The sequence below is a fragment of the Cheilinus undulatus genome, linkage group 11, assembly GCF_018320785.1.
Source record: "Cheilinus undulatus linkage group 11, ASM1832078v1, whole genome shotgun sequence".
NCBI classification, from domain to species: domain Eukaryota; kingdom Metazoa; phylum Chordata; class Actinopteri; order Labriformes; family Labridae; genus Cheilinus; species Cheilinus undulatus.
Window position 1 is genome coordinate 23,067,004 of NC_054875.1, and position 270,977 is coordinate 23,337,980.

Here is a 270,977-nt window from a genome sequence, read left to right on the forward strand (position 1 = left end):
TTAGATTTAAATGATCTGAATTCAGGCAAAAGTATGTTTTACACAAAATCAGGCTTCGTGTGCCTAATATTGAGAGCCGGGAATTTCCCCTAGGCTGGTCTGGATTTTGGGCCACAAGGGGCAGTATATAGTGACAGCAAATAGATCATACAGGCAACATTGGAGAGGTGTGGGCATGGGCACTCATTGTTTAAATCGCATTTCCCCTCACAGATACTTTTCTTTCTCTGCATCTTCCTCTCTTCCTCTCACCCTGGTTCTGTATAACTTTAATTCCCTAAAACAGTAAACTCCTCCGCCCCAAGAAACTTAAGATCATAGTTAACAGAAGAAGATGAGTCATTAAAGAAAAATAGGTGGTGCTGAAAAACTGGATTACAAAAAGAACTAGGGCTGCAAGCAGCATTGAAGGGCCCTCACACCCTGGCGCACGTTGGGGTGTTGCGCAACTGCCCATGTGTGTTGCAAAAGTGGGTTGTCAGCAAACTTGTGCATTGTGTGCTGGCAGAGTGACAAAGGTGTATGCTGATATGTACGAGTGGTTGGGAAAGGACTATTTATGATGTAAAATCAAAAAAGAGTGGACATTTTATGTCCAAGGTGCTATTGGTGTGTTACAGTAGGGGGCGCTACAACAAAACCATTAAATTAACCTTGGAATCTGGAGACGGAAAGACCCTGATCATACGTGTGAAATTTGAAGGCAACTGGGTGTCCTGTCTGATGGCGAAGGATCAAAAATGGCTACCATGGCTCCTGGGGCATCTGTTAATGAAACATGTCAATGCTGGGATTGATATTGAGGACTGCAGGTCAAAATCAAAGCATGATAGGTTCAACACACTGAGAGGAATACAGACATGACTTATTTCTGTCACTTCCTGTTGGCAGTAGAGGGTGCCATGATGAGCTGTTCGCAGTGGGTATGTTCAGTGTGATAGTGTTGTATTTCCATAACACAGTGATGACCAAAAAATAGACAAAAATGAGCTTTAACTTTGGGCTCCGATAATGACCCCGCCCTTTGGTGAAAACTCACCATTTGAATAACTTTTGGTTTCAAGGTTGTCTAGTTTGAGTAAAAAAATTCTGCAGTCAATCAGATGAAATCCCCCGGACATGTTCGTTCAAATGTGCAAAGTGTCTGACAGTGGAAATGGCCAAAAAACGCCAAATTTTTACCTTTTGGTGTCTGTAGCTTGGTTTCTGTACGTTTTAGAGGATGGTCATAATGTTTTTTTTTTTTTTTTCATCTGATCATGATACATATGTGTACTGAGTTTCATGTATGTAGGTCTTACTCAGGGCCCTATCTCACTTTTGGCACCCCAAGAGGAAACTGTGCGCTGGACTTACTACTTTCCACTACCAGATGGCTATTTCCGCAGTGGGACAATTTTAGGGAAGGTTTGGTGAGTTTTGAGGCATGTTAAGGCCCCCAGAACAGACCATAAAGAAGTGAAAAGTAGAAAACAATACAGCTCTCAACCGATCTTTGGTTGGGCTCGGGCTCTGAATATTAAGAAGAAGACATAGCCAAATGTGGCAAACTCATTTTTACTTCTAAAACTCGCAGCTTGATGTAGACATGCTAATAGTGCCAGATATGCAAAACAAAAAAACAACATATAACCTGCAATCTAATTCATGCATGGACTCAGTGAATTGCATGGTTTTATAGCTTTATTGATAGCTCCAACCCATCCGAGTACTTTGCCCAAATGACGCTGGCCCCTCCTCTTTATGAATGAAAACCATCAAAATGAAATAAAGCTTAGTGTTAGTTCATGCAGGACACGGAAGTCATACACCCAGCCGTGATCAGCTGGCAGCCAGCTGATCCCAATTAGCGCAGCATCCCCATTCCCACAGCCAATCACAGCTCTTTCTCTCAACACAGCAGTGTATTTAAATATGAAGTACTTCTCACTAATCCCTGCTTGCATTAATGCTGATGCACTATGCTGCTGCTGCTGGCAAAGCTTAGCCTCCTCCACCCCAGCCTCCTCCTTTATAGTATTAAGCTTGTTGCACCCTCATATTCAGATTCATGCTAGGGAGCATCTTTTGAGCATGAGAATGTACCTGAATGTATGGTGGTTAATGGTAAAGACTGGGTCATTTGTGATTTAAAAACTTAAAATATGAAAACTGTACAGTTTAACCGTTATTGAGAGTCTAAATCCAATAGTTAGTAGGTTATGCATAGAAATATGACATTTCAAAGTGATGATTGGCATCTTGAAATTAAAAAACAGATTAAATTGTAGGTGTATATGAGAATCTGTTCAGTCTCTCTCAGTCAAACTCGACCAATATCACATACCTTTAACCAAGCTAAATGAGTTGATTCTCAACTTTTAAGACACCATTAATACCATGTTGACTGTGTGGAAAAAAATCTGTTTATAGGCAAGCAGACTACAGGTCCTGTTGTTACAGAGCAATCGCTAGTGTAAAGTTATTAGAAAAACATGGTGCAAAGAGGTGGGGCAGGTACACTTGGGCCCTCATCCAAAGATGGAGCACGACTTGGCAGCCCGGGGCAGCCAAACTGGTCATGGAAAAGCCCCAGTGATGTTTCTGCTAATTTGAAACCAGACTGAGTGTGATACAATTGCCCCTGCTCTCTCTTACAACAAAAGGGATGAACTTCTTACGGGCTGATGGTAACTAACATCCAACACTAAACTAGTTAATGAACAGTTTAGACACAATCAAACAAAGGAATTTAACAAGTTTCATTTTGGTCCAGTGTAATGTTCAATAATGATGGGAAAGAGTCAAACATTTAGCATTTTATGCCAGTTCTTCTTTTTGCTAGCAGCTGCAGCTGTGTTGATATTATTCTGGATGTGTGTTGAACTTCTTTGTGTTGTGAGAAACATATTACTTCGATGAATTATATTTGCAAATAAAAGGACATAAATACACAAATGTCTCAATAAAAAAATAAATAACTGATATAATTGAATAACTCTAAGCATAACTGCTCCTAGATTTCTAAGTTGTGTTTAATTATGCACAGGAGTTTGTCTTCTTAGCATTCTAGCAATGTGCCGGGCTTCTATGAATAACGTGAATTCAAGCTGCACCCATGAAATGATGTGGACAGAAAGGTGAGTGTTTACTGACTCTTGATTTAGCCAAAAAGTCCATCTAAGAAGAATAACATTGATATTTCCTGAAATTGACAGTTGCATTTCCGGTGGCTATTGAATCTCTCACGCTTGGTTACACAGGCGGACAGAAAGAGAGGAAGAGTTTATCAGTCACCACAAAGATCTGCTGGAATGCATTAAGGACACGGCTGGACTCCAAACCAATCACTGTCAATGCTGGCAGCCGACAAACTGCTGACTGACTCAGAGTTCCTAAAGCTGAGGTGTTACAGGCCTGTGAAACAACCCGTGGCATCTACTTCCTCCATTAGCATATTCATGTGCAAGAAGGAGTTCTGTCAGACAACTTGAACACAAACGCTGAAGCTGAACCGCAGGCTTTGTGCAGCCTTATATGATATTTTTCATTGTGAAAAAGGAAAAGATAAACGTTCTCTGAAATGCTCCTTTAAAAACATTCAGTTAAGGATGTCTGTTGGCTTCACCAAATGCTTATATAACAGTCATAGTGGATAAAATATGTGTTGAGGCCTGTCAGGCTTGTTTCTTGTTTTTAAAATAGCCTCTATGGTGTTTTTTTTTTATATAGCCTTAGAACCAAACAAATCTGCAAACTTGTGTTTCTATCTATTTTGGCAGATGCTTCTGTCCCTCTCCCATTCACACAGATTTCCATCAGACTGGATTCAGGTCAGAGTAATCACAGCTGTTTAGCACAAGGCTGAATTAAGCGCTGCCTGGCAATTTTGTAAATAATAAAGACAGCTGCTGCTGATGTGGAGAGTTCAAAATATTATATCATGTTTGTACTAAACAGAGTATGACTTAATGATAGAAAACTGCTTACAATAAAAGCAATTTAAGTATCATCCTTTATTTCAGCTACTATTGTAGCTTCTAGATGGATTTATGTTTTACCTGTTGTGGAACTGAGAGGTTTCAGATCGGTCTTCCTAATCCTATAAAATACAATTTAGACTGTACAATATGCTATCATGTTAAAGACTCCTCTGTTACAAACTATCTAGGTTTCTGGCTGTGTCCATGACCCCATAGTAATGTGCTTCCTACAATACAGAGGTGGGCACATATCATCAAAAGTTTGACTTCAGCGGCCATTGATCTGTAAACAGATTTTACTGTTAATAGTAGTTAATCAGTTAATTCTGTTCAGTATTAACTAACAATGCTAATTTAAACACTAAAGGACTGATCAGACTACATAAATTTAGCAGACTTTTGGCCCAACTGCATCCTTGCAGCCCATCATCAAACATCCTCCCCAAATATGAACATCAAGATTGACAAATGCTCTTGTAGTGTGATATCCTAAACGACCGCAAGACTGGCATGCACGTCTAGATTAACATCCTGACCTAATATTAACACCAGTAGTCTAACATCCTGATACATCCTAATACAAATTCAGATATCACTGAGCACAGACATATTATGCAACAGGAGATTGTCTGACTTCCACACATGGACGACGCTGCCATGCTGGGCAACAGTTGTTGTATGCTGAAGCAGCACGGTCACTCAGTTTGTGAAGATGCCTGATCTTGGCAGATTTAAGCATGTGCCAAATTAATTCCATTTCTTTATGATGGAAAATTCAGGGGGATGTTCAGTGCCTTCAAAATTTTCTATATCCTCCCCTTGACCTATGCTTTTCAATAAAGTTTTTGTTTCCTCTGTCTTCATGGTGAAATAGTGGCCATGAATACTGATTAACCCATGCAGCTATTTCTCAAACTGTGAGTCTACTAGCACCAATTGGACTTATTTTACCTTACATAATTTTATTTAATTAACATTAATTTGTAGAAATCTGTTTTCATTTTAACATTAAAGAGTTTTTGGTAAAAAAGGAAAATTATATTGGCTATGACTGATTTATAAAATCAATGAAAGGGGAAAACATCCAAGGGGGAATACTTTTTGCAGGCACTGTACCTAAAATGACGAATATGACAGTGTGTGGTTCCATAGACCAGTGGAAGAAGACTTTTGGTTAAATGCTTACCAGATTATGTGGTCCACCAAATCCACAAAACCAGAATCAACAAACAAAACCTCTGAATGCAGAATGCTGCAGTTATGAACATGAGATGAAACTTAATCTATCAAAGGGAAAGCAAACATTTGTTACTCAGAGATTTATGCAGGCTTTGAGATTTAGAAGGTCACAGTTTCCTGCTGGACTCAGCAGCAAACAACACGGAGTTTAAAGATATTCTGATATTTTATCAAAGTAGCTGAAGGACCTTATTAGCACAAATTTGTAAAATGGATGTGGAACCAGGACCATGGAGTAACAGCCACTTACAAGGTCACATTTTCTTCTTCAGTCCCTTATAGAAGCTGCCAGTGATGACTGCACTGTGGATGTGTGTAAAATTGCTACTGTTATGTCTTCAGTACTGTCTTCAAGAAACTTGTCAGAGTGATGGATGAATATTTCATAAATGCATTTATATTCCTATAAGGTGGCCAATAGTCATGTTCAGGATGTAAATTGTAGGGAATGGTGGAATGGAATAGTGTTCCTGCAAATGTAATTAAGATTCCTAGCAGGATCTGTCTTCTACTTTGACTGTACTGACTCACTGCAGTGACTTACATTATTCCACATGAAATGTGTTTCATTGCACTGTGTGAACATTGCAGAGCTGTTCTCTGTGAACTAGATAGTGAAATCTTTATGACGATGATGTGGAGGCCCAGCATGTTATCAGGGAGCTCACTGTTTACAATCTAGTGGGGTTATGTTTGGTCATGCGACTTATGTAATCTGAAAGAGCCTAGTATGTAACGATGTGTAGCCAGCTGGTTTGAAGGTCCCACCCCTTAATGCATCTCTGGATGAGTCAAACGTTAACCTCATTCCCCTCATCACATACAGTGTGTACACAACTTCTAAAGGCTCTGCTCGTCCTTGCTCTGTTGTTGTGATCTTTCTGTCTTAGGCTAGGGTCAGGCCAGTGCTCACAGTTGCCATGCTGAAGGTTATGTGTTTGCATACGTAAAGCTGATTGTTGGAGACATCGGGCTGGGAAATCTCCTCTGAGTGCAGCCCAGGTCACCACAGCTGTCTTGTCTTGTGTTTATTTGTCTCTGCTTTCAGCCTGCCTCTGGTTGCAGTGGCCTTTGTTTTTGCTCTGAGGTTAGCCTGCCTCTACTTTCAGTTTTGCATAAATTTTATTTAGCCTTTATTCTCTTTCATTGGGATTTGGTTTTGTTTATTTTTCATTTGTTTATTTGCTGGTTGGCAAGGGAGCTGCAGCTAGCTCTCTGCTCAGTGTGATAATTGTTGGAGCAGCTGTTTGAAACCCAGGTGCTCTGCTCCAGTCAGATTAAAGAGGGTTTCTGTGATTGTACTGTGCATGTTAGGCTTAACGGTTGTAATATACATAGTAAACAGAGTGATGTTGAGCAGTCATATGGTGCTGGATTGTGTAGAATCACATGTTGCATTTAGCCCAAGCTTCTCAGTTTCTTCAATCCCTCTTAAATGTGCATCCTCAAGATGTACAGTGCTTAACAAATTTATTAGACTACCCTAACCCTAACCAAAGTAAGGGTTATGCCACAGCTGCCCTAAATTAACAGCATTGGTAATTACCTAAATCATTTTTTATGTTTCTGCAATGGTTAATACACCAGTATGTAGAAGCTCTTTAACCCAAATGATATTTTTAATGCTAAAATAGAATTATTATTGTTATCCATGAAATTTCAAATTTACTGATTTACAAAAAAACAGAAAAAATAGTAAAGCACATTAATATTTCTTGATTAATATGTCAAATTATAGTTATTTACTTGTATTCCTGAACAGAAAAATGAGTTTTAGTGCTTGAATGTTATGCTTGATTAATTTCTGACCTCTCAGAGAAGCCCAGTGAGCCGGCTCAAAATTGGGTGAATTCAGTTTGAAATCCCTCATTCCTGTTAAAATGGTAAAACGTGGAGAGCTCACTGAAAATGAAAGAGTCCGCATTAAAGAACTTCATGATGCTGGATGGTGTTTGAGACAAATATGACAGGTGGTCTAATAAATTTGTTAAGCACTGTACATTCAAGATTAATGCTGATGCTTTTCATCATTTATTTTGGTTGATCTGACACTCCAGATTGACTGTTTCACATATGCAGAGCATGGGATATATTTCACATCCATTGAGGCAGCTCCCCATGGATGGTGATTAGAAGGGCAGAACCTTTACAAAAGAAAAACCTTGGAGGGTGATTGGACAAATATCCTGTCTGCCACATTAAATACAGGCCAATCAGAACAACAAGCATATAAACTAGCAGGCATGCAAATAAACTACATGACACAGGCTCAAAAGGCAGCTAATATTGTTGTTTACTCTCTGTGACGCCTATTGGTAAATTAAACTCTTGCAGAAGCCAGGCATGCAAAGAGCAACATCTTTTATATGTAAAAAGTCTAAAGAGGTTCCTTGCTCTTCTTTTAAGAAACAATTGTGCTCCAGTTCTGATAAATCCCCACTATAGATGCATAACAGCTTGCAGAACACTAAACCACACCCACTGATACCTCCTCTTTCTCCTTAAATGCCACTGACTGGTCTGGTCATTCTCTGGCAGGGCACAGGTATATCACTCTGGAGTGTTTTAAGATGGATTTACCTGATGACAGACATGGAATCTGACAAAATGTTTGGCTTTATAAGGTAATTTTTAAGTGACACTCTCCAGCAATGCTGATATTTTCTTTGATGTGATGTAAATTTCTGGTACAAATTATTTCTAGGATTTTTTTGTTTTTACATTCAACTTTCTTCATTAACAGAGTCTAACAGTTACTAGTATATTCATCAAAAAAATTACATTTCAAACATTCAGACATTTATTTAGATATAAAACAGAAAAAAAGGTCAGAGATATAATCCAGGATCAAATTATGTATAGACCAGTTTTGGATGTAGTTGTGTGACCAGTGGCTATCTTCATTATCTTTAAAGACAACTTAGCTTAAGTACTTAAGCAGGTAACATCACATTTTAGCTAATGTAGCAAAACTAGCTTTAGCTTAGATAGCTATATAGCAAAGGTAACTCAAATTAGCAAAGCTAAAATACAGTATGTAAGTACATGTAGGTAACATAGCATTGTAGCTCATGTAGCTAAAGTACCTTGAGTAGCTAAAGCTAAAACAGCTACCAAGCAAATGTAATTCATGTTAGCAACATTCGTTTTGGCAAGATAGCATAAGTTAACATAGCTAATAAGCTATTTTTGCTACTTATCTACAAATGAAGCTTATGCTTATGTAGCTTAATTACTTTAACATTTAGTAGCATGTAGCTTTGTTAGCTTTAGCTTTAGTCACGTTGGATAAGTAACTTTGATATCTGTGTAGCTTACATAGCTTACATAGCTTCATTGGCTTTAACTACTTTGGCCCCAGTCACATTAGAACTAAAGAAGACTTTTGAGGGAGAAGGGAAACGTTCTCAAGAACCTCAATCAAGTCGCGCTGCCTCCTAAACATAGATTTGGATAGCCTTATCTACATTAGCTACGTTAGAATGATTTTTTTCTTGCAATCAGACTTTTTATTCCTCATTTATTAAAAAATTGTCAACAGGTTTTGGAGGTCAGGTTTTTAATGTTTAACTTCTGGTATCCTGACCCTTACCTTTACCCTTACCCTAAACCTAACTAGAAGTTTAATCGGATTTTATTACCTCTGCCAAGGAGGTTATGTGATCTGCAGGGTTTGTTAGTTAGTTAGTTAGTTTGTTTGTTAGTTAGCAACATAACTCAAAAAGTTGTGGACGTATTTTGATGAAATTTTCAGGAAATGTCAGAAATGCATAAGGAAGAAATGATTCGATTTTGGGAGTTACCCGGGTCACCGTCTGGATCCAGGAATTTTTTAAAGGATTCTGTACTATTGGGAGAAAGGGCCAATGGCAGAGGTCTGCGCTGTTACCACTTTACACCAGGAGATGGCCGACATGAGTAACTTCAATCCCAGCAGCATTTTTGGGTGTTTTTCTATTCAAGGTTTTGGAGTTTATAGAGTTTGAAAGACTCTTGCCAGGTTGAGGAGAGGAGTAGGAGCGTAACAGAGAGAAAGACAGCTAATTGTAGCAAGGATACTCACAATGCTGGGAGGAACAGAGGAATATTCACCCTCTGCCATAACTTTCAGTCATCCAGTGAGACCATGGGTGATACTGTCAGTGCATCTGTTGGGACCAGCAGGCAATGCTTCCACCAGAACACCATGTTTCCACCGCACTGGGGAGGGAGTACTTGGCAAATGCCATGGTGGAGGGCACATGGGGATGGATCCAGGAATTTTTTAAAGGATTCTTCACTATTGGGAGATAGGGCTAATGGCGGAGGTCTGCGCTCTCTGAGTTCTTATCTAGTTTTGAATGTTTTTGCGTGTATTTTCTGCCTTACAGAGGTGGCCTCTCACAGTAGTGGTCTCCAGGAATTGGTGTCTGAGAGCCTTGGACTGCAGCCAGACTGCCTTGCATTATGTGCCAAAGGGCTAATTGCGGTCAAAGGAACTGATGTTGGCTAATACCAATACGAAACCAATGCATCTGTGCATCTCATGTTACAGTTTGGTTGAAATATTCAGATATGTCAGGCAGTTCAACAATATTGAGCTTCTTTTCCTCTTTCGGACTTCATTGTGTTAAGATGACAAATCGGTTGTGTGTCTCAGACATATAACTGGTTTTGGCCTAATATAAGCAGTTTTATGTTCTATTAGTTTATTTCAGTCTTTCTACCTTTTTGAATTTTATTGGAGTTTCAATGTACATATGGGTCATAAACAGAGGTGTCAAAAGTATTCACATTTGTTACTCAGAAGTATAGATACTAGGGTTTAAAAAGACTTTTGTACAAGTTGAAGTATAAACTCAAGCTTTTTACTCAAGAAAAAGTATAAAAATACTGGTTTCAAAACTACTTAATGTATAAAAGTAGAAGTAGTGTAAGGGGGGAAAAATGCCATTGGGGACAAAAGCTTACGACACGCCACAGGGGCTTATAGTGCACTACGTCATCTCCCCAAAAAAACATTTTTCTAAAGGCCATAATGACTATAATGTTATATTAAAATGTTAATGTTGATAAATTTGGGATGCACATGTTTCAGCTGCATTTATGCCCACTGAAAATGAACGCATTTTAGTACATTGCAAATATATTTAAGAACCATATATGTGTACTACCAACCTCCTCTCTGGTGCTCGGTTGGGACATTTCGCTTGAGTTCTCTTGAGTCTCTGCCACGGACATCTTCATACTAGGCTACATACGTCTGCCATTTCCTTGCTGGAGTGTGATGTGATTTGTGTTGTGCGCAGGTGCGATGGTTCGCGTACAAACCAATAGGGTGTCGGAATGGTATTGTGTTTATACTTCTCATCCAACCACAATCAAATTCACTCTATCCAGATGACGTGATTTTTCTGGATAGGTTTTTTTGGGTTTTTATTTGTGTTTTTTTGAACGATGACAAGCCGGAATGAAAACAAGCTGAAATGAAATAGTAGTAACGAAGCTGTTTTTAAAATGTAAGGAGTAGAAAGTACAGATAATTGCTTGAAAATGTCAGGAGTAGATGTAAAAAGTAGGCTGAAAAATAATAACACCAGTAAAGTATAGATACCCAAAATTTCTACTTAAATAAGGTAACAAAGTATTTGTACTTAGTTACTTGACACCTCTGGTCTTAAACATACATTTATGCATAGTACAAGATGGTGTGAGATGTTTTGCTATCACTCCAGTCAAGGGAATGTACACATTATTTATAAAAAATGAAATAAAATGCAAAAACTCTTAATAAAATAAATTAAAAGTAAAACATGTTATGGATAGTTGCATTTAATTAAGGTTGATTACTAGTGTATTCATTTTTTTTTTCAATCATAATTAATTGCATTCTTAATTGCCCCTCTCAGTTTGGTTAGGCCACTGTCTACTGCATAGTAGTATAACATTTAGTTTAAGACAGTATAAAATTCCAAATGAAACAAAAAAAAAAGATGTAAATGCAAAATAATGATATTAAAAGGGGGATTAATTTTGAAAACTACAGAAATTATAGGATTAATTGCGATCGAAAATCTTAATGGTTTGATAGCCAGAGTAAAAACACAGTTAAATGTTGTATACCATGTGACTATTAACATGTGCTTCATTTATGAGTGAAGTGTACTTGTACCTGAAGAGGCTTGTACTAGATTTAAACTAGATTTACATGTGCTATGTAACTGAATATGAATAAAATAAACAGTAAATGAGCTGAACAGTTTTTGGTGTTTGCAGTAATATAACTCATATAATTTTATCCCATGAAAAGGACTTTGTAAGGTTGATTTAAAAGCTGCCTCATAAATAAAAAGTTTATTTAGACTGATAGTTGCAGCTGAGTTCAAAATGTTCAATCTAAATTCACAAAACTTTTTCATAGCTGAGTGTTGTAAATCTGGCAGCCTCTATTAGAATCAAACGAGCTTTAAACTTCACGTCTAGTTCACTTGCACTCTGCTGAATCCCACATGGAGTTATGATCCACATGTCATCTCTTTGTGTTGTTGTGTAAATGTATTAATAGTTATTTAGAAGCTGTATTTCTTCCAAACACAGAAAAATGAAGATGATCCCTGCTTTATAGATACCCATTAATCTCTGGGGGAGCACATAAACCAGCACATACTGTCTTATATATTGCCCTCATATATTTTGTTACTATAAATCATAAAATCCTCTGTGGCATGACCCACTGTGCAGGAGGAAGATTAAGTTGAATTCAGGTTATGTCGTTTACAGACAAATCAGCACACACACAGATACACACAAACACACAGACGCAGATGTTATGATGCTGTGATGTGGATAATCCCAGTGTCCTTAAGGTATCTGCTCAAAGTCTTTGATGTTTCAGTCTTTCTGAGCTGCCTTAGCCTTGACAGAAGTGACCAAGTTTTTAAATCTCTGATTCACATAAATGTGTTTTTAAAAAGGGGAGCTTTATTTATCTTTTGTTTTGAGAGAGCTTTTCACTACCTTGCTGTAAATACACATGAATAAAACATGCTGTGGTCAAGGTCTTCTATCAGTTTCCTTTAAAGGATCCTCTTAAGCGTCCGGGGCCTTACCCAAGGGCAGGACACCGAGCCTGTGCTCCTGTGCATACTAATCTCTTTATAGTAAATAACCTTTCACAAAGAAACTCGGTGACAGGAAACAGTGTAACCCCATGTCTGGCCTTTTTCATGGGCTGTATGTCAGGGGTAAATGCCAGGGTGTCTAGTAAAGTTTGTTTGATTCTGCACACATAAAAATGCAATAAAAACACATAAATGAAATATGCAACTGTAGTAGAAGCCTGTAATTAAAGAACACAGAAAACAATAAAGAGACGGTGCAAAACTCACTTTAGTATTGATTAAATTATACAGTTTTGTTTATGAAAAATATGCACAAAATGCTCCAAATCAACACATTTGCACATATGCACATATTTTACTCAGATTACTTTGTTAAGCATCACCCCATGCTCTGTCATGGCAGTCAGACACATCCCTGTGTGTTGGAAGTATCTGAGAAGTGCTCAACTTAAAATATATATACAGGAGTAGTCATTTTTTAAATAATGTAGACAATTCAGAGCAAGAGGTTCTACATTTTGTACCATTATTGATGTATCACATTTAGGCCCAGTCACTGGTTTAACCAGTAGTCATGGCTACCATAACACCATAAAGACACAAAAAAAAAAAAAAAAAAAAACAATCAAGTAAATCAGAAAAAAGACATCTCTACATATCACCACAAACGCATCATCTCCAAAGTGAAGCATGGTGGTGGCGGCAGCATCATGCTGTGGGGATGCTTCTCGGCAGCCAGCCCAGGAAGGTTTTTAAAGGTAGAGGGTAAAATGAACGCGGCAAAATACTGGAAAATGGAGAACCACGGCATGGGAGGACAATTATTTTCCAGCAAGACAATGGCCCAAAGCATAAAGCAACACAGAAATTGTAAAATTTGAGTGTCAAGATGGCAAGTCTGATTGAGGCCTCTTTACACAAACTGAGTACTGCAATTGCAGCCAAACGTGCTCTTAATACTGACTTGAAGGGGGGTAATATGTATGCTATCACTAAATTAACATTGTGATTTTATATGTTTTTATTCTGAATAAACCTGTTGTCACTTAAAAAAAAAATCTTTTTTAATTTAAAAAAAAAATCCAAATTATATTGACCATAATTAATGTATAAAATCTGTGAAAAGTGAACCTTGGGTGTTTACTTTTATAGATACTGTATGTGTCATCCTGGGGGGAAATGACAAACAAAGGCATTTTGTAAACATGGCAGAGAGCAGAGCAGGGCAGAGTTAATGCTGACGGTCCAGATGTTAAGCCATTCTTTAATAAAAATAAATTGTGTTCACTTATTCATACTAGAGCCAGGCAGTATTTAATATTCAACCCCTGCAGCTGTGTATCTAGTTATTTGAATCCATCAGCATTAACCCTTTCACATCGAGGTTAAACGTGGGCCTGTAATGGGTTTTTGCTCCAGTGTCTAAAGGTGAACATTTCACCTGTTCCAATTAAATATGTTGGCTAAAGATTGTTTTCCATTTTCTTTTCAGACACATGCTTTCTATAGAAGATTGTAATGCTTTCCTGGCTTACGCAAATGCTTGACTTCAATACTGAGAGGTCAACTTGAGTTAATTACTCCACCACAGAACATTGAGGAGAACACCCAAACTCAAATGAAAACAAACAGGTTTGACGGTCGTATCCTGTTTGTACCGCAGAGAGGAGAGTGGGGCGAGCACCCTAAAGCTCTAAAGTAAGCAACTCTACAGGACAAATGTGATCAATTATGGATGCCCTGGACAATTGAAAGTGAAAGTTCAGTTAATGGAAAACTTTTTCAGCAACACAGAGAGCTGGGACGAGTGGGAGAAAGAGAGAGAGTGCGGGGAGCGTGGAGTTTGGAATTAATATTTCATCCTCCTCTCCTTCTCCCTCCTCTCACTATCTTTCTTTATCTCTCTGTTTCTGACAAGACAAGTTCTGCTCGAACAGAGTGTCTGTGTTTTTGCTGAGGCGTTTCGTGGCCTTGGCTGCAGTCTCAATCTCAGCCCCCTTGCTCCCACCGAGACCAATCACAGGTCACGCCTGCCTTGGAGTCGTGGCAGCGCTGTGCTGACAGTCAGCCAGCTTTTTTTTCACATTTGGTATGGTGGAGATTTCTAGTCTTAGAGTCTCCGTTTATCACACAAATGCATTCCCCTGCTTCTTCTTTTTTTTTAAAACTTTCTCTGTAGCCGTATCTTGCTCCACCTGTCCAGCTTTAAATCATTTCTCCCATGTTCTTGCTTCAGATCTCCACCTCACTGATCAATTCTTCCTTTCCCTCCTTTACTCACTCTCTTTTATCTCTGCTCTAATACCACAGCACCCCGCCTCCCACACCTGCCACCCACCGACACACTTTTTTGCACTCTTGTAAGCTTGTGTTTTATATTTCAGCAGCTGCTGCCACGCAGTGCATGCATTATGCTCACGCTGACATGAGGGTGTTGTCAATTAAAGCAGGACCGTAATGTAAAACTCCAGGGTCCTCGCTGCAGGAGGCTAAGCAGCATTTCAATCAGAATGCAATCAGGGATGACACTTAGCTGAGGCGAGAATCTGACAGCTAATCCCTGACATGTCAGCGTGGAAATGCCACTTAAATGTGATGGTGGAATTTCATGCCCACATTTTTGTGTGCCAAACTGCATTGTGAGTGAACAGTCTCATCTTTTCATTCCCTTCTTACCAATATTCGTCCATTTTGCCTCATGATATGCTAGGAGTGATATGGCACCCACTAACAGCTTCAACTGACATGATGGCAGGTGTAACAAGCAGCTGAATCCCTAGGAGAGTGATTTCTGTCTGGTTTTTATTGGTAACGACTGCTGGAGTCACATGGTTTGCACCACTGAGCGCTTGTCTCACTAACTGGAAGGAAACTTGTGCTACAAGTCTACCGATTTCTCCCTGGAAAAAAAGAGACAGGGTAGATGTCAGTACCTCATTATGTTCCCCCTCCTGTGCAGGTTATCCGCAAGCCAGAAAAGTTTCTTAATGCAGTGCATTAAAAAATGCTGCAGGAGGAGCGCATGCAGTCAGCAAATTAGGAACAGGAAGTAGGAGGTAGTTTAAGTGTGAAGTCAAAGGTGCTTTCCATTTTTTATACAGCGATAATTACCGTCACAAAACATATGCTGCACAGCTACAAACATGAAAAATCTATATCCATAAAATGCATACATACAGAGAGTGCTCTTGATCACATGAATAATAAATGGCCACTCATGCTGCTCTCGAAATAGTCCACTGTCAACATGGTAGCCTGGCATGACAGTAGCGAGGGGGAAACTGAATATTGGATTGCATCTCTCATTGCTGCAATCAATATCTGGCAGGTTGACATCTCCTCAGTGTAAGAATCAAAACAAAAAGGAGAGTCAAGGTTACAGCGGCTGGAGAGCAACCTCCGACTGTCAGCAGCAGATGTACAAACCTCCTGAACTCAAGGCTAATTGTTGCAGTAAGAAAGCAAGTAAAAGAGAAAAAGAGCCTCCTTTTAGCAGACCTAAGTGTTTCTGCTCCCCTCAAGCTTTTACTCGCACCAAGAGAGTCTGGCCTCGAGGAAAACATTAAAGCAGATTTCTGATTAAGTCCAACTGCAGTCCTCCCTTGCGGCTTCGCCTTTCTGTGACATTAACCACCCAAGCACCTCTTAATGAGTCAAACGGTGTAAGGGTAGATGTGGGACTGTGGGAGTTTGTATAGGATCTTCTTAATGATTGCTACCTCCTCTCTGCACACACAACCTGACAATGTTTAACAGCAGAAATGTAGGAATAATATGTCTCAGGAGATTATGTAAGGCAGGGAATCCTGTTTTCATTTGACAGTTAGATTTGCATTACTGAACGAGTTCTACTTCTGTTTGCAAGGCTGCCCAAGGAGAGAGCTTTCTTTCTAATGGGGGCCCATGGAGGTCAGCAAAGTCATGGTCCTAGGAAATCCATCCATTTCCTATACCGCTTATCCCATTGGGCGTCGCGGGGGTGCTGGAGCCTATCCCATCTGTTATTGGGCAAGGCGGGGTACACCCTGGACTGGTCACAGTCAATCGCAGGGCTGGCATATAGAGACAGACCACCAGGCATACTCACATTCACACCTACAGCCAATTTAGAGTCACCAGTTAACCTGATGAGCATGTTTTTGGTGGTGGGAGGAAGCTGGAGTACCCGGAGAGAACCCAGGCATGCACAGGGAGCACAGAAAGGCCCTGGAAGGGAAGTGAACCAGGGATCTTCTTGCTGTGAGGCAACAGCGCTAACCCCTGCGCCACCGTGCAGCCCCACAATATTTTCTATTTATCCCAAATAATAACCACTCTTACCAAAGCAACAAAAATGTTTTTTTAATTTAATTTAATTTAATTTAATTTTTTTATGCTGTATTACAATATAGCCTTTTTTCAAATGCAAACCCCTTTCCTTTAAATAGAATCACCTTTTTATTGGAAATGTTAACAATGTGGATGGGCACACTGAACTAACCTATTAGGAAAGAAATATCAGACTTCAAAGCTAGGCTATAATATGCTAAAATGTCAGGATGCAGAAAAAAACTTTAACAGCTTAAATGGAAGACAATTTCATAATTGTGAAGAGCAAAAAAAAATGACATTGGCCAAAAGAAGTTGTATGGGCAAAATGTGGCAAAAATGGAAAGGGGTACAAGGTTAAGTGGCAAATTAGTGGCAAAATGGGCAAAGAATAGCAAAAATTTTATAAAAGTACTCCAAAAAGTGCCAAATATGGGTATAAAGTGGCAAAAACTGGCAAAAATTACTTGGAAGTGGCAAAATGGTTGAAAAATGGCAAACATGGGATAAAAGTGCCACAAAGAAATGGCAAACATGGGTGAAAAGTGTCAAAAATTGCCTAGAAGTGGCAAAAAAATGGCAAGATTTTGATAAAAGTTGCAAAAAGACATGACACACATGGCTGTAAAGTGGCAAAAAAGAGCAAAAATGGGATAAAAGTACCAAAAAGGAAGGGGTACAAATTAGCGAAAAATGGGCAAAAATTGCTAAGAAGTGGCAGAAAATGGGTGACAAACAACAAAAATCTGGATAAAAGAGACACAAAGAAGAGCAAACATGGATAAAAAGTCAAACAGATGCTGAAAGTTGAAAAAAAAAAAAAAAAAACTGCCAAACATGGACATGGAGTAAGAAAAAAAATTTGTGTCGAAGTGGCAAAAAAAATGGCAAAAATTTCAAAAGTGTGAAACAGTTTGACACACTCTTCAGATCAAATTGAGGGAACTGTTATCTAGCATGCTGGCACGAATGATACTAACACATGCACTGATATCATCAATAAATCACAGCTGGGGGGGCTTTCTCTGGGTTTTGTTAGGGGTCCAGCCAATTCTGTGGGCAGCCCTGCCTGTTTGCAAACATTGCTTGACCTCTGCATTAAAAAGGCAGCTGAGTGAATTTAAAGACATTCTCCGACATGGAGATGAGGTTAACAGCTCTTTAAAAAGTGCTGAGGTTCAGTCATTTATCCCCTTTGTCCTCTCTTTCAACAGCGGTCTTATCTTGTTCTGCATGCTGAACAAGCACACCTCCAAGTGTAATACTCTGGACGCTGTTGATGATTTGTAAAGAATATCATTGCTGCGAGTTGTTCCATTGCTGTGTGTGAGTAAACAACATGATAATTAAGGCTCAGCTAACCTGAAACTGAATAAGATACTAATGGGCTGCAGCACTGCAGGGTGCCACAACTAGTTTAATTAAGGAACACTGTTTTTTGTTGTTATTCAATCTAAAAGGAGAAATATTGTGGTGCTTGTTTGAAAATGGGCTCAGTTCGCCTCTGTTTTGATTTGTCCTTTTGCAAAAAAATTTAAACTTCAGAGGGCTTTCTTGCCTTGGGGATATCTTTATAGGGATTAGGTGAGTTTAAAATTGGGAGGTCAGGCCCAATGGAAATAAATGCATGAGAGGAAAAGTCCATTCAAATAAATGTGAAATAATCCTCCCACTCCTACTTCTTGATCTTGAGCTGTTCTCAGCTCTGCAGGAGATGTCCCAGCACAGATTTTTGCCTCTCACAGTCAGAGCTCTGGACACTCAGTGCCCGCAGTCCTGGCCTAAGAAGATACTAAAAATATCTGGGGCAAATGTCTGAATCCTGTTTTAAGTTAATTCACTCCAACACAGTTCGAGGCGTACAGCACTCTGCCAAACACTCTCTGCCAACTGGGCCTCATAAAATGATAATGAGAGCACTGCCGTCTGCTGACAATGAGATAGACGCAGCTAGCACAGCTCGCGCTGGCAGCAGATCCAGATCGGCTGCTTATTTCACTGTTTGAAAAGTGCTGCATACTGGGGAAGATAAAAATGCATGGAAAATGTATTCATGATAGGTTTGTCTCTTTAGCTCAGTAAAAGAAAAAAACAGTTCATCCAGAAGCAAGCCGTTTCCTCTGCTGACACCGACGCCTCGTAAATAATAACCCAACTTCTGCAGTCGTCAATCTGCAGTGTTTCATATATGATGGATGGAAAAAAAGCACAAAGTTATTTATCATAACCTGTCTTTTCTATGAAAACTTAAGAGCAAGTAGCTCAAATGAAATGAGCTCAAAAGCCCGCCAGCTGCCGTTTCAGTGATCTGGCTGCTCTCTGCTGCAGTCCTCAGTGAGAGGCAAACATCTTTTGTTAACACTTTGAGCTGTGTGTAAGACCTCAGGCCTCTGGGGGCTTCTGACAGTATTAATATTTCACTCCTTGTACATAAGATGGGGCTTAAAAGACCATCAAACTGACACAGAGTGTTAAAAGGTCGAGGATATGACTATATATATATTTAAATCCAATGGGGTGAATACTTATTATAGGCACTGCAAAGCAGGAAAGGTGTTTCATAAAGAGCCTAATTCATTTCTTACCAATCTACTCTTTTATGGTTACACGCTGACAGCCTTATTTCAGCAGCAGCTGTTTTCAGTAAAAACCTACAGTGCACGACCTGTACAGTACCAAACAGCAGACAGACACAGTTACTGGCTAAATGGTCACATAATCAGACATTAAGCAGCTAAAGAGCCAGGTGTTGTGCCCTGTATTAATTTGTCAGCTGCCCATTTTCATCTATGTACAGAACTTTAAATCTCTTCATTTGTAGCTCTGCTCATTCTTATCCTTTTATTGTCAAGTAAATACAAGGAAATAAGGCTTCTTTGGCTGCTTTACCCTGGGGATTTTAAAGTTCTACAATTAAATTAAGCAGACACTTAATGTCCAAAGAACTTAGCATGTAAGAGTTGGAGCCACACAAAAAGTGCTATAAACAGCTACAATAAGACATAGGTACTGACAGGCAGAGCACAGGGAGTATAGAATAGATAAGAATATTCCTTTTTCAATCATCTTTAACAAAAACATCTGCCACGATATCACCATCATCACTGATAATCTAATCAGCATCAATAAGATCCTCAATATCATCATCACTAACATCTTTATCGACATGATTGTTAGAATCAATATTAAGTGCGTAGATGTTCATGAGAGAGCTTGGTCTCTGTAGACTGAATAGAGTTATATAACTCATCTCACTAACAGAGGACTGCAGAGGAGAGGAGCTGGTGACTTAGGGCCTTTCTGTGAAGGTCAGAAAGAAATAGGAACTTTTCTTTTTTTTTTTTGCTGTTTTATAAATGAGCAACTTGGAGTCAGTGGAGGTAGATGAACACTGAGGTGACATGTTGTCTTGAGCTAGTTCTGGGATGCACAATATTAGCTTTCAGCCATGTCTACATATTTATTTTCAATGATAATGACACAGATATAAAACACACTTTAAAGTTTAAGGAACAAGCATGAACATTGAAAAAGACTCCACAAACTTTTGCCAATACTTACAGTTGATATAGACTAATATTTACAGATGATACAGCACTGTACAGAACTTTAGGCAGTTTTGGCCAAAAACAGAGGCTGAAGTAGGGCAAGTAAGCCGTCTGAGCGCACAATCCGATGGGAAGGAGGACTGACACAACCTCCAGTAGTGCTCTGGATGTCCTTGCACATCATCAGGGGCACAGGAAAATGTGGATGTGGTGAGTAAGCAAAAGCTAGCGTACCATCCGGGCGTGGGCTAGGGTTGCCACCTGCAACTGGTTGTGCTGTGAATGTCCCAAGGGCCTGAAAATCACCTCTGGTCTCCAGACTGCCGAGTGATCACCCTGTGTGTCGAGCTTGACTCTGGTTGCCCTCTCCCCCCTCTCCAGCCCTTGGTTGCTGCACATCATGAATCCTTAGCACGATCCATGCCTAAAACGTATTCACATAACTGTATATCAGCCCTACATACTGACTAAAATTTTCCCATCCATCAATCCCAATACTGTAACTTTTGAAGCTACAACCACCAATTCCAACACAGTGGTGCAGGATTGAGTCTTAAAATGTGGAAGCGAGCTAGCATTTTAGCACCTCTGGTTCCCTTGTCTGAAAGTCTACGGGATATTTTGCTGAGTTTTCCTGAAGTAAGGTCTGTGGTGTACTCAAGCTCAAGAGATTTTAAGGTTTTTTCAATGGCATAAAATAAATCTGAAAAGTGGCCCACTTTTGAATTTTATGTCTTGAAGCTAACTAGGACTACAGCGTGTGTTGGGATCATTATACAGGCCATCGCGCCAAGACATGAGACATCAGGGTGATGACGTTAAATTCAGTTGACCTTGTTGTAGTTTAATACAGCTTTTCCCATTCATTGATTATATTTACAAACCAAATATGACGCTTGTATTATTAAATTACGAAGATTATCTTCATGAATGTATAAGATGTATAAAATGTAAAAGATTCATTAACTTTTATTGGACACAGATCTTATTTTCAGCAATGATCCAAAAACCCATTGAAAAATCCAGCTAAGGGAACACATGCACACCAACTCATGGGTTCTGCCTACAAAAAGACATCATCACTGCACCCCTCTATATCACACTGATAACATCATGCATCCCTAGTTGGTTCTTTAAAAGGAATCCTGCATGAACAGACAAGTTCATCTTGTTGGATAGATATTTGTATGTCTCAAATGTATATTAAACTAAAAAACTCACTAAATATCCCACATATCTGCATTTTGAGTTCAATGCAGCTCATAAACTCACCAGGAGACCGCCATGTTTTGATCCGCGTCATGTTAGTGTGACGTCACTGTTGCTAAGCAGTAACGGTTTTGTTGCTTGCAGCTGTTGCTGCCATGAGTTTGCTGCGTGTTGGTTTTGTCTCCCTGCTGTCAAAGCTCTGTCATTCTTCTAAGTTTTACCTCAATAAAGGTTATACTATATACTAGTGACTGATTTCAGTGTATAGTGGAAGTGTGCTGGGAGCTTTTCAAAATTAAAGTATTATGTACATACGAACGGAGCTTCTTCAAAGAAATGCTCAAGTGGACTTTTATTTTGAAAGGCGCAATCCGGACGTGCTTTCATTCTGTGTTCATCTTTACCTGAACCATGTGGAAACAGAAAGCTTCATAAAGAGTTGAAGTTCGGGGACCAACTATATTAAACAGACACATTTTAGCTCGTGGCCTTCATCTGGTTCATCAAAAAACAGATTTCAAACAGTTTCTAACCATGTGGACGTAAATATTTGCTACAACAAGGTAAATATGGCTCTGTATTTATCATTTACCTGTCTAGATGGACAGACAACCGCTTGCGGTGCAAATATAAAACAGAAGAGACCTCAAATTTTAGAATTCTCCGTGTGTGAGACGAGCTGCGTCTAACACTGGCTGCTCGTCTGAAACAGGTTACTACAGAGGAGCAGTGAGGATCACACCACGGAACTGTGACGTCACGGCGCCAGCGTGGACCAAAACATGGCGGTCTCCTGGTTAATTTATAAACTCAAATGACTCAAAATGCAGATATCTTGTGAGTTTTTTAGTTCAGTATATGTATATGAGACATACAAATATCTATCCAACAAGATGAACTTGTCTGATCATGCAGGGTTCCTTTTAATGAAAGCTTGAAAGAGACTCTGTCACTCAGTTTGCTTTTCACCAACATATCTAAACAATTTTCCTGTTAAAGAATATGATTTATATTCTAATTCATCAGATCCTATCCTGTTTTTGTGTTTTTGTGCTGCTGCTATAGCTGTCATATCTGGGCTGTAATTAGAAAGAGACCTAATGTCTCCCTGATATTATCTGGTTAGATAAAGGTTAAATAAACAATTTAACCTCAGGAGTTGCTTGGAGATTTGATTTATTGTCATCTGGTGGAGACAAAAAGGCCCCAATTAAATAATAATCTGGCGTGGGTCTCTTTGTGTGTGATTATAAACTGTTTGGCTTAAAAGGATTACAGAATCTCTATGCCAGTGTAGTTTATGGCTGGTTTTTCACCCCTTTGCTAAAGACAAATATCATTATTCAAGGTTTTATCATTTCCTTGCTTTTTTCCATTTAATATTTTCATTCTCCTTTACTCAGGGTTTTGTCTCTTCCGTATCCATTTTAGTGATTTCTGTGTACACGATCACTTCATCCGTGAATCATCTTATCTCTACATCATTTGTTATTCTGGATGTAACAGTCAAATCTTCATTTTAATGAGTTGAGCGGTTAATAGAATCCCCTACATACAGTATATATGACCTTTAATTTACCATGGGAAACCCCATCCTGAGAAAATTGACTTATCAAGTCAATGAGTTCCTCTCCCTCTAAACTGATTACTTGGAGTAAGTGCATGTGTGTGAGGCTTCACCTTTTATTCAACCTGAGTGCTCTGCTGTCATGCTATCACTGGTCGAACGCTGCGCCGCCACAGTGGATTTTTTAACCTGTGCTCAGTCTTTAATGTCTGTTAAAGCTGCCAAGAGATAATGAAGATAAATGATGTCTTCCTGTTTAGCCTCATTATTGGGAATCTTCCCTCAGTGTAAATGTGCAGCTAAGACTTCACAAGGAGTAGCTGCAGTCTGCTTTCTTTAACCTGAGGTACAGCATGTCTGCTTCAACGGGGAGCTAAATTGTTTATTTCTGCTGATCTGAAAGACAGACTGACTTATCAGCTGATTAGGTATTCAGTCAATGCAATCTAATGCAATAGCCTGCAATGCAAGTTACTGTTTCTGGAGTTTATTTGTGCAGTTTTTGTTGACAGCATGTCAGAAATGAGTTGACCTTTCTCCAACAGTATTTTGTATCATGAAGTTAAGAATGAATTAAGTTATTTAATAAATTATTTTTATTTGTCCAGCCCTGTTTATACGAGGGTGGATGGAGAGGCAGACGGGCGTTACAAACTAGCTCAGACTATAAATGCTGCGGTGTGTGGCATTGGTCAGTGTCAATAAACATTCATTAATGGGGAGCAAATTTTGATCCAGGGCAGTTGAGGACATCAAAAACACTTACTCGAGCTTTAACCAGAACCATAGGGTTGAGTCACTGAGGCTCAGTCTCAGTTCACCCCTTGTTCCTACCATTTAGCCCTACCCTCACGTCTGTGTGCTCATTTAGGTGCAGAGTGTACTGATTCTTTTTGAATGGATGGATAGCATGAAGTGTTTGGGATGAACTGAGATTTTCCATTTGCACACTTCAAGCTGGATATTTTGGGAAATCTCCCAGAATGCCTCTGGAATCATAGACAAGATGGCTGCTCAAGTGACATTAAAGTGTACAAATGTAAGTAGATTCTTTATCAGTAAGATATGAAAATTGTGACAACTCTTGTGTTACACTGATGTTATGTTATTTTAATGCATTATAGTTGTCTTTTTTGAACAACCTTTAAGAAAAAGTGCTAGCAGTATGTTGTCCAAACCATTCAAATCCCACCTCCTTCCAGCCTCTACTGGTGTTCCCAGATTTCTGTCCTGGACCCCTTCTGTTCATTTCCCTTGGTCATATCTTCCGCAAAGTTCATTTTTCACTGCTATGCAGACGACACCCAGCTTTACCTGTTCATCCAAGTTAACTCCACTCTCCCAACCTCCTCCCTTTATCTTTACAGGAAATCAAATCCTGGTTATAAGACTTCCTGAAACTCAACAGTGATAAAACTTACTAGCAGTAAATCCACCTGAACCAAATCAGACATTTCTCCTCCCCCTCAGGTTGAGTCTTATGGTCCTCAGCAGCACATCATCTTTACAATCAAACATCAGTAATGTTGCTCAGTAGGGGTGTGTATTGGCAAGAATCTGGTGATACGATACGTCTCATGATACAGGGGTGCTGATATCAATATATTGCAATATATTGCAATACTATGAGCAAGGCGATATATTGCAATATTTTTGTAATTTAACATATATATATAGTTGTATGTATATGTGTATATGTATATATGTTTATTTATATAGATAAATAACAACTATGTAATTTTAAGTTAATATGGAATATAACGTAACTGAATTAAGCTATTAATAAAAATGTATTAAAATTATATGTATAGTATATAAATATAAAATATATGGTGTATTCTGAAATATATGGTCCTGTATCATCAAGAGTTTTAACTCTTTTTTTTTTTTTTGCAATTTGTAGATGAGGATTTTTCCCATTTGTTGTAATGGATTAAAATGCTTTCAGGATTTTTAAAAGAAAAGCGGAAAAATAAATCTATATAGAGTAAATCTTTTATATTTCATGGTACATCAGCTTGTATGTCTTAACGTAATGACAAGGTGCTTGTGTAGGAAGACTGATCCTCATGTCCAGCTTTAAGGACTGATGGACTGTGTTGTGAGGAGGGCATGACATGATGGGCCAGTATTTTTTTATCGTATTACGGAAGCCGTCATTCTTAACAATACTGCGATGGTGCAGGTCCTTACAAAAAAATAAAGTATTGACTGGGTAATTATGGTTACATGAGTAAAAACCAGCGGTAGCTTCAGCAGGCTTCTGTCACGTTATCTGTTAGCCGCTAAGCTATCGCTATGATGCTCAGGTTCATCGTGTTGTCCGAGTATTTCACTCTGGCATGGCATGTCTTACAAATGATTTGACTCCTGTATAAGTCTGTGCCGTCTTTAATGTTTTGGAAGCCAAAATAAGTTCACATACAGTGCTTAACAAATTTATTAGACCACCTGTCATATTTGTCGCAAAGCATCATGAAGTGCTTTAATGCCGACTCTTTCATTTTCAGTGAGCTGTCCACGTTTTACCATTTTAACAGGAATGAGGGATTTCAAACTGAATTCACCCAAATTTGAGCCGGATCACTGGGCTTCTTTGAGAAGTCAGAAATTAATCAGGCACAACATTCAACCACTAAAACTCATTTTCTGTTCAGGAATGCAAGTTAATAACTATAATTTGATATGTTAATCAAGAAATATTAATGTGCTTTACGATTTTTTTTTTCAGTTTTTGTGTAAATCAGTAAATTTGAAAATTCATGGATAACAATAATAATTATACTTTAGCATAACAATATCATTTGGGTTAAAGAGCTTCTACATATTGGTGTATTAACCATTGCAGGAACATAAAAAATGATTTTGGTAATTACCAATGCTGTTAATTTAGGGCAGCTGTGGCATAAACCTTACTTTGGGTGGTGGTCTAATAAATTTGTTAAGCACTGTATCTGCTACAAATGCAGCAGAAGCTGCACTGCAGCGGTAGGAATGAGCAACCAACTTGCTCAAACCGGAAGTCTTGCATGATCTCGTTGTCTATGCAGAGGAGAAGAGGGAAGAGTCAACTGCCTGCTGCCAGCTGGCAACTAGTGGTCAGGGTGTGAAATTACACCACAAACTACCACACCAAAAAAGAAAATAATTAATTTAAAAAATATTGATATTGCATTTTAAAATATCGATACAGTATTGCATCACGAAATATCGCAATTTATCAGTGTATCGATATTTTCTAACACCCCTCTTGCTCAGTCTGCATATTTCCATTACACAACATTAATCACCTCTCCAATTTCCACATACAGCTACTGCACCATGATCCGCCGGCAAATTGCACTGCGGAGCAAAAAGCTCCCTCTAGTCTATCAGAGCAGTTCCACTGCCTACGCTCCAGTCCAGTTTAAATTCTCAATTTCCTGAAACAATCGATCTGACCTTGATTTGACAAACAAGCCTTTTCAAAAGTTGTTTTCTTTTCCTCTTGAGGACAGGCTTGACTTTTTACAAATCTGCATCATAATGGTTTTATTTCAGCTCACTAAAAGACCTATTAAATGCAAGACCATCAAAGGAAAACTGGTTTACTCCTGGCTCATAGCTCTGTAGTGAGCCAAAGGGGAGCCACTGCGTAACTTATCTACTATTGAACTGAGACTCATGATAAACATAGGCACTGGCAGATTTGTGGGCCCCATGAAAAGATATCACACTATGCTCCTCAACCACAGCCTCAGCTGATCATATGATACTGCTATAACCACATCTAAAGTACATTAATGGCCAAATAAAAGATTTCAGTAAAAGTCATTCAAGTTCTTCAGTACTCTTTGACCTCATGCATTTAAAAAGATACAGTCTCTTTTATATCAATGAAGGATGCTATAGTAAAGATTGAAAGCATTGATAAAACTTTGTCTATTTCATCAAAAGGTGCACAGGAGAAGAATGAGTTGATAATAAATTGCAGTCAAACTCTAGCCCAGTGGTTCAATTGTGCAAACATCACTGGCAGTGTGTCAGCACCAGCATGTTGCCAGTATATTTGTACAAATTTTGTACAATCAAGACCAGAAGTTTTCATGCAAAGTTTGGGTAAAACAAAGAATTAACAAGTATTGGGTGTCAAGGACTTCGTTTTTTGCTGTGGTATCAAACAGGTTTCAGTATTGATATATATTTGCAATACTATCATATTGAAGCATATATATATATATATATATATATATATATATATAGAGAGAGAGAGAGAGAGAGAGAGAGAGAGAGAGAGAGCTTAACAAATGTATTAGACCACCCTAACCCTAACCAAAGTAAGGTTTATGCCACAGCTGCCCTAAATTAACAGCATTGGTAAGTACCAAAATTGTTTTTTATGTTTCTGCAATGGTTAATACACCAATATGTTGAAGCTCTTTAACCCAAGTGATATTTTTTAATGCTAAAATATAATTATTATTGTTATCCATGAATTTTCAAATTCACTGATGTACAAAAAAACTTTTCTACGCAACAAATTCCCTTTTCTGTGGTTTAGCTCATGTTCAAATCTTCGATCTTCCTCTAAAAGCAGGGCTGTATCCAAACAGGAAGTCAATTACCCTTGGTTTAAGACGGAAGAAAAATCCAATATGGCACAAGAACAGTTTAAAATGCAACAGAAAGGGTGTGATTAATCACGATTAACTAAAGAAATTCTGAAATTAGTTGCAATTAAACAATGTATATCTTTAAACAATTCTTATTTAAGTTTTATTATTTATTTATTGAGTATTGAGTAGCTAATGTAATATAAAATATGATCTTTCCTTGTTGGCAAGAACAACAGGAGACTAGATCTCTGATCAGGCTGTTCAGGTAAAGTCACTCCTCTATTATAAAGTCAAATACACAGAAAACTTGACAGTGTTAGTTAAACCCATATAGAGTTAAATGTAGATCTTTCAATGCATCTATATTGGTCTATACTTTATTTAGTGAAATTACACTTGAGAGTGTTAAATACTTTACTATACAACAGCGCTGCAGTAACTGTTAAAAAATCTGTGGCAAAGTGGCGAGAACAAAGCAGAGAGTCATCAACCTCATAGCAAGGCAATGCATACTGATGAAGAATACAATGTGTACTCTGGGGACAGCTTAAGTCAAACTTTAACTCAGGGGACAACATCACTGTCTGGTGCAAATGTCTCACATTAAAAAAAAACAACAATCCACCAGAAACATGAGCTAAAGCGGTGGTTCTCGAACTGGGGTCTAGGGATCCCTGGGGGTCAGTGAGCCATAGCTTGGGGGTCTGTTGAATGATTTAAAAACAAATTATTAAAGGAATACCATGTCATTAAAAATCAAATAAATACATATAGGGACCACAGAGCCATAAAACAACCATAATAAACCAGTGACTCCCGTATAAGTCAGCTTTGGGTCAATAAAAACTCAGATATAATTGTGAGACATCACGTAAATCTATCACTCGTCACACATCAGTCACTTTGCTCAGGAAACATTTGGTGTGTGGGTCCAGCTAACAACAATGGATAAATATTTAGGGCACGCCCACCTCATCAAATGATGCTAGGCCCAAACCAGCTAAACTTAGAAAATATGATGACAGCTTTCTTGAGTTTGATTTTATTGAGAACAGCGATGGAAGAAAAAAATGTGTTGTGTCTTTGCGTGAAGCCATGAAGCCCGCCAAGCCAAAGCGTCATCTGATAACAAAGCATGCAGAGTTTAAGGACAAAACAAAAGATTTTTTGCTGATGAAAGGGTGAGGAATATATCCGCCAGAAAACAGGAATGGTGAACCTGACCACAACCTCAGACAAAGCACAGAGGGCTTCTTATTTGGCTGCTCAAAGGATCGCTAAATGTAAGAGACCACACTCAAGTGGACAAGAGCTTTTACTTAGGTTTGTTCAATCAACATGAGGCTTATGTGGGGGTCCTTGGAATTTTTTTTGTCCTGTAAGAGGTCCCTAGCCCCGAAAAGTTTGAGAACCCCTGAGCTTTCAGTCAGAAAATTTAAATTGCATGTTGGGAGTTAAAATTAACTCTGAAATGTTTAACCTGTTTTTTCCGTTTTGGGATGTGATATGGAATTATTCTCTAACTATGTGCTACTGTGTACTTAACGGAGGTGGATAAAGTACAACATTATAGAAAGTAAAAGTACAGTTACTCTGGTTAAAACTTACTTGAGTAGAGCTAAAACTAATAGTTTGGACATGTACTCAAAAAAGAACAAGTACCCCCCCCCCCCAAAAAAAAAAAAGAAAGAAAACACTTAATTACAGTAGTTTGAGCAAATATAATTAGTTACATTTCATCCCAACAAAAACTACATATTCATTTAAGGGTCCCTTCCTCAACTGGGTTTCTGGGCAGTCAGCCACATTTCTATCTCCATTACATGGTCATTGTTCTTCTGAAAAGTAAACTCCACATGGAAAAGAATGTCTTGGCTGGAAGTCACTGAACGCTACTTGCTGGCTTCTCTTGAATTTCCAGGAAACTGACATCCCTAGAGGGTTGTAACTGCCATCATATGATGATTGCTGATGGGTTCTGAGATTTACAAAGACTTAACTCCACAAAGACAAAATACATCATACAGGTACTCCCAGTACACTGGTAGAATAAAACTTATGTCTGTAGGTTCACAGGACAACTGGTATCATGCATTTTAACCACTTTTATGTGGGAGCTAAAGTCCAAAAATCTGCTTCTGTTGGCCCTTCCTGTGTCAGATGAAGGCTCCTGTATGACCTCTAAAACTGTTGCATCAGCTGCCTTGGTCCTCCTGGGTCCCGAACAAGTACACTGATTCACCTCAGTTTACATGGGCTGTAATTGATGCTGAGCAGGCCATCCATAAGCATTAAATATCTGCATCTGGCTGGGATGTAGGGAGAGAGTGAGAGATGAGATAAAAGAGCATTTTTCATTCACTCTCCTCTCAGTGCTCGCAGCACTCTGGGGTGTTTACCTGAGCTTCACTCTTTTTATGGGAGCACATCTGGCTCTTCTCAAACTCAATGCAAATCAATTCATTGTGGACTTTCCTGAGTTTGACCATTATTACCTGCAATTTTAGTCTGATAAAAAAGTAAATAAAATCAGCAGATAATCAAATATAAAGGTGAATATTTCATGATGAAAAGAAATACAGAGAAAAACATGCCCAGTTCTCCTGATTTACTAATCAAAGCTCTGCAGAGACACAGCAGATATTTTTCTTATGTGTTGTGAGTTTCTCTTTGAAATAATCCCATGGCATCAAGCTGTGTTTGTGCATATCTAATAACACAGGGGGTCAATACAGAGGAATAAATACTGGATAATTAAGGATAAATACATTATACTCCTTTTGCCTGTGTTTTCATCTTAACATTTCAGAATAACTACTGAGATGGGATTAAAATGTATGGCATATATCAGGACAGGAAAGTATTTAAAAGAAAATTTGGGTCTAAGAAACTTAAAAACCTGTGAGACAAGATGAAAAGGTTTGTGGTTGGAATACACAACACAGGCATCTGAAAGAAAAACAGAGCAAGAATAGAAGCATCCTGGGAAAAAAGACGGGGAGAGATGCCATGAAAGTGTCTTTTATGTCAGCCCAACTGGAGCTGCATGAATAATTCCAACCATTTTCAGCTGAACTCTGTGAATCTACAATTTTGTAAATGATAACTGAAGCATAACAAAAAGTGGGTTAGCCAAGAAAGCCGACGAAGAGGAAATCCAGAGCTAGCATGTTGTTGTTTTTGTGCCATCACTCATTTAATTTGCCCTGAGCCAACTCGTATCATCATTAAAAAAGAGCCACGTCTCTTCTAAGAAGCACAAAAAGGCGTCATGTTAATGCAGTGACAAGTGCAGACAGTTATTCTTTAACTAAGGGGACTCCTTGACTTCTTTTCAAATCTGTTGTCCTCCTGAGACACATACATGAAACCTCCTGTGAGCTGAACCATCACTGACATGCTCTGCTGTTTTCTGTCTATCTCTCTGTGCAAACACACTCAGCTGCATGATCCTGCACAGACGACAGCGGGACTTAAACTGCTATCAAAGTGAGTGCTCTGCATCTCATATTTGATATTAACTGACTTCAGTAACTTTGCTTTAAGTGATTGTAATCGCTGCAGAAAAGGTCACACTGATTGCTGCTGTCAGAATAAAGAGCTGTGAATCCTCAGAGCCCTTATTATGATACATAAAATGCCACAGCAAAAACTCCAATCCTGATGATCTTATCAGTTTCATCTCTGGTCAAAAATATATCTTACACTTAAAATCAGCCACATTTGCCTCACAAGTCCAGATAAACTAACCTTGCAAAGTAGATGGATTCGCCTGTTTCCATGTTTCTCACTGGCGAATCCATCTTGCAAAGTTCCCATCTGAACAGACCCAGTTAGAAAGTGACAGGACCAATCAGGAGTAAGAGGCAATACTTTTGGTTGCGGTGAAGTCAAGATGTAAGCAAGCAGCAACAAGAGGCTGGTGCAATTATGGCAGAAGATATTAGCGTGGATGCTGCTAAAGCCTAAGTTTTATCAGAACTTGCCGACATATTTTTTCATTAAAAGGAGAACAAAGAACAGCAGTGAACAGCATCTGTCAAAAAAAAAGTATATATATGACAAACCCAACTGATTTCAATAGGGCTCTTGCAAAACTCACTGCTCAGGCCCTAAATATGTCATCAGAATCAGATTATATTTTGTGATCTTGCAAAATACTTCCATATTTTTTCCACCAACCCTTCTTTTTTTCTCTTCCATGTCCCTTCCATAACATGGCAATCCCCAGAGTTGAAAAATAAAGTCAGCGTAGAAAATGCAAAAACTTGGGGCTTCTTGAGTGTACCCTTGAGAAATTGCCTGTGGGAAAAAACACAGGCAGAAAAAAACCCATAGGTCCAGTATTAAAATGCTAATTTTGACAATAGGAATAAACATGTTTAGGGAACTGATGGCCCAGTGGTTCAGCTATGCCCCAAATTAAAAGGCACTGGTGGACTCAGAAGGGAGGCAGGCAATAGCCCTCCCTAGTGCCCTAATATGTAAAAAAATGACTACAAAAATATCCTCTTAGATGATAGACAAACCTCATAGTTTCCCTAGGTTGCCATAAGTGAACAAAATTTCACAAAGGGTCCTTGACCCATCATGTCCTCATACAGACTGTAACCCAATTTTCTTAAATTTTTCAATCATAACCAAATATTTAGACTTAAACTTGAATAAAAAATGTGACAAAACAAAGAGATGGACACATATCCTTCAAAATAGAAGCAATGCCTAGACTTTTCCTTCTTATTTTTTTTCCATGTCCACATCTGCAACCCACCATAGCGGCTCGTCATCCCACTTTTCCTTCTGCGTCATGTCGACAGCGTAACTACACATAGCCTTCTGTGTCAACACGGACCCCTACGTCGTAGCCTTACGCGCACCTCCATAAAAATCCTAACTACGCGTCGCGGTGACATGGACCACAAGGGCTGTGATTAGTCCGCTCAAAACGTCATCAGTTCTTGTGACCATGTTCCTTCGTTAGAACCAGTAGATTCCCCCGTTCTCAGCCTCGACTTGTTTAGTGGTCGTACAGACCACCTCCGAAAATGTCTTCCCTGTCGCATGCACTTCAACATTTGCAACAAAAGAATTTGTTTGTCGATATCGATGAGCTCCAACTCCAAACACACGCGCTCCACCTCGGTTGCCATTGTTTACTGTGACTGGAAGATAACCAAGGATTCAGATGTGACCCCTCTGAATCCACACACACAAACAGCCACATCCCCCTAGCAGCATTGAGGTGAACTGCAGAGCAATGCACTCCCTCGACGATTAAAACATGGTAAAGTGCTTTCAGTGTTCCCTCTGAGTGGACACAACCTGATAAAGGGTCCTCTAGAGCAGTGTTTCCTGTCCATTTTTCCTTGAAGCCCCCCCTAACCTGGCACGCCAGATGGATTTATTTCCCACATCCATCTGGAAATCCACTCATAGACAGCGTTTGGGAAAGGGCAGAGCCTTTGAAAAAAAAACTCAGAGGGTGACTGGATGAACCTTCTGTCTGTCACATCATTACGGGCCAATCAGAGCAACAAAACACGTGACATAGCCGCTTTTAAGCTGTGCCCCTACCAAAAGAGTAAATTCTATAAAGAACTGCATAACGCCGCAAACCATAGCAACTGTAGACATGTCAGTACACGACTTTTGTCAATTTTGAAAAGAAAACAACTCACTGCTGTTCACTGCTCTTCTTTTAACGATGAAATGTCAAGGTCTAATAAAACTTGCGCTTTAGCAGCATCCACACTAATGTCTCCCGCTATAATTGCATCGGCCTCTTGTTGCTACTTGCTTATGTCATGACTCTGCCCTCTGCCGCACCCGAAAGTACTGCCCCTCGACGCTGATTGGTCCTGTCACTTTCTAACCAGGCCCAAATGGTTCAGACAGGAGCTTTGCAAGATGGATTCGCCAGTGAGAAACACAGAAACAGGCAAATTCATCTGCTTTGTAAGGTTACCCCCTACATGCACCTAAGAAAAGCAGTGTCCCCAGGACCAAAAAGAGAAAAAATGTGACACACTGCCACCAAAAATCAGCATAGATTTGAAGTGTTTCACTCATAAAACCCTAAAAAAGGCCTTTGCATGCCTTTCTTATCAAAATACCTTGTTATAGACTACTTAATAACTGCTTTATCATGGTTTTAGTCAATATTTGCAAATCTAATTTTGGCAGCCTCAGTGCAGTCAAAGTTCTGAGGGCACATGTCCTATTATGGAAAAATGCAATTAAGTGCCTTGAGCTCCTTGGTATAAAGTTAATTGTCACTGACTTCCTCCTTTGTGTGTCTTTATGAAATATATGGTTAAATAGTTTATAATTCCTGTTTTATTTCAGAAGTGTATCATAATAAAAAGTTTGATAACAGGGACCCTTTTAAAAATTTTCACCCCTGCCTTTTAAACATCATGAGTCAGCCACTGTATGCAGGTGACAGTTTCAAAGCAACCCAGCAGACTAGAGTCAGACATGTGGCTCATGTCCTGCCTGCTCTCTCTTTTCCAAAATTCCAATTGCAGCCATGGTCCTATCAAAATAAACACAGAAAGCCCATACATTAAAGCTAAATTAAAGAGAAAAGAGAATCCATGATGGTACAAAAATGGTCTGAATAGCTCATTTCTATGTAGCCATGTGCTGTACATTGGACTAATTTTAGTTGCTCATCCATTTCAGTCAAATTAAAGCCAAGAGTTATGTTTACATTTACATAATTAGGGCATAATTCCAGACTGATCAAAAGTTAGGCAGCATAGGACAACCTCCAACAATAGCCTCAAACTAAGCTTTAGAAACAAAAGGCTAACATCTCTAAGAATATGTCTATGCAACCTATAATCTGGATTTGTCAAGTCAAAGTGTATTATATTAACTGATACTGTTGCCTTAATGACACATATGAGACTAAAACACTCGCTTAGATTTAAATTTCCACAGTGTATGTGTCTGCCTGTTGATGTCCCATTTAAACATTCTTTAATTAAAAAAACATTATCTTGTATCTGCTTTTTAATAGTGAATTAGTGCCACAGAGAGCATGTATTGATTATCTTGCTCCCCTATGTGAACACAGCTACCCTTTAATTTACTGCAAATCAATCCTTAGGTGCAGGATGTCGGGTGTATGTGCTACAGAATGGCTGTATTGCTACAAATAATGTTGATAATGAGCTCACTAATGATGAGCACTTAACCACAGCCCTGCTGAACCCTGGATCTTCATGAAGCTGCTGTCTTGCCCTATGAATAAACTGGAGATGCTCTCATCACCTTAATACAGTCAGACTTGGCTCCAGGCCTGCTGTGTGTGCTCTGGTGCCTCATTATCAGTGGGGTAAAGTGCCTTTCTGACATCGGTCATTTTAACCAGTCAGACTGTTATAGGCCCAAACGAGGTTACCCCCATTTTTCTGCCGCTCCTCAGTGCCAACCCCTTCAAGGCTGCTACCAGCGATTTACTGACAGAAAACACGCACACACACACCTTCACAGTCACACACAATAACAATAGACCATTCTTCCTAGCTATTCCCATCGGGCGATATTACAGGGAATGTGTGAAACGATAAAGGCAGCAGCTGCAGTGAAGTCGTCCTGTAGCCTCATGAGTGCTGGAACAGAGTTGAAAACAGAGACAAGTTCGTCTGCACTGAGCAGCACATCTTAACCGTCCTGATACATACGTGCACCATGCACATGGGGAGCACTCTGGTAAATCATGAGCATCATTTGTCATGCACACTGATACACTAAAGCATTCTGAGGCCCCTGGAGCATACTTTCCGTGGGGCCTTTATGCTAAATTATTCATCATGTCTTTTATTATGGTTTAGTGTACAGCACGACTAACTGCGTCTTTAGATCTGTGACATCTGTAAGGGGAAATTTGTTAAATGGGAATTACATCAACTATGAACAGTGGTCTTTGAACCTCTCTTACTACACATTTTCTTTGCCTCTCATGAAAACTCAAGCACAAAGGATTTATACTTTGCCTCTTACTTTATCATGTTCACCCAGTTTGCACTCTCTCCAGCTTTAGCCGGCAGCCTTAAAACCACTGGAAAAATCAATTTTTCACACAACTGAATTGGAGTGTTTCTTCTTAAGCTGGATGACACTTTAACACAGATTTTTATTCTTCCAACTATCGTTCAATCTCTGGGCCATCTCTGTAATGCACCTGCAGTATTAGTTCTTCACTGTAGGGGGTAGTTTGAAGAGCCTAAGCTGACTCTTAGTCGTTGTATCCATAGGGCAATTACATCTAAATGGCAAAGCACTGGAAATTTGGTCCTGACATGAGAGGGCAGAGTCAGCTGATTTAAAATGAAAGCAATTTCAAATATGTCATCAGGGTAGGGACTACGTTGATCTGATGGCCAAATAATGATGCACAGTTGCATGTTCCTGTCTGTACATTTGTGAGTAGTTGTTGACTTGTAAGAGGAAGTTGTGTAAGACACAATCTCTCTGCCATCATGATGCTAGATGGATGTTGATGTCCTTCTCTTTTTATATAAGAGCTCTTCTTTAGTGCTCAGCATGGAAATAACATTAAATCAATTCAGTACGGCACAAGAGACATATTTACTGTGACAGTGTGCTAAGTATCACCTGAATAACCTTTATGCACCCCATTTTTTCCAAAATGCATGTATTTGGCTGAGTGCATGTGTGAGAACTGCACAAGTGCATCATTTATATGCTTTTAAAGGTGCCATAAGGGACTTAAAATGTAGATGTCTGGTTGTGTGCCTCCCTCGCATGTGCAGAATGCAAGGGAGATGAAGGGTGTTCCAACAGAGTACAGTACAGATATGTAGCCCAAAGTTAATTTGGTTCCTATGTCGTTGACTTATTTAAGACTAAACAAAGTCTTCTCTTCAGCTTGGAAAGTCAACAGCATTGCTGAATGGGTAGCGATGCTGGCTCTCCTCCCTCACATGGTGGCAGCTCTAATGGTCAGAGAGAGAAAGGAGGGTTCACATGGGAAAAAAACGGGTTTGAAACATATTTGAGCCTCTGAGTGAAACATAAACAAGCTGAGCAAAGTGCTGTCCTGTTGGAAAGTAGACTTGAGCTTATACAGCGCTTTCAGGCATCCAACTTCTCAAAGTGCTTTTTATCACACAGATCAGGCCTACCTGTTCACTCCACATTCATACATTGATGGTGAAGATTGCTATGTAAAGTGGCCTACCAGTACACATTCAAACACATGGATACAGCAGCTGCTCTACTATGGCAAAAATCATAATCATGATTATTTAGATTGGTAGTAGATCATGAGTTGGAAACATGATTACTTGTTGATTTTTACAACATCAGCATTTGTCAAACCTAGACATTCTTAACAGGTCAAAAAACAAGAACTAAAGGAAAATAAATGAGTGGGAAAAACATTTTAAAAAATGCAGTACTATGCAGAACTTTTAGGCATGTCATGGCCAAAAATTGAAGTAAAAAAAAAAAAAAAAAAAAGTAAAGCAATAATGTGGCAAGTTATCCACCTGAGAGCACCATCAGCAGGAAAGAGGACTGACAGAACCTCAATTTTGCTCTGGAAGTCCACACCTTTAGGTCAGATAAGAGGTGGATGTGAAGAATATATGGCCTCAGACAGGGGTCATCAACTACATTTGTACCCTATGGATTAAGAATGGGATGTCACTGAAGTACATCTGCGAGTCAAGGCAGGTGAGCGAATACTTTTGGCAATATGATGTATTTTTCAGCAAGACAATGATCTGAAGTATACAGTGAAAGCTACATGGAAATGGTTTAAGAACAACAAGGTGAATGATCTGGGGTCAAAGACCAGACCTTGATCCAGTAGAGAATTTGTGGCTGGTTATGAAAAGGGCTTTTCATGCCTGATCCCTGTGCAACCTGACAGAGCTTGAGCAGTTTTGCAAGCCTGGCTGAGACCTATCCACACAGACTCAGAGCTGTGATTGCAGCCAAAGGTGCATCTACTAAATACAGACTTGATGCAGAAGAATATTAATGCAGTAACTTATTTTATATAACATATTTCTATCTAATTGACATTACTTTGTAGAAATGTTTTCTTTGACATTACAGAGGTTTTATAGTATTTTTTTAAATGCCAAATTATTCTGACCATGATTACTTGACAAAATCCGTAAAAGGGTAAAACATCAAAGGGGGTGAATATCTTTTATAGGCACTGTAGCTCTAGATAATAACTCTGATTCTCCTGTGATAAATCAATTTATTGAAATCCAAAGAAAATGCCATAAACTAAGTCATTATCACAGAAAAAGGGTTGTTTTTTCACTAATAATGACTGGAATGCTTTCATGATCACAGGAAGACTGAGTAAAATGAAAATATGTCCTCTTAGGGCTTTATATTGTAAGGCCTAGGATCAAAAACACTACATTTGCTTTCTGCCTTAAGTGCAAATGTTACATCTGTTTCGGTTAGTGGCTGATATGGCAGATAAATCAACTAGTGCTCATCCTACGCCCATAGATATAGAGCATTAATGATTGTCTCCAGTCCTGTTCCGCTCTTATGACGCTTATTAGGATGGCATCGTCTCAGAGTTTTAGGTCCTCGTGGGTTGGATTTTCCCCTCATCTCATCCTAGCAGGGAAGATTCAAAAAGACTCAGAGCCCTCTAGGAAGACAATTAGAGTCATCCCTCTCTCAGTATGCAGTGCTGCCGTGACAGCCAGCCATGAGTATATCCCTTTGCATAATGCAGCCCTTAAAACTGCACCCTCCGCTGGTTGGGGAAGGATCTTCTGCAGGATGACTGCATGCTACACCATCCAGCCCACTGTGGAAATTCTAATGAACTGAGCAAATCAAATCAGATGAGATCAGACGGGCAGATCAACTTGCTCTCATTGTTCACAGTGTGTTAAAGCCTGCTAACAATAGGTGTTAGAGCAATGTGGGAAAGAGGGTGGTCACAAGACAGGATGTAAAGATGGTTTGAAGTCACCGTGTGTTTGTGCATGCCAAAAAAAAATAATAACCAGTAAGAGCACAAAAAGAGACATCATGGAAAACTGAGACTGGCTGACAGAGTGGAAGAAGATCAAGTCAAGAAAATAAAACAGAGACACATTGCAGAAAGAGAGGGAGTCAGAGAAGAGGAAAAAGGAGAGTGACAGAGAGATAAACACAGGGAGGCACATGGATTAAGTAAGAATGCGTGCCAAAGTGAGAAAATGCGTTTTTGCCAGCTCATTTTGGCCGGAAACTTGTTCACAGCCGCCCCAAGGGACATCTTGGACTTCTCATACATCCATAAATATCACTGCAGAAGTGTGTGTACAGCACCATTGCATTACCCAGGGGAATATTGCCACAGCCGTCCACTGTACAAATGTGTTGACTCAGATGAATGGAGGCAACGGAGATAGGCCACATTGCTAATAATTCATGTAGGATCAATAATTAGTGACGCTGCGGATAGGAGAGAGGAAGCATTAGACCAGACAATGTGGTGACTCCAAAACTTCATAAAGTCATCAACACACAAATCTAAAACATTGAAGAAAGAACCTGCACCTTTACAACAACTTAGTTCTTGACAGCAGTATTAAAGAAAGAAAAGAAAGGTCACTCTGGCATACTGAGGTAAGGAAAAGTGTTCTAGGAAATTTAATGCACTGCATTTAAGAACAGCAGTGGCAAAGCACAGACTGTGTAGCCATCTGCCTTCACAGTATCACTGCTGCTGTCTGACAGCACTTTGTTTTTTTTTCCTTTGCATAACAACATGACAGCAAAGACAAGCCATCCTCCTGACCTCAGCAACCTTTAGCTGGGTGCCTGAGAAAATGCTGCTGTTTTTATTTCCATCTTTGTGGTTTGTATTCTTTATGTTCTGTCATTCTGGAGAACAAAGAAGTGCACATTGATTTGGTATTTATAATGTAGCAAGAGAGGAAAAACTTAAGCTGTAAGCCTCAGACTGTAGGTCTCACAAGTGGTAAAGCATTCATGCAAGTGTTGTTGATGAAGAATAGGGGAACTCACAATACTGTTCAATAAGATACATGATGTAAGAAGACATTATGATGGGATACGACATCAAATGATATGCTCAAAGTACTGTAACTGAGTAGCTTTGGGTTTTTGTATTTTAGTACATTTCTAAACAAGTCATTTTATTTTCACTTAATTAAGCTTTAGGGGAAGCATTGTACTTCATTACATTTTAAAAAGCTTCAAGTACTGAGTTAAAAAAAAAAAAACAAATAAAAAAATAAGTCAGATCAAGGAGGTCTAAGCTTTTCTGTCAAAGACATGAAACTAGCCAGTTGTTTGGCTTTGACAATCACATGACGGTCGGAAGCACAGTGGGAGAGAAAGATTCCACATCGCATCCCAAAACAGCTGTAACATTTCACATTATTTTAAAGGTGTAACCTTACCTGAACAACCTGGTTGGAGATCTGTATTCTCATGGTGCCGAAAAGGAAAGATTATATTTTCATGTACAAATCATCAATAGCTACTCAGTAATTAAGTAAAATTTCAATGAAATACTTTTTACTCTTAATTGAGAAGATTTATAGGGCAGTTCCTTTACTTCAGGACAAGAGATATGAAATGTGCGAAACAATAGGATGCAACATGATACAATATGTTACAAAACTTTACAGTTCAAGAAATAACCACTACCATTAAATACAACACAATTACGATGCGAGAAATTTGTTTTCCCGATAATCTGCCATAATCATCTAATTCAAAGAGCCACTTTGGCTCCACTGCAGCATGTGTCTTTCCCTCTGGTTTTGTTTTCATTCTCTACAGTCTCACCTAATGTCCTGCCCACAACACTCTCTGACTGACCTGATGTCACACTACTACCAGCTAATCAGCACTGAGGCCTGGATGGCACTGACACTGGGAGTGTACAGCATCACTTCCTGTTTCCTGCTCTTACAGTGTTGTTGTGTTGTTTCTCATGTTGACAGAGCTGATGTTTAATTGTTAATTTTTTAAACATACAGTTTTACTTTTGCCACATTAACAACATTTTGTTTGTCATAACAAACGTTTTATGGTTCCAAATATGTTATCAGCCACATGAACAACTAATAACCGATACCGGCCCTGAGAAAAACAATATTAGTTGACCCTTACAAGAGACACTGAACAATACCATAGGATACAATAAGATATGATAAGATACAAGAAATATTTAACAATACAATTCAAAGAAAATAAAATGATACAACACAGTACAACACAACAGGACGTGATAGGACACGATACGATACGATATGGTATGATATGATACAAGAAATGTGAAACGATAACATACAATTTAAAACAATATGATACAAGAGATACGAAATGATAAGCAATGACACAATACGACACGATACAAGAGATAAAAAAATGACACAATATGAAATGATACAGAGAGACAGACAACAATATAATATGTTAGAGATATGAAACAATACGTTACAACAGATGCGGAACAATATGATCTGATACAATACAAAAGATACGAAATGATTATATACTATATGATACTTGGTCAACGACAATGTCATAGTTAAGTTATTCTAATCCATCAACTTACGAACTGAAGGATTCAAATTCTTGTAGAAAAGTAAAAAATTGGATAAATGTATTTATTTACTGCACTTTAGTGGCAGTTTTAGTTCTTATCAAGCCTCATTCTTTAACTTCTTCTACTATCGTTTATCATCCTTCTGTCATCTTCTTCTAAGGTCCATAAACTTTGCTTCACTTCACCCTAATTCAGGTCACAAGTGCCACCAAAAGAATTCATAAAGTGGTTTGCAGTGAGTTAAACTCACAGGGAAATCTTTTTCTGCTTTTTTTTGTTAATAGAGGTATTTATCAACACTGATACAACCATTATATCATACAAGCCAAGAAGACTATATATTGCCTTATCCATATGTTGTCCTGTCTCTTGTGTATATTGTATACACTATAAATTAGTATCAGTGAAATTAAAATGTTTGTTTATAAAACTAAAGCCTGGTCCTAGATGATAAGCAAATGCCCCATGGTCAATATTCTGATCAAACTGCAGCTCTGCAGCTGTCATATGGCTATTTTTACATTGACCAAAAGTGGAATAAAAGTGGAATCAAAATGAAAATAGGCTATTACTCAGGGGCATAACATAACCTGAAAGTATTCTTATGTGTGATATAATTTAAAACCTAGAGCAGATGTGTTATTAATGACTTTTTACTTCCTGTTCGACTTTTTGAAGTTGCCCTGGTCAATGTGCAAAAGAGCACCCAGCTGTATCATTTATTACAGAGCAGAAGATGTGAATAGTGTGACATCTGATGATTTCCCTGACTGAGATCTAACTCGTGTTTAGTTAATCACCGGTACAGCGTGTCTTCTCCAGTGTAAGGTTTCCACAGGGGTTTGTGTGTGTGTATCTGTGTGTGTGTGTGTTAGATAATTAACTCTAAAGCGAGTATGATTAATGTGCTTCAGGGTATGAATAGAGGACGCACACTGTGTGATAAGAGAGGAATGTGTAGCAATCCCAGGTATAATCCTGAAAAGTGAGCAGTGCGCAGATGTGGGGGGGTACAATGGGTCACTGTCACCATAGCAACGCCCCCATTTAACGTTACACCCCCCATTTGCTATGTTGGAAAAATATATGGATTTCAAATCCTCAGAAGGCTGGACAGGACTTTTCAAATGGATTCAACCAGATGTATAAAGTATATGTTTGCAAAAGCATCAAGTCAGTCGAGTCAATTTTAGAGATGAAGCAATCCATCCCTTCAAGCAGAATTACAGCTCTATACTGCTGCCTGCTTTCTGTCATTAAAGAGGCATGTACATCAGAGAGATTCAACATATTTTTATGTCAGCTCATGTAAAAAATCACCAGTGTTAAGCAGAGTTTTTGGACTGCATAATACATTAAAATTACGAATATTTATTTAAAAAATAAACATAAATTTTGTGGATTTTTGCACTATTTTGGATGAAGCACCCTTTCTTTCTCTTCAGAATATCTCCATACCGGGTCTTCTTACAAACACATGTCCAAAAGAGTCATCTTTTACTCAAAAATCCAATCTTTACAAGTTTATTCTTTCTCATGGCGCCATCTGCTGGAGAGCAGGACACATTTCAGCAATCTCAAGGAGTTTATGTAGGGTATATTGTTTATTAATCTATAATTTAACAACCTTTTGCTGAGTCCTGGTGTTTATGTCATGTTAAGATTCAAAAAGGACTAGTGATTTTTTTTTTCTTTAGGGTGTGAAGAAGGGCTGGTAACTTGATCAAAAAAAAAGTAGATTAAATGGCAATATGGTCTGCTGTTATTTTTAAATTGCAGAAAGTGCAATAGTTCCTTTCAATATTGACCTGAAATGTGTCAGAATACCAGTTTTATACCATTTTGTTGCTGCAGAGATGAAATGCTTTGCATATTATGGCAACATAATAGTGTCATTTTTTTTACAAAGATGGTTTACAAAAAACAACGTATCTTGCTTTTGTATATGTTTTTCTTAATACAAATATAAATGACATAAAATGGACATCACCTTCAACATAGCAATTGATATCAAATTTGCAATATGAGACAAAATAATCAAGATTGTATATATTTTTAAAATCTGTTTCTCCATAGTGTTATTTATTGAACATTGCATTATGATATAAATGTGTTTTTTATATGTATCTGTGTTACAATACATAAGATGAGGAAAAATGCATATTAAACATCAATTGCAATATTAAAAAAAAAACCAAAATTTAGTTAGATAATTTTAGTAAATCACCTAGTCCGAGTGTGTAGTATGAGAGAGTTCATTTAGTTTTATGTTTTCCAACTTCCTTCATTAAGTTGCAAACCATGCATCAATTAGAAAACTCCTTGTACCTTTCCAAGGTTATTTTACTTCAAAAAGGTTATCAAAGCATTAAATTATTTCTCTAGGGAAAAAATGATTGAAAAATAGAATTTTAACTATTCTTTTGTGAGTTTTACCAAAAGAATTAGAAATAGTAAAGGTATGGTAATAACTACTATCAAAATTTCAATTCTTACTTTGTGGTATAATTATCAAATAAGACATATTTGTGATTTTTTAAAATATCTATTTCTTATTGTTCTCTTCTTCTTCTTCTACTTTCCCCCCTTTCTCCTGCTTTCCCCTTTTTGAGAAAATCCTATTTATTTTTCAGCCAGAATGGAAATGCCTTCACAATTTTTGCCTTTAATCGAGCAAATTTCTCTCAATTTTTTGGCTCTTTTAACAAGACCAGTGTACTTCCAGCAACGTAAACAGGGGAGTCACTACTCCTCCCAGCAGGTGGCAGTATAAGCCATCAACTATTAGGGTCAACTACTGTCAAACACCATAGAGGAAGAGGTACAGGAACAGGCGTTGCGTTGTGCTTTAAATTGAAACCAGAAATGGCGGGGAGAATATCGGTAAATAGCAATGTAACTATGAATATGTTACTAAAGCACGCTGCTTTTGTTTACAGTGTTTTATAACAGAAGAGTTTCAATATGTAAAATAGTGACGTTACAGAGAAGAACGAGTGTTTAGCTACAATGCTACGTGCATAACAGCTAGCTTTACTCTTTTATTTATTTATGGTGTCTATTTCAATGCTAGCTTCAACACAAGTGCAGTGCCTTTTTACCTGTGCCATGTAGACTAAAATAACCTAAACGCTTCAAATTTTAAAGAGGCCTGCCTTTGAGTCGTCAAATAAAACACAAATTACAGCGGAAGAGTCAGTGATTGTCTCGGACAGTGAACAAATATTAGTGCACCTGCAGCGCGTGGAGATGTCTGTCAACGGTAAAGTCATACCTCACACCCCGCTGGCCGTAGACTTCTGGCAGGTACGGAAGTGTAGGGGCACACGGTTGTTCTTCCTGTCCCACATGCACAGCGACCACACGTCGGGGTTAACCTCCACCTGGAGCGACCGGCCCATCTACTGCTCTCCAACTACAGCCACCCTGCTCAGACTCAAACTACAGGTGAGGGGGGCACGTGAATGTCCTGAAGGTGGACATATATAGCCTACACCTTAGTACCAGGCAGGCAGAGATGTGAAGAGTCAAGGACTCAATTAACCAAGTAAAAGTACAGTTACTTTGGTTAAATAAACTAGAGAAAAAAGACTGGTCTAGAGAGCTACTCAGTTGAAAGTAAAACGTATTTAATGTCAAATTTACATTTAGTTCTTTGTAGATACTAAGGCTGGGCAATTGATCCATTTATTTGAAATCCCAATATGTCCTACCGCAATTTTCCAGTGGCAGAAAGTGCAATATTTTTTAACCTGAAAAGTGTGTCATAATACCAGCTTGGTTCCCTTTTTTGCTGCAGAGATATTATGCTCATCACATTATGCAAGCATCCAAGTTTCCATTTTTGATAATAGTTTGCAAAAAAAATCTCCTTAATTTTGTTTACATTTTACTTTTTAAGTATGAGAATGGCTTAGGACTGATCTCTCATTTCAACACAATAACTCGTGCTGAATTTGTGATATGAGTCATAATAATCACCAATATTTAACATGTTTTCAGCCCTACTTGTTACTACTTGTTACCTATTGATGCTGACACCACACTTGTTTGGCAGACCTTTGTTATGTTGTCATGATGATCACTCACAAGGACAGTAAAATATGATCTTTTCTTATGGACAATAACAACATCAGAATAAGGTGAAGTACAACAGTTGTGGGATGTAATGTGGAGTCATTCTCTTGCTCTTTGCTCTATTTGCTATTATGTGGTCAATAGAGGGTGAAAAATTACTAAAGTATTGTATTCAAGTGAAAGTGCAGTTAGCCTAAAAATTACTTAAGTAAAGAGAGAGTAATTTGAGTAAATGTAATAAGTTTCCCTCAATCTCTGGGACTGGGCGATGTATAGACCAGAAACAATACCTCCATGATTTTTCTTTTCTGTAACAGTTGCTAGCAGAATAATACAGTTCGCATTTTATTGAAATTGCAGACAAATTCTTACAAATTGTCTAAACTGCACACAAACATTAACTGCATTTTAATATATATATGAACTGAAATACCTTTTTTCAAAATGATAATATAAAAAGTACTTAAAACTTATTAATTTCAAGTTATATTTTTTGAACCAAAATAGAGAGAACACTGTCTAAACTGCATAAAAATGTTGGCAGAATTTGGAAAAGTGAGTATCAGTATCTCATCAGTGTCTTCTGATCTTTTCTGTTTCTGCTCAGGTGAAGGATCAGTGGATCCATCCTTTAGAGTTGGGAGTACCACACTTGCTGCCACTGGATGACATCAGCAAAGAGAGACTGACAGTCACACTGCTAGATGCCAACCACTGTCCAGGAGCTGTCATGTTTCTCTTTGAAGGCTACTTTGGCTCCATACTCTACACTGGTCAGTGTCTGAGTGCAGGGTCAGAACAATATATCTGTACAGTATGTTTACGTATCAAAAGTGTCTTAAGCTAAGGGTTGTGTTTCCATAGATTTGAACTTGTCTTTAGCTTTAGCATGTACACTTTTTTAATATTTCAGGTGACTTCAGATATAAACCCTCAATGCTGCGTGAGCCATGCCTGAGGACCAACACCACTATCGATGTCTTGTATCTGGACAACACTAACTGTGACCCCAACCGCACCCTCCCTTCCAGACACCAAGCCACTCAACAGATCAAAGAGATCATTCGTAGCCACCCCAACCATAATGTTGTCATAGGTAATTTAAAAAAAGAGCTATTCATAAATCATACCGTAGTGCACGTTGCTCATCTCATCAGTGTGTAAATTAGGGATGCGCAGATGTATCCGCTTATCACTGTATTGGCCAGGATTGGTCCTTTTGAGAAACATCGGCGATTGACAACTAATTTGTGCATGAACTGATGTGCAGATGTTTATCCGTTGTGTCCTATGAATATAATGCAGGTATTTAGCATACGATGAACCATGACAGCCATGCTTTATGGAGGACTATACTAATACAGGAAAGCCTTAAAGTATAAGTCATGTCTATGTTTGATTTTTTTGAAGCCATTGCAAAAGAATGAGTTATCTCTGTCTACAGTTAGAAATAATGTTATGACTATGATATATTTAAATTAGGACTGACAAGATTAAAACTTGTAATTGTGCTTAATCTCAGGATTTCTGTAGTTAATCATGATTAATCATACCCTTTTCATAGCATCCTAAAATTCCACTATTTTGCATTTGAATCTGTTTTAGTGTCATTTTTTTTATTTTTTAAGGTCTTAAACTAAGAGTAACTGACTTCCACTTTTGATGCAGTCCTGCTTTTATAGGTAGAGAGGAGATTTTAACATGAACTCAACTACAGAAAAGGAACTTGTTATTTACTGAAAAGGAGATAGAAGAGTAAAAAAGTAAATGTTTTATCAAACATGGTTCAGGTGACTTCTGACTTATTAACTGATTTTTAAACTGAAATGAGACATTGGGGAGCTGTGTGATGTTAGTCAATCGCGATTAATGCCATTAATCTTGACAGCCCTAATTCAAACTTATGCATGGTTGGTGTAAGCCTGTCCAGGCCTTCATACTCTCTTGCATTGTCTTTCAGGCCTCTATACCCTGGGTAAGGAGTCTCTGCTGGTAGATCTTGCCATGGAGTTCAAAACCTGGATTGAAGTAAGCTTTGACAGGATGGAGACCCTGAAAGCCTTGGATCTACCAGATGTCTTCACCACTGACACAGGAGCCGGTCGTATCAGAGTTGTTGAGCAGTCAGCGATCCGCTTGTCATCTTTAAACCAGTGGAACAAAGAATATCCCACTCTGGCCATCTTACCCACTAGCAGACCCATCGTGTCATTTCACCCAGATGTTCACGTTGTGCCCTACTCCGACCACTCCTCATACCAGGAGCTGGAGGACTTTGTCTCTGCACTCAAACCGACTTTCATTGTACCCATTACAAATAACTATGTACCTGAAAGCATCTCTGCCTTACTGCCCAGCAAGAAGCGCCATGAAATCCTGGTGCCTGAGTCCGTCCAACATTACATGCTAAAGCAGCCAGAGAGCACGCTCAGCTCCTCAGCATACACCAGCCTTTGTCGTAGACATTTCCGACCTCTTGCTCCCAGAGGGGTGATATTTGAATCTCCAGTAAGGGGATCCAGGAAGCTGTGCCAAGAATCCTGGGAGGCAGCGAGCCTGGGTCCGTCTGAGGACGAAATGGACATAGAAAGTAGTGAAAAGGAATCCGACTGTATCCTCATCGACCTGAACAAAGAGTTCAATTCAAATAAAGACAGGGGAGGAGCAGGAGATATGTGGAGCCTTAACATTGTTGAGACTCTGTCTGAGGAGATGTCAGCAGAGTCTGTGCCCCTTAGTAAACTCTCAAATATGAACCTGGCTCCAGTGAAGTTCCCGACAAACAGAAATCCTTGCTCTCAGACTGTCAGGACCACTAAAAAGCCTCCAGAAACAAATGCCAAAAAGATCAACGAGACTGTGTTCAATGAAAACCACAACCAGCATTGTATCAGTGGTAAAAATACGGAAGATAACCACACATTTTCAGACTGTGATTGCATGGATCAGCACAGTGGACGAGGAATCGATCAAGAAGACATCATGTCAGATAATGATGTGAATCAGCACAATGGGCGCATAAGTGGCCAAACTCACTACGAAATGCTACTGCAGAAAAGCCAGGACAGCAATTCATGCACGTCATGGAGCTCTTTGATCGAGGTGCAGCAGGAGTGCATTGAGGAGCTTGAACGCAGTATTTTGAAGGATCTCCCCTTCACAGAGGAGGACTTTAAAGCAGATGGCCTCCTGCAGATAAGCTTTATGCAGCGGTTTCCTCTTTCTCCTCTATTCAATGAATCTGAGGATGACATGTCTGATGCATAATGTGACAAGACTTAACATTAATGCCTTTTTATTTAGGCCTTTTCTGTCTTTGTGTGTGTGTGTTTGTAAAGATTAGCACTTTGAAGCTTGGGTAATGAAATATTTTCCACTGGTACCTTCTTCATTTTTATTTTACTTGCTGTGCCTCTATTTTGTTTTGAGTTATAGAGGCAGACTTGTGATCAAAAGCCAAGAGTTTGTCCTTTGATTGAAGGGTAATTGACAAACTTTGTTTCTCATCTTTCATCATGCTAGCCTTTGTCTCCTGGATGTGCATGCCAGGTAGATTCACTGTGATAAAAAACAACTCACTTCTGTTATTTTAAATGGGGAAGGATTGCAGAGCCTGAGGGGCCGAGGCAAAGTTTACATTATGTTCCATTTTGACGAGATAGATGAGAAAACTAAGTACTATTTTTATTTTTGACTTTTTGCCTCTAGAGCAAACGTTTTTGAAACACTAGTCACTTTTTTTTTGTTCTTAAGCCTTTAGCAGCAATAAAAAGAAACAATAGATTTGTCAGAACAAAATCGTAATTTGGTTAAAGTCTGAATCCTAAGATGTTTAAAGAAAAAAATTTAAAGCAAACATTTTTTTTTCCATTCTAGGTCCACTTTTTTTTCCAAAAACTGAAAGTTATTATCAAAACAAAGTCAAACATCCAGTGACTGTTTGAATCATAAGCCTATCTGATATCTGAGAAGTACCATGTTCAGTAAAATAAAAGTGTTTGTTCATTTAGACTCTTAAGAAGACTTGGAAGTGTTATCTTTATAAATCTCACCATGCTGTTAATGTAACTGCTGTTTGTTAAAAGTACATGAATAATTTTTATGGCAGTGCACATATCTTTAATAATGTGCCTGTGCATTACAAAGATCATCTGAATCTGCCTGTGTTTCTACAACTCTGCCAACCCCTATGAGAAGCTGCTACTTGTAGTTCTTATACTTTGGTATTTAGATCCATTGTAACTAGAAGATTCCTTGTTTTAAATGTTTCTGATAAACCTACACTCATTGTTGTGAATACTACTCACTGTATTTACCTTCACCTTTTGTATCTAAACAGTGTTGTTTCTTGAAGAAAAAAGACTGGGCCTTCAGAGTGAAGTTGTCAGAATTTTGATAGTTGTTGATTTTACGTTTTGCCTATTGATGACTGCTATTTAGCAGCACAGCCAGGTTTCCCTCCAAAAAGAGCTACTTATCTCGTCTCACCTGGTTAAATAAAAGTTCAGTAAAAAATAAATAAACACTGTTAAACTTCTAATTGTGCTGGCCTTTATGTCTGTAGGTTGAGAATTAGAGGGTCTCAGAAGTTGAAAACATAAAGCCCTGTCGGCAGGAAACGGCTAACCTGACACGCCAGATTGACTTATATCCATTGAATGAATATATTTCACACTCATCAAATATAGCTCCCACAGCTAACATTTAGGAAGGGCTTTTTAGAAAATCTTCTGAAGGTGATTGGAAGAACGTTCTGTCACATTCATGACAGGCCAATCAGAGCCGAGCTCAGAGACAGAGCACTGAGCAACGTTATCCCCCCTCCCCTCCATCTTTTCCTTTATCGCATCTGATTTGTAAAAAGTTGTACACACATACAAATCGAGTCTGGTTGCGGCAGAATGATGGGGAGAAAATATAGTCCGTTTATTCTTTGCTCTTTGGTGTGGGAAGGGGACACATCACTACAGTTCTGATTAAACGGCCATGTTCCTACAGCGACATCCAAGCTAACAGCTACTGCAGCAGTAGACTGGAAATACCAGACAAGCCCACCGTAATGATTGCAGACCCATGCCGAAACTGTCCGGGAGTATATTGAAAACATCTCTCTGTCACAGAAAGCTTTCAGTGTTGCTCCTTGCCCTTGCTTTTAGTAAAGACACATCCAGTTCAGACAAAACTGCCACTGTGGCTAAGTGCGAGCTAATCTCTCCACTAGCAGGCCTTGTATACAACCACTCACAACAACTAACCCTTTCCCCGTAACTTTCACATATTCATGCCAAAGCAGGTCGGCAGAAGAGCGAAAACATCTTTTCTGTTGCAGAAACCTTTGAGTGTTGCTCTCTGAGCTCTTGTTTTAATAAAGATATGTCCAGATCTGACAAAAGCGTAGCTGTGGCTAAGTCTGAGTTAATCACTCCACTAGCAGCCATTTTATAAAAGCATTCACACAACAAGAAACCCTTTTCCGCTTAACTATCACATACTCATGCCAAAGCAGATCAGCAGAAGAGCAAAAATATCTTTCCCAACATGAAAAGAAATGTGGTCCAGTTCTAGAAAAATGAATGCAATGCCAAAGCTATATCCCCTTTTACACCCATTCCGCCCCAAGTATCCTTTTTTTTTCTTGGCAGTTTGAACCACTTTTTCCTACTTTTGAATCCCATTTCACCAAATTTTCCATCTATTTTTGCCACTTTTAACCTATTTCAGCCACCTTTCTATCCCTTTTAACCACTTTTATGCCTGTTTTTGCCACTTTAATCAATTTTTTGCCCATTTTTTTGCAACTTTTTTCTTATTCTTGCCATGTCTTCTGCTCATTTAAAATCCCATTTCACCACATTTCCATCTTGTTTTTAAGGAAAGGGATTTATATTTTTACGAAGGCTATATACTACAGCACAAATGCATTAAAAAAAAGATAATTGATATGAGTGGTTATTAAAGAGGTTGAATATAAGATATGGATATCACAGCTTAACTTTACAATGGACCATGATTTTGTTGACATCCATGGGTCCCCATTTTGGCTGGGTTCCAGAAAGCTCTCCAATTATCCCCTCTCTTGATGAGCCTTGTCTGCACATGACTATTCTTGAATGTGCATGGCTGTTCAACCACCTTCAGGTACAGTCGGCGTCCTCGGTCCCTGGCACCTTTATTTTGGGAGTTGCAGGCTGAAACGGTTGAGAACCCCTGTTTTAGAACATCTCAGGTCGAAGAAATACTGCACCGTCTGCTATATTGCGATGAAATTTACATTTTGATTAATTGTCCAGCCCTACTGGGTATGCCAAGTGATTCACAGAAATATCTTTTTATGATGGCAGTCAAACCTGGGATAAGGAAAGGAGACTGGTGTAACTTTACCCATAAATCACACAAATTTCATATAATATTCTTGCCTTTTGTTTTGTGGTGGCAGGGTGTCAAAATGAAGTCTCAACATCTGTGTTATAATTCGATGTGGTAGATATCAGATGTCTTAGTGCTGGTACCATGTCAGTACCAGATTTCAATACTCGTCCCTTATTGCAAGATGTCTTTCTTGTTTGGTTCTTGTTACTTCTCTGACCCAGCACCTGCCCATCATTAGGATGTGTGTTAAGACCTTCCTACTTCATTTCAAAACAACAAATTATCAAATATTTGTTGGCTAGAACTTCTGTTTTTGTTGCTGTGGTGTTAAAATGTCTGTCTAGTCATTTGATTTTGCATTGAGGTTTAAAATTAGGCATTATGACTACCCTACTCAGTTTGAGGGATTCATTTCTTGTGAATAGCCAGACATTTTAGCTGTTTTACACTCAATTTTACAATTTCTCTTGACTGAAGGTACTTAACTGAGAAAACATTCTCCTTGTTTTCGGACATAAATGTGCGTTGGCATCCTAAATCAAATGAACCTTTCTAGGTTAAAGAACACGTCTCATGTGCAGTACTTTAGCACAGAGACTTTGCTAACACCTAATGTATTTCTAAGCTGATAGATTCCAAATGATGATGTTGTAGTGTTGTTGCTCTCCCCAAGATGGCAGTAGTTTACTAAAAGAAAAGGCTTAGCAACCTGCCTTGCCTGTCATTTAATTAAGGGGTTAGGTTTCTGCAGCATGACTGATTTATGTGTTAAAAAGAAAAGAGAAAACCATTACATTTTACTCAGTAACTAAGAGCACAATAAGAAGTAATGACTCAGCTCACTAAAACCTAATTTTCTCTACAAGGTAGCTCTGCAAATCAAGATCATGAAACATTATGACACTTGTGCAGTCATGCTGAGACCCACTCAAGTGTTACTCTATTTGTACAACACTGTTTACATGTAAACAGTGTCTACACATGCATGCAGTGCTAAACACCAGAGCATGACCAGCTGTCAACGTCTTTCAGCCCCAATATAAAGGCAGGTTAGAGGTTGGAGAGGTTTCTGATGCTGCCAGTAGCAGTCACATATAATCTCATCCACTGTCCACTTATTAAACACAATCATCACCTCTAGAGACCAAAGTCAACACAGAAAAGTTCCTTCATTGGAATACAGTGTATTCTGAACTCTTTAATAGCCTTGCTGAGGGCTAACTATGAGTCAGTTATTTGCTGTTATCCATCTCATCACCTCCCTAGAACAGAGTGAGCGTTGTTATCACTCCAAACAACACAACACAATCGATGCAGCTGGCCCTGATCCTTACACGTCCCATTAAGCTGCACTTTAGAAATGCGCTCTATAGAGAAGTCATCGCAGTGTGAGGTTCAGATACCTCAGAGGCGTCACGCTGACACGTCATAAAGTCACCATCAGTGGGTTGCCAGATTGACATGAGCAGCCGACAGGAGTCTCCTCCTGAGCTCATAAAGGATGAATGAACGGCTACTGCTCGGAGTTTCCCTGTATGTGGGAGGACAGAGATCTGGGATTAACCATCAGTCACGGGCTCACAGGAAACTGCATGTGGGAGAATACTGATGAAGACTTTACAGATAAAAAGAAAGAAGGAAAAACCCTTACTAAAGAAAAACTAATAAAAGAATAGCACACTGTAAGATTAAGCCCCATATGGCAATTTTACCAAAGTAGTAACATCTAGGATAATGAAGAAAATTAATCTATGGTAGTCTAGTTAGAGCTCCACTAAGTTGATTAATAAGCAGGCCTCAATGAGCAATGATTATTCTATATGGCATGCAAAAACCAACGAGACCCTCAGTGATGAGATTGACTATATCTGCTTTAAATCTATTTAATTAGGTCTGTAACTTTTCTTTTACATTTTTTACAAAAAATAATCATGAGTGATACTTTTGTCTTAAAGGGGACATATTATGAAAGAATCACTTTCAGGTTTTCTAACAAAAATAATATGTGCCCCTAGCCTGTCCACAATCCCCCCCCCGCAACATTGTGACATCAGGAGTGCCAAATCCATTTCCTGGGAGCAATGCACTCAGGGGTGGAGTCAGACAGCTCAGTAACATTTAAAGCTACAAACAGGGGCTGAAACAGAGGGGTTTTAGTAAAATATGTACCCTTTAAAAGAAGGAGGATGAGATTTGTAAGAGGCTCTGTTCTGTCCATAGGTAGCGCCAAAATAAATACACGCAAAATGTTCCAGACCAGAGTTTTAAATTAATCAAATACAGAAAAATTCTTCTGTTATCTCCTTTGGACGGTCATGTATTATAAGATCTATATTACTGATCTTTGAATGTTTAATTTGTGTTTAAGTGTCGCTGGTTAGTCATAGCTGTTCAGCTGATTATTTTTATTATTTTATTTTTATTTGGCAATCATCTGATTACTGTATACAAAAACCTCAAAATAAAGTCATCTCAATCTTGAAAATTGGCCCAGTATAATGGAAAAAATGGATGCATGAGATTAAATTTGTAGGGTAATACATTAGTTTAGGGTACAGCTCTCACCATTGATTAGCTGCTTATTAGCATGCTTCCTATGAGTAGCATACTAACTACTTATTAGCTCTTATTAAGAGATGATTAACTTATTCCATAATACTATCGTCTATGGCTAATAGGATGTCAACTAAAAGCTGTCCATTAATAACCTTTATTATTGCATATGTAGCTAATTAGGAAGCTGTGTCACATTAATGTTGATCTTAATATGAATTACTTAGTATTTTCCTTATAGTGCCACATGAATCGTTCTTCTCTCTTTATTACTCTAAATAAGTATGGCCTATTGTCACAACACAAAGCATAAAATTTCTATTCTTAGTTACGTCCAAATAACTCCAGATTAAACCTCAGAATGTGCAACTCAGTAATTAAAGGAGAAGAACTATTCATGTGGTATTACTACCTTGTAAGGGCCATATATGAGGGGCAGATGTCCTACTGGTTTGATCAAGTTCCACATACAGAGGATAGAGTCCTCCAAGTGGGCAGCCCAGGTTCAAGTCAGTTTCCCCCATCATTCCCCACTCTCTCTTTTGATTTTCAACTCTATCCACTGTTCTTTCTAAAGGAAATGAAAACGGCAAAAGTTGAAAATTCATACAAATACCGTAAATATCCATTCATTCATCTTCTTCTTCTTATCCTGGGTTGGGTTGCTTTTGCAGCGGGCAAAGTAAGTCAACCCAGACATCCTTCTTCCCAGCATCGTTTTCCAGTTCCTCTGAGGAATTCTGAGGTGCTCCCAGGCTAGATGGGATGTATAATCCCACCAGCAAGTTCTGGGTCTGCACTGGGCTGCAATGAAGTATCAGTGATGGAAACTAGGGTGTGGCGTATTGATTAACCAACCCAGGTACCACACCAAATTTCTTTTAGATTAACTAAACCCTAAGATCACTTTTTTTCTGCTGAAACCTTTATTTATGGGTATTTAGTTGGTTTTTTGACCATTAAGTGGTAGAAATATGCATAGTGACTGCCCTCTACAGGTTGAAACTGAGCTATTGCAACTGAATTATTCTGTCAGCTGATCTGGTGGCAGGTGACCTCAGCTATTGTCACTACAAAGCTCATCAGTGCCGGAGCACTTTTTCCATCACTGTGACCTTCAGTAGGCAATAACTAAAAATTGTTGGTAACAGTGAGCTCTGCCAATTAGAAGATGACGCTGACACACTTTAGGATTGTGGGTAGTGTAGTTCTCGTCCCTGAGATCACAAGTAAACCATGTTTTACTGAAAACGAGGTTAATAGCCTTCAAACTTATGTCTTCTACAGGACCATGCATCAGTGTTTCATACTCAAGTAGGTCTTGGTTAGTCTAACTTTAATCATTACATCATTGTTGCTGATAACCAACTCTGCAAATGCAGCACAGACTGAATAATGTTGTGGCTGATGGTGACAGTACAAGTCATAACCCTTCCAACACCAGACCTGTACATGATGTTCTAAAAGCATTTTTAAACTAGAAAAGCACTTGGAGGGCGCAGACCTCCACCATTAGCCCTATCTCCCAATAGTGAAGAATCCTTTAAAAAATTCTTGGATCCGTCCCCATGTAACCCCCTCCACGGCATTCGCTGATTACTCCCTCTCTGGTGGGGTGAAACGCGGTGAGGCAAAGCGTTGGCTTCGCCACGGGTGGACCGTCATGGTGGAAGCATTGCCTGTTGTTGCCAACAGATGCACTGACAGTCTCACCCATGGTCTCACTGGACAACTGGAAGTCATGGCAGAGGGTGAATATTCCTCTATTCCTCCCAGCATTGTGAGTATTCTCACTACAATTCGCTGTCTTTCTCTCCATTACGCTCTGACTCCTCTTCTCGACTGGGCGTGTGTCCTTCAAACTCTAAAATTTCCAAAACTTTGAATAGTAACACACCCAGAAAGGTGTAAAGAGGTAACAGTGCAGACATCTGCCATTAGCCCTATCTCCCAATAGTACAGAATCCTTTAAAAAATTCCTGAATCCAGATGGTTATCAGGATCACTCCAAAATCTAATCAGTTCTTCCTTATGCCATTTCTGAAATTTCCTAAAAATTTCATCAAGTCTGTCAACAACTTTTTGAGTTATGTTGCGAACAATCTAACAAACTAACAAACGAACAAACGGACGTAGAAATTTCCTTTGTAAGAAAATTCACACAGGTATAAACATTTTTTAACAAACTTAATGTTTGTTTTTATGTTGTGTGTGTGTACTTTTACTCCTGATAAAATGTAGGCAGAGGTTAAATCAGGCGAGATGCTCTTCCTTCCCACACAGGACCATGACTAAACCTGCTCCAAAGAGACTTCAGGTAATCAGAAAGGAACAAAACAATAGATCTGTTTGGTGCTCTGCCGCTGTGCCTCAGATTATAGTCAACTGTAATTTCTCCTGACAGCAGAGGGGGGACGGACTCCTGAGATGGCTTGAATTGTAATCAGGTCGAGACAACGCCAGAGATTTAATTTGCATTAAGTTCTCTGCATATTTTACGTCAGCCTGCTTTTTTTTCTCCCTCTGCAGCAGCATATGCTATTTAAAGGCGGTACGCTTGAATTGCAAAAAAACAAAACATGTTTTTGACCCAAAAAAGAGACTCATAATTTGGAAGGAAAATGCATTTTCTTTCTTATGTTTTTTTTCTTCAGACACTGAAAGAATGAAGGGCTGGCAGAGAGGGCAGGAAATGAAAGGAAATGGAGTGTCACATCCCCCCACAAGCTCCACAGCAGGTTATAGGGCTAAAGTAATGGATTCCTTACACACACCATTACTTCAAAGTGGAAATCATGAGGACGCTGATACCTGCAAGCCCAGGCCTTTTTTCTGGGAGTAAAACTGCTCGTAAAATGATGTGACTATTGCAATTCAACTCTCCCCTCAAGTTCTTGTTTTCATTAAGGTTGGCAGTCTAATTATTCGTCTCTTCATTTCTACTCAGAGTTGTTGTGTGAGGAGTGGGTATTTTAGGGACAGAAATCCACAGGTTCCCAGTTTGGTGTTGGGCATTTTGGATTGCTTCTGTTCCCTTCTTCTTTTATATAAAAAGAGGGAAAGGCTTGACTCTGCACTTCACTGTTCCTGCTTGAGTTCTCAATACATCGTTCAACCATAACCAGGGATTAAAATGTGTCTCCTGTGAGGATCCTCAACTAAAGAAAGGGAATGCATTTTAGAGGCTGGCAAACTTCTTTGAGTGTTGAAGAATAATGGCCTGTTAAAGATTCACTGCTTCTGGGCTTTTACAGAGTCTCTTCTTCAGCTCAGCAGCATCTGGATCTGCTTAGAATTTCTTTGTGATGTGAGATGGCATCATTGCTAAAAAGGAACTTCTTTCACCATAGATATGAGTGACTTACCAGTCATAATAAATCCCATGTCCTATGCTAACTTCAACTTTTTTGATCCTGGTAAGAGTTGGACACAAATTCCTTGAAATTTAAGGCCTGAGATATACTTGCTGTTAACTACAAAGACACTTCATGGTTGCCACACGTTCCCAGTGCTGGCTTGATGTGCCTGAGGTTCATGTTCTCGAAAATGAATGCAACCTGGACTTGAGATGCAGTGTGCACACGTAGTAGAGGTGGTTTGGAGGCAGAAGAGGTGTGGCAGCCAACACAGCAGCTGACACATCTATAGCAAGTCCACAATAATCCACACCTTAACAAAGTGTTACTGGTGCTACAGAGTAAGGCTGCAGACCGCAGCTCTCAGTCACCCCTTCTTGCAAACCCCTACTGTGAGACACCACTGCAGTCAGGACAGAAATACAGACTAAAAGTTTTACAATAACACTGGCTTAAACCTCCGGTTAGGGTTATGGTAAGGATTAAGGTAAAGGTTGGGATACCCAGTGTTAAAAGTCAAAATCCTGACTTGCAAAACCTGAGTAAAAAACGTTTAATTAAATTGACTAAACAGTCTGCTTACAGGACAACAGCTTGTCCACTGTGTAATCATTTTTACAGTTAATGTGGCTAAGGCTAAAGCTAACATCCCTATTAAAACCCACATTTTATCCATATAAACTAGCCACATAGCAAACATAGCTAAAGTTACCAAAGCTACATTAGCTACACTAGCTGTTGCTATGTTTGCAAAAGCTAGCTAAGCTACATTAGCTAGGTACAAACATTACTGATATAACTATATTAGCATTAGCTGCATTAGCTAAAGCCCACATTGCTAAAGCTAACATAGCTATACTAGCTTACATAGTAAAATTAACTATAGTATGTAGCTAGTGTAGCTATGTAAGCTATTGAACTTAAAGTGAGCCACTGCTCATGTAACTATTTACAAAACAGGTCTTTACATAATTTAACCCTGCGTTAGTTCTCTGGCCTTTTTTCAGTTTTATTTTTTAATGTTAGTCTGTTTTGTTTGCAGTGTGGTTATTTCATGAATGTAAGTTTGTTGTACTGACAAATTTCTTCACTTCTGTCCTGACAGAGGGAGTGTTTCACAGTAGCAGTCTGTAAGAGGGGGCGTCAGCAGTCAGACCTCTCTTGTTAAAATTATGAATATATGATTGGTGTAACAGTTTAAAAAGCAACCGTGTAAGCGTCTACCCAGTGCAGTCAGGGCTGTTTTTCAGTTTAGTTCAAATCTCATAAGGATATTTTGACATAATAACAAAAAACTAAACAAAGGGACATTCATGAAGACTCCTCCCGGAGTCACCTTAAAGTCATCATTTAAAACGGTCACTAATTAAACTGATACCCCGGGAGCATTATGAGGAAAATGTGGTGCAGATAGTGCTGATCTGACTACCTGTCATAGGTCTGAACTGACCTGTTGTTTCTACTGATTGTTTATTCATGTTTATGATGTTAAGTTACTATTACTATTTTTGTTGATCTTTCCCTGAAATTGGTTATGTTTTCTGGTAAAAGAAATCTCCTTCTGCTTCCTTTCATCAGTCAAAAGCATCACTCATTATGAAAATTTGTTCCAGAAGACGTAAATCGTCATCATGTCAACTGACTCTATGACACCTGCTTCCAAGCACTGGTTGCATCTGTAGGTAATGCAGGATTATAATTTTAATTTTAGTCTGATTTATAACCAGTTAAGCGCTCATTTCAACACCCTTAAACCTAAAAGAAATCATATTCACTAGGATATGTTTTATCTTTCTTGGTGTGTCACTTGAAGCTATAACTTCAGTCATTATAGCCTTAATATATATATACAGTATGTGTTCCTTAACCTTCATTCAAACAGTACTATATGTATTTTTCTGTTAAATAGATTCACCATACCATCATAAAACTATTATTCATTGATACATTGTGTGGAGCAGCCTTCACAGAGAAAACACAGCGACTGTATGGCATATTTAAACTGTGTGCAGTGATGGCATTATGTTTGCAACTTTCTCTGCTCCTTCAAGGCTGTAAACTTTTGAAGTTCTCACACAGAAACCTTTGCTGTCTCAGTGGTTAGTGGTTTGTTTTGTGTAAAACTGAACTGCCCTACAGCTAAAGCTTTCTGCGTTTTGTGACAGCTTTAGCTTCAACTTTCAACTTTCTGCCCAGAGGGGAAACACAAACATGCACCAGACCAAGAATAAAACATAACAAAACATATGAAACTTATATATCAAATAAGCTTGAACCCTCGATGCAGGCTTGCAAACTTCCATTGCATCAAGTGCAATGTTTACATACACAAATATGTCTTCATACAGAGCATTGACAGTCCTAATTCTTACTGTAAATTCACAGCTAAACAAAGGGAAATTACCATTTTTTTGCTCAATACAGAATAGTTATTTGTCAAGAAGTAAATGGGTTTGAGCTTGTGCAGTGCTTTTAGGTGTCTGACTACTAAAAGCGCTTTACACCACAGGTCACTCTACTCATTCACATCCATTCAAACTCTGATGGTAGAGGCTGCTATGTATGTGAAGTGGCCATCAGTATCCCATTCATCCTCATTCACAGACCACTGATGCAGCAGTGAGAGCAATTTGGGGTCAAATGTGGCACTTTAATGGGGCGACTGACTCAGTTGGTAGAACTGATGGTCCCTCAGCTGGAAGGTCAGAGGTTTGATCCCCAGCTTCTGTAGTCTCATGTCGATGTGGGCAAGACACTTAACCCTGAATTGTTCCTGCTGCTTCGCCAGTGGTCTGTGACTGTGTATGGATGCGTATGACTGGAATTAGATCTGCACTCTAGCCCTCAGCATCAGTTTTTGAATGTGGAGTGAATGGGTAAGTGTAAGCTGTGGTGTAAAAGGTACTTTGAGTAGTTAAATGACAAGAAAAGAACTATTCAAAATCAAATCCATTTACAATTCAAATGCCTTGCTCAAGGACACATGTGGCTGCAGAAGCCGGGGATCGGATTCCCAATCTTCTCGTTGGGGGAAAACCAACTACCCCACTGACTCACAAACGCCCCACAGTTCTAGTTAGTGGGTTTGAACTTTAGGCTAGAAGTGCTTTAAAAATGTAGTTGGTATTTTGATGGTTATGACAGTTTACCTGTGCTCAGCTCATCACCAAATTACAGCATGCAGAGATCCTTGTGTCTGATCCTCCTGCTGAACCACTAATTTTGTTAAAAACTAAAAATATTTCCTACTTCCTTGTTAAAAGTCTTCTCATTGTTGAGCCACATTTTAATGTTAAAACCATTCCATGATAATATTCCCAAAGTTTTGAATGTAGGACTTGTCATGTTGTATCTTCACATTGTGTGCTAATAGTATAGTAACAGTACTTCTGAGATAATTTAATAGAGGACTTTTACCTATACTTAAACTCGTGTGTCTGTCAAGTTAAAGGGCCTGACAATAACGATAATTTCACAAAATTACCTTCCTTTGATATCACTGACCTCTTGGTTTTTCTGTCATTTATTAAGTCATTTATTTAGTTAATTTATTGCTTAAGAAGTGATAAATTGACTTAAATAATACAAGACTTCACAGCTGAAAATTTATATCAGAGCAAAAGCCAAGCCATGAGGTCAAAGGAATTGCCGCAGAGATCAGAGACAGGAATGTTGCAAGGCACAGATTTGGGAAAGGCTACAGAAAAATTCTGCTGCACTGAAGGTTTCCAAGAGCACAGTGGCCTCCATAATTCTCAAACTGAAGAAGTCTGGCTCAACCAGGACTCTTCCAAGAGCTGGTCACCTGGCCAAACTGAGCAATTGGGGGAGAAGGGCCTTGGTAACAGAGCTGAGCAAGAATCTGATGGTCACTCTGACTGCTCTCCAGAGATCTGCAGCCCTTCATCCATCTCAGCTTTATGGCAAAGTGGTTAGACCGAAGCCTCTCCTCAGTGCAAAACACATGACAGCCTGCTTGGAGTTTGCAACAAAGCACCCAGACTGTGAGAAACAAGATTCTGTGGTCTGATGAAACCAAGATTGAACTGTTTGGCCTCAAGTGTAAACTTAATGTCTGGAGGGAAGCAGGCACCACTAATCACTTGTCCAGTACCATCCCAACAGTGAAGCATGGTGGTGGCAGCATCATGTTGTTGGGGTGTTTTACAGCAGCAGGAACTGGGAGATTGGTCACAATCAAGAAAAAGTACAGAGATATCTGAAATGAAAACCTGCTCCGCATGCTCAAGACCTCAGACCGGGGTGAAGGATAATGTTTCATCATGACAATGACCTTCAGCACACAGCTAATACAACACAACAGTGGTTTAAGGACAACTGTGAATGGACTGGAGTAGTCCAGCCAGAGCCCTGACTTGAACCGTATCGAAAATCTCTGGAAGGACCTGAAAATGGCTGTCAACTGGCAGTCCCCATCCAACCTCAGAGCTTGAGAGGATTTGCAAAGAAGATTGGCAGAAAATCCCCCAATCCAGGTGCTGTTGGATCGAATTTCGTCCATCAAATATAATGCAAGGAAAATATTTTTCAAAAAACTATAAAGAAATTGAAAACAAACTCAAACTACAGTAGTCAACATTTGAAGTGGATCGCAACATTTCATCAAAGCTGTCCTGAGACAAGAATGGGTATAGTTCAAAATTCATGTATAACATGTAAGTCTACGAGTAATCAATGTTTTCATCAATGGAATTTCATGCCTCATCACTTTTGATGGTGCCCAGACATAATTGTTTGTCAGAAGGTGTAAAGTGGCTTGTCACACATTCACAAAGACAAGAGTGCAACCAAAAATTGTTGGTTTTTCAGAACTTCTTTGATTTACCTGAAGTCACAGTGGGCTGGAAATGCTTCTTAAACATTATTGGTTGCAATGCAGCAGCATAGTGCCTTTGGAGTGCCAGAACCTCCTACACCTGTCCAAGATGGTCACATAGTACCTGCACTCATCTGTGAAGAGCACTGTACCCCACTTATTCAGTGTCCACCTGCAGTTATCTGTGGCCCACTGCAGACGTGCCAGTTTGTGTGCTCTGGAAAGAGGCACCCTTGCAGCTCTTCTGTCTCCCAAGCCAACTTCATGAAGTCGTCTCTTAACAGTCTGAGTGGACACTCGCATCCCTATTGCCTCCTGAAGGTCATTTTGCAGGCTGACCGCAGGCATGACACGATTTATGTGGGCATGCAAGGTCAAGAATCTATCTTGATTCTGGGTTGTGACCCTTGTCTGCCTCCACAATGCCTTTGACTCACGCTACCAGACCTTCCAAACCTGTTTCAGGCTCTGGAAATGACACTTTAAGAGGTCCTGCATCTGCAACTTTTATGCTGATTTCTTCCCTTTTTGCAGCATTCCAATGGCCCTGTTGAGGTCAGCATCCGGCAATCTCACTAAACATGGCATTTCAATGCTTTCTGACCTCAAGTGAAGGTTTCAGAGCATTAAATAGTGACCACTTCTCAATTAAGATCACCACTGTTAGACTCTATGACAGGTCAGTTGGTACCTATTGACAAACAATTATGTCCGTAGATCATCAAAAGCCATGAAGGATGAAATTTCATCAATGAAAATATTGCCTAATAACAGACTCACATGTATGAATTGTGAAAAACACACATTTTGGTTTAAGGAAAACTTTGATGAAAAGTTTTGATCCACTTCAAATGTTGACTCCTGTAGATTACACTGACAAATGACAATTGTCATTTGCAACATTTATTTTGAGGCTTTTTGGGCCTATACCAGGAAGTGGACAATGGATAGAGTTGGAAATGGAGGGGAGAGAGTAGGGAATGATGTGCTTAAAGAAGCCACATGTCACACTTGAACTGCAGGGCCACCAGCTCAGAAGACGTTAGTCTTTACAGACCTCACCTTAACACCGTTAACATCTCATGACAGCATTGCATTAAGGCATATCCATCATGGATACTCATCCAGGCTACTCTCAATCCTAATGAGAGCTTCTGGTGATACTGACCCTGCTGTTGATGCCACTAGCTTCCCTCTGAGTTCAATGCAGGTTGTTTGTTTGCTATTAATTTTTTGATGGCTTAGTTATGACTTTAGGTGATTATACTCTGATGAAAATATCTTTACACATCCCCAACAACTGCAAGCACATGTAAGTGGGAATCTGTGCTTTCTTTTCAGCACCATGGACAGCACCCAGTGAACTCCATTACATCCCTTGAATATAAAATTATCAGAAATTACTACAGCCTGGGGCACTTTTCAGATCTATCTATATATAGAGAGAAAATATTCCAAATGAGTGCGTTTTCCACTGGGGTTTGTTTTGGGAGCTTTGGGGAAACACTCATCAATAATGCAGACCGATCCCTCGCCCCACTGAAGCACCACATCTTGACTGAGCCGGTTAAACTTAATATGTCAACTTTGCTGACTGCTTGACTTTAAAAAAAGTTAGGACAAGGACTTTTCTTAAGGTAAAGCAATGACTAACAGAGCGGCCATTAAACTCAGGCCTCAGAGAAAACCTGTGTTCCTTATTTCACTTTAAGAAAGCGCCGTCTGTCGGGTTTTAGGGTTCTTCAAAGAGTTAGTTTCTGGGAGATGTGCAGCAGCTCAGAGCTTGATATAGGAGAAATCAGAGGAGCAGAGGCAGACTTTCTGCCAGACAATAAGAAAGCCACTGGTTCTCTGCACTTTGTAGTGGTTTCTCTTCAGACTGAGATGAGCTGTGGCACCCACACAGCAGCAGTTATCTTTTAGCTCACAGTATAGAGCTATTTCTGCCTCTGTGTTTGGGGGAATACACAAAGTTATAGCCATGCATGTGTTTGTGCCATCTTAGGGAGCAAACAGGAGTAAGAGGGATGGGCACTGCAGTCACAGCAAGCAAAGACAGAAATGAAACATTTGGGCAATTATTTCCAGAAATGATGCAGCTGCTTTGTACCTTTAGGAGAATAAAATAATTCTCTTTCTTATAAGTCATCATTAAAAACTTGGACTTGTCCACAATACTGGAAACCATCATTAGATGTTTTTGAGATGTCTTCATGCATCTTGCCTCAGAGCGTCACAAGAAGCAACAGCACTGTTGCGTACCCTGCTACTCATTCATCACGTTCCTTCAAATCTAAAAGGCCTCAATCAGGCTGCCGAGCAAGATTTTTGTCTCTCTGTTTTTCTTCATCCAAGAAGCAGTCATTCATCACTCACTCTTTGTTAATATCCCACAAGATTCAAGGAGGGAGTCTCTGATGGCTTAATGCTTGTGGATGACTCAAACACTGTGTTTTCCTCCATCTTCCTCTCCTTTCTCCTACTGTACTCCTCAAGCTGTCTCTCTACCTCGCTCCACTCTCTTCTTCTCTCCCTATAATCCCCTTTTCTCCACGTTCCAACCCTCCCACCATCATTTTCTGTCCTCCTTCCTCCCACCAGATTTTCTCCCCCCCCGATCGCCCTCGCTCTCATCTCTTCTGTTACCACTCCTCTTCCCCTCTATCACCCACTCCCTCCATTATATTCTCTCGTACCATCTTGTTCTTCTGCTTTCCCTCCAGCCACAGAGATTACGCTTCTGGTTCCTCATCAGTAAGAAGGTAGCTAAAGTGTCGAGTCAACACATGCAGACGGAGCAGTAGGCAAACAACCCTGCTTTCACCTATAGCTGAAAATTCAGTCTGTTTTGTGGAAAAGCCATGCGATGGTTTCACTTTCACTTAGCTGCTAAAAGGTCTCAAAAACTGGCTGCACAGTGGTGCACAATAGCTGCTGGCTTCATCTGCACTCAGAGACATCCCAGACATTTGATTTGAGCCTGAGTCAGCTTGGCTGTCTTACACTTCTGAAAAACTGTTGACAAATTAGTGTGAGGGAGGGTGATGTATTATCCTCTTTTGTTTTTGCAGAGGAGGGGTTATTGTGACTTTTATCTTCTTCTCCCCCCATACTTCTTAATTTTTATATTTTTTCAATTTGTCTTCATTAGATTGAACTGTTAAAATGAAAGGAAATTTGATGAAGAGAGAGCAGGAATGAAGGGACTTCATCACTGTAAATGGGGTTTTTTCAAACAAGTGAACCAAATGAAGTCCCATACTTATTTTTAATACAAATGCCTTCATGTGACCTTCACAAGTCAAGTCCATTAGCTAGGAAACCCACATTTTTTCCCTCTTTTAAGATTTATTTTAGGATTTCTACATCCTTATTTAGATAGATCTGTGGAAAGAGTCAGAAACTAGTGGGTGAGAGAGAAAGAGAGTGGTAATGGTGCAGGAAAGGAGCCACTGGTCAGATTTGAATCCAGGCAAGAGGGGTCTGGCTACAGACTATAGATCTCAGACGCCCCCCATCAGAGTACAATACTGTGAGATGTGACCTCTGTCCGAACGTGATATGATTTTCAGGTACAACATATTTCCAGTTTTACATTTCTTTTTTTCTTTTTTTTCTTTTTTTTTTTTTAAATCAAAAGGCAACTTTTATTCACAAATAAAGTCTGGAAATAAAAATACTGCTAAACAATACAGAGTGAGCAATATTTCATAAAAAAATACAGAATAAAAGGTCAGTGGTCTAATCATAGCAAACGTTAGCTACATTAGCTTTAGCAAACATAGAATAAGATTATGTAGCTAACGTACCAAATGTCAGCTACAATGCTATGCTAGCTGTAGCAAATGTAGCATAGCTATTATAGCTAACACAGCTGTGTAAGCAGAGTGTTCACTCGGTTTAATGAAACATTTTGTAGTTAGGATTTGCATTGGCGTCAGAGATCTGTAGTCTGCAGCCAGAATGTCTTTGTACATCTCTGACCTCCACTCTCACCAACACTTCATCTTAGACACCGCATATCTCAGATAGGAATTGCTGTAATTTGCCTTAATAGCGTATTTTTGGTGTCAGATTTTATCTTTTAATTGGACTTTATTCATCAACCATGTCTGGCATTTAGATTCATAAAATAACCACATTGCAATCATTACAGACCAAGAAGCATTCATAAGTAGAACAGAAAAAGGTCAGAGGTCTAAATTATTATCAAATTATATATTAAACCATTTTAGAAGTAGTAACACAAGCAGTTTTTCTTAGCTTAAGCCAAAGATAGCATAGCAATACTACCTATTAATTAACGTTACTACATAAGCCAACTAGCTAAGTTTTAGCAACCTGAGCTTTAGCTAAATGGAGCTATGGCTTATGTTACTACATTGATAACGTATCTATGTATTTTAAATAGCTGCTTTGTATTAGCTTTAGCTAAGTTACTTAGCCTACATATCACTGTTATCTGTAGCTAAGTTAGCTTCGCAACAAAGCTTTGGGAAACAAAGCTAAAGCTAACTTAGCTATGCAGATAACAGATGTGCAGCTTACATAGCTGCTTTGTGAGCTTTGCTTTAGCTATATAGCTCTGTTATCTATGCAGTTTATGCGGCTAACAGAGCTAAGTATAGCTCATTTATCTATAGCTAAGTTATCTTTAGCAACATAATCTGTGTTGCAAATGTAGCTAATGCTAACTCTGCTGCACAGAGTTAGATACGTGGCTTAGGGAGCTGATTTGTGAGCTTTGCTTTAGCAATGTTAGCTATGTTAGCTACGTAGCTACGTTGTCTATGCAGCTAACAAAGCTATGTAAGCTACACTGGCTGCATTAGAATGTTCAGCTTTATTTAACGTTTTGTAATCAGGTTTTGCAGGTCAGGATTTCAACTTTTAACCTTTGATTATCTAACCACTACCTCAAACCTTACTCTTACCCTAAATGGATGTTAAATCTGATTTTATTGTTTGGCATTTTAGCATGTGTTTAAATCCTGAGACATACAGCGTCTCACATGAACAGTCTGTGAGAGTAGCTATCAGAAATGAACACGCTGCAGCCAGACTGTCTTGGTTACATGGATCTATGGTGTATGCTACAGTGTAGATCTGGTATAGAAGAAATGTTTGACGAGAAAAACAGTCATATTTCAACAGAACTACAGCGCAAACCTCATGTGCTTTGCATTTATGTGTAAAAATGTTCATCTACAATACCACAAAAGCTGTCCCTTTATACATATATTCGTTTTGTTTGTTTAACCCCTGTCCATTTAAATCCTAGGCATGTTCCAGCAGGATATTATGCAATCACATCCTGCTAAATGATGACATTTTTGCTGGTGTCATTAAAGCTGTCACAAAACACTGTCTGAAAATTTATCAGTTTAAAGATTTGGTAATGCTCTGGTAAAGTCTTAAGTTAAGTTTGCACAAAACAGAGTTAAGGGAAAGATCTGGGTTTGAATTATCCTTGAAGAAATGTTGTTTCTAAATGTAAAGAAATGTGTAGTTGACAACTATAAATAATGTAAATGGTGTTGATCCACTAATTGATCATCAGAAACGTGTTTATCCTAATTATAACTCCTAAAATAGTCGATGCAGTGATGTGTTGAGTGTACAGTCAATAAAAACTGTGTTAGTATTCAGTCCACTTGGTTCAGACTGGCTTATTTACTTTCTCAGTATCCTCTTGTTGTGTGCCTGTGGAATCACATAATATCTCCAAACTATCCCTGACATTTTCAATTTCTGTGTTGTTTTTGTCCATAATGAGAACACATTTTTATGTAGAACGGCCTGTTCCTGAATGCAGCAGCAAACAGTAAATAAGGTGCATTGTGTCAGGATGTGATGAGATTCAGCACTGTGGACTTTCCACTGAGAAGTCTGAGCACACTGCAGGTACCCATCAGCTCCTCTGTCCTTCAGTTTAAATACAAAATAAATAGATTTTTATAAAATCACATTGTTTTTCTTTTCAGGGAATCTGACAAAATAATCACTGATCAGTGATCCCAGCTGACAAATCTACCACACATTATCCTATAAAGGCTGTAATATGAAACCACCCACTGCTCCAGCTCTATCACAGCACACTGTTAACTCACTCATTTCTTCAATATATATCTTTACTGTTTGCCTAATGATGATTTATAACCTTTTTAAGTGCAGCTAGTGAGCTGTGGAGGTGAGAGTGCTGCTGAGTGAGAGGTGTGTTGTAGGTGAGAGGAGTTCATGTGAACACATGGACAGAAAATGAAGAAACCGTACAAGAAGGTACTAAAATGATGCCTCCAAACAAAGGATGGTCTAAAAATAAATTGATGTGATCTGTATGAATTGGTGGAAATTTTTCCACGCACAGTCAGACCTGAGACAGCTCACCTTCCTGCTGCTCTGGGTTCTGTTCTTAGTTTAGCAGTGTTGGCGTGCTGAGACATGAAGAGATGTGGTTCTGGCTGGTTTGCCGCTCAATACTGGGAGTGCAGTCCAGCCCAGACTCTGATTAGAGAGAGAATAGTTTGTGCACACCTCCATCCTCGCCTTGTTGAAAAGATTAAAAAACAGACTCAAAGTCCTGAGGGACATTGGGTGGCTGTTCATCACACTAACTGGGGACCTGATTAAGTCACAGGTGTACACATTTATTTGCAATAAAAAAGGATCACATATTTGGCTGGTTGGGGCTGGCAGACAGTAATGTTTCTGACCTCAGTCCTGATCTGAACAGTGAATCTATAACTAGTTATCACACAGCTAAGGGCCTCTCAGTCTCTCCAACCACTTCCACTGCTCACTTTTTGTTTTGAATCGAGGACAAAATCTGTGCTACATAGGGGGTACTTGCTAACCTGCAAACCACTGTTTTCATGTATGAATTTAATATGATGAGGGAGAAAAGCCTTTAAAGGGGTATTTAGGTATTTTTGAAGGTGGGTTGTATGAGGTACTTTACAATAGTAGTGGCACTAGCCTCCAGTGATATTAGTGTGCAATGCCCCTTTAATTGTGTGAAGCAGGCTGGGGCAGCATAATTTTGTGAGTTTTAGGTAAAATGGGCTTAGAAAACATTGCTGACTCAATTAAACGCAAAGTTGAAAAACTTCCCAGAAAGCCTCTGTGTTTGGCATTTGCATTTGCAGTGATGGCTACCAGCTACATGCTCATCCACATCTATGTATCTGAACAGCTGTTTTGTTCTGCAGGCTGGTGGTTTAGGAGGGCTCACTGGTGTGATGAGAGCCCATGTCTAGATAGCTACTGTTGTCATGAGTGGGACTTGGCTACAACACCTCAGGACATTTCTGATTAAAGACTGCTGCATCACTCCCCATCCAGAGTTCCCTGCTTTACTGAAGTTTATGTCATTTTATTCCTCTATAACAGCTGATAACTAGATAAGCTATCGATGGCACAAAATGTTTACCTTCTGAAAACATTGTCAGCTGTTAAAATTGAAAACTGAGCTGAACTGGGCTTTCTAGTGTAGCAGTCTTGACTTAACTTCCAGCATGTCCATGGCAACTACGATTATGTCACGTCAGTCCAATCGGCTCTGTCATGACTGTCCCTGGCAGTGAAATTTAATGAGGCAACTTAAAAACTCAACTAAACAATTTTTAATTAATACACAGTAGTCTTGTCAAATTGATGTAGTAATTTAAGAGCAAAATTTTATGTATTGTACATCAAACCTGAGATACACTATTTGGTCACACTCGAGCACTGTTTTGTACAAAGCTCAATCCTGTAAGGAAATCTTTGTATCTTTATAGTAGTAAATGCAAGTCAGTCTATTGATTTGTATTTCATTTCCTGAAGAAATGCTGCAATAGCCACAAATAATTCATATGATGTAATAACTGTTGTAGTTATAATCAAGATTTTAATCCTTAGGAGGATAAAAGTTTTCAAGGAAATTCTGAGCAGGAAAGGTTGTTATTCACTGTATTTTTAACTGCCCACACAGACATGAATTCATGTAGTGGTATTTATACAGGGGTGGAAAGAGAACAAGAATGTTGTACTCGAGTAAAAGCACAGTTACTTTGGTTAAAATTTACTTAAAGTAAAATTTATGATTTGTGAATCAATCCAAGTAATCTATTTGATGTGTACTCAAAGCACTGAGTAGTACATACTTATGAAGTGCTTCCTTTTTAACTCCTTTTTCTTTATTTTAACTTGCAGAAATCTCTGAGTAATTGTTGTAATTACTCGTAAGCAGAACTCTTGTGAATGATTTCTGCATATTGTGCATGTGAACTGTTTAGTAGAGTATAATTCTATATCATTAGCTGTTGATGGTCTTCCTGGCTGCCACTTGCTGCGCATTGTTGGAGCAGTCAGTGGGTGGGACAGGGAGGTGTTGGCTCGCTCTCAGGCTGCTAATTTATGGCTCCAGCTGCTGTCTCCCTCTCCCCAGGTGGACATGTTGATTCGTCAGCAGTGCATCTCATTAGGGAGAGAAAAACACAATTCTAAAGGAGCGGATTCTGTGAGAGGACAGCGCAAGTCACTGATTGGACTCCAGTCTCTCGGTGGGATAGATGTGTAGACACAAATCAGCCATCTAGTTAAAGAAGCGCTGCAATAAAATCTCATGACAGCAGTGTTTTTAATTAATGGCCGCACAGTGACAGCTGGATTTATTACAAGAAAGAAAGTAGCAAGATAAGTTAAGACAACTGGGCTTAAAGGGGGATTCTTTCAATTTTACTCATCAAAATCAGTTAAGAGGCCAGCTTGAAGTCAAACAAAGAACAAAATCCTCACTGTCAACAATCTAACCACAGGTAAATCAATTTATCCTTGGGTGAACACTTCTTGCTAATGTGTGTCAAAGTAAATTTCAACAGATGCTATTCAGTGTCAAAGCTTTTCTGCAGCTTGATTTATGCATTTGAACCTAACATATTCACAAAACTCAGATATTCTGTGTGTGTGTGTGTGGGGGGGGGGGGGGGGGGTACCAAATGTTTTAAAAAGCAATTTAAAAATTCAATTACATCAAGAAGGAAGAATCAAAGTTAAGGTTTCTCCTTAAAGGGGGCCAACACTTTACACTCAGTAAATTAATAGATGCATATCATAACATCTGTTTTTATACTGCATCCCTTCCTTACTTTGAGCAGTGAGTGTTGCAACCAGTGAAAAAAGTGGAAAAAACATACATGGCTGAAAATAGAATATTGATATGATCTTTTTAACCTCATAGGAAGTGAACCTGTCACAGGTATCAGGAAGTGAAAACGACAGAGAATAAAACAAATTCCAATGGTGGGTTTCTCCTGTGAGCTCCTGATCTTGGTAGGAAACGTAAATGTTATTATGATGATGATGATGCCATATTGCTTTATTCCAGGTCATAGTCACATATGGTAAATGTCGAGTCTGTCTACTGTTTTTACTTTTCCTGTCTGGATTGAAAACCGACAATTGAAAATTAAAACCCTTGGAGACACTGGACCTCATTCCATGATAAAAATCATTAATCATTTAGCTGACATTAGCATTCAGCCACTTTCCACTTGACATTAGATTTGAGTCACAGGCATGATAGACAATGTTTGCATGAATAAAGATGTTACTTTTAGACATATTTAAGCCACACAGGATGTATTTGCATCGTCCTTGCACTTTAAACTGCTATTCTCCCTCATCATGTACAATGGTTGTGCAACTATATAAGCTATGTATAAGCAGCTATATATAAGATCCACAGTTATTCTTGCATCACTGTAGCATGATTATGTTGTAATTCAGCCCAAAATACATCCAGTCAGTTTCACATCAGGGTGAAATATACACATGTTCAAAATAAACATCCACTGTTACTGTCAGAGCACATTTTTGAAGTTGAATTTTAAATTACAGTTTCATTGTACACATTTTATCTTCTATCAAACAAACACTCAAGAGAACTTAACAGTCTGCCAAGTATTCAATATTTTATTAATTCTCAGTTAAGGCAATCCATTACAAAGCATTTCACAAACCACAGCATGACGACAATATCATGTCCAACACCTGGTTTGGAAATTTTTCAGCATGCAAGTCAGAGACCAAGAGAGGTATGTAAACAACCTGGGATAAAACAGGAGTAGTGGAGAGAAGAACCCATACAGTATGTGTCTTATAGGAACCCAACGGTAAGAAAGCAGACATGAAACATGCTAAAAGTGGCTGTTTTCTCCTAATTACATCCCAAGTAACAAACGATGCACATGGCTGGTTTATTCATCACGTGAAAGGAAGGCAGAATACCACACTTCCTGCCATTTGGCACAAACATGCACATTGTCTGAAAAGACTGAATTTGGCACTGGATATTCTTTCTATGGGGATTATGTACATAATTTGAGTTTAGCCTAAAAACAGCAAATGAAGGAATAATTATGTTTCCATTTGAAATAATAAAATAATGTTGGACAGATATCTTTAAGACTGCTAAGTGTATGTCATAATAATTTAATGTTTCATTGCATAAGAGTCAAACTTGTGCTCACTTTATATGTATATTTGTTTAAACTGAGGGCAGTAGAGTTTGGTTTCCCTGTTGAGGAAATATCACAGAAGAAAGAAGGCTCTGTGAGAAACTTAAAGCAGCCAGAAAAGCAATTAAACTGATTTTGCTGATTACATAAATATGTATAGAAAGTTCCCAAAACATACAGCCTAAACTACACTTCATATTTTCATTTCCTCTCTTCTCACATTTTCAATGACACTCACAGTACAAGAGCTGCATGCTAATGCTTAATTCACATTCCTGCCAAAATAAGAATTCTTTGTATTTATGTTCAGCGAGTGATGACGTCCAATTGCTTTGAAAGAGGGAAAGTAATTTCATAAAGAAAATACAAATAAACATATCTCGCTTTACCTATATTTCCTAAAATATTTTTGTTCATTACTGACTTAGATTTGGTTAAAATGGCTATTTATAGAGGTACTCTGGTATTTATCTTTATATAATATACTTAATCTCATTTAATCTCTACTGATCAAGTTGGCAGCAGTTTAAATGTGTTTTGTCTTCTGAGAAGAACATAAGGTCCCTTATTAAAAACAATAAAGGTGAAACAAAACCCAACTATGGATCAGGGCCAGAAGGAGTTCACTGCCTCTGCATCGAGATTCTGCAGTATCATCACTCTATCTTTGTTTAAAGCAATGCTAGCAGGTAAACATTAAACAGTTAAAATATGGCGAAGCTACATGAATTATGTAAACATGTTTGCTCTATACACAAACCAGATCATGACAAACGATCAGGGCTTCACATTCTCAGAGAACAACATGACAAATCTTTGTAAACGTTAGTCCTGTTGTCGTGTCATGAAAAGCTGTAAGTACAAAACGAGACAATGCAGATTGAACACAAACTCACTTCTTAGTAAAATCCATAGTGTTCACTTTGTCCTTGAGGCAATGCAAATAGCCACAGTTGAATTGTAAACAAGTCTTGACTTTGAATAGTGTATAACAAGGCTCAGTGACAATATTAACTTTCATTATTTCAAAGGTTATTAATGAAGTATAAAAAAGTACAGACACTGGTAGAGACAGTGAGAATCAGCCACTGCAGCTGGAATAGTCCTAATCTGAAAACAGTTTATTCTGTGTGTACATCTTTAATATGAGACCTGCTGCTGCTGGCAGAGTAACACCTGGGTAACTGAATTTGGATATGTTTCCATATACTAGGCACATTTGGATCGAGATAGTGAGTGACTGAGTACCTACAAATGAAAATGATGGTCTTTAGAAATGGGGATTTATACATCTGGGACACAACGGCTATAATTGTGTACACAGAAATAAAAAAGAGGAGTGAACAAACTTTTCTATCAACCAGCGGCTTGAATTGCATCCTATAATGAAAGTGTACTTTATTTAAAATTATATCTTAATGTCTGTAACAAAATGGGCTTTTGTGCATCACTTTAAAACAAATTATAATGGGAACACTCCCATAATGAGAAATAGTCAAATGCAAAATACAAACACATCTCAAAGGATTAAGACAAATCTCACTGACTCATAACTGTTTTGAGCATTTGGAATTTATAAAGATCATTTTAAGAAAACAAAGAATTTGGCATTGCTTTACTTTATGAAGGAACAAATGTGTTTGTGAGGAGAAAAAAAGGAGGTATTAGCTGACATCAGTTCTTGCAAAGATTATTTGTAGGGTCCTATAAAGTTCAGGAAAAAAATCCAACACAATGAACCTTAACCACAACAACCATAATGGAAAGAAACAAACCGCAAGATGACAAATGAGATATGGCAGCATGGCTTATGCAGTAATATTCACCTCTCTGAATACTAACAAGAAAAGTAAGCATGTGCTTTGAATTATTCAGATTTTCTCCATAAACATCATTTTAAAATAAATACGAATATATGAGTATAATCATTTTCTAATAAACATTCTTACTGTTGTCATCTTGTGTTAAATGTTGGTGGAAGACAACGTCAAAGCCGGCTCCTTTCCATTATCTTCATTCTGGTAGCTGCTGTTTATTTGACACTAATGGTTTTCAGCTTATTAACATTATAACCTTTGTGCTTTCATTTGGAAAGTAATTAGTGCACTCTGTTATATAGAAATTTAAGAAACGGGTATAAGACGAGATGCTGGAAAATCGGTATGGCATCAGCGCACAGCAGGTCCTCTATATAACAGCTTGCAATCAAAATGATCTATTACTGAAAACGACTCATGAACTGCTTATTAGGTTTTATCACATGCTTTTATATTACAGTTCTTATCAAAGTAGAGAGAGGGGGGTTTCAATACACTTGTCACAAAATATAAGAAGGAAAACTACAGGGGGAGTATGACTTTAATCCCAACCCTCAAAGGAATAAATTATCTCTGTAATAAATAATAAATAAATAAGTATACACAAAATTTCCTAGCTCAATACACACTGATTCCAAAAGGTATCACAAACATGATACACACTGGCACATTCTAATATATGTACGCCTTCAATCAGGCTCTCTATCAGTTCACTTGCTATCCATTACATCACCACTTTGACAGGTTTGACAGCGAACAACTAAAACCTCCTCACACACCCGACTCCTCTTTGCTCTTTCATCCTCCAGCACTCAGAGAGAAAACAAAAAAACTCCCTGATCATTGGCAGGTTCACCCAAAAGAAGTCTCATTTCTCCAAAAGTAAAATGGAGTCTCATCTCTTTTGATCGAGCCAGATTATTGTTTAAGGACTTCAAGCGTTTACCATTTCCCAGACGATGCTTGTGGATGCAGGTTCCCATCAGTGCCAACTGTGCACCGCCCAAACACAAAGCTTTGCGTGGGGCTCAAACAGAGTTAGTCTGAGGAAGGTTGTCGACTGAGTAAGCCGGTGGGACAGGGTTGGGTTTGATCCCTCTGCTCTTCATGTATGAGATCAGCTGGTCAGGGATCTCAGCCAATACATCTTTAGCAAGCCGTGCCATGCTAAGAACGTGGTTGCCCGTGCGGTCCATGTAATCTCTGAATGGGACAAACTGTGGTAACAAGAGAAACAAATACATGGAAAAACACATCATTTAAGTATGAATTACTAAGAGCTCCTTTACAGGTGATCTTCAGAAGGACTGGATCAATAATACACTGATGTTGTCAGTATTTTGTATTACCTGAAACAAGTCTGACTAAAATCATGAAGCACATGTTTGTCATTCTGTAATCATCAATTGACCAGAGCACCTAAAGATGTATTCCATGTGATATGGCGTTGTTGTGCTTATAGTTGCTGAGCTTACATTTGTGGCACAGGATGACTTGATCTATCCTTTTTATGTAATAAGATTCCATTAAACACCCGGTGTTTTCTTGTTTTGGAAAATCTGCTGTATGATGGCTTTACTAGGCAGCCTTTCATCTGTCCATCTATCAACTCATTCAATGACATATCTAATTATCCATCCATCCATCCATCCATCCATCCATCTATGCACCCATCCATCCATCCATGCATCCATCCACCCATGCATCCATCCATCCATCCATCATCCATCCATCCATCCATCCATCCATCTATGCATCCATCTATGCATCCATCCTTCCACCCATGCATCCATCCATCAATGAATCCATCCATCCATCTATCCATCCATCTATGCATCCATCTATGCATCCATCCATCCACCCATGCATCCATCCATCAATGAATCCATCCATCCATCTATCCATCCATCTATGCATCCATCTATGCATCCATCCATCCACCCATGCATCCATCCATCAATGAATCCATCCATCTATCGATCCATCCATCCATCCATCCATCCATGCATCCATCCATCCAACCATGGTAACACCAAGCATGGTAACATCAAGTTCACCAAGATGGTCCAGCTGGCTTTTTCCTGGGAGAGACCCAGAAGTACTATAACTTGGCCATAACTATAACTCCGGGCCTCCTGGGGTCTAATTCCAGTGTGATGGCTTCCATAAACTATCCTACTTAGATGGTTGATTTTCAAAATTGAAAGCTTCACCCTCTGGGTCAGCTCCCTCTTCATTACTGGGGTTAGGTCAGTTCCGTATACCTGCTGACACTGCACAGACCTATTTGTCTTATACAGTACTTTAACTTTTAGCGATGAAAAAGACACCAAACTATTTCAACTCCTTCCTCTGAGGCAGTAACCAATTCCTAAACCAGAGGAAGGAGCCAGTGATTTCTGGAAAGAATACTGGCCTTAAACTGACCTTGCTGGGTCTCATTCATGACACCTGCAGGGAATCACAGTTGAAAGCCAGAGGGAGCCACATCATATGCAAGGGCAGAGATGCAGTTCTGAGGTGCTCAAACCTGACACTGGCCTTTCCCCAGCTGTGACTTGCAATCATGACCATGAAAATTACATACAGATAAAGGGACATGATATAACCCTGGTTCAGGCTAGCACCCATATTGAAAGGGACACACATGTAGGCTGGATGGGCTAAGTCCTTTGATCCACCTAGCAACACTGAGGGAGAGAGAGTGGGTCTTTCATTCCCGTATATAGGGTTCAACTATCTACTCTGATCAATCAGCTGAAAGGGGGCTGATTGAAAGGAGAAGAGTTCCCCAGAGAATTACCACGACTATTACCAGAAACAAGGCATGAAGGCAGAAGGACTCCCAAGGCCAAACCAAAAGAGTTTTATAGAGCTGGCACAACATCAGCAGGGATAGGCATGGGGGACAGATGCAATGGCTCTGTTGCATACTAAACTCTGGCCTTGCAGAACTTACAGGGACATTATTCCTAAAATGCAGAAAAAATGTGTGGCTTATTCAAGATGTTTTATGTTTGCTCTAAAGCATCAGCATTGAGTAAGAAAACATAACATAAGCCCATACTTTAGGGTTACTTTCTTTGGCTTAAGAATTGTGTCATTAGGCCTCAGTGTTTCCATATACTATATTATATTTTAATTTGCACACATATAGCATTACAAAACATCAAATTATAGACATAAAAAAGATGTGTCAGGAGAGGTCAAGAAGTCAATATGATGGTACAGATAAAGATCAGAACATATTTTTATGTATAACACTCATATCTGATTAATGTTGATATCATAAACTGAAATAATGTTCAGTTTTTTGAAGAGGGGGCAGAAGCTTCTGTCACATTAGAGAAAGTTGTCAATCTTACTAAACATTTTGCAGAAAGTAAAGTTTAGGAGGGATGGATGGGTCAGTAGGTGCCCATACAATATTACCATAAATAAAAAAGGGATAAATCAAAGAAAGAACGAGGTCAATGAACAAGCCTTGTTTTCAAAATGCTGACATTTGCTGATGATCCCTAAAGACTTTTTTAAAAAAAATGTGGATTAAATAAATATGATATCCACTAGGATATCTGAAAAATTGGATAGTGGGTATCAGAGAAATTTTATTTCCCTCAGTTGACACTTTGGGGCTTTTCCAGTGCATGGCTCGGCTCAAATTGGTTTGACTCGGCACGGCAACCCAGCGCAGCAGGGGGTTTGCTTTTCCACCACAACCGAGCTACCTGTTTGAGACCTAGAGGTGATGACGTAGTGTTTTGAGCCCTCCTGGATCCCTCTCAACTCTGATCTGATTGACTTTACATCGTTTTAAAGCAAAAATCAAACTGTAGACTGACAGCACTGTAATCCTGGATCTGTGCCTGGCCCTTCCTGATCTTACTCATCAGTGTGAGAGGGCGTGCATGACCGTAGTATCAGCACAAAAATCTCGAGTTTTAGTCTTTTGTCATAACTGTTTAAGTCATGCAGTGAATGCTGATATTAGACCACCACTGTTACAGAGTTATAGACAGCTGGAGCAGAGGCAGGGACAAAACAAATCTCCCCATGGGGTGAAGAATTATCATAGAGGGAGGTATCAGTAGCAGAAAGGGTAAAACCTCACGGCAAATCACACCATGCGAACTGCTTTGACGTTAGCGTGGCAAGCTTGGAGGTGGGGCTGGCTAGCTTTGGCCCTGCCTTTGGCTTGGGTCGGCCAAAATGGTGATGGAAAAGCGAATCACCACAGCTTGGTTTGGCTCAGCGTGGCCAAAAGTCATAGTAGAAAAGACCCATCTGTGGCATAACCCTTGTGACAACTCCTGCTGCTTCCTGAAAATATGATGTAATGTGACTTTACTGTAGTGGCTTATTACATTTAAATCATCTTTCAACTCTTGTTACTGTAGAATAAAATAATGTTACTATCATCAGCAAAAAAGCAGGAAAAGAAGAATGATGAGCTTAGCTGATGGAAAATCAATCATGTAAATATGATCCTTGCGGTACTCCACGTTATGCTAAGAGGGCTAGAAGCACAACCACTGATTACTACATACTGTTCTCTCTAATTCATATAACTTTGACCTTGACTTTTCAAAGATCTGCAGGAACCTGGAAACAAGTTCCTCAAAAATTCCACGAAAATTAAGGAATATTTCAAAGAAAATTCCCCACCCAATCAATCCCTCCAAGGTTACAGATGAATTCCTTAAATTCCCATGAAAGTACTGAAATAAACGTCCTCATATGACACACAGAGTCTCAGAGGGTTAATATAATTGTTTGTAACTGCAAAAGCAAACATGGTAACAGAGAAAATATCTGCCTACAGAAGAAATTTTACTTTTCAACAACTGGAAAAAAGAATTTCAAGTTAGACAAAACATTGGAAAGCTCTCACCTGTACAATGTCTCTTTCTGCCAACTTCCCCCGTGAGGAAATCCTGATGTCATCACCATCAAGCTCAACCATGGCTACAAAGAAAAGATTCTCTATGAGTTCATACACATGGACCTTTACTTTCATAGTGGAGGGCCTGAGTGACTCACACAAACAGACCAGTACTTTTTATTTACTGACAAAGATTCTCACCATCGAACTCTGCTTGGCCAACTCCTACGATGATGATGGACATAGGGAGTTTAGCAGCCTGTCACAAACAAGAACAGATATTCAGAGTTATTCAGATGCTTACAAGAGCACACAGTATGTTTGCTGACATAAAACTAGACAGCCGGGCATTTCTATAGGATAGAGACTGTTTATTTTATCAGTTATTTATATTTTTTCATTCAACAAACTCAATATTTATCTACAAGCACAGCTCTCAGGAGAAGCTGGATTACTTAAACAACAACGAACAAGACAAAATCATGCAAACATTTAACGACACATAGCATCCAAACATTTTCTTGTCTGTGCTTCACATTACATTAGATTGCATAGTTTGGGTTCTCCAGGGACTGGGTACTAATATGAGAAACATTATTCAACACAGGGGCCCAAAGGTTGGTACCACAGCCAGCTTATAGCCCAATCTTTCAGCTCAATACACACTGTGTACAGATACACTAATTGTGGAATAAGCAAATCTGACCAAACAAAGTTAATCCATATTCTAGTTCTCAGAAAATAGCACAAAAATAAAAACAGTAAATATAACACACAATGAAGTCAATGAACATTTATTTTTTTCATATAGAAATGTTTTGAATATAAAGTCAGAACAGAGAAGCCATGATTTAAACCAGTTTTTCTCCAACCTGAGCCTCATAAATAAAGATTGAATAAAGCTTATCTTTTGAGCGGTTTGTGGTGTGCAGGTTTCTTCCTGTCATGAATCTAAACCACGATCCTGATGTAAAGAAAGTGAAAGCCCTGGCATGAATGAATGATATATGCTTGTGGTAGAAGTGCATTACAGGGGTAAAAGTAGGTCAGCCTTTCTGGAAAATTCTCCGGAGTGTGGAGGCCTGTCATAGATAGGAGCAAACAGACAGAGGAGAACCACCCTCTCTCTGTCTTCTATCATTATTCTTCATCCATCTCTTCTTACATGCTATCTCTCTCTCTCCACAAGCCTCCTGACCTCTTGCTCTAACTCTAAATACATGCATAGTGTTGGTCGCCTTTTGCTGCAGCAGAAGACCTCACCAGCATAAAAACCCATAAATACCAGATCAGATTCTGTATCCAGAGCTGAATAATTCAGTCGACATCATTTGTTACTTCAGCTGTACCACAAAGTCACTCAGTGGATCACAATCCAACAATCACTGTCTTCCTTCTCTTATTGCACAGACACACAATAAATACACAGACACTGGTAGAAGATACTTGTTCTCATTAGAACAGTTAATTGATTTTAAAGACAAGTCCTTTGCCTCATTAGTCTCATTTACCAAGAGAAAAGAAGACAAACTAAAATCAATTTCTGTTTCTCTGGTAGGTTATCAATGTTATGTTTGCAAATTCTTCAACTTAGCAACTGAGCTGTTTAACACGAGAACCACTGTGGTCTATGTATACAGTGCTTAACAAATTTATTAGACCACCACCCAAAGTAAGGTTTATGCCACAGCTGCCCTAAATTAACAGCATTGGTAATTACCAAAATCATTTTTTATGTTTCTGCAATGGTTAATACTCCAATATGTAGAAGCTCTTTAACCCAAATGATATTTTTAATGCTAAAATATCATTATTATTGTTATCCATTAATTTTGAAATTTACTGATTTACAAAAAAAAACTGAAAAAATTGAAAAAATTGTAAAGCACATTAATATTTCATGATTAATATATCAAATTATAGTTATTTACTTGCATTCCTGAAGAGAAAAATGAGTTTTAGTGGTTGAATGTGATGCTTGATTCATTTCTGACTTCTCAGAGAAGCCCTGTGAGCTGGCTCAAATTTGGGTGAATTCAGTTTGAAATCCCTCATTCCTGTTCAAAATGGTAAAACGTGGAGAGCTCACTGAAAATGAAAGAGTCCGCATTAAAGCACCTCATGATGCTGGATGGTCTCTGAGACAAATATGACAGGTGGTCTAATAAATTTGTTAAGCACTGTACCTAAAACCACCGACGGGTAAAATTTGTAGTGCTTTGATTTTCATAAATAGCACTGATCAACACAATTAACCACAAACATTGAACCGCCTATTAACCACAGAATGATACATTTCTTTTTTTGCCTGTGGTATCCATGTTGAAGACTGACCTATGACTTCTGATTAGGCAGTGCAGCAACAAAGAGAGGGTGTTTTCATCAAGACATTCTGACGGCCACTCTCACATTCATCTGAGACACCCTATATCTCAGAATGGAGATACATGCCAAAACTGTCTAAATAAAATTGGATTAAAGTTCCATTTAGAGTAAAGGTAAAGGTTAAGGTATGGGTAGAGATAGTAAGATGTAAAAGTTAAAAACCTGACCTACAAAACCTGATTACAAAATCTTTGATAAAGCTGAGTAAACAGTCTGCTTACAGGTCGTCCTCCATGAAAACATTCTAATGCACCCAGTGTAGCTTACCTAGCTCCATAAGCTGTGTAAGCGAAGTAGATAACAGAGCTATGTAGCTAATGGAGCTACATAACTAACATAGCTAAAGCAAAGCCCACAAAGCAACTATATAAGCTACACATCTACATAAACTGCACATTTAAGTCAGCTTTAGATGCTAAAGCTCAGGTTGCCAAAGCTAACTTGGCTATAGATAATGTAGCTACATAGCTAGCAAGGCTAAAGCTTTCCACACAAAGCAGCTTTGTACACTACATAGATACATTACCTACCTAGCGACGTTAGCTTAAGCTATGTTTTCTAAAGCTCACATTCCTTAAGCTAAATGTGCTATAGGTAACAGAGCTAGGTAGTTGATGTAACTAAAGATAAGCTCAAAAAGCAGCTGTGTTAACTACATAGATACATTATCTACATAGCTATGTTAGCTAGTTTTCTAAAGCTCACACTCCTAAAGCTCAATAAGCTATAGATATTGGAGCCAAATTGCTAACATAGCTAGAGCGAAGGTCACACAGCAAATACGTCAGCTACATATTTATGTTATCTGCATAGCTAAAGTAGCTTTGGATGCATTTGCATATGCTCAGGGTGCTAAAGCCAACTTGGCTATAGAAAATATAGCTACATAGCTAACAAGGTCAAAGCTAAGCACACAAGGCAGCTTTGTAAACTACATAGGTACTTTATCCACTGAGCTACATTAGTTAAGTTAGCTTTTGCTACATTTTCTAAAGCTCCCATTCCTATAGCTAAATAAGACATAGATAACAGAGCTACATAGCTGACGTAGCTAAAGCAAAGCTCTACAAGCAGCTATGTAAATTTTACTTTAAATACTAAAATCACATGTCTATTATTAATTTCCACTCAAAGCCACAGTTTGGTAGGCATTAAACATCTTGAGCTCATGTAATGGTATGGTATGAGTATGGTATGAGATATTAACCTAATATAGGGGTTAAAAACTTTGCTTGAAAATAAATATGCTCTTGTTTGTGTCTCTAAATTATAAATGCAGATGATTTTATGAAGTTAGTGTTTAAGACAGCCCCTTCTCCAGGCAAACCAAACTGTACAGTCTTAACCCAGTACCGAGGCACAAATTTATTTTAAGCTTTGCCTCCCAGGCCTTATAGATAGACCTCTTCCATAATTTAAATTCCTTAAATAAAATTTGGAGCTTAAAGGAAAAACATCAAAGAAAAATGGTCCCTAAGGCTGTCCTGTTAGATGAGTGGACATATTACCCTGCGACAAGGAAGCTGTGCTGGTGAGAAAACTAAAAAAGCAGAATATACATTTAATTAAATCCTGGTCAGAACCAATGTATGTGACTTTACCGACAGATGTCTGCTTACTTTTTGAGTTTCTTGCTTCTCTAGCTATGATTTTTTTTTCCAGGCCAAATACTGAATGAAGCGGGTCATTCAATCCTGTAATCTGTGGACAGATGAAAGTGTTCAGGTGGTCAGCAGACAGCAGGATCGAGCCAAGCGGTGCAGAGCAGCAGACAAGATCTTAAAAGGAAGGTGTGGCTGTTCGAATGGTTTGATTAACAGTCGCAAATTCCCTTTAAACCCAGTCTGCTGGGGGTCAGAGCTCCGTGATGTTGCAGAGTTTATCCCCTGTGTAATAAGCTTTGAATAAGCAAAAGTGACAATCCAGAATTTAGTAAAAGCAAAAGAGAGACACATCAGTCCTGTAACTTTGAACAAAGCTGATGCACAGAATGTGCTGGATAGGACCCTTGCCTCTAATAAAGTGAACCTGTTGACCTGAAAGTGAATCTCAGCTGAGCCCCTCAGCCTCCTGAGAGACTCAATAAAAGGAAAAATACTGGACAAACAGAGCAACCCAGCACAGGGAGAGGAACAAGTGGAGCAGAAAACATCCCATAAATCCTCAAATCTACCAGCTGTGGTTTATAAACCCCTGGAAGTAACAGAAAGACTGGTACAAGTGCCATGGCCAACTAAAAGCACCTGCAGTGGTAGAGCCCTGCAGGGTGAAGGGAAAAGAAAGAGAAAAGACACGAACGTCCTTTGGTTGGTGTCAGAGCTGCACTTACATTCACTATGGCCTCTTTTGTCTGAGCCATGTCTGATATGACGCCGTCAGTGATGATGAGCAGGACGAAGTACTGGGAGCCATCCTGCACTGCTGCTGCATACCTGGACAGAGCAATTATCAACACGGAGAAATGAATACAGGGCTTTTTACAGCAAAGCAAAGATGAAAACATACATGTTCACAGACTAAAGAAAAAAGAGAGTGAAAGACAGTCTAAGAGCAGCAGGGCAGCAGCTGTTGTGTCAGATATAAGAAAAAAAAACATTTTCTTGAGAAACAAAGCCCTCTCTGCCCAGCGGGTGACACAAAAGCTTTATATAGACGTGTAAAGAAGTAAAATATGCTGTATAGCTCTTGGTGTCTCTGAGGTCTATCCATGCACTATTACGAAACCCATCAGAGACTCCACAGAGAGTGTGGCCTAGTTTCAATTGCCCATCACTGGCTGCTCGATGAATTATTTATTAAACTGTTTATGCAAGTGCTGCAGTCTTATTCTTTCAGAGCATTATTGATTGCTGAGCACTTGCCTGACCTGCCTTGATGAGCAAGCAGGGATAAAAACATGATGGATCATTGTGAGAGCCAAGGACAGGTCAGAGATCAGCCTTTAATCTCGCATTTCGGTGTGTTAAATTTGGCTGAGAGGTGTCGGCATGGTAATCAAAGAGCTCGACCTGTCAGTGATAAAAGCTAGCATGTTGACAGATGTGCAAGAGGCCAAAGAGGCATTCATCTTTCTCACCTGTAAAGCAACAATGGCAGCCACACTCCCTGCTGACATTCAACCAATTAGAGGAATAATAACTGCAGCACCAAGCCCAATGTTTTATAATAGCTGGTGTTCAGTCTAGTCTAGTGTTGTAAATATTAAAAATGTAAGATCAGTATTTACATCTTTTATCTACCATGTTCTCTAGACCCACACCTCGGCCATTTGTGCTCTTATTATTGAATCAGCTCTGCATGTGTTGCACAAAGCCTACAGTCAGTGTAAACGCTTATAAAGCTGCATGTTTCTCTATCTAATGTAGAGATCTGTTAGTGTTAAGACTTATTTTGATCTTTTCACGATGCTGTAATGGATGACTTATTTCAACTGTTCTCTCATGGTCTCCGACATCTTACTGAATAATTTTCAGTCCTTGAGTCTAACTGCATCTTAAGCTAAATTGCATCCTGTGGGCAAGTACAGTGTTTTTTTTTTTTATAAATGTACTTAGTTTTTTAATGGCATTCAACCCAGAATCCTGAAAGCCACAATGGTGAGATTATTTTGTGGGCATAAAATCCTTATATTTTTTTGTATTCATCAACCTTTCTATCCTTGGAATCATAAAAGAAGCTCTGTGGTGACTTTTTTAAATTTGTGGCAGTGAATGTTGTGAATAGGGCTGGAAATATTGTGTTTTTCTTCTTATTGTGGGCAAAGATACTTTTCAGTTGCAGCTCTGTGGGGGCCAGTCAAGTTCTTCTTCACTAAACTCATCAAACCATGTCTTTATAGTCCTCGCTTTGTGAACTGGGGCACAGTCATGTTGGAATAGAAAAGGGTCTTCCCCAAACTATTGCCACAAAGTTAGACGCATAGCTTGTCCAAAATGTCTTGGTATGCTAAAGCATTAAGATTCTCTTTATTGGAGATAAGGGGGCTGGCCTAACTCCTAACAAACAGCCCCCTACCATTATCCCTCTTCCACCAAACTTCACAGTTGGCACAATGCAGTTAGGCAGGCATCCTCCAAAAACCCAGACTCATCTATCTGACTGCCAAACACAGAAGTGTGATTCCTCACTGTACAGAGCATGTTTCCACAGCTCCACAGTCTACTGTCTCAGAGGCTTGGCATTGGACTCGATGATATGAGAATTGCATCTAGCTGCTCGGCCATGGAAACCCACTCAACGATGCCCCCACTTCACACTTTTTACATTATCTGGAAGTCCAGAACTCTTCAGCTATAGAATCAGCGGAGCGTTGTCGACTTTCATGCACCATGTGCCTTAACTGTCGTTGACCACGCTCTGTGAAAGTAAATGGTCTTCTGCTTCATGGCTGAGTTGCTGTTGTTCCAAAACGCTTCCATTTGCTAATATCACTTGCACTCAACTGTGGAATATCCAGCAGGGATGAAATTTCATGAATCGTCGTACTGTGAAGGTGGCATCCATCACAGTACCATGCTTGAAGTCACTTAGCTCTTCAGAATCACAAATGTTTTTAATTGGATACTGTATGATTAGGTGCTTGATTCTATATAGTTGTGGCAATGGGTCTGATTGAGACACCTGAATTTAGTAATAAACAGGTGTGGCCATATACTTTTGTCCATACAGTGCATCATTCCATAAAACTAGGAAACACTATGAAATCTACATCTCTTGTTGCATGTCTACTAAACATTTTGAGTAAGACTTCTCCTGTGCACACAAGCTGATGATCAGCTGATTTCATCATACAAAATGATGAAAACAGAATATGTCTGCAGTTACTCATGGATAATCGCGTTCATACTACCCACCTGCAGACACGTGACTACTATGATGTCACTCCTCACTACAGTGGGCGATGTAAGCTTTGCTGTTGACATTCAGCTACTGTGCACATCAACAATGATTACATTTACACATTAGAGTGTATCAAACAACAGAAGTAATATAACAGAATTAGCTTACTTGGCACAAATGTCAGTGACTCTATCAAAGGAAGTGAGTCACCTTGTGGGCGCCCACGGAGAAACGTGTGAAGAGTGGACTAAAGGAGGCACTGCTCTGTACACAGGCTGTGATCTAAAAGCATGCAACAGTATATGCTAGTCAGACATGTATTTAAAGGGATATTTTGAAGGTTTTTATTAATTGTTGTGCCATAATAATATCAGAGAGCATTATGGCTCTTTTCTTTGTCATTTCTTTGTCAAAATTAGAGAACAAGGACAAACTAAAGACTAACTTTAAAAATATCTTGTCTTCTTTCCAGGCTTTTGAGATGCAATAAGTAAGTTTACACAAGTCAAATTTAAACAGACATCCCAGTATTGACTAATCAGGCCACTGCAGTATTTCAGGTTTTCGACAAACCATTTCATGAAGAAAAAAACTCTCTCAGTTCATCATATTTTAGACTTTATTTTAGACTTTAGCTGGATCACACAATTCACAAAGTCTGTTTTCTCTTGGAATATTTTTCAGTTAATTACTTTAACAGCCAGATCTTAATTATGCCACCACAGATCTTTGGCTTCTTGATAAACACAAAGTAATGTGTAACTCAGGCATACAATTCCGTTGGATCTGTCTTGGTTTTGGTTTGGACAAAAGAAAAACTACTCAAAGAAACATTCACAAATACTCTGTCTATTTCCAAAACCCAATTCAGTTTAAGTCACCAGTAAACAGAGTCACATTTGAAACCTCAACACCAGCATTTGCTAATACATCTGTTGCATACGGTATGGTTTACACTTCATGAATGGAATTGCAGGTATCTAATATCAACATTTAAGCTTCTCAACACTAAATATGAACGTCACAGATAACTGTGAGGAATTTGTAAAGGAATATAGGCAAGCAGCGGTGGGATAGGCATCATTATGTGATGTCCTTAATCCTACTAGGGACTACTTAATGGTGTGTTAAAACATTTTCAGGTCTCTCTGAAGTGTTAATAAGTGTTTGTTGTGGTGTTTAAAGTAAAGTGTTTCCTTATGGAGCAATTGTTAATTGAGGTTAATTATGCAGGAAATCTTATCTAAAGTTGATACCAAGGGTGAGTCATTATTATTCAAGTACAAGCAAAGTCATGGATCATCATTACCAGGGCCTAAGTCCCAGATTCAGTCTGCTGAGTGGTCTGCTGAAAAAGTGTTTATTGCTGCTGTTTGAGTCCAGAGTCGGGGGTGAGGCAGTGTACACCTGCATCTTATTATGATTACTGCTGGTTCGATCTTATGAAGATCATTTACAAAGTCTGCTTTGTATTTACTTTGTTACACCCACATCTGTAGGGACAGTCATTAAATTCAGGTTGTTCATAGCTTTTTTAAAGGAACTATTTGGACTATGGCCATCTGACTGCCAAATATGAACACAGATGTTAGCTCCATTTACATGGGGTGTTAACATCTGTGATGCAATACTGTCATTTGTTGGTCCATAATTTCCCATTCATCTGCTAAATTCTTGGTTCCCAACCTAGGGTTCGGAGCCCCCTTGGGGGAGCGCCAGAGATTTCGGGGGGGAGGGGGGCGTTGGCCTGTCTGCTCTGAGGTTGTTAAAATTAGGTTCACTCAAACTACCTAAAATCATGATAAAACCATATGAATGGTTTATACCAAGGTCTTCTGCTAATAACACTTGTGGTTTGGGCTATTGTGTTTGGCTTTAAACAATGAAAACAATTCAAAATTCTGCTTATTTTTGACAGCAATATGTAACTTTTTCCATGTGGTTCCTGGGGAGGTGCAGCTCTTCTTAGATAGGTGAAGGGGGGATCAATGGAAAAAAGGTTGGGAACCGCTGTGCTAAATCAAAGTTTAGTTTATCAGTACTCTGAGTTATTACAGTAGCTTCACAAGGTCACACTTTAGCAGGATGAACCCAGGTAAAACAGAGATTTTCTTGTGATTTACTTGCTATTAATCAAGTTTGAGTAAACGACTCTTAAACTGTTTATTGTTAAGTAGAAGTCTAATGGATCATTCCTGATGCAATTCAGGTAGTCAGGACATCTAAAAAATGCTGCTTTAACAATACAGCATCAGGCTGATTAGATATCAGGTAGAATACAGCAGATGTTGTCCAGATGGCACATAGCCTACTGTAAGCCTACCACTGAATGTGTCAACTCAATCATTATTTCACAGTCTAGTTTATGACCCAAAATATGTGACTCTGTGGAGTAGTCACAGAAATAACATCTTTAACATAAAGTGCATCAAAAAAGTATTAAGAAGCCTTTCATTTTTCAATGTTGCAGCCTGATGCTCAAGTCATTTGAATCTAATTTTTTCCGTCATTAATCTACAGTTAGTGCCTCATATTGACAAAGTGAAAACAGAACTTAAGGTTTTTGAAAAATATATGAAAAATTAAAACCTGAAATATCTCATTTACATAAGTATTCAGACACTTTTCAACAACCCTTAAAAATGTATCTCAGGTGCATCCCATTTGTCTGGATCTTTGCTGAGATGTGTCTATGCCTTGATTGGAGTCCACCAATTAGTTGACTGAACATATTTTGAAATGGTATACACCTCTCTATTGAAGGCCTTATAGCTGACAATGCATATGAGAGCAAAAATCAAGCCATGAGGTCAAAGGAACTGCCTGCAAAGCTCGGAGGAGGATTTTTGCAAGGTACAGATCTGTGGAAGGTGAAAAAAAAAATTCTGCTGAACCGAAAGGTTTCCAAGAGCACAGCTGCCTCCATAATTCTCAAATGGGAGAAGTTTGGCACAACCAGGACTCTTCCAAGAGCTGGTCACCTGGCCGAACATAGCAATCAGGGTATACAAGCCTTGTTAAGAGAGGTGACTCTGAGCTCCAGAGATCCTTTGAGGAGATGGGTTAAATTTCCAGAAGAACAACCTTCTCTGCAGCCCTCCTATGATCTGAGCTTTATGGAGGAGATAGCTGGACGGAAGCCTCTCCTCGGTGCAAAACACATGAAAGCCTTGGAGTTTGAAAAACAGCACCTGAAGGACACTCAGACTAGGAGAAACTAGATTCTCTGCTCTGATGAAACCAGGATTGAACTGTTTGGCCTCAATCCTAAACATTATCTCTGAAGAAAATCATGCACCACCCATCACCTGCTCAATACCATCCCAACAGAGAAGCATGGAGGTGGCAGCATCATGCTGTGGGGATTGAGACTGGTCAGGGTTGAGTGAAAGCTCAATGGAGTAAAATCCAGAGATATCCTCAAAAAAAACAAAAAAAAAACACACACAACTGTTTTTCAGCACTCAGGGCTTCAGACTGTGTGAACATGACAATAGCCCTAAGAACACAGCCAAGACAACAAAGGAGTGGCTTAGGAACAACTCTGTGAATGTCCTAGCCAAAGACCTGACTTTAACCCTATCGAACATTGATGGAGAGACCTGAAAAATGGCTGCCCACCAATGGTCTCCATCCAACCTGACTGAGCTAAAGAGGATTGCCAAAGAATGGCAGAAAATCCCCCAACCCAGTTGTGCAAAGCTTGGAGAGTCCTATTCAAAACGACTCAAGGCTGTATTTGCTGCTAAAGGCCCTTAAATAAATTTGCAAATAACTCTAAAATTCTGTTTTCACTTTGTCATTATAGGGTGCTGAGTGTAGATTAATAATAGAGAAAACTGTCTAGAACAACTGTAGCCTCAGGCTGCAACATAACATTTGACAAAGTGAAGGGGATCTGAATATTTCTGAATGCACTACATATATGTAGTTTGTATTCATGCAGGCATATACACCTACACAAATATTTATGTGTAGGCACCATACCTTGAACTCTTCCTCACACTTGTCCTGTCACACCTGAACGTACATGCTCATAATTTCTATATCTATCAGCCTGACAGGAGATTGTTTTTATCTCCTTCATTTGTTCAGCTCCTTTCAAAGAAAACACATCACTCACTGTCTTCTTCATCTGATGATGCAGGTGTCAGGGGAATACAATTAACAAAGGGACCTCCATGTAAGCACTCTGTGATGTTCAGTGGGACAGCTATGCGTGCTTTACCTTGCCACATGATTCACAACAGGAGAGAAGTTGGTGGGTCCATACAGCTGAACCGTCTTAAGGCTTTGATGGTAAGCTTCGAGGATCCCCTCCATGCCATTACAGTAGGGGTTTTCGATGTTGCCATTCTGTGAAAAACAAAAACAAAAACATGAATTGAATACAAACCACTGTGGTAGTCGGAAAGGAATGAATAGGGATGAACACTGAACAGCTTCATCCAAATGACACTGAGCTAATCTGCTACATACATTTATTACAGACACACAAGTAAACCAGTCAAAGCAAACTGTGGGTATTGTTACTTTTATTTTATTCCCCTCCCTTTCTACCTCACTGCAGAGCAGGATTTGAGGCCGAAAATATATTTGAACTTAAGAGTCAAACCCCCAAAAGAACTCTGTCTTCATTTTATAGAACTGCTTTGATTTTTTTAATGATGGGGTTTAAATAGCAGTTGCACAGACGAGGTTTGCACTTCAGATGGCAACATATCAAACAACTTTAGAGGTGTGTAGTACACTCAGTGTCAAACAGTGAGGAGAAGAGCCACACTGCAGTCAGCAGGGGCTGTTCTGTTGTTTTGATTGTTGTAGCTGATGTAATTCCACTATTTCAGAGCTTTGCAATATTATTGACGAGCCCCTTCACCTGATGTGGTAACAGATCTGCGTGTCAGTTATGCAATTTTTGTACTTGAGGGAGAAGATTGTTTCAGGAAGGTCCTGACCATGGTTCTTATTTAAAAAATGTTTTCAACAGTATAATAATTCATTTCCATGCATGTAGCATCAAGTAATTTCAGCCAGCTCTCCTCTCATTCAGTGTGCAGCAGGCAGGTGGGAGTTTGATACTAACGTCACCGCTGTGTCTGACCATAGACACTGTCCTAACCCCTCTATTAATGAAAAACAAGATCACAGCAAAACTAAAATAAGGCAAATCCAGCACTGCATGACTGTGCAACAGAAAATCTGGTTTATATGTGCTAATTTAACCATTCCTAAAACTAATATTACTGCAGCGCAATTAATCTAATCTGATCACAATTACGAACGTAATTGTAATGTCAGGCTGTGCAATAACATAATCTCATAAAGGCTGCAATTATTTTTGTTGTGCTTGAAAGGTTGACAAAAATGCCTACAGAAAAGGCCACTACTGCACTTTGCAGAAGAACCTTTATTTTCAATAAAAAAGCAAGTCTTTTGCCAATCAAGTGACACTCTGGAATCCAGAAGACCCTCCCTATCACAGTTTTTGCAGGAGAGGTAAGGCATGTGAGAGTTCAACCTGCTGATCCTTGATGATAGGGAAGCATTTGAATGTTGTAGAAGCCTGGGTACAATGACTTAGAAGCAGCGATGAAGATGATAGCTTCATTTTGGTCAAAAAGTATGACAGACAACATTTATGCTCAAAAAACAATATTACAAATTACAATTTAGACATGTTTTTATTTTATTCACATATTCCACTACTTTTGTCAAGCTAAGATTTCGTTAAACCTATTATAATCCCCAAAACAGTTCATCCACATGAGTGAAGGTGTGTTTCAACAAGAGATTCAAATTTTTCAGAAATCTGATTTCAAAATTCAGCATTTGGGCTAGATTAACTCTCTACACAGTCTCCAAGGACGAAATTGGTATGCATAAAGCTGAGACTGTCCTGAAAGTTTTCATATGAAACACTTGGGTATTGTGCCTTTGCAAGTACCTTAAAAAGGTGAAAGAAAAAATAATGTAAAAATCAAGGAAATATACTCAGACCTCAGAAAGTTAACCTTTTAGGCCACAATGTTTATTGTCTACAGTATGTAGTGACCTAAATAAAAATATCATGAAAGATATGGCACTTCCTTTTTCTCATACTCCTCTCCTTTCTGTGTCCGTCTTCTTAGACATCAGGATTTATACTCAACTTTTTTGCTGGTTTTAGAAATAATTTCATTATTAGAAATATATCAGGAAACGAAAATTTTGAGTTGTACATTTACAAGAATATACATCATCTGTCACTCTTGTGTACCTTGTTCCTTCACATTGTCCCTGTAGGCTAAATAAATATAAATATCTAAGCCTAACTTTAGGTTAGAAGCAGTAGCTGGCCTGTGGGACACCTCTGTCCTAATATGAATCATGTTTGAGCAGTGGTCTGTATGATAGTAGTGACAGAATAAGTGTTTAGAAATCTTTAATTTTTTGTTTTTTTTAAATAAGCTTCAGAATCATACAACACGTATTAAGGGACATTTCTGAGTCTTCATACTGTGTAGACATGCCCGTAAAATGATCCAATCTTCCCAACAGTAAATTTGTTCTTCAACCTACAAAAATATCTACTTCCAATTACTGTAGTAATGCAAAAGTGCCCAGTCAACAGTGTGTCCCTTTTCTCAGGAATCAGTGATATTTATCTTGCATGTTCTTTCTTGCACACATCCAATGGAAAAATACGGACAGAAATAAAGGTTGAACATTAAACTTGACATTTAAAGGCTGCTGTATAAGTGTGAGGAAAATTGTTTCATGTGCAATAGAACATTTCTGAGTTCAAATTTTTCCTTTTCGAAGGTTTTCAGGAGGAATAATTTTTTAAAGTAATTATTTTTTTTTAAGTAAGTCCTAAAAATAGCCTCACATAGCTCAAGAGCCATGCGTTGAGAATCACTGCTTTAAAGTAAACTCAAATTTGAAAGCACATTCCACTTGATGCTCACAGAATAATAGAAATCAACAGTCATGCACTGGGGACAAGTGGATAACCCTCTTAAATCTTATTTGTGATGATTAATATCATAAATGATAGATGTATATGAGGTGAGTGAGTAAAGTCTTGAAGGAGAGAAAAGCTGCCTGCGTTCAGTAAAAATCTGATCCTGAACTATTTTATTTGCACATTTCTAAAGAGTTAACAAGTCAGACTTTTAAATATAAATATCCATAAAAACATCACTACCACTCTATTTCACAACCCACAGGGTGAAACCAACATAACTAAAGGTGTAGGTTTGAGGATGTTTTCTATTAAAGGTAAAAAAAACCTTAACATATGTCTTTGTTGCTCAGTTTGATAAACATTAAAGATTTAAACATCAGCCTGATTAATAATATCTTTCTAGAATCAGCACAGCGGAAATATATCATGTGTGTGTATCTATATAAAAGGCCACAACTGATGTTGCCTTAATATAGGGACCAAAATATGTTTTGTGCTTCTTCAATGTGATAAAGTTCTAGTTGCCTCTGCGAAAGCTTAATGGCATTTTGAAAGCATGGACTGTAACTTTACTTTAAAACTCTCTTACAGGACTAGAGCATGAAAGAATGAAGCTTCAATTATACGGTGAGATGAATCTTAATTTGCTAATTTGAGAGGAAACATGGAGTGATGCAGACGTTACCCTGTAGACAGACTCCTCATTAGGCTGTACGATGCGGCAGGCAGCACACATTAGCTGGCAGAGAAGCCAAATTGATTTAAGAATCCTTCAGTCTCACACAGCCTGATTTGCACTATAAAAGGTAAATGGGATTCACTCTGAATTATGCATGTTGGAGGTGTAGCAGCATTCATCTGAAAATGCAGACATCCATACTGCAGATCAAACATGCTGATCCATACATGCTGCAATGAGCATAAACTTACCCAAAGATAGATTCCACTGGGAGGTCCACAAACATTTTCAAATTCAGTCAGACCAAGTTAGATTAAAAAAAAAAAAAAACACTGGAGCTGAATTTAACCCTTTGAAACAGTGCCATAATGTACTCACCAGAGGAAACTCATGGGAGACCCTTCCATCAGGGGGCAGCTTAGCACCGAATCCCAGGGCAGGGAACATCTTATCACTGTCGTAGTCCTGGATGATCTCTCCCACGGCCTTCAGGGCCATGGCATAGGCATTCATCTGGTACGGGTTCATGTAGTGCAGTGAAGTGGACTGGGATGGATTTCCTTTTATGACAAGAAGAGTCAGAGTCAGTGATGCAAACCCTCACACTGAAAATGATCTGACAGCTGCAACCAGAGTATCGTGAGGACTAAGACTAAATTGGATGTTTCTGAATCAGAGATGGAGCTTGAAGTTATTGTGTGAGAGTAACTTACACAATCCATATTTGTAATGCTCCATTTGTGATTTCAAAGCTAAGGTTACACTTGCAACAGTTCTGGATCTGTAGTGATAATGTTATCGTATTCCATCAAATGGACTGAAGAAGTAGCATGAAAGGTGAGTGAAAAGTTGGAACAGTCACTTTGAATAATGACCGGATTTAGAGTAATCTATACATTTAACCATTTCATTAAGCAGCATGGTTGGTTAGCATAAAAAAGCTTTCAATGATAATGTAAAGGAAACTTCACTATGCGGACAAAATTCAATTATTAAAATCAGGTGTTTCAATCAGACCTGTTGTCACAGGTTTATAAATCAACCACCCAGCCATGCAGTCTTGTTTTGCAAACATTTGTGAAACAAAATGTGTCATTCTGAAGAGCTCAGTGACTTCAAGTGTGGTACTGTGATGGATGCCACCTTTACAATGAGAAGATTTGTGAAATTCATTCCTGCTGGATTTTCCCCAGTCAACTGTAAGTGATATTATTAAAAAGTGGAAGGGTTTAGGAACAACAGCTACTCAGCCATGAAGCGGAAGACGCCAACGCTCTGCTGATATAGCTGAGGAGTTCTGAACTTCCACTGGCATTAATAAAGCACAAAAACTGTGCAGTGGGAGCTTAATGGAAAAGGTTTCCATGGTTGAGCAGCCGCTTGCAAGCCTCTCACCACCAAGTCCAATGCCAAGCATTGGATGGAGTGGTCTAAAGCACATCAACATTAGACTGTGGAAAAGTGGAAACATGTTCTGTGGAGTGACTATTCAGGCTTCTCTGTTTGCAGTCAGATGTGTGAGTCTGGGTTTAGCGGATGCCAGGAGAACATTACCTTCCTGACTGCACTGTTTCAACTGTGAAGTTTGGTGGACGAGGGATAATGGTATGAGGCTGTTTTCCAGGCTTAGGCTAAGCCCCTTATCTCCACTGCAGGCTGATCTTAATGCTTCAGCATTCCAAGACATTTTGGACAATGCTATGCTTCCAACTTTGTGGCAACAGTTTGGAGAAGGCTCTGTTTTATTCCAACATGACTGTGCCCCAGTGCACAAAGCAAGGACTATAAAGACATGGTTTGATGAGTTTAGTGAAGAACAACTTGACTGACCCCCACAGAGCCTTGACCTCAACCCCATTGAGCACCTTTGGGATGAACTGGAACAGAGATTGTGAGCCAGGCCTTCTTGCCAACATCAGTGCTTGACCTATAAATGCTCTACAGAATGAATGGGCACCATTTCCTACAGAAAAACTCCAAAATCTTGTGGAAAGCATTCCAAGAGTAGTGGAGGCTGTTATAGCTACAAAAAGGGGTCAACTTCCTTTTAAAGTGCATGGATTTGAATACAACCTATTTACAGTCCCCAGTGATGTAATGGCCAGACGGTTAAATCATTTTGTCCATATAATGTATCTCCCAATTTCCACTTTTGAGTCAAAATCTCTCCTCTGGTCTCTTACTTGCTACTATTGAAGTGAAACCAGGCAAAACAAACTAAGAAGGCCTGTATTTCATGGATTAATGAAATGATTCCCTGTGGTGTTAAATAATTATTACTAATAAATCCATGTGCAGATTTTCAGTGAAATGAGACAACCATTCTACTTTCTCTCCCTGTGTCTGCATATGTAGCACAGGTGACAGACAGCAATAAGCTATTTAATGTTGATGGTGTATCAGAATAGACTCTGTCAAAAAGCACCCCAAAAGCTGAAGATGGTGATGCAGGAGAATCATGTTTTAAAATTATAACATTTTTTACTAAACCCTTTGCTGCTCCTGTAAAAGTAATTTAAGGTACCTGAGAATGGAATAAAAAGTACTCCAATGGCCAGGGTCATTAGAGCTGAACTGAAAACCGTGACCAAAAAGACAAGGTACCTATTGGACCGTGGGCAAACTGTATTGCCACATCCTTAACTCTGGCTGGGTTTTTTCCCTGTGCACCTTTACAGATCACACATATCTTTTCTTGTTTAAAAAAAGAAGTTTAACAAGACAAGAATGAGAATGCTCCAGCCCCATCTTTGATTCATGGAGAACTCCACAGTCACACATGAGAGGACAAATGGAAGCAGAGCTAAGTGATGGTACCAAAACACTCACCATTTGATGCAGTGAAATCAATGGCCACTGTGAAGTGAATCTGAGTCCTGAAACAGATGAATGAGAGAGAGGATGCTGTTAACAAAAGAGAGGAAGGAAAGGCTCAATGCTGCAGTTTAATGAGGCTCTGCCAGGTTTCACTGTGCACTCAATCTCTCATCTGAGAAGAGGTGTCACAAAACAGAATCCAGAACAGCAGCAATAATTCAATTTTATTATCTGTGCAACATCTTATCAAAGTTTTATTATTCTGTACTTGGGAACAGAGAGCGGATGCATTTTTATATGTGTCAAACAGCATTCCCACCAGCGTTTTGATCTTTATGTAGAAAGATCTACCTTAATAACCCCTTCTTTAAAGATTCAACAGCATAGCAACAACATGTCTCTATCTCACAAGGTGTAAAGAAAATGTTGCAGCCGGCTAATTGAGTTGACTGAATGCTAAGAAAGATGATTTTTAAAAGAAAAAATCACAATGCCTCACTAGCTATAGAATGATCTCTGAGAATTTTTTTTTCAATCCTCCATCAATGCAAAAAGCAGCCTTGCAATAATTCCAAATACTATAGGAGATGTTTTATTCATGAGCCCCTAATAACCACCAAAATCTTGAAAAGAAACTAAACATGGCCTAACTAGCCTCCCCTGGATTTTTTTCCATTTCCCCTGAGAGAAAAACGAAGCACATAGGGAAAGGGGAGCTCAGATCAAAGTGTATGCTCTTTCATTGTGATTAACACTGATTGCCTTCCCCGACTTCAGCTCCATTCACAAATTCCCACAAGCCCAGTATCCAAGATAATGGCGGCTTCCTCCTGGGGAGACTCTGACCCCAGCTCATTAATCAACATTGAGTCGGAGGGCTTGACTGACAAAGGGGAATTGTTACAACGGCATGGTGCCTGAGTTTGAACGTCTCTGCTGATACCTCTGGTTAGTTTTCAATGTTTCACTAAAAAAGTAGGATGGTGAGTTAGAGAGAAGGCAGAGCACAGGACAAGAGAAACTGTCAGTCAAACTGCCAATTACAGTCAGGTCACCAGAGCAGGGCAGGGGGTCTGTCCTCAGACATTAGCTTAGCTCTGAGGTCAGCCAAGTTGCACTGAACTCCTACACTTAAATGCAGAAAAGACATTTCATCACATCGATAAACCCTTTATAGCAACATATAGAGACACAAAAAACCCCACAAAATTTGAATCAACAAAACAAACCTAAAATCAGCAGAGATTAAAACATTTCAGAACAACTGAAAGCAGTCTTCTTTGAGGGCAAGATTTCAAACTTTCACTGGTTGGAGTTTCTAAAACTAGGGGAAATTGGTACATTTCTCAATTTTTTAACAAGCTGATGCATCAATTTGGATGTCATGAAGTGACTGAATGAGCTGCTATTTTCTCTCATTTGTTGGTTTTTACAAAAACATACAACATGCCGAACAAACAGATTGAACAAAAACTCTTGTCCCAACTTTCATTAGCCTTTTAAATGGCTCAATTTGCTATCTATTTGTGATGTTTTGCTGCCATTGATTTCATTTGAGTGTGTTTTGTATTTTCTTCTGTTAATTTCTAAAGTTATTTTTATGAAATGGTCTATGTGGTACTGCTAGCTGTGAAGCAAACTGCCCATCAGGGATGATGAAGGTATCCTTGATCCTTGAAATCTTTAAACATAAAGAAGGGTAATCAGAGTCATTAAACGTAGCATTCAGAAAGTATTCAGACCATCAATACTTTTCCAATTTTACATTGCAACCTGATGCTGCAAACATTTAAATTCATTTTTTCTCTCATTAATCTACACTCAGTACCCTATAATGACAAAGTGAAAACAGAATTTAGGAAATTATTGCAAATTTGTTAAAAAAAAAAAAAAAAACAGTAATATCACACTGACATAAGTATTCAGACTTTTTACTCAGACCTTAGTTGAAGCATTTTGGCAGCAATTACAGCCTCGAGTCTTCAACAAGCTTTGGGATTGCGGGATTTTCTGCCATTCTTCACTGAAAATCCTCTTAAGCTCGGCCAGGCTGGATGAGCATCATTGGTGGACAACCATTTTCACTCAAGGAGTCGCCACTCAAGGTCAGTCCCTCAGCCACTCCTGTGTTGTCTTAGGTCAATGTCATTTTAGAAGGTAAACCTTCAGCCCAGTCTGAGGTTCTGAGTATTGTTTAACAGGTTTTCATTGAAGATATATCTGTACTTTGCTTCATTCAGCTTTTCCTAAATGCTGACCAGTCTCCCAGTCCCTGCTGCTGAAAAACACCCCCACAACATGATGCTGCCACAACCATGCTTCACTGTTGGGATGGTATTGGTGAGCTGATGAGCATTGCCTGGTTATCTCTAGACATAATGTCTGTAAGTGAGGCCAAACAGTTCAATCTTGGTTTCATCACACAAGTCTCCTTCAGGTGATTTTTTTGCGAACACCAAGTAGGCTTTAACATAGGAGAGGCTTCCATATAGCCACTCTGCCATAAAGTTCAGACTGGCTGATGGCTGTAGTGATAGTTGTTCTTCTGGAACTTTACTCGATCTCCACACAGGATCTCTGGAGCTCAGTCAAAGTGACCATCAGGTTCTTGGTTGCCTCTCTTACACCAGCTCTTGGAAGAGTCCTGGTTATGCCAGTTTGAGAATTATAGAGGTCACTGTGCTCTTGGGAACCTTCAGAGCAGCAGAATTTTTTGAAGACTTCCCCAGACCTGTGCCATGCAACAGTCCTGTCTCTGAGCTCTGCAGGCAGTTCCTTTGACCTCATGGCTTGGTTGTTGCTCTGATATGCATTGTCAGTTGTGAGGCCTTCTACAGAGGTGTGAGAATTTCAAAATAATGTCCAGTGAATTTATTTACCAAGGTTGGACTCCAATCAAGGTGTAGAAACATTTCAGCAATAATCAAAAAAAATTGAGGCTAATTTAAAAGTAGTTACATCAATGTGATGTTAAATTTCTTCAATTATGCTGTCACTTTGTCTTTATGGGGAACAATTGGGGCACAACTGTGTAACAACCAAAGGCACAACTACTGCAGTGAACCAGAGATAACACAGTCTGGATGGACAACAGCGGTTTTCAATTGATCTATAATTTGAGTCAGGCACGACAAGGCCCCCCAACACCCCTTTCTGCCCTCTTCGTTTAAGTTATCTTTTTTCTTAGGTATGTTTGTCACACCAGGAGTCAAGCCAATGAGAGAGTCAGCTTTCTGTCCTTTCAAAGCTGGGCATGATTACAGGCAGGTGCATTTCCATTGTGTATCAGTTTCTATTCTTTGACCGGGCTCTGGCCAGCTCCTGTTATTTCTCTGCTTGCATGTGATTACATTGCCAATGAAAAATCAGAACACAAGCAGGCCACTGTATGGAATATGTTGATTTCAGTTGTATTTGCTGAAACAATCCCAAATCATCAGAAAGACCACAGACAGATGTTAGGAACAATTATGCTCTGTAAGTTAATGAAACCTCACTGCGACAGTTTCAGACATACTACCAGACGTCCTGTGAGCTTAAAAAAACCCTGCCTGTTCAGACATGTGGCCTTTATCAAACTAACATCAGTGTCTCTGTATTGTCCTCTTAGTGTCCTTAAAAACCTTTTCAATTATAAAAACAAGTTCAGTTTCCACAAAGAGAGGTTTGAAGTACATATAATGTAAACTGAGGTGAGTACAATCCAAAAGATGTGAAACGAGGAACAATGCAGCCAGATAACATCACTACCCAGAATGCATTGCACAAAAATGGCAGCCTACATGTGAAACTGTTTATTGGTTTATTCAAAAAATACAGAAATCAAGTGTATTTCTTTATGCAACATACGTGCAACAGACATAAAAATTAATTTAATAAAGTCAACATGTCTTAACATACAGGGTTCCCTCAGAGATAGGTATGCTCTAAATATTTGCTGCTGGATCACTACATTGTGTAATGTGTGTAATGAACACTGGAACATCTGTGTTTCTATCTGAGAGCATAATTATTAGTTAAACTCATGGTTATGTTTGAGGATCTTATTTAATCCAGCTCTTTTGTGTCAGCCCTTGGTTAAGATTTGGAGAGGAGCACTTGTGCTCCACTGCATCGCTGTGCCAAGTACTGGTAAGATAGAACACCTCCTTTCAGTTCAGCCCTTGTTTGCTATATGTAATGCAAATTTTGACCTCAGTCTATTATGTTCCACCAATAGAACAGACACAGCATGGCTTTAAGGTGAAGTCTCTGTGCTAGGGAGAGAGAGAGGGTGCTGCAGCTGGGAATGATTGTGCTCGTGTGTTTATGAAATCAAGGATGCACATCTGTTTGGAACGAGAGAGAGTGACAAAAAATACCTTTGAAAATAACTTTTAAATCAGTTTTATCAGTATATATTCTAATTTAAATCTCTTTTGACCAGTAGCCCGTTTTTCTTCCAAGTCTCTTGGCATTGATTCTTTTAAGGACAATGCATTGTTTGAGATTTTAGCACAGTGCGGACATATGAAGCTACACTGTAGGAAAATGTTCTCTTGATGTAGGACTGCATAATGTTAGAGTTCCATCAGTATCCTATAAGAAGTTTTCATGTTTATAGCCACATCCTACACATGATTTGAAGCGATCTACGATATTATCAGTGTCATCTTGGTTACTTTTCAATCATCTTTGGTCTACCAGCTGCAGCTGCAGTGTCCTTCAGTCCCACTCTGTGATGTACTGTTTTATGAGAATGAACAGGTTCAGGGATTATGCTTTTTCTCAGTGGTGCCTCTTTTGATTAAAGAGCAGCGCTGTGAAACAACAGGCCAAAAGCATGGGCCCACATGGGGAGCTGAGGGGTCAGTATTACATCTTCCATCCCACATACGTCCGTATTCAGCTCACTGGTTTGCAGTCTTTTTCAGTATTTCACTTATGAAGCACAGTAGGGATTTGTTTAAGAGCTGAGCTTACAAATTCTTTTGAGACTAAAAATCAATACAGATTGCTTTTGACTGATGCTGCAGTATTGTCTCTTTTGCGGGTCTTCTTCGAATGAACCAGTGGCCTTTCTGAGGTTATTATTTTCTCTGCAATCCTCCATTCCAAACTCCTTTGGAGCAGGTCATTTTTCAGATATCTTTCATTTTTCAAAACTTTTTTAGAGTGATCTATTGCTCTGTGGACAAATGAAAAGACCAGCACAATTTCCGCCTTTTTTTAGGAGCTTATAAACCTGACACCAGCCGTCCCTCCAATCTGATCCTCCTGGTTTCTTTGCACCACAGTTTTTTCCATTATATTTTCACCGCCTTTTTATATGAGAAGTAACTCACTCAGCATCTCATCTTCTTCAGTTTTATTCAGTTTCAATGACAGCCGCTCCACCAGTTTGTGTATCACCTTGAATTGCAACAATAGTTAAGAATGGGTGCAAACCTATTGGTGTCATGTTGACTTTCCCCTCTCAGTTAGACAAACACCATATGGCAGGAGTCTCTGTAATGTAAAATCCCTGCAGTCTTGACAATCTGGTCTGGGTGGGATATTGTATGTAATGTAAAATGATGCATCAAAGAAAGCAGCTACTATGGGCTTACAGTCTCATCAGCATATGCTGGGAAATGGCCAACAAAGAAGACATCAGTGAGCAGGCTGGAGCTTTTCTTGTTCTATGAAGTACAAACATTTGGAAATAAAAATGGAGAGCTGATTTCAGAACTAAGTATATGTTTAAGTAGTTCCATGTAAACTCATTTAATCTAATTATTTATACCTCATGTTAAGTATGTATCCCCAGTTTGATTATTTTTGTCTAACTGGTATTTAATTGCTCTGAATTCCTTTTGTTATTTCTATTGTTGTTGGTTGCCCCCTCATGGATTTCTCGAGTACAGATAAAGTTTGATTAATTGATTGATACATTGATTTACCAGCCTTGTAGTTTCTTTTTATATTTTTCAACACTACTTTGTTGGCTTATTTTGAGTTTCTGTTTGTGATTTTTTGGCCATGTAGATCAATGGCTCTCAATTAGTCCAGCCTCAGAACCGATCAAATCCTCTATGAGAAATTGCCATCTGAATTTCTAGCACAGTTTGAGCCTAAGATGGCACAAAATGTGTAAGAAATCAAAGAAACAAAACAAACAAGCATGTTCTAAGAATTGGGCCCCTGGCCCAGCAGTTGAGAACCACTGGTGTTGATCTTGTGATGCATTTGACCCAAATGGTCCAATTTGGTTTAGTATAGTTTGTAAGCCCTGATCTTACTTGTGTTTCTACAGCCAATGTCCATCCAACCTTCCTCACAGTGATGGGGATTACAGCTCTCTTTAGAGATCTGGATCATTTGGCTCAGTTCAGTCAAACCAGCTAGTTCTCTATTTGGAACTATCTGGAGTTTTTCATGTCTATTAACAACAAAGATTAAAAACAAAACAAAACAAAACAAAAAAAAAAACAACAAAAAAAAAAAAAAGGAAACCAGCTCTGAAATGGGGGCCTGCTCCTATCCCCAAATGAAGGAGAAAAACTACTAAGGAGGCACTGCTGGATTCTCAAGTCAGCACAAAACATGGTACATTCTGTGTTTGTTGATTATTATTCACTCCATCAGCATCAACCATTACCCCAGTTCCTCATCAGAAAATATCCATACCGAACTTTACCCCTGCTCCACGTCGTTTCCCTGGCACTCCCTCTCCCCCAAAAACCACCCAAGTCCTCCGTCCTCTCAGGCTGTTGCTGCTCCATCCTCCTCTTTCCATCCAGCCACACTTGTCATCGGTGATTCCATAATAAGGAATGTAAAAAGAAAATCCATGAAAACTGTCTGTCTCCCTGGTGCTAAAGTCACTGATATCTGGGAGAAATGTCCCAGCATTCTGCACTGTAAAAAATGTCCGTAGAAAATACGGCAAAAGACTGTCAAATAGCAACAGTAAAAGACCGTAAAATAAATAAACATATATTACTGTATAAAATACACAGAATTGCTGTAAATCAAGCAACGGTATGAAACATAAATTTTTACAATTAAAGTACGTAATAATTACAAAATTGTACCGTTTAAACGGAAGAAGATTGTGAAAATAAAGGAAAAATACTGTAATCTTCAAGACGGGCAATTACTCTAAAAATTACAGTAGTATTTTGTTAAAATTACAGACTTTTCTCTCATGTACATTTAAATTCACAGTAAAAATCTGTGAAAAAAATTGCAATCACATACCGTAATTTTAGCAGGGACAAGAGGTTAAAAAAACTGTATGATCAGGAAAGTTCTGTAGAAAATACAGTAAAAACCTGTCAACCTGCAAAACCTGTGAACAAGCACCAATTTGTTGTTATGTCCACATTTGTTTCTCAGTGCTACACCACATGATGCTGCCTTGTGAAATAAACGGACAGTTACAGTTAATATGAAAACCTTATTGAAACAAGAATGGTACCAAAAATCATTTTGTTTGTTCTTAATTTGATGGATGAAAGTGGTCAATTATTTTAGTTTAACTGATTTATTGGAAAAGAATGATGTTAATTGCTCTCACAAAGAATGCCATTGCATTTGTAAAGCCATTCCACTTCCTTTAATGCATCTAACACAAAATACATTGATGTACTTTAATGTTTCAGTCAATCTTTCAGAACTGAAATTGGATGACACATATTACCGATAGGAAATATAACAAGGTAATTGGAAAGAACTATTTTATATATACATAAAGAGAGAGAGAGAGAGAGATACATACTGTATATATAATATGTATATAACACAGTTGAATATATAGTATATACATTATATAAATACAATAGTTATTTTTACTGGTTAAATAACTTAAACATGAATGCAAATAGAATGACAAGAAACCCTCCATAATCAGTTTTAAAAATGAATGTGAACTGTACATATAGTCTATCAAATTGATTTCTAAGGGAAAAAAAAATTCTTAAAAAAAAACAATATGAAACCATGGTTTAGTTTCTGAAATTTTAATTTACTTCTCATACCTTATGTAATTTAATCTAAACTTCTCTTTACCTGTATGTGGGGTTATTTATGTCTAGTAAATACGTTTTGTTTCATGTGCCTATGCTGTATTAACTCTTGGAATCTGTTCAATAAAGTTGTATCAATATAAAAAATAAATATATAAAAATAATTTTGAAAAACTGTTTCCCGTCGCCATTCAACCTGTCTACACAGGAACGTCTTCTATTCTGTCTGTACTAGAACAGCGATTTGGGTGTTTAAAAATGGAACAATTTGGAAACGAGCTCCAGAGTGAACAGTTTTCATTCACCTCCCTCCATGCACACAAACAGTGCTGCTTTCTCGAAATGCGTTTGCGCATTGTGGTTGCAGTCAATTGCCATGCGCGAATACGGTTTCGCGCAGGCGCGGGGAAAGAAGGACCTAATACGCATGCGTGTGTGGTTCGTTGGAAAATCAAACCGCCAACGGCTGCCTGGTAAACTACAGCTTTTTCGTGTCTTCTGTGGTCTCGTGTGCGCGGAAATATTTCATAAAGTTGCTGTCTGCTCGTAGAACGAGCTGCAAACGAAGATGGAATACAAAGCAGGACATTGGCGTGTATTAATTCGACGTCACCCGGAGCATCAGCCTACGAGCTATTGGTAAGGTATGTAGAACCTCTTTTGTCGTAGTGTCAAATATTTCTTGAGTTCTTTTCATTCAGTAACACCACGTGTTTATAGGTAGAAGTTAAATGGGTCAGGAGGCTTTTTGTTTCAATTCTAGACCAGCCAACATTGCTGTCTGATTTGTATTTTTTGCTGTCATTTTAGCGTGGAGAACGTTTAACACTTGCTGTGTTGGGGACCATAAGTGAACCCCAAGCTCAGAGCTAACTCCGCCCACTTCAGACTTTTGAAAAATGTACAAAAAATGGGCGGTTGGGTGCTGGGAACACTGGGAAGAGGGAGAGAAAAAGGACGGAGTTTTCCAGATGAGGTGGGAGTGACCGTGAGGACCGTGATGCCCCCTAGCCAAAAAGTGAGAGTCCCGCCGCAGCACTGATGCTTCAGAGCGACCTAAGGTGAAGGATTTTTCCCCTTCAGAGTCACATTCATATCTGTGTTCAGAGTTCCCTGAGGCAGGCTTTCCAGCTTATTCCTACCCCTCCATGAATATGGGCGCAACTTCCGCTCCGTTCTATCTAAACGGGACTTTGTATAGAAACGAGATGCTAAACGTGACTATTAAAGCAATTTTGATACCAAACTACATAAACTTAGACTGCTTAACCTCAAACGGGATAATATTATTATTATTTCTCTAGCCTCTACTGGAGAGTTCAAATTGATGACATTACTTTAGATAACCTACACGGGCGTATTTAGCTAACTTTAGTAGCTTTATATCAGTATGAAAAGATACATTTCTAGTTTGTGGAGTTGCTGAAATTCTCATTTTACAAACTAATCCCTCTTAAATATGGGAATTATATTTATAAAATTATCCATGACTCAAGTTGCCAGCTCTTCAGTTTGGTAAATGTCAAGTTTTGTATTAAGAATTAATGATAAATTAATACTAAAAGAATCACATCCCCGATGCACTTAGACAGTGGACAGCATGTTGTGAGAGACATATTTAACTTTGTCATAATATTAGTACCATGAACATAGCAACAGGTACTGAGCATTGCAGAAAATATGATTAAAAAATTTCAGCTCATTGATTTAACAAAAATGAAGCAGTATTTATTACAGCAAATATTTATTTATTTCAGAACAACCACTGTGGACACTAAATCACTTTAGTAAGCCTTTGGAAGAATCATGTTTTTGCTATTATTGTTACTGTACTGGAAGTTCCACTTCCATTCATAGCTACAGTAGACCCCCAGGAATAATGTGGTATCCACCTTATTTACTTATCTACAGCTTATAATACAAACAATGTGAACATGTGATAACAAAAATATAAATATTTACAAATTCCAGAAGAATTCCTATTGAAACAACTGTCGTTCTTTGTTAGCGTTCATAGTTAGCTGCTGTACTAGAATACATGTATTTAATGTAGCCTACTTCCGTTTTGGCACCGGAAGTTTCGCCCATATTCACATTTACAGTAGCGGCCCCAGGAATAAGGTGGATAGTGTGGTGGTGGACTGTGGTGGTCCTGGGCACTACCTGTTGGCTCCAGCACCTCCTAAATGCATAATGGGGATATGTGCACGTCAGTGTCATGGCACTAAAGATTTAATAGCTCACTTGATTTTTGCAGGATGCCACAAAGCTCAAGATTCAGAGAGGACAGTTGGAGGGCTGCTCAGAGGACATAAAGGGCTTCTCTCCTGTTTCGACAAAAAAAGAAGACAACCTCTTTTGCCTTGTTGAAACATTCTTGCCAGATGGGGTACCAGTGGAAAGCCTGCCCCATGTATTGTTTTTTGTAGTAAGTGGATCTCAGAAACACTTTAAAGACTCATTTGGATGGTAATGGATGATTTGCTTGTAATTCTTTTCTACTTTTATCATCCTCCCAGGAGCCTCTTGCTAGGCTTCAAGGCAGCTCATGCTATGCATTGACCAGCATTGGGATCCACTCAGGAGTTCCTACAGAGGTAATAATTTTTCCTCTTTAGAGGTAGTTATATGGTATAGTGTAATGCTGGCAAAATGTTTTATTTCCTTCCAGCCGTGTGCATCATATGATACAATATCAGTTATTTTTATAACTGTGTTATCGTCACCTGTAACAACTGCTATCCTGAGGAAGACGGTTCAGGACAATAAGAGCCAAAACTAACAGACTGAAAAACAGCACATATCCCAGAGCAGTTGCAATAATAAACTAGAAAAACACTCAGAGAGCGCAGACCTCCGCCATTAGCCCTATCTCCCAATAGTGAAGAGTCCTTTAAAAATTCCTAGATCCAGACGATGATCTGAATCAGTCCCAAAATCAAATCAGTTCTTCCTTTTGCCATTTCTGACATTCCTGGAAATTTCATCAGAATCTATCCATAACTTTTTGGGCTATGTTGCCAACAAACAAACTAACAAACCCTGCCAATCACATAACCTCCTTGGCAGAGGTAATAATAATTGCACTGAATGGAACTGTGCAAAATTTCGTTGTACTTGTGTACAATGACAATAAAGATTCTGGTTCAGATTTTTAGGTTTGATAGTGTCCAAATTTTCAAATTTAAAAACAAAAAAATAGATGTGCAGCATTTTTCTAAACCAAAACTGTTGTGAGCAGAAAAAGCGCAAGGGCAAGCAAGATGACTTACAGAGCTGTGGGATCAACACACACTCTAAGTGGAGGGGGTAGCACCAGTCACAGCTTAGCGTTGATTTTAGAAGAACATATAAACACAGCAACACCCGTCTGATAACTGCTTGACAGCTGGATCACTCTACATGTATGTCTGCATTTTTGTGTCTGCTGTAGCTTCTGCCACAAAACACAAGGGATGTGACAAGACATTCAGCTCACGGGACAAGAAGAGATTGGGTCCACCCCTTTTTTGAGTGAATTCAAAAATTGGATAGTACTTTGCAATCAGTGCGATACATAAGTGTTCAAAACTTCTAAGTTGACATGATTTGGTGCTTTACCTTGTCTTTCTATTTTTCCTTACTCTTTTTTAAGGTCCTGTTTCTTCTGCTAGTAGTGACTAGGACTCCATTACTTTATACTGTCTCCGGTATTCCACTCTTCTAAAAAGACGCCAGTTATCAAGGATTAATAATGGTAAGCCTTGCACAGCATTTGTACATACCTCAATAGATTCTTTAGATTAATCTGGTCATGTAGAAATACCCAGAATACTGCCATGCCACTGCTTTGTCCAGCTTGTTCTCAGTGTTCTGATGATCACACCATATGGGGGCCAATACAGTTTTCTGTGTGAGTCATATGTTTTCATTATGATTGATTTAAAATTCAGTGCCCATCATCTTTGTTACAGCAAAATCCTTTTGCACCCCAAAGCATTTAGGGTAAGTGTACCCATTAGGCCCACCAAAATCTAAGTTCACGTATTTTTCATAGATACTAAGATGGTTTATAAACATGATCAGTTGTTAGAATGAAGGATTAATCCCTCATTTGAAGGTATATTTATTTACTTATGCATATTTTAAAGAACAAATTAAAGAAATGTTATGAATAAAGTCAAAAGTCTGGCATGGCCTTAATTGGTACCTAAGTACCATTTAAGCCCACGTGTGTTCCAAATAAGCCCACAACCACGTTTATAGACAGAAATTTAAAAATTATTACATTTTCAAGTAGTAAACATACATTAATTCAGTAACATGTTATACATGTTAAACACAATTTATTTTTGAACTTGGATTTAATGTTTGGCTTGTAACAATGGACCACCACAAACATGACTAAGTAGGCCTAAAACAAATTTTCATTGGCTTCAGTATTTAACATTTCATTGAACATTTTATTTAATATTTACAAAATTTGATTCAGTATTGACAAAATAAAAACTGTATTTGTTTTTAAAAGTATTAAGAGACATTACAGTGCATCAACAATTTCTTATTGAACTTGGATTTAATGTTTGGCTTGTAACAATGATGATTTTAGGACAGTTGCTGTAATTCCTCTTTTTTGTTGGCATTTTTCTCACTATAAACAAATAATTATGCAAAATTAACTGACATAACAATTCTTCTGGGCAGTGTGTGATCTGTGATGTACTCGTGTTAATGAAGTTAGTATAACAACATCCAACACAGGATTACAGCGAAAAGCTATCAAACCTCAAAATTTCATTTTTTTATATTGAAACACATAAGATGGGCTTAAATGGTACTACAGTGACTACCAGGGAAATGAAGATAATATGTTCTCACCAAAATTAAACAAATGTTTAAAGAAATGCCTGTAGCCTAAATATGCTGTAAAACTTGCCATCAGTGTTATTCCTCTTCTGCCAAACTTTCTGAATTATCAAGGAATTCTTGTTCAAAGTTTTATGTAAGATTTATGTAAAATGAATCAGAAAACAGTTTGTGTACTTATCATTTTTAATCATTAAGCAGTGTATCTGTCAGTAGGGCTACATGTATTGACTAGTGATTAGCTCGCTACGCTAGCTAGCATGACTCATCTTTTCACATAAAACTAAATAGTAAGAAATTACAAAAAACTACCTGTTTATACACAAAAAACAAATCAATAATTACAAATTACATAATATGAATGTACTTAACAAGTCAGTGGCTGAAAATGGTTGAAAAGAGGTTCCTTCTGAGGGTCCCAAAACACCAAAGTTTTTAGGCGACTTTATCTGAGCCTCTTTGAGACTGCACAAATGTAGGCGGGCCTTTTTCAATATCTACAAATGTGATTGGTGTCAAACAAAAACTGACATATAATTAAGAAATTGTGTGATTGGACCAAATAATGTATAGCATAAGACAGGCCCCTCTTTTTTTTTTTTTTAAATTGACTTCAAAGTCGCCAGTGGGCTTAAATGGTGCCTGGGCTTAATGGGTAGGCTTACCCTAATACAATACAATAATAACTTTATTCATCCCGAAGAAATTATATAGAAATTATATATAAAATTATATATTATATTTACATGTAAAAGCAAATTCTATATTTATTTGGGTGGTCTTACAAGTAAATATATATATAAAGAGCATAGTTTGCAAATATTTATCTTGTGGTTCAACTACCTAAAATCACAATATAACCCTTATGAAAGGTTCATACCAAGGTCTTTTGCTAACACTTGTGGTTTGGGCTATTGTGTGTAGCTTTAAATCAGTGTTAATTTCGTCGACTAAAACTATGACTAAAAATGTTCATCGACAGCCTTGTTTTCCATGACAAAACTAGACTAAGACTAACAAAAATAGATCTGTGATGACTAAAACTGACAAAAACTAAGTTTAGTTTTTGAATAGAATGTAATGTAGTTTTTGTCGGACATTCAAAATCCATGATATCTCTCCACTGTGGGTAATTCTGTCAAAAAACAATGCAGCTGTAGCTCTTCTGTCTCTCAGCTGTAGAAAGCAGGGACCCCAGGTTTGGCAGGGTGCAGAGAACATCCCACTATGACTTGGTACCAGATTAAGCAAGACAATAAATGCTTGGACTAAAAGTAAAACCTAAAATGTGAGGACTTTTTATGGACTAAAACTAAATGGACAGAAATGACTAAAATGTGACTGAAACTAAAATTCATTTCACTTAAAGACTAAAACTAAGACTAAAATTAAAAATATCTGCCAAAATTAAAACTGCTTTAAATAATGACATCAATTCAAATTTATGTTTAGTTTTTACAGCAATAGCTATGTCACTTTTTTGTGTGGGTCCATATCTTCTTGGATATGTGAAGGAGGGGGGAGCTCAGTGGATACAAGCCTGGGCACCACAGCTTTAAACTATAGACGAAAAGCAAATTGCAATTAATATGTCATAACTGTCTCATTATAATCAATAACGGAAAAAGTAATTGGCTGTTGTTAGGTGATTGCTGACTTAATAGCTGGCACTTGTGGGTACATTTGCGTTTCTTCACCATATTCTATTATAGAAATGATCTGTATGTACTGTACACACTGTTTATTTTATTCTGTTGTGCTGATTGTAAGCATGGCTTATTAGAGCCTAGTTTTCTCAAATTTACATCTGTGTAGGCATTAAACTGAAGCACTGAATCACTCTAACTTTGCTTTGTATATGTACTTGCTGCAGAGAGGATGGAGCCAGTCCAAAGTAGAACACCTGATGAACTGTGCTCGAGTCTTCAAGAAGATGAAGTTTCTTGGCCATGTGAAGCTTCCCAAGTGGAAGGCCTTCTTCAGTCAAGACTGGACTCATTACTCTTGAATCATTTAGGGGCAAGTGACTTTGTTTCATCTTCATGCATTACACCAAGGACTACCTGTCATACATATGGACACAAGCTTTTTCTTCCAAGATCTAAACTGCTTTGTGAGTATACAGAAAAGTTATCAGATGTGTTGAAAGGTTTTTATTTCAAACATATAACTGCAGAGTTTCTTGTTGTTTATTCAGCTTGAATCTTTTGTTAAAAGTAGGAGTATTAGGGCACTACTGCAAAAATCTAGCAAATTAACTGAAATTTCACATGTTTTGTACTGTATTTTTACAGTAAATTTCTGGCAACCACAGCTGCTGGTAATTTACCGTAAAAATTTAAAGTAAGGCAGTATTAAGCTACTACTGTAAATTCTGCGAACATCAGCTGTAATTTCTCATGTTTTGTCCTGTATTTTTTACGGTAAATTTCTGGTAACCACAGCTGCCAGTAATTTACTGTAAAATTTAAAGTTGGGCAGTATTTTGCTACTACCGTAAAATCTGCAAACATCAGCTGTAATTTCTCATGTTTTGTCCTGTATTTTTTACGGTAAATTTCTGGTAACCGCAGCTGCCAGTAATTTACTGTAAAATTTAAAGTTGGGCAGTATTTTGCTACTACCGTAAAATCTGCAAACATCAGCTGTAATTTCTCATGTTTTGTCCTGTATTTTTTACGGTAAATTTCTGGTAACCGCAGCTGCCAGTAATTTACTGTAAAATTTAAAGTTGGGCAGTATTTTGCTACTACCGTAAAATCTGCAAATATCAGCTGTAATTTCTCATGTTTTGTCCTGTATTTTTTACGGTAAATTTCTGGTAACCACAGCTGCCAGTAATTTACTGTAAAATTTAAGTAGTTATAATAAAATACCGTTAAACATTATACGGGTCTACTGTTTTTATTACTGAGATAGACTGTATTTAGGTTTACAGGATTTCTGGTGTTTTTAAAGTAATTTACCGTAAACAGGTTTGTTTCATTATCGTTATTTTTACAGCCAATCCCTGTAGAAAATATTGTAATAGAGCTGTAATTTCTACATCAAATTACAGTAAGTTGTACAGCAAATTACCGTAAATATGGTTACAGTATAACTGTTATTTTTACAGCAAATCCTTGTATAAACGGTTACAATATTGTATTTTTTTAACAGAAATTTACAGTTAAAAAAAAACAGGTTTGAACTGTAATATTTACAGTTGTAGAATGTAAACACCGTTTTTTCTCATACATTCTCACCGTAATTTTTACAGTAAATCTCTGGTAACCACAGCTGCCAGCGTTTTACCGTAAATTTAACGGAATTTTTTTTACAGTGTGGATAAATACAGCAGCTTCAAAAACATAATTATTCATGTAGGCTGCAACGATGTCACTGACAAAAGATCAGAGATTTTAGAACGAGATTTTAGCAGACTCCTTTCCTTCCTCAAAGACTGTCAAAAGCAAGTTTTTATCCCAGGTCCCATCCCCTCCTTTAATCATGGCTCAGGCCGCTTTAGCAGGATTCTCAGCCTTCACACCTGGCTCCAAGCTACCTGTCAGTCCTACGGGGTCTTTTATGTCGGCCAATTTGACTTCTTTTGGAATAAACCTTCTTTTTACAGGAATGACGGCATCCACCCAAGTGATCGTGGCACGACAATATCTTTTACTCTGTTCTTAACTCGTCCTGACTACAAACTCTTACCAAGCCAAATCCCACATCAATCACCCCTGGTCACAGCAAGCCTGCCCCGCCCCCACTTCCAAATCTCAGTAATCTCAGGCAGATCTCTCTCTCCACCCCCATCATCTCCTCCACACCCGATATCCATGTAAAATTGGCACTTTTTAACGTAAGATCAATTTCAAACAAGACTTTTATTTTAAATGATTTTATCACCACTGCCCACTTAGACTTTTTACTCATTACGGAAACCTGACTGAAACCGGGGGATCAGGCCCAGCTACAAGAAATCTGTCCTCCAAACATTAACTACTTCAGCTCCCCAAGAACTGGGTCGTGGTGGAGGCCTAGCAGTCATCTACAAGATTTCTTTAAACCTCTCTCTTCTCTTGAGACTCTTTTGTTTTTAATTTGTCACCCAGAGCCAGTCTTATTGTCCCCCTCTCCTGATTTTTTACTGATCTGTGTACTGAAGAAATGGTTTCATTATTTACCTCTACTTGTACAAGGGGGAGACGGATAAAGCTGTCTTTTATGTTGTCCTTTTTGTCCCATCAAGAGACCTCTCTGTCCTGCAGCTGGTTGTTAATCCAACGAACATAACCTGCGTTCATTAGTTTAAGAGCAAAGGTGAATCTAGACTTTTTGGTTGGGGGCCGGGGCCTTGAAACAGGGGGAAATTAAGTTTGTGTGCACATGAACAACAGATCATCATGTTTATTTAACTTTATGATTCAAATGTACTTTCAGAAACCAAAATAAAACAGTAGTAGTGACAAACAGGTAGTTCAGTGTTTCCTATACATTCATTTATTTGTGGCAGACCCCCACAAATAAATTAGGCCCGCCACAAATAGATTTTGGCGCTACCTGTTCGCCCTCGCTCTGTGTATGTAGCGTGTCATAAAATGACTATATCATGAATATCTGATTATAAATTATGTGGAGGTTTTGAGCCGCCAGCGTGCATTTCTCACTGGAGTTTTGCTTCTCCCATTGTCCCTGACTGCATCTCTCACAGCAGAGAGCTGTCTCTCCTCCACCCATCCAGAAAACTCCAGCACATAGGGGTTTGTATCAGCGGCGAGAGAAGGAAGGATGAGGAAGGTAAACAGAGCAGCGTGGCGAGTTAGCAGAGAGTTAGATGCCTTTTAAGATGGACAACGAGAAATAGCGCTGGATCTGCAGTGTTGAACAGTCATTCAACTTTGAAAAGGAAGAGGTCGAACTCACGCAGTATTTGTTAAAATACGCTGCAAGATGACTCTGAGACAACGGCGGCAGTAACACAACACGCCACTAAAGACATGAGCCCAGTGTTGTTTAAAAAGCCAGGATTTAAAAAATCTCATAAAGATACTTAACCCAGAATATGTGATTTGCCTGGGTGCGAACATTTTGCTGAAAACTCCCTGCCAGAGTCGTACATGTCAGAGAGAAGACGGCCCAGCAGCGGATAAATGTGATCCACGATGGAGACTTATCTCAGCCTTCAGTTCAAAACACTGACAACAAATTAAAAAGTTCCAGACAAGCTTTTTCCCCATGATCACACAGGAGAGTTTATTGAATAAGGTCTAAAGACGCTCTCATGTCATGAATTTGTCAGAAACTGGTCCAGTGTTCATCAGCACAGATGATGGACTAATATAATCACAGCTGTGAGCCTGAATGGAGGTTTTGGCCTCTGGCTGCACGCAGGATTGGTGAGTTTTTTGTAGGTTTGCTTCACCCTTAATGAGGGAAATAATTATTTTATAGTCAGCACTAGTAATCACTGAAAACATTTCAGGACTTACACTGTAAAAGACAGAGCATTCCAAGATTTATGTATTTTGGATTTATTAGCAAAAGACTGAGTAAAGTCCTTTTCAAAATAAAACTGCTAAATTTCACTTTATATTAATTTTTACTTTCTGCATACAACCCATCACCACAGATTGGAGATTCCGGTCCTGTGGGAAACACTGTTGTTTAAATATTGAATGCATGTTCTGGAAGGACTACCATGCTAATAAGTTAACAAAAAAAAAAAAAAAAAAAAAAGTCATCTGAAAATTTAGTTAAGAGTAGAGCTGTAAGAAAATACAGATGTTTAATTTGGTAAGGTTTATTGAATACATTTTGTGAATTTGTTCAGTTTATTTTCAAAATACAATATATTGCTCAATTCGAAGTTGCCTTTGCAATTATTAAAGTGTTTTTGCTGTTGACCATTGTCATATTTGTCCTTGTAATAATATTGATTCAGGTCCCATTTAGGCACCAGTGCCATTAAAAAAGTATCAATTTAGTACCGGTATCACAAAAAACACAAATAATACCCAACCCCAATTATTACTGCTGTCACACTTGTTGTGATGATTTTTCAACCATCAGCCAACTGCCTATGTCCTATAGGGTCAGATAGGTGAGCCTGATACTCCAAAAGAAGAGAGAGCTCAAAGTAAGATCAGTTATAGAGGTACTTTTCTCAGCTTTTGATGGTGGAAATAAACACCTAATTGAAACATGATCACTTTTCAACTCATAATGAATTTTGGAGTGAAAAAATAATCAAAAAGGCTTCTTAGTAGTATTTTGTTAACACCTCATCTGACACCTAGCCCATGGCAGGCATCTTGTTTGTGTTTGTAAGCAAACAGAGGCATCAGTCTTCAGTAAAGCTTCTTTCAAAATCAGCAAAAAACTTCTCAGAGGAGCTTTGAAGTTTAAAGCCCACCAGTAAGAGTATTAACTATGAGCCTGTATCAAAATACCATCATTATTTTATGAACCTCTTTTGGCCCCGTTTATTCTGTTGGTTCCCCTTTTAAGACTACGTAGAGCCAGTATGAGAAGGCAGGCTAGCCTCCATGGAGCCTTGGAGGTAAAATACAGAGAGGAAAAGTCCTTCAGGTACTTTCTGCTGCTCGTTATTCTTACTTTCTTTGAACATATGGTAATAACTGAGAGGGACTTAGATCAAAAATATCTCTGATCTCGTATCAGCTGGACTGTGGTGGCTGGAAGGTATGAGAATCGTGTCTGGAGAGACTTTAATATGAAAATTAAACTGATACTACAAAAGTGACAGGGATGGATGTTGGATTTTGAAGTGAAGGGGACATGTTCACCCTCTCTAATGTTGAATTTACACCCTTAGATATTTAGCATGCCTCAGTGAAAGAAGCCATAAAATAGAGAACAGAAGATTGTGTAAATCAGAAAACTTGTCACAAGAGTATCAGGGAGTAGCTATTTTAATGACTACAGCAGTCAATAAATTCTACAGAAATGTTTTGTCAATGCCTACCGGTACACTCAAATAAAAAAAAGGAATAAGCCCTCATTTTCGCTCAAGTATTGTCAAAGAAGCAATTAAACTGAAGTCCATTGGATTGTATGTGAATCCATGTGACATGAACTCCTCCCCTCCATATTTTTGTCCAGAATATGCTGTGAGTATGTTAAAACTGAACTTTTGTGGTAGATTTTGGAGAGACCATATGGCAGATAAAAATACTGACGGCTAAAATGTCAGGCTGAAAAACATGCAAACTACCAAATAAATAAATAAATAATTACATATTATATATTGTGTTGCCTTGAAGATATATTTCAAGTTCCCTTTAATATAAACTCAAAGTAATTTTACTACAACCCACTTCCTAGTCCTTACTCGGGTTGTTTATCTATGTAGGCAGCGCATGGCTAATTTCAGCAGTGAATATTCATGTGATTGATGTGGGTGCCATCAGATAAAGCCTATCTCTGTGGGGACTTTAAAGCTACTGAAAATCTATGCAGGAAATAAAGAAGCCAAAACAAAGGGAACTGTAGACAGCTGAGCAGCATAAACACTGATGCAGGGCTGGGACAAAGACTGGCCTGGGCCCTAGCAGAGCGTTGTAGTGGATTTTAAAGAGTAGGTAAATCTACCCATGACAAACTGTCAGATGAAGTTGAACTGTATTCAAAACAGAATCACTTCATGCAGAAAGGTGTGGGCCTTTAGGACGGTGAGGGCTCCATCCCACTGTCCTGTAGCAGGGTGTTCATGCTCGCCCTGGCTAATCAGCAGCAGCAGTGTGGGAAAAGCCATCAATGAGGGGAGGACTGTACTTAACTATCCACAGTAGACACTTTTGTCTTTCCCCAGCGGTACTCCAAAGAAACCAGGATGGTTGGATTTTTCTGTTTTAACAGAGGTTACAATTGAGATCATCAGTTTATGAGAACTAATATGGGACAACTGACAGTAAGACTCAATTTTCATTTGTAATGCAGAGTTTTAAGTTGGTGTCTAGTTAACAGAGCTCTAGTTAGTTATTTGTTGGGATGATTCATTGATGTTTTCAGTGGAGAATGGTATTTGGCTGTTGTAAACTGCTAAATTATGGTAACAGCTAATGTGCTAACAGGCAAACTTAGAGTTAACGGTGCTACCATGAAGCTAAGTGCAGTTTTTGTTTATGTGTTAAACGTAGGTGTATATTGTGCAACTAACTGACTATGTGTAAGGAAAAGTTCACATTTTCAAATATCTGTGTTTAGACAAATTACATTTGGACAAATCAAACAATGTCTTTCAGTAGTCATTTCCAAGACCTGGTCATGAGTCACATGTGTCAGGCAGGCTGTAATAACAGGGTGACAATTACTCTGGTTCACAGTCAGGCTCGGTTTCTACTTACTGTCTTGGGACAGGTTTAGAAATAAACTTGTGTCCCCAGTCCTGTTTTAGTACAGACATTAAACTGTATCTTAATGTTTGTGATAAAACAGATAAAATATGACATGTTTAACTTTTTAACTCAAGTTCTATTTAGCTTACACCACTTCTGTTCAAATTGCATTGTCATTTTATCTTGACTTATAACAGAAAAGCATATTTAATAGTACTGACAGAGAATAAGGAGTTTTGGGCTGAAAATGTGACTTGCATATCTGCTTTTCTTTCTGGTAGATTAGACATTTCTCTGTCCTTTAAAGCATTAAATAAAAGATACTCCTTTGGTAAAAACCTGGTATTAAAATAGCATCAACATATTTTGACAACCTTATTAAGTACCATTGTTACTGCACATTTAATAAGGTTTTATTTTACCTTCAATATGTTAGGATTTTAACATTTTTACAAACAAACAATTAGTGTATGAAGTGTGATTTTTTTGTTTGTTTTTTTTAAATATGAAACTTGGTGAAATGATTTTAAATGATGTATCAGTACTTTCAGAACACTTGCAGCAAATTATGACAATACTGTGGAAAATACTGATAATCCCAACCGCGTTAGGAACCAATGAATCTCAAAAACTAGTGCAAGACAAAAAAAAAAAAAAAAGAGTATGCTCCCCTTGAAAATGCTGCAGTCTGACAGTGAAGTAAAATATACAGTATCATTACTTCTCTTTTCAGAACAACAGGATATTGTGGGATGAAACTATTAAACCTTAATAAGCTCTCCGCACAATAGAGGCTCCACAGAAGCCATTACACGGCTGATCTCTCTGCAGATTTAATTTAAACTGAAAAAAAATTCAACATCTGAAGAAAAGAATATAAATCTTTCATTAGCCTCAAAGAAGCAGAGCAATGTGTGGCTTTTGGACTTTAATTAGCCTGTATTTGACGATATCTCTGCTTTTATTGAATGTAATGAAAAATTATGAAAAACTAATTCCCTGTGAAAGAAGCCTGGATGTGATAGTAGGTCTGGAGATGAAAATGCATTCGTATACACTTTACAAAGTCATCGAAAATGCAACACATTACACTGCTTTCCACATTGTTAAGCAAATGAAATTTGTCTCTTATTTTCCAAAATATTAATGCAAATGGTCATTTGTTGAATTTGCAGCATTAGGAGGTTGTATTTACTGAAATCAAAAGCTATTTTAATCAAAAACATCTTAACAGGCCAAGTTACATGTTAACATAAAGACTACTTCTTTGATATCACCTTCACTATTCTTGCATCCATTGAACTTGTGAGTTTTTGGAGAGTGTCTGCATGATTTTCTTTACAGGATGCCAGAATATCCTCCCAGAGCTGCTGTTTTGATGTGAACTGCCTCCAACCCTCATAGATCTTTAGCTTGAGGATGCTCCAAAGGTTCTAAACAGGGTTGAGGTCAGGGGAGGATGGGGGCCACACCATGAGTTTCTCTCCTTTTATGCCCATAGCAGCCAATGACACAGAGGGATTCTTTGCAGCATGAGATGGTGCATTGTTGTGCATAAAGATAATTTTGCTACAGAAGGCACTGCTCTTCTTTTTTACCATGGCAGAAAGTGGTCAGTCACTTTTTGTACCATGGAAGAAAGTGGTCAGTCAGAAACTTTATATACTTTGCTGAGGTCATTTTCACACCTTCACGGACCCTAAAGGGACCTACCAGCTCTCTTCTCATGAATCCGGCCCAGAACATGACTCCTCCACCTTCTTGCTGATGTCACAGCCTAATTGGGACATGGTGGCCATCCACCAACTATCCACTACTCCTCCATCTGGACCATCCAGGGTTGCACGGCACTCATCAGTCAACAAGACTGTTTAAAAATGAGTCTTCATGTATTTCTGGGCCCACTGCAACCGTTTCTGCTTGTGAGCATTGGATAGGGCGGCCGAATAGTAGGTTTATACACAACTACAAGCCTCTGGAGGATCCTACACCTTGAGGTTGGTGGGACTCCAGAGGCACTAGCAGCTTTAAATACCTGTTTGATGCTTTGTAATGGCATTTTAGCATCTGCTTTCTTAATCTGATGAATTTGTCTGGCAGAAACCTTCATCATTATGCCTTTATCTGCACGAACCCATCTATGCTCTGAATCAGCCACAAATTTCTTCACAGTACGTTGATCATGATTAATTATTCATGAAATATCTAATGTTTTCATTCCTTATCCAAGGCATTAAACTATTTGAGACTTTTCAGCAGCAGAGAGATCCTTTTTCTTTCCCATAGCGTTTGAAATATAAATAGTGAAATAAATAGTTATCATTATGAAGTTTGTTCAAAAACATTTGAATTATGCTCTAATGGCTGATGACTTCAAAAATACTCTGACTGTCATTTGCATTAATATTTTGGAAAATAAGAGAAAAATGTAATTTGCTTAATAATGTGAAGAGCGGTGCAGTCAGGGCCGGCCAAAGCTCACTTGGGGCCCTAAGCCAAGTTTGACTGGGGGCCCCCCCAACTGCCGATCACTGTTACTGATGCAGTCAATGCTGGATAATATTCACATATACAACTAATCTAAACCCCAGTGGAGAAAACAGTAACAGAACTTGAGATTTTGTTCATTTTATGTCAAACCACATCATAGATACTGAGAGAAATTCAACATATTATGTCGCGTACATTACTTTAGTTAATTCTGAAGTGATTTGTCTCCGTTTATTATTTGAATGAGTTAAACTAGACTCATGTATTTGACCAGTGTGTATGAACTGTCTTTTTAGTCCACTGATGATCATCCCTGTATATAATGGTAGTGACTATTAGAGTCACACTTTGAGCCAACTGGCATGCATGCAGTAAACTGAGCTGTGAGGAAGGACTATGATTGCCTCTAGGGGATCAGGAAGTCCTCCATTCCTCTGTCTCTGCTGGGATGTTCTGGGTTTTACCTTTAGGCACACAGATAAAGAAAGTTGCCTGTCTCCCTTATTTTTTCTGGACTGTCTGTTAGGAGATGGCTGGAGCCCCTTAAGGTCCTGAAGTCTGTAGGAGAGAATATTTGTGAAGGAGATGGACTTCTTCCTCTTTTTCTTATCTGTCAGTCATTCTTTTGAAGACCCATCTCATCAGCATGCATCCAAACTAAAAAAATAAAATCTATTTTTTTAATGTGTTAATGGTAATAACTTACATTAATGTACAAAACACACAGAAATCAGGGGTGGAAAGTAACTAATTACATTTACTCAAGTTATTGTAATTGAGTAGCTATTTTTGTGTACTTGTACTTTTCAAAATCAGTACTTTTACTTTTACTTAAGTACATTTTGAGAGAAGTATTGTACCTCACTAAATTAAAAAAAAAATAAGTACTGGGTAAAAAAATAACACTAATAATAGATTCATATTCTCTTGTAGTTATTTCACATTAAGAAAAGGTCATATTTTACTGTATAAGCACCTCAGGTATCAAAAACAGCGACTCAGTATTTTAAGTAAGTTTTAAATGACTTACTTTTGACTTTTACTTGAGTAGATTTAGAGTACTACTTTTACTTCTACTTAAGTATATTTTATCCAGAGTAACTTCACTTTTACTTCAATACAATAGTCCAGTAATTTTTCCACCTCTGTCAGAAATAAACCTGCTGATGTCCTACACCCTCCCTTTTAAAACACATCCTCCTCTTTATGAATCACATTTCAGAAAGATTTAGAGCCATAAAACACAATACAGAAGGCTAGTAGTTCATTTATTACCTCTGCCAAGGAGGTTATGTGATCAGGAGGGTTTGTTCGTTTGACAAAACTGTTTATGGAGTAATTTGGTAACAGAAACTTAAGAAACACCATGAGTATCACAGGACTCTAGTTAATGTTTAGCATGCCTGTACTGCTAAGGTGCGTGCAGAGACACTGTTTGACCGTTGTGTGGTGCGTTCAAGAACATTACATTTCATTTGTTTAAATAAACAGACTTAAAAAAACAGCCTAAGAAAGCATTTCTCAAATCCCCTGATGTAAAACATACACTTAAACGACTGAATCTGTGGTAGGGCTCTGTTTCTTCCTGACTTTTACTCCCAGCACCTCATTCCCCTTCACAGCCTGGCTGATCTCACTATTGTTTGTCACTGAACTGTCCGTAAACATTCATTTCCTCACTCTTGGGGGCCCCCTGGTTGCAACGGGGCCCTAAGCAGCCGCTTATGTCGCTTATCTTTTGGGCTGGCTTTGACATTAGTTATCACCTGTTAGGGAGAGGTAAAGCAAACACATGAGAGGAGGGAAATCAATTAAACAAAATTCAGGTACACACGTTTGGACTTACATCAGATTTATGCAACTTCAGTCTTTGCTCTGCTTGTATTTATCATCTGTTCTCTGAAGGGCATCTCTGGCAGGCATTCAGCCATAGCCTTTTTATATTCCCATCAGTTTTTCATATATTTGTGTGAGTCAAACAAAATTAATCTCTTTTCACTCAGCTACATTGAGTGTCTTCTGTGCTCATACATGAAAATTGCTCTCTGCAGAATGAAAATTGAATCATGTAATACAAGCAAAGTTGAAACTAAATCAAAAGTTGATTTAAAAAATGTTTGGTTAGTCTTTCTTGCCCAGAATTATATTCCTACTTACAACTTTGAAACCACTGTTTTAAATATTTCACTAAAAGAATAACAGAAATATCCATAAGACATTTTTGCCTCAGTTATTGGCTGTTCAAGAAATTATTTTCTTCTACACTGATGAGAGGATAAACTTGCTGTTTCCTTCAATCCTATCCAACCCATTAAAGCTCTCAGAATGAGAGGAAGCATACATTTAATCTCCACTTTCCCATTCCCAGCACCCATTGCATGTTTGACTGTCCCAGTGGGACCATTTCTTTTCTTCTAATGAGGTTTTTATCATCCTCAACTGAAGCTTTAATGTTATGTAGTGTCTTCTTAAATTGTGAAGTCATTTGAGACAGTAAGTAATAGTGGTTATAAACCCTATCTGGTGAATGTTTGATAGTAAGTAGTCTCTATAAAGACAGACAAGACCTCAAAGTTGTTGATTTGACCACAACAGCAGCTACTTCTCCTGAGCTCTTTTCAGTCTAACACTGTAAGTCTGCTGTTTTTTTTTCTTCCCCTGGATACAGTTAATCTCTGCCATCATGGATAAGCAGCACGCTCATTATTTCATCCCTCCACTGCCAGCACAAGTAATCTTGTTTATTTTCTTCATCAGTCTGTCCTGCAATCTGCTGCGAGCAGGGAATCAGCTGAACGTGAGATCTTTTATTTTGCTTTTGATTGAGGAGAATGGACATGAAATTCTATCTCTCCAGCTGCTTCATAAATCTCTTAGCTACCATTGCTTCAATAGATCATGGAGATATATTGGTTTGCAGCAGTGTACACATAATATATAAGGCTTGTATAACTATGATATATACATATAATGGTCCAGAGACGGGCTACATAGAACTGACTGGGAAATGCACATCGGTTTTTAGCAGGTGCTGCCTCATAGATAGATATTACAGAAAGAAGAGGGAGGCCACACCAGCATAATTCAGGGACAATCAATATATTTTCCAATATAGACATTGATGTTTCAGCTCATATTATCCTTAGTCAGGGAAAAAAAACATGGATTTATCAGGCGAAATATGTATAACTGTGCTTAGGACAGGTGATTTAAATCAGTGTGCTCACAGACAAGTCAGTAGATTTTATTTTATTGAGGTTTTGAGAATCAGAAGTGTACATTTCTTGACTGAAAATGACAAGACATGCAGTACACTTCATTTATGCATCTATTTAAACAGGAACCAAGCTGTTGATCTTATTGAAATGAGAAAACAATATAATACCAAAAATGTGTTATCTTTTCTTGCTCTTAGTCATCATATTGATAAAATTACAATGGAAGCAAATACAGTGTATATCTGGACCTATAAAGAAGAAACACTGTGGTTCTCTTTATTTTACACCAGTGGTTCTCAACTGCTGGGCCGGGACCCAAAAGTGGGTCGCGGAGCAGTTTTCAGGGGGTCACTACTAGGTGTCTGAAAAAAAAAATGGTGGCAAAAGTCCTGAAGTTCTTATTGGACATGCATCAATACATTTTATTTTACCCCGTTTTAATGTAAAATTGGGTAAATCTAAATGTTTGATCAATATTTCAACTAATTTATCTCCTGTTCTTGCAACAAATGGCTACTTTTCCCATGACAATGAAGTAATTTTACAAGTTCTCTGAAAAATTGACAAAAATGGATATATCATGATGGGGAAAGAGGACATAAAATTTGTCAGTTTTGCCCCACCTTTTTTGTTTATATCAGGTGTTCTGGTCCAATCATGCTCACAACTGCAACATATTCAAGTAACTAAACATGCGTTGTTGAAAATTTTTTGGAAACTTGGGTTGCAATCTGTCGATCTGCAATCTGACAGACTGGTGGCTTCATTTGATAAAACCACTTCCATTTTTTATTGTATTTTGCCATTTTTGACACAACAGCTGTTATCACATATGTAATCCTAAAAACTTAGCTGAGTTAGCAGACATATGCACCTCACAGCAGACATGATGTTAAAGGCACAGCATAAAAATGACAGATGGAGCAACAGAGTCTGAAACTATCATGACAATTTTTTGCCTCTATATCAATTCTACTTGTAGTCTGACAAACACCGTCTACAATATATAAACATCACCACCCACTTCCACTTTCTCACTCTGCTGTGTACACACACTGGCTCAGAATACACGCTGAAAATTATTAGAAGGCTGGAAGGAAGCAATCTGGAAAAGGTAGGTGTGAGATTCAGCCATCTGCATTTACACATGCAGCTCACCTCAGAAAACTCAGGACATTTTCCAGAGTAATTTCCAAAGTAGTTTCTGAACACAGACTTAAATCAGACACTGTTAATAGTAATGAAAGGCAAAATGATCAGGAATTCCTGCAATACGACTGTTGACAGTTTCTGCCCAGCTGCATGTCTTCCTGAACTTTCAAACAACCGGTGATGGCAGTTGCTAACAGGTAGCAGCCGAGATTGAGAAGAAGATATCCACTCCTCTCTCTCCTGTGTGCCTACTTAATATTTGGCCAGACAGCTTTGGCAGCATTTCTCCTTAGATTGTCATTTCAAGGAACAGCATTGAATAAACTCCTGTATGCAGCACAGAGTACATCAGCCAAAGAGTCAAGGCTTTTTTTAACAAGAGACGTTGTGCACAATCAGGCTGATGTCATTGACGTCCTCCAACGTCACAAAAATTTCAAAAACCTTTTTTCAAGAGTGAAACTCAAGTATAAGGGCTGGTTCATAAGAAACAATGGGAAAGACCTCAGGATACAGCAGTGAGGAGAGGATACAGTGTTTTAGATAGAAATTATCCCAGAGGACTTACAGCTGGGAGAGAAAGAGAAGTGAGCAAAAATAATGAATTTAAACAAAAAAAAATGTACGACCTACTGATATGGTAAAAGTGTGAGTTAATATTTCAATCCATGAGTTGAGATCTATAGTGTCAGATGCAGTGGGTATAGTTCAACTCTTTAACATAATGAGAGTTAATGAAGCACCAAATCACATAAATATGGAATATTTATGTCGTACTTCTAACATCCACAAAAAACCTGTTTATGTTCTGCTATCTGGCCAGAGAGATATTTTGTTATAAAATAAAACCTTTACAGTGATTAAGATTAAGGATTAAGGTATCTTTTTTTTTTTGCAAATCTAATCTTCGCAGCTTCTTATTAGACTCAAGGACCTCCATGGTTAAAAGCCCTTTACAAAGAAAACATTGCAGGTACAATGACAAAATGCTCTGAGCCTGAGGCAACGATGCTTTTATAAGGATTTAAAAGACCTCAAGGGATAAATCTGAGCACTGATAATGGAATGATTTTTTTTTCCCTTTTTATATTTATTTCTGTTTTCTATTTTCTAATACTTTTCATAAATCCTGACTGATTTTTACAGTAATATTCTGTGTCATCAGGCTTTCTCCTAGGCACCACTCTGAAATCATACACTGATGAGCTTTTAACATTTCTAAATATCTGTAACAAAAGGATGAACTACCACTCCACACTCCCTGAGCTGGGTCACATTAATTAAAGCAATAATATGCCACTCATTATGATCGAAATGGTTTCATGTGAAAATTACGACTTTTTATGGAGCATGCAGGGTAAAACACTGTTTCAAGCGTCAAAGTGATGGTTTTATTAAGAGTTTAATTCTAGTCTGATTTAGAGACTTAGTAAAACACACAGATTTTAGTGAAACTTACAAGTACAGCTTTTGACTGAAGCTGCAAATCTATTTTCTGTTAACACTGTCACAAGAAAGAGGCTCTGTAAGACTGAAATAAATCATAGATAGAGTAGTTTTGACCTTCTCTAACCTTAAAAGATTTTAACATTTGTCTTATATTTTAACTTTATGATTTCATCTGCCTGGGTTAAGCTCTAGTTGTTCCCATGAAAAGAGTTTTCCTCAGTGGAAGCACATATGAGCAGGTGATGTTTACTAGTTTATATTTCAACAGAAGGCTCACCTTCTGTTCAATAACTCCAACAGTTTTATACTCATACCTATAAAAAAAAACAACAGTTAAAGGGGCTTGGGCATGTTCATCTTTATAAAATATTTTCTTTTGGAGCTGGAATGTGTTGGTTGTAAACAAAACAGTAAAAATGTTTTCTTCTCAGCACTCTACAGCACTCTACAGAACTGTTGTAAAGTTTGCAAGGAAAGAGGGGAGATGGTTTGACAATAAAGTCTTCCCATCACTAGGTTATTAAAATAAGTGTCTCCATGCAACTGGGATAATCAGTTACCTACGCCACTCTTAATTTTGTGACTATTATAGTGGATTTTCTTTTTAGTATTCTTTGGGTTCTTTGTCTTTATCAGCGCAGACAGCTGAAGAGAGACAAGATATTTCAGGAAAGAGAGAGTGGGGAAAACATGCACAAAACAGTGCCAGGATCCGGAATTGAACCTGTGACTAGACCACAGAGGTTACGGTTCAGTTCATACCTTTGTTTTTGGATCGCAGCTCTGTATGGGTTTGCTTCATCAATAAACAAAATAACATAAAGTCTCAAATTTCCAGGCCTAATTTTAGATTTCCATTATTTTTAAGGTCCCTGTAAAGTCCAAACTTTGTGTCTCAACACACTAGATATGATGTATTAAGGTTGCTTTAAACATGTGAAAACACTGACATCTATGTGTGACAAAATTTTTGATTTAGACTGTTAGACTGTTTTATTCGAGCAGGGCAAATATAGGAGCCCATGACATCACCAGTCTTAATGAGGAATTACCCCGCTCCCATAATACTACAATGATATGAAATCACAGAGCAGTTTATCTCAGTATAGTCTGTTGTTGGCTGATGTAACAGCCTTTGTTGACAGTTAAGCACTCGTGAGAGCCTGAAAGGCGGCACTTTGCAAAATATCTGAACTGAACCCGGAGATCCGTTAGTTACCTACAGCTATCGCTGTATTTTTTAACCCACGATGGCTGAAGGAGGAGAAGAGATAGATTTAGTTGCAGGTACACTTGCTACACCATTTTCAAGATGGACCTTTCACGAAAAACTGGATCTTGTGAGAAGAGGTTGGCCAACCCCTATGCTAGCTAGCCTGTCCCAGCAGGGAAAAGGGTTTGTCCACCATTTTCAGACAAGCGACTATGAACAGTACTCACAACAGGCTCACAGCTTCTGAGAAACGCTGCAAAATGTACCTCTGGGAATGCCTGTTGCTTGCAACTGATCGATTTGGTGTTTGGAGCTACACTGGGTTTGCCAACTTAAGTTGTTTCACCAAGGCAGCAAGGAGACACCAAAGCACGGCTGGGCACTTACAAGCTACGGTGCTTCTAAAAACGTTTGGGGACACCCGAGTGGATCTGCAGCTCAGCGAACAGACACGCAGGGAAACAGAGCTCCACAACAAAGGGGTGAAGAAAAATAGGGAGATATTGAAAAGAATGATGGATTGTGTCATGTTGTTGGGTAAACAGGAACTTTCATTTAGGGGACACAATGAAAGCCCCCAGTCCTTAAATAGAGGTAACTATGTGTTTCTTACTTTTCTTGCTGAACATGACACAGACTTGCATTACCACCTGTCCACTGACAGGGTAACTGGGACATCAGGCAAAATATAAAACGACCTCATTTATGCTATTGCTGAAGTGATGGAAGAGGAGATCAAAATGGAGATCAAAAGAGCCCGTTTTGTCGCTGTGATGGTAGGTGAAACCACAGACATGGGTAACATGGCACAGCTCGCACTCGTCCTGTGCTATGTGACAGCCCCAGGTGTTATGGAGCGTTTTGTCAAATTTGTAGATGTAGCCAGTGGCAGGCGAGCTGATGACCTTGCCGGTCTTATTTTCCATTTCTTTGAGGAATATGAATGTTGTCTGGACAAAGCTGTGGCACAGTGTTACGATGGCGCAGCAGTAATGGCATCTGAACTAAATGGGGTGCAGGCTAAAGTTAAGGAGAAGGCACCTATAGCCTTTTCATTCACTGTTATGCACATCGTCTTAATTTAGGACTGACTGAAGGGGCCTCAAAGCTTCAAGAGTGCGATGTCTTTTTTGCCAACCTGAATGGCCTCCCTGCGCTCTTCTCCACATCCCCTAAGCGCACTCAACAACCGGATGACGTGTGCAAGCAGCGTCTTCCTCACATTGCGCCAACGCGGTGGCAATATACATCAAGATTGGCAAATGCAGTCCATGAGAAGAGAGTTGCGTTAAAGTAGTTGTTTGATCACATACTGGAACACCATGATGAGTATGATGATGACACTGTGCTTTGTGCAGATGGATTTAATGCACGTCTGGATGATTTTGAAGTTTTGTTTTTTGCTCAACACATTCAATGGGATTTTTGAGTATGCTGATGTGCTTTTTGGAACACTACAGACAAAAATATTGGATGTACAATTCTGCATGGCAAGGGTGAACGAGTTCTGTGACACAGTAGAGCGAGCGAGGGGCAAATTCAATGAGGTATATGAAGAAAAAGCGCACATCTCAGGTGGTCCAAGCATCACAGAGGCCAGGGCACCTGTGTGCACACTACCAACAACTCCACATCAGCATTCTGGACAACATTCTTTCCCAGATACGGAATCGATTTCAGGACCACGAAATGTTGATGTTTCTCTCCCTTCTCGACCCCCAGCACTTTCAGACATACAGGAAAAAATTCCCACATACAGCCTTCTCCAGTTTAACACTGAGCCACTGAACACTGTTTGATCTTCCCTGACTTAAAACAGAACTGGCTGTAATGTACAGTGCTTAACAAATTCATTAGACCACCCTAACCCTAACCAAAGTAAGGTTTATGCCTCAGCTGCCCTAAATTAACAGCATTGGTAATTACCAAAATAAATTTTTATGTTTCTGCAATGGTTAATACACCAATATGTAGAAGCTCTTTAACCCAAATGATATTGTCAGTGCTAAAATGTAATTATTATTGTTATCCATGAATTTTCAAATTTACTGATTTACAAAAAAATGAAAAAATAGTAAAGCACATTATTATTTCTTGATTAATATGTCAAATTATAGTTATTTACTTGCATTCCTAAACAGAAAAATGAGTTTTAGTGGTTGAATGTTATGTTTGATTCATTTCTGACTTCTCAGAGAAGCCCGGTGAGCTGGCTCAAATTTGGATGAATTCAGTTTGAAATTCCTCATTCCTGTTCAAAATGGTAAAACGTGGAGAGCTCACTGAAAATGAAAGAGTCCGTATTAAAGCACTTCATGATGCTGGATGGTCTTTGAGACAAATATGACAGGCGGTCTAATAAATTTGTTAAGCACTGTATGCCATGGCTGATTTTGAAGGGAAAAGTCCCGCTGTTCTCCATGATTATCTTCTGAGCAAAAATCTGAGTGAGAGTATGGGACAACTTTACGCACTGGCCTGTTTGGCCTGCTTCCGTGAATGGTCATTCTCAGCATTAAAGCGTATTAAAACTTATGCCAGAAACACAATTGGACAGACACGGCTTTCAGCATTAGCCTCCATGTCCATAGAAAAGGACTTATTGATGGAACCGGAACGCACAGATAAACTGTACAACAGAGCCATTGTAGTCTTATTGAGAAAAGAGAGGAGGATGGATTTTATTTTCAAATAAGCAGATGCTGTGGAGGAGATCTGTGTTGGTGAGTGCAGGCATTTTATTTTTATTTCTAAAATGTTTCTCTCATTTTATTTCGTTAGTATTAAATCAATGGTAACGAAATAAAAGGACAAAAATACCAAAAATGTAAACATTAATTCTGATCACCTGCAATTTATAATGTAAACAATGTGGCGCATTGGCGCAGCTGTTACTCATCTGTTGAATTCATCATTTGGATGATGCACTTTCATAAGTCCCTTTAGAGTTAAAGGTAGTTTCTGTTACAGACAGAGAAAGCAGAGGAGAGACACAGCACTGTCTCCTGATCCTCAGAAGTTATCCTTAACATTCTGAGTGCAGGCTGATGACAGCTCCACAGGCCTATATAAACACTAACTCCCATAAAATGACCTACAGAAAGAAATAGATTGAAATTTGGTTAAGGAGCAGAATACCTGCATACACTTATTACTGATGAATGATAATTCAGAGGAAATACTTTATTTTAAGAAGACACTATACATTTGGGGTTTTATTTGCCTTTTAATTCTATTGACAGCATGTCAATTTTTAGGATGTGTTTACTTTTTAAAAAACCTTTCTTACACGAGGGTTTGAAATTTAAAAAATAAAGACAAATAAATAAAGATATTTTGGGTATCCAGGAGGTCTTTCTGTCACCATGATATTGAAACAGGTATTAGTTTATTAGCAGATATTAGCTATACTTTGATTTGCATTACCTTTTGAGCTAAAACTGGCACCCTTAGTATAGATATGTCCTTTGTGTTCCAGTGTACAAAATGAAATTGTTCTGATACAGTGGTAAACATTTGCAGAACCACATTTCATCTAATTTCTGATCTCTTGCTTTTTTCACAGGCAGATTACAGACATAAACAACTGGGCAAAACCTTCAAACATTTAAGCATAGCAAGTTGTCTTTGATGCCCTTTTGAGCTTTCTCCTCTCCTATTGCTGACAAAAGTTTGAACGGTAGCTGGGTGTACTTGTCCTAGTATCAGCAAGTCCCGATGCTCTTATTGAGGTTGCTCAGAACTCGGATACATCCGTATCTGGGTTTGTATGAATATAAAATGATGTTGAGATGCACAAACCAAGACAAGGGGGTCCAAAATAACTCAAAGTATTTTTTTTACACAGTACATTTTCATTTCGACCTTCTTCTTGCCTGTCTTTCTTCCTTCTGTTTGTTTCTTCTTACAGACCTTAAAACATTACAGCAAGGGAAAAGAGATAGTGTAGTTAGAAAAAAGTTCCTTTGTGATTGTGTATGTATAGACACAGTATGTGTGTCCACTGGTGTGAGCTGGAGAGAGAGCAGCAGGACAGATCTGGGACACTCAGCCATCAGTGGCAAAGCAGTAGAAAGTAAAAACCAGGGCAGCCACTGATCCACTGAGGAACATTTCCATATGTGACAGGTTGGCCGCCTTTAATTAAGCTCTCAGATCTTCTCCATATTTTATCATGGACATTCATATTCATTCACACTATTATTGTGAATGTGGACAAGATTTCCCCCTAAAGGGCAAGTCTTTCTCACATGTGAACAAATCCAGGCCAGTCGGTGGCATCAGTCAATAACTGAAAAAAAGTGTGGATGGCTGCTTTTGCTGCAGAGGACAGTGTCCAAGAAGCTGAATAATGGATGAACTCTCAACCTCGTTTCTCAGCAGAAGTCACAAAATTGACAAGCTTACAACACCCAAAACGCTTTCTAAATGCCCTGCAAGAAATCAAGTCAACTCCTAGCACTGACTCAAATTCTGCTATTGCACAAATAAAAAGGCCTACAAGACTTGTCATGCTGATGTAGGTACCAGATGTGTCCGGGCTGTCTGGGGCCTGCGCCTTCTGATGACGTGGCACATTGTGATTGGCTGTGATGAGGTATCCCATTTTTTGTTGGCTCTCACCGTGGGACAGCGAACCTGTTAGCTTTTTACAAAGCTAACTTGAGTGTTGTAATGTTCTCTTTACCTCCGAATTACCCACTTTCAACCCTCTGTATCTTTGGAGGTGATGCTGAGGGTGTGAGAAACTTCATTTTGGATAAAATATTTTCATTCTGTGACATTTACAGTGTCTGAAATTGCCACAAAATACTTTTGCTGTATATCAGTAGGATGACCTATGATTGATGTCCTAATATTTTAACAAATAATAATTTATTTATGAAAAGCCAAGAATCAAACTTTAGAAATGTGTTTTTGCTTTTATTATCCTATATATTTTTCATTACAAATATCTTTCCAAAATTGGTTAAAAACAAAAATATCTATCTTAAAATAAATGATTAAAATATTAATCTATCTATCGTCTCTCAACGTGACTGCATTGTGGTTTGTCCATGTGGAGTTGCTGTATTCAATAGTGTTAGTGATGTTGTCAGAAGTTGTAGGGTGAAGGCGCAGGCCCCAGGACAGATCTGTTTGCCATCTGGCACACATCTGGCACCTTCACCCAACAACGATGTATGTGTACAAATAGCAGCTAAACGATCCAATCCTTTTGCCATATGAGTCAGTTAAACTAATTAGTAACATTTTTTATGAGCTCAGGCCCACAATCCCAGTCAAACGCTCGATCTAAACTGTAATGCAACCGCTTGCCACCAGTAACCACTGTAGTTCATCTCAATAACTACTACCTTGCTGCTGCAATGCCCTTTAATCTCTTTAATATTACCAAGTGTTAACCTACGGATGTTAACCTGGACAAAGGATGGCCAGCAGGCGGCAATAGCACTGTTAAGTCAGCCACATTCTTCAAATCAGCTTGGCACCATTACATTGTGATGTTTTCCTCTCACAGCGTGAAGTTGGTTTACAGAATGTAGCCGTTTAAGTTTTTGGTGGAGAAAGTGTATCTCCAGGTCTTGTTCACCTATGAGTGAGAGTAGAATGGACTGTCATGGTGAAAAAGGAGATGAGCTGAAAGCAAAGCTCTCAATTTACTGGCCGATCTTTGTTCCAACCCTGACCTATGGTCATGAGGTTTGGGTTATGACCAAAAGAATGAGAACAGTTGAAGTGAGATCCTTCAGAAGAGTGTCTGGGCTCAACCTAAGAGATAGGGTGAGGAGCCCGGCCATCCAGACGGAGGTGGAAGTAGAGCAACTGCTCCTTTGTCTTGAAAGGCCAGTTGAGGTGGTTCGGGCATCTGATCAGCCTCCTTGGCACCTCGCTGTGGAGGTCTTCCAGGTGTGTCCAACTGGAAGGAGACTCCTGGGTAGATCCAGGACTCGTGGAGAGATTATACATCTTATCTGGCCTGGGAACACCTCAGAATTCCCTAGGAAAATCTGGAAAATGTCCCTGTGTAGAGGGATGTCAGGGCTGACTTGCTTAGCCTGCTGCCACGACCCAAGCCCACGATGTGCTGAAGGAAATGGGTGGATCTATTCATTTTTAGAATCGTCAGCTATATTTCATTTGGATCTTAACTGTTTTACAGGGACATTACAGTCTTGTCCAAGCTCTGGAGTTAAACATCAAGCTAACACATGGATTTTAAAGCATGTGATACTAAAAGTACTGACATGGAGAACAAAAAAGGACAGCCTTACATTCATCTTTTCCATTGTTGCTAACCTCTGCTTATTTCAACTGATTTTTTGCATCCTCCTTCTCTCCTCATTCACCTGCCTCTCATTCCCCCTTTCTCTCTCTCTCTCTGCTTTTCCTTTTATACCTTTAGAGGGTCTGGGTCTGATTCTGCTTAAGCTTTCTGCCCAGTAAAAGGACATTCTTCCTTGCCACTGTATCTTTGCTGAATGTCGCTTAATGCTGAGCTCATTAATCAATTTTGGGTCTTTATAAATAATATAATAAAGAGTTGATAGTAGATCTTTGTAAAGTAGAAAGCTTTGGTTATGCATTGACACTTCATTAAAAAACTGACTGACTGAAAATTATTCACAGGTCAGCATTTTTGGAATCAGCATTCTCAACAGGGGGGCATCATCATTTGTCTAGAAAACATTCCCCAAAACACCAACAGGTGAATAATATCTGTGTCCGCTACATTTAGGTGGTAAAACAACTAAAGCCAACGTAAATAGAGCCTGAGGATGCTGTTTCTTGGCAACAGCGGCACTGCTATTTTTGACACTTAACACCTGCAGCAGTATGTGTTAAGCAAACACTCTCAGAATGAGATGTACTTCCTCTTTAGATGCAAGGAGCTCATTCAAACTAATGAAAAAATCTAACATTAGGACCATTATAAACCTACTGTAAAGGATTATACTTAATTTCTACCAGTAGATCCTGTTGACCCTAACTCTGATGCTCCCGCTCAGATTTAAAGACAGAGAAACTCTTCCACTTCGACAGACTTGCAAAAAAACCCCACCTTGTTATATCAAACTTTCATTCATGATAGCACAGTGAAGCTAAAACATCCACGAGATGTTACAAAACACATTTTCTGAGCAAAGAGGGACTTCATTTGTTTGTTGTGAAAGCTTCCTGCGTCATTGCCCTTGGGAGCAAGCAGTACAGGAAACATCAAAATAAACCATGCTCATATAAATAGAAACAGCATAATTACCAGAAAACATTTGACTCACCCTCCTTTAATGTAATCCAGAAAGGTGTGCTCTGACTCCACGTTGAATGACAGCAAGGACACCTGTGGGGAATAAACAAGTCCAAACGGATTATCTCATTCTTGTTCATTAAGGAAAGCAAAATGTACCAACCTATAAATTAACACTGACCTCTGAGCTAACCACCCACAATATGACTGCTCCTCACAGAATGAGTTTAAGGCATATTAGTGCTACAATCAGTGAGGAAACGTCAGTGAGACTGTGCTCTGATGGATGATCACTGAGATGGATAACCGGCAACAGAATTTAATTACAGACTAAGGCCAAATAAGAGCAGCCAAGGTGTTTAAGCAGTGAGAAAGCTTTGTTCCACGAACAGGTGGTGCATCATACAGGGTTCAAGAGGAAACTGTGCATGGACGATTACCTCTTGGTGTCAAGACTTTTTCAACTTTCTATCTTTTGTTTCAAGAAAAAGCAAAAACATTTTCAGTACGTGAAGAAGTAAATCATACAACACCTTTTAAAATAGCCTGTTTTACTTTGCCAAAGTAAAACAACCTGCCCTGATGAACACAAAATTAGACATTAAAGATATTTCTGAAAATATACTCTATAAAGTTTGAGTTATGTTATGCATAAACACCCTGTTTGCACCAAATAAATATAGAACTTGTAAATGACGCATGTAAATGTATGTTTTTACACTTTTTGCTTTTGATAAACTGTCATTTCCAAAATCTGAAAATCCTGTTTCTGATCAATTTAAATCCATTTAGTATCAGGTATAGAACCAGGATCATTTCAGAGTCAAGTACTGTTTTGGTATAGAGCAGGGGTCACCAAATGGCGGACCGCGGTCCGGGTCCAGACCCAGAGGCCATCTGATACAGACCTGGACCCAGACCTACAATCATTAGACAAGTGAGCTGAGACAAGGAGTCTAGGGCCCTATGGTTTCTGCGTTAGCGGAATCGCAGACAGAATTGCGGAATTGGCCAATAAAAACATAAAGCAGCTGCAAGAAACACTGGCAAACATTAGCTCAACGCAGGGCAGTACAGGACGACATAATGTTGAACCTTCAAGAAAACCCATCTGTGCTTTGAGTTATTTTACCTCATCACACCTGAGAGTCACAGAGAGACTCTGCACAAGGCACAGACACACCTCTCACCTACCCACACCTAGGGGGCTTCAAACTCGAGTCAGACAAACTTGAAGTCCTGCAGTCTAAATGATGTTCCATTCGAGTATCAATTAACTCAATAATTCCTCCTGTAGATACTGTAGTTCTCTTTGGTTGCTTAACGAGCCAATACATGTCTGCATTAACGCAGTCTAATATGAAGCAGACAGACAGCGAGGATGGAGAGAGATGAGGAGAGAAAAGTTACAGTCAGGAGTAAAAATACAATGCAGCATCAAACTGCATGGACTGTTACAGACTGTGAGAGTAAAAGAAAAGTTTAGGTAACAGGTTTACTTTTAACCATTAAACTTTAATGTGGCCTTCTTATTAAGTTGCTATCACAGTTTGAGAGAACAGAAGAATTTCTTCAATTACATTAGAAACGTCAGTTAGGATGTGATTATGCATGTGGATGTGTCTCATGTTTGAAGTATCTGACTGTTACACTGGTTATATTTATTTTATATCAGGGTTATCCAAACTGTGGCTCATGGGCCAACAGTGGCCCTTTTTCAATAAATTTAAGGTTGTTTCTATTTAATTAGTGAACATTTTATTCATTTACATAAACAGGACACTCTTTTAATGGTAAAATTAGTGGAAAGGTTAAAAATGGAATTCCAAAATATTCAAATGGAATATGGCAAAAATAAAACTGATTTCATAGGGCCCTAAAGGAGAGATTCACAGACGGAGGAACGGGTGTGCTGTAGACAAATTTTCGCATTTGGTAATAGTATCAAAGTTTAACTTTTGGTATTGTGAAAACACTAGTGGGAACTGGAGAATTTTGGCAGAAATCGTAAATAAGCTATATTTTTCTGTCTTCTCCAGGTAAGCGTGCAGTTGTTTCACACTCAGGTAGCTTGTGGTAAGTCTCACTATGATATTTTTGACGTTGTAGCTAATAATCAAACAGGCTATGGAGAAAATGAATAGGACTTTTACTTCCAGAAACCATGCTGTTGAGCTGAGATAGTAACAGAGGCGTAACAAGGGCAAAGTAGCATCACTACAAAACATCTGAGCTTTGCAGGGTGGATCAGCTGTGTATCACTCATGTCAGAAAGTGTGTTCATCTTGAGCACTGTTTGCTTGAACAACCAGCAGTTCACTACTGCAGCCTTCAAAGTCAAAGTTCAAAGTCAGGGACTGAGCCACTATTTTAACACATGAGGTTCCTGTCTAACTTGTAATGTTAAAATAAGTCCAAGAAAACGTTGAAGTCTCATTTCTATTGCCTGTTATTTCTTATTATTATTATTATTATTATTATTATTACTATTTCAGAAATATTTAGACTGTATTGGCATTTATCCGTTATGGAGCAGCTGTGTTTGCAACAGGGTTGGGACTAAATATCAACATTGTGATATATGATCATTATTGTATCACTAGTGTCTAATATAATTAGACTTAACACTAATTTATGCCTCCTTGCAGCAGCATTTATGAAATAATGAGGGTGACTTGAAAGGAAGTTAGCTGGCTAAAGAAGAAGATGGGAGCAGGATAAAAGAAGAGGATATAAGGGTATGTAGGGCAGCAGTGGAAAGATATTAAGAGATGAAGCATGATAAAGGTGATAATAAATTGCAGTTAATATATTTTTTTCTTCAGTCACTCAGTTATATATCATTACTGTAATAATCCCGTTATCTTGGGCCCCAAATTGACAACCTTATCCTATTGTAACAAATCCTAAAGTAACATTGACACACCTGCCAACACTCCCATTTTTCTGCAATCTCTCTCCCACCTCCTGTTTTTTAACTTCTTCTGGGAGGCCTGCCGTTTGCTTTTTAATCCCTAAATACATAAACAACCACTGGAGTTGCAATTCAGCAACCCCCCAAACCTGATTCAAGGGGTGTATGCATGGCTGCACTGTACACAAGCCGGAAGGGGAGACGAAAGCTGCATGAAGGAGGAAGCCTACCAAAAGTGATGGGACAGGACATTCATTTCTTAGCTGCATTATCATTATACTTCAACACAGTATTTGTTTCATATCCAGAATCCTAACACCTTTGCAACAGAGTGTTGTTATAAAAATCTCTGACACAGCAAAGTATTTTAGAATTATTAGAAATCAACCAATTTAAAGTTCAAATTCATGTGGGAGGTGCAGGCCAGACAAGTAAAGGTAAAACAGTACCACTTTAAGTAACAACATGCAAGATTCCTAATGTGTACTTCTATTGACTCAAGTATTGATCCTGAGAATGTTTTCCTTTCTTCACTTCCTGTGTCATTATCCCTAAAACTGAGAATGAAACAAAAATATCTTCAAGAGCTGAACTGCGTCATGCTATACACTCAGGCGAATCTTTCCAGTGAATAAAAAAGCACTGGAGGGCGGGAGTGTGAGTGCACCAGGAGGGTTTGCTCTTATCTCAGAAGTCAGACTCACCGTGCCAGAGTTGACGTATCTTTTCTTCTTTATTTTCTTCTTGGCGTTCACCACCTGATATGAGGGCAGAATAGAAAAAGGGGGATAATGATAATGTAAACTTGCAGTACAATTCTTTTCATCCACCCTTGGGCGAGTAATAAAACCATCTTTGTCCTCCTCCTCCATGTGTGTAAGGGTAATGGAGCATGGGGCCTGAATCCAATAACTGCAGGAGGTGAGAATAAGACTGCATTGATCATGCCCCACAGCGAGGTACAGATTATTCAGGGGATTTTTATAAGCACCTACAGTGTGCTGTACACTTTGCATTCACATTATCAAGCTCAAGGAAACATACATCTCTGTCCCAACTATTTACCCATTATAAAAGAAAAATATAACCACGTTTAGACCTACTTACATAGTGAGGAGGAGAATAACGTGCAAATAAAGGTGCTGGTTATGAATGATTACAGTGCTTTCTGTTTTAAATCAATGTTACATTAAGAGCCTGCAGCCAAAAACATGTGCACAACAGAATCAAGGTCAGCTATCTCTGATGCTTATTCCACAGAGCTGCACATAAACAGAAGCACAAGCCTGGGGAAACTGAGCTATGTAATACACTGTGTATATATATATATATATATATATATATATATATATATATATATATATATGAGCTATAATTTAAAAGGGATCCACCTCTCTCCCTCCCCCACCTCCTTTGGTGACTATCTCTTTTTATCCACTCTGCCCATGTGGTTATTTATGCTATACCGCAACTCCACAAATTATGTTTACAGGACAGCGGTCATCACTCAGTCACAGCCAGGTTCCATTTACACCAATCTGACCATGAGTTGAAACTAATCTATGTATGTTTTCAGGCCCTGTGCATTTCAGGTTATGTTCATTGTAGGCCACTGAATGATTCACATTATTTTATTTACCAATACTGAAAGGCTGCTTCAGTGACACCTCTTCAGGGCATTGATCTAAAAAAAAAAACAGCTGTGTTTAATTTCTGATTAAAATATAGAGAGGACTGGTGAAGGTGAAGGGTAATAGATGCACTCTTCTGCTGTGTCAGCAATGTAAAAGGGCAACCCTTCATGTCACTGTCTTCATACTTTTCCCCATCTATACTCCTTCCTCTCCCTTTTGCTCTCCACGTTGGCCCTGTCCTTTCCTTGAGCCACCTCCATGACTAATTCAGAAGCTAATGCAACATGGCAAGTGTTTTAATGAGCAGTGGACTCATGGATCCTTACAGTAATACCCAACTCAACCCCACAAGGTCCATGAAAAAAACCCAACCTAATCAGCACCATACTGTGCAGTGTTGCCATTTATATTCTCATCACAAAGTCAACCTACTCATCTGGTGAGCTGCAACACTTAACCTCTCAGTCGGTAAAGCCTTGTAGGGTTTGGGGAGCCAGACGAGTCTAGTTGTTAATCACAAGTAGCCACAACTTTCGCTCTGACAGTTGCAACCTCCTATAGTCATGACATGTCAGCTGACAAGACCTTGCAGAACAAGAGGAGGTGCTGATTCACGCTTAAATAAATAACTCATTAAACTAGTTTCTAGAAATGGAGTTTAGCTTTGTGTTATGTCCCTGGCAGAGTTATCTGAGTGCAAAAAGGTGCATTCAAACATAACACGTGTCTTCAAAGCCAATGTTTTTTGTTTGTTTGTTTGTTTGTTTTTTTCATTAAGTGATGCAAATCAGATCATGACAAGTAAAGGACAACATGCTTACAATACATACAGATGATAAAAAAAAGACAAGACAGAGACAAGCAAAGTAGGAACTCACATTCAGATATTTAAAGTTTGAAGGCGTTGGAAGGCTATGTCTTAATTCACGTTGGGTAAGTAAGTTGGGATTAAAATGAATAAATATATGAAGGACGGGAGGGGAGACACTGCAAAGATGCAGTATATACTGATGTAGGTCAGCATATGGAAAGGAACAGTTTAGGTGGAAGGGGAAAAAATGAAAAAAAAGATCAATTAAAATAAATTGTAATAAAGGGTAAAGAAAGAATGAAAGAAGAAGACAAAATAAGAAATGAAAAACATAGAACAAAGCCAATGTTTATTTACACAGTCAGCTTGACCATGGAGTCTCCCACATGCCTTTTAGTGAACTCTAGTTGAGTTCAACAGTAGCGTTCTCTTGCCACTCTCCACAAAGCTTTGACTGGTGAAGAACGCAGGCAACAGTTGTTGTATGCAGAATCTCTCCCATCTCAGCTGCTGACCTTTTCTTTGAGTTACTTGGCGTGTTCTTTTGTCTTCATGGTGTAATGGTAGCCAGGAATACTGATTAACCAGTGACTGGACCTTCCAGACAGATGTGTCTGTATACTACAATCACTTGAGACACATTAACTTCACTCAGGTGATCCCCATTTCACCAACTGTAGAACTATTAACACTAATTAACTGGATCTCTGTTGAAGGAGGTCAGTCACTTTGAAGGGGGTGATTATTTATGCAGTCAATTACTTTATTTTAAATATTTTTTACTGACATTATTTTGTAGAAATTATATTAACCATGACCTATTTATAAAATAAATAACAGAGTAAAACATCCAAGAGGGTGCATACTTTTTACAGGCACTGTTTATGCATCCCAAATGATCTGATAACAGCTAAGATCAGATCTCTGAGCCAATGTTCAAAGGGGGCCATTTGGCCACATTCCTCTGGCAGTGTGTATGAAACATTGACTGCATTTCAAAATTGATGACACATCTCCACCTCCTCCTCTTGCACAAAAATGAATCCAAAATAGTCCAGCAATGGGACTTGACATATTGTCCTTTAGTGCCAGCCATTTACAGAGGGGAGCTTGATATTAGAGCTTCCGAATTCATCTCCCACCCCTTACGCTAACCAATACACAAGTGCTTGTATCATGGGGGTTTTTTGGGACACCTGGTGGTAATACCGTATACCCCCATAAAATTGGGGAGGGTATGATGGTATTAAAAAATGGTCACCCCCAATCCTGGGTGATGGAAAAACAAAAAACAGTATGCAGACACTGCCATACTACAGTGACACACTTGATGGGGAATCCGGGTGGTGAAAGGCGCCACTTGGCAAATCATCACCCCGAAAAGATTTGAAGGTGTTAGGAGCAGAATCTCGCCAGGACAAAAAAATCTTAAGAAAGTGTTCACAGTCCCACTCCCCCACAACAGCACAAGGACTCAACACATCACAAGGTGTATGAGTGAATTTATCTCCAAAGACTAACAGCTGTTTGTCAGTGGTGGACAATAAAGGTATTAGAAGATTAGAAAAGGCACTGGAGGCAAACTATATATCTTAAGCCTAAAGTCGACCACAGCACTTTTTTGGACATAGAGTATTACTCAAAGTGCAGTTGTTGTTTATTAAATGCTGACATCACTTATCCCCCCAACCCCCACCACCAAATTGTACCATGGACTAGTTACTGAGGCATTACCTTACCATGAGATTTTGATACTTTTACATCTTAAGCAGACAAAAATTTCTCAATTAAGCAAACTTACAATGTATTTATTGTGGGACAGAAATGAGACCATGTTTAAATCTTACATAGCCTTAAATTCAAGATATCCTAGAGAAACAGGAGTTTAAAAAACTGCTCACAAGAGATTTATGTAAAACCTTTTAAAGAAAATACCAGACAAAGTATTGATTTTCAAATTTTCAGCAGTTTACAATTTAAACTTTTGAATGAATAAAAATGTGATCTTTAATCAAACTAGTATAAAACAAAGAGTCCTGGCATGACAGAATCTTATATCTCCACTCACCTCATAGATGTTTAACTGGCTCTGACCTCGACACAGCTCTTTGTAGCTGGTGGTGAATTCACCGATGAAATCGTGGCTGAAGAAAAGAAACCCAAAATTGCATCATCCACTTCTCATTCAGCAGTGTAACATGAAAACGAAAGGTAGGAGATGAAAGTAGCTGAAGAAAATTAAACCACAGCCATGGAGGCACATAGAATCTTATTGTAATACAAGAAATTAAACAACAACATGGATAAAAGTAAAAATATGTTGATGAAATTACGCACATTTGAAGTATATAACTTCCTGTGTGTAAATCTATTACCTTCCATCTCTGTCCCAGTCGTACACCTCCACTTTGATTGTCCTGAACAACACAGACACAGAAAAGTGTTTTCCCGTTAACTAAACATGTGAGCCTGTACCAGCTGTTAATGCTCATTAATTGTTAGTAAAGGTTAAATTGAACCAATCAAGTCTGTCAATATCTTTGAATGCTGCAATAAAGCAACATCCTGAGTGTCCAATAACTGATCTCTTTAAGGCTAGACTGCACATCCAGAATTGTCTCTTTTCCTATTTCAAAAATGAAAAATCAATTAACACAGCCTGCAACCAACAGAAATCCAAAAGTTTATTCATCAAGGCTTGAGCGAGCGGTTTACTTTCTTTCAGCAGACAGAGCAGATTTATAGATTTGCCAAAAACTGAAGGAAAACATTTCCCCGCACATCCTAAAGATAGAACACCAACCTCTCAAGACGGAGAATATTTTGTGAGCTCCTCAAATAAGTTGGAAGGCAAGAAACCAAATAAACACGCCTGAGAGAATTCACTGTGAAAGAGCAAAGCCCTTTGTCTTTTCTTCTTGATCTTGACTGAAAGATCAGTGGTTTCCCATCGCGTCAGCAGCTGTCAATCATGTGTCAGGGGGTCCAGGAGGAGGCAAGGTGATGGAGGATCCTCTACTATCCTGACCTGAACTCAATCTGTCTGAGACTGATGTATCTCCTCTCCTAATAAACGGTTTATGTACTACAGAGATAGATTAAGTGAGGATTGCATCATGAATCTGCTTCAAACCAGCATTTTTTTTTTTTATATTTAAAGAAAAACAAACAACCGCGCCAGATATTTAAATGTTAAGTGTAGGAGTGAGAAAACATGTTGATGTTCCCAGTACCCTTAAATGTGAGAAAAATAAAAACAAATATGTTTTGACTCCCAGGGCCAGTGTCGCAGATGATTCCCAAGTGATGTGTCATCCAACATCAATTTTTTCTAAAGTCATTTTCTCGCAACTAGTGTTCAGAGTCATGAGCAGCACTGAGACACTCTGAATCCCCTGGTGAAGATACACAGAATTAAATCCCAGATCAATTTTGTCTTATAGCCTGCACACATGGCATGTTTGGTGGAAATGGGAGAGATTTCTCTTTCTGATCGCTATTAAAGCCAAATGATAACAAGAGATTTAACGTAACCACATGAGAGCAGAAGACGTGACTGTGAGGGAATAAATGTGAACTTCAGATGTAAAACAGAGGAAACAGAAAGATGGAGCTTGAGATTCGTTTTTCCTTCTTTCATTTGACACAGGGTATTGGCCATCCTGGGACTTTGTCTCTTACTTTTCTTTCAGACATTTCAGACCTTGATCTCCTCCCTCTATGAGGAAAACCCTTTTAAAAAAAACTGTCTCTGTCCCTGTCTCAGGATAAAGGGCTCTGTACACTGCAGAGATTATAAAGCCCTTTGAGGAAATTTATGGCCTAAATAAATTAAATTGACTCGACCCAAAAACATTTAAAGAACACAAGCAAGAGCCCAGAGGCTCCATAAATCCACATGATGCATAAAAAAGAAAGCACTGAGAATTTGATGGATGTCTTAGTCAGGAAATGCAATGCCTCAGAGCCACCATCACTGCAGGTCAAATACAGGCCAAGAGAAATTATTAAAAAGCAATTATAATTTAAACATAATCCTAAAATGTATTTCCAACATTATATGTTGGCACTGAAAAGACAGCATGCCAAAATCAATGTACACAGCTGCAGGCACAGAAAACTCTTCAACCTTAAACTGGCATGACGCTGTCATCGGGCCAAAAATCCTATCCTCAAAATTGCCACTTTTCAGGGAATGGGAAAATGCTGTATTTTTCAATCAATTTTAACACTGAAAGCATCTTTTTGACAATTTGGGGGTTTAACATTTGTAAACCCCACTGACAGAGTAACTTTGGGAAACCTCCCATAGAAAGTGTTTGGGGAGGGCAGGCTTTTAACAAAATTCTCCAAAGGTGATTGGATGAACATTCTCTCCGTCACATTCATTAAAGGCCAATCAGAGCCACATGACAAAATGCTCCGCAACAAACTGACAGGAAACTTCTGCCATTAGAAATGAACAGGAGATTCTGATGTGGATAAAAGTCATGCCGAGGCCAGTCGGGAGAAGAGCGAAAACGTCTTCTCCACCAAGAGAAGTTTTCAGTGTGGTTCTTTCCTTTTGTTTTAATAAAGTAATGTGGAATAATGCTGATAAAACAGACACTTTTCTACAGCTACGTTTGAGCTAATCACTTCAGTAATTTAGGTAAGCAGAAAAGTGAAAACATCTTTTCTGTCATGAAAAGCTTTCATTGCTGTTTTTTGCTCTTTATTAAGAGCAAGGAAATGTGGTCCAGTTCTGAGACAAGGCTAGGTTAAAACCTAGTATATGGCCGACCGCAACTAACTGGGATGCCTGTTGAAATGCCTGATTGGCAGAGTGATTTTGTTCTGCTCTTCTCTGTGTACATATGAAACACTACAGAGACATGTGTCAGATTTCACTGATAGAGACAGACAGTGTCACTTGAGATTAAATGGGTTTTTTTTGGCAGATAAAAGTCTTTAGTGGTAGTAAGTTTATACTAACAATAAAACACCAACTGCTATGGAAGTGTTTATTCTAAAATAAAATAAAAACTGCAGCAGGTTTCATGAACATTTCTAATTCTCCTCAGACAGGTGTGTAAGGGTCTTTATATGTGTAAAATTGTTTTTATTTTTCCTGTATACTATTGTTTTTTTATATCCATTAATTATCGTTAAACATCATATTTATCATATTCCCTGGAAAAATATACGTGCAGAACGTTTAAGTGGCATTCTCTTAACAACGCAAATGGGGAGGTTTTAACATTTATTTGTTCTCTATAAACATATAGTATTAAGGGAATATTTACCAAATATTTTTTAACATAGCGCACACCCCTGGTTCACATTGGTGACAGACACACACAGCTGGAGCACACACACACACACACAGGGCTGGCGCGCTGGTCCTCTGTGGTCAGAGAGGAGATTTTAGAGGAAAGAGTTCTAGTGTTTATCTCCAGTATTCTGAAACTTTTTCCCTCAACAACAGAACAGAAGCCTGAAGTCTACACTACCGACATGTTAGCATGCGTTTCAGTGTAGGTGTGTGTGTGAGCGTCGTGTTTGTGTGTGTCACTGTTATGCAGCATGAAAACAGACAAGGATGAGAGGAGAGCAGCCTATGTTGCTGCTTAAAGGTCAAAGAGAAAGGGATGATAGGAGAAAGAGTGACGGGGACAGGAGATCATGATGGAAAAATTTAAAAACGAAGGTTGTGCAGGAGTCTCAAATCACGAGTCCGAATCAAGTACAAGAACAGCGGTCCAGTTCGGAGTAAACTGCAGCAATCCTACAGCAACATCCAAGCTAATAGCTAACGCCGGTCAATGTGGGACAAGCCCACCACTATGATCGTAACATCATGCCGAAACAGACCAAGAGTAGAGCGAGAACATTTTTTTCAGCCACACAAAGCTTTCAGTGTTGCTCTCTGCGCTTGTTTGGATGAGACACGATTTCTGGCTCAGAAAAAAGCACCGCTGTGGCTCAGTCCCAGCTAATGACTAGCAGGCCTGCTAGTAGAATCATCAGCTGGGACTCAACAACTCATTAGCTGTATACAACAACTAACCCTTTCCCTATAACTATCACATAATCATGCGAAAGCAGGGCGACAGAAGAGCAACAACATCGTTTCCTGTCTCAGAAAGCTTTCCATGTTGCTATCAGCACTAACTGTAATGAAGAAATATGGCTAAGGCCGAGCTAACGTTTGGCTAGCAGCTGTTGTATACCAGTACAAGAACCCTTTCCCCCTTTAACTATCACACACTCATGCTAAAGCGGTTTGGCAGAAGAGCAAAAACACCCTTTCTGTTACAGAAAGCTTTTACTGTTGCTGTCTTCACTTGTTTTAATCAAGAAATATCCAGTTTTGACTAAGTGCTGTGGTGGTTAATTCAGAGCTAATTGCTACACGAACAGCCGTTGTACACAAGCATTGACACAAGAAGTTGCCCTTTCCCCCTCAACTATCACATAGTCATGCCAAAGCAGGTCAGCAGAGGAGTGAAAACATTTTTCCCAACATGAAAAGCTTGTAGGGTTGTTTAATTCTTTGTCATACAGAAATGTGGCCCAGTTCTGGTTAAATAGAGGCCATGCTAAAGCTATATCTGAGTATTTAGAGCAGTGGAGGCAGCCATTAGAGGGCGTTCAGCATAAGTAAACCAAGTATGGATGGCTCTAGTGAACACAGTGGAGGCAGCCATCGCTGCCAGCATTCAGTACAAGCAAACACAACTCTGTATTGTAAGGCTTATAAATTAGCGTCACTCAGTCAGTTACTTACCTACTTACTGACTTACTTACTCAGACACAGACATTGCCATGCGTATAAACTGCCACTACACGATAGCTAACTGCTCCACTGGCGAAGGCCATTGCTAACTGCTTCCAGCACAACTAAGCCCCACCCTTGGCTACAGCCTCATTCTCCTCAAATAACACTGATTAGTTCGAACAGTTTATGATTAGGCACAAACATTGTGGAATGGAGCTTTGCAAGATGGATTTGCCTGATAACTGAGATAGAGGCTGGCACATCCATCTAAACTTAGCACACAAAAAAAAGGAAATTTGTGTCTGGTTGATTATTTCTTTGTTTTAACTATTCTTCTTGGCAAAAAATCTTATACCATCATAAAGCCTGTTTATTCCCCTTTTCACTGGAGCCACATTTGTAAGGAACATGTGTTTGTGGGATGAGCAGCAAATCTGAGTATGTAGGTTGCCAAATCTTGTCTGCAAATGCCAAACAGCTTATTTTGCTGTTGGTACTGATTCTTGTTTTGAGCTTCTGGTACAACCATGTGTTGACAGTCAGATGCCTGATTGGCACTGTAGGCTGTCTTTATCAGATTTGCAGTCAAGGTTTGCAGGAAAATATGGCAGATGGCCAAGAAAATCCAGAACAGACTGCACGCAGTCAATCTCTGGTCTCATAGGGCTGCCAGAAGGCCTGCCATGACTGCCCTTCACCGTCAGACCTGTTTGCACTGGCGTCAGCAAGAAATGTACTGGAACTTGAACATGTGGAAGAACATTACTGTATGTTCAGCAATGAGTCCAGATTCTGCTCACAACAGTTGGATCATAGGGTCAAAGTGTGGCGAAGACGTGGAGAACGTTATGCTGATTGCTACACCGATAGAGTAACATCTTTTGGTGAAGGCAGTGTCGTGGTGTGGGGCATCTCCCTCACTGGAAAAACAAGGCTTGTCATCACTGGCAGCAATCTCAATGCTTAGAGATATCAGTGAAATCCTGTAAACTAGTAGCGATCCCATATCTCCACAGTTTGGGGCTGAACTCTATCCTCCAAGATGTCAACCCTTGCCCCCACAGAGTGAGGTTTATACACACTACCTCCAGAATTTGGGAGTGGAGAGGATGGGATGGCCTCCATCAGTCCTGACCTCAACCACATTGAACTGCTTGGGGATCAGCTTGAGCGTGCTGTTCGTACCAGAGTGACCACCACAACCACATTGGCTGACCTGTGACAAATGCTGGTTATGAATGGGATGCCATCGCACAGCCTGGTGACCAGCATGAGGAGGAGGTGCCAGGCTGTTGTGGTTGTGTATGGTTCTTCCACACGCTACTGAGGCTCCTGTTACATGAATAAATTGCCAATATGTCTTGTACCTCAGACTTCAATCGTTCAATCCACTAAACAAGAGTGAATGGCAGAATAAGCTGTTTAGCATTGGAAGAGAAGATTTGGCACATAGGTGCAACCCACATACTCAGCTCTGCTGCTCATCCCACAAACATATGTTCCTTACAAATGTGGCACCATTGAAAAGGAGAATAAACAGGCTTTACAATGGTATAAGATTTATTGCCAAGAAGCACTGTTACAACAAAGAAGTCATCTACCAAACACAAATTTCCATATTTTTTCTGCTACGTTTGTTTTGCAAGGTTAGTGACAGATGTAAAGGATGACCACTAGCACTGTTTAATGGAAAAAATTAAAATCATGAAAAATGGAGATATGAGGTATTAGCCAGACTCCAGCCATGAATTCCTCCTGCCATCAAAATCCTCAAAGGGAATCAGTCGTCTTTCATGCTCTCACTCCATCTGTCTGACCCAATTAGCTCCTCCATGCAGGTGAGTAGAGACGGAATCGAAGTGGAGATTCTCGGCTGACACCCAGCGTGGTGGAGAGGGCAAGCTTTGACATGCTCTATGACAACTTTTACACACTTGCACTGGACCCAGATAAACACCTACACATAGCAGAGCCCCTGAAGATCCACAGAGAAAGCAGGTACAGCCACTCATCCTCCTCCTCCAATTTTTCTCACTCCTCTTTAATCTTTTCACTCTTTTCTTGCTCCTCGGGAAGATTTAAGATAAGATGGGAGATGGCACTGGAAACACCAATCAGAAACATCAAATACAACAAAATGCCCCTGCTGGTTGTGGGAAATCAATGAACAGCCAGCTAAGGTAGCATGTAGGCTTTTAACAGTTTTCCATTTTGACAGCAGATGAAATAACATTGAAAAATCAAAAGTGTTTGAATTTTCTGCATCGAACCCATTCTGCAAAAAGAACACCACACTGAAACTACAGGAAAATCATTCTATCATAGTGCATGTCAGTGTGGGTGTGCAGAACTCTTTATTGTACATCATCTATCATCCTACCTGTCATAGTCTCCATTGCAGAGGGCTCTGACAGGGATGGAGAAGGGCTGCCACACAGGGTTCAGCGTGTTCTTCACCACTTCAGTCTTGTGGCATATGGTGAACCTGGAGATGCAGGTTGACAGGGATATAAAAATCCTTAAAGACATGTTCTCAGAGAAAAAAAACTACAGTAAATCTCTGTATGCTGTGCTCTGAAAGCCATTTCTGCATTCATTTATCTTTATGCCGCTGAGTTCGCAGCATCTTAATGTAATATCCTCGACCTTGGGTGCCTTCATCTTTGACGTCAACGCCCTCCTGCCTCTCTGTCAAAATGAAATAAAAGAGCAGGCAAACTTACGTGCCGTCCTCATTGCTTCTGTAGAAGACCATGAAGGGGTCTGACTTCCCAAAGAAGTCCTTCTTATCCAGTTTGTTGGCACAGAATTGCATGGTGGCATAATCCTTCAGACAGAAGAGTGAGAAAAAAGACAGAGGAATGAAAAGGAAAAAAAAGTAAAGGACATTGTGAATCCATGCTCCTGCTTCTGTTTGCCTTCTGTTGTTTGTTTATACATGCAGTGTGCCAAGATATAAAAGCACTGAAGCACCAAATAAAAAAGCAAAGTGCTGAGTGAATCCTAATAAGAGCAGGGCAAAACAAGCCACCGACTCCCAAAACTGAGAAAGCATTAATTTCTTTTTCTTTTTTTTTTATGCAACTCCTGCATTACAACAGTTGATGGAATAAGGGATATTATGATTTTAAACACCTTGTTGTGCTGGATACAACCATAGTGACAGTATGAGGGAGCATGCAGAGGCACAGAAATGGAATCTAAAACCCTGCATAGAGAGGGAGCAGAGGGGGCTGTGTACAAAAAGGATGTGGAGGGTGTGAGTGCAGCTAATGATACATTAGAAAGGCTGGTATTACCATAATTATACTCATTTAGGCAGCATTTCAATACACGCTGCCATTTCGAGGACAATGAACATGCCCCATAATGCTCTTGGTTACAGATATTCTCCCTGTGGTCAAGGTATTACTCTGCGTTGTATAATAATGGAGCTGTGTAGAGGGCACAGACTGGACAGGTAAATTTCTGCAAAGTGTTCTCCATTTCCGAAAGCCTTTATCTCAACGTCTAATGAATGCAGTATAAATTTGTCTAAGCCATTTAGCCCTGCAGCACACTGCTTATGCAATCTTAAATCAGCATTTTTTAAGGGTGAGTCGGAGCAAAAAGACACTCAGAGCCTTCAGCAAGCAGAAAGAGGAGATGTTTTTACCTTGTTGGTTTCCCCCCTGGCTTTAAGGTTTTGACGGGTAGCTATTAGATCAGAATCAGTGCGGTGCTGGGCAGGGCCTCTATTGATTGCTTTGACCCACATCAGTGTGGGTGCCTCTGCCTTTGACCAGCCTCTCACTGACCATTCACATTACTTTAAGCATTGGACACAAACATGATAAAAGAGAAACTTCAACATCTGAGGAAACTGCGAACAAAAAGATGGATGCATCAAATAAATGCAGACAAGGACTGAATTATTAGCCCCCTATGAAACTCATTTTTCTAAGAACTTCCCAATTGCTGTTAAACAGAGCAAGGAATTTTTAACACAGCTTTTCCAAACATTCTAGTTTTATTTTGGATACTTACATTATTTGAATTTGCACAGAAATTATTTCACAAAAAAACAAAACCTACAAGGGTATAAATTATTAGACCCCTTTAAGTCTTATTTTTTATGAAAACTTAGCTCAACTGAGGTTAACGTGAGGGTTATCTTACAATTTATACACAAAAGAAAAACTTGAGTCCATTCAGGAACACTCTTGTCACATTTAACCAGCGCATGGCTAGAAACCCCATGTGGATAGATATATCTATGAAAATGCATATTGAGTACCATAAAATTAGTTCAAAAGCAATTAATCCATAGTAGCATGAATCAGAATATGAGGGTGCAACCAGCTTTATGCTATAAAGGAGGAGGCTGGGGTGGGGGAGGTGAAGCTTTGCCAGCAGTAGCGTGGTGCATCAGCATTAATGCAAGCAGGGATTAGTGAGAAGTACATCATATTTAAATACACTGCTGTGTTGAGAGAAAGAGCTGTGATTGGCTGAGGGAGCTGGAGGTGATAACTGGGATCAACTGGCTGTCAGCTAACCATGGCTGTGTATATGACCACTGTGTCCTACATGAGCTAATGCTAAGCTTCAGTAAGTGTTTGAGCTGTCACTGGAAAGAATGATGGCAGAAACAAAAGAAATTTCTTTAGGCATGAAAAAAGAAATGTTGATGCTCATAAAGCAAGAGGATATTCAAAGTTATCACAGCATTTCCAAATGCTGTCAAAAACTGGAGTGAGAAGTATCATCAAGTAATTCAAAGAGAGCACACAGTACAGAACAAGCCTGGCAGAGGTTTGAAACTGAAAGATCTTCAAGATTCTGCTAAGAAAACTAGGAGAGATATGTTTAAAGACCCCAGAACAACTGCCAAGACAGAAGTGAATGACTTTACTGAATCAGGAATTGTAATCTCAAAGAAGACAGTCACTAGAGCCCTGCACAGGAATGGACTGAGAGGCTGCAGATCAAGTGTGAGGAAGGAAGCAACACAGAGTTTCTCTTCTTTTTCTTCCTCCTCCTCCTTCACTGCTTTGTTAATTGTTTTGGACTGGTTTTCATGCGGGAAATAAACAATGGGTTAAGCCATGTTGAACTGTCACTGGATTGTCTGATAATCTTGAATGTACCATGCCAGCAGTGCGTGCAAAGCTGTTGTTGTCACCTTTAAATGATATCACAAGAACTGGGTCTTAGTGACACCACTAAGAGGATGAGGATGTGCCAACTCACATGTTACGGAACTCTACAGCCAACCCCTACGCACAGACTTGACTGAAACTAGTCATTATTTTGAGTTAAAACCCAACCAAACAGGGCTGCACAGCAACCCAGGAGTTAGCCTCATGGCAAGAGGGTTCCTGGTTTGCTTCCTGGTCAGGGTCTTTCTGTGTGGAGTTTGCGTGTTCTACCAGAGCATGCATAGGTTGTCTCTGGGGACTCCAGCTTCTTCCCACCACCAAATGCACGATTGTTAGGTTAACTGGTGGCTCTAAATTGACCATAGGTGTGGGTGTGAGCATAACGGTTTGTTTGTTTGTTTGTGTGTACTGTATATGTCAGCCCTGTGATCGACTGGTAACCAGTCCAAGGTTTACTCCACCTCTCACCCAAGGACAGCTGGGATAGCTACAGCCCCCTGAGACTCTCGGCAGAATAAGCGATAAAGAAAATGGATGGAACCACCATACAAACACTGAACTACAACGAAGCTGTGACATGCCACTCACCACAGCGCTGGAGGCCCAGCTGGCCATCATGCAGGTGAGCTTACCCCGCTTGTATCTCCTGTATTGAAAACCAGTCCTGTCTTCTTTTGAATGTCTCTTTATTTAAAATACTAGATGTCAAGGCTAGTAGATTGTATCTTTGTCTGTTTACCCAGGCTTAGCCTGTAACACAAGAAAAACACTTCTGCATAAAAGACACCATCAAGCCAGACTGAAGGATGCTCAGGACAACCTGGAGAAATATTATGCATACTGCATACTTTGGTCAGATGAGACCAAACTAGAGCTCTTTGGTCATAGAGGCATTGCTTAGGTTTGAAGAAAGAAGTAAGAGGTGTTAAACCCAAACAATATCGTAAAATGAAAAAACGTATCGTAAAACGTAAAATAATGCAAGCATCTAAAATAAAATTAGGATGTTTGGAAAAGCTGTGTTAAAATTCCTTGCTGTTTGTAGCAGCACTTGGGAAATCATTTTAAAAAAGTGAAGTTTCAAAGGGGGTTAATAATTTTGTCATCCATCCATCCATCCATCCATCCATCCATCCATCCATCTTCTTCTGCTTATCCGGGGCTGGCTTGCAGTGGTAGCTAGCTAAGCAAATCAATCCAGACATCCCTCTTCCTAGGACACTTTCCAACTCCTTCTGGATGATCACAAGGAGTTCCCATCCCAGACAGGATATATAATCCCTCCAGCACATTCTAGGTCTTCCCTGAGGCCAGCAGTGTCCAAAATACCTCCACAGGGGGTGCCCAAGAGAGCTCTGACTTCCAGCTCAGATCCCTGTTTATGACAACAGTCTGGCACAATGCAGTACTGCTGATGCTGCACCAATCTGTCTGTCATACTCACGCTCCATTAACCCTCACTCGTGAACAAGACCCCAAGGTACTTGAACTCCTTCACCTGAGACAGAGACTCACTCCCCACCCAGAGGGAGCAATCCACCACTTTCCAGCAGAGAACCATGGCCTCAGTCTTGGGGCTGCTGACTCTAATTCCAACCAAATCACACTCAAAATGTCCCGATGCCTGCTGGAGATCCCCAGCTAAGGAAGCAAACAGAACCATATCATCTGCAAAAATCAGAGATGGAATTCTGAGGTCTCCAATCTAGAAAACCTCTTCAGATAATTTTGTCCTCATCTTTATAAAGTAAAATAACTCAGTACTGTTCCTTGAAGATTGAGCTAATTTGATTACAAATGCTGTTTCTAATCATTTTGAAAATATTGGAAGGGAAGGATTATGAAAAGTTGATTATAACAGTCAGTGGTGCAGAATTGTTGTACAGATACTCTACAGCCATTCCCTAATGTCATTTCCTGTTATAATGCTCGTGTCTTCTTATTTGATATACTTAACAAGTAAATTAGAACAGGATTGTGTTCTCATATTTGTGCACTGAGATTATATCATGTTGTTAGAGCCTTTTATGGTGCAGTTTGTTCCTAAATTGTGTCAAGCTCTCCCCTAACAGCTTTTTTACAAGAACATCTAATTTTCTCAGATCCCGCTGTGGCTCATTTTGCAGGTTTAAAATAAAAAGCACACATTATGTTAGATTGCTTAGGTATGGTAGCCAAGCCCTAAAAAATTACCATCAAATACCCGTCCTGCTTAGCCCTGACACAGCCCCTACAATTAGACTACCAGGGTAACACGGTGGCTTTAGCCTTCATTAGGCACAGATAACACATCCCCACTTTGATGCCTCTGAGTGTTCTCTTATTAAGTGGGGAAAAAAGGCAGAACATTCATTCCAGCCACTGAGGTTTAAGAGCAGCAGGGGATACTGAGTGCAATGTGCATCCTCTGCTGTAGTGAGAGATCTCTGTATGGGGTAAGTGGCCGAGGAATTTTCACTGTCACTTTTAGAAAGTGAGACTGTAGGTCTGTCAAAGGAACTCAAGGCAGTGCAGACAATAGTTGAGCACTGGTTACATAAGCTTATGACATCCTCAGGATGGCATATTGTGAGCAGTACTAAATGGATCCAGAGCCAGAGGATAATATGAAGCACAATTTGTTTGTATTCCTTACATATCACTCAGCTTATTCTGTGAGCCTCTGGGATATTTGTAAAGAGATTTGAGCATACAATAAGAAGAAATATCTGATAAATATGGTGGCAAATCTAAACTTGTTCTCTGATTACAGTAATTAAAAACTTGTTTAAGGGATGTGCCAAAAACAAAACATAAAACTCAACTGTATAACTAGTATGATTTTTCAGTATAGGAATAGAAGGCTATAAGTTAGCAAACAGAAAACCCCTCCTTGGTTAAGTACTGTCATATATTGAGTCCTGTATGGTTTACTTAGATCTAAATCAGCCAGAGTTGTTGCTGGACTACTGCGAGGAGGATCAGAGAGAGAGCCAGCTGCTGCTCAGCATGTCATATATGCCAGAAATAATGACAGCCAAGAGGAAGCCTTTGATCCATGCAGAGGCTGTTGCTCTGCCTAATGATACCTGGCAAATCCTCCGACAAGGTGAGAGAGAGCCAACCTGCCTCTTGGCTAACAGTCCCTGCAGAACTTCCACTCGTTGATTCCCACTCTCCTGGTTTCAGTTTCCCCAAACAAGAGTTGCGGTGTTTACCTCAGGCGATGCAGCGACTCTGCTGCCTCCATTTATTGGTCACAGGTGGATTAGAGAATAAACAAAGTCCAGATGGATGCTAGCAATTCCAAACTGCCACAATACACAGGTGGGGGACATGTTCTGACAGCAGGGTCTTTAGGCTGTTAGACAGCGATAATCTCCCTTTTTTCTCATAGGTTCTTATTCTTTTCTCTCACTCAAGGCATTTATATTCAGGGTCATATAATGTGTAAACAGGACATGTCTGGGCTGACCTGCATAGTCTGTGTCTCTCTAATCGTGCCTGTGAGAGTGTAAATGGTCATTTGTACCTGTATTGATCATTTGCATTTAAATTACAAAGCACTTGGTGAAGTGGTGCTTCTCGGTGATAATGCTTACTCCTATCATTGCAGATCCAAAGCACCTGATGACTCACAGAAGCGCCTCAATGACTGTGAGCGCTAACACTTCAATCCAGCAAGGACCAAATCAGTAATGGTTAGCATGGCAGTTTTATTGTCAGCATGGCTTTTCTGTCGCTCGCTAATCAAAGACTGTTTATCACTTCAGGAATGAATGGTGCTCTTGTGGTAAAAAGTACAACTACTGCGAGGCCAGATTCTTTTAGTAAGCATACTCTGAAAGTTACAGAGCCAAATCATTTGATGCTTATGCATTAAGATATCATAAAACCTTTGCACAATAGTTGCAGCTCAATGGTTTGCTTTATAGCCTCTAAGGGAGGTGGGCTGTTCTGGTCAATAAGTCTTGGTCCTGCTCCAATGGAAGCAGTGTAATGTGATTATTCACTATCTTCATTTAGCAGCGCAGAAAGAAAGCCAATGGGCATTAGTGGACACAGGTTATCAATGCAGACCCATGGATTAACACAGCTCACATTGGAAGAAATGCGTGTTTCAGTGATTGCAATGAAGGGGAGTGCATTAAATGACCAATCAAACTGATGGCATTTTCACTATGTACACTATTTCTAACTGACAAACACAATTACACAGCGACGTGGCTTATACTGCTGCTTAAATTGGGACAGATATAATGTAATGTATTATATTGCTGAAAAGCCTATTAAACAAGCCGCTTCACTTAAGCAAGCTTAAGAACATTACTAAACATGCATTATGTGACTGAGACAGCATGCACTTCATGTATTTCCCTTTAGTGTGTCACACACTAATTCACAAATCTATCAACTACAGTAAACTCTAAGGACAGGTATTGCAAGCCTCAAGATACACAACCAGTCTGCCTCTCTGTCTTCCTTGTGTACTCACAGTTAGGGGTGGGAGATATATCGAGTATACTCGATGTATCGCGGCTTTTGCCACACACAATGTATAAAATGACTATATCGTGGACATCCAAGTATAAATTATGTGGAAGTTTTAAGCTGTCAGCGTGCATTTCTCGCTGGAGTTTCGCTTCTTCCATTGTCCCTGAATGCATCTCTCACAGCAGAGAGCTCCCTCCTCCACCCATCCAGAAAAAGTTCCTCCACACATGCATGTTTTTGTATCAACGGAGGAGAGAGGAGGTAAACACTATGGGTAAACAGAGCAGCGTGGCGCGTTAGCAACTAGTTATCTGTGTTCAGAGATGGACTACAAGAAACAGCGCTGGGTCTGTCATCTGCCAGGGGTTCAGCATTAAAAAGGAAGAGGTCGAACTCACATGGTAATCGTTAAAATACACCACAAGATGACTCCGAGATAACGGTGACAGTAACATAACACACCGCTAAGGACATGAGCCCAGTGTTGTTGAAAAGCCAGGATTTAAAAATCTCATAAAGACACTTAACCCAGAATATGTGATCTGCCTGGGCGCGAGCATTTTGCTGAAAACTCCCTGCCAGAGTCATACACGTCAGAGAGAAGACGGCCCAGCAGCTGACAAATATGATCCACTTCTCAACAACTACAGAGGCTTATCTCAGCCTAACAGCTCAAAACACTGAAAACACTGAGTTAAAAAAGTTCCTGCCCCCATACGAGCTTTTCCCCCCATGATCACACAGGAGAGCTTCTTAAATAAGCTCTAAAGACGCTCCTATGTTATGAACTTGTCAGAAATTGGTCCAGTGGTCATCAGCACAGATGACGGACTAATATAATCACAGCTGTGAGCCTGAATGGTGGACTAGACTGCAGGGCTTTAGCCATTGGCTGCATGCAGGTTTGGTGAGGTTTGTGAAGGTTTGCTTAACCTTCAATGAGGAAAATAATCATTTTATAATCAGCGAGAGTAAACATAACACAGAAAACATTTCAAGACTGTCCATACACTATAAAAGATAGAGTATTTCAAGACATACAGTGTTTAACAAATTTATTAGACCACTGTCATATATGTCTCAAAGACCATCCAGCATCATGAAGTGCTTTAATATGAACTCTTTCATTTTCAGTGAGTTCTCCACGTTTTACCATTTTGAACAGAAATGAGGAATTTCAAACTGAATTCACCCAAATTTGAGCCGGCTCACTGGGCTTCTCTGAGAAGTCAGAAATTAATCAAGCATAACATTCAACCACTTAAACTCATTTTTCTCTTCAGGACTGCAAGTAAATAACTATAATTTGACATATTAATCAAGAAATATTAATGTGCTTTACTATTTTTTCAGTTTTTATGTAAATAAGTAAATTTGAAAATTCATGGATAACATTAATAATTATATCTTAGCATTAAAAATATCATTTGGGTTAAAGAGCTTCTACATATTGGTGTATTAACCATTGCAGAAATATAAAAAATGATTTTGGTTTTACCAATGCTGTTAATTTAGCTGTGGCATAAACCTTACTTTGGTTAGGGTTAGGGTGGTCTAATAAATTTGTTAAGCACTGTATGTATTTTTGATTAATTAGTAAGTTTGAATGAAGTCCTTTTCAAAATAAAACAGTGTGTTAAATTTGACTTTATATTGACTTTTATCCTTTCTGCATACAACTGTATTAAAAATCCAATAGAACAGTCTATTTTTATCACCAAACTGGTGTCATTTGGAGCTGAATTAAACATTATACAGCCACTTAGAGGACATTTCAAAGTATCATGATATATATATCGTGTATCAGGATTAAGCAAAAATATATCAGGATGTCAATTTTAGGCCATATCGCCCAGTTCTACTCACAGTAGAAGCAAACAAGACCACTGAATGATTCTGAAATGGAATGCAAATTAACCTTAAAAAGGCAAAAAAATCTGTTTTTCATATCTTACTCTAATGTTAGTAACAGTTGTTATCGCGTGAACTCCTGTGTGAAGGCATAGTTTCCAGTGATCTTGTGATTTTTTGTCTCCTACTGCTCAAGGCAGGGCAGGTATTTGCAGCCTGCTCTCTCTTCTTGCCTCAGTGGTGCTAAGACAGAGGGGCTCTGCAGCGTGCACTTGCTGCTATTTTTTAAATCAGTTTTTATGATGCATACTGTCTGCTGTTTCTGTCTTCTAAGTCAGACATAACTGAGTGGAATGGATAGTATGTAGTGACTGTGTTTGGTGGATCACTGATAAGTGGGTCTTAGTAGAGGGATAAGAGGAAGTAAAAGTTGTTTTTACACATGAATGTTCATGTTGCTCACTGACGATTAGACAACACATTCTAACCACATCTGAGAACATTAATAAGACCTATCATTCAGCATGTATTATAAGACAATAACATTTGTACAAAAACTTTTGAACTCACTCTGCAGTTTCCTAGCTCCTCAGCTGACAAGATAATGGTCCCACATTTCTTCCCAGGTATGCCACTGTAAAAACAAAACAATATAATTTAATCTTTCAGAAATATAACATTAGCAGAACAAAATTCAAAGGCACATTTGTTAATTTTGCATATTTTTTGCTTAAAAACCTTTCAGAGGCAGACTATTGCATTTTGCAAGACTCCTAAGTCATGCAAGTGCAGTCAATCTGCCCCACACAGCTCAGATCTTTATTTCTTAAGAAAACAATGGAAGGGAAAATTGCAGCTGAGTCATTTAGCTGTAGTTTAATAAAAACTGTTAGTGTAGTTTTGTTCTCAAAGAAGGCCAAAAAGCATGTCTTCACTCTTCCTCAGCTGTTTTGGTTTGTCACTCCTGGAAGCCATTTTAACAAGTTAATATACTGACACCTTAAAAAACATAGTAATTAGAGAGATTAGTGTTCAAAGGGTTTTTTCCTGCAGTCACATTTTTCATTTTAGACTGACAACACAGACATTTTTACCTTCAAAGATGGCTTTAATTCTTTAATGCAGTAGAAATAACCACATTAGAGTGACAGTTTGACAGCTCTAATGAGCACATTTCTCATTCACCACTGTAACTGAATCAAAAACAAGTTATAAGTACTGACTCTTGAGTTTTCTGTGCATGTGGAAATAAAGTGCTGAGACACAGAACTCCTCTGATCTGTGTTTGGGAGCAGCATTTTGGGAGTCTAAAGCTCTGTGGGTCTGCAGTTGTTTACCACAGATTCCCGCCTCAGCAGATGATGAAGACACATCGTAGCACAAAACAGGTTCCCTGTGTGCCTGTGTTCCTGTGTCTCACCTCTTCTATAGCATGCCAGTACAATACCACTAACAAAAATAGACTACACTGCTCTGGAGTTTGTGCTAAATGTTACTTGGGTGTATTTTATAAAAAGGTGACAAAAGGGTTTTTCTACCCAGGATCCACTGAAGCTAGGAGGAGAGAATGTAAAGCCCTTCCCATGAAATTCAGGGCAAGGCTGAATCAACTTTGCAATCATACAATAGCGCTTCAGCTGCAGACAATTCTGCCATTTTTAAGCATAAAGAGGTACAGATTACAGCAGAGTCCTGCTGAGGCCTTAGCCGGAGGGCTGATCATTAGAAGGTCAGACCTGCTGCAGATTCTCATCAAGCTGTGAAAGCTGATCTGACTGGCAGTAATGCAGGATTTTATACATTTAACTGGAAGGAGCCTTTCACAACAGCAGCACAAGTTTTCATTAACTACAAAGATAATCTGCAGCACACACCTGCATCAGGAAAGCCAGGGGAGCTTTTAAAGAGATAGAGTGTTTCCTCATTCTTATCAGTGCGTGCAGGAATTGTTTGCAGTGTTTTAAGAGATATGGTTCAGGGTGTTTCCATTAACCTTTACTGGCCTTTCTCAGTTTAACCAGGTCTTTCATATACACAGTATAAATAGGGCCCTATGATTTCCACGTTAACGGAATTGAGGACGGAATCGCAGAATTGGCCAATAAAAAGGGAATATACTATTTAACGTGGAAATCGTGGAAATAAAATTAATTTAACTGAAATGCTGCATTTTTTTCAGAAAGAGGAAAGTGTATCTGGTGAATATGTTCCAGAGGGATCACTAAAGTGTGGCACAACTTGTGCCTCACGTAACAAACACTCACTCCACCCCCTCCTAAACAACACAAAGCATGTCAAAGCAGCGGCACAAAACGCCGGCAAACATCACGTAGCTCAACACAGGGCAGTATCGTGCAACATAATATTGCACCTCACAGAAAACTCATCCGTGCTTCCAGTCATTTTACCTCACCACACCTGAGAGTCACGGAGAGAGAGGTGTGTCTGTGCGCGAGGCTCACAGCTGAAGTCACAACTTGCTCACCTCAAGGGCTTCAAACTCGAGTCGGATGGACTCGAGATTTCATGAAGTCCCGTTGTCTAAATGAAGTTATATTCGAGTATCAGTTAGCTTAACAATTCCTCCTGTAGATACTGTAGTTCCCTTTGGTTGCTTAAGGAGACAATATGTGTCTGCGTTAATGTAGCGGTCTGATATTAGGCAGGCGGACAGACAGCAAGGATGGAGAGAGACGAAGAGAGAACCATTACAGTCAGGAGTAGATCACAACACAGCATCAAACTGTTACAGTTTGTGAGAGTCTGTTCACAAACTGTTACATATTGAGAGATTAAAGAAAAGTTTAAGCAACAGGTTTACTTTTAATCATTTAACTTTAATGTTAACTTCTTATTAAGTTACTATCACTGTGTTTGAGAGAACAGGAGGATTTCTTCATTTACATTATAAACATCAGTTAGGATGTGATTATACACGTGGATGTGTCTGAAAATGTCAGGATTATCTGACTGTTACATTGGTTATAATTATTTTATATCAGGGTTATCCAAACAACAGCTCCTGGGCCACCTGTGGCCCTTTTTCAATAAATTTAAGGTGATTTCTATATAATTGGTGTAAATTTTAATAATTTACATAAACAGGACACTGTACTTTTTTATGGTAAAATCAGTGGAAAGGTTAAAAAACTGAATTCCAAAAAATTAAAAAAAGAAAAACGGAATTTGGCAAAAAATAAAACAGATTTCATTGGGCCCTATATAAAGCTACATAGAAGCTATAGTAGCTGCTTGTGTACAAACTTTGATCAATATCTTAATATACAGTAAATCCACCAAACAAAAGCATCCAGCTGAAAATGCTACACATCTGCCCTTATGTGCAACAGAACTGCTATTGTCTCAGCTTTTAATGGGGCAAAATGTAAAGAAGAGCTATCATAGTATGAAAAGACTGCACTCTTTTCTATCTTGACGCTCCATAGAGACCAATCTCAAGGTGAATTAACTGTCCTTGAATTATTGATGTTTCACTCCAGGTTGTCAGCGTGCAGTTTGATGGCACCTCAAAGAGCCACTAAAGCCCTAACCGGAGAGGCCAGTAAAACCCTGAACACTCCACAGGTCACACTCTCTCCCTCAGGTTAAAAAAAGAGCCAATATTCATTACAAAGTGGAAAATGAGATCCAGAGATTGTTAAAATATCAGCCCCAGACATGTTAAGATGCACTGCCCTGCTCTAATCACTGCCGCAGAGACTACAGTGGGTACCAAAAGGGCAATGGACTTTGAAATCAGGCATGCATTATTGAGTGTGGCATTTTCTCTGACAATGACTAGTTAACTTGGGGAGCAAGAAAGCACTGAATGGATAAATACGGTTCCTGTGACTCATCTGTGGCTTCCTTTTCATTGCAGAGACTGACAGTTTCTCTGCAGCTTCAGCACAGAAATATGAGAGCTGGCGATATGAAGTGTCCGGCATCAAGAGGCCCAATTCGCTCGACACTCATTCGTGGAGGTTTTCTCACAGGGAAAACGCTTTGATGATGAAATTAAGTGAAATGTGCGGCTTTGGTCCTTGCTGTGCTATCTTTTAAGAACAAGGTCCACAGTCTGACTGCTTTGAGGAACTGATGGGCTTTAATTGTTCGTCGTGTAAACGTGTTTCATATTTGTCTCCAATGATGCTGCACAATTATCTGAATATTCAAATTACAACATTAGCAGGGGATCAGGGAATGTTTTAAAGTCCTGATTCCCAGCTTGCAAAATCATGTCAGCAAAGCGATGCAATGGCATCAGTGTTTCAGGTTATGTAAAAAAGCCAGAATTTAGATACAGTTCTGTGCAGAACTTTCAAGCATATTTGGGACAAAAAAATTGAGGCTGAAGTAAGGTGTGTAATAAGGAGTAAGTCAGACTGAGGGCACCACGGGAAGAAAGGAGGATTGTCACAAACAAGGCTGTGCCCTGGATGACCTTACATAATGCCAGGGGCCTAGGAAAATAATTTGTTGAAGTCCTAAGCGCCCAAAACCTACCATCTGTCTCCAGGCATATTCCAAGGGGTGAGAAGGCCCAGACTAAAGAGGTGCCGTCAAGCTTGACCTTGGCTGCCAGACAACACACATGTGATGACATGTGTTGAGCTTGACTCTAGCTGCCCCCCTGCTCAGCCTTGGGTTGGGGCACATCGGGTAACATGATGACATGCCCAAATGTTATGCACATGACTGTTTATCTACACATGATATAATGCAGAATGTGAATTTTAGTCTCTAACTTTTGAGTTCTCTTCATTTCAGCAGACGTGATTGTATAGTATTGCATTTATGCAGCACAACTAGTTGGGAGGGGGCAAATTACCTCACAACTGGCAAAGTCAGTGTGCTTTATGTCGTCTCCAATTTTTGAAACAGATTTGAAGCAGTTTTGCTGGGAGGGGCATGTGCAATTTTGTTGTAGTCACGCCATGACAATAAGGGTTTCTATCTATCAAGAGAAAGTAGACAGTGGCTTGTTAAAAAAAATTACATTCATTCTTATATCTTATCAACCTACATTCAGTGCCCTATCATGGCAAAGTGAAAACAGAATTTTAGAAACTGTTGTCAATGTTTTTTTAAATAAAAAGTTAAAATATCCCATCGACAAGTATTTAGACCCAGCTTACACAAACAAATTTTTTTAAAAAATAGATACATAATGATAGGTCAGGTGCTGTGCCTTTTAAACATTATTCACCTGTCTGTGGACGATAAATCAGTGCATATCTTCAACCAGAAGAAGAAATATGTCAACTATTATTGTCTGTATAAAATCATATATGTATATATTTGATATCATATTTTTTTAATTTCATATATTTAGGGTTCAGGAAAGTTTGACTTCCTGATGAAGGCTTGATGCCACAACACCTTCCTTGGAGTTTTTTTCTTGTTAATTCATTAACCTGCATTGTGTTTCAGCAACACAACTGAAGCTGCAAAAAGAATGAAATATGCTTTATTTTATGTCATTAATGCATTTCCTTCAAAATGTCAAACAATAAAGGACACAAACATGTTTTTGATATCAAATACTGTTTAAATAAAGGTGAGAATCTGTCTTCCACAAATTGAATTAAAGAATATTACATTTCCAACCTTATCTACAGAGTATGATTGGTAAGAAAGTATGAGTTAATTTCTGTTCCCTTCTTTTTGTTTTGAGGCTGCAGGACCTTTCTAACCTCGAACAGGGCAGAGATAAATGACTGATTTCTTCATTTACCTTGACCACATTTGAAAAAAGAAATATCAACACTTGCAATTCTTGACTTCTATGATTTGATGAAACTCATTGTTAAGAGGGATAATTGTAAAGCACAGAGATGACACCTGAATTCAATGAGAATGTATCACAGGCATTTGATGAGGTGGTCCTCTTCAGAAAAGACTGATGACAGCCTGTTATCCTCTTTGGCTTTCTGTACCTACAGTATAGTGAATGATTAATGTGATATAATAAAGGCATTAAGGCTTCCAGCAGCTCAGTAATGCATGTGAGAAGTGACTGCACTAACCACACTGTAAGTAGCTATGATACTTTACACCATCCATCATTTCTCCATTATTCATACTGTCACTTACAGGCTTCCCTTGGCGCTAGACAAACACCTGACCATATGGTCCTGACCAAGCCAATGTCAGACCATGATGTGCACTGCTGCTACCTGAAAACCTCAGTGGGATGCATATTTAAAGCCTGATTAGCATCAGGTCAGGGAGGCTATGACCTTTGCTGTTCCTGCTTTTTAAGAGAAGCCCAGCAGATCAAACTGAACTTAAGAGCGAGAACAAACAAGTAGAGACAGAAAGGAAACAGCCTAGAGCTGATGGGCTCTCCTCAAGCAGCAAATTTAGGTGTGAAAAATGAAGCCAATGCAAAAGAACTGAGTGTGTGCTTGTATTAATGAGATTTGTGTCAAAAAGATTCAAACAAAACTTTTTTCAGTATCAAACAATAATTAGCATTTGAAAACAAAAAAAATGTGATCCAAGCAAAAAAAAAAAAAAAAAAATCTTAACATCAAGAAAACAAATGTGAAATAGCAACCAAATTATTAGCCTTTGAATTTTGAACATCTATCTTTTTGTTTACTGTTCCTGTTTTTCTCTCTCAGTGATCAGACTTTTGCCCTCGCTTCTCAGTTTTGCTTTTGTGCTGCCTGATTTGCGTTTCTTGAGTTTTTGCTCTCAGTTCGGACACAAATGTCACGTGTGGGCAGGCTTTTCTGGGGCGTATCCCTATTGGCCAGCAAGTTTTTGAGTGACAGCTCAGTCACTCCAAATGCTCCGGAAGTTGTTGTTCAGCTCACGTCTGGGAAATTTAAGAAAACCAGCGGACTATCGTTCTTGCATTAATTTGACTGAATCACTGATGCTTTATTAAAACAAAGTATTGATTAAACAGGTTTATTTGTCAGTGTAGTAGTAGATGTTTTGTTTCGTACACATACGTGTTTTGTCGAGTTTTCCAGCCACTGCAGGTGTCGTCTTTGCTTTCAACGTGAACTACGCCTAGGTCATCAGCTCGTCCACTAGCTCAGGGGTAATATACATGTCTATCACTCAGGAGACCGGGGTTTGCATCGTGTAATAATTATTGATGTCCGTGTGGTTTCTTTCCTTTTTTTTTGATACTGAAAAAGTTTTGTTTGAATCTTTTTGACACAAATCTCATTCCATATGCTTGAGGCTGGCTGCTAAAAGGTCCAGAAGTCCCATCAATACAATAGACTTTAATACACTGTATGAACGAAAGTATTCGGTCTCACTTGTTAATGATTGAATTCAGGTGTTTCAATCTGACCAGTTGCCACAAGTGTATAAAATCAAGCATATAGCCATGCAGTCTCCATTTGCAAACATTTCTGATATAAAATGTGTCATTCTGAAGAGCTCAGTGACTTCAAGCGTGGTACTGTGATGGCTGCCACTTTTGCAATGAGAAGGTTCGTGAACTTTAATTTCCACTGGATATTCCACAGTCAACCGTAAGTGATATTATTAGAAAGAGGAAGCATTTAGGAACGACAGCAACTCAGCCATGATTAGGCAGACCATATAAAATCACAGAAAGGGGTCAACGACTGCTAAGGCAAATGGTGCGTAAGGGACGCCAACTCTCTGTTGATTCCATAGCTGAAGAGTTCTGAACTTCCACTGGCATTAATGTAAGCACAAAACTGTGAAGAGGGAGCGTCATGGAATGGTTTTGAATGGCTTTATTCTTTAAGTTCAATCCAATTCTACAACATGAAGGCTACAAGTTACACATGATTAGGGCCGTGGCCTAGCTAAATGACGGGCAGGTGGGTTGCAGCTGTTTGCCAGAAGGCTAAAAAGGCACCTTATCTCCACATCTTTGCCAGTAGCTAATTAGATGCAATGATAATGGAGGTCAATGCTGCATTTATAGTCTGATAATAGAGGCATAAAATCCCACGAACCTTCTACAGAAACACTAATTTTCTTTGTTGCCACAAAAATAACACAATTATCACGGGATTTACTTTTCCACCAAAACCGAGATACCAGGCTTGGCTGTTGTTTCTACTTCAAAGTTTCTTTTTCTCCTATTAGTAATCTGGCAGGTTCTTCAGAGTTTGGTGCAGCGGTTGCTACTTAAACATGCCTGAGAGGCATCCTTGGATGATTATGGACTGTTGTGACGTCATCACAGAGCAGAGTCCTCCAGAGCAGGACCATTCTGGGCGTGGCCCAGCAAAGCTTGGCGCAGCCAATCCAGAGATGGAAAAGTGAATCAGGATCGGCACAGCCAAAAGTCATAGTGGAAAAGCCCAAAAGAGTAACAGCTGTGTTGACAGATCTCGTGTTCAGTCAGCTGAATGGAAAGAGATCAATCAGTGCCAGCTTAAAAACAATTATTTTCCAATACAGCTGTCCTGCAGAATACCGATGAGGATATCAAGCTTATTTCTACTCACATCAAAGACATTCAGTCCACAGAAAACAAGCATCTGAGATCACTGTTCATGATGTGCTTTATTATTCATATTCCATCCTGATGTGTGGCCGCAATAATTCCCCATCTCGAGGCAGATGCTGTCGTCAAATGATGATTCACAATGCCTGTAGTCTCCTTTACCTATCGGTGGTGAGGTGCTGGAGGAGGAGTTAGCTGAGATTAAAGTCAGTAGAGAAAGAAAGAAGCAATTGTTGATGCTGTTCACATGAGGTCATTAGGATGAGGAATGGTCTTGATATTTAACAACGCAGGAACGTGTCAGGCATACAAAAGCGAGGGAGGGTCCAAGAAGAAAGAAATGATTCTTTCAATCTGTAGCTGTTGCAGGGTGTGTATACATATTTCCAAGCAGACAAAAGACTGCAGAGCTATCATGCTTTAAAGACTGGTATATTACAATTTCACACCAAGGAATAAACAAATAATAACATTTTATCCTAGAAGGGGGTGAGCGATAAGACAAGAAATAGGACAGTTTTCCCTGAGCGAAAGACAGATTTCAGTTGCACAGGTTTGTGAATCCAGTGAATGGCTCAGGATGACAGAGGGAGTAAGGGCAAATAAACAAATCCAACTGATTTGGGTCAAAAACCAACAGAGATGAGGTGTGGACAGACAATCTGGCTTTGTGCCACTGTAAACGCTCAGGGTAGATCATAGTTGAATAGGTTTAGATAAGGTTGACAGAACTGTACACAGGTTCAAATGAGATTATACCTTTAATCCCCCTGATCTTCACACACAGATAAAAATCCGTAATCCCTTAACCTCACCAGGATTAGAAACAGAATGAAAAGTGCACCGGCTGATTTCAAAAGGACATAGTACTACCGCTGGAGTTTAATGCAGGTAGCTACAGTTGACCTATGCTGAGCACTTTGAAGCTTTGTTAAAACAAGCACAAAGAACCTGAATAGAGTAAAACTATGATCTGTAGAAAACGTCACATAAATGTAAAAAAATGGGCAAAGAATCTGTTTTTTAACAGTAGAGACAAGGTGCAAGTATGAAGCTACAAATATCACCAATGAGGAATCTTTTTATCTTTTGTCTTGTTATTTACTATGTATACCAACATTTTCAGTTACAGAAAAATTTTTTGATACCGACTATTTCAAAACCATAGAATCTCTTATTTTACACAGGTTTACAGAAATCTTTTTATTTAATCAAAAGCTGCTGCAAAAGAAAGATTTCCTTTAAAAAAGTTTGATTTACGATCTTAAATGATTTTTTCTTATCTTTGTTTAAAAACACACACACAAATGATGAAAAGTGAAAGCATGTTTTTATTTTATTTTATGAATTAAATGGAACAAATACCAACTGAATTTTCCTCTTGGGTAAGAGCAAGCTGTTATTTGGTCTCAAAAATGCACCTTTTTACTGCAAAGAGAGTTTACATCAACACAGAAAGGCTGCAATTATTTGCAGAAACTTGTGATGGCATAAAAAAAATTCATGTCTGAGCATAACATGAAAAAAATGTTGTTGTTTTTATATTTCTGTATGTTCAATATTGTGTTACTGCTCCCATAGCTTTAGATTTCACTAATGTAATGCTGAGGTGAGTCAAGCTGCAACTGACTACACCTTATTTCCTGTTGGGGGCTTTTACAATAAAAGCCCTTAATAAATATCAACAGCTACAGACTTTTTTTTTACCTCCACCAAGGAGGTTATGTGATCGGGTGGGTTTGTTTGTTTGTTTGTTCGTCTGTTAGCAACATAACTCAAAAAGTCATGGATGGATTTTCATTAAATTTTCAGGAAATGTCAGAAATGGCATAAGGAAGAACTCATTAGATTTTGGGACCGATCCGGATTACCATCTGGATCCAGCAATTTTTTAAAGGATTCTGTACTATTGGGAGATAGGGCTGCGCTGTTACCACTTTACACCAGGAGATGGCGGATATGAGTAACTTATCCAAAGTTTTGGAGTTTATAGAGTTTGAAAGATGCACGCCCGGTCGAAGAGATGAGTCAGAGCGTAACAGAGAGAAAGACAGCGAACTGAAGCTCCATGGGGAGAGAAAGAGAGAAAGAGGAGTGCGGGGAATATCGGAAAATCTAAGTTTTAATTTTTTTAATTTGTCCTCAACAAAAAATTTTGAATTAATTGATAAAACTGATATATCGCACCAGCCTAGGACAGTCCTTTCAAATTCAAAGGCTAGCAATTTTTCTAGTCCTTTAAATGGGTCATAAAATGCAGAAGTTACATCCAGGGCTACAACAGAAAATTTTTATAATGGATTTAAATCAACATTTAAATGCACTGGTAATTGATGTGGTTATCAATATGTTGTGTTCTGTGATTATTGTGTCATTTGCCATCGCACAGAGCTGTTCTCATCACACCCAGACTGGTGAGCAAAGTGTTGTATAGCATCAAGAAGTGGTGTTGAAAATAATCTTTCCCAGGATGCATTGTGATGCAGATGTAGACGCTTCCAAGACAGTCTGGCTGTAGCCTATTCGTTTCTGACAGCTACTTTCACAGACCATTCATCTGAGGCACTATATATCAGAAAAGAAATAAAACCTTAAAAATAAAATAGAATAAAACTTCCCTTTAGGACAAAACCTGATTAAAAAAAAACATTTAAAAGCCAAGTAAAAAGTTTTCTCATGGAAAAAGGCTTGTCCTCCATGAAAACAGTCCAACGCAGGAAGCATAGCTTACATACCTCCACTAGCTGCGTAATCTACGTCCTGTAGCTAACAGATTTAATGCTGCATTCCATTAACTTTGGAAGTCAGATGTTGGAGCTGGGATTGACATCAAACCCAAGTTTAATATGTTCCATTTGCTAGGAGGTCATAATTGGAGGTATTAGGGGGTTGCTCCAACTTTCCAAGGCAGAATTCTGTGTTCAGGGCCGAGATGTTAATTGCACACACCATTAGGCTCAAAAAGCAGCTACATAAGATGCATATCTACAGTATCTGCAAAGTTTAATTACCTTTAGCTACATTCATTAAAGCTCACATTGCTAAGGCTAACTTAACTACATTGGCTTATTTAGTAATATAAATTACTTAGCTAGCGTTGCTAGCTTGCTTTAGCTTAAGCTAACTAAGCTAAAGCAAGCAATCATTCATTGAATTACTTCTAGAACAGAGCTATGCATAACTGAATCAGATGTCTCTGAATAAGTTGAATTTTTAAAAATCTCAAACTGGAAATATGTTGTGCCTCTAATGAACAGTCTGTGAGAGTAGCCTTAAGAAATGTACAGTCTGTAGTGAGACCCCTCTCAATGATTCTGCATCGATGCAGCGGACGCTCACAATCTAACAATAACAACCTGTTTTCCTTCCAAGCAGGGCTGCTATCAGTGCACTTCAATAGTAGTGTATTTCAAATGGCGCAGCTTCTCCTGTATTTGCAGTAGCACCATTCACACATGCCGTGACTCAACCAGTCAGAAAGAGGGAGATACGGATACAATTTTGTTTGGGCTACATGACATGGCAGGCTAAAAATGTCAGTGGTGAGCTGTCAGACAATAAAAATCCATGATATTTTCTCTGCTGTGCTCTATATGTCCATCAAGCAGGAGAGAGGAGAGATCGACCTGTGCTGTGCTGTGGTACAAAGTGAGAGGAGAAACTGTGTGTATGCGTGTGTCAGTAAGAACAACAGAGATGACAAGCCAACACCACAAGTTTTCACACAATTGCCTGGCCAAGCAAAGTTGTCCTTCTAAAATACTGGTTAACCTTTGAAGGCTAAGGCTTCAGTTTATAAAGACAGATAAAAAAGCAATCTGATTGGTTAAATCTGTCTCTGTTCTATGCTAAACTGTATGCCAGATGTAGTCTTAAAAGTTCTTTTATCATACTGTGAAAGTATCCAACAAAAAGTAACTGTTTCACTCAAAGTACATCAGTATTGACATCAGTATGATGTAAAGTGTAAGCCTATATTTATATGACGCTTCATTTCACCTACATATGGCTACGGAGGCAGTCAACCAGAAGTCCATTCATTCCTATGGGAATCTCTGTGATATCAAACATGCCAGTAAAACTCCTCGCCTCTGTAATATTAGTGTGCTTTGGTGTAATATGACTTGACTACATGAATTATAGTGGTCTTTAATCACTATAACAATGTTTAATTTGTTGTTATTCCAAATAAATGAGGGACTCATCAACCACCTGCAAGATAAAAATGGCTTGATTTTTCAAAGAACGAGAAGTAATAGGTGTTTCTGTCGATCAGAAACAACCTTTTTCACTCATCTTACAGACAAAACTGCTCAAAGTCATGACAGCCAGTGTAGCAGACTTCCTCTGTTCTCCCTGCCAACAAGAGAAACCCTTCTCTGGAGCACATAACGAGCCCATTTCAATTTCCCCCCAGGCAAGAACAGAACATCCGTCTCCATCAGAGGCCAAAAGAGAGACCCAACTCTTTTTGTTATTCCACATACGATGTAAGTTGTGTCTTTTGTGGCTCTTTGACATCCAATCACAGCTCATTCCCCCCCTCCTTTATCTCCTTGTGTGTCACACAGCTGCTGCACCTTTTACCCTCTCTCCTGGATGTAATGGAATTCATATCATGTCGTACTGATCTGCCCTGACCTCCTCTGCGGTGGTTACTGCTGACTATAGATTGCAGTCTGTGAGCCCAAGGATCGTTTTTAGCTGCTGAATAGTTTAACGACCTGGGAGTGATGAACTAAAGCGGGAGAGTGCTTTATTAAAAGCTTTCAGCAGGTTTCTCACCTTTCTAGTAACAGAAGATAGAGTGTGACCATGGGAAGAATGTCTGTCTGTTCTGTGTGCAAAACAAATTAGCTAAGCTTCTCCCCTGAGTAAAAATCCACACTGTCCTTGTCTGCCCTTGCACCTGAGGTCTTCATCATTAGTGTGAGACAAGAATATTTTGCCTTATTATCAACCCAGCTCTACTTAACAAGTGCCCTGCTTAAATGACTTTTTGCACATTATGTAAAAAAGGGTTGTCACAATCCCAGAATTTTTAGCTTCAAAAGAAAACTAGTCAGAATCAATGATATCAACACCTGTTTCAATGCTAGCAACAGAAATAGAAGACCTAGACACAAAGTATTGGGTCGTTTCTTGTTTTTAAATGCCAAAAATTGCAAATACGGCTGTTGTTTAACCTATTTGACCTCTGGGTGTTAGCGTATGATTTCAACTGCACAGTGCCTAATAAAAGTATTCACCTCCTTGGTTTTTGTACCCTGTTTTTGACTTTATAAATCAAGTAAAGTCAATATAATTTGGCTTTCTTACCAAGAAAAACAGCAAAAAAAGAGATTTCTAAAAAGTAATGTCAATATAATAAAAATAGGTCTTAATCAGGCTTGCACATCTGGACACTGCAATTTTACTCCATTCTTTGCAAAACTGCTCAAGATCTGTCAGGTTGCACGGGGATCAGGTGTGAACAGCCCTTTTCAAGTCCAGTCAAAAATTCTCTGTTGGTTTAAGGTCTGGACTTTGACACTCAAGAGCATTCACCTTGTTGTCTTTGAACCATTTCTGTGTAGCTTTCACTGTATGATTCAGGTCTTGCAAACTGAACAAGATTTCCAAAATTAATTTTGCCTTCTACCTTTACAATCCTTCCAGGGCTGAAAAACATCCCCACAGCATGATACTGCCACCACCATGCCTCACAGTGAAGATGGTGTGTTTGTGGTGTTGTGGATGATCAGACCAAAGAACTTTCTTCCACTTGATCGTGGAGTCTCCAACATGCCTTTTGCAAACTCTAGTTTAGATTTAATGAGTTTCTTCCATGAAGCTTTGACTGGTGAAGAACCCAGGCAGCAGTTGTTTTATGCAGAGTCTCTCCCATTTCAGCTGCTGAAGCTTGTAACTCCTTCAGAGTAGTCATAGGTGTCTTAGGGTGCTTTCACATTGGGGGCCCGGTCCCAGATCCGAGTGCACTTGAGCCCAAATCCGGTTCGTTTTGGTAGTGTGAATGCAAACAAACCGTGCCCGGGCACTGGGCCCGGGCCCACTTGAGGAGGTGGTCTCGGGCACTATTCAAGTGGACTCTGGCTCGGTTCGGATGAGATGTGTACACAATCGCGCAATCGGATACGAGACAGAGTGACATATCAGCTATATGACATCATCGTAAAAACTAAACTTCTTTCCACAGCGCAGCAGTTTGTTCATATTTTTCCTCTAGAAAGGGCAGAAATCGTCAGAATCCAGTCAATAAACGGTCTGTTGTGACTCACCTTACAGATGAACACTAGTTGGAGTCAGTGAAATGAGGTGCAAAGGTAACAAAAGTCTCCTGTCACCTCAAAAACCGCTGTATCTGCGCAGCACAAGCCCATTTAATCCTCTGAGCAGCACGTAGATGTGCAGATGCAAAGAGCGAAGTTGCTGGCATCTTAAAAAGTTTTTTTAAATTATCCATGGCTGCAGGATGGACTTTTTGCCGGGTCAAAACAAAAACAATCTTCGCTCAGGTCATGACCCCAGTGGTTGCCATGGTAGCTTCTTCTTCTTTCTCTTCCTTGGTGGGGTTGTAAACCAGCTACGTGCATACCGCCACCTGCTGTTTCAGACTAAGTAAATTTGCAAGTGGGTACGGGCATGGTTGATGTTGCTAGAGTGAAAGCAAGCCAGCGGGGGAAGTGGAAGGGGAAGGGGGAGGAATCTCGTCGTGTGGTTCGAAACAACTGGGCCTAGTGTGAAAGTGCCCTTAGTGTTCTCTCTCACTAGTCTCCATCTTGCAAGGTCACTCAGTTTGTGAGGACAGCCTGATCTAGGCAGATTTATCAACAATATTCCTTCCATTTCTTAAAGATTAATTTAACTGAACTATGGGGGATGTTCAGTGCCTTGGAAATGTTTTTGCTATCCTTCCCCAGACTTATACTTTTCAATGACCTTTTCTGAGTTGCTTGGAGTGTTCTTTTGTCTCCATGGTGTAATGATAGCCAGGAATACTGATCAACCAGTGCCTGGACCTTCTAGACACAGGTGTCTTTATAACACAACCACTTGAGACACAGTCACTGCACTCAGGGGATCCCAATTTCACTATAGTGACACTACAAGCAAAAATTCCTTGGAACTCTGTTGAATTAGGTCAGTCACTCTAAAGGGGGTAAATATTTATGCTGTCACTCATTTTACATTGCATATTTGAATTTAATTGACAGAAATCATTTTAACTTTCACATTAAAGAGGGTTTTGTTTGGTTTTATAAGCCAAAATATATTGACCATGGTTGATTTATAAAATCAATAAAAAGGTTAAACATCAAAGACAGCTAGCACTGCTAATGCTAATGCCTTTGCCACCAGCAAAGGGGGAGTCGGTGCACAGAGAAAATACTGTAAGCAGGTTTGCTTTACTTAAACCGTCTGCTGTTAAAAATGAACTCAGCATGAAACAAAGTACATTTTAAAACATTGATTTTTGGACATTTTGAATTGATTCAGTCAATAAATATTTGTGATTCTAACATGAAAACATGTTTTCCAGGACCTCTAACATTGCAGGATGGTATCCTTGTTTTGCTACATTAAATGGCTAATGATCTGACACTAAGTAGACAGGAAGGCAAAAGAGAGTTTGTAGTGAGTTGTGTAGTTATTCATTGGTGTTTTTTGCGACAAAGAAGAACAAATTTGCTTGCACTATCGGTAGTGACATGGTGGGTCACTCCACAATGCCTCTCCTACAATTTTGCCCACATTCACACAGGTCATCGTATTAAAAAATGCAAGAAGACTAGAGTTGAGGAACATCCACTGCACTGAAGGTACCACAGCAGAAATGCTTCCACACTGGGCATAGAATATGTTTATCATCTCTCCTTCCATCCACTGAACACCAACAGACTGTATTTCAGAGAGTGTACTGATACTTAATGGAGAATTGTGTTAGGGATGCTGCTACAGATTCCTGTGTTAGCAGAGGATGCTGGCTTTGATGCCACCTTATTTAAGCCGCTTTCTGCTGACTAAGGATTGCAATGTGCCATCAGAGCACAGGTGAAAATACAATAGCTTCTGAGACAAAACTGGTTCTAGGCATGAAAAATAACAACTGCATAGATGAAAGTTTGCTATCACTCTTGTGCTGTGTTTTTCCAACCATTTACAAAGTGTGAATGATGGGAAGCAAAGACCTTCAGAGGCCAAAGTATGTATTAAATGAGCCTTTTTCTTCATGTTAGAAAAGAAGGAAAGACCTTTAGTTGCTTTGTTGACACACGAGTCCTCAAAAAGTCAGAAGCAAAGAAATCAACAGGATGGATGAAGGCCAGGTGAAAAAATGTGTCTGTAAGAGGTGAATGCAGAGAGGAGAGGATAGTTACTTCTTATAGAATCTAGATAGCTCCTCATAAATCCCACTTTCATCAGACAAATAGGGTTCTTGTACATCAGCACAGTTTGTGTTTTCCACACCTAAGCAGGGATACATGTTATTAAAGAGGGACCCTTGTTAGAGTGCAGCCAAAGAACCTACATAAATTGGCATTTAGCAAGGCAGCAGAATGCTTTAATTGTGTGGGATGTCCTGGGGAAGAAGATGCTGATTACTTAAAGCCTTCTGAAAGCACTTGACCTCCCAGTTAAGTCGAACAGGAAAATATGAAGCCAAGCAGGTGAAGAACACCTGCTCCACTTTCAGTGTTCAGCAGTACATGGATTAGGGATTTTCAGTCTCACCAAAAAATGAACTTCTCTGCCTCCCACTCATATTTAAATCTGCAGCAGCAAGTTCTATTTTTCATCTCAGAGGAACTGTGGCTGTGTAGCCCCAAGTCAGCCAGCCAACTACATTAACCAACAACTTTAAAAGAATTGTGAGTCTCTGAAGTCGAGATGAGACGAGTGATGCCCTCTGCCTCAGTTCTCTTTGAGTAAACTTCTGGTGAGTCATACAGCTCTGCTACTTGGCTCTGTAATTTAACATTTTATCAGCATGAAATTGTGAAGATAAAGATGTTGGTTTTTATTTTTAATTCTGTCTGCTGTGAATGAGGGTATGTCAAAAGATCCATCAAAGAAAGTGTAGTTAATCTCTTTACAAGTGTTCACTAAGCCTCTCCCCCACACTGATTGTTCTTTAAATGGATCATAAATTGTTGAGGACCTTCACTGATTTTATCGTTTGTCGTTTTGAACAATATCATGCATCAAATAAAGTTAGGTGGCAATTGCATTTTTATGGAAGACCCCTGTTGGAGAATACTGATGACCAGTGGTGTAGTGGTGCCTGCAGAAGTGGATATACTCTTTCTTTATGCTCTCAATCCATCAGAGGATAAAAGCCCTGTGCTGTAGACTGCTCTTGCATATTTAGTTTAGAAATAGGCCATTTGTTTTTCAATGTTGACACTCAACTTCTGCGTCAGGTGGTAAGGATTATTATGAAATTATACCTCTGATTAGCTTAACACATGGTCTTGCCTAAGGTAAGGGAGTCCTGGCCAATTGCATAGTAAAACCGCTCATACCGTTGCCATGCTAGGACAAAAAAATACCACAAAATTATGAGCATCAGAGGAGATCTGTAAGTGCAAATACCCTGCAGGACACCACTGCTCCTGAGAACAAGTAATTCTCCCACCAACACAGCTAAAGTTAGCAGTAGTTGAAACAATAACTTACGCTCTCTATTTCTAATAGTAAGGGCCCTATTTTGATGGCGAAAGGCACGCTTAATTATGTACATGGTTCACAGCAATTTGGAGCACATCTGTCTACAGTTTGCTATCGTTTCTTTTCAAAACTTTATTGCAATGGTTAAAAAAATAATTGTAGCAGACAGCCGTCATATACATTTTGCTATCCTTAGGGTACACAATTCAGCTGCTAACTAAGGTGCAAAGCGCAAACAAGTTAGATTAAGTTCCTTGAATATACATGAGCTTGTTTTGGAAGTAACATAAATCCAACTAATCATTTTGCATTCCCTTTAAGAACAGTTTTTACTAAAGCATTCCCACATTATCAGAAACAGTGAAAAGACCTGGTGAAAACATCTGCATGAGGAAGCGTATCGCTGCCAATTATTTACATATCCGGACACATCAGCAGGAATGTGTAAGACTGATGTTGATTTATTTTCAGTACATTTAACATCAAATAAAGTTGTGTGTTGAGTCCATGTGGGAAACAAGACTTGCCTGTATGGCAGTTTTGAAGCATGAGTTGTCGTAGTTTTGGAGGCTAATCTTAAACTAAGGGTGATAGGTTAGTAATAATAAGGATCCTTTGTAGCACAGTCAGAGGACCCATTCTCCTCTCTGACAGGAGAAGATCTTAGGAGAGACTGCGGAGGGTTCAACAGTAATTAGGTTTTAGCAGAGTCAGCAAGTTGAGCAGGGAGTTATCTTCTCTCATTGTTTTCTTTACGTCAAGAAACATACCTGGATAGGAGAGCTACAGACGCCTGGAATCTGAGGAAGCTTGAAAGACCTCATCTGCTGCCCCCAGAAAGACGATAGAAAGTTAATCCCTTTGGCAAAAGACTTTCCACTTGCTTGAAGAAACTTTAAAAGAAACATTAATGTACTGACCGCTGCTCCCTTCTGGGTCTAGTTTGACAACAGACTCTAATCGCATGCTGTGATCACAAGTGAGAGGTTTGATCAGGGCAGGATTAGCTGTAGGAAGCGTTTCATGTGCATTTGTCGAAAGCTGCATTTGTTGTCTTGCTGTCTTTGTTTTGTGTTGGTGATTTCTCTGCTGTGTAAGTTATGTCTAGTACAGCACCTTCACCTACACAAACATCAGTGTGACTGCTGTAGAATCACTGGGCCACTGGGTTTCTGTGTGAAGCTACCATACTGTGTTTGTAGCTGCTAGCTAGAGATTCTCTCTTCACCTCATGGCTCCACTTTCTTTTTTCTCAGTTCACCATTTTAAAAATTGCATGTGTAGCCACACGCAATTTAGCCATGTTGCCCCCTTTTGGTACTCATTGGGCATTTTAAGACCAGAAGCCATCTTGTTCTCTCTCTCTCCTCCCTTTGCTTTGCTTTGTAGATAGTTTGTTGTGGTTTAGTTTTTTATAACAAATATTTGATTAAGAATCATTGATTCTGTTTGATACTGCTTAAATCAATTCTTTTAGAAAATTAAAGATAGTTGTCTGTGCATACACATTGCAATGTAATGACTTCAGTCTCTAAAAGTTGATGGGTGGTAGACCCTTCAGTTATCAGGCCCCCCTCCTTTGCCTCTCAGACTCGGACAGGTAGATGATTCCAGACACTCTCTCTACCTTTACAACTTTTCTCTTTTATAAAGCTTAAAGTTAGGACTGATTCAGACCTGGACAAGCTCTTAGTTTGTTATACGGCTACAGGCTTATGGTCAATCCCATTTCTACCCCTTAGCCCTTATCTTAGCCCTTCCCCTTGGTTTTGCGTGTTCATGTCAGGTGATTTTCTTATACATTCAGTCTTAAGTTAGTGGGGATGGGAGTCTACTGTATTTTCAATATGTACATGTTCAAACCAGGGCTATTAACTGTATAAATATATGGAGAAGATCAACACGGAGATGCATAGTATGAAAGAGATGGTCGAAGCTTTATTGTCACTTTCAATGACGCAGCTGTTTAACAGCAATGTGTGATGATGGACAGCAATCAAGTGGCGTCTCATTTCTTAAGGGAACATTTTCACCCCTACCCCTTACCTTTCTGTTTCGAGGGGCAAGGGGAAGGGGTAGACAAAGGGGAAAGGGAAAGGGTTAAGGGGTAGAAATGAGATCGACCTTTAGACTGCCAGGGGGTCATGGCACATTGAGGTTCTCTCTCTCTCTTTATCTTTATCTCTATATGCATTCATATCATATTATTATACATGCTGTGAGTCTTCATGTTCTAGTTCTGTCACCGCTGTTTCTGTGGATTCTTCCTGGCCCTGTGCTGCATAATTTCATTTGGATTTTTGGAACCTGCTTCCGTGGACCCACCTGACTCCGACCACTACATTTATTATTATTTTCAAATCATAATGATCATTGTTATTATTATCAATATTAACATTTTATTATTATTATACTACAATGATCTCATATCTTAAAGTGAATTTAAAAATGATGTTGCTGATGTTGTTTTGTCATATTTGTCTGTCTGTTTGATTTTGTTTCTCTTATCTACTTTTGATCTTCCTTTCTGTGATTGTATCTTTTTCTGCACTGTACAGTGTCTCTGAGTTTTTATGAAAGTGCTTTATAGATAAAATGTATTATTATTTTTATAATTAAGATTAATTAAAAATCTGACCCCTCATTACGTGACAGTGTGTATGCTTCTGGGTGTTGTGTTAGACATAAACAGAAGCAAAAGTTGTCACTCTCTCTTTCCATTAAAATCTGATACTAATGCCAGCCTTACACCAGTGGACAGAGTTTGCCAAAACTCTTAAAAGACTCTAAAAAGACTGGCATCTGAGGCCCTCTCACATCTAAAGACAATTTATCTACGAGCCATTGAGTTTTTAGTCTCAGACTAAGATTTTGGAAAGACTGGTGGTCACTAACTACAAGACCAGAACACGATACCTTTTGAGATATTTTCCTATCATGCATCTGGTGGAAATTCACAACAATTTTTGAGCAGAGAGCAAGATGTAGAAACAGGTGGAGATCACATTTGAGTTAGTATCTCTTATAATTGATGTTTTTAAATCATTACATCAAGTAGAAATGAAAGGAAGGTTTTAGCAATGAAGCAATTTTGCATGTTACTGCAACAACTGAGGAACTATGCCAGAAACACCTCAAAATAAAAGTACCCCATGAAAATGCGAGTAGTCTCCCCATTGAAACAAACTGATCGGGCTCACTATGAAAATCCCAGTGGTGGTTTACCGTACCTGAGCAGACCATCTCTAAACAGAAACGTTTTTCAATCTCTTGAGTTGTGAGTGATATTCAGCGGCTCCAGATTGATCTAAGCTCATGTTAATGTTTTGAAAAATGAAGTGAATTAATGTGCTTTTGCACAACACCTGCTCCCATTGGTCGTCGATGATGATCATGTCACTGTGAAACACAATTTGCATAAGACAAGACTTAAGATTTACAACAATGTCAAACACGTTTGATATTGCCACAACGCCAAGACTGAAGAAAGGCAGTGCCTTAAAACGGCTAAAATCGAGTCTTAAGACCACCTTTCACCTTACTGACTGAGGCAATGGGAGCGAGCTGCAACTTCAGCAAGACTCCCATGATTTTACTCCGAACTTTGGTATTTTGTCTGTGACTTTGAAACCAGAGGATAAGTTGTTGTAAAGCCGCCTTAACTGTGAAGAGGCTGTACTGTTATGAATCCAATGTGCGTGAATAAGCTCTGTTGTGTTGAAGAGGGAGTCTCTGCGCTTCTGCCCCTCCAGATGGAAGTCGGTGCTCAAAGAAGGGACCATAGTGACTTCTGAACTTGCTGATAAGTGTCCATATTTTTAATGTTTCCCCTAAATAATCCTGCACCACTGACAATAGACTTTACTTTTAATGTGTCCTCAGCCAACTTTGTGCCTGACCACTCCTTGTTTAAAGACAAACACACCAACAGGCACTAACAGTAGCACAAGTTCATTTGTTAATTAACAACAAGAGTGACCAGTGTAAAAATGACAACTGCTCTGGGTGGAAATTGGAAAGCAACCTGCTATTAGCACCAAAACACTTAGTGTTGGAATATGCTAGGGCCCTAAGCCATTATTTTCACTGTAAAACTCTGAGCATCTAAAATAAGGAACTGACGAAAAAACAGTACAGATAAGAACATTTTAGTAAAGTTACAAAAGCAGCTGAAACTTAGAAAATGTAGTATAACAAAATAAGAATATGTGGTTTTGACCAATTCTCAGTAAACATCATACATTGTAGGCTTAACAGATCCCATCTGTACTGCTTTCCTGTTGGGAAAGATTGAATTATTTAAGTGTTGCTGTATTTAATCACAGTGTAAAACGTTTAAAACAACAGAAAACGTATTACATACGCGTAGAATGCAGAAACTTAGCCTAGAGGAAAATGAATACTTCATGCCTGAAAAATTAAATCGCTGTTATTTAGTGGAGTCTTAAAGTTTAGATGAAGAGCAGTCATACAGTGTCTTTCATTTCACCTAACAGAGATGAATTAGTCAATAAAACTTAATTTATGGGAGCAGAAGAATGCAAACTATTAACATATATCGTTCTGCTCACTCTTTATCATACAGCATCTGCTATGAAGTGAGCAGTTATTATTTAGCAAGTTTACCTTTAAACCAGTCAATTAAAATGTTATCTGAAGAATAAGCCCTTATACATGTGACGTCCTATTCCCTGAGGCCTTGTGACTGAGTTTGAAACAATTTGGAGCTCCAATTGCACCGTCTGTGTCAAAATGGACTCATCCTTACTTTTCCCCAAAGACTTTGTTGGTGGATTCATAATCAATAAAACAGACAAGCATAAAATAGCTGTCTCAATATACAATATATACTTCAGAAATACAAAAAAACCTAGACAGTTACGAGGTGAAAAAGGTGGGTAGATATGAATGTTCACCGTGATGACAGTAAGTGTTGCATTCAAGCACCAGAGAAAATAATTTTAATAATAGCACGGCTGTGATGATAAGAAAGATGTTTATCAAATTAAGCTTCTGGCAATTTTGATCAAATACTGTCTCTGCTTGGAACTATGAAATGTTTTATCAGATTAAGTTTTTATCAGAGCAAGTGTGGATTTGAGAGAACCATAAACTAATTTAACTACACTTTGTCTGTATATTTATTGTTCAATTTCAGATTTCCAGCCTTTGGCAGCCTTAAATGTAATTTTTGCTTGGCCCTTGATTTAGAATGTTTGGCATTCAAAGCAACACTGAGGTGCAGACTATAGAGATCTAAAAGAAAAGCTAAAACAGAATTTTACTGTGATACTTGATATATCTTATACATGATTTTTTAAGAAAGATAGTAGGTAATCGTGGTTGAATTAGTATGAAAGGTACTAGATGTTTCTTCCTGTAACTTGATTTTGCATCTTTATTTTCCTGAACTTCTTACCTAATAACACCTCTATAATGAGTGTTCAAGAGAGAATTTAATGAGTAACTAAACCCAACTTCAAACTGGCTGCTGTGATCTTTTTTACACTTTATACAGGAAAATCTGATTATACTTGATGTAGTTCATTCAGAAGTATTCAGACTCCCTCACTTTTTTGGCTGACTGCTGAGGTCAGCATTACAGATGGCTCTGTCTATGTCTGACTGACTGACTGAGTGATGCTACTTTCAGAGTCATACTATACAGAGTTGGGTTTGCTTTGACTGAAAGCCATCGGTAATGGCTGCCTCCACTGTGGTAAGTAGAGCTATACATACAGAGTTGCGTTATGGTTGGGGTTTAGATGTACTGAAAGCCCTCTTATGGTGCCTCCACTTCTAGAAATACATTGGGCATAGCTTAAGCATTGTGTCTGTTTTAGAATTGGAGCAGATCTCTGTATGAAATAAAGAACAAAAACAACCCTAAAAGCTTTTCATGTTGGGAAAGATGTTTTGACTCTTCTGCTGACCTGCTTCAGCATGACTATGTGATGGGGGAAAGGGTTCCTTGTTGTGTGAATGCTTGTATTTAACTCTCTGCAGCATTAAACAAAGTATCAGACGAGCTAACTCACAGCTGTCTAACGGTTAATGTGAGCAAAACTGCAGGAATGTATTTTTCTATCAGGAGGAATAATAAACCTCAACTAGATATGACTGTAAATGGAGAGGTAATACCGATTGTTGAACATTTTAAGTTTCTGGGCATAACAATTGACTCTAATCTAAGTTCTAAGAAACATGTAAAAAATGTCTGCAGAAATGTAAGAGCCAGCCTTATGAACTTCAGACATGTCAGGCATAAGCTACCTTTGGCCGTTGCAAAACTATTCATGCACTCAGTGACTATTCTCATTGAACTTTCTCTGTCATGAGCTGGTCTCAGGCTGGAGCAACCACTCTAAAACCATTATACACCCTCTACAAACAAATAAACTGTCAAACTAAAAAATAAAATAAATAAACTGTATACAATGGCTGCTAGTGGAGCAATTAGCTCAGAAAACTGGACATTTCTTGATAAAAACCCAGAGAGCAACGTTGAAAGCTTTCAGTGACAGAAAAGGTGCTTTTGCTCTTTTGCCAACCTGCTTCACCATGAGTATGTCATAGTTAAGGGGGAAGGGGTTACTTGTGTGAGTGCTTGTATACAAGGCCTGCTAGTGGAGCAATTAACTCGAATTAGACACAGCGGCACTTTTGTCAGAAATGGACAGCGATGTTTTCGCTCTTCTCCCAGTCTGTTTCGGCATGGCTTTACGATCATGATGGTTGGCTGGTCCGGTATATCCAGGGCCTGCATCCGCGTTAGCTGTTAGCTCTGATGTTGATGTAGAACCGCTGCAGTTTACTCAGAACTGGACCACTTTTTTTGTTAAAACTAAGGATGTTCCTAAGCATCTATTTCCCTATTTGGCTAAACGCTTATTTACATTTTGTTCAACCGACTAGTCTAATGAGGAGAAAACCCCTAGAAAACAGTCAAATTCCTCACAGGGTCATTGTGTCAGCAGGTGTGATGTTAGTCTGATATGCATTTTACAGTGTGGCTAGTGTTAAAAGCTAGCACTGCTCGCCTTCGTTCCTTCATTGCAGATGAATATCATGCTTTGATATCTGGCCTCTTTTCACATCGGTTGAGTAGTTATACGCGAGTTCAACCCTCGACAGCCTACATACCACTTTATTTCCATTTACTGCTTGAGAAAACAGTCGTACCGCGGTCTTCCTACTACAGGCTAACCGCTAAGTCACCGCTAAGCCCCTCATGTTTACATCCAGTGAAGTGCCAGAGAGGAAGGCAGCGGCCATGAACTGAAGCTACTGCAGCCTCTAGTGCGGGTTCATTACAATTTAAAAGAGCATTATAGACAGGGATTTTAAGCCCATGTTCATAAAAAATGATAGGTAATTAGTTTAACTGCCAACTAATTTGATAAACAATTTTAACTGTTTTACCAATTAACCACACGCATCCCTAGGTAAAACCAGAGCAGAGATCCACACCGAAAGCTTGTCTTGGCAGAGAAGAGGTTTTGCACGTCTCTTATAATGATGTGTCCCCTCCCAACATAAAAGTGCACTATAATGATAAGTACCTTTATACACAGTGGGATAGAGTGTCACTGGATGAGGATGTCAGCAGGAGGCGACAACAAGGGAATAGAATAGGCAGAGACGGGATGATATACGCTATCATTGGTTAGCAAAAAGATGTTAATAAAAGTTCGAGTCAACATGGAACACTACGTGTGATCAATCACATGACAAGCACAGAATAAAGGGAGGATATTTTCTCCTCACCGTTCTCAAGGGCTCTGGCTGACTCAGTGTGTCTTTGTATGTGCATTTGTTTCTGTGTATGACTTTTAGCCAATCAGATGTGATAGAAGAAAAGCAGGAGGGGAGGGTGGATGACATTGCTCAGGGCTTCCTCTCCACTCATACAAAGGGAGAGAGAGAAGAAAATATAGCTATGTAAGTTCACATGAACAATTACAATAAATTAGGCAAAAATAATAAGGCATCCCAGATAGTTGCGGTCAGCCATAAACCAGGTTTTAACCTAGTCTTGTTACATTTTGTTTTTGTCGCAGCCTGATGCTACAGTCAAAAAATCATTGGAATTCTCATTAATCTACACTCAGTACCTCATCATGACAAAGTGAAAACAGAATTTTAGATTTTTTTGCAAATTTATGAAAAATGAAAAACTGACATATTTCAGTGACATAAGCTTTCAGACCTGTTGGACCCGCTTGGAACTGTACTCAGGTTCCTCCCATTTCTTTTGATCTTTGCTGAGATTTTTTGACACCTTGATTTTAATCCACCTGTTGTAAATTAAACTGATTAGACATGATATGAAAAGGTGCACTCCGTTATATACTAGAAGTCCTCACAGCTGACAGTGTATATCAGAGCAAAAACCAAGCCAGGTCTCTTCCAAGGGCTCAGCCCAGATCTTCGCCCCATCGCCACACAGGATCTCTGGAGCTCAGTCAGAGTGAGGGTTCTTTGTCACCCATTGCTCAGTTTTTGGCCAGGCTTTTTACCAGGTCTTGGAAGAGTCCTGGTTGTGCCTAACTTCCTCCATGTGAGAATTATGGAGACCACTGTGCTCTTCAGTGGCTGTGCTCTTGCAATATTTTCTGAATGCACCCTTATGTGGTAGCATCTGTTGTCACCACAAAGCCATCCACTTTTCCCCGATCATTAGCTTCACTCCTTGCAGCCAAGACTTGTGGCTCTACCATTCAGATCAGAGACGTCACTGTGATACTCAGATAATCAGTGAATTGTTAAGAAGGTCGATAATATACCTGCTTGCTCCTTGTACATGATCAGATATCTTCACTAATGATTTAAATTGTCTTTTGTTGAAGCAAAATTCACTAGTAGTGGCAAACAGAAGTTTAGCAGACAAAGCCATTATCAACTAATCAGACACGTTGCTGTGACACTAGAATTGCAAGTAGTTCTGTTGACTGAGATCATGAATAAATCCAGTTTTTCTTGAAACAAGATTGATAACATACAAACTTGTGTCTTCTGCATAACATATATCATCGTTTTTTACTCAGGCATCTCATGGTAGGTCTACCTTGAACTGTTCAGACATTACAGCTAACAATCAAATTTTGAAAATCATGACAAAGGGCCAAAAGCATGTATTATGTAGATGCACTTCAGCTGAAACTGGGGTTTAGCCACTCCTCAAAGATAAAATCATGCCTTTTATGGTTGTTTTTCTCCTCACAAATCTTTAATTCATTCATTCTAGCCTACATATATGTTTATCAAATTATTTTCTATATTTCCACAGTGCCCTCAGCTAACACAGGAGCAGCCAGCACACCCACAACACTCACTGTAATTTTACTCCTGGTTTATTTCCTGCTTCAAGCATGCAGCAGTAGGGCCCAGTCACAGTAGGCTAATGGGTTTAACATGCTAATGTTGTGCTGCATTCATATGCTCTAGTGTGTGGTATAATTTACCATACCCAACATAAAAGGTTACTGCCATTTGTAAAATGAACTCTATTATCATGTTAACTACACACACACATTGTGAGTGCTGCCCACAGGCTACACACGTAATCAAAACCATGAGTGTTTTGTCACCACTAAAATGTTTTTTTTTTCAGTTAAAGATGCCATTCACCTGCTGCCGTCAATCATTTAGCTGTGCATTTCCTCAGCTACCATAACTTTGATGCATGTCTCTCATTAAAACCAGATTATACACAGCCTTGGTTTGTACCAATGTGACACTTCAGTGCTTCATAGCTCACTTTCCTCCCACTGGCAAATGTTTCCGTCCTCATAAAAACATGAGGGAAAAGCCATACATCTCCTCTGACCAGTTATTTTCTACAGCATACATCTGGGAAAATTTGCTCTGGCAGAAATACCAGAATTTTATACCCGTCCCTGTGTGCATAGCATGGGTAAATCCAGAAAAGATTGAGGTCAATTATTAAACTAAGCGTGAGTAGTAGGTTATGTTTCTGCTTACTTGAGTGACTGTGCGTAATGTATTCATCATGTTCATATGAGAAATCCCATAACCTTGGTGAGTACCACTAAATGTAAAATTCCTCACAAACTAAATAATTTATTTTTTTAGATAGCTTTCAGATTCTAGTCACATTCTCAAGGTAAAGTTATGTATCTGGGACTTTGTCCTGGCTGTGTACAAAACATTAAATTTAACACTGAACATGCATGTAAAGCATTCTTAGTTGGACAAAGTGTTTTGTTTTCATGGTCAGGCATTGAAGAAAATGCCAACAGTGTGGGTGTCTCACACTGTCAAAGGGAAAGTGTGTAACATGCAGTTTGGAAGACATATTTCAAGAAAGGAGTTAACTCAAATATTTCAAATACATCAAATCGCCTATCTGCTAGGGGTAGGAATCACTAGTGGCCCCACGATATGATATTATCACAATACTTAAGTCACGATTCGATATTATTGCAATTTTAAACATTTTGCAATACCATATATTGTGATATATTGCAACATATATACCTTTTTTTTAAACTGTTTAGCTCAGGGGTGCCCACACTTTTTGGCTTGGTAGCTACTTACTGTATGAAATGATCAGCTCAGCATGATCTGACAACCAAAACAAAAAAGAAGAAATCACAAAATTGCAAGGGGGCTTGATAAAAACCAGAAACAACACAAAATGTGAGTTCTCTGCTGAAAGAAAGTGGAGTGTCAACTTTCTGTTGTATGTGACTTGCAGAATCTTAACATGTAAAAGCCAATTGAGTTGTCAGAGCACAATTTTTAAAGGAGTTTTATACATATGAGCTGTCCCTCAGTATTCTTGTTCCTTAATAGGCACACAATAGTTCATAGTTCCAGTAGGCATGTTTAAACTGCTGCTTGCATATCTCTCTCTCTTGCTCCCTCTCCCCTTTTTGTTGACTGTCCCTTAATTTCACTGTGAAAACACATGCCCATACACTTAGCCACTGCTCTTCACAGTACTGAAACAACATCACACAATCCATTGTTAAACACACTGCATGCTACCCACACAGTAAGAGCCACATCACAATACGTTTCAGTAGATTTAGGCTGGGTCAGTGAGGCTGCACGTTTATCATGCTGAGATACTTTCCCTCTGTAAGTTCCATCACTGTCCAGCGTGGGCCCGTGATTTGGAGTAAATGTCAGCCTCCAGTGACAAGATCTCTTCCGTCAGTGCGGATGAGATCATATGCAACAATGTGGCAATTTTTAAGGCCAGAGATTCAACCTTGCCGTCCTCTCCAAACAGAAAGCATATGAATGCAACGGTCGCCTAAAGTACAGCAAAGTCTTGGCAGCGTGTGTAAAAGTCTGAGTGGACTATCAGTCTTTGAAGCACTCTCTCTGAAACGCGCACTCCTCGTTTTTCTGTTGTCTTTTGCTTCCCACATGTTACATATTAATTTAAGATAGGCTGAAATGTTTGCTCACGTCACCGTTGGGGCAACCTGTCATACGACTTTATTCAAATGGCACATGATCGACCAGCGAAGCTTTCGCGATCGTCGAATTGGGCACCGCTGATTTAGCCGATTTAGCATTCGTTTTGCCCTTATGTTTGTCATATATCTGCAGTATTTTATTTTAATGTATCACTTCTTGCAAACCTCATGTGTCATGTCCATCTCATTTGTGCCCTGCTTGCATTCCTAATGTCCTTTCCCTGGTGCTGCCATGTTTGTTGAACTAACTTTCTCCTGCTGTATGACCATTACCTCTGCTAACCTCACAGGACAAACACATTTTTTTTTCATTATCATAGACTTCAGTTCATATTAGCAATTAATTTGAAAAAATCGAAACTTGGTGGACAAGAGGATACAATATATCACCACACAAAATATCGTGATACTATGCTGTATTGATTTTTTCTCCCACCCCTACCATCTACATAGAAGGAAAAACCTGAAAAAATTCCAGAGAAGGAAAGAATAAACACTGTTATAGGAATCAGGCAAATTTAATTAAAAATGCAGCAATTTAGGCTGATTAGTACAATCTGTTAATCTCCAGTTTTTATCTTTCTTAAACGGCTCAACAATGCAAACAATAAGGATCTTGGCTTCTCCAGTACTTTCCATTTAATTACCTAGACTATGGGGTAGACTGGTTTGCAGGAGAGATCCTGTTCCCTGGTGGAATAGGTGTTTAAACTGTGAGCCCACGTCCACAAACACGGAGAGCTACTGTTATCATGAGTGGGACTTCACAACACTTCTTCAGGACATTTCTGATCAAGGATAGCAGCTCACACCTGCCTGCAGCCTGCAACACTCCCCATCCAGTTCCTTCCTTTACTGAATGCTGTTGTCCTATTAAGTTTATGGCTGGCGCTTTATTATAGTAATGACTGATTACCAGACAAGCTACAATCGCCACTAAATTTTTACCTAATGAAAACAATGTGTCAGGCTGTTAGAGTGGAAAACTAAGCTGAATTAACGAGTTTTACTTCAGTTTGTTGTTGTTTTCTCTGACGAAGCTCAAAGATCCAAAACAGCTGATCAAATACACTGAGGCAGAAGAGCATGGAGCTGGTAGCCAAAGCTTACATTGCAATGTAGTGCCAAACAAAGAGGCTTTCAGGTGGGAAGAAAAACACCTCAAAAATCTTTGATATAGCAAACAACTGGTTTATCCAATCTATTTTCAGAAAGTCAAAGATGGTCCATAAAACACCAGTTTTCAGTGTGGCAGGGAACTCTGGATGGCGAGTGAAAAATCTCAAGTCTGTCTGAATCAAGTTTGAAGCCCTCAAGAGGTGAGCAGGTCCTCAAGTTGTGACTTCAGCTGTGTGCCTCGCGCATAGACACTCCTCTCTCGCCGTGACTCTCAGGTCTGTTGAGGTAAAATAACTCGAAGCAAGGTTGTGTTTTCTTGTTGGTGCAACATTATATCGCACTGTACTGCCCCGTGTTGAGCTACATGATGTTTGACAGTGTTTTGTGCAGCTGCTTTGACATGCTGTTATTGTTTAGGAGGGGCGGGGTGAGTGTTTGTTACGTGAGGCACAAGTTGTGCCACACTTTAGTGATCCCGGAAACATATTCTTCAGATATACAGTGCTTAACAAATTTATTAGACCACCTGTCATATTTGTCTCAAAGACCATCCAGCATCATGAAGTGCTTTAATGCAAACTCTTTCATTTTCAGTGAGCTCTCTACGTTTTACCATTTTTAACAGGAATGAGGGATTTCAAACTGAATTCACCCAAATTTGAGCCGGCTCACTGGGCTTCTCTGAGAATTTAGAAATTAAACAAGTATAACATTCAAGCACTTAAACTCATTTTTCTCTTCAGGAATGCAAGTAAATAACTATAATTTGACATATTAATCTTGAAATATTAATGTGCTTCACAATTTTTTAGTTTTTTTTGTAAATCAGTACATTTGAAAATTCATGGATAACAATAATTATTTTATTTTAGCATTAAAAATATCATTTGGGTTAAAAAGCTTCTACATATTGGTGTATAAACCATTGCAGAAACATAAAAAAGGATTTTGGTAATTACTTATGCTGTTAATTTAGGGCAGCTGTGGCATAAACCTCACTTTGGTTAGGGTTAGGGTGGTCTAATAAATTTGTTAAGCACTGTACGTTCCTCTTTCTAAAAAACACAGCAAATTCATTCAATTTCCATGTTAAATTGTAAATCCCATTTTTATCGGCCAATTCAGGGATTCTGTCCGCGATTTCGTTAACATGGAAATCATAGGTCCCTACACTATGTTTTTTGAAAATACCACTAAATAGCAGTGATATATGCTTTAATCCTTTCTTATTCTTCTTAATAGTGTTTTGCATGCAAGTTAAAGTTAATGTTATTTTATGCAAAATAAAGCATAAATGTGCTGACACCTTTTTTGGCCCGCTCAAAGTCTGGGTTCAAACGGGGAAAAACAGTGCAAAAAAGGTAATGAGCTATGTGTCTTACGTTGAAAAGGTTGAAACACGTGTCTTGTTTTTTTAGTAGGAGTATGGTATAAGAGGAATGGTTGTGGTCAGACCAGAATAAGCATGTAAAATTTTCTCACAACAAAAGCAGTACATTTTGTATGTGATGGTGAAAGAAGCTGCATCAAGGCAGAACATAAGAGGGTGGAGGTTTGGGGGAGAAACAAGAAACAGAAAACACAATGAGGAGAAAGGAGGTCGAGCAGGGAAAAAAAGGAATTTAATAGATAGAAGGAGGGAGAATAAATGAGAGCTGAAGTGTGGAAAATGGGGAAAGGGGTGCTGATGTGCTTCTTAAGCAGGTCATTGGATGCAGTGTGCTTTGGGAAGACTTGTTTAAGCATAGCTAACAGATTTCCTCAGTCTCTGTTGGAGCCATTCCTTAAAGCTCCAGTGCAGGATGGCACATTCACTGTTTGGATGCATGACGAAGAAATGGAGCACAGAGCCATTAAACAAAATCTGAGAAACCATCTATCACAGATGGGGTTAGAAACTCCATTACCCATGGATATTGTTTAGCTTTTGGAAAGGCAGGAATGAATAAAAAATACATTTAACTTAAAGCCTTTAGGAAAAGAAAGAAACACATTCTTTCCATAGTTTCTAAAGTACTACTTTTAAACATGAAATTTTGGAAATTAAAAACATCACACATAAATGTTCCTTAAGGGCCTCTGAAGTCTTACTTTACAGACAACCATGCCATCATTATCACCTCCTGCTGAAGCTAAATTGGGTGTTGCATCAGAGCAGATTCTCAGCGGGGATCAAGGTGCCCTGCTGGAGCTGCAGAATCAATACTTTTGTCCATCATGTCTCTGGGCTCCTGAGCCTCCTACCAGTCTCTGATGTGCATAGTAAGGCCTAGTTTACAGCACACTCTCTCTTGATCCTCCTCATCCTCTTATTCAGCACTGAAGGGCAAAGAGCTCTGTAATCCACAGCCACCAGTCTCTGGCATGGTTTATGGTCGACACCAAAGCTCTGTTGTTCACACAAACCCCCCGCTGCTGGGGCCAACACCGCCTCATACTCCTTAAAATCTGCACTTCACAGTCTTATACAAACACACACAAGCTACATAGTTTGTCAGAAACCTCCCTCATACTTGCGAAAAAGACACGCATAACTCAAAGAGACATGCATGTGTCTGTGCGTGCCAGTATCTGGGCTTCATATTTCCCAATTTATGTCAAGGCAGTGTTGATAGCGCCATGTGTCCCATGCTGACTTGAATCCACTCCCCGTGCTAGAGCGCCTCTCTAATGATCGTAATTGCATTGAGGAAGCCCCTAGTCGTGTTCAATTACCCGTTCCCATCCAAGCACACGGGTCTAATCTTGCAGCATAACGTACGATACAGATGGCTCTAGAAGGCAGACATATCCATCATCGCCTCATCTTTGCTGGGATGTGTGAAATCTAGCAGGAGAACATGTCACATTTGAACGAGCTGAGGGGTGACATTAAGTTTTCATTATTTGATAACATCTGAAAATTTGTGTTTGCATACTTAAAATTGCTCGATTTGTCTCCTTGAAAGGCTGAAGGTAAAAAAGCCTCCCCTCAGTTCTGAGTGGCTTTCATTTTCACCACTTGCAAAATAAAGTGAACAAAGTCAAATGTAGACTCACCCCAGAGGTTTCTCCAGGCGACTGGCAGGTGAGCCCACAATCTCCCCCAGAGTACAATGGACCTGTCCCAGGAAGTCCTGCCATGGTGGGAGCATAAATTGGGATGTGGAGAAACGTGTGTTGGGGCAAATGATGGGGGAAGTCCAGAGTATCACCAGGGAATAACAATGAGAGTTGGTAAGGGATTAAGCATTGATATAATCATTGTACATTGATTAATAGGGACATCTGAGGCAGACACGTACGTTAAAGTCGGTTGGCTTCCAGGGTGAAGAAGGAGGAAGAGGAAGAGAGAGACACCAGGCAGCAGCAGTGACACAACAGAGCATATCATGGAACAGAAGGCACATGACTCAAATACCAGACTGTCATCAACAAAGTGCAAGAAAGAAGAGCAAAAGTAGATATGTGAAAGAGCAGTTAAGCAGAATGGTAAAAGCAAAGGGTAGAGTTGGGGGGGGTCTCAGAGGGAAAGAAAAAGCAAGCAAAAGAGCTCAAGAAAGGAAAAGAACAAGGCAGAGAGAGTTTCAGCGCATGCAGCACAATGCCGAAACACAACAATAAAAGCTTCAGAGGGACAAGGGAATTACCACTGATGGAAACTTTGGCAGTATGCAAACCAAGGAATGCAAGTATCTTATTTAGGTGTCTGCTTATATGTATAGAAGTTGTTCTCATAAATGTTTTTCTACATTAAAGAAATATCTCATTTAGACAAGTACTCAACTTAAATAAATGTTTACCCCATCATAAAACTGTTTTAAGTGCAAATAGCTTTTCAGAGCACAGAAGAAATGTTTAGAGAGGTATTCATAATGATGTGCAATGCTTCATTTCTTTCTTAAATTAAAATGTAATAAAGATGTGCCAGAAGCAATTGAAAGTCTGACTATTATACCTCCAGAAGAATAAAATAAAACATTTACAAAAGCAAGTGTTTAGAGTTGCGAGTGAAATCGACAATATGCTATCAGGTAAGAATCATTGTCTCATTACCCATAAATACAGTCATGTGGATACATTTCAGGCATGTAAGGCACTGAAGATTCCTCACAGGGCCTGATGTGCCACAACCCCAGGGCTGGAGATGAGGGAGAGGGTGGCTAGAGTCAAGCTCAACACATGTCAACACACGTGTCAGCCAAGGTCAAGCTAGATTGACTCTCTTTCATCCAGGCCTTTTCACTGCTGTTAAAATGCCTTGAGACCACCAGGATTTTTTTAAGGCCCTTGGGGCACCCAGAGCGTGACCAGGGTCTCGTGGCTATCCTAATACCAGTTTGGACAGTACACCAGGTCAATCTTACCTCTCAACAGTCTAGCTGCATTTATGACAGCCATTCTCACAGATCGTTCATCTGAGATGCCATATTATGACTCAGAACTTAAATACACATTGGAACTTCAAAAATAAAATCAGATTATACTTTTGTTCAGGGTTAAGGTAAGGGTTGAGATAACAGTTAGGATACCAAAGGTTAAAAGTCAAAAACCTGACCTGCAAAAACTGATTACAAAATGTTTAATAAAGCAGAGTTAACTGCTTACACAGAAAAGCCAACATGAAACCATTCCAACACAGCCAGCGTAGTTTACATTGGTCCATTAGCTGCATTAGCTACTTCTATAACAGAGCTAACTGAGCTAAAGCTAAGCTCACAAAGCATCTACATAAGCTTTGTATCAACATCATCTGTTTAGCTAAGTTAGCTTAAGCTATGGTTGCTAAAGCTCACATTGCTAAGGCTAACTTAGCAAGAGACAATGAAGCTACATAATTAATGGTACGCACACAAAGCAGCTCTGTAAGCTACGCATCTGCAGTATCTACATAATTAAGCTAGTTTTAGCTACATTTGCTAAAGCTCATGTTGTTAAAGCTTAGCTCATAAAGCAGTTACATAAGGTACATATCTATGTTATCTGAGAAAATAAGTTAGCTTTGCCTATGTTTGCCAAAGCTCACATTGCTAGAGCTAAATTAGCTACATCCCCCCTAGTAGTAACATTAATTACCTAAATAGCATAGCTTTGTTAGCTTAAGCTAAAGCTAACAAAGCTTTAGTGAGCCACTGTTTGTATAACTACTTCTAACACTGGTCTATACATAATTTTACCCTAGATAAGATATTGACCTTTTCCTTGTTGTATTTATGAAGAGGTTCTTACTGTGGTGTTTGCAATGTGGCCTTTTCATGAATGTAACAGCCAGAATTTGTTTTTGAATAAAACTGAATTGTTTTTTTTTTTTTTTATCTAAAACTGGAAATTAGTTGTACTGCCCTATTAGGGCACTTCCTTTCTAAGATAAACTAGAGTGTCTCAAATGAATGGTCTGTAAGAGTGCCTATCAGAAAGGTACTGTCTGCAGCTTACTTGCACAATCACCTCTTAATCCACCTTAAAGGCGTAGATTTTGTTATTTTTACCACAGAACACCCTCCCCCCACCTGGTTATATAGACATCCAGAGCAGACTGGGGTTGTGTCAACCTTTCTTCCTGCCCGATGGTGCCCTCAGGCAGTTTAGCCACCACATCTACGCATCATTTCAGCCTCAATTTTTGGCCCAAACATGCTAAAAGTTACGCACAGTACTGTATGTAAGAACATTTAGACAGCATTAACTATGGCTTGCATAAAACCTCAATATTAGTGGCATGCACATCAACAATTCAAACAAAACTTTGTGAAAATTGTCATGTTGAAGTCAAAAAAGAAAAAGATCATTCTTTACTTACATGCTTTGCCAGATCTGGACTTTTAGAGTCAATATCATATCTGAAATCACAAAGAAACCACAAGTCACAGGAGCAAAGGGGTGGGAAAATATCACTGGACCTTTAAAATTACTGTAGAGGCTCATAAAGGGACACTGCTGCGTGGACATTTTCTACCTGTCAATCACACACCTGGGTCATCGTGGGAGGAAAAGAGAAAGACCATTGAAGAAAAAAAAAGGTGTAAGCAATAATGCGACAGTTAATTAAGAAACTCATTGGATAATTTATGGATGTAATTTCCGTCCTTTGCCAGGGGGACCATATGAAAACATTCTACCAAAGTGGGGAAAGTTTGAAGCATCTACCGTTCAAACTTAATGTAAAAGTAATTAAAGCTCAGTACGCCCTGGCTCCCACCTCTGTGATAAAGCAGAGATGTAAATGAGCAACACTAATCGTGAGGGGAAGCACTTCCTCCGCTGCTGTTCCAGTGTCATATTATAGTAAATGAATTTATTAAATCTGTGAAAGTCCTCAGAGACTTGCAGCTCTATCCTGGTTAGTCCACCAGAGACTTCATGCTTGAAGGTATGCCTGGGCGATATGGCCCAAAAATCATTTCACAGTATTTTTTCTTGCCTTTGACGGTAACGGTATTATATCAGGGTATTACAAAATTTAAGAGAGATAATGCTTTTCAATCCAAATCCAAGTGTTGTTAACCCCCTTCTCCCCTTAAACAAGCCTTTGATGGCGTACTAAATTTATGTCTAACATAGGAACACAGAAGAAAATTGGGTTTTTTGTTGTTTTTAGTCTCTCTAGGTTTACAACTAAATGCACTCCAAGTTTCACATTTCACCTCTATCCCGATGAGGTGTGTTAAGCTGCTGAAGACTTGAACATGTTTCCTGGTGAAGGCGTTCAAAATAAATGTGTTTCAGAAAACTAACAGCCACAGACTTTTATTGTGAATGGCTTGATGGAAGTAGTGTGTTCAGCATTGAGTTAGCTTGGCTTAGCCGTACTGGAGAGTTTTTGTAGCTAGTTTACAGCAGCTTTTCTGACCTCATTTATTATCGCAGCCTGGATCTTTGACTCACTGAGGACTTAGAAAAGAAAGTCAAAAGTTAAAACACACCTTCAAATGGTTGTTTAAGCTGTTATAAGATGAAGACCTGTAGCATTGGGCTCTTGACAAACTGAGACCAGCCAAAGCAGCACTTAGCTTGTGTTAAAGCCCCAGGCAGGCTGAAAGAGACGGCACGCTGTTGCTGTACAGCTGTCAAACTTTGAGAGGAAAGAACATGTTTTTGCCTGTTAACCTTGCTTAGTTTTAACGGCAAGAGCAGGTGACATTCGGCTAGTTACCTGGCTACACATAATACTAGAGCTAAACGTGCTATTGACTGGACTCAGCCAGAGCTGTCCTTATGGGATATGCCTCACGTGTGCATCATAGCACAACGTAGGCATTTAAACTGGTGATGACGGTGTTGCAGAAATCCATTCTGTGGCAAAAATTTTACCGCCCACCTCTACTTGAAAGAAGAAGAATAAAAGCAGAGATTTTTGGAAGTATATTGGTTCTCCTCAAGGACAAGGGGAAGTGGGAGAAAATGATCCCGACATTGTTCTCTGAGATCTTGAAATGAAGCTGCACCTTCCTGACCCTCTCACTATTCTGGCTTTTTCAAAAAAAGCAGGCAGTAATATGTGATAGGAGGAAGGACAGGGGTCTTTGTGAGGTTTTATGGGCCTTGGTTTTTCAGACATTTGCTTTGCTTAGCAGCAGGGAGATTAAGGATAAAACTTGATATGAAATATTTATCACCCTTATACCAATCTCCGTTCAATGAATGACTATTGAGCAGCTACGCGATGAATAATTCCTCAGGAGAGACAAGCTGGTGATGAGGAAGGGAGGAGGGAAGAAGAGGTGAGAGAAAATAAGAGACAGGAAAGAAGAAAGGGGATGGAGAGCGCATGAGGCAGAAGATGTAAATTTTTAGGGAAGAAATGTAGGACTGGGTGAACCTGGTTTGTGTGTCCTCAGAGGATCAGATCAAACGGATAACTCACACGTCAAAGCGCAGGTTCTGCTTCTCCTCAAAGAAGTAGTCGAGGATGAACTTCCTGACAAAGTCTGGGTTTAGCGTGTTGTCTATCACTTCTGTTCTCCCAAACTGGATCAGCACCGAGAGAGAAAAAAGGCAGATGAGGAAAGGGAGATGTGAGTGCAGAGCATTGAGACAGCACATCATGCAGTCACACACAGAAACTACATCTCCTGCTCTATTACCACACCCCCACTCCCTTCACGTTCCCCCAGCAACTGTGTGAACTCACGACTTTGGATAAGCTCAGATTTGATTAACAGGAGTCAGCGATCGCTGGAGTCAGCTCTTCTTCTTCATGTTTTTTGTTCTTTAGCAAGCCAGGGGGAAAGAGCTTTATTGAGCCCAGTTACGCTAATTTAATTAATACCACATTAACGCCACTGTTGCTCTCTGAGGCACTTCAAAACAAGAGGATGAGGGCGCAGACAAAAACAGTGACACTTGAGATTTTTCTTCAAAGAAAAGGAACTGTCACAATTGATGGGAAGATTGAGAGCTATCTCCTGTTCCCTAGTGTTAAGAGGAAAATGAAAATCTGCCAGCACAGACACTGAAAAGGATTTATCGGTGTTACATAGCAGACCCTCTGATGAGGTGATGTGTAGATAAACAAATCTGCAGACACAGAAAGTGTTACAGCCCTCAGCACATTAATTGTATCTTAAATGAATAATTCAAAGTCAGAGAAGTGATGCTGAGCAGCATAAATATCAGATCCACACTAGAAAGGGTTACCTGAAACTGACACAGGGAATTCATCATAAAAGTGTGAGCGCTTAATGAGCAGATGAAACAGCAGGATTACACGCTCACACCTTTGTGATTACATCAGGTGGGGGTGAGGCTCAAAGCGGGACTTGACAGGGAAGCTGTATTGCAGAGGCAGAATACTTAGAACGGATGCTGGTCGAACTGTTAAGCCGAGTTGTATGTAAAATATGACAGTTTGAGAAGGGATGCTGGAGTATAACCTGCCATCCAATATAAAAGTGTGCCAAAGCTTATAAAAGTTTAACTGCTGCATGGCTCTTCCTCTTCATCCTTGTCGGAATGTGCACATGCAAAGGAGGTGAAAGCTCCACAGAGCGGGCAGGAGTCTATTTCAATAAAACGAGCTGAATGTGGCAGCAGGGGGGCCCATAGCATATTCAATTTGGTCTCAGGCCAAACTAAACAAAGAGAATCAGCACCAAAGCAAAGAACAGCCACCTGAGGAAATAACAAACCTCCCTTCGCACACATTATTCCCACCTAGGCAAGTAAACTGTCAGCCTGTAAAAGCAAAATTGCAAAGCACTACAATTAACTGTCAGCCACCCTGAAAAGAAACCTGCTGTGATTCATCTCCGCTCAGTTCTTCACCTCCAATAACCCTAACTAAGATATGGTGTGAGCTGAATGTCAGAAAATTCATCTTGGTTAAAAAGATTAACGTCTTAGACTTTGACTAGAAGAGGAGAGGCCAGGCTGTGCTGAATTTAAGAGAGGTTATATTGTGTCAGCTGCTTGGGTAAGTGAAAGCCGTAAAAGAGGAAAAGCTTTCATGCACCAGGAGTAATAAATGGTGAAGGAGTGTAAGATTATGACTCCAAAATAGCGACTAACAGATAGACTGATTGCAGCCTCACTTTCATGTGTTTGATTACTGATGCTGACAAAAATTAAGACAAGGAGTCAAAGGTTTCAGGGCACGCTGATGAGCACATTCCTCTGGAATCAAATGTTATTTTTCTATAAGCATTTGCCGCCCTCTCTTGCTGCAGAAGCTCTTGATGGATGGAATCTGTCCAACAGAAGATTAAGTGGATTACAGACAGTTGGTGTAGCAGGGAAAGGTGCTCCGACCAACCATTTCCAAGTCTCAGGAGAACAGAAAACACCTTACATGACAGAGGGGCAAAAGAGGTGCTTAGCTTTATCAATACTGCACAGCTTGACTCTGCGGCTCACAAAGCCAGCTGTCGACTCCACCGGAAACAAATGCCTGTATCTCTTTCAAAGAGACACACTCAGGCTGCACCCACAGTCTGTCAGCTCGAGGTGGGGCAGTGTCAGAAGAGGTGACAGCAGGTGTGGGAGGCTCTGCCTCTCAGCTAAGTGCACTTGATGCTTGTCAACATATGCATTTTAATCTGTGTGCTACTTTCTGGCTCTAATAAAGGAACATAACAACTGCTGTAAACACAAAGGTAAGTTTTGTGTTGGGTTTATGTGAGCCAGCTGGACGTCAATGTGAATTACAAGCAGCGGTCAAGCTCAAGTGTTTTTCTCTGCAGCAACTGAGTGACTATCTCTGCAGACAGAGAAGCAATAAAACACTCAGCTCAATCAGTTAATCAGAAAATCCATTAAACAATTGATCAAACACCAAACTGATCTTTCATTTAGTCAATCATTCGTGTTAATTGCCTCTGCAGGGAATTTATTGTGCAGTCAGGTTAGTAGAAATGGCAATCACAGATGAATATCAAGTAACCACAAAGCAGTCAAACACATGACAGAAACACTCAAATGAAATGAGCACAAAGACTCCTTTCAAGATTCAGTATAATCCCTCATAGTTGTAAAACTTTGCAGCACTGTCTTGTGAACAAAATCAAGGTTGAAGTCTGTGCATTGTTGTACTTTTTGAGGGCAAGTTTATTAAAGTTTAAAACCCTTGACACTAAGGGCATTGTTTGCTAGTGAGAATGTGAGATTGTCTACAATTCTTCAGTGGCTGGTGATTGGTAGTAAGAGCCAATTCACCTGTTATGCATAGGGCCCTATGATTTCCGTGTTAATGGAATCGCGGACGGATTCGCAGAATTGGCCAATAAAAACGGAATCTACTGTTTAACGCAGAAATAGCAGAAAATGAATGAATTTGACTGAAATGCTGTTTTTTCAGAAAGAGAAACATATATCTGGGGAATATGTTCTGGGGATCACTACAACGTGGCACAACTTGTGCCTCACTTCACAAACACTCACCCCGCCTCCTCCTAAACAATAACAGCATGTCAAAGCAGCTGCACGAAAACCAACAAACATCATGTAGCTCAACACGGGGTAGTACAGGGCGACATAATGTTGCACCTACAAGAAAACTCACGCCAAGCTTTTCACACCACTAGCAAGTATCAGCAGGTGAATCCATGGTATGTTATATTCTGTAACTGTCTACCCTGCTAATTAGATTGTTTGCTTATAGCAGGGCATTCATGTAATAAAGGGAACACGTAATCATCACAATGTAACTCCAAGTCAATCACACTTCCCAGATATCAACCTGTCCAGTTAGGAAGCAACACTGATTGTGGATCAATTTCACCTACTATTGTGCAAATGGGACAGGCAACAGGTGGAAAGGAGAGGCAATTAGCAAGACAATCGCTATAAAGGAATGGTTTTGCAGGTGGTGGCCACAGACCAATTCCCTCTTCTCTTCCTTTCTGGCTGATTTTTGGTTACTTTTGCATTTTTCCAGTGCCCTCACAACTAGTGGTAGCATGAGGCAGTATCTGCAACCCACTGAAGTTGCTCAGGCAGTGCAGCTCCTCCAGGATGGCACATCCATGCGCGGCATGGCAAGAAGGTTTTATGTGTCTCCCTGCACATTGTCAAGAGCTAGGAGGAGATACCAGGAGACAGGTCGGTACACCAGGAGATGTGGAGGGGGTCGTAGGATGGCAACAACCAAACAGCAATACCACTATCTGCTCCTTTGTGCAAGTAGGAACAGGAGGAGCACTGCCAGAGCCCTACAAAATGACCTCCAGCAGGCCACTAATGTGCATGTTTCTGCTCAAATGTCAGAAACAGACTCCATGAGGGTGGTATGAGGGCTTGAGGTCCACAAGTTTGGCCTGTGCTCACAGCCCAGCACCGTGCAGTAAGCCACCATGCAGTAGGCCTGGGCGATATGGCCTGAGCTGTGGGAGCCGATATGCCTTGCCCGTGCATCACAGCACATTGTAGGCATTTAAACTGGTGATGACGGCGTTGCAGAAATCCATTCTGTGCCAAAAATCTTACCAGTGACGGCATTAATATTGGTTTACCGCCCACCTCTACCGTGCAGCACAACTGGCATTTGCCAGAGATTGGCAGAATTGGCAAATTCACCCTTGGCGCCCTGTGCTTCACAGATGAGAGCAGGTTCACATTGAGCACATGTGACAGATGTGAGAGAGTCTGGAGACGCAGTGGAAAACATCCTGCTGCCTGCAACACCCTCCAGCTTGACCTGTTTGGCAGTGGGTCAGGGACTGTCTGGGAAGACATATCCTAGGAGGACTGCACAGATCTCCATGTGACTGCCATTAGGCACCAGGATGAGGTCCTTAGACCCATTGTTAGACCATATGCTGGTGCATTGGGCCCTGGGTTTCTTCCGACAATGCTCAGCTTCATGTGGCTGGAGTGTGTCAGCATTTCCTGCATGACAAAGGGCATTGATGCTATTGACTGGCCTGCTCGTTCCTCAGACCTGAATCCAATTGAGCACCTCTGGGACATCATGTCCACCACCGCCGCATCGCACCACAGACTGTCCAGGAACTGACTGACGCCCTCCTGAGATCCCTCAGGAGGCCATCCGTGGTCTCATCAGGAGCATGCCAAGAGGTTGTAGGGAGGAACAGGCATGTGGAGGCCATACACACTACTGAGCCTCATTTTGAGTTGCCCTGAGGAATTTCACAGAAGTTGGATCAGCCTGTGATTGGATTTTTCCACTTTTATTTTGAGTATGATTTTAAATCCAGCCCTCCATGAGTTAATGATTTTGGTTTCCATTCATCACTCTTATGTTATTTTCTTCTCTACACATTCAACAATGTAATGAATAAAGATTTTCAACAGGAAATTTCCATTCATCAAGATCTGAGATGTGTTATATAAGTGTTCCCCTTATTTTCTTGAGCAGTGTATTTCCAAGGCTATCTGCTGATATATAGAAGTAGTTAGTCGTACATGATTTAGGATTTTGCAGTAATAACCACTGAACTGGCTATTTACTATTTATTATGAATCAAAATTGAGATTAAATCACAATATGTTCTGCTGCAATTTATAAATCACAGATTTATAAAAACTGAATGTGTTTCAAAATACAAGTGTAAAACATTTTTTGAGACATTCTGCTCTACATTTCTTGAAAACATTCAAGTGTCACTTTTTGTAGAAAACTTAGCAATGGCTCCTTCTGTCCTTGTTTTGTCTATTTTTGTATTATGAAAAATGATGAAGGCATTAAATCATCATTACCTTCAATACAACAATTCATATTGAATTTGTGACGCGTCAAAATAATCCCAAAATTGTTCAGTCGAAGTTTAGTCTACCAATTATTATGTTTGTTATTGTATAATAATTTATTGCTTATTCATTTAGAAATACAACAAGATGGGGAACTTCAAAAATAATCCCATATTAAATCACAATCAATATATTGAAGAAAAAATCATTATCGATATTAACTGATATCAATCAGCCCTATGTGTGACGTGTCAGAACACCTTCACAGTTTCATAAATATGATACTGTACTTTGCTCCAAAAAGTACTTTTGTATTAACATTGTATTTATTTCATCATTTCAAATCAGGAGAAATTAAGATATTAACTTCAGTGTTCATTTTCTTTTTTTTTGTTTTGGTTTCCGTTTTGTGTCTCATGTTTAATACACCACAGGTTGTACCAGCAATCACAGGTAGCTCTAAATGGAACAAAAGAGTAAGCACTACTGCCAGGTAAAACTAGTAAAAGAGGGAAACAGAATTATGTATCAGGGACTTTTTGCTGATTGTTTTACCTGATGAAGCAAACCTATACTAAACCATGAATCCAAAACCAAGGCACTATGACTGCATAGGACCATTAAATGCCTATTCAGTATTAATCTATGTATGAAGTGTTAAAGGCCATGCATTATACAGAGAGCCTATTTTCTTTTTTGCTGTTTAGTTTCAGGGTGCTCTATGACAGAGGAATAAAGTTTTTGCACCAGTCAGAACTCTGTACTTTTTTATTCTTGCCAAGGGCTGCTACATGGGGTAAGAAAGCCATTTCAGAAACACACAGCAGTCTTGTCGTCACTGAACTGTTGACAAGTAACAAGCAGAGTGTTTATGATGTTCCAGCTCAAAGCCAAGAATAAGTCCAACAAATCACCCGCATACAAGTTTGGCTTTAAGAATAACAGTAAGGTTTAATCAAAGCTGGAATAATTAAACATATTGTCAGTAGGTACATTTTTAGCACCACTAGGTTAACATTTTACCTAAGGACAAGGGAAAATGGCCTGTTTCACTTCCTCAGCTAAGATGCTAACTGCATTGCTAATAAAAATAATTTGTTTCCTTGGATGTTTTACCCTTTCATTGATTTTATAAACCAATCATGGTCCATATAATTTCACTTGTTTTTTTTGACAGAAAAAATGGCAAAAACACTCTTTAATGTCAAAGTGAAAACTGATTTTATAGAGCAATGTTAAGTCAATAAAAATATGTAATGTGACATAAGTGATAGCATAAATATACACCTCTGTCAAGTCAGTATTTAGTAGATGCACCTTTGTATCTAATCACAGCACTGAGTCTGTCTCGATAGGTCTCCATCAGGCTTGACATCTGGAATGTAATTTTACTCCATTCTTCTTTGCAAAACTGCTCTGTCAGGTTGCACAGGGTCAGGTGGAAACAACCCTTTTCTAGACAGCCAAAAATGCTGTATTGGATTGAGGTCTGGCCTTTGACTTGGCCACTGCAGAATATTCACCTTGTTGTCTTTAAACCATTTCTGGGTAGCTTTCACTGTATGCTTCAGGTCATTGTCTTGCTGAAGAATAAATCTTCTCCAAAACTGTAGTTTTCTTGCAGACTGAATAAGATTGACCTTCAGGATTTTCCTATATTTTGCTGCATCCTCTCTTTTACAAGCCTTCCAGAGCTAGCTGAGAAGCATCCCAACAGCATGAAGCTGCCACCACCATACTTCACAGTGGGGATGGTGTGTTTGTGATGATGTGCGTTGTTTGGGGTCCACCAAACACAGAGTCTTGTCTGATGGCCAAAAAGCAACATTTTGGTCTCATCAGACCAAAGAACTTTCTTCCACTTGACCATGGAGTCTCCCACATGCCATTAGGCAAACTGTAGTCAGGATTTAATGACTTTTCTTCAACAGAGGCTTTCTCTTTGTCACTCTCCCATAAAGCGCTGACTGGTGAAGAACCTGGGCAACAGTTGCTGTATGCAGAGTCTCCCATCTCAGTTGCTGAAGCTTGTAACTCCTTCAGAGTAGTCATAGTGTCCTGATGAACTCTCTCACTAGTCTCCCTCTTGCATGGTAACTCAGTTTGTGAGGACAGCCTGATCTAGGCAGATGTACACTTGTGCCATATTCCTCCCATTTCTTGATGATGGATTTCACTGAACTCTAGGGGATGTTCAGTGCATTGGAAATGTTTTTGTATCCATCCACTGACTTATACTTTTTAATAACCTTCTATCTGAGTTGCTTGGAGTGTTCTTTTGTCTTCATGGTGTAATGGTAGCAAGGAATACTGACCTTCCAGACACAAGTGTCTTTATACTACAATCACTTGGAACAAATTTACTGCACTCAGGTGATCCCAATTTTACCATATTTTTATAATCACTGTAAATTATCTCCTGGCCTTGGCTTTGTGCTGTTGCACATAACTATACCAACAAAGAAAAAGTACATCTCTCATGAAAGTATTCAGAAAGACGTGGTTAAGTTATGAACGGATACAGTAAGGCTAAATATTTTGTCAAGGACAGTACTCACAAATGCAGAAGATCAATTTAAATGTGGTATTTATGTTTCTTTGACTTCAGAGACTATGAATCTCCTCTACTTTGAAATCCATGTCATCATTCTGTTTTTTTATACTGAAATCTTCTGCATTCAACTGTCCTCTTCTACCCTAACAACAAACACCTCTGCATCTTTGAAGTGTTTTCAATTTTTTAATCTGTAGTGTCACACTGCAGTGCACAAGCATGACACAGAGGTCTCTGTGGAGTCAATAAACAGAGCATTCCCATTCAATCAAAGATGTTTTCGGAGTAAAACAATCTGTCTCCCTGTTCGGCAGCATGTATGTATAGTATTGATTGTGTTGTGTTTTTCTGCACCCTTTAATCTTTTCCTGATGTCCAAACAGAATTGTTGGGCTCTATCAGAGTGGTTTTCAGTTAACCGTTCCCCTAGGAGATGTAAAGTAAGTTGCCATTTCTCTATATCCACATCCATGCGAGATTACATGGAAAAATAATAATCCCAGAAGGACCCTTTGTCTTGCTGCAATCTCTGCCTTTCTCTGCTTTATCTGACTCTCTGGCCTAATTAAAACCTAGTGGTCAACAGCCAGAGAGGCTGCGTCACAGAGGTAATCTTTATCGATACAAGTAGCCGTCACCTTAATCAGCCAATCAGTCACTGTAAACGCAGTGCTGCTCTGTGCGTGGATATATACAGGGTCAATCAATGTCAATGATTGGCACTCACAGCATTTACCTTGAGAGAGATGAGAGGAGGATAGGGGGTGTTGGGTTGTCATGAGGAGACAGGCTGATGGAGTTTTGTTGACAGAGGGACGGCTGTGATCGCTTACCTCTCTCCACTGTTTGCACTCCACACCCTGCGTGTACAACACCACCACTGAGAACAGAGAGAGGGAGAGGGGAGGAAAACATTGTCACTAAACAGTCTCAATCAAGCATCCTGCCTCTTCAAATGCTGTTTGTTTTGCTCCTTCTTTGCTGACATTTTTCATTCATTATCCTCCCCGCCTTGACAGCAAAGTGAAAAACCTTGCTGGATGACGCTCCACTGAATCAAATTCTGGGGATGATTTCTACATACAAGCTCTAAAGCAGGACTGAAGGCTCATAGGGCATTATTTAAGCCATGCAATCAGACACAATTTCTTGACCGTGGGATTCTCCACATTCCTTTCTGATTTTAAATGAAGCCGAGGCTGGCGAGCTGGAGGACGTGACCTGTCATATATCCCCAGCTTCATCTTCAGGCGAATACAAAACAGGGCCAGTGTGATATGTTCCCACTGGCTTATTTACACGAAAGGCTTGAACCTCCTCCCTATTATGTTAAATGTCGCCCCTGGACTCTATCCTTCGGGGAGTATCAAAGAAAATGCCTGTATGGCGGTTCTCAGTGTGTCTCACCTGATGACACCCATTGGTATTCAAAGGCTGGCGTTTATACCCTGCCCGCATTAAGAAACTTTCTGCAGCTCTTAGTGAGGAAAGGTTGTCACATTACTGTGCAAATGATATGCAGTTATTGAGGGAACACTTTGAAATAGCAGAGTAAACTGAATCAAAGCTAAGCTCAGCAAAAGTTAAAAGTAAAGCTTTGCTAAAGGAGAAAAGGTTTCCATGACCCGTAATAGGAGAGAAGAAAAGCTAAGATACAGTTAACAAAATCAAAAAGCTTTCAACTTACATGGGTCAGATTTGGAGAAAGTGTCGCGGTCCAAGAGGTCCCTGTAAGAGAAAGACATAGTTACGGTTAAAAACAACAGTACAGTTTTTTTTTTTTTTTTAATATATACATATATATAAAATAAAACTGCTGTGTAACTGTTGGGAAGCCTCACTTTGTCTCATGCATTTTAATGCTTAATTTCTTATGCTGTACAATCACAAAGTCCCATATGCAAATAGCACCAAGATAATGGATAATTCACAGCCACATGTCACATCAAATCAGCCATAGTGTCCTTGAGTTTTTGTTTCTTTATGAGCTGTAAAATCAGTACAATGCAGTTCAGTCAAAGGACACAGTGGACCTTGAGGCAGAGGGGTCCATACAAATAAAGGCAACATCCCAAAACATTCAGAGATGCCGCTTGTCAAAAGGCAAGGCAGGCAAGAGCTTGGGGCCCCAGGCCACTGGGGGCCCCCAAAGGCTCACAATTAACTCATCAGTAATGTCTTCAGTCACCTGCCCCTTTGACATGAAATAGCCAATGGTCAAACAGCAAATACATCTACATATGTTGAATGCCTCCCAAAAGGGGCCCCATGTCATCCCTCTCGCACTGCTACATCCAGTAACCTTAGTGAAGTGTGGCAATCAAAGTCACATGACATCGAAGAGGAGCTACTCGTCTGAGAGGCAGGAGCAAAAAACGAAAGAGAGGAAAAGAGGAGGAGAAAGGAAGAAAGGAAGACAGCAGTGAGTGGAGCAGATAATGATGTGTGGTAAACACTTAAGCTACCGTTAGGTGTATGACTGGTTGTAAATTGTTTAATAGTTAGTAAGCCTTGCTAATGGAGCAGGGGACATTAGCCTGGGGATCCTGCTCCATTGGCTTGCCCTCATGAATATGTTAAATCAATGCTTTAAGTGGGCCGGTATGAAGTACTGGCTCTTCTAAATTTTACCTCTTGGTATACCAGGACTTCTTTCAGCATACCTGAACTTCTCACCAGGATGATTCACGACTGCATCTTGTTAGATGTGTTTTGTGGCATACAACTCACTTCCCAATGTGTAATGTGATGCTCGTCTTTGTTTACAAAATCCCAGTGAACTCACCAATCACTGTCGGTGTAAAACCAGAGATCAAAAACGTTCGGCTCTCCTGGACAGTGACGCAACATGTGGTCTGTACTCCTCCTCCACTGAGGAGCCTGAGCCTGATTGTAGTGCCGCAGAACGAGATGTCATCAATAACAACATTCAATAACAAGAATATTATTGTAAATTATCGGAGCAAGAGCAGTAGTTTTGCTCAAAGAACAACTGACTCATTGTCAGAGACATAAAGTCAGGGTGCACGGTGGCAAAGTCAGCTCACAAACACAGCAGACTCAGGGTGTCAGTGAGTGATGGGGCTGGTTAATCCCTGCATATGGTGCTGACAGGACAAAACAAACACACTGCTTAAAATGTTTCTATATTATTTGAGATCCTTTTGATTTTTTTAGGTATATCATTTTGTTTTATTGTTTTATTTTCATGGTGTTTTTTAATTTCTTATTATGCTTAATTTTAAAAATATTTATTTGTGGCTTTTTGCCTTTATTTAAAGAAATCAGGCCGGTAGATAGAGTAGAAAATCTTGACAAGAAAGTCAGGACTACTAGGAGTATGAATCATTAACAGTAAGATGCTCATTGATCACTAAATAATCTATTTCACATGTTGAGTCTGACGGGGAGATAGTGTTGGTTTTCTTATTTTATTTAATGAGCTCTATGGTTTGATATTATGTGTTTCCTCCACACATGTAGTTTATTTTGATGTCATTTTTCATGTCCATAGTTAGCACTGATCAGTTGTCTGTCTGATCAGCTTCATGTGAATTTCACTTAGATGTGACTGTCTGTGTTATTTCTTAGTTGATAAAAAATATCCAAATACACATAATGTACTGCAGTTCAGCTAAAAAACTACTGAGATATGAAATTTGGTCAGTTTCAGCCAAATTAGTTCCGTGATTGTGTGACACTCTGACAACCGGTGATTAGGAGAGTACCAGCATTTATCTTTTCCACTGAAAGCACTGCCTTTAATGCTTGTGTAGCCCCTTTGAACATTTTTGCCTGTGGCCCCACCAGACTCTAAAATCAGCCCTGCACCAATGCTCTAAATTTTTGGTGATCATAAGAGAAAATCACAGCTCAGATTAACTTCAAAAATATCAGCTGTACTTGATCCTCATGAGATGTTTCCTTTGTTCCACTATATCTAATTAATTCTGGTGAGGGAAAACAGGGCAAACAATTCAAAACACTGAACAAATCTTTTGTTTTAAAAGAACAAACGCTCCCACTGACTGATGCATCTGAAAAAATGTCTCTGTTAAAGGTATAGGGACTTGGTGACTTCACTTTTTCAGCTTTTTTGGCATTAGATTATGAAATGTTATTTGGAGCACCCTTGTGTGACCTACAGCAAAAGCCAGAGAAAGCCTTTTAACTAAGCCACAAAAACAGAATCAGTCAATGAACCACTTTGGTTGTCAGAGAACAACAGAAAAACAACCCGGGAAATGGTACTTAAAAATCTCTCTTGTCTATCTAAACTGGAGTCCATAAATATAAAACTTGTCAGAATACCAAATCTGTGCATTAATTAGACCTGTGACAATGTCCTCATCGCACCCACCTGGTAGTCTAAATGAGCAAAAATAAATATAACAAGCTTTATGCAATGGAGAAATTATTTTTGACTTCATTATGTTATACTGAAATAACAACTGAGTCAGAGCCAACCTGCTTGCACCTGAATATATTTATATTTCTGTGTTTAAAGCACTATAACTAGGCTATTTCGTATCATATACATCCTCAGATAATGGTTTTGTTTTCTTTCATAATGTTAACAATCAACAGAGCACATTTGTCTCATTCTGCACCGTGTAATACCAGAATATAAATACTCCCCAGACAGCATGCAGCTTTGATTTATAAGAATAGTCCACAGGTCAGGACATATAGAGGAAGACTTTCTGTGGTCATGAGACTTCACCGTCTTTATGTTCTGCTTTCCACCTGTCTGTTACAGACACTTAAGTTAACAAGTAGATTTTAATAAGAGGATAAAGGAACTTAATAGGGGTGTGCCAAGACACTGAGCCCTCAAGACATGAAGAGATTTTCTATCCTTTTTTTAACTTTCATTGTACATGATGGGAAATTATGTCTTTTATTCAGCTGAAAGTCATAAAATGCAATGACTGCAAATCTATTTTGAAACATTTAAATATAAACCTGCTTGTACTGAATATCACTGCTTACATATAGTTTATGTCTTGTCAGTGATGACTCAAGAGGTCACAGAGGATCAGCTGTACTTCGTTTCTTTGCTAGCTGCCTCTAGGGCTGGGCAATGAATCAAAATGTAAACCAAATCGCAATATGTCCTACTGCAATTTCCAATTTGCAGAAAGTGCAATATTGCTTTAACCTGAAATGTGTGTCAATATAACAGTTAAATACATGTTCTGAGGCAGAGATACTATGCTTTACACATCTCTCAAACATCCAAGTGTCCTTTTTATAGAATAATTTGCATAAACACTGGTTTCTTTGTTTTTCTATGTTGACAACTTGATGGGAGCTACTGCTCTGCCTGTACACAGCAAAATCTGTGTCCTCAAATTAACACTGTCAGAATTAGTAATACTAACACTTTTACAGCTTCTTTACAGGTCCACACCACAGAGTGTTGATTTAACACTTTTGCAGAGTTAGTACCTTAACACTGTATTAGTGTCATCATTGATTTTCTTTTTTTTTTTTTTTTGGAGTTAATATGACTCTTCTCAGCACTAACTAGTGTTACTTTACACATCAAAATCATCACTGTTAACTCAAATTAACTCTCTTAAAGTGATCATTTTTAACACTCAGTGTTATTTCAGTCACACGTTTGGGTGTACTTTAAACATAACAATGTGTTATTTCGTTTCTTTTTGGGTGTAAATTTAAAATGTCTACATCATCATTTCTTGACACATTGTGATGCAACTATCATACTTCGCTGAGACTGCCCCTCATGTTGAATATCCATGACACAGAGGAATATCCTGTGGCACAAATGAAGTAAAGTGACAAACTCTCAGTCAAGATGCACCCTTCATGAAAGACAGCCCATTGCTTATAGTTCTGCTTCACATGTTTTCATGGGCTGGAACTCACTGAAAAAGTGGATAACTTCACTCATGGTGCAAAAGGGTCTAACATGAAAAAAGACAACAATCCAGAAACACGAGCAAAGGAATCCCAGTGGCGATCAGTGTCCTCCAGTTTTTGCTGTGTAGATCAACACTTCTTTGTAGTGATAGAAATTAACTCTCTCTCATTTACTATTAAAGTGACACTAACAGATTTGATAAACCGGCACTGAATTTTTACACTTGTGTCCAACTCTAACTCTCTTTCAACTGAGAGTTATTTTCAGGGATTTGACTCCAGTCTATAATTAACTCTGCACTGAAATGTCACTAACATAAGAAAAGTAACTCCTGAGTTTCTGTGTATGCAGCCTGTTCATCTTGCAAGACATTTTTCACCACAACGAGAAAACTCATCATGTTTTAGTCTCGCGAGATTTCTTGGCAAGAGGTGGTAGAGGCTGTGACAGAGAGAAGAGAAGAGAAATTTGCAGTGCAACTTAAAGACAAACATAATCCTGCACCTTACTGTACATGTACTGTAGCACAGTGGTTCTCAACTGGTCGGGCATCAGGTCCACAGACACCTCCTTAAGAGAAATCAACACCCAAATATGCAGAGGGTTCCAACCACCCAAATGTCTTTAATGAAATATGTGTGGTTTGGATCCCAAATAGAACAAAACATAAAGACAAAACGTGTTTAAAAAGCAAATCATTACAAAAGGAAAAGCATGCATACATCTCATTTTATTCCATTTTCCAAGACATTTGACTGAAGTTTGATCATTTCTTGAGGAACTTCCTCTTATCTCGGGAAAACCAGCTTTATTATCCAAAGACAAGGAGATACACGTTTAAGAAGAAATCTTGACACGAAATGAAATGTACTCATCATCATAGGAGAAACTGAAAAATAGATGTATCAATTTACTGTTTATCTTCTTTGAACTTCTGTAAACAGACTTTTCTTTGCCAGATTTTTTTGTCTTGGCACACATTCGTAACTCACTGTAAAGACCTCCACGACCCTCTTTTGGGTCCCTACCCGCCAGTTGAGAACCACTGCTTTGGAGGCTAGCTGCTGTGACACAATCAATAAATTACTTCCTATTTCTCTCTGCCTTATTTGCAACTCTCTCTCTCTCCCTTCTTGATCACCCACCGCTGCTTACCTCTCAATTTCTTGCTCACTCTCTCTACTTGATCGCCCATTGCTGCAACCAAGAGCACATTTTGGTCAGACAAGAGCTCATCAACCAACCAATCAACCAGCTGACTGGTATACATCAGCCCTTGCATTAATTTTGTACAATTTATGACAAGAACCTGTAGTGTGTATGCTTAAGTAGGCCGTAGTATTTCACTCTCTGATTAAAAAGTATCTACTGATTTAAATGTTCAATCAGTAATGAAAATAGTTGAGTTCTACAGCTTTAACTCTCATGGGTTTAAAACGTCAGTCAAAAATATTGACATCTACAGAGCTTTCAGATGTACCACTGGGTGAGTGCAGCTGCTGCTTTCTAAGAATGAATGGAGTGTATCCAGCTCCCTTGATATATGGATGGCAACACAGTGGAAAGTGTGACATTTAACACACCGAGCTCTATCACAGCTTAGCAATGCCGCACAGTGAAGGTGAGGAGTCTTGCTGTTTGACTCTGGCCTCAGGGCAGAAACAACAATCCACCACACAGAGCACATACAGTATTAGGAAATGTTTTACCATTCACAGCAACGATACACTGAGCAGGTTTGTAAGCAGCCAGGGGCTAGGTTTGATCCAACCTTCTGTAGGATCCTGGAGTCACAGCATACAAATATCACCCATGTGTGTCAGTCTAACCCAGTCTTTGTATAGCTGCATGGAAACATGTCACAATAACTGAGGCAAGTTCAAATTCAGCTCTCTAAACCACAGACAGACATCAAGCTAGTATTGCTTATACCAACAATCCTCCAAGCCTTACTGTAAATGCTCTAAATGGAAGAGCTTTCCAGTCTTCTCACACAGTTTACATCAAACACACTGATTAGTTCCATTGTCTCATTCTCGCTGCAATCAGCATTAATATTATTCACTCAGGCATTATTTTTAGCCTGTTCCAAGCTTGAGTTTGTGCGTTTACCTGAAGGATGGATTTCTGAGTTCCCTGACAACTCACTCCCTTCTGTCGCTGTCAGACATCCTCTAAAGCAAGAGACAACCTTTAAAACAGAAGACAGCACTACAAATGGAGCCAACGCATCAATCACTTCACTCAACATTTTAGATGAGACACACATTCCAGATGATTACGATGATCTCATTTGCATATCAGTATGATGCTAAAGCCTATAAAAATGTCTTTTTTCCTGCTTCCTGATCGTGAGCGTTGTCGATAAATAACTAGCCTGCAGTTCAGAACAATCCTTGTCCCTGTAGGGAACAGCATGCACGATTTCAATGAATATAGATGAGATTTCAGGACTGAATCCAAGCAGCGGGGCATCATTCATGTACATGTATTTCAGCATTCCTGGACACAAAATCCTCCATCACAGGGATATGTGGGAGGGGGGAGTTGATGCAGCTTTGTTGGGTATTAGCCTTGGGCTGACCTGACTACAGTTGGAACATTGTCGGTGTAATTATCAGTGGAGATAACAGAGTCATCCATGACTAAGAGCCACCTTGTATTCACCTGTTACTGTTTGGCATCCATTATCCTCCCAAAATAAGCTTGTCCATCACCTTATCTCATCTCTTAATCTCTCAGTCTAGAAGAGAGAGTGCAGCATGGAAAACAATACTTCTTGCTTCTCTTTTTTCCACGCCTTGAACCGTACTCTGCTCGTGAAGAGTATTTCTACTGTTATGATGAAATGATGAGTATACACCAACACAAATTAATCCACCTTCTACAGCACACATGGTTAGGAAACACCACGGAATCAGATAATCTGTCTGCTTTTATCGAGGTAACACTGCCTATTTCAAACTATTTCACATGTCAAATCTCAGTGGGATAAGAGATGGTCATTATCCTAGAAGATGATGACAAAGTTTTCTTTAAAGTAGGACAAAAGTAATTAGAGCCAGCTACTTCAACCAGCCTAAGTTCCACTCACTAACCTGGTTTCATACTCTACAGCTGTCATTATGGGCATCTAAATGGCAAGGAAAAAAAAATGTTTTCAAATTCCTCTTGATCTCCCACCTTCATTAAAACTTGGACAGTGATAATCTCTTGTCACTTGTGCATTTAATAAAATCATGTGAAGAGTGAGTCTGGAGAGCAATATAAAAAAAAACAAAACTACAGGAAAGGATTTTTATTTTAATTTAGAAGGAAAGAGATAGACACTCCCCTCCAAAAGTATTTGAACAGTGAGGTCAATTCTTTGATTTTTTTCTGTAGACTAAAAACATTTGGGTTTGACATCAAAAGATGAATATGAGACAAGACATCAGTATTTCAGCTTTTATTTCCAGGTATCTACATCTGATTTCAACACATTTTTCATGGGAGCAAAAGTATTGGAACATGTGACTGATAGGTGTGTTTTGTTGCCCAGGTGTGTCCTATTACTTTGATTATTCACACAATGAATAATGCTGAATGTCTACATTCAGTTTCAGATTTGGGTTTTTTCTGTGCAGACTGTATTTATAGTTGGAGGTGTAACCAACATGAAAGCGAGCTGTCTATGGGTGAAAAACAAGCGATTGTGAAGCTGAGAGAAGATGGAAAATCAATCAGAGCCATTGCACAAACATTGGCCATAGCCAGTACAACCATTAGGAATGTCCTGCAGAAGAAAGAAACCACTGGTGTACTCAGTAACAGACGTGGAACAGGCAGGCCAAGGAAAACAGCAGCACAAACATTGTAAGAGCTGTAAAGAATGACCCTAAAACAACTGTTAGTGACATCAGCAACAACCTCCAGAGGGCAGGAGTGAAGGTATCACCATCTACTGTTGGCACAAGCTCATCTGTGAAACACAGTGGAGGTAGTGTCTTCGCTTTGGCTTGCATGGCTTCTTCTGGGACGGGCTCATTAAACTTCATTGATGATGTAACACATGATGGTAGCAGCAAAATGAACTTAAAGGTCTACAGAAACATTTTGTCTGCCCATTGTCATTTTGACGAATATTTCCTCAAACACAGTGCTGTTTCAAGTTTCTTATTCATCTTTTGATATCAAACTCAAATGTTTTCAGTCTACAGAAAAGTATTTTAACAGTATTTTAATAGCTTCTCTTTTCTGTCTAATCATGCATAACAAAGTAATAATGATGTTCAATCATCACTGAATTAAACTTGTAAATTAGTTATGTACTCACAACTAAATATCTGAGACGGTACTAGGAAAATCTGCAAATGATTACTAAGCTCAGTGCTGTTCTGAACATGGGTTGTCTCTGGATTTTATACTCTATCAAAAAAGCATTTGGTTTAAAATATTGAAAATGTTTCTGCTACAGGCCATGTGTGAAGGTTTGACCTCTAAATCATGGCTGGCTCTCCATGCTCTTATTTAAAAGAACATATTAGGAGTACACGCTGGTACTCTCTCTGCTCCCTGGAGATATTTTAGCAGTCCTTGGTCCTTGTGGCTGATCATTAAACTCAGAAACGTGGGAATTCATTCCTGCACCCGCAGTGCCTTGTTGTCGGCAGCCCCTTAATTCTCCCCCACTTTCTTAGAGTTGTTGAAATCATAATTGGCACCTTGGAGAAATAGCATCTAATTCAGTGGAAAGGGTTTTTAAATAGTCTTGCATCTGGCTGGCCAGTTCCAGTACGAGCTGCTGCCTCATTGGCTCTTAAAAGAACGAGCAAGCTTGAAAGTCAAGTCCCTGACTGGGTAAGATGAAGTAAAGTCTCCATATTGTATTAGAAACAATGGGAGGATGGCTGGGAGGGGAAAGTGAAGGATGCTTTGCGTTATCAAGGCTACTGTGTCACTTCACGTTCTTCCTGCCCCCTATGGCCCCACTTCTTTTTCACAGAGGGAAGTCATTCTCCTTCCACTCACACACCCAGGGGTCACCAGGTCTACTTTTGTTGAATATACCCTTAAGCAGCTTCTCAGAGGTCAAAGAGAAGGTAAACAAACAGGGGAGCAATGTGTTGCAATGGAGGTTTGTTGACCCTTTTCAGACTGAGGATTCCCATTATTTACACTGAAAAATTCATTTGTCCTTCAGGGTATTTTTTTTATAATTCATGAAAAACTTGTTAGGAGTATGAATTATGCAGGAGAGGTCATAAGAAGCAACAATGCAACCTTTACCAAACAAATTAAAACAATGGATTTTATGTTAGATTTTTTGAATTATCTCTGAAAAAGTGAGTCCCATGATAATAAAAACTGCTGATGCCTGTTTCTTATAAACTCCCCTCCGTATCCTCCAACATGCAATCTGGTCTCTTTATTAGAGACACGCACTCACATCTGCTGACCTTCACTGTGATGGCACCAGGTGTCTTCTTCTCATCCATCTGTTTAATTATTCACTTTCTGTTCAACTTGGGATCTCTCCAGGTTCACAGTAACTGCAGCAGAGCGCTCCCCAGGCGGCCGTCTCGTGGGCACTGACAGAGACTCAGTCATAAAACTGCTCCTCTGGTGGTATAATAAATGAGAATGTAGATCGGGGTTGACTGTCTGCTTCAGACTGGCTTTTGGTGTGTGACTAACATCTGACCGATGAAAAACATCACTGCTAATTGGGAGGGGTTTGTGCAGAGAAAGTCTATTTTTTATCACAAGGAGCTGAGGGAGATGCACCCACAGATACTATATAGCTTTTATAACCCTAGAAGAGCACTTTGCACTCCGCCATCTGTGAATTCACGCCAATTTCCCATCATCTCAGTGATTCATGAAAAACACATCTTTGCCGAACACACTAACCATGTTTTCTTTGGGCAGAAGGCGCTTTAAATCATACACTACGAGATGAATCAGGCACAGTAAATCATTTCTAAGCTCATACATACTAAGGCTTTGAAATGACTGTCACTGATCATTAAATGGAGACGGAAAAAGGGAACGCGCCGTGAATTCAGTCAAGTGTGGAGTGAAAAGAGCCAGGTCAATCCCAGTAGTGATCCACATAAAAAAGATAAAAAACATTCCCAGAAGATAAAGTAGAGATTGATGTCAGTGAGGGTTGAGATGGATGGACCATACAGAATAAAACAAAGAAATGGAGCTTTCTAATTGGTGGTTTACTCATGCTGAAACACAATAAATGATAGAAACACACAGCAGGTAAGAAGAGGTACTATAAACTATAATGAACTGACAGGGAACAAATGTCTCATTACGCTTTCTAAAGTATAAACATCTTATAAACATACCAGGATTCACCATCCTGAGAAATATCATCAATGACCTCAATCCATTTTATCAGACTTACTTACCCTTTTATTAGACTTCAAATATACAGAGGTAGACAAGGTGTACCTCATGGCTGTTTTTTAAATGGAGGGTGATTGGATGAACGTTCTGTCTGTCACAACCTTAAGTCGTCGGATACGCCGCTACCAAGGTGCGCGTTTGCTGCTACCGAGGAATAAACTCCATATAAAACTGCATAACACGAACCATGGCAACTATAGACATGTCAGTATACGACTTTTGTTGTTTTTGAAAAGAAAACAACTCACTGCTGTTCTTTGTTCTTCTTTTAACGAAGAAATGTCGTCAAGTTCTGATAAAACTGGCGCTTTAGCAGCATCCACACTAATGTCTTCTGCCATAATGGCACCAGCCTCTTGTTGCTGCTCGCTCACGACTCTGCTGTGCCCGAAAGTACTGCCCCTCGTCGCTGATTGGTCCTGTCACTTTCTAAACGAGCCCAAACGGTTCAGACAGGAGCTTTGCAAGATGGATTCGCCAGTGAGAAACAAGGAAACGGGCGTATCCATCTGCTTTGCAAGGTTAGTATAGTTGAGCTTTATAATTAAAAAAGAAAGGTACAAGTCTCTGCTCAGTTTTCTGAGCTCTGATTGGTTAAATTCTTCCCTTGAGATGCAATAGAGCTCAACAGTGCCTGGCTACTTTTTCAAAGGCTCTGGTTCCAGATGTAAATTAACCATTACAATCCTACATTTACATATTTTAAAAGTTTGATACCAACATTTTTACTCTATGAACCAAGCCAACCAGCTACCCTAATATTAGACCATAGATATGAAATACCATTGTTTCACAATCAAGTAGCACATGGTAGCCACATCAGGAGTAACTTTGGGACTGTATCATACCAACATTAGGTGTAAAGTTATCTACGCTGTCAAAAAGGACTCCCCACATGCAAATGAGTCTGAAATCTGATAGACTTAACAAATAACAAAAAAAAATACTTAGGAAACTGTTTATTGTAACATTTAACATATTTATAATGGTAAGGATGTATTTTGGTAAATATTCTTCATGATGATTGATTGTCCTCCACTGACTTTATCTACTCATTTTCTCTCTCTTCACTATTCTTATCCACACACATTGCATGTCTCAGTTCTCCTGTTGTCTCTATGCCTTTGTGATCTTTTGTCAACACTCCTATGTTTATAAAGGTTGAAGAGCTTCTGTCGTAATCTCCATGTGAATAAGGTTTATTTACGAGCGTAAACAACAATCATAAATATCGCCAAGGCGCTTTGAGAAACATGCACGCGAGGAATAAAAAGACAAAAGTGGTCATCTTTCAGTTTATTGATCCCTGATGATTGAATGTTAAAAATGATCATCAGGTGACCGCTCACTCTGTATGGGAACTGATCCCCTCCGATATTCACGGCTTACCTGCCCCCACACACCTGTGAGGGACCATGAATATTTCTGTCTGCTGTGGTGAGAAGAGGGGGCCTGTTCGGACATGAACCCAACTGTTGCTGATTCTGACCATGTTTCCCACCGGTTTGTCAGTTAGCTGCGTGATATGCGGGGGATTGCAGGATTTTCCTGCATTACAAGTGTCTGACTTGTTGCGAGAATTTAATAAATTGTGTGCAACTCCTACAATCTCGCACAGAAATCAAGCGCTTGTTTAACTATCTCTGATGTAAAACAAGCGGTACATCGGTTCATACATAACTTTAGAGGATAAATCAGTTGCATTGGAGAACTCTCTCTCATGAAACTGAGTCAAAGCATCCAAGAAAACGTCAGACCCCAGCTCTGCACAGGGAGGAGGGGGCGTGGCTCAGGGAGGAGGGGCTAGTTGGCGGTGCCTGTCGCCAACTAGCAGTCAGAAGGTGAAATTACACCACAAACTACCACACCAACAAAGTAAATTATTACTTTAAAAAATATCGATACTGCATTTTAAAATATCAATACAGTAGGGCTGGGCAATATGACCTAAAATTCATATCGGGGTATAAACTGAATCCCTTCATGGTAATGGTATATGTCGCGATATAAACTTCAGTGTAAAAATTATAAAGAAAGTGTTTCTGAATAGGTTATATAGTTCCTTAGCAAAGCTAAATTGATAAAAATAAATAAGTAAATAAAACAACAACAATAAAACAAAAACAGATATATTGTGAATTTGAGAACATTTATTGTGCAGATCTCAAAACTCAAAATTAAACCTCAGCACTCCGTGGTGCAAAATAGTGCAAATGAACACAAATAATATTGCTGATATTTTAAATAAAAACAGCACAACAGGCTGTTTTCTGTAATGCAAAATAGTGAAAATGTTGTCAACAACAGTTGGTCAAGAACTCAAAAATAAAGTGGATATTGTAAACAGTACTTCAAGTAAAAGAGGTTTTCTATAATGCAGATGGCAAAAACTGTGAAAAGGTTGCCGACAATATTTTCTCACTTCAAGAACACAATAATAAACTAGATATTGTAAACAGTACTTCAAGTACAACAGGTTGTTTTCTGTAATGCAAAATAGGGAAAAAATTATCAAACACTAATTTTTCCACATCTTAAAGAACACAAAAATAAAATAGATACTCTAAATAACACTACTTCTAGTACAACAGGCTTTTGTTCTATAGTGCAAAAGTGTTACTCAATACCAAATCTCTCATGTTGCAGATATTGTTTAAGAAAGAAGTACTAAAAGTACACTTAGCATCTTTTCAGAAAAAAAATACATATTTCAAATTAAAATCAGGCTGCAAACACAAACACTAATCTTTGGTGTTTACTCCAGTTCACTTGCTTCCCATCCTTTTATAGATTGTTAGCCAGGAACACAAGCTTGTCCACAGTCTTTAGCTTTAACACAGACCGGTGGCATGTGACAATGTTGCCACCAGTGCTAAATACTCTCTCTGATGGAGCACTGGTGGCAGGGATGCAAAGATATTTCTTTGCCAGGCTTGCCACCCCAGGGAAATTAGCCTGGTGCAGCCTCCACCACTCTAGTGGGTTAGCTTCTCCATCAACCTCCAGTGACTGCAGGTAACTTTTTATCTCCACCTCAATGGCATCTCTGTCACAGAGAGCAGCTGGGCCAGGCTGAGTGGATGCTTTTTTGAAAAAAACTGCCCAGACTCTGTTTCACCTTCTTAGGTTCTCTCTCCTCAACTTTACCAGCAGCTGCTGTGCTTGTTTGTGGGGGTGACTCTGTGGCAGATAAAGCTTGCATCTCAAGCAGTGCCTGAATTCCCGCTGCTGCTCTGGTCATGATGTACTGACTTCTGTCATCAGCTATACGTATATGTGTCTTTGAACCATGGATCGACAAAGGTGGCCATATCCAGCAGGTCATTGGTAGCAGGGTCAGAGTACTTCTCATTAAGATACTGGAGGATAGCCGTCTTCATGTGTTTTGTCAGGTCTGTGTCATCTTCAGAAAGAGGAGGAAATGTATTGTTTAGCAGATGAAGCACAGGTTTGAGGTATGACACACTGACATATTCTTCCCCAGACAGTGCATCTGTGAACTCCATTAGGGGGCTAAGGGTCTTGCTTACAGATTTCCAAACATCAATGTCCTGCCAAGCAGGTACCAGATGTCTGGTCTTTTTATCTGCTCTCAGGACCTGTGATATGGCCTTCTCCTGTTCAAGAACCTGCTCTATCATCTGTTGGCGTGACCCCCACCTTGTTGGTGTTTCAGTGATGAGCCGGTGAGGAGGCAGGTGTAGCTCAGCCTAGGCAGTGGCCAATTCTCTCTTCCTTTTCCATGTATTTGAAAAGGCTTTCACGATCCTTTTACACACGCCAATTGCATGCTCCACACGAGGATCTTTTACACTTCTCTCTGTTAACAAAGTTAAAAGTTGTTATTACTTTAGTTTCATCCACAGAGCATCAGACATCTCTACCAACAAAACATAAAAATACTACATAGTATTTACTGTAGAGTAACTATACTGTATAGTATTTACTATACCGTAATCTGATAACAGATTAAATAAAGGTATAAAAGTTATTTTACACCATGCAAGCATAAAATTTAAAAAGATCTTTATCAGTGTCCATATTATCAGGCTACATTTAATTCAATTTATTGATTTAGGGGAGGCTGATACCATGGGGACGGTTGCAACTGTTGTAACCGTCCCCATGCTAATTAAGCTAGTCTTATCAAAACAGATCACACAACAGTATTTTTGAAGATTTTTAGTTCAAAATAAGCACAATTAATATATTTCATTGCTCATGATGAACAGAAGTCACAGGCAATCATACTATAAGACAATGAGAAATTAATGCTGATAACAAACAAAATAATTCCCCAAATAACTTGTTGGGCAAAAATGAGCAATTATTGTTGTTATCTGTTGTGCTATGGGACAAACTAGCCACATAAATTTTCCTGTGAAAACAGGAGAAAAGTCAATTTATTTGTTGTCATATAGTGAATAAATCATCTAAATGTAGAAATTGTATTCTATTTGTTTTTAAGTATGCCTTTTTACATATGCCACACCATGTTATTCAGGTTCCACAAGAAAAGAAACAATCTTGCAAGCAGGGCATAAAATAAGATACCGCTTGCAGGGTACTGGACCAGCAAAAAGGTATTCAACACTGAAATATTAAGTTTTTATAGCTTCGGCAACATGTGCACATTGACTCAAAGTAGGCCTATGTTTTACAGAAAACAAAATATTAAATATATTACACTTTAATATTGTAGGTATAGTGTGCTTATTGAGACAAAAAGCAGAAGTTAATTAGTGAAATTTAATGTTTTTTTTAATATGTTACAATCATCTCTGATCCGTGTTGCAACTGTCTCCAGGTTTGGGGTCAGTTGCAACATCTAAATTCCTTTATTCAAATAAATATTTGATTGTTATGTCATCTGTAGCCATCTTTAAATGGTATGGGTAATTAGCAGACACATGTAAGTTTAATATGTAAAGATTTGGTGTGCCTAGTCCAAATAGTCTCTGAATAACTGAGAGTAGTGTAAAAAGTGTTGCAACTGTCCCCAGTCTCCCGTATTTGCACATCACTAAAGGCAGGTACAATAAAAAAAATATTTCTGTAATTAAGTTATGTGAAACGGGACACCCTAGGATGCTGATGAGCTATCTTAGAGGGGCATGGACACACAAAATAAATAATACATCCAGCAAATAACACAATCAATATAATACACAGCATACAATAATAACAGCTTTGCTGGCTGGCTATGCCAAGTTGCACTTATGCAATCTCTGTATACTCAACCTGGTGGAGTAAGTAAATTAAAACTAGCTTCTAATGTAACACTCTTACAAAGAGAAGTTTTAACCTACCAATGGCGAGATGGAGCCTGTGACTGAAGCACTGCAGCCAGTCGGTCAGAGTCACTGCCTTCACCACATTTGCACCGTTGTCTGTGGTTATGCACACTTGAGATTCTTCCCTGAGACCCCATGACTTCAGCGTATCCTTTAATCCTTCTGCTATCGCTTCACCAGTATGCTCATCAGGGAAATATGAGGTCTGTAAGCACCAGCTGGACAGTTCCCACTCATCAGTTATGAAATGGATCATGAGGCTGATATAAGGCTCCATGGTGCGACTCGACCACAAGTCCGTAGTAGTTGCGAAATACTTTAATTCACGGAGGCCTTTTTCAACTTTCTCTCTGAGCTGGTCATACAGTTTGGGCATTTCTGTCTTATTAAAGTATTTGCAGTTCGGCACTACATATTGTGGATCAAGGGTTTTAATCATGTCTCCTACTCAATCATCAGGTTGAGTAGTAGGGCAAACTGTTTTCTTCCCTCCTGTGTTTGCAGACTGACTGGGCGTTTGAGTCGAGCAAATCTTCTGGCTCTCCTCATACTCGAGAACATGTTTTGTTTTTAGATGGTAGAACAAATTGCTCGTTTTACCTTTGCTTGTAGGCACTGTCACTCGACACATCTTGCAAATGACATTTTTCTGCTCACTATCCGACTTTTTAAATCTGAACCAAGTCCAAATCACGTCATCAACAAGCACTATCGCAACTGGTCGGTAGAGTCCAAATCTCTACCGTAGACCAAATTTATATCATTTATACCATCTACTGCATATACCACGCACCCCCACAATACAGTATTACCCCACGAAATATCACTATATATCAGTGTATCGATATTTTTATAACACCCCTAAAACAAAGAAAAGGAAACAAAGAAGTTATTGTTGGAACCAGGTTGATCAAATCTTCCAAAGAAATGCCTCTTGTAAGACATTTAAAGGAGTTGTCTGATGATGTTGTTACCACATTAACAGGCTATTCATTCCTCAAGTTAGATCAGGTTTTTTATCTGTCTTTATTTCCCTGTCGTCTCTTCATTGGTGGAAATTTAGCAGAGCTCAGTCTGGGAAAGTTGTAGATTTTATTGCACTTTCACTGAATAAATTAGGCTTAAACAAACTCTGCTTCAACAAAAGCCAAGGATGAATAGTTGTTTTGTAGCTTGCGGTTAAGTAAATCTTACCCAGTTCATACATTTTAACCAATAATCTGTTCCCCCGCAGTGAAAATTAGTTGTTTTTTTTATTTCTAAATGTGCAAACTGTACCTAAAGCTTTGCAGCAAAAGCACATGCACAAATTCTCACCCACACTTGTAAAAATGTTGCTTTTGGCTACATTTTCACATATCCATTTTAATTGACATAACAAACATTTCAAATTCAGATAAGACAATGCTCTGACAGTAAGTAGCTTGTCAAAGCTCTGGGCTAAGACTATCAACATGATAGAGACCTTCAACATGTGCAACTAGTGTGAAGAGATTTTACAGAGCAACCTGTCACACTTTGTACAAGTCTGCCACCAGCACTGACATTTCCTAGACAAACTGTGACGTGGGTCAAATATCCCCTGACAAATAAATCTGATAACATACCCCGCTGACCCTCAAGGTTCTCTGAAAATAGTGACAAAGGCAGCTTGATACTTGTGAGCAGAGAGGGACGGCTTTGATTTCTAACAGTTACACGACACTCCTGACTTTTCCTGTCATTTCAATAAACACTTTGAGATGACACAGGCAACATGCAGCGTTAAAAACCACCAGTATGGCACCACAACTGTTTCCATGGGATCCCCCTCTGCTGTCACAGATCCCAAATGAGAATATATTAATAACACTGACACCACCACCAGCCAAAAGCCTGGGATCCAAACTCATTTTCACTGTGTCAGGGGTTCATGCATAATTATCTGCTTCGGCGACCTGTGAGACTCTGCTGCTGCAATCTTAACATCCCCAAAATTGGAAGAATTAGAAAAGAGGAATTTGCTTCCTCTTGGCACCCCTGTGTCTCTCAGCCTCGATTCCCAAAACAGATGCGACACATCACTCACACACATAAGCCATCCTGTGAGATAAAAGCTGCAAGCTTGCCCCAGGTCAGTCTTAACCCAGAACAAGATATGAAAAGAGCGGCACAGCAGAAACACTGCAAATTGAAATTTCTCTCACTCCAGAGATCTTTTATGAATATTTTATGCTCTTGCACAATGCAAACTAGTTCCAATTCTAACCTGCTTTCTCCATGCACAAAACAAAAGGATGTTTAAACCTAAAAGGGGTCACAAAAGGATTGATTAAATGAGTAACCAAGCCTGACTGACATCTAGAGCTACAGCAGCCATTTAACACTAGAACAACAGCCGAGTTACAGACTATAACAACAAATTCGAATAAACAATAGGATGTTGCACTGCTTGAATCCAAATTGCTCCGCTCAAGCAATTGTTTTTGACGGATCGAGCAGCGCTGCCATACATTCTAATGGTCCTGATGATTTCATTAGGTTTCCCCACTCTGCTGAGATGATTGCCTCAGGAAGAGCTCAGATCAAGAAGGATGCCTCAACTTTTAAGATTGACCCTAGGGAGCTGCAATCAGAGGCCTCATTCACAGGGGGAATCTTCTCCTGCCAGGACGCCAGCAGTCATGTGACTTCGTGTGATTTTCACCAGGTAATGAATCCCTCAGGAGCGCAGCAGCCTGGTGGCATCAGATCCCCGAGCTATGGAATGCATTGATTGGATGCAGTGCTACTCTAACCAATCTATCAAAGCAGATGAATGGTTACAGCGAGCTACAGAGGGGGACCAGATGCACTGAATCCGGCATGATGGAATAGGCGACAGGGGCTGATAAAGTTCAATGCTGGAGCTGTCAGGTGGGAGGCTGATCACAGTGGAAAGGAGGGTGGCTTTGTCAGTTGATTTCACTTCTAACAACATTCCTGTGGAGTGTTGTGACACCTTACAAATGTGCCCTCAGTTGTTCTGCTATCAACAGGGAGCACAGTAAAGATTGAGGCTACTGTATGTCCTAGTGTGTCCTTTTGTGTGACTAAATCGTATTTTCATTATATAGTGGACAAATCTGGGCTTTTAATCAAATGTGTCTTTGTTGTCTTTTCTCTCAGTCTGCTAGGTTTGGTTTTTATTCAACAAAACCATCCACTAGCTTTACCCATTGCAGGGGGCTGCAGCCGATCTTAGCTGCCATTGGGTTAGAGGCAGAGAAAAGGGTCAATTGATATTGATTTTCATGGCTGATGTCAATGTCAATTATTTGTAGTTCCTAAGATCAAGAACTGATATTTTCTGGACCGATATGCGTTTACAGACAAAAATGACATTTTTCTGAATTTGAATTGGTATTCATAAAGCCTAACAGCAATAAAGGTGTGTTTTTATCTCTGAGAACTGTGTATTTTACAGCTTACATACTAACCAGTGGTACAAGTGCTCTAACTTTTCACTTCAGGGACAGTAGCAGTTTGGGCTGGCCAATTTTTCAAAAATTTAGATCATATCACAAAATGGCCCAGTGCAATTTCCAAATCGCAGGCGGTGCAATTTTTGTTTAACCTGAAATATGTCAAAATACCAGTTTGATACAAGTTGTTGCATCAAAGATGTTATTCGCTACACATCATGCAAACATTCAAGTTTCAATGATTATTTATTAGGGGACTTTAATTTAAAGTTATTAAAAACATCTGCAACATTCAAAAATAGTACTGAAGCAAAAAACCTCTTTGTCATATTTGTTGAAAAGATTGTATTTTATTAAATACCGAAACTTTTCAGAAATGAAACCACTAAAACTATTTTTTTTCTGCACCAGCAAAAAATTAATGCTTAAAATAGTCCAATATCAATTGTAGGCTTCTACATCGAATCAAATCACGATTGCATCATGGCAGATTTTGTGATATTGGAAAATATCGTACTGTTGTCCAAAATATTGATAGTAATATTGTATCATGATGAAACGGGTCATTTACACCCCTGGTTTTAAAATTTGCAATTCCCAACTTAAATATTAACTATTCAATTGCATCAAAAAACTGAGGTTTTACAGTACTGCTTTAAAAATAACTTAATCTTATCCAAAAAAAATAAATAAATAAATACACAAAAGTTTTCCCTTTTATTTTAAAATAAAGGCCTTTCTGTGGGCATTTTTGTAAATGTTACAAGTACTTATATGTACAAACACAATTGCAGCCTACTATGCGGTTATATAATTGCACAGCCTTATATTGTTATTGTGATAAAATTAATCTAGGGCTGTCAAAAGATTAACAATATTTATCATGATTAATTTTAGGGATGTTCCAATACCATTTTTTTCCTTCCCAATATGATTCAGATACTTAGGTGTTGGATATCAGCCGATACGGAGTACAGATCCGATACCGGTTTGAACTTTGTGGACTGATTGTGCCGACTGCCAAATTATTTTAGACCTATATTTGACTCAGAACATTGCTCAACAAATAGAATCATAATGTACAGCATCTCTGTGACCCTACAGTTATTTTTCTGCTGATAGCTGAGTTTTATTTCTAAATATTAAAGTAACAATAATACAGGGGACTGCATCACAGTCTCTCTTTCTCTCTCTTCCTCCTTTATGCTCTACTCAGGCAGCATGGCGTACTGTAATTACAGAACAGCCTGCAACTGGCTGACAGACCCAAATAAATATGGCAGTAAGCATTCAAGTTAGTATTCGGGCTAGCTGTAATAAATGATCATAATTCGATTAAAGTGGATAAAAAGACAGGCACAATAAAAAGGTAAATGTTTGATAACATAAGGTTCAGATGACTTGTGACTCGTCTGCTGATGAGTGTGATTTTTTAAAGTGAAATGAGACATTAAGGAGCAGTGGCGGACTTATTTCAAATCACTGTGGCTGCAGGGAAACACTAAGCTGGCTTAACAAAAGTGTGCTGAAAGTGGCAATAAAGCATGAGCTTATCTTTGATTAAATAAAAATAATGCATTAATTATGGATCTTAGTTAACTGTGATGAAGGTGATTAATCTTGATAGCCTTAGATAAGTTGTGCAATACCAATGCAAATTTAAGTCATGCATACTAAATCTTCCAGAGGTAAATATAATAATGCAATTATAATATACTTCATGACAAAGTTTTAATATACTGTACGACTGGATTATAAGTGCTGATGCATTACTGTGTTTGTCACTTAAAATGTTCGATGGTAAAAGTGGACCTCATTAAGAAGAACCGCTTATCATAACAGCTCATGAGTGTTTAAGGAGGCTTTTACTTATAGAAATAAACTGAATCAGCAAGGTTACTTTTAAGTGAGTCATCTTAGTCAAATAATTTTCAGAATAAAAGTAGTATGTTGTCTCTTAATCTGAAGGAGTAGGTTTATAAACAAGTATTGGAGTACACCCCAGACTGGTCACCAGTCAATCGCTGGGCTGACAAAGAGAAACTGACAAACATTCACACTTACAGCTAAAGGGAAATTCAAAGTCACCACTTAACCAAACAAGCATGTTTTAAGTCTGTAGGAGGAAGTCTGAGTACCAAGAGAGAAGCCCCACTGGAGGGGGAGAATATGCAAACTACACAGAAAAGCCCAACCAGCAGTAAGAGCACAGCTCTAATCACTGCACCAGCATGCAGCCTCCTGACTAACAAATGACGTGCCAAAATCAAACCTTTCACTTTCAATAACTTCTTTGTCCTTGGCTCTGTTCTGATAAGAGTTGTAAAATTTTGTCACAGCTGTCAAGCGTATCAACAATGCTGCCTCCTTCTCAGTCACACACAGTAAAACTGCACATTTACAAATCATTATATGCACCCTGTCCATGGAGCTGCTCTGTGATGAGCCAAAGAGAAAATCTATCCATTAAATAGATCCATGTGCCTGTAGGGTTTGTGTGGTTTTAGTCAGTGTGCACATTCTCCCCAACATTCATTACCAAAGAGTTCCTCACAGTGGAATAGCAGAGCTGAAGCCCCAGTTTCCCTGAAGTCATTGTACATGAGAACTCTGAGATGGTCTGGTAAGCTGCGATATAGAAAGAGCACAATATGCAATCCAGCAGGATTCACATTTAACATTTTGTTCATAATTAAAGCATGATGTAGCAAACTGCATTGACACATCTGAAATATTCATAGGAGCTGCTTAAATATTAATTAATGTACACTCTTTATTAGTGCCATGTTAGAGCTGGAATCAAGGCCCACCATGGGACCGCTGGCTGTAACCCACTGAACTGTATTCACTGGCATGCTTTGGTGAGGCAGATGTCGGCATAAAGAGGCCACTTGAGTACGAAGAGCGGTCTAAGTGCTGAGTTTGAGGTATAGCTCTCTGAACCTGGAAGCAGTAATCAGAGCCATAGCTGGGGGGACAATGTGCTGTCACAGTGATATGCATTTGTTTTTGATTCACAGTAGTCTGTTTTAGTCCCTCCAGTTTGTCAGGAAGCTCACTGCAATATTGGCAGAGGGTTATGAGGATGCCTGTAGGGTTGCATACTGCAATTCAATTCCATGTGCACTAGAACCTCAGAGCTTTCAGGCTTACTAAATCAATTACACAGAGTTGTGAAGCTTGTGCCTGTCACCGGTGTAGCACCCATTGTTTCTTTTTGCTTCTGTTGGATGGTCCAAATACACAACTACACATCAGCGAGAGGAATTGCTACATGCATGGCTGTTTGTTTCAACTTTTGAGGTCTGGTTATGGTCCAGTCTTTGAAGCAGTTCACAAAGGTCAGACATGAGCTACTGTAGCAATCTTTGCAGACAATGTTTCAAGGTCTACTGAAAGCAGGAATTATTTTTTTTCTTTTCTATCAAACTGTGTCCTCAAGCGATTCGTTGTTTGGAGAGACATTAATGACAGACAAGGGAGCTGCAGATTGACACAGCCCGAGGGCATGAACGCAGCATGGCTAAAAGTTTAAAGGTCAGGGGAAAAAATAAATGTGCACAAAAGGGAAACAGAATCAGTCCATCTGTTCTTCACTACCACAGACGACCAATCTGAATCCCATTTGCCAACTTTATACAAAACTAATGAGTCGGATTACAGCAAAGATAAATATTTTTGTTACATAACAATGGATCTGAGGGCTGCCACAAGCACAAACAGTTTCACCATCACCTCAACCTGCCTACTCTGCGAAATTCTTAATCAGTCATGTCAGCTGCATTGCAACATAAATGTGGGGTTTTCTGATTTCAAGAGAAGACAATCAGCCCGTTTTTTCCCAAGACAACTCTTCAAGCAAGTGAAGATCGAGTGGAACAATGGCAGCAGGGTGTTTGCTTCATAAATCTCCTTGCCTTGGGGCTTTACATTGCATTAATTTCTGAAGCCTCTCTGGGATCACTTCCAACAGCAGCACACATATGACAACACATCATTTACATACATATAACACAGATGCATCCAGGGGCTACAAAGAACTAAACACTGTGGATTATGGCAAAACGAAGTGCATCTGAAGAGGCCCTGAAACCACAGATTAACACCAATTTCCATAAAACACGTTAATTAGAACATTCAACTGTACTTGCCGACCCATATAGAGCCACTTTACAGTATGTCGCAGCTGCATACATACAGACACTCTACCTGCAAGCAGCGCTGCCCCACCCATCCAGTGTTCTTCACTGTATTCTGGATGGAATCAGGGTTTCTTTTGAGCACTTTCGTGGACTGAACGTACAGAAAATTCGACGCTTACTGTTTTTTTATAAACTAGTGTCATTTCAGAGCCTGTCACGGGTGGTAACACAGCTTCACACGACACGCCGCCTCAGGGGGAAACCTCTCAGGCACGCCAACTAACTTCACGACGGTCGATATCGCCTGTGGCACGCGACTTGGCGCGTAAAACACAAACACAGCCTTGTGGACCCCGCGAGACTCACCGACGGAGGCTGGGATTTACCGAAATAGACATCAAAGCGCATGATAAAATAGCATTAACGCGCACACAACGGGATAAAAGTTTGTGCATTCTTAGTCAGCTCGTATTGTGTTATTCATTTTCTGTGACATGGGAGATTCTGTATTTAGAAATCTAACGAAATGTCTCCAAAAAAAACAGAATATCTGCAATGATTTTCCCTGCACATGAAAATCACCTTTAGGAAAGTTTTTTTTATTTTTCGAAATGTATAATTGAGTTTCTTCTGAGGGGAAATTAGTCACAGCTGCGATCTGGCATTTTTTTTAATCAAATCCTGAATGGCACATAACAAATTACAGCAACTTAACGCAACAAAAGCGCGCGCAGCTCCACCAGCCGTGACGCAGAGACACCAGCATCAGCATCAGAGTGGACTCACCTGCAGGACACGGTGATCTCTACTTTGGTTGCCGGGATGCTCCCACTGATGGGGTCGAAGTCACGGACCGTCGCCGTGGCTTCAACTTTGTCCATAACGTCTCCCTCCATGCGTGCAGGAGACCCGAGCCAGCTCCCCGCGCCGCGCGAGAGCCTCTGAAGCCTGAAGAGCCGACGATGGAGGATAGCCGGAGCGCAGCGGGCGACGGAGCGAGAGCTGATACTGTCCAGACGAACCTCCTATGTGCTGTCCATTGGACGGGCAACAGCATGGAAAGTTTAATGTAGGGCTGCGGCAGTGGGGAGGGGGTGAGATCGATTTGATCCAAAGTGGGATCACATGCCAGGACGCATCAGCGCCAACTCCTCTGTTTGCCTGCAAAGAATGAGCTCTTCTGCCAGAGCTTGCGCTTGAAAAGTCAAAGCTGTGAACTCCACCCCTCCTGTCTGCATTCTCCCACATGTGAGGCTGCGAATGACAGTCGTTGCAGATTCAAGCTATTGATCTGTGGCTGGACTGATCGTTATTTTGCTTCAAATTGATAGTAAAAGTCTCTGACAGAAAAATAAATATGCACTCAGAGCTTGGAATACATCATTAGACTCTATTTCGTCCATTTTTAGATGATCGTTGAGTGAAGCTGTGTTTGGATTGATGGAAACAGCCCAAAAATGTTACATTAATGACAAATAAAATGGTACTCCTTCATTCAGTGGATGGTTTGTTTATTCTCTATTACTATCATTAGTCCCTCCAAAGCCACTGACTCCTTTGTTACTAATTGAAAGGCTGCCTGATGCTTTTTCAGCATCTGGACAGCTCCTCAAACTTCCTCAAGACTGTATGGGAGCCCATGTGCTCTCTAGGGAGTCTCATTTCCATTTCACAGTTTTCCTGATTGAACAACCTGGTGAAATGTTGAGAAATTCCACCCGTCAAACAAATAATTCATAAGTAAACCACTATGGAGATTCTGTGGACATTCTTGTAGAGTGTGTGTTGTGTGTGGGTTTGTAGTGTAAGGCAGGTAATTCCCATCAGTCACAGTGAGCAGAGATATCTCAGAAGAGAGGATCACTGCACAGAGTAATTGCCTCTATCTTGCAAACACTTTTTTAAGAGATCACTGTAAATCACTCCACGGGTCCCCTGATACATTCCCCATAGTTACCAGTGACAGGTAGGCTACCATTACCACATTAAACCTGCAAAAAGCATCTCTAAATCATTTAAACAAAGGATAATGTGTGATTTATGGAAATTAGAGACTACATATTCAACAAAAGGTAACATTCTGTTTAGACTTTCAATCAGGAGCCATGTGTGATCACTAAGTGTTGTGTGAGGTTTATTCACAGCACTAACGCACAGCTACACCTGGAATGGAGAGGGCGATGAAAGCTGCACACTTCGGACACAGCACTACCAGAGCGCAGCTTCATCATTAGTCATGTTCACCCTGTAATTAGGCCCCGTGGTGGCCCCTGGATGGTTGATTTCTCGCTCCTGTCAGTGCTACTGTTCCCCACCGCCTGCTGTGAGGCTCTCCTCTGTCCCCACCCGCAGCCATCCCACTTCCTATAGCTGGAGCAAGAGTGTAATTACGACTGTATGAACCCTCCCTGCAGGGTGTGTGCGTGTTTGAGAGAAGTGGTACCTCCAAGACCTGCTCAGCATCAGCAGTCGGTCTCAGCATCAGCAGGGGGGGTTGAAGCCAGATGATCTCTGCTTTCAGCACTGAGGAAGAGCCTTCAGCAAAAAGAGAAGAAGCAGAAAATTACAAGTACATTAGCTCAACTGCTATATTGAATTCAGGATTTTCAAATGGAATTATTCATTTTCATGTTGTTACTGTAATACTGCACAATATATTGAAGGAAAAATGTTTGACTCATGTACAATTCTTTGATGGAGCATTTACAGGTATTTAAATTTGATAAACTGGTAGGATTAAAATGTAAATCTGATAAAAAAAATTCTAGTAGTCAACCAGATGGACCTGTTAGATAAAGAAGATTTGCATAAATTGATATGTCTGTTGTACTTATTCTCATGTCTAGTACACACCTTCAGACAGAAGCAAACAAATATAATTCAACTCTTCACTACAACAGGACTCTGAGAACTCAATGGAGTCATCCTGGAGAGGCAATATGCAATTATTGTCTTTTCTTTAAGTTAACATAGCCAAATGTAGGCTCTTTGAATTCATATTTAGCACATAGATAACACCACTGTACTCTGAACCAAACTGTTTCCCAAAATAAATTTTCCTCTTTCAGCTCCAAGCAACTTCAGGTTTTAACCTGCTGTCTGTGCAACTACAGGTGGCCCTAAAGAGCAGCTAGCATAAACATGCTAACACTGCTGAACTGAATAAAAAATACAGTCACAACTAAAAACAAAAAAAAAACAAAAAATCGTATTTTATATTACAATAGACAATGTTTTCTCACCTTAACACAGATGAAGAAATACAGAGAGTACACAATTAAATATCCTCTTCCTGCTAATATTACCAACAGCTGAAAAGGTAGCAGCCTATACTATTTTATCGTGTGGCTTTGACGCGGTTAATAACAGACATAATGTATTTGCTGTTGCAACCTGCAGGCCAAAACTGATATCATCCTTTTTTCGATAAGTAAAATTAGTTTTTTTTTATCATTTCACAGACTCGAGTCACACAAAGACACAATACACAGGGAAAACAGCTTAGAAACAATAATGCAGTGACCACATTAGTGTTGGCGCTCGATAGGTGCGTCTATCAGGGTTGCCAGGTTTGGGTGACAAATCCCAGTGCTTGATAAAAACTAGCCCACAACATAATATATTACTTGTGTGCATGCAGGTGTCCTGCTTCTGTGTGTGGCATATGGGTCTTTGTGCCAGTGTGGCACAGCGGATCTTTGGTCATGTGCTCCTCATCTGGTTGGTTTAAAGACCCAGTAAAGTGAAAATAAATCTACACATAGGTTTTTTATATGGCAGGTCACTATGTTATGACCCCCTACTTTGAATTTCAGTCAAATAAAACATCTCTAAGTTTATAAAAGTACGCTTCAAAATCATGAAAATTTAGACTGTAAAATCTTCTCCAGGATGGTGATGGTGTGTCTGTTGAATGAGCTGAAGCCACGCCCACTCTGGAGATATAGGATCCTCTCAAATTAAAAAAAAAATGTGACCTGGCAACCCTGATGTCTGTGAAGGACTTATTCATCCATGTCATGGATATCCAAATCTTAGCAACTGGACTGGATTTGGGCAGAACCTCGCAGTGGTGGACTTATTTTACATCACTGTGGCTGCAGGGAGATGCTGACATGGATTAACTTGTGCTGAAAGGGACAATAAAGCATGAGATTAATCGCCATTTTAAAAATGAATTTACTAATAGTGGACCTTAATTAATTGCAGCTGATGCAATTCATCTTGACAGCCCTAGCCACAATGATTCAAAATTAGGTTTGAATTTTTACTTGGGCTGCTAAAGTGTCATCTGGGAAACAAATTGACAGATTTTACTCTTAATTTACTATTTCTGCATCCAAAGCACATGTTAAGACTTCAAAGAGCCACGAATTGTCACAGAGGAGCTGCATGTGACTCTAGAGCCATGGGTTGACTATGAACAATAAGATATATAGTGCATAACCAACAATGTTCCAATTTTACAATCCATTTTGGCAGATACTTTTATCCAGAGTAACTTAAATCTGGGACAGGTGTTCCTGGCTTTAATGGCCTTGCCCAGTGGCCCACACTGGACACTCATGGTGCTTTGACTTGGATCCGAACCCTCAATCTTCCGTAAAACAGTCAGCCATGTAAACCACTGAGCCATCCAACCACACTACAGAGCATACGCTTCACTTGTAACTTGAACATGTATTAAGTATGTGTAGTCAAATACTGGCACCTGGTAGGAGGATTCAAAGGGCACAACTTTCCTCCAAGAAGGGAGGGCCAACCAAACCTGGGGGCAGTACTAACTCCCTACATGACATCATACAGGGAAAATCTGAGAATGACTTGTTCTCTGAAAGGTGGAGCAAGAAAGAGGGGGAGAGAATGGATTTTTATGATTCTTGGGGGGATTGTGGACAGGAAAGGGTCACATATCTTTTGTTAGATAATCATGAAAAAGTGTATGTGACCTTTGAGTTACCATGACATCTATTAGCAGCTGTCATGGACTTGGCGGCACACCATAGCAGACTCTTGTGCTTTGGTCACAATGAATCTCACAACGGTGGGTACAATAGGTACTAGTTTTACTGCAGTGTACTTCCTCTGTGACTTGCACTGAGTTCATTTGGCAGGAGTGGACAGTGTTCAACTTCAGTGCATTCTGGGAAAGATCAGAATGAAAGACTGTACAAGTTTACCACCTCAGATCACATCTTCATTTAAGAGAGAATTGAAGAGGGTTCATGAAAACACCTGTGAATAGTCTAAAAGCCCTGTTGTATAACAGGAAAATTCCTAAGCTCTGGACAAAAACCAAAGTGACCTTCCAGCAGCCCCAGAGTAACTTAGCATTCATTAGCAGTTGTGCTTCTGGCCACCAGACAAATTAAAGTCCAATATTTACACACCCTTTGAGCTCTAGTCTTCACTAACTTCCAGAAGGCTGCAGGGCTGATCATTTTAAGCGCTTTTTACCTAAATGGCTGCCTGCTCCTGAAAAAACAATGCTGCATTCACACACAAACACAGCGCCTCACACACATACACACACAGTGGCTGCTATGAAACAATCAACAGTAATTCATTAATACATACAAAGAACAATAGATTGTGCCTTTGTTTGTTTTTCTTTTCCACTTGATGCCTTGGTTCATTGTTTCATGCAAACAAAGCATATTGAATTTAAAATGAGAGACATGAGACTGCTGAAATCTTTTGACCTAATGCAGCAAAAAGCTTCTGTCCAGCCCTATACAGTAAAATGTGGCATGACGATTTTTTGAGCAGAAACCTCACAACTGCAGCAGCGCCCATGGTCACAGGTGCTGACCACCAGGTGCTCATCAGGCACCTGATTGTCAACACCTGGGGGTACCAGAAGCTCAAAACAAGAGTCAATAGCAGCAGCAAAATAAGCTGTTTGGTATTAGCAGAGAAGATCTGGCAATTATTTCATGGGCGCAACCCACATAATTAGCTCTGCTGCTCATCCCATAAATTTATGTTCCTAAAAAATATTGCACTATTTAAAAGCGAAATAAACAGGTTTTCCAGTGGTTTAAGATTTATTGTTAAGAAGCATTAACAAACTACAACAAAAAAATAATCTATCAAGCTACAATTTTGTGCAAAGTTTAAATACTAGTTAGTTTAGCACAGCACAAAATTGTCTAACTGACAGTATCTCCAGATATAAGCAACCAATATATCGACCGTAAATATCTGTCCATATCGGCTATAAATATCATCCTAGATCAACCATGAATATCAACCTAATAACATCCAAAGGCCTATAAGTATCGGCCTATATCACCTGTACATTTTGGTCTATATATTGGCAGTAAATATAAGCCTATATCACCTGTACATTTTGGCTTTTATATTTGCTGTAAATATCAGCCTGTATCACCTGTAAATTCTGGCCTATATTAACTGTAAATATTGGCCTAAATCACCTGTAGATTTTGGCCCTATATATTGGCTGTAAATATTAGCCAATATCACCTGTACATTTTGGCCTATATATTGGCAGTAAATATCCACCTATATCACCTGTAAATTCTGGCCTATATTGACTGTACATATTGACCTATATCACATGTTAATTTTGGCCTACATGGCAATAAATATCGGCCTATATAGCATATAAATGTTGACCTATATGTGCTGTAAATATCAGCCTATATCACCTCTAAATTTTGGCCTATATTGGTCATAGATATCGACTTATATCACCATTAAAGGTGACCTATATTTGCTGTAAATATTGGCCTATATCATGTTAATTTTGGCCTACATGGTCGTAAATATTGGCCTATATTGGCTGTTTATATTAGCCTATATCAGGTTTATTTTTAGCCTATATCAGCTCAATATATCGGTCTATCTGAGCTGTAAATATCAATCAGTAGCAGCAGAATTTTCACATCTGAACTTCATATTTAATATAAGCATTGGCTCAACTGAATCTGTAATAAATTGGCATACTGCATATCCACAAAAACCCAGCATTGTGCATCCCTACTAAAGATATAGTAACATGTGTTGAAGAAGCTATTTTGCATCCATATGAATCTAGTGTGCTTTGAGATTTAGACATGATCTTAGGTGTGCCTTGGAGTTAAAATTGTGAAAACCACTGGCCTAAACAATGAGTTTAAGGAGGAGCAAGGTGGTTGCTGCAGTATGGTGATTGGTGAAGATTAATCATGAAAAGGAATGCCGTTTTAAGCACTTTTATTAGCAGAGCTTCTTGTTATTCCGTTTTCTCCTATGGCATTGCTCCATTTACTGAAATAATGATCTGAATACTAACCACTAACATTATGATGTACATCTGCATGCTTCTGCTAGCCTTTTGAAAGTGTGTACCAAAAAACGCAAACACCAGAATGTCTGAAATGTTTATTTTTATTAGCAGCATGAAAACATACCATGCATGTATTTGGATAAGCATCTTTGAATCAGCATTTTCTAAATAAACAGTGACTGAAAAATAAAAAAAAAAACAATTGGACATGAACTCTGCATTATTGTTTTGTTTGTTTGTTTATAGTAGTTTTACAGAAGGGTTTGAGTTTTTAGTCATGGTTGAAAATCTGATACTCATTTTTCATCTGCAGCAAAGCTTATTGAGCTTCCTACACAAAAACACTGATGACTAAATGAATCAAATTATTTTCAGTATTACTCTCCTTTCCCACTGAGAATAAATAGCTCTATAATGCACTTACAGAGCTGAGGTGAAGGCACATATTGGCAACCTGCTGGCTTTAAAAACAGCAGCACAAGATAACAAAGAAAGCACAGACTGTCAGACCCTTTACAGCCCTCTTTGTGAGGCTGGCTGTGCTAAAATGAGTTGATGCACCCTGTTTCTGCAGCCTTTATTCGTTTTTTTTATTTGATTTTTTTTACTCTTTTTTATGTTTGTAGGCTATTGACTTTCAGTCATTTTTTTGTTCTAACTTTGTCATGCAACTTTTCTTTGACCACCGGTTCTTATATTTCTATTGTGATGGTATCAAAAAAGTTATTGAAATTGTTTGGTTTTTTACTGGCACCGTACTGAAGGTTCAGTTCTGACGTTTTACTTATCCTTATCCCTATCAAAATCTAAATCAAGCTGTTTTGACTCATGTAACACAACATTCAACATTCTCAGCTCTACTTCAAATATTCAGTAAATTATGGAAAGTAATGGAACATTTCACAATGTGTATCATATTGTGACTCAGGTGTGGGGTGTTGTAACATATATTGTTTATTGTCATTTAATATTAAGTATTGTGTTGTTAAGAATCATATCAAATCAAATTACTGTGCACCACATTGCATCATATGATCTCATTAATTGTATTGTATCCTATCAAATCCTATTCTGTCCCATCCATTTGTACTGTATCCTACCCTATTGTCTCCTATCCTTTCCTATTATATCTTATCCGATCATATTTTCTCCCATTGATCCTAACCTGTCGTATTGTATCCTATCCTATCCTGTCCTATCTAATAGTACTGTATCCTATCCTATTGTAAAATATCATGTACTACTGTATTGTATCTTCTCCTATCACATATCTTTTCTCCCAGCCCTTCGTGGCCAGGGCACCCTTGTAATTAAGATTCTTGATCTTAATAAGACTTTGCTGGTTAAATAAATTTGAATAAATAAATAAATAAATGTGCTGTATCCGATAGTATCCGATAGTATATCAGATGTGAACAAATCTCTTTTTCAAAGGTGTTCATTTCTGATGCATCAGAAACTTCCAGAGATGTGGTTGCAGGATTGATTGAAAATTATTGATCCCACACCTCATGCAGCAACAACTTCTTTACTGCTAAATTCACAAATTAAAAAAGAAAACCAAAGCAAGCTGGTTTACAGACAATATCAAACTAGGAAAACAGATGGAAAATCGTAACAAGAACAGTCATGCATATCTAGAAATTAATCTAATATGATGCCTCAGATAAGCTCAGCTCCGTGTCAGGGCTGTAAACACATTTATCATTTAGCATTTCAGACAATCTGATCATTTTGTCTTTGCACTGCTTCCTCTGGGAAGAAGAAAAAAGAGAGCATTGAATCTTTCCAATATTATGACATTGAAGTGATAATAAGAGGATCAGCATGTGGATCTTTAGTCATATTTGCACAACAGCACAGAGAACCAGCTGACTTTGGTTTTGTCAATCACCATCTAATAAGCTTCAGGGACATGTGGCCTATCTGAGTATGCAAGGAGGTAGAGTGTTAGGTTTTAGCTCACTTGTCTTCTACGTGTCAGAAAACCCAGAGGGAATCAGATACTTCCTGACATGAGAGTGTGTGTATGTATGACCAGTTAGCATGGTTGTGTGTGTCAGAGAGTCATCTGTTACATTGGCTGAACGGCAGGAAATGTGATGTTGACAGTCACTCTCCTCCACCATCACTAACACTGTGTAGTGTGGCTGTTTGTAGTGTCTGTGACAGGAAACTGGCGTGTTTTACAGTGGCGAAGTGCTGCCTCTTCTCTGTCTGGGAGTTCATTATGTTTGGAGAGATTCACTGTCCCGTAAAGAGGGAAGGCATTTCTTATTATAGAGTCGAGCAGAGGTATTCCAGACTGTCACTTGCATGTTTCTGCTGCAGAATTTACACCTCAAATCTCTTGTGATAGCAGGTTTGAGAAATGCAGTCACACAACAGTTGCAGTAAATTTCCTCTGATAAGCTCGGGGCCTGCTGGTTCAGAAGAAATCTGATCAGATTAAAGATATCCGATCAAATCTCAAACTCGGGTTGTTCAAAGATAAAAATGATTACGAAATGAAATTATTTCAGTTAATCCAGAGGTTTTATCTTGATAAATCTCCAGTTTGTGTTGTGCAGAACATTTGAGAAGGATTAGTTTTACTTTGATCCACAAGATTAGGATCATCCTGATTCCAAGTGAGGATTAGATCCAGGCTGGATTAAAGGAACAAAATAAACCTACATGAACAATACAGTATTTAAAATCATGTTAATAATCAAGACATTTTTTATATATTCATTACAATATATTTTACTTTGAGATTGCTGAATCTCTACAGTGACATACTCGATTAAGTCACGATTAGGTGTAACCATAAAATACTTCATAAATTAACATTATAACATAAATGTTTCAAGTTAAACAGCTGAGAGGAACTTCCAGTTAGTTTGAATTGTGGTTTCTTCTGCTACTGTTGCTCAGAGAGTTAAATCTGTAGAAGAATGATCTGGATTTGGTAGCCACCCTTTTTCTGTCAGGGTTTTTACCCTGTTTTTAAAAGAACAGATTGGATGAAACTGATTCAGGTGCTGACTTTTAAAAGGAACCCTGGATGACCAGGCACCAAAACATGGTGGCCTCCTGGTGAGTATAAAAGTTGAAATTTACTCAAAATGCAGATATTTAGTGAGGTTTTTTTGTTCAATATACGTAGGAGATATAAAAATATTGATTCAGTTCTTTGAATTTGTCTAATCATACAGAGTTCCTTTGAAGGATTACCTACCAGAGCTTTACGGACGAACAAATTCAAGATGCATAGAGACGCTTCACAATGCTTAACTGTTCACCCGTTATACGGCACTCAGTCTTTGTAAAAATCAAATAGTTCATTTAGTTATGTCAACTTTTTTCTTTTTTTTTTTTTTTGAATGCATGATTTTGACATGAGAAAGAAACAGTTTTTTTTAAACAGCGTACCTCCTTCCTTGTGTCAAGTACTTACTGGTAAACCATTTGTTAAATGACATTAATGGAGTGCAGTTTTTATTAAAAAAAAAGACACCACAATTCAAGACAACTAATTGAATTTGTGTTATTTTTTGAAAGGTGGAAACTGGCTTTCATTGACTTGAGAAAATAATTCTTACAATTTTCTAACCTTGGTTTTAGTGTCAGTAACAGTGCCAGTGTTGAGCTTGGTGAGATTGTTGCTATCAGTAACTCTCAAGGCCCAGGCTAGGCTAGCTGTTGTTCTACTGTGTGAGAACCACTGCACATGATAAGATGCTATTGCTATTACTAACAGTGGCTCCTAAACACTGTGTTTATGTGCAAATGAGAGAGGATGTCTTTGTTGTTTAATCCAATAATGAGGTCTAGTTTCACATATTCATCGATATGAAGCATAAGGCACGATTCACTGGACCTGTGCGTCCATCTGTACATTCAAGCTAAGTGCTAACACTGGACTACACTGGACAAACCCAACGTCATGATTGGAAAGCCACGCCATAACAGACCAGGAGTAGAGCGGGAACTTTGTTTCTGTCACAGAAAGCTTTCAGTGTTGCTCTCTGCCCTTGTTTGGATTTACACATGATGTCTAGGTCAGACTAAAGCTCTGCTACGGCTCAGTTCCAGCTAATGACTAGCAGGCCTGCTGAGTGTCTCACTGAGACACAACAACCCATTAGCTCTATACGACAACTAACCATTTCCCTGTAACTATCACATAATCATTCCACAAAGCTTTCCTTGTTGCTCTCAGCGCTAACTGCGATGAAGAAATGTGTTGGTCCGGCTAAGGCCGAGCTAACGTTCAGCTAGCAGCCATTGTATACAAGCACAACAAGTTACCCTTTCCCCCTCAACTATCACATAGTCATGCCAAAGCTGGTCAGCAGAGGAGTGAAAACATCTTTCCCAACATGAAAAGCTTATAGGGTTGTTTTCATTCTTTGTCATACAGAAATGTGGTCCAGTTCTGGTTAGAGGCCATGCTAAAGCTATATCCATGCATTTACAGCAGTGGAGGCAGCCATTAGAGGGCTTTCAGCATAAGTAAACCAAGCCCACAGTGGAGTTAGCCATCTAGGCCAGCATTTAGTACAAGCAAACACAACTCTGTATTGTAAAGGCTTATAAATTAGGCTCATTCACTCAGTCAGTTACTTACTGACTTACTGACTTACTTACTTACTCAGACAGAGACATAGCCATGTGTAGGGCTGACCTCAGCAGTCAGCCAAAAATATCCCAAATTTCCTTGAAGATTTTAGAAAATTTCCGAGATATATTCCAAAAATACCTGTGAGAACTTTTGAAATTCTTTTTGCAAATTCCCAGTATTTCAGATGAATTATACTTTAGTGGACATTCCAGACAAATTTCTTAAAAATTCTATTAGTAGAAAATTGTACTCTGTTCTAGCAAAGCCAGAATGTATGTTTAACAGGACATGAAAACCCATGTGTCTGACACAAGTCAGTCCCCAATTTCCAGTGTCCATCTAACTTTAACTATTATGGCCACGGCTGTGTTTCTTTTGTGCTTCCCTCTTCAGTCAGCTTGCTTCCTGATTGGCTATCATTTCATTCCATGTGACAATCCACAGAGGGTTTGCTTTGCTGCCACACAACAGGATTTGAAAATATAAATATTATGTTTAACATTTATGATTTCAAATCTGGGCAGGCCCGATCATTTTCCAAGCAGATCAGGGAGAATAAAACCCCTTTCAGGAAATTCTGGCAAGATAATATGGAACCATCAGATAATCGGGCCTTTGCTAACTTGGTTCTAAAGGGGATATCGGCCCCATAAATGGCCTGATTATCTTGTAGTGTATACTCCGCATCATCAGCAGAGATGGGCAGGAAGTCTCCACTGGACTGGTCCATAAAGGGGAACCTAACACTCCATACTTCTCTCCGAGGGAGTGCCAAAATCAACAAAAAATGAAAGATCCTCAAAACTGCTTTGAATTGCGCATGTAATATTTGATATCCGTGCAGTGCTGGGGTGAAATATTCTCAGAGGACAAATTTTTTGTTGTTTTACTAACCCACCTTTGTACCAGATACTTTGTCACTGAAGCTAAACATTTATCTGCTGGGATCAGAGTAATCCAGATTTTTGGGGATCAAAGTGGTTTTTGAACAACACAAACTGGACTTTCTTTTCTTTGTCCTGCTAATAATCCAGACTGAATCACTTGATGTTATGGAATGACATTACTCTTTTACTTAATACAAGCTCATTTCTGAATTTGGTCCTGTTGTTTAAATCCTGTAGGACTGCTCTTGTTCAACTGGGCCCTGTGTCTGGATCAGGTTAATCTGATCTAGGGTGTTTTTTTTTTTGTTTTTTTTTATTAACAGAAGTAAGATGGATTACCTGATTTTGGACAGAAAGGGGGCTTTCCATATCTGGATCATTTTTTTCAACACTGAACCCCATGAATAAATGAGCCCAGGGTCTTTTTGTCCCTTCATGGAGCTTCTTTCAAATGCTGCATTTGTAACTCTCAGCCATTCATTTTAATCATGTTTCCTTGAAAAAAAACCCTTGCTTTTATTGAGGGTTGTCATGCACACTGGATTTCAAAATTCCCAAATGTGATTGCAAGTGGTAGGGAAACAAAGCCTGCACATTTTAATAAAAGATAATAATATTTGGGGGGCTTTTCTCATATCCTCAGACAGATAGGTTGGTTAGGCATCCATGACAGCAGGGAGGCCTCAGCTGTGTGCCGGGCTGCCTGTAACTGACAGGTCTTTTTCTCTCCCACGTCAAACCAAGGCAAAATTTAACTACAGCTAGTCAGCGCATTTTTATTATTAATGCTGAAGCCAAAATCATTTGTTGGTAGAACTACGAGCTTTGAGATTTGCCAGTGATTTTAATGTCTGCTGTAATCAATGATGAGGGAGAAATGATTGCAGGGGGACTTGAGGCATTATTAACAAATCTGGACTAACGTTGGCTTGGAGAGCATAACTGTTATCAAAAACACAAGATGGCTGAATTTCTGCTTATATTTGATTTAATTCTCACTTATTTCTCTTCATAGTCTCCCAAGGGCATCATATGTTTTCCTGATCAACAGATACGTCTATCTCCCTGCTCTGACAACATATGGCATCACCTCGACCTTTTTTGAAAAACCATCTGATTCCCATTATGTTTGCAGAGCGGGAAGACGTACCAATCAATGTGTCCAGTTATTTAAATGCCAGGCTGTAACAGACAGAAATGCTCCCCAGAGAAGTCATTTAGGGCCCCTCAGCCACATGAGCTGCCTCCCTCTGAAGGCCAAGAGCCTGTAAATTTGTCAGCGACTTAATGGAAAAGTTAAGGTCCCTCACATCTACGTGCCTCTCGAGGGTTCCTTTGAACAGCATGGCGTTGCCAAACGTCTCCTCACTTCACTTCACAGGCAACTCATCATCCACCGGCAGTCCTGACCTAGATCCAGCTTTCCAATGCATATTCATCGGGCGCTCTTAATCATAAGACGGCCCCTGGAGCGGAAGAGAAAACTCTCTAATTAGTTGCTATCATTCAATGGCAGCTCTGTGAGCTTCATTTGTTGTTGCTTCGACATGTTTCCCAGCTTCCACAGTCGTTGTCATGCAGGCTGGCTGTCACCTGACATATCAGTGGTCACCTGTAAAATAGAGGTCATGCTGAGTTCCTGTGGCTGTCTCTCTGTTAGTTAATGTTTCATAAAGTAAACACTGATGTATGCTTGAGGCTGCCTGTTTAGTAGGTCTGTTATGGATTCAGTGTAATTGTTGTCTTCTTAGTCCAGGCACTTCCAGATTCAAACTTTTTACTGCAAATAGAAATGGAATTCAGAGTCATAACAATTACTCCTGTCTTATTTAGAAAGGATCTGATTGCAGTGTCATCTTTTCAAATTGTAGGTATCTAACAACACATCTTCACAGCCTCGCTCATTAGACCCCTTGTGACAAAACTTTATTTTCTGGAATTTTCTGCCTATTCTTATTCCACTAATGAAATATTATTTGATTGAATTTCAACTTACTCCATACAAATCCAAACTGAGCAATATCAGACACTTGGAGCAGCAACTTGACTCACTATCAGTCTTATTTTGAGTTGTGGTCAGATACTCCAGTGTTGTTGTTGTAAAATGATTGTTTGGAGGAACAAACGTACCGATTATACTGCATACCAGTGCTTTTGTGCAGAGGCAGACTCAGGATGTTTGAGGGGCAGGGGCGAAAATGATGAAAAGTGCACCTGCTGTGTGCGGGGGGGGGGGACATAGGGTGACATAGTTCAAAGGTTGTCAAACATTATAATGATACAGTTTGAAACTGTTTTCAGTGCGCAGCATGGAGGAGCATCACCAGACTGCTTAACCCACAGAACTGAGGAGTTCATGTGGTAGTTACAGAATCATACCTAGTCATGTGAGAAGATACTGAGGTGCTATGAAAACATAAACACAGTGAAGCTATAGTTCTGGACTGCAGGAGTTAGAAAAGGGTGGACTTGCTTGGATTTGTATCCGTTTTGCCCTTTAATGCACCTCCTCTTGTTCCTCTAACACATAGGTTCTCAAAGTGTGGCCCGCGAGCCAATGGCGGCCCGCAGTAATTTGGCCCTCAGCTATCAAAACTTCCAGAACCCCTGCTCTAACATGTTGACTACGAGCTCTGCTACATCCCATTATGATGTATGATGTGATGTAGTGAAGTAAAATATAATCTGGCATTTGTTTGGCATCAACTCTAAGTATTTTATTCTGAAATTCACTGGATATTTTAATTTCAGTTCAACAAAACTTCCTGCCCCCTTGCTTAGGGCTCTGGCATCTGGCAAAAATAGAAATGCTGTGTATCTGCCGGAGGCCTCGGGACTGCCGGGGCCCTGACAGAGCAGAGATGTACCAGGAGAGCTGAGGGAAGTGCTTTCATTGACTAAGACTTAAACCTATCTGCTTGATTGCCATGACAGAGTGGAGACGGATGTATCTGGTGGAATAGTCTTACACTGTCCACCCTGAGGGCACTTAGGTGGTAATTTGTCAAATTCTGTCCACTTGAGGGCATTTAACAGGTACATTATCAGATTCTATTTATTCAGAGGGGACCAATGAGGGCTCTAAGCCTATTTTTTTCTATTTAAAGGGCACATTTTCAAATCTTTATCAAACTTTGTCAACTTAGGGCATTTAGCAGGCAATTTGTCAATTTTTTTCCACTTAAAAGGCACTTCAAAGGGCACATTGTCAAATTCTGTCTATTTAGAGGGCACTCTGGTTTTGCCCACTCGGAGGGATTTAACAGGTACTTTATCAGATTCTGTTTATTCAGAGGATACCAATACAGGCTCTTTGCCTAATTTTGTCTATTTAGAGGGCACTTAAAAGGGCATTTTGTCAAATTTTGTCCACTTAGAGGACACTTTAGAGGCAATTTGACATATTTTGTCTATTTAGAGGGCAGCACTGAGGGCTCAAATTTAGTCCACTCTGGAGGGCAATTTGTCAAATGTTGTCCACCTTGAGAGCACTCAGCCAAATTATGTCCACTCAGAAGGCACCAAGAAGGGCATTTTACTGAGTTTATCTCCCATAGAGGCATACAAGAGGGCACTTTTGCAGCAAATTGTCAAACAATTGAGACGTGCATGAGCAATCCTACCTTGCCAAAGTCCACCTATTCATCTGGGCCATGGCCAAGGAAGTGTATCATGCCTGGGCGCAGTGAAGAATAGTATGATAGTGTGTCTGGGTAGGGTATGGATTGCTTGTGTGAGTGCGCCCTAAGCAACTCCATGATGACTTTCATTATATAAACATGTTTTTTTTTGCCATTTACTTGTTTTGCATAAATCAAACTGTTTTTTTGATATTATATAACCAGAATGTATATCAAAAGACAACACTCTACTTCAGCTGAGCAAAAGTGAAGCCAAAATACTCCTGCTGTGACAGCACGGACATATAGTGGAGAAATTTGGAAACAAGATATGCGCAGGAAGGATCTTGCAGGTGGAACTGGCACAACACCCCTTGTGCTATCTGGAGCAGAAATTTAACGCACTGTTAAAATTTCAAAGATGTCTCAGTTCAATAAGTCATGTATGCTCATGTAAAGCTCAGAGATAATATTGTTGGTTAGGTTTTTTTCCACTTTTTCTCCTACCTTCCCTCCTCCTTCTCCTCGCTAATCCAGTTGAGAATGTTGCATGTAGCTTAATTTTGATGATTTTTACATCTGCACTATTTTGGACCAAATAAGAAACTGAAACAATAAAAAATTAAACACATGTACATCAGTTAACACATCAACAGACAGCAGACTCCCCAAAAATGTATTTGACCCATACTGAAGCCAGCAGGTGGAGCTTTTAATATTTTGGCTTCACTTCCAGGCAGCTCCTACAACTTTTATATTAATATACAGTCTCTGTAAAGCAACACTAACATGTTTGTTTATGACACACTGTGGAAGTTTTCTTTCCCCTCTGAATGAGAAGCTTAAGGGCTGTGACAGTGCATCAGTGTTTGGCTACCTGGGAGTAGAATATTTTGGGATTTCGGTTGAAGATTTGTTGCAAAAGCAAAAGTCAATACTTCCAGTGAGGCCCGTTGAGCTAAGGAAGTCATTTTAAACTTTTCATCTCTCAGAGAATGTGCATGCCCTGACCTTGACTTTTTAAATTGCTATGGGTACATCAGGGCTTGTATTAGGGTTGGTAGTGGACATAAACAACAAAAGTCACTGAACTCCATCCAGAGTTTTGCACATCAGTGGAGATCAAGTAGTTTGAGCTACTTAGAGACTGACTTAGATCTGTCAAAACTGGTCGAGAGCCTGCTTTAAATAGTCAATCATTTCCTCCAGCTGTGAAGGTCATGTGTTTTCCTCTTCATGTGAAATTAATTCATTAGTATCAAACTCTTCCCAAACAAGCTTTGGAAGCTAACATTTGACTTCTGAGTCACAAAGTGTAGGCAGGTGGTCAGACAGTTTGTGACAGGAAGGAGACAGAACCTAAAAATATGAAACTGTTCAGCTGTCATTACACCCAGAAAAAGGATAGAAAACCAGACAGAGTTGCTTTTTTCTGAGGAAAAGATTGTAATGAAAAGAGAGCTGCTCTTCCTCCAGTCCAATGATAAACAGATATGGATGTCTTAAATACACTTCATTGTGAAAGGCTGAAAAAATTCATATGTCATCAACAAACAAAGCAACATCAAGATAATAGGGCAATCTTTTCTTCTACAGAGAGTATTTATAAAGGTTTTTTCTACATTTTTGTCTGTAGCTGTGGGGACAATAAGTGGACTTTCACTCTTCAGTTCTCCTTAGTCAATTCAACCTTTTTAGTCTGTTTTGCTTTTACCAACTAGAATTTTAATGTTTTAGTTCTCTCCATATTAAGATGGACAATGTAACTCTTACCTGTAAGTGAAGCCAAATATTCAGAGCTCCCCCTGCTGACCTGTTTACAAGTCAAATTGTTTCTAAAACCCACATGTTTGGAGGTCTTTCCACTGGGCATTTCTGCCTAACGCACTACCAACAATGCCTTGGTCTCCAGGTGTGCTCCCAGAACGTTTACACCTGGGGATGCCCTCCTGAACACCTTTGTTGGCCTCAACAGGGTGGTAGCTGGGCACCACCAATCCTTCATGTTTCACTTCTACATCTCCCGGTGGTGAAGCGATGGCAGGGATCTCTTCCTTCCATCCCCTGCTGATGCACTAGGTGTTATCACCCCCAACTCCTCTCCTTCTTTCTCAGCCACAACCAGAAGTGGCATCTTACTGCCTCAGCAGCTAGCTCTTTCATTGCCCTCCAGTGCCACACATTCCATGTCATGGAGCAGATGAGGAGCCACCCACCTCCACAGGGAATATAATGGCTTTCCAGTCAGCCTCCCGTCACTCCACTCCAGGTCTATGTATTTTGCCCATTTTCACGCATGGGCAGAATCCAGACCCACCTTCCATGGGACAGTGAGTTCCACCAGCAGGACCATCTTGTTAGCCATGGACCATATCACTATGTCCAGCCGAAGAGATGTTTCGACAACCTCCCCGGGGAACTGGAGCTACCCTCCAAGGTCCACTTTCATGCTCTGGGACACCGCTTTGATGCTGTAGTGTTCCTGCTCAGCCTCTGCCACCCCCATGGCGTTCCTCTCTTCCTTGCAGGCCTTTGTACAGAATGGGAGGGGGGTCTTAGTCCTGCTGAGGCCTGTTAAATCCCACTGCACTCTCCCTACTACCTCACAATGCATCAGCTTGCCGATTGCCAGGTCAGTCTCTTCCTGTGCTTTCCAACCCCTTCCTGTTGGTACTTGGGTACTCGCTGTTCTCACCAGGTGGTCGATGGACTCCCTCAAATTGTTATTCTAACACTGATTTATGTCAAGAGGTCAAAAGTAGTTTTGTTTTAATTTGCAATTTGATATAAAAATTAAAAAATGCAACATCATGATTGACAGCTCAGGTGACAAATAAGGCTTCTTGCAGCATTCTCAGTTACATTATCACAGTACCGGTAGAACAGTGCAAGCAAGCTAACAAAAACATAAAAAACTAGAAAAGCACTCGGAGAGCATAGACCTCCGCTATTAGCCCTATCTCCCAATAGTACAGAATCCTTTAAAATATTCGTGGATCCAGACAGTGATCCAGATCACTCCCAAAGTCTAATCAGTTCTTCCTTATGCCATTTCTGACATTTCCTAAAAATTTCATCAAAATGCGTCCACAACTTTTGAGATATGTTGCTAACAAACTAACAAACTAACAAACTAACTAACAAACAAACACACCCAATCACATAACCTCCTTGGTGGACGTAATAAAATATCATTAAAAAAAAATGTCCATGGGCGTCTACTCAGAGTCAATAAAACACACTTTTCTGCTGAGGTATTGTTCAACATATGGGGTCTCCGGTGTTCAATCTGAAAGTTAAAGAGATATTTCGGTATTTTGAAGTTGGGTTATATATTGTACTTGGCAAGAGTAGTGCCATGAACCTCCAGTGATTATGGAGAGTTGGTTGGGTTCAGTTTCTCCAACTTATCCTAATGAAAGTTAAAAAAGTTCATAAAGTGTTCAGTAGGGCAGGGAACTCAGGATGGGGAGTGATGCAGGCTATGGCATCAGTGAGCTGTTATTCTTGATCAGAAATGTCCTGAAGAAGTGTTGTAACTAAGTCCCATTCATGAGAAATAAGCACGTGGAAACAAGCTCAGAATTTACACACACCTATACCAGCAGCTAAGTCAGATCTCTCCTGTTAAAAAGTCTCTATTAAAGTTTCTCTCCCCTCTCCATCTGTAGAAGTTCCTCTGCGATATCACAATAGTATCCCCTTGTATCCACAGTACAAGGCAGTTCATCATAACTCAAGTCGAAATCCTTTAGTTTATTGTTGTTTTTACTTAGTAACTTCTTGTTTCCTCTGACGAGGCCTGCAGACCCAAACAGCCGTTCAGATCCACTGAGGCGGAAGAGCACATAGCTGGTAGCCAAAGCTCACATTGCAAAATAGTGCCAAACACAGAGGCTTTCTGAGTGAAATGCTTCAAAAATGTATGATATAATGTACAATTGAGACAGCACTGCTTTTTGTCCATTTTACCCCAAGCTTTTGAAACTACACAGAGAAACTTTACCCTTCTGCTATGCTGTATAGCCCAGCCTCTCCAAGCACATCCTGTTTGAATGCTCACTAAAATCCGCGGAGGCTAATTCCTCTACTGTTGCCAAGTATCAGCATATAACCCAACTTCAAAAATACCAAATTATCCCTTTAAATGACTAGCTGAAAGCATGTGATGTCAGTTCTGCAGTTCAACTAGCCAGCTCCCTTCTACTCATATCTTGCCTCCCCTTTTGTAACACAGGAGGAGATGGAGACAGGTTGTTTATATCAATATACAGGCAATGTCTTTCTCCATTTGTGTTTTAGCCTAATCAGCACCTTTTACCAGCTGCCAGCTAGACACCAATGGCAGAATGGAGCAGCTAAAAACAGCCACTAATTATGTTTAAGCTATGGATTAATAGAGGGTATGAACGTGACACAGTCACTGCAGTTCCAGTGCCTGAGTGGCAGAAAGCATGTATGTGTCAGAAGTCAGTATAGAACACACTGTAAACGACTTTATATCAGCTAAAAAGAGCCATATGTCTGATAATTATGTCTTGATGGTGTTCATCACAAGCAAGATAGATCCTCAGATGAGGGAAAACACTTAAAGAAATATTTGGAGCTGTAATGAATCATTAATAAGGCCAAGAGATGACACCATGCTGTTACAGCAGCCACCATATATGCATCATATCAAAGAGCATGCAAGCATAGTTAAAGATATAATCTGAGGCTCACCCCTTTCTCCATCTTTAAGGAAAATTGAGAACATAAATTTCAGCAGACCAACCATACAGCAAAATGATACCTAAGCTGACAAGGCAACAAAACATTTGTTTTTATAGCTGCACATATAATCCTGGCTGTCTGATTACAGTTTTTCTCCATTGGTTTGGCTCATTTCTTGAAACTGAAATTACATTCTCAAAACTCTAAGATCATTTGGCAAAACAGTCTTACCGTTCAGCACAACACCATAGCTCACTTGCAAAAACTCATATCGCTCCCAAAACTGTTCACTCATGTTTCAAAACTAAATTCCTTTCCCATATAAATAGTCAGTGCCACCAAAAATGCAAAGATCCTTCTCAATTGCTTTGGCTCATTTCTTAAAACAGACAGGACATTCTCAACACTCTTTGGGCTTTTGCCAAAATAACCTGGATGATTCAGCACAACACCATGGTTGACACCTGCAAAAGCTCATATCTCTCCAAAACAGTTCACTCATTTGTCAAAACTAAATTCTATTCTCATATAAAGAGTCAGTGCCCCTGAAATGCATTGTCCCTTTGGCATTGTGTAAGCACTGCAAGTCAAAATGTTTTGATGTTTTGTCACTATGGCAGATGACCATTAAAATATCCCTCATGTCCACCTCTCAGTCTTAGCCCAGTCTTTCATTGACAGTGGTTACTGTGCTAGTTTTTTGTCTAGCTAGCAGAATACAATTGTGTATAAAACTCAATAAAATAAAATAAAATAAAATAAAATTATATATATGATTTCATGGTACTGTAAGAATAGCCTCCAAGGTTTGACATCACACATTGTACTCATACTGCTAAGAAAATTGTGACTTTTTATTCACACACATTACTGTAGGTAACTTTCATACATAAGAATAAAAAGAAAATGTGTACAGCATAACATTCTGTAATATAAACACATACACAAAAAACAAGCTCTATATATACATGTTTGGCAGCATTCACAATCATGGACAACACCTGTCAGGTAACTAAACACAGTCTGATTGGTCATCTGAGATGTGTGAAACTCCTCTTTAGTTAGTCAAGTTCTAGTTTCACCTGTCAAACAATTTATCCAGTGTTCCAAGAGATTCATGTATGGTAGTCATGGTTTTACAGTATGTTCTTGACTAATTTTGACAATTGAATAGACTATTGTGCATGTGATGACTTACACAATGAAATGATGCTGGCATGTTTTGGAGAGAACAACCATTAGACCGAGAAGTCAATAATCAGTTTGGATCAACAAGATCTATTCACTTGGAAATTGTGCTAAATGCAGGCTACCTGTACTTAATCATTTGCAAAGATGTACTGAGACATTGAGACATGTACTAAGACATTTGTAATTTGATAAAATGAAGGAGAAATTCAATTCTGTTGTGAACATATGCCGAGTGGTTTGGAGGTTTGTCCGTGTTATTTTGGGAATGTAATTTCTGTTTCAAGAAATGAGCCAAACTAATTGAGAAAAACTGTAATACAGTTGGTTTTATAGGCAAAGACAAAAAATTGTCAAGTTCAAAGATATTTATCACAGATTAAATAAAGTAGCCTATAAGTAAGTTATTTGGATTTCTATTTGCTCAAATTCTGGAGCTATTTCCACGTATTTTTTTCATGAAGTGGAACTATCTGACCTAATAACAGGTTATACTGACAAGATGAAAATTGAGATCTGTACTGTGTGTAGTAATCAAAAATAAATGGGTGGAAATAAAAGAAAAATAAAGCCTGACAGTAGTGCAGCTAATCACACAGATAGCCAGAAGACTGCCACCCACATCCACACACAGCCAGCACAGGTAACTGGGCATAACAATAAAACAACAACGAAACACATAATGTCATGATCCAGGTTCTGATTTGTTATGTTTTTGAGTTTCTCTACTGTTTTCCTGTGTTTTCTCCGGCGTAGTTATTAAGTGTTTAGTTTATGATCCCTTGTGTTTCTGTGCATTTTGTGTCTTATGTTGTTTCATGTTTCTAGTGTTTAGTTTTTGACCTCTTGTGTTTCTATGGTTTGTGTGCTTTTTGTTATTTCATGTTTCATGTTCAGTTAACTCTCTGTGTTTCATGTTTAGTTTATTTTCTGTTTCATGTTTAGTTTTTAATCCTCCTGGTCCAGTGTTCTTGTGTATTGTGAAGTGTTCCATGTTTCCTGTTTTATTCTGTAGTTGCCTTCCCTTGTGTTTGATTCCAGTTTTGCTTCCTGCTTTCAGTTTCCCTCCTCTGTGATTACCCTCACTAGTTTCACCTGAGTCTCGTTACCTACACCTGTCTCCCCTTGTGAAATCACTTTAGTTCTGTGTCTCTCCCTGTCCTTTGTCAGTTCGTCAAATGTCATCCCTCATGTTACTCCCTGTGATTCTCCTTGTGCCTCTTGTGTTTTTGCCTTTTCATGGACTTTGTTAAGTGAGTTTTGTTCAGTAGATTTTTCCCCTTAGTGGTTCTTTAGTTTAGTTTTTCCTTTGTGTTTGAACTTTGATCAGTTTTTGGATTTTGCCTTTTTGTTTGAAGTTAAATCTTTCTTAGTTATCTGCATCTGGGTCCATCCTTTTTTGATTTTTGAGTTTTTGAAACCTGACTAACAACTACAGTCATAACAGTTAGATGCTCTTATTTTGAGATATAGACCAATTTTTTCCAAACAACTTTAACAACAACAGAGCGATCCTTTTACCAAAGTAAAAAGAAAAAAATGGGCTGCTGAAATATGGAGGAAGAACTAATTTGCAGTACAGAATACATAGACTAATCAAACAGTTTCACATCTATCACTGATGAACTGGACTGATGATGATGGGCTGATCTGCTCTTTTTACCAGAACCCAAAACAGGAACCTCAATTTATAGACACAATTCAATGTCCACAGTTGATGTTGAGTTCTACTTTTCCTAATATAAGCAGATTTTAGGCTGCTTATATCCCATTTTCATTTAAAAAAGTAATGCAGAACAAATGGACTGACATATGCTGCTCAAATACTAATCAAGTAAAACAGAATAAATCTAACCTTGCAAAGCAGATGGATATGCCAGTTTCTTTGTTTTTCACCAGCGAATCCATCTTGCAAAGCTCCCATCTGAACCGTTTGGGCCCAGTTAGAAAGTGACAGGACCAATCAGTGATGAGGGGCAGTATTTTCAGGCGTGGCAGAGTCATGACGTATGCAAGCAGCAACAAGAGGCTGGTGCAATTATGGAGGAAGAGCTTAGCGTGGATGCTGCTAAAGAGCCAGTTTTATCAGAACTTGACGACATTTCTGCATTAAAAGAAGAACAAAGAACAACAGTGAGTTTCTGTTCAAAAACGACAAAAGTCACCATGTTTCGCGTTATTCCTCGGTAGCTGCGCATGTGCAGCTTGATAGCAGCTACGTCACGTGTTTTGTTGCTCTGATTGGCCTGTAGAGATGTGACAGACAGAACGTTCATCCAATCACACTCCAAGTTGTTTATAAATCCTCTGCCTTTTCCCAAACGTTTCCTATTGAAGCTTTCACATCCATCTGGCGTGTCAGGTTAGAATAAATCTAAACTAGTGAACAAACTAACTTGGCAAAAGAAATGAAAATGAATCCTAACTAACTTATCTAACCAAACCTAACAACAAAAGACCAGCCCCTGCTAAACCTAGTGTGACTAAAAACACATGACAAAATCTCAAAACGAACAATCAGTAACACACAGGAGAGGAGATGTGGCTGCGGCCGTTACACTAACGCAGCACTTTAGCTAAAGATAAGCTCACAAAGCTACTATGTAAGCCACATAGGTCCACTATCTATGTAGCTTTATTAGCTTTAGCTAAGTTTGCTAAAGCTCAAGCCGTAGTGTAGTAGTATCAATGTAGCAATATTAATTATGTAGCTAGCGTAGCTTTGTTAGCTTTAGCAAAAGCTAACAAAGCTAAAGCAAGACACTCTTCATGTAATTACCTCTGGAACAATTACTAAATTTACTCCAGGATTAGACCCCTGACCTTTTTCTCTGTATTAATTCTGAAATGTTTCTTAGTCAAATTAAAGCACTTTCTTTCCAAGATACAACGTCTCAGCTACAGTCAGACCCTTCTCTCTCGCTGCATCCTTCGATCTGTGTTTTTGTGCTTCTACCATGGATAAGTAACCACATAAACTATATCTATTCCTTTTGCCTCTGACCTGTTGACTCTGGGCTCAGCTACATCCCATTATGACATTTTGTCAGTGTGGTAAAGTGAAATACGATCTGTCAATTGTCAAAAGTCTACATGCAGTATTTTATCCTGAAATTTAACCAGATAATTTAGTTCAGTTTTGGCGAAACTTCCTACTTCGCTCAATCTTCTTCGTGTTGAATTGAGGCACACTGGTCCAGTATCTGGTAAAAACAGAAGTCCCAGGTCTCTGCTGCGGAGAACTCCGGGCCACTGCCGGGACAGAGCAGAGGCGCTATGTAGCAGAGCTGGTGGAAGCACTCATTGACTAAAACACCTCTGTAGCGGTGTCGGAGCGAGGAGGACCAACGTACATCTGGTTTAATATAGGGATAGTTTGCATTTTATTTTGCCAGTTTAATAAAATTCTTTAAGAAACAAACTTGAAAATGTGCCTGACTGAAGACATGCTCACAGGCTGAGTCTGCTGCACCCATGTTGTCAGAAAATTAATAACTGCTAATATGATTTATTCTCATCTTGTCACTAAACGTAGTCCTTAATCCAAAGGCTGTTTAAAACTCCAGTTGAGTTTCACACCAAAAGGACAACAATGCACAATTGTACAAATGTTTTGATGCATTTCTGAGAGTAGCAGCACAAGAATTGCCATCAAACATACCTGCACCAGAGCAAAAACCTCTTTTTGTCATTCATATGTTTCCACCGATAGGAGGAAAAGTTCAGCAGCTTCCACAGAGTTACAGTTTATTCTGAGGGAACGGATTGCGAGTAATTCCTTCATTATTGCCGCCTGCTTGCATGAACCATAAACACTGCAGTGTCCAGTGTCAATCATTTAAAAAAAAAGTTAATTGAATTACCTCCGAGGCATGGAGCCTGAGAGAAATGTATCATCTGTTCCTCCACTCAATCCTCGTCTCAGCTTCATCTGAATTTTTCATTTCAGCTCCTCAACATGCAAAAAGCAACACGGCTGAAAAATCAATCTAACCTCTGAATGCTAACTGGAGCAATTTAGTTTGTGTTGACTGACAATCAGCTGCTCCACTGCTCATCTTTAATGAAAAAAGGATGATTTAGATGCATAATAAAACTGAATCTAGAGGGTGGGAAACTGTATGGTGTAAAATCTTTAGGGAATAGAGTGGGAGCAAACCCCTCCCTAAGGATTCTGACCTCATACATTTGTTGAACAAGCAGTGGGTGAGATTTTTAATGCTGCACCCCTGTATCCCCCTGCCCCTGAACACATTTCCTTCCTGCCCCTGATTAGAGTTTGCTTTCCATCGTGGGTGGAGGGGGCTTTCATCACTGTTTTCTGAAAGCTATATCCATGCAAATCATTGCATTTATCCCCTGTGTGTATAATCGGGGAGAAATGAATACACCGTCAGTGATATGTGAACATTTCCGTGGTGAGACTCTCAGCAGGCACAGTGCAGCACCGATAGCTCACTGTGGAGAAATAGCAGGATTCCTCCCACACAGAGATCAGATGCAGGTGCAGGGAAGCACCGCTGTGCACGAGCTGTAAAGTAGGACTATCATTACATCCCCATATATTATCAAAAGTCATCTGTTTGCAAAGTAGAAAAACATAGAGCAGCATAGTCCTGTGGTACGCATGCTAGTTGTCACCAGGAGAGCATTAGCATGTGAGGCCATGAACTCCTGTCTCTGAAGTGGACCTGTGTGAGTATGACAGTATGATTAATGTGACTCCACACCCTCTGTGTTATTTCACCCTCATGGCCCTCACATCCAGATAATGAGGAAAGCCTTCTCACCAGCTGAAGCATGCCCTGCTCTCAGTGCCCACATGCCTTCCAGTGCAGCCATCACAACCAGAGGATGCTCTGACCAGGTTTCGCCATTATGGTTTTCCTCATTACAGAAGCAGCAAGACTTTTTCGTCGTTGATGGGCATCTGCATGCTCAAGCAGAGGCCCCGGGAGGTCATCACTGTCTCAAGAAGAAAAAGGAACTCATCAGTGGCTAGTACTGGGTGCAGTGTGAGCATGCTGGGGTGTCGTTAACACCCGCAGTCTTTAACCCCTTGAGCTATTCCTTACTAACTCCACCACCAGCAGCTGCCATCTGACAATTCACATTTAAATGTCAGCTCACTCATCTCCACTCGCCTCTACTATTGAAGCTGTCATAATGTGCTGAAGAGAGGACACTCATTACATGTAAAGAGAAGATGAAACTGCAATTAGGAAATTATTTTTGTCATTTATATATATACAATCCCCTGTAATGAACTGTAACATTTATATGCAGTTTTTTACTGTAAATGCTTTCATATGAACACATAACCTCATTATATGTTTCTATTAGCAACCAGCAGGTCATATGATCAAAGACAGAGGTGGCTGGTGCATACTTTTTAGAGTGGGGCATTTTCTCACAGGTGGACCAAGATTTATTTCTTCTACACTTTTTAGACAATGCATCATTTCAGCACTCAGATACCAAAAGGTAATCCTGAATAAGCTGTGTAGATGGACCTAAATTTGTGCTGCAAATAGTTTGATGTCCAGAAGTTCAGACAGCGTGTTGGGTTGGTCATGTAGACGCAACTTGTACTGGAAGACATTAAAGACCTCCCTGCCTGCTGTCATGATCTAAAGTATTCTGCCAGTAAACAAGAAGCATGGCTTTTTATTTATTTATGTCCTGCCTTGCTCTGAGTGATGAGAATTGCAGCTCTTTTTCGAGATCAAGAGTTTTCAGCTCAGCTCAGTAATAAAAGCTGTCTTTCAGTTCCAAAACCGCTCGTCCTTCACTATATGCGTTTTATGTCTTTAAAACAACTACATCGAAAAAGAAATCCCCCCTCAAAAAGGAGCTGGCTCCTATGGTTTAAAAAAGGAGCCAGCTCTAAAACCAGACTCATCTGCAAACAACACATCTTGACTCTCTTGTAACTCATCAGCTTGAACTGAGTCCCCATTTAAGACCCCACAAGACTTATTTTCTAAATAATACATCAAAGTGTCCTTTACGACAGTGGTTCCCAAAGTGGGGGTTGGGATCCCCAGGGGGGTTACAAGACAGTGAAAGGAAGTGGCGGGATGCTTTTAAATTTAACATGATTTAAAATCATATTTTTTACTATTTGTTGTACAAATTTTGTTAGAATAAGTTCAATTTAGAATAAAAAGATAGTTATCAAGTCATGTTTGTGCTTAAATTAAAGTAGAAGAATTAAATACCTAAAATGCAGGTCCTGTACATAACGCGATGTGCAACATTGTGCATTTTTCTTCCTCAAGAGAAGGCGGGGGTTCCCGATCTCTAACATTGTCATTTTGGGGTTCATGGGCTAAAAAGTTTGGGAACCCCTGCTTTAAAAGTATGTTTTTGACAAAATGAAGGAGAAAAGCTGTTAAAGAGGCACCGTTAGCCTCTTAGCTCACGCTTGAGCTCTGCTAGCTTTAGCTTGTGTAGCTACCCTGGCTACACGGTTAAGGTTACTACGTAAGCCAAAGTAGCTTTGTTAGCTACATAGGTAGCCAAATGTTGTCAGCATTATACAAAGCTAATGCTATGAAAGCTACATTAGCTTATGCTACATTTGCTAATGCAAGACCTGTTTCAGAAGTAGTTAAGCCAACAGTGGCTCACTTTTCTTTTTGTCAGCTTAAGCTAAAGCTTATGTAGCTGTGCTAGCTACACATTACTACCTAAGTCAATGTAGCTATATTAGCTTTCAAAGCTAAAGCATGCCTAAAACAGGTCTTGCTTTAGCAAATGTAGCATAAGCTAGTGCAGCTTTTTAGCTATAGCTATGTTGTTTGGTTTACCTACAATGCACAATGTAGTTTGTTAGCTAACTTTGTTAGCTCTAGCCTTAGCTACGTTAGCTGTAGTAGTGTTTTCATGGAGGACAAGCTTTTTTCCTCTTAGCAGACTGTTAAGTTGGTTTCATTAAATGTTTTGTTATCAGGTTTTACAGGCTAGGTTTTATGGCCTTACCCTAACCCTAAGAAGTTCATTCTAATTTTATCTTGAATGTTTCAGCATGCATTCCCATTCTGGCAGAGACGGCGTCTCGCAGCAGTGGTCCGTATAGGTTGGCCTCTGTGATCTGCAGTCTGCAGCCAGACTGTCTTAAAGTTCTGAAGATGCTTGTTCCCTATAAAAGGATCAGCACCCAGTGAAGAAATCCTTAATCCATTTCTATTTGCCTCCACAAGTCAACCATGTAGACCGATGGGTAGCAAGAAACCAGCACTTCGCTAGTGCTGTGGGAACCCTCCTTCATCTGGGTTTTGTCCAGTTAGTTCTACAACACCTCCAGAGGGCTGAACAGTGATCACCTCCCTCTATGGCAGCTCTCACCACCCACCATGCCAACACAGAGACATCATTATCTTACCTATCTTACCACATGGCCTACAAAACCTAAATAAGTGGTCATGCAGGGACCCCTGCCAGTCATGTACACTACAAAAGTGAATGGAAAAGGAAGCCTCAAAGCCCAGGATGTAAGAAATGATTTAGAGATATTACATGTTTTTCTTGTAGGGAAAAGAGTTGATGGCCTCTATAATTTTCAACACTGTCTTTATTTCAAAAGGCTTTTTTCCGTGCTTCATTTGCCTCTGTGTTTGGATGTCAGAACTTGGAATGACATCAAACTTAAGTTGACAGCGTTCCTGTTACCAGGAGTTGGTAGCTCTGGATATCTCAGAATTTCTGACTTCATCAAAAGGAGTGGAACACTAGCCCTACTGGCCCAGTTATACCAGTCATTCCTGATAAAAGAAAACACAACTGGATGGTTGGATGCTAACTTTGTATTACTGCTCATATCCCCACTGGTTAGCCATCCTTAAAAAAGTCAAACATTGAAGGCTTTTACAAGGTCAGGGCGCCTTCAAAGTTGTTTTATCTGTAATTGTGATGCCCTTTATTAAGCCAAAGTCACTGCTGTGTAAGATGGAGCAGCTCTTTTTTCTTTAGAAGTAAAGCGATTCAGTTAAAGGCACAACAGCCGGCAGTGTGAAGTGATTTAAAACTGCAGGGTTTTTTGTGCTCTTCTCTGCCTATGCTTCAATTACTGTGATAAATCAACTCACAAAGCTAACACAGACTGTAATTCAAGGGTAAGGGCCTCTCTAGTAGAGATAAAATACACTCACATAAATGATAGCACTATCTGAACAGTGAAAAGAATAATAATTCCTTTACATTCCTTGTATTGTGTTTTTGGTTTGACCCAGTCTCTTTCATCGTAGTTTACACAAGCTGGCATCATCACCAGTCCTTGTTTCATCAGTGTCAGAATAAAAGTGCTTATTGGATACAGTTCATTTGATGTGCATGTGTGTGAAGAAGAGACTCTTCTGCATCTACACATACAGTAAACGCCGCCAGGGTTTTTGTACGTGTGTTCTCACTGGGACACAAAGCATACTCCTCATTTTTAAGTGTGCCATTTACAGGAAATACTGTCCCTCTGTGCAAGTCACAAAGGATATGGAGGAGCGACAAACAGCTGCAGCACATTAAAACAAACTACAGATGGTGATGAGACAGCTCCAGTCCAAATTCACAAGCTCAAAAATCTGCAATAAATTAGAGGAAAACATTTTTGAAAGGAGATAATTAGTTTGAAAATATTCCTTATTCCCTTATTAGCAGAAGTGAAAGCCCCTGTGAGGAGTTTTTAACTGGTTATGTAACACACTGAATTTAATATTGATGCCTCTTTATGACCCACAAAGGCATCAGTGCAGCATTATATTGCTCTATTGTCATTTTTAGTGTCCGTATTTACTGTCTCAGGGTAGGTGTGCCAGACAAGACTATAAAGAATACCCTAAAGAAACGGCATTGTATAATCTTTCTTGAAAATATTCTCAAAGAGCGACTGCTTAGAAGAAGCAGGATGATTATTTTTGTTTGCGCAATCTTACTTGCACCTTGACAGGAAAAGATCTGCAATCAAACAAGACATTATCCAGGGGCAGCATCGCCAAAGTCAATGCAAACCAAAAGATCCCCACAGGAGCTTTAAATAATTCAGTTACAGTTCTAATGCCCACAGTGAACTAAAATGAGACCATCTTTGTTGTCCTCAGACCAAAAAACTTCCTTCCACCTGACCATGGAGAAGCCCACATGCCTTAAGGCAAACTGTAGTTGAGATTTCATGAGTTTTCTTCAACAGTGACTTTCTCTTTGCCACTATCCCATAAAGCTTTGACTGGTGAAGACCCCGGCCAACAGTTGTTGTATGCAGAGTCTCTGAAGGGTAAAACATTCAAGGGGGTGAATACTTTTTATAGGTACTGTATGTTCACTTAGGGCTTCTGTGTACTGGAAACACAATCGTAATCCACTAAAAACAAGCTCCATAACCCATTTAAACCTGAACCACTGCCCTAAAAGATCTCTGTAATAATCTGTCGTATATGCTGAAAACAGTTGCACTGAATTGTGACATATAAGGAAAGGAACTGTGTCTACTCAGTATGATGTGAGCTAGAAGAGTGGGTAGCAGAAATCCTTCTCAGTCCAATTAACAGCAACAATTTCCCCTACAGCCTTTGCAGCAACACCTTGCCAAATTTTCCCATCAGGGGGAGGAAAAGCTTCCTTCATGTAACTTCTGCTACAAGGTTACATAACTGGTGGAGCATCACTCTCACTTGCAATGACAGAAAACAGGCACATGCAGGGACAATCTTAAAGTGAGCACACTTGCTATGACAAATGATAGAAAATGAAGTGAGCGCCTAATAGATGAGAGCAAGAACACTCATGACTGTGGCTACCCTCGGCTCAGCTCGGGGCACTTGACAGACATTGATGATGACATTTGAAAAGGGCGCAGCACATCATGATTGAAATTATAGGTATGCTTTCTTGAATCATTAGACGGCCTCTGATATTATACAAGCGAGAAAATACACTCGCAATCAAAGTTCAGAGCCTCGGGTCTTTGCACACCAGCAAGCCAACCAGGGGAGGTTAGAAAGAAAAGAATAATGATGAGATTCAACCCCACCACATCCCACCCTCTGAGATAAATTTGCCTCCGTCTCACGCGTGCCCTTGCATAACTGCCCCCCTATCTCCCCCCCTGCCCCCTTTACCTGATATCTCAGGCAGCGTTTGCATATATGTGAGAGCTCAGGGACAGAGCAGCAGCTGTGTTTTCAAAGGGATTCAGACCTGTCAGGCAAACTGAGTGATGACCCCCCCCCAACTCACACTTGATATCGTGTTAACATACACACACTGGCTTCAATCCCAGAAACAAAGAGATGCTTCTGCTAGACATCCAGAGAATAAACACATTATTCACAAAAACAAATGAGGGAGGAAGACGGGGAGTGATGCAGCGAGGGAGTGACTTTAAAAATAGGTGTTTCACATTTGTGTGTGTGTGTGTGTTGGCACATTGGAGGATTCAAAAAGCTTCAAAGAACATCACTGCACAAAGGAATTTATGTAAAATTCACTACCGGTCCCTTTTAACATCAAAAAGATAGCTCAGGAATACCCTGCAAGAGGGGAAACTAAGAAATATGTTTGATTTTGTTTTATTCTGCTGTAAGTGAAAGCAGGAGGAGTATACCTTTAATCTATATGTGTGCATACACTCTTAGAAGAGTCCTGACTGCATACACTTAATGGAACACTGCCACCTGTTGGACTAGCTTAGCTACTAGGATCATTTTTCAATATATTCTCTAATTCATAATGTATTCTGTATTGTTTTTGCAATTTTACCAGCAATCAGAAATCTCATTAATGTGAAACCAAACACATTCCAAGAGTTGCAACCATGAACTTCAGGTATCCAGATTCCTAAGAAAGCCCATTGTCCTCTTTCTTCACTTCAAAATAACAAGATACATGTAGCTGCTCTCTACTGCACAAACATGCCGATTCCAACATTCCTACAAAGATGATACAAAAGAAAATTGGCCTCAAAGCAGGCCAGACAAACATCCAGGGTGCTGAAATATAAGGGAGAAGACAAAAAGGAGGATAAGAATTCATAAACGCACAGTGTAGCACAAAAATGTTAATGTTAATGTCTCGTCCTAGGCTGCTGCAACCATTACACCACCTGCACTAGACTCACATAGCTCATTATCTTCAAACATCACTGCTGCTGAGGGGAAAAAAGCAACAATGAACACAGAGGTCAAGGATATTGATGCAACACAAGGGGCTGTTTAGAGAGTATTACAATATGCATAAGACCAGTGAGATTAAAACACTCAAACTGTAAGGAATAGTAGACATGGAGACAGTTTGCCCTCCTGCAACAGCCTCCCTGCATACTGAGTGAAGACGTTAATTCAACTGAATACCAAGTAGAAAACACTAACTGAACGTTTTTTTTTTTCTCCTTAAAGTGGCACCCTCTTCTGGGCCAATCATAAAACAGATCAGCACCTCATTCTAAACAACTGTCATTGTTCAGCTAACATGGAAATATGCTCCTCAGAAGTCTGCTATTCTATTTGAAAACAAATCTAGTAACCATTCATTCTCAGCATTTTAAGTGCATTTCAGAGCCATAAATTGAGAGACATAAAGATAAATTAACCAAATTTTCATGTAACCTTGATGGAGCTGCTACTGTGCCAGAATTTTATGCTTTCAAACAGTTTTAGCTAAAAACCATACAATGTCATTTCCTGTTTGGACATCACGGCAACAAATACAGAAGTTACTATGAAGTTACTAATACTATGTGATTTGTTATTTTTGATAGGAAAACTGATGGCAAAGTCCACAGAGGGGGATGTGGAGGGGGAAACCCATTTCCACCAGTTAAAAAAGAACAAAATGTGGCAGTTAGGTAATTATAAAACAAATGACTCTTAAGTCAAAACTATGACATAAAAAGTCAAAGTTATGAGATAACAGGTCAAAATTGTGTGATAAAAGGTCAAATTATGAGATAAAAAGTCGAATTTTATCTCAAAATTTTATCTTTTTTCCTCGTAATTTTTACTTTATCTTATAACTTTGACTTTTTTTTTCCAACTATAGCTTACTTTCACATTTTTTCTTTTTTATTTGGTGGAAATGGGCTTCCATAGGGGGATGGTCCTTGAGTATGAATAAAAGGTTAATTCTAAGTCATAAAATGATTTATGATTTATGATACATAGTTTTATATAGTTTTCCACTAAACTAAAAGCATATACATTTAAAATTTTGGTACTTTTCTGATGCCATTGGGTCATTCAAATTACAGATTGTATTTTTCAAAAGCACTTACAGTTTAACATGGAATGAAAAAGCCTCTTAGAGTATCAAGTATAGAAAATGTTGGCAACCTTAATACTTTACACAAGTGCCTAAATCTACAAGATGTGAAGAAGAGTTTTCTTGAAAAAAGCTCAATCATGTTTTACCACCAGACACCTTGCTGAGAAAGAAGATCCATCACATAACAAACAGTCAAAATAACATACGATTGTGATAGAATATCAGTCACACATCCAGAAAAGCATTACGCAGTACTCTCTGCTCTCCATCTCCTCAGCAGCAGGCCGTAATCACATCAAGGAATAAGCAGGTCGTTCATTTGATGAAAGTTAGCTATAAATGTAATAAAGCTGCCATGGTTATTAGAAATGCCACAGGCCATTTTACAACAGCTCACACAGCTCAGATTGGATTATGGAGAGAAATATGATGAGCAAAAGAAGTCGAACTCCCCCATTTACAAAAGGACCGGGGGGGGTGTTAATGGTGTGTGACTGGATCCATTCGTACACATTAATTCTTATAGCATTGACAATCTGCAGAGGTATGTCTCCGCTCTGTGAAGACTCAGGCATTATTTGAAGAAGTGATGCAATTTTACTGCTTGCAAACCAGCAGCATCACTATATCAGCATTTAGCTTAAACAGCACTGAGCTGCAGAGTCCTTTTCTCATCACCAGTAACCTACTGTTGTTGCATCATGTTTTGGCCAAGCCAAGGCCATCTCTAGACTAGTATCACAAATCTCTGCTATCTGCTGCATAAATCAGAGTAGTGCATGTATAATTTTCTTTCTTAAACAGAGTCGTCTTGTTTAGTAAGGCCTCAGTTTGCACAGAGTTGAAAAAGATGTTTCTCTATTATTGTGTCTGGAATTTAAAGTCATTCAAATGATGATCAGTTTGACATGTCTCCTAAAATGTTTCAGATTTATGGAGGAAACAGATAATCAGGATTTTACTGTTTGACATTTTTTAGAGGTGGATATAACAGCATATCTGTCAGTGTGACTGCGAAGACTTTTAAACTCTTCCACATTTAACAGAGTGATAGTGTCACAAGTATTTTCTCGTCTCTCCTGGCAAGCCATGTGTGATTGAAAACTGACTACAAAAGTTAGCGATAACATCATGATTTGTGTTTTGCTTGATTCTGGGGCAACAGGTCTTATTGAATGCCTAAATTTAATAATTCAAAGGTGTGGCCAAATAATTTTGTCTAAATAGTGTACACCCAGAGAGTTTTACTTTGGGATTTAGTCGATATGTTCAACCTTTAACTAAAATATACCTTTTCCCTCCTATATGTAATTTGCAAATGTAAATGATACCTAGGAAGCGGCTAAATTCCAACATTAGTTTCAGTCTACTGGTAGCTTAAGAGTTAAAAACATAAAATCTCTCAGGCTTTCAGTATTGATGTTGTGGTCCTTTTCAGTCTGGAGGTGATAAAATAAAAACTGATATCCGACTGCATGTTTTTTTGAGTAACAACCTGGACAATAACAGAACAACACAGCCGCCTTGGGTATGCAGTAAAGTCACATTTAATGACTCCGAGCGGAGCCTTTTTTCTGTCTTGGCTTTGAAGTTGATGTTGATTTCTCCAGTGTTTGTATCATCACTTGATGGTTTTCAGAATGACTTTTGTCCCTTTTAACATATCTGGGGAAAACATTCTGTATGTTAATGTGAGGCCTGGGTGACTGAAGTGAGCCTGGGTTATCTAATTAATGCATGTGAGCAGAAATTAATGAGACACAACTTGGAAGACAGAACTTTAGCTCAGACTTTCAGTTGATGAGAGAGGGGGCTTTACACACATTTGAACTGTAGGTTTTACATTTCTTCTCATTTCAATTAGTTGTTGGTGTCAGTCACTTAATTTTCCAACTTTCTGCTATTACTGAGCAACGAATCTCTACTGCAGAAAATGCTTGATGTTAAACTTTATTTCACCTTTTTTTGAGCTGCAGTTAAGTTTGATTCTAGACCAGAAACTCTGATACACACACACACAGACACGCAGAGATCCCTCTAGAAACAACTCAGCTCCAACATTACTGAATGTAGCGTCACATTTTAATCTAGCTTGTCCTTTAATATCCATTCTTCAGATGTAGTTTTGAACTAGAGATAAAGCAAGCGGCAACCTCTGTAGCTGAAAAATGAAGCCAATGCAAAAGAGCATTAAACTGTAGTTCCTCAGGTGTCCTTTACAGCCTGGTAAAAACATGATTATGGTCAGAATAGTGGATGTCTTTATGGTGATGACTGAAAAAAAGTCTGTTTTGGTTTTTGGTTGAATAAGAATTCTGCATTATTAGGGGAAGCTTGCATTTCAGCACAGTGTATCTATTTATCAGGAAGCTTAGGACGCACCTCATTTTTACTTCTTTGAATATTTCTTTGTTGATCTTAAGTTATTCTGAGTCAGTGCTTTTGTGGATCTCTTACAGGCTACTACTGTGAGACTACTGTGATATATCATCTGTTAATAACAATAAATTATCCTTATCATTTATTATTATTACTACTATTACAAGATTACGGTTAGCATTTTCATATAAAAGAAAAAAAAATTGAAAACCTAGAAGCACTCAGTGTTTTTTTTCTCATATTTTTCTTTTAATCAGCTTAGTTAAAAATCCCTACTGGATGTTTTCCTGCTCATTAGATTTCCAAACAGTCACTCATCAACTACACTGCATGGAGCTTTATTCAATTTTTACTTTTTTAATTGTGACTAACAGACATTAATCTCTTTCATCAGCAGGGACTCACATCACTCATTTATAAAGACTCAGATTTTTTAATTGTCTCCTTTCTTGCTTACTTTTGGCCTATCTGTCCAATGTTTTTCAATAATTAAACTCTTATGACTTTTTTTTCAGCCCAGAACCCCTGACCAGCACTTCATTTTAATGTTTCCACACAGAGACGCACAAAGCCTGTGGAATGTTAAGAAGTAGTTTGAGCAAAATGTTCTTTTTTCTTGTACTGTATAAATTACTATATGTAGGCTTTGTTTTTCTTTATATTGTTCTATGTTTTTTAGCTGTGTTGCTGATGTATCCTTTAACCATTTGTCCATCTTTTCAAAATTTCTTGAAACAGTTGATAAAATAATCTAAAGCATTATCACTTTATGGTGGCAGGTAATGTCTGCAGTGGAGTAACAAATATTATATTTGTTTGAGAACATACATAGATCAGATATTTCTAAATTGACATTTAAAAAGCACAGATGCCACCTGCAGCTCCTCAGAAAGGCTACCCCAGTTGGAGAAAAACTGTCTCAAAGTGTCCATCACCGACAGTTAGCCTGTATTATTTGATCTACCTATGATTATATTTCTTTAAACCAGTTGTTCTCAACTGCTGGAATCTCAGGACCCACCATCAACTCTTCAGTGAGAAATTGCAACCCATATTACAAACAATTTTCAACCAGTAGGATTAATATAATAAAACATTGTGCAGTTATGATCTGAAACAGTACAAACCATGCAATAGAACAAATAGAAAGGACAGAATTAGCATGTTGTAAAGAAGTTTCTGGACTTTTTGGCACAATTTGGGCTAAGGATGGAGTTATGTAATTTGTCGTTCCAACAGTTTTTTTTTTATTTTAGAACCTTTTTAAATTTCATTTCAATCATGAACAAAGTCTGACAGTTGCATACATGAAACAACCACCTTAGTAACACTACATACTAATGCCCTATACGCATGGGACTAGCATTACCTAGGGACCTCTGGTAGTTTGTAATAATCTCAAGGGGCGTATGTGTTTTATAATCCTGTGTGAATTGACCATGTAGTTTGTGATGCAAGTTCCAGGGCAAATTACCTTCCGTATTTTAGCACACACACAGGTCCACAGGTAATACTTATCCCATACAAATAAGCATCTCTGTAATTTAGGGCTTTAAATCCTTTTTTTTACAGCTCGTGTGGCTTTCCTGCTCCTTTTTATAATAAAAAAATAAATAAATAGAAGCTTCGCAGGACGTTGTTAGCAAGGTTTTGACACATATGGGTTAAAAGTAGTGCTTCTCTTTCAGTTAATTTCAACATGTTTGTAAAAGTGGCTTTATCTTAATTTACTTGTCTGAATGTGCGTGCACACAGCGCTGTTCTCTTCATATGCACAGATCTTCTGCTCTTCCTCTTATAAGTGCCTGATCTAATATCAGTATCATTCAGCCATACATTACATGCATAACACAATTTACAATTTGAAATGTGTCACTTAACATTTAGTAGTTAGGCTGTAACAGCTGATTTCCTCATGGAGGGTTGTCGTCAGGGGGTAGTTCACAAATTATCATTGGTTTCTCAGTAATACTTATCCCGTAAGAATAGGGCATAAAACGCATTTCAAAAATAAAACAGAAAAAGGTCAGAGGTCTAATCTGGGATTAACTTATGTACAGATCCATTTGAGAAGTAGTAATGTGAACAGTAGCTCACTTTAGCTTTGTTAGCTTTAGCCAAAGTGGCTATGCTAGCTACGTAGTTATGTTACAGTAACCCAGTGTAGCTATGTAAGCCTTAGCTTTAGCAATATAAGCTTTAGCGATATGAGCTTTGTCAGTGTGACCTTTTGCAAACTTACATAGCTAATGTATCTACATTAGCTTGAGCAAATGTAGCATAAGCTAACATAGCTAGCTATATAGCTATATATACCATATAGAGGTACAAGAAGAGAGGTGACAGAGACCCCCTCTTGTCAGACCCTGTGCGTCATTAGGGAAGCAGAAACTCGTGCACCCATTGAATGTTTATAGTATGATGTGAATACCAGAGTACACTATTCTTATCAAATTTGCACAGCCATCCTGCTTTTAAAATCTTTGAAATTGCATTAAATTGTTTTGACAAAGTCACTTCTTTATATTTTACCCATTTGCATCCTAATATAATGAGGTTTTATTACAGTTAAACATCTTTATCCTGCTAATGTTAATATAAAAAGAGGGAGAGTAAAATAAAAAGAGGTTTATAAATTTTAATTATCCACTTACAAGAGCTTTAGGAGCAGCTCTGCTCAGGGTTGTGGATTTATCATTTAATTTATAACCAGGAGATCTGAATGTAATACAAGTGGATTTTGGATTTGACTAATTCCCTTGTAGCTCAGCAGGCTTTCATTAACAAGACTGATTAATGGATTTATGTCAGAAAACAAGTCAAGAGATTTTCTTCCCCTAAAAGTTTAAATGAATGTCTGTGAAGCCTTGATGTGATGAAGAGGAGATACTTTAGCACATATTCTTTGTCGAGATTTGATGAAATCCTCCCAGACTCTTTAGAGGCCGTTTCTCTTGTATTAGGGATTAGGCCTCATTAGAGCTGCAATCTGGAGCAGCTCCTCCTCCTTTTTCCTCCATAGACTGAGCATGATTAGTCTGTTTTTATCTAAACTTTCACGCCTCCTCTCTCTGTCTGCCCCTGTATGTTTGTGTAAATGAAGCAAACTCACCCCACAGGCAGATGATTGTCTCTCATGAGCCACAGGGAGACGTCACAGATCCCCTGGAGATGCAGGACAGTCGCTCATCCCTGAGATCTTTCCTCCACACATGACACAGTGTCATGTAGGAGGTCCTCAGGCTGCTTGTTAGGAACATCTGACTGGAGGGTGGCGGGTACAGCGGGTGCTCAAACTGTCATACAAAACACAAAATGTGAATAAATCTAAATAAAAAGGAGAGAAACTGTATGTTTTTATACTTTTAAAGATAAAAACATTCAGTCAAAACAAGCAGAGTTCGGCTGATCAGTTTAAAAGTCAGACTGGAGCAAATGAGATTCTGAGTTCTGAATATGTTCACGTTTGTGTCCACAGAGGGTTAATTTAAAAGGGAAAGAACTGTCTCCCAAACAGATTTGACTGAGCAGAAAAAGCTGGACTCACCAGCCTCAGCCAGATCTGTGCTGTGGTGGGGAGTGTCACAGACCAGCTGGTTTGGCAAAAACATGATTTGAAGCTGCCAGCATGTTTGTGAAGTGAAGATTATTCACATCTGCGCAATTTCTAACTCACAGAGGAGTTTAAACTTAGAATCTCATGATACAGCCCACGCCGACAATTATAAATGTGTAATCTACCTGTGTTCAATACTTTTTAGTACCTTAAAACTGTATATCCATTGTGCTCCAATCA

General features: G+C 39.2%; 2 protein-coding genes across 3 annotated transcripts; one reads left to right on the forward strand and one right to left on the reverse strand.

The window, feature by feature from the left end:
- Positions 1 to 43,943: 43,943 nt before the first annotated feature.
- dclre1b (DNA cross-link repair 1B) lies at positions 43,944 to 49,683 on the forward strand. Its single transcript, XM_041798432.1, has 4 exons — positions 43,944 to 44,560; positions 45,798 to 45,963; positions 46,104 to 46,286; positions 47,151 to 49,683. Exons 1-4 carry the CDS (start codon positions 44,363 to 44,365, stop codon positions 48,455 to 48,457), a joined length of 1,854 nt encoding a protein of 617 aa, XP_041654366.1. The 5' UTR covers positions 43,944 to 44,362; the 3' UTR covers positions 48,458 to 49,683.
- Positions 49,684 to 75,309: 25,626 nt separating this feature from the next.
- On the reverse strand, positions 75,310 to 231,385 carry cpne5a (copine Va). Of its 2 annotated transcripts, XM_041799403.1 has the most exons (21): positions 231,032 to 231,385; positions 206,762 to 206,802; positions 205,908 to 205,954; positions 197,242 to 197,345; positions 195,178 to 195,217; positions 192,683 to 192,697; positions 192,438 to 192,514; positions 159,273 to 159,336; positions 149,961 to 150,064; positions 149,618 to 149,722; positions 142,853 to 142,894; positions 142,546 to 142,621; positions 138,737 to 138,790; positions 135,150 to 135,211; positions 97,185 to 97,231; positions 94,734 to 94,915; positions 90,956 to 91,083; positions 84,218 to 84,320; positions 79,705 to 79,762; positions 79,513 to 79,586; positions 75,310 to 75,838 (listed from the first exon to the last, which is right to left on the reverse strand). In XM_041799403.1, the coding sequence occupies exons 1-21, from the start codon at positions 231,139 to 231,141 to the stop codon at positions 75,650 to 75,652; spliced, it is 1,722 nt and encodes a 573-aa protein (XP_041655337.1). In that variant the 5' UTR covers positions 231,142 to 231,385; the 3' UTR covers positions 75,310 to 75,649. The 2 variants fall into 2 exon arrangements, with proteins under 2 accessions (XP_041655337.1, XP_041655338.1); XM_041799404.1 differs by lacking the exon at positions 192,683 to 192,697.
- Between the last annotated feature and the right edge of the window lie 39,592 nt (positions 231,386 to 270,977).

Bases quoted from the DNA above. Each gene is read 5' to 3' on its own strand.
- cpne5a (XM_041799403.1), bottom strand. From the start codon at position 231,141: ATGGAGGGAGACGTTATGGACAAAGTTGAAGCCACGGCGACGGTCCGT. The intron at 195,218-197,241 runs GTGAGTTATCCG...TTGTGATTTCAG, and splicing joins CAGAACCTGCGCTTTGACGT to ATATGATATTGACTCTAAAA. The intron at 91,084-94,733 runs GTGAGTACATTA...TGTTTTTCACAG, and splicing joins TCTCCCATGAGTTTCCTCTG to AATGGCAACATCGAAAACCC.
- dclre1b (XM_041798432.1), top strand. From the start codon at position 44,363: ATGTCTGTCAACGGTAAAGTCATACCTCACACCCCGCTGGCCGTAGAC. The intron at 45,964-46,103 runs GTCAGTGTCTGA...TTAATATTTCAG, and splicing joins TGGCTCCATACTCTACACTG to GTGACTTCAGATATAAACCC. The intron at 46,287-47,150 runs GTAATTTAAAAA...ATTGTCTTTCAG, and splicing joins CAACCATAATGTTGTCATAG to GCCTCTATACCCTGGGTAAG.